General features: G+C 42.2%; 5 protein-coding genes and 1 long non-coding RNA gene across 7 annotated transcripts; 1 reads left to right on the forward strand and 5 right to left on the reverse strand.

Annotated features, from left to right (window-relative positions):
- Window positions 1-1,686: 1,686 nt before the first annotated feature.
- On the reverse strand, window positions 1,687-28,715 carry LOC135880817 (uncharacterized). Its single transcript, XM_065407205.1, has 9 exons — window positions 28,242-28,715; window positions 23,711-23,760; window positions 22,238-22,359; window positions 21,361-21,481; window positions 18,499-18,532; window positions 12,811-12,897; window positions 12,258-12,373; window positions 2,566-2,701; window positions 1,687-1,742 (listed from the first exon to the last, which is right to left on the reverse strand). Exons 1-9 carry the CDS (start codon window positions 28,642-28,644, stop codon window positions 1,687-1,689), a joined length of 1,125 nt encoding a protein of 374 aa, XP_065263277.1. The 5' UTR covers window positions 28,645-28,715.
- A 5,977-nt stretch (window positions 28,716-34,692) lies between these two features.
- Window positions 34,693-42,065, reverse strand: LOC135895517 (uncharacterized). Its single transcript, XR_010562471.1, has 4 exons — window positions 41,934-42,065; window positions 37,613-37,654; window positions 36,865-36,892; window positions 34,693-34,767 (listed from the first exon to the last, which is right to left on the reverse strand). It is a non-coding gene; the product is annotated as an uncharacterized LOC135895517 (long non-coding RNA).
- A 7,135-nt stretch (window positions 42,066-49,200) lies between these two features.
- Window positions 49,201-62,130, reverse strand: LOC135880901 (cytidine and dCMP deaminase domain-containing protein 1-like). The gene is made up of 8 exons (XM_065407327.1): window positions 62,060-62,130; window positions 61,459-61,548; window positions 55,962-56,062; window positions 54,542-54,728; window positions 53,378-53,806; window positions 52,232-52,284; window positions 50,925-51,064; window positions 49,201-49,258 (listed from the first exon to the last, which is right to left on the reverse strand). The coding sequence occupies exons 2-8, from the start codon at window positions 61,466-61,468 to the stop codon at window positions 49,201-49,203; spliced, it is 978 nt and encodes a 325-aa protein (XP_065263399.1). The 5' UTR covers window positions 61,469-61,548; window positions 62,060-62,130.
- A 3,924-nt stretch (window positions 62,131-66,054) lies between these two features.
- On the forward strand, window positions 66,055-73,057 carry YARS2 (tyrosyl-tRNA synthetase 2). The gene is made up of 5 exons (XM_065414146.1): window positions 66,055-66,836; window positions 69,122-69,289; window positions 69,808-69,963; window positions 70,850-71,020; window positions 72,695-73,057. The coding sequence occupies exons 1-5, from the start codon at window positions 66,055-66,057 to the stop codon at window positions 72,852-72,854; spliced, it is 1,437 nt and encodes a 478-aa protein (XP_065270218.1). The 3' UTR covers window positions 72,855-73,057.
- Window positions 73,058-85,247: 12,190 nt separating this feature from the next.
- DNM1L (dynamin 1 like) lies at window positions 85,248-141,778 on the reverse strand. Of its 2 annotated transcripts, XM_065405215.1 has the most exons (19): window positions 141,602-141,778; window positions 125,586-125,733; window positions 114,742-114,780; window positions 113,090-113,136; window positions 111,503-111,574; window positions 110,177-110,263; window positions 108,849-109,011; window positions 105,512-105,632; window positions 104,001-104,132; window positions 103,477-103,683; window positions 103,117-103,237; window positions 101,453-101,608; window positions 99,660-99,749; window positions 97,131-97,223; window positions 95,575-95,631; window positions 91,190-91,357; window positions 90,420-90,529; window positions 87,763-87,922; window positions 85,248-86,117 (listed from the first exon to the last, which is right to left on the reverse strand). In XM_065405215.1, exons 1-19 carry the CDS (start codon window positions 141,701-141,703, stop codon window positions 86,061-86,063), a joined length of 2,130 nt encoding a protein of 709 aa, XP_065261287.1. In that variant the 5' UTR covers window positions 141,704-141,778; the 3' UTR covers window positions 85,248-86,060. The 2 variants fall into 2 exon arrangements, with proteins under 2 accessions (XP_065261287.1, XP_065262010.1); XM_065405938.1 differs by lacking the exon at window positions 114,742-114,780.
- A 14,526-nt stretch (window positions 141,779-156,304) lies between these two features.
- FGD4 (FYVE, RhoGEF and PH domain containing 4) lies at window positions 156,305-243,555 on the reverse strand. The gene is made up of 17 exons (XM_065400765.1): window positions 243,459-243,555; window positions 220,664-220,825; window positions 203,615-203,798; window positions 198,303-198,780; window positions 186,380-186,469; window positions 184,172-184,317; window positions 170,901-171,057; window positions 168,298-168,436; window positions 167,246-167,304; window positions 166,467-166,613; window positions 164,329-164,501; window positions 161,654-161,684; window positions 161,338-161,433; window positions 160,819-160,944; window positions 158,714-158,854; window positions 156,924-157,064; window positions 156,305-156,582 (listed from the first exon to the last, which is right to left on the reverse strand). The coding sequence occupies exons 1-17, from the start codon at window positions 243,553-243,555 to the stop codon at window positions 156,325-156,327; spliced, it is 2,625 nt and encodes an 874-aa protein (XP_065256837.1). The 3' UTR covers window positions 156,305-156,324.
- Window positions 243,556-254,901: the final 11,346 nt, after the last annotated feature.

Below are 254,901 nucleotides of genomic sequence, written 5' to 3' on the forward strand. Positions count from 1 at the left end.
TAGATGACCTCCTGAGGTCCCTTCCAACCCTGATATTCTATGATTCTATTGCAAACACAAGTTTCCAGTTATTTTCACCAGGAAGGATGGTCTTGTGGTTCAGACTCTGATGTGGGCTCAATTCTTGACAGCCTTACAGGTTTCTGGTGAAAGTCACTTAGTCTCTATGTGGCTCAGTTAAAATGGACGTAATGAAACTCTCTCACAAACTGTGTTGGTCTGATTTTTAAATGAAGCATGTTTGCAAGTGGTCGCAGGTTCAGGGCCTCAGGCTGTGAACTCTTTGGGACACGGATTGTCTTATAGTATGTGTTTGCACAGCACTTGGCACAATGGGGCCCCACAATCGCAGCTGGGGCCTCTAGATACTATTATAATAATAAAAATAATTTTCCTGCATATGTCCAAATATTTCCACATTGTATGTCACTGTGATTATTTGGGGACTCTAGGTACAACTTATGAATTCTGTTTGATGTTATGAAATTATGAAATTGTTGTATCAGGAAACACCTCTATGAGGATGTGGATTCCACCAGACCAGGGAGTTGTGAACCTTAATGACTGTTCTCTGACCAAAGGGTCTGCTAAGGAGATTGCCCAAGTAGGGAAATCAGTTCAACCAAGTTTCTCTGCAGGAAGGGTAATCAGAAAATACCCAGCAGGAGAACAAAGAAACCAGATGTTGGTAGTGGCCATAAAAATTTGAGGGAAGACTCACAGATCAAGACACAGGAAGCTTTGGGCAGAAGAGAGGAAGAGAAGTGCATGCTTTCTTAGTAGGGGGTCCAGGGCTAGCCAAGTTCAGAGAAACCTAACTAACTTAGAAGTACTCAATGATTCTAAAAAGAAATGATGAGCTGCAGAAGAAGGATCCTGGACAGCCCAGAGGAAGCCCAAGTCCAAAGAACTCTCCAGAGTGGTTAGGAAACTGAGGTGTGCTTATTATGTTGTCTGTGTATCTCTTGTGTTGCTAAGTAAAGTGTAATTGTGTTTTAGGCCTGGTCTACTCTGGGGGGGAGGGGAATTGATCTAAGATACATAACTTCAGCTACGAGAATAGCGTAGCTGAAGTCGACGTATCTTAGATCGACTTACCTCCCGTCCTCACGGTGCGGGATCGACGGCCGCGGCTCCCCCGTCGACTCCGCTTCTGCCTCTCGCCCTGATGGAGTTCCGGAGTCAACGGGGAGCGCGTTCGGGGATTGATTTATCGCGTCTAGACAAGACGCGATAAATCGATCCACAATAGATCGATCGCTACCCGCCGATCCGGCGGGTAGTGTGGACGTACCCTTAGAATGCTGTGCAAAGTTTCTCTGTATGTCTGTTGGCTTTCACTGTCACAGGGGTAAGGTCTGGACTCTGTTCAGGAGACTTAAAGAGCACACAGGGCCCATCTCACTGGATCCCAAACACAACAGCCTGGGAAATGCCCAACCAGATTATGGAGCTCTACTAGAGCGGTTTGTGTGGAACTGTCATATATTATGTTTTCAGTTATTTTTGCTAAGATGTCTAGAAACTTACGGAAAGAGGTACCTATACAATTAAAATGCATTATTATTTTAAGTTTATAACATCATATAGTGCCTGGCATCTAAAGATTAATCACCTGATACTGAACTATCTGAGATTTTTGGGGGGGTTGCCATGTCCCTAAAACTCTTCTGATTGTTCTGATGTTTATGCTGGTTCATCTTCTGCAGCATTCACAGATGGCCCCTCTGCAATATGTGACTCTGAAATTATTGCAAAAATATAAGACATATTAAAAATAATGAATTGGTAAGATGATTCCTGGCTGATACTTTGCTAATCATTGAATTAAACAGATATGGGTCAACTGAGGATATCACTCACTAATCTGCACCCCAGTGTCATTTTAGTGCCTTCCAACTTTATTCTAAAATCATCACAGGTACTCTTTCCACTTCCATATGAATGTGCTTCCGTTTGTTAATGTAGTTCTACACAGTGCACTTCTCCATTCCAAAAGGCCCTGTTTTTACAGACTGTCCTGCACAACCTACACAATCATTTCACTGTGGCACTGGTTTCCTGCTTATTAAATGCAATGGCCCACCTATTGTGGGTCAATTAGTCACTTTCAGACCTCCTCATGGTTGGTCATGCTTCAAGGAACTGCCTTTCTGTTCTGTGTTCATACAATGCCTAGTACAATGGGGTTTTGGTCCATAACTGGGACTTCTAGACACTAGAGTAATACAAATAAATAAATAAATAAATAAATAAATAAATAATAATAATAAATGCTACTCTGGCTCTAGCTACTTCCAAAATCATGAGTTAAAATGACACAAGGTTACATCACTGACTCACCTGAATCTGTGTAATGAATTCCTTCAGTCGGTGAGACTAAGTATTTAAGAAGCCAAGAGTTAGCAGGGGTTCTTCTTAAGACATTTCCCATGTGATAGAAGGGGAATATGTGTCAAACTACAATTTAGATTTTCCTGCTTGTCAATTGAGAAAGTACAGGATTCCCAATTTGAATCCCTCAGATAAAACAGAAATATTAGTTCATTGGTCTATGCTAGGTACCTTTTGGCTTGTCCAAGGATTCCGTTTCTAGCTCTGATTCAGTCTCAGTCAATAAAGGATTTGTTTTTTCACTGTCTTCTTTCACTATGCCATCTCTGTGGGATGCAGATGCTTCTGATGAATTTAAAATGGCCTGCTAAAATAGAAATTGAATATATATAAATAAATAAAATATAAATAAATATAAATATAAAAATAAAATATAAATAAAATAAAATACAAATAAATATAAAGTTTTGTGATTGGTTATATACAGTGCAGAGTATAATAAATACAGACTATCTGAACAGAAATACCTTGTTCATAGGCAACGATGGGAACAGTAATTACAAAATTTTCTGTTAAATAGGGGTCGGAGAACATATGGTCTGCATATATTAGACAAAATGCAGTTGAAGAACTAGAAGTTAATTAAATATTAAACATTTCAAGCTGTTATATGGTACTTGAGTCTAATAAAAAAAATCTTGCAACTATCCCTTGGTTTAACACTGCTTGAACATTGGGCAGTAGTTCTCAACCAGTGGTCCGGGGCCCCTTGGGGGGCCGCGAGCAGGTTTTAGGTGGGCTGCCAAGCAGGGCCAACATTAGACTCACTGGGGCCCAGGGCAGAAAGCCAAAGCCCTGCCATACAGGGCTGAAGCCCAGGGCTCTGCCACCCGAGGCTGAAGCCAAAGCCTGAGCAACTTAGCTTTGCGGTTCCCTATGTGGTGTAAGGGCCCGGGGCAATTGCCCTACTTGCTACCACCTAATGCTGGCCCTGGCTTTTATATGCAGAAAAACAGTTGTGGCACTGGTGGGCTGTGGCATTTTTATACCATGTTGGGGGAGCCTCAGAGAGAAAAGGGTTGAGAACCCCTACATTAGGGGAAGACGGGAGGATCCATGCTCCAGTAGGCACCTGAAAAGGAATTCCCCATGTCCTCTGGCATAGCTCACAATGCATCAGCAGCTCCAGCACACTTTCAAACAGTGTAGTGTATTCTCCCATCCATACCACGCAGCTCTGCTGGCCAATGTGAAGCCCTGGCCCCATCCCATCACTTTCTGGGAAACTAACACTGTCAACTGCACTAGAAAGAAGAAGTGCCTCCATCGCCCCAGAGTGCACCCATCCTGGAGTGGATATAATCTGACCTTAATGTTTTAGAACTGCTGAAGAGATGGAAAATAACCTTAGTCTTTGCTGTTTTACAGACAATTGTCTGCTGTGTTATTAATTTAATTTTTAAAAGTTACACAAGGAGAATCTCTCAAAACACTCCTTACAGGAAGTGGAAGTAGTCAGAACTATTATTAAGCATAGCCATCAGCATTTGTCACCTCTACAGCCAGACTAGGGCAAGTCTCCATGGTGCAGCAATGTGCTCTACAGGGGTGTGATTTCTAAAGTTCACTAACGTATTGCACACTAATTGGTCCACGCAGACCATCCTGATGTGCACTAGAATTTCCCTAGTGTACTTTAACATAGTACTATTTGAAGAACACTAGGGAACTTTTAGTGTGCACTAGCAGGGTCTATGCTGACCAATTAGTGCACGTTAGTGCACTTTAGAAATCACACTCTTGTAGTGTGCATTGCCGCACTGCGTAGACAAGCCCTAAGAATCTTGTCCCTTAGGACCTTTTATCAAAGGTTAAGTATTTTTCAATGATGTTGACCTCGTTATCAGAGGCCTGTAGCAGTTAGAGAAGCTATGATTATGTACACAAATTGTTCCCACACGATGAGTAATGAAGATGAGCAGCTCAGATACAAGGACAATGATCAATGTACATAAATGTAAAGAGATGGAAATACCCCAAGAAATGTCCATGAATGTTCACTTAAGTAAACAAAGGATGTGTTTTGGTTGAGCTTGCACCCCTTGTGTGTCTGCTTTCCATAACTACACTACTAAATGAGCTCACTAGCGGGGATATTCATTCATGGAAACAGCGTAGCTTAACAGAATATTAGAGGTTATTTGAGGAAAACAAATCTTAAACTCATAAGTGTATTTTCACTAGAAAGAGAAGGTTACTCACCTTGTGCAGTAACTTAGGTTCTTCAAGATGTGTGTCCCAGTGGGTGCTCCTCTTCAGGTGGCGGTGCATCCCAGCGCTGTCCATCGGAGATTTTGATAGCAGTGTCTGGTCGCGCGCATGCGCAGTAGCTGTCTTATGGTGGCACTGACACCTCTTCCGGCATGCGCCAACACCCTCAGTTCCTTCTCTACCGTGGAGCAGTTGATTCTTACTCCGAAGTAGAGGGGAGGAGGGTAGGTAGTGAAGCAACCCACAGAGACACATATCTCAAAGAACCTCAGTTACTGCACAAGGTGAGTAACCTTCTCTTCTTCATTGACTGGTGTCCCTGTGGGTGCTCCACTTCAGGAGAATGTAGAGCAGTGCCCTCATGCGGATGGAAGGGGCTTCGGAGTTGATTGTGTAGCTGCTGGTAGGACCGTGCAGCCTAATTTAGTGTCTGCGCTCAAGCTAAGCATGATTGCATAAGGATTGGTGAAAGTGTGTTTGGAGGCCCATGTAGCTGCTCTGCATTTGTCAAGGATGGGCACATTGTGCAGGAATGCTGTAGAAGTTGCTGCTGCCCTTGTTGAGTGTGTTCTGATGCCTGTTGGGGCTTCAGTGTTGCATAAGGAGTAGCACAAGTGGATGCAGTTTGATATAGCTGCGCCTTTTGACATTTCTGTTGTTGATACGAACAGTCTGGGGGACTTACGAAAGGTCTTTGTGCTGTCTAGGTAAAAGGCCAGGGCGTGGCAGACATCTAATGTGTGTAATCAGTGATGAGCTCCCAAAATCCTAATAACCGGTTCCTTGCCGGGTCCTCGGTGGCACTTCGGCGGCGGGGGCCCTTCACTTGCTCCAGGTTTTCGGCAGCATTTTGGGGGCGGGTCCTTCACCCGGAGCGAGTGAAGACCCCCCCCCCCGCCGCCGAAGTGCCGCTGAAGACCCGGTAGGGAACCGCGCGGAGAGTACAAGCCCCACGTGCCTGTCTCCCCCCCCGACCCATTCGACCCCAACCCAGTTCCTGCCCCCGACTGCCCCCCTCAGAACCCGCAACCCATCAACCCCCCCCCGCTCCTTGTCCCCTGACCACCCCCTCCCAAGACCCCCCACCCTAACTGCCCCCCAGGACCCCACCCCCTACCCAACTCGCCCCGCTCCCTGTCCCCTGACTGCCCCAACCCCATCCACCACCGCCCCGACAGACCCCCAGAACTCCCATGCCTACCTAACCCCCCCGTTCCCCGTCCCCTGACCGCCCCCCCAGAACCTCCGCCCCCTCCAACCACTCCCTGCCCCTTATCCAACCCCTCCTCCCAGCCCTGGCCCCCTTACCATGCTGCTCAAAGCGGCAGGAGCTGCAGAGCTGCCCAGAGCGCTGGCGCCAGCGGCGCGGCGCGCTAGGGCTCTGCCGGGGGGGGGGAAGCGGGGGAGGGGCCAGGGGAGCCTCCCCAGCTGGGAGCTCAGGCGGGCCAGACAGGACAGTCCCGCGGGCCGGATGTGGCCCGCGGACCAGAGTTTGCCCACCCACCAGCCCCTTTAACAACCGGTTCTACACCGGCTTCTAAATTTAACAACCGGTTCTTGTGAACCGGTGCGAACTGGCTCCAGCTCACCACTGTGTGTAATGCCGTCTCTTGTGGGTTGTTGTGTGGTTTAGGGTGGAAAGCGGGTAGGTGAATTGGCTGGTTAAGGTGGAATGAGAACGATATTTGGGGCATGAATTTTGGGTGAGTCCTCAGAGTCACTTTGTCCTTGTGGAATATTGTGTATGGGGGGTGAGCCATGAGCGCCCCAATCTCACTCACATTTTTGTGCCGATGTGATGGCTATTAAGAATGCTACTTTCATTGATAAATGGAGCATAAAAGCAAGATGCTAAGGGTTTAAATGGTTTTCTGGGTAAGCATTTGAGCACTACGTTTAACTCCCATACCAAAGTGGGTTCACGGCTGTCCGGGTACATGTTTTGTAGGCCCGTTATGAATCTCTTTGTAATCGGGTGGGCGAATACTGAGGTCCCTTCTATCTGTTGGTGGAAGGCAGTTATTGCCGCGAGGTGGACCTTGATCAAGTTTGTAGCCAGTTCTGATTTCTTTAACGATAGTAGGTACTCCAGGATCAATGGGAGTGGGGTCTGGTTTGCTGATATTTGTTTTGGCACCAAATGGAAAATCTCTTCAATTTTTGGAGGTAAGTATGTCGTGTGTTTTGTTTTCTGCTGTTAATCAGTACCTGTTGTACTTGATCCGAACAGGTTAATTCGTCCCCTCGGAGCCATGAAGGAGACATGCTCTGAGGTGAAGTTTCCCTGGATTGGGATGGAGGACTGGTCTGTTGTCCTGTGAGAGGAGATCATGTCATCAAGGGATATTGAATGGAGTGCATATTGCCATGCGATTCAGATAAGGGAACAAAGTCAGTCTGGGCCATGTTGGCACTATGAGGATTATCTTGGCCCTGTCGATTCAAATTTGTGTATGACTCTGGAGATTAGAGGAATTGGAGGGAAAGCATATAAGAGATGGGCATTCCATTTTATCAGGAACATGTCTCCCAGTGATTGCGCTCCCTGTCCTGCTCGTGAGCAGAATCCTGGGCATTTCTTGTTTGCTTGTGTGGCAAATAGGTCTATGGACGGATTTCCCCACCTCCAAAGATGAGTTGTGTTATTTCATCATTCAGTTCCCATTCGTGTTCTTGTGAGAACTGTCTGCTTAGTGTGTCCGCCATGATATTCAGGCGGCCTGGTAGATATGAAGCTGTTATAGTGATGTTGTGATTTATGCACCAGTTCCATAACTTTGGAGCTTCCACACATAACGAATGGGATCGTGCTCTACCCTGGCGGTTGATATAGAACATGCAAGCGATGTTGTCTGTTAATATCCTTATCATTCTTTTTCTTATGAGTGGAAGGAAGTGGTAGCATGCATTGCGGACTGTGTGTAGTTCTAGTAGGTTTACAAGAAGATGCGTCTCTATTGATGACCATTTGCCCAGGGCAATATATTGTTTCAGGTGGGCCCCCCATCCGATCAGGGAGGCGTCTGTTGTGATTTGAACCGATGGTGTTTCCTGTTGGAAAGGTATGCCTGAGCATACATTTGATGGGTTTGTCCACCAGTGCAGTGACTGAATCACCTCTGCGGTGGATGTGATTCTCTTGTTTAGGCTGTGCCTTCATGGTATGTAGACTGTATTTAGCCATCTTTGTAGGCACCGCATGTGTAGCCTGGCATGGTGACCGCCATGTGTTCCAGTAGTTGTAAGCAGATGCGTGCATGCACCTATGAGCTGTGCGAGACCACCGATATAAGGGAGGTCATCGTGTTAAAGCGGGGCTCTGGAAGGGAGTGAGTCCAGGCGAGCACCTATGAATTCCAGTTGTTATACTGGAGTGAGGGTGGATTTCTTTTCATTGATTTGAGCCCCAGGGAGTGGAAGAGGGAGATGGTTAATTTAACACCTCTTTCTGTTTCTGTCTTTGTGGAGCCCTTGATTAGGCAGTTGTCTAAGTAAGGGAATATGAGTATCCTTTATCTGTGCAGGTGCACTGCTACTACTGCCAGTGTTTTGGTGAATACTCTCGGTGCTGTCGATAGGCTGAATGGTAGCACTCTGTATTGGAAGTGTTCTTGTCCTACTGTGAACTTTAGGAAGCGTCTGTGAGCCAGGTTGATTGTAATGTGAAAGTATGCATCTTGTAGGTCGAGGGCTGCGAACCAGTCCCCTTCTTCCAGCATAGGGATGATCGAGTTCAGGGTGACCATTTTAAATCTGTGGGCACTGATGAATTTGTTGAGTTTCCTTAGGTCTAGGATGGGTCTCCACCCCCATTTTTCTTTTGAGTCAGAAAGTAATGGGAATAAAATCCCTTCCCTCTGTGTTGTATTGGGACTAGTTCCACCACACCTATTTGCAGAAAGTGATGCACCTCTTGTCTCAATAGATGCTCGAGAGAAGGGTCCCTGAAGAGGAACAAGGAAGGAGGGTGGGTAGTTGGTATAGATGTAAAAGGGATGGTATAGCCTGATAGAATTAGTTCTAAAACCCACTGATCAGATGTGATCATGGCCCAGTTGGTGTCAAATGGCCTGAGTCAGTGCCCAAAGATTTGTGTGTTGTCCGCTGACGCTGGTGTTATGGGGAGCTCATTCAGACCCTCGACCAATACTTCAAAATTGTGGTTTGTTTGGTGGTGGTTGAGACGCTGAGTTCTGGGGTTGATTCTGTCAGTATCTTTGTGGTATATTTCTTTGTCCCCTTGATTCATATGGTCTCTGCTGTCGCTGAGACGTGTTGTCCCTGTTTCTGTTGTATGGCTGATAAAGTTACCACCTGTTTGGTGTTATGTATAGCCCTAATGTTCTGAGGGTCACCCTGGAATCTTTCATGGACTGGAGAACTTCATCGGTTTTGGCCGAAAATAGTCTGTGTCTGTCGAAGGGCAAATCTTCCACTTTGTGTTGCAGTTCTTTGGGGATTCCTGATGAATGCAGCCATGATGCCCTGACATTACAATGGCTGTTGCCGTCATGTGAGCTGCTGTCTGCCACGTCGAGGGCGGCCTGTAGTGCTGTCCTGGAGATAAGCTGACCTTTGTTCACAATGGCCCGGAATTGTTCTCTTTTCTGCTCAGGTATATTCTGGGTGAATTCTGTGAATTTGTTATAATTGTCATGATCATAGTTTGCCAGTAGTGTGGTGTAATTTGCAGTGAAGAATTGCTGTGTGGCTGATGCGTACACTTTTTGGCCTAGAAGATCCAGTCTCTTCCATTCTTTGTTTTGAGGACTGGATTTATATTGTTTCTTTGATTTACTGCATCCACCACTAAGGAGTTTGGTGGTGGGTGCACAAATAGGAATTTCATCCCTTTATTTGGCATGTGATATTTCCTATCTGTGCGCTTGTTGGTTGGTGGGATGGAGGCCGGTGTTTGCCACATTATATCTGCTGGTTTCAGGAGGGCATCATTGATGGGGATGGCAATCTTGGAGGAAGTTAATGTATGGAGTATTTTCAGGAGTTAGTATTGTGTCTCCTGTACTTCCTCTAGAGGGATGTTCTGGCTCTGTGCCACTCGCCTGAAGAGCTCCTGGAGGTGTTTGAAGTCATCAGGGGCCGTTGTAGTTGTGGGTATAACTGTTTCATCTGGAGAGGTTCACCATGTTCTGATGTGTCATCTCTCTCTTCTTCCCCGTCCTCTGTCGCTTCAGAGGGTTCCCTATCTCTCCTTGCCCTTGCCTTTGGGTTACTACAGTGAGCGCACTTTTGAGGGATGTGCGACTCCCACAGGCAGCGTACACAGAGTGAATGTACGTCTGAGACCGTCATGGCGTCCTTGCAAGATGCACACTTTTTAAAATCTGGTGATCCAGGCATTTTTGTTTTCGTCCCTCTTCAAGGTTTTGAGGACGGGGAGAAAGAAATGTAAAAAAAAAAAAAAATTTTTTTTTTACACTACACTATTAAAAACTACATCTACTTAAATCCAAGCTAAACTAACTATTAACACTATAAGTACTATCCTAAATCTCTAAAATCCGCTGACGGACTCCATCTCAAGCCGAGGACGGTTGAGAAGGAACTGTGGGAGTCAGTGCATGCACGTGCCAGAAGAGGCGTCAGCGCCGCCACAAGACAGCTCCTGCGCACGCACGCCCCGACCAGACACTGCTAGCAAAATCTCCGATCAACGATGCTGGGACGCACCGCCACCTGAAATGGAGCACCCACAGGGACACCACTCGATGAAGAACCTGACTCTAGGAGTTATGTTCCTCCAGTCGTGGAACAGAAATTTACCATGTGACTTACGTACTCCCTCAGAACTAATCAACACCACTTGAATTTCAGATATTAAATTTTCACAGTGAACAGTTAGTGAACAATCTATAGCTCAAGAATGATTCACTCAAACAATTAAGTCAAGAATTTCAAATAATGAAGACATTCAAGAAAATCAGACTGCTCACAGAAAATCTGTGAACAGAAAATTTGTCATGTGAATGATTGGCTCTGAATTATTGATATTGCCACTTCAAAACTTTGAAAGGAATCTCTCAAATTTGGGGCTATTTTCTGCCCCAGTTATTGGTAATCACAAAGATAATACAATTAACCACTGGAACAGTAGTTCTATTATAAGAAATTTTACAGTAATCTTGCAATTGCTTTCTAATAAGAGTCGCATGACACATGATTATAAGCCACCATGACTGGATATGCATAAAGAAAATGAATGAGTCGAACCCTACATTATGGACTTCATTATACCTCTAGCTAGCTATAACAGGTTCTTTATGGCCCTAGCATCACTTCTTCAATTTGCCCACCAGTCCTCAGTTTCCTTTCTGCTACATTAGTTTGGATTCTGGCCAAACTATAAAGTCCTCACTTCCAGGACAAACAAAAGCAGGCCAAGCACAAAACAAAGTAGTTCCTTTGCCAGGATTTTATCACAAGTCTGAGGATATTTGGTGTTTTCGTAAAGCCCCAGCTCCTAGAGTTGTGTGATTAAATGAGACTCTCAGCTTTCATTTAAACAGAAAGGTAAGTTTCTAGCCCTTCCAGCTGTGGAGAAAAGCTTGAAAACATGAAACAGAGGCTCAAAAATCAGAAGTCAAACAGAAAGCACCTATTTAAAAAACACATGATTTTTAAGCCAATTGCGTGATTAATTTTTTAGGGCCCGACTCGTGATTTTTGGCCCTTTTGGGATGGGAAGCCCCATTCTGGGGTTGAAGTGGGACTTCCTCCCATCCTCACTGGAAGCTCTGGACTGGGCACCTAAACAAAAACTGATGGCAAACCTGCACCTCCAGCATACACCAGTACTGTATTGTGGCAGGTCTCTTCCTTCTTTTACTCTACCTCTTCCTGGGTCCTTTGATGTCTTGTCTCTTCAGGCCCTGAGAAACTTACTCCTCCTCAGGGTTCCTGCATCTTCACCAACATTTTCCACAGACCCTCCTGGGCTCAGTGCCTACCCAGTTCTATAAGTGGACAGTCCCACACAAGGCCTGGTCTTTCCAGAGAACTTTCCCCAGCAAGTACATGCTTCCCTCTCTCCTTTCTCCCTCCCACAACATCTCCAGTCATTTTAAGGAAAGGTTGCCTTTTAAAGGGCCTGCTTTTTCTCCCACCATGCACTGCAGTTCTGCCCACAATTACCAAGCATCTGTGAGAACTACATCTCCCAGAATCCTTAGTTTTGAAAGGCCAAGCTCCGTTAGTAGGAAGACCAGCAATGCCTGCTATTAAAGGGGCCAGCAATCTCAGTTACAGTAGCCAACGAAATTATGGTAAATTTGTCAGTCTCAGAAAAGACTAGACAATCAGACCAGCATACTTCTCAAAATGTCAACTACAATTAAAGTCAAAGGGATAATCTCCAACCAATTAAAAATGTTGGCATTAATAATTTTATTCATCACTCAAAGGCCAATTTAGTGAGTTTTTATCTTTACCATATTATTAATTATTATTATTTGTATTATAGTAGCACCTAAGAGCTACTGGGCGCTGTACAAATACAAATACAAAATTAAAGGATGGTTCCTTGCCCCAATTGCTTACTATCTTAACCATTCTAATATAAATATTTAAAGCATTATGTAGGCATATTTTTCTGATTTTATCCGGTTTATTATTTTTTTTAAAAATGTGTTTACCTGACCAGAAGCATGTCCCTCATCTGCTGGTGACTGTATTTCCATTGTCTTTCCTTCCTTCCCTCCTGAGACTGAAGTTCCTTCAGTATCCATTCTATTACATTTCTCTCGATCAGCTGTAAGTAAAACTGCAACTATAAATACTGCCTGATGAAACGTAGAACTAAACAGAAACACAACTCCCTCTCCTCCTTAAAAGAAAAGTACATTCTTATATAAGTAAATTTGTAAGTCTGGGAAATATGGGTTGCAACAATTTTTCAGAACTATGCTAAGGCCTTTTTGGTGGACGGTGGGTTCTTGACCACAGTTTTGTCTTAACATGATTTAACACACCTGATAATTTCTGGAGGACTAGTATGGATACACTAAACTGATTTTGAAAGTGATTAGACTAACATTCACTTTCAAACTGCATTTAAAATTGGATTAAACTAATGCGAGTGTGGGAAAGGCTAAAAACACTGATCAAACTTCCTGCTGAATTAAACCTTAAAGTCATTACAGTCTTCAGCAGATCTCAGAGAAAGTATTAAAAAGCCAGAAAACTCACCTTGAAGTGCTAAAATCTTTTCATCAGAATGTTTTTTGATGCTGCTTTTTACTTGAAAGGGTTCAGTGCTTGGATTATTTTCTTCTTCTGAATGTGGGATTCCATGTGGGGGAAAATTTAAAGTATTAGTATGTTTAGTCAATATGCACTCAGAAAGCAGTTTAGTGTCAGTCTCCAAAGTCATGGAGTCCATCCACCTCAAGAGTTTGATACTTTTACTCCAAATAATTCCTTAAATTGGTACCATTTTTACAAAATATGGAAATACAATAAGATAAGACAAATGTGTATCAATATAGCACTGAAAAACATAGTAGTTCTACAAAATGCTGCAGAAACAGTTGCACAATTTTTGCAAATCAGTCATTTCTCTTGATGTATATGAGCAGTTCTCAATATTATGCATAACCTACTAATGTTAACATGAGTTACATTAAGCGATGGCCACGTTAACACCACCCTATACCGAAAACCCACCGACCGCTACGCCTACCTTCATGCCTCCAGCTTCCACCCCAGACACACCACACGATCCATCGTCTACAGCCAAGCACTGAGGTACAATCGCATCTGCTCCAACCCCTCTGACAGAGACCAACACCTACAAGATCTTCACCAAGCATTCTCAAAACTACGATACCCACACAAGGAAATAAAGAAACAAATCAACAGAGCCAGACGTGTACCCAGAAGCCTCCTGCTACAAGACAGGCCCCAAAAAGAAACCAACAGAACTCCACTGGCCATCACCTACAGTCCTCAGCTTAAACCTCTCCAACGCATCATCAGTGATCTACAACCCATCCTGGACAATGATCCCTCACTTTCACAGACCTTGGGAGGCAGGCCAGTCCTCGCCCACAGACAACCCGCCAACCTTAAGCATATTCTCACCAGCAACCACGCACCGCACCATAACAACTCTAACTCAGGAACCAACCCATGCAACAAACCTCGATGCCAACTCTGCCCACATATCTACACCAGCAACACCATCACAGGACCTAACCAGATCAGCTACAACATCACCGGCTCATTCACCTGCATGTCCACCAATGCTATATATGCCATCATATGCCAGCAATGCCCCTCTGCTATGTACATTGGCCAAACTGGACAGTCACTACGCAAGAGGATAAATGGACACAAGTCAGATATCAGGAATGGCAATATACAAAAACCTGTAGGAGAACACTTCAACCTCCCTGGCCACACAATAGCAGATGTAAAGGTAGCCATCTTACAGCAAAAAAACTTCAGGACCAGACTCCAAAGAGAAACTGCTGAGCTCCAGTTCATTTGCAAATTTGACACCCTCAGATCAGGATTAAACAAAGACTGTGAATGGCTATCCAACTACAGAAGCAGTTTCTCCTCCCTTGGTGTTCACACCTCAACTGCTAGCAGAGCACCTCACCCTCCCTGATTGAACTAACCTCGTTATCTCCATACTGATTTATACCTGCCTCTGGAGATTTCCATTACTTGCATCTGAAGAAGTGAGGTTCTTACCCACGAAAGCTTATGCTCCCAATACTTCTGTTAGTCTTAAAGGTGCCACAGGACCCTCTGTTGCTTTTTACAGATTCAGACTAACACGGCTACCCCTCTGATACTTGACACTATGCAAGGCACTGCATTTAGCCGTATGGAATGGAAATCTATCAACCTCATGAAGAAACTTGCACAAATACAGACAGATATCATCTTCCTTTCCAAATGCAAACGGATGGACATCATACCAAATGGACTGAAGGTGAAAAATCCATTGCTATCTACATACTGCACAGACCACAGTGAGAGATTGTGCCATACACTATCAAAGAAACTGAGGAACCACCTGATCAGCATCCTATACAGCAAACAGAAAAACATCAAGAAAGAGCTCTCCAACCTGGAGACTTTCATAAATAACCAACCCTCCACACAAATGGACTTTACTAAAATAAGACAGGAGATCTACATTACACACTTCACCTCTCTACAAAGGAAAAAGGACCGTAAGCTGTCTAAAATCCTACCTGCCACATGGGGCCACAACAGGGGTACCCCTAACCCACCCAGCAATATCGTCAATTTATCCAGCTACACACTCAACCCAGCAGAAGAGTCTGTCCTATCTCGGGGACTCTCTTTTTGCCCCAGCACCCCCACGAACATGATACAGTTCTGCGGTGATCTGGAAGCCTACTTTCGCCGCCTCCGACTCAAAGAATACTTTCAAGATAACACTGAACAGCGCACTGATACACAGATACCCTCCCACCAACAACACAGGAAGAAGAACTCCACATGGACTCCTCCTGAGGGTCGAAATGACAGTCTGGACCTATACATAGAATGCTTCCGCCGACGTGCACAGGCAGAAATTGTGGGAAAACAACATCGCTTGCCTCATAACCTAAGTCGTGCAGAACGCAATGCCATCCACAGCCTCAGAAACCACCCTGACATTATCATCAAAGAGGCTGATAAAGGAGGTGCTGTTGTCATCATGAACAGGTCTGACTACCAGAAGGAGGCTGCCAGACAACTCTCCAATACCAAATTCTACAGGCCACTTTCCTCAGATCCCACTGAGGAATACACTAAGAAACTGCACCATCTACTCAGGACACTCCCTACACTAACACAGGAACAAATCAACATACCCTTAGAGCCCCGACCGGGGTTATTCTATCTACTACCCAAGATCCACAAACCTGGAAATCCTGGACGCCCCATCATCTCGGGCATTGGCACTCTCACTGAAGGACTGTCTGGATATGTGGACTCCCTACTCAGACCCTACGCCACCAGCACTCCCAGCTATCTCCGTGACACCACAGATTTCCTGAGAAAACTACAATGCATTGGTGACCTCCCAGAAAACACCATCCTAGCCACCATGGATGTAGAGGCTCTCTACACAAACATCTCACACACAGATGGAATACAAGCTGTCAGGAACAGTATCCCTGATGATGACACAGCACAACTTATTGCTGAGCTCTGTGACTTTATCCTCACGCACAATTATTTCAAATTTGGTGACAATATATACCTCCAGACCAGTGGCACCGCTATGGGCACCCGCATGGCCCCACAATATGGCAACATTTTTATGGCTGACCTGGAACAACGCTTCCTCAGCTCCCGTCCACTCACGCCCCTTCTCTACCTACGCTACATTGATGACATCTTCATCATCTGGACCCATGGGAAGGAGACCCTGGAAGAATTCCACCATGATTTCAACAGCTTCCACCCCACCATCAACCTCAGCCTGGACCAGTCTACACGGGAGGTCCACTTCCTAGACACCACCGTACAAATAAGCGATGGCCACGTTAACACCACCCTATACCGAAAACCCACCGACCGCTACGCCTACTTTCATGCCTCCAGCTTCCACCCCAGACACACCACACGATCCATCGTCTACAGCCAAGCACTGAGGTACAATCGCATCTGCTCCAACCCCTCTGACAGAGACCAACACCTACAAGATCTTCACCAAGCATTCTCAAAACTACGATACCCACACAAGGAAATAAAGAAACAAATCAACAGAGCCAGACGTGTACCCAGAAGCCTCCTGCTACAAGACAGGCCCCAAAAAGAAACCAACAGAACTCCACTGGCCATCACCTACAGTCCTCAGCTTAAACCTCTCCAACGCATCATCAGTGATCTACAACCCATCCTGGACAATGATCCCTCACTTTCACAGACCTTGGGAGGCAGGCCAGTCCTCGCCCACAGACAACCCGCCAACCTTAAGCATATTCTCACCAGCAACCACGCACCGCACCATAACAACTCTAACTCAGGAACCAACCCATGCAACAAACCTCGATGCCAACTCTGCCCACATATCTACACCAGCAACACCATCACAGGACCTAACCAGATCAGCTACAACATCACCGGCTCATTCACCTGCATGTCCACCAATGTTATATATGCCATCATATGCCAGCAATGCCCCTCTGCTATGTACATTGGCCAAACTGGACAGTCACTACGCAAGAGGATAAATGGACACAAGTCAGATATCAGGAATGGCAATATACAAAAACCTGTAGGAGAACACTTCAACCTCCCTGGCCACACAATAGCAGATGTAAAGGTAGCCATCTTACAGCAAAAAAACTTCAGGACCAGACTCCAAAGAGAAACTGCTGAGCTCCAGTTCATTTGCAAATTTGACACCCTCAGATCAGGATTAAACAAAGACTGTGAATGGCTATCCAACTACAGAAGCAGTTTCTCCTCCCTTGGTGTTCACACCTCAACTGCTAGCAGAGCACCTCACCCTCCCTGATTGAACTAACCTCGTTATCTCCATACTGATTTATACCTGCCTCTGGAGATTTCCATTACTTGCATCTGAAGAAGTGAGGTTCTTACCCACGAAAGCTTATGCTCCCAATACTTCTGTTAGTCTTAAAGGTGCCACAGGACCCTCTGATGAGTTACATATTTATTAAAGGAATAAATTACTTCATCTTTCTACATGACTTGGTGTTTCTACATTAACTTGACTATTTTATGTATCATTGCTTTCATGATTAAGCAAATATATGTCAATAAATCACAGTAAGTAAAAGTCAGACTATAACAAGTAAGACAGAAGTTAATGTGCATCTGAAATGAGGAGGAGCAGCAGTTCAAGTTGTTTACTTTGTGATCTCATATGCCTACAGAAAGATTAAACTGTTCTGATTCTTAGGGTCCTCTTTACTTTTTTTGAACATATAAGTTAGCACCAACTTTCTAGTTTCCATATACTGATTTCTGCTTTTAAGAGAAAGGATGGCAGCAGATCCTTGACGTATAGCAGGGGTAGGCAACCTATGGCACGCGTGCCAAAGGCGGCACGCAAGCTGATTTTCAGTGGCACTCACACTGCCTGGGTCCTGGCCACCAGTCTGGGGGGCTCTGCATTTTAATTTAATTTTAAATGAAGCTTCTTAAACATTTTAAAAACCTTATTTACTTTACATACAACAATAGTTTAGTTATATATTATAGACTTATAGAAAGAGACCTTCTAAAAACATTACAATGTATTACTGGCACATGAAACCTTAAATTAGAGTGAATAAATGAAGACTTGGCACACCACTTCTGAAAGGTTGCCTACCCCTGATGTATAGTGTATATGCCTCTCTTCTCAGGGGAGAGTTCATTGGCGGGGCAACAGGAGGGTATACAGCAGTGGAGGGATAGCTCAGTGGTTTGCGCATTGGCCTGCTAAACCCAGGGTTGTGAGTTCAATCCTTGAGGGGGCCACTTGGGGATCTGGGGCAAAATCAGTACTTGGTCCTGCTAGTGAAGGCAGGGGGCTGGACTCGATGACCTTTCAGGGTCCCTTCCAGTTCTAGGAGATAGGATATTTCCATATATTATATTACAATTTAGGAAAGAAACAGTAGGATACAATAATAGAAAGTCTCCTAAATAACTTTGATAGGGCTCATGTATGATGATAGATAAAAGGACTGTCACAAAGAGAATAAAAGGCTGAATTGAAAAGGCAACTCTGCTGTGAACATTTATGCATGGGAGTAACTTTACATATGTGACAAGTCTCTTTAAACTCAATGGGTCGTCGCATATGTAAAGTTATGTATTTGCTGATCGGGGCCTAAAGCAGTATTTTCATGCATTTAATATTAGCTCATATTTTATATAGTTGCCTACCAGTTGGATCGTTAGTTGCACCTTCTGGTTGCTTCTAGGAGAAAAAAAAGAATACATGAGTGGAAAATATTGAACATTTCGCTTTTCTAATTAAAAGTGGCACTATTCAGTAGCTTGTTGTGCTGAAGGGATTTTTTTAAATAATCTTCTGGATTCATTTCATAGTGGGGCATAATAGTAACTATCACCCTTGACATGAGTTGTGACTGTCAAATAATTTTATTTCAAACTCTAACCAGGTAAGAGAGTTGTGTACATTAATTCTTGTGCTGAAATGACTACCGAATAATTTATACAGTCATTAAAAAAGATCTTAGTTCAATGAGCTATATTATCTTCAGAAAAAAGAAGTTCTCATTCTACTTTAATAATTATACTGTAGGAATTTCCGTATATAGGAAGTGACTGCAGAATCAGGTCCTCTGGCCCCAGTCATGGAATTATTTGTGAACATAGTCCCAGTTAAATCTCTGCAAGATTGAGACTTGTGACTCCAAATAACAGTCCTAATTCACTCTATCAAATATTAAATGAAACACTGTTAATGCAATATCATAGTTGACACATATTTAACAAGCACCAAGGTCAGAAAATTCAGTTATGTTTCCCACAGCAGCTGCAATTGAGCCCCGGATGCATATACAGGACCAAACCCTGCCCCCTTCCAAAGCAGAAAACTCTAAAATACAGCAAAACCTCCATGGTTTTATCATGCAAGATGGCTGGGCATGGAGAGGGTGTGCAGGGGGAAAATCACATTCTGTATCATGGAATTTCCTGATTTTTGTGCCTGGGTAATTTCAGTTATAATGCTTTTGTTTGAATTTAATGTCTTTGGCTAGTTAAAAATCATTACACCATGAAATGGAAGTCATAGCACCTGGTCCTGTAACCACTGAAGTCAATGGTCAAACTACCACTAACCTCAATATTGCAGGATCAGGTCCATAAAGCACTATGATTACATATGCAAATAAATGCACTGGGGCCTTTGATTAAATATTAAAATAAAACTTTCCACATATGTTCAGGCAGCCCTGGTTTGAATTTCCCCATCTTGTAAGAGGAGAGATCAGCCAGGCATTCTGCTAGGTATTACCACTGGAAATTTCCAATTTCATGTATTCTATAGGTAGGGCCCTTCATTTGCAATTTTAATTTAATTTAATTTAATTTTTATTTAATTAATTCCCAGGAATTTATCAGTGTTTATTACCACAAAACAGGTGAAAATCAGTGCAAAAAACTATTAATAATTTTTCTGGGTAAATACTGGAGTTTATTTTGGTGGACAGAAAGACAGGGGGAAAAAATATTCAGTAGATTAATGCTTTGAATTTCGTTCATCAATGTGGTTTGCTGCAGAACTAAAACACAACTCAAAACACAATGCCACTTCTGAGTTTAAGAAAACAATGTCTCTGTAATCCCCAAATAAAACTTTTCATTTGAATAAATAATTTACAGTTGTAGACTTAGAACTATTAGCCTATAAATATTTACATTTAATAATTGGGCAATACCATTTGCAGCGCATACACTCAACTTCATCCTTTTTTCCTGTTTTTGTTTTTTTAAAAACTTTCAAATACTTTCTTGTGTTCTGAAATGTATTCCGATACAGATTTTCGTTTTCTTTCCATTTTCATGTGTCATATGTTTTAAACAATTATCTGCTAATAGTTTGAAAAGTGTACATGGTGGGCGTGAGATTCATCAGTACATTCAGATGCGCACGCACTTCAGAGCTTGCATGTGCACCTGTTTGTTTATTGTGTGTATCTTCTAGACTAATACATAGCCTAACTTCAACAGGCAGCTTGGCATATACACACAGACGAATGTATTATCATAATACATATATCTCATGCAATGTATTGTATTTTCCTAATAAAACAAGTTATTATTTATATATTTGAATGAGACAAAAGTAGGGTGAAAATCAGAAAAAAAATGAATAATACTTTTTGGAAAACCAAGAAATTTTTCGGTAAAAATCGGTTTAAACGGAAAATGAAGGGGCTTATCTATAGGGCACAATATTCTCTGGGGCACAGAGCTTGTGAAAATTGCCATGACACACTCCATCAAGAAGGCTGATAGTCCTGTTATGCCTCTCCTAATGCCACTGTACAAGTAGGAGTCGTCGGAGGAGATTTCTAAAGGAAATGAGGCAAAAGATGGATTACCAAGATTGGGGAGGGGGTCAGGGAACCAATGGTTGACTGGGACTATGTCTACACTATGAGCTAGGGGTTTGATTCCCCTGCTTGTATACACATACTAGCATTTGCTCTCAGCAAGCAAGTGCAAGTTTAAATAGCAGTGTAGTCATAGCTGCACAGGTAGCAGCAGCAGAGACACAGCTGAGCCATGCCGAGTATTTATCCACTAGTTTCAGAGGAGCCTGCAAACACAAGAGAACAATAGGATTTGTTCTTGATTAAAAGACATGCTCTCACGGGGAGCGAAAGCTAAGGTGAACCAGGGCTGTCTGAGGCAAGCTAGACCTTTCAAGGGCCCCTTGGTTATTTTAAGATCCTTTTCTCTTAAGTGCTTTGTACTTATGGGTAAATAAACAATACTCTTTTTTAAGAAGGTCACTGTAAACAGAAAGTCATAGGCTTCCAAAGGGAAGAACAGCAGATACTAAACCCAGTAGGACCTGCTGGGTAAACATGTTTGGTAAATAGAGTACTGCAGCCTAGGGCCATTTGAGAGTGGGAAAATCATGTGATTCCACCCAAAGAGAGGTAGTTATGAGGTCTGAGACTTGAGGCAGTGCATTCAGAGAAGGGACAGAGTTGCAGTTAGCCCTGTAACTGACACATGGCTTTTAGCTGTAAACTTTCTGCTACCTACTTTTTCATCTCGATTAGGCCAAATGATTTTCTTTATCTTCATTGCTTTAATTAGGTTTTCACAGTCACTACAGGGCTCACATGTGGTGATTAATTCAGTGTCACTCAGATCATCCTCAGTTCTGTAAAAGACAAAAACACTGTCATTTTTATAAATTAGCTCTTTTTTGGTTGAAGTTGTTTCTCTTAGCATATCTAAAGCGAGTTCTTCTTCCTTCTCTTCCTCTGCCACTGACCAAAGGAGACTAGTAAGGAACCTCAGCCCCATGGCTAAGACTCAGGATATACTGTGGACTCACTGCCATGGGAAGTGATGGAATGAGGTTGCATAGACTATCTAAGGAGGAGTCTGCATGGTCCTCCATTCAGCTGTGTGCTCCCAGCACTGTAGAGATAATACTCCTGTCCTCACACACACACACACCCCTGCCCACCACCACCCAGATCCTCCCAGTGTCCTAGCCCAGCTGCCTTCCTCCCCTTCTCTAGTAGGGTGAGGTAACATACTCTAGTGTACCTTTTTGTAATCATGTCCATCCGCCATTCATCCATGGCTCTCACCACACCCCTCTTCTACATCATAGCATCCATCATCATCCTCCCTCCCCCTTTCCCCACGGTCTCCATTTCCTCTCCCTTGTTACTCTCACATCTCTACAGTTCCCATCAGGTCTACCTACTCCTCTTCCCCTTCTCACCTCTATCTCCTCCCTCCTCCCATCCGCACAAATTTAGGTCCCATGTTTGCATTCTCCTCCTCACCTCTGGTGACATTTGCCCCCATTCTACCCCTTCCTCCACCCTCTCCACCTCCCACATCCACACCCTCTGCCACCATCTCTTTCCCTTTTCATGCCACTATTCCTCACACTTCCTACCTCAGAATAATTGCATTAACTTCTGCACATATGATTGCATGCCGGTCACAACTACCATCATCCTTCTGTGCAAAAAGACTATTCACTGTCCCTTTTGGAAATCCATTGTAGCCAACAGCGACCTATAACAACACCAGGCAAAAATAAAAAAAAGGAAGAATACTTTCCCAGGACCCTGATGCATTTAGGCCCAATCCAACTCCCAAAGATTGTCATTGACTTCCATAGGAGTTGCTGTATTGTTGTGCACTTTGATCAGCTCGTTGTTATTCTTTGAGCATGTAGATTTCCATCTCCCAAAATGTTTGGTTTTTGAAAAACGAATACTAAATGTATCTGAAGTCCCAGTTAGGGGTTAACTGCAAAATCCTAACAGCAAATCCTGTTTTTAGGACAATTTTTCTTTCAAGTTCCATGAAATCTTGTTCATGCAAATTTGAAGTTTGCTTTCCATGAACAGACGTCTCAGTAAAACCTGATTAGTCATGAAGACAAATGAAAAAAGGTTAAGGTGCATGAAGTGAATAATTTAAAAATTTGAGCAAGACTGCAGTGTTTGCCCAGCTGAGGTGGAATTATTTATTCATTTTGCAAGTATTTATACTGTAGAGATTGCATGAGTGTAGTAGGACTGGAATGCAGGGAAGTCAGCTGATTAGTAATAATATGTATCAAATAGAGGGGGCTTTGCACATTCCAAGCACTGTGTAGATATTAAATAATTAATCATCACAACATTCCTGGGAAGTAGGTCAGGAAGTATTTTTTCTGTATTCTTCACATGGAGATGCAGACACAGAGGGCCTAATTCTGATCTCACAGTGTTGTGCCTCCACCGACTTGGTAATGGACCTCAAAGGTGCATTCCTTAGTCCTAGTCCCATCCTCAATCAGCTACACCATGTTACGTCTCGGCATGTGTAATTGTGTGAAATATTAGTAGGGCTATGGGTGTACTAAGACAATAAGTTCTAAGGCCTATAGAAGACTGCAGCTGCACATTTTATTAGCCTCATTATATTCTATCTGAATGTTTGATTATTTTTTATACTCTGTTAAAAATAGTCATGTGGAAATATGACCATATGAATAATTTGCTCCTTGTGCAAGTTTCATTGTCTTTAAAATCCCTTCAGATTTTGACTTGCATGGAGAGGGGTGGTGTAGGAGAGTTTTTAAGAATCGTTATTTATGTCAGTAGAATTAACTTGCTCACTTATATAAATAATACTGAGGAAATCCCACAGAAATGCAGTGCATATCTATGGCAGACTTGAGCTCTTTTAAATATTTCTATGCATCACAATACATTGCACAAAAATCCTACAAGCAAAAGTTTAATGTGACAATCAGCTATAATAGATTAATGTTTGTATCAAAAATGAATACTTGACGGTAGGGGTTTTCCTCATCATTTTCAAACTGTATCCAGACTAATATTAATAGTTCTTGGGCTGCATATATTGTACTTACAATGTCTTCTTTCCTGTAGATCAGTGTCCCCACTCCAGTATTAGGACTGTCTGGCATGAAAAAAAAAATCAAATAGTGAAGCTACCAACAAAGTCTCAGGACTTGATTCACCCTGTTGGTGCAAAGATATGCTAAGTGCACATCCCTAAGCCAGAAGAGGTTGCTATTACCACTACTGCCCTCCAGAGGGTATTCAACCAAGGAAAGAAAGTGTTAAGTTGCAGTGAGGGCTCCATATAAGCACCAGCAGTGAAGACTATCCAGGGATGTGGTGAATCAGCACATTCCACATGCAAGCAGATGGACATCATACCAAAAGGACTAAAGGTAAAAAATCCATTACAATCTACATATCACACAGACTATGCTGAGAGACTGTGTCACACACTCTCAAAGAAACTGCGAAACCACCTGATCAGCATCCTATACAGCAAACAGGGAAAGATTAAGAATGAGCTCTCAAAACTGGATACTCTCATAAAAAACCAACCTTCCACACAAACTTCCTCATGGATAGACTTTACAAAAACTAGACAAGCCATTTACAAGACAAACTTTGCCTCTCTACAAAGGAAAAAGGACACTAAACTATCTAAACTGATACATGCCACAAGGAGCCACAACAGTAGTTCCCTTAACCCACCCAGCAATATTGTTAATCTTTCCAGCTATACTCTTAGCCCAGCAGAAGAGTCTGTCCTATCTCGGGGCCTCTCCTTTTGTCCCTCCAGACCCACGAACATGATACAGTTCTGTGGTGACCTAGAATCCTACTTTCGACGTCTCCGACTCAAAGAATATTTCCAACATACCTCTGAACAGCATACTAACCCACAGAATCCCCCATACCAGCACTACAAAAAAAAGGATTCTGCGTGGACTCCTCCGGACGGTTGAAACAACAGACTGGATTTCTACATAGATTGCTTCCGTCAACGTGCAAAGGCTGAAATTGTGGAAAAGCAACATCACTTGCCCCATAACCTCAGCCATGCTGAACACAATGCCATCTACAGCCTCAGAAACAACCCTGACATCATAATCAAAAAGGCTGACAAAGGAGGTGCTGTCGTCATCATGAATAAATTGGAATATGACCAAGAGGCTGCTAGACAGCTCTCTAACACCACATTCTACAGGCCATTATCCTCTGATCCCACTGAGGATTACCTAAAGAAACTACACCATCTGCTAAAAAAACTCCCTGACAAAGCACAGGAACAAATCTGTACAGACACATGCCTAGAACCCCGACCAGGGGTATTCTATTTGCTACCCAAGATCCATAAACCTGGAAATCCTGGACACCCCATCATCTCAGGTATTGGCACCCTAACATCAGGCTTGTCTGGTTATGTGGACTCTCTCCTCAGACCCTACGCTACCAGCACTCCCAGCTATCTTCGAGACACCACTGACTTCCTGAGGAAACTACAATCCATCAGTGATCTTCCAGAAAACACCATCCTAGCCACTATGGACGTAGAAGCCCTCTACACCAATATTCCACACAAAGATGGACTACAAGCTATCAGGAACAGTATCCCAGATAATGTCACAGCTAACCTGGTGGCTGAACTTTGTGACTTTGTCCTCACCCACAACTATTTCACATTTGGGGACAATATATACCTTCAAGTCAGCGGCACTGCTATGGGTACCCGCATGGCCCCACAGTAGGCCAACATTTTTATGGCTGACTTAGAACAACGCTTCCTTAGCTCTCGTCCCCTAATGCCACTACTCTACTTGCGCTACATTGATGACATCTTCATCATCTGGACCCATGGAAAAGAAGCCCTTGAGGAATTCCACCATGATTTCAATAATTTCCATCCCACCATCAACCTCAGCCTAGATCAATCCACACAAGCGGTCCATTTCCTGGACACTACTGTGCTAATAAGCGATGGTCACATAAATACCACCCTATACCGGAAACCTACTGACCGCTACACTTACCTAAATGTCTCCAGCTTCCATCCAGGACACACCACATGATCCATTGTCTACAGCCAAGCTCTAAGATACAACCACATTTGCTCCAATCCCTCAGATAGAGACAAGCACCTACAAGATCTCTATCAAGCATTCTTAAAACTACAATACCCACCTGCTGAAGTGAAAAAACAGATTGACAGAGCCAGACGAGTACCCAGAAGTCACCTCCTACAAGACAGGCCCAACAAAGAAAATAACAGAACACCACTAGCTGTCACCTTCAGCCCCCAACTAAGACCTCTCCAGCGCATCATCAGAGATCTACAACCTATCCTGAAAGATGATCCTTTACTCTCACAGATCTTGGGAGACAGACCTGTCCTCGCTTACAGACAACCCCCCAACCTAAAGCAAATACTCACCAGCAACCACACATCACTGAACAAAAACAGTGACCCAGGAACCTATCCTTGTAACAAAGCCCGATGCCAACTCTGTCCACATATCTATTCAAGTGACATCATCATAGGGCCTAATCACATCAGCCATACCATCAGGGGCTCGTTCACCTGCACATCTACCAATGTGATATATGCCATCATGTGCCAGCAATGCCCCTCTGCCATGTACATTGGCCAAACCGGACAGTCTCTACGCAAAAGAATTAATGGACACAGATCTGACATCAGGAATCATAATACTCAAAAACCAGTGGGAGAACACTTTAACCTGTCTGGCCATTCAATGCCAGACCGGCGGGTGGCTATCTTACAACAGAAAAACTTCAAAAACAGACTCCAACGAGAGACTGCTGAGCTGGAATTGATATGCAAACTAGACACAATCAACTCAGGATTGAATAAGGACTGGGAATGGCTGAGCCATTACAAACATTGAATCTATCTCCCCTTGTAAGTATTCTCACTCTTCTTATCAAACTGTCTGTACTGAGCTATCTTTATTATCACATCAAAAGTTTTTTTCTCTTACTTAATTGTAAGTAACTCCCACCTGTTCATGCTCTCTGTATGTGTGTATATATATCTCCTCAATATATGTTTCACTCTATATGCATCCGAAGAAGTGGGCTGTAGCCCACGAAAGCTTATGCTCTAATAAATTTGTTAGTCTCTAAGGTGCCACAAGTACTCCTGTTCTTTTTGCACATTCCACAGTTGACTTGCCTGAACGAAAGACTTCAGCCCACAAAGCCCTATGTCCCTATGCAATCTACCTCTACCCCCCCACCTGGTGGTGTCTTCTTGAGTGGAAGTGCCAATGATCTGTTAAATTCCTGTAGCACTCCTTGCTGCTCATTCCAATAGTTATTATATCTCCCTGTATCTCAGAAAAAGCATAAAAAATACTATCTCCACCTGAGAAAGCGAGTCATAATGGTTTCTGCTAAGCCTTCTCACTACAAAAGGTGAACTCATCCACTCAGTGAACCAAAACCAATACAATACGATCCTGGGGTTTTTCGCCTTTCTCTGCAGCATGGGGCATGGGGTCACTTGCAGATTTAAGCTAGTGTAACTTGAAGTATTTAAATAAATATTTGAGGACTTCAGTAACTCAGCCAGAGGTTAAGAGTCTAATACAGGAGTAGGTGGATGAGGTTCTGTGGTCTGCAATGTGCAGGAAGTCAGACTAGGTGATTATGATGGTCCCTTCTGGCCTTAAAGTCTATGAGTATGACCAATCACAGCCAGCCAACCCAGCTTGAAATGCAAAAAAAGTAATATTGTCTCAGAATTGTTTTTAAACTGTTATAAAATTACCCCAAATTTGCAAATGAACTAAAAACCAGGAAAATCTGAATAAAAAAAATATATTTTGGACCAATATGTCCAACATCTTGTGTGAGTGCACAAGAGTGGGAGCAAAAGAGTGGGCAAGGGACCAGCCATAACTGTAGTGTCTGTGCTCAGAGCAGAAGGACGACTGTCTAATAGCACCCCATGAGGTGCTAGAAACCACAAAGGGGTGCGGGTGAAGGTAGGGTCATGTCCCTGCTGGCTAGTCAGAGATAAAATGTGAGCCATCCTCCTAGAGGTTAGTTGAATGAATGTTCTTCCTTTGCTCATCATGGACCTCTAGGAAGCATTCTGCTTCTTTGGGGCATAATTCTGCATGGAATTCTTGGTAGTGCAGCATGGCTCTTCACCAAATGCAAGCTGGTCTAGGGTTAAAGGTGCAATCTGGTCCTTTGTTACGGATATTTTTGCCAATCTCTACTACCAGCTTTGAAAGTATCTTTTTCAGATGACCTGTATTGGTTCTGTAATATTGAGGTATAATTAATTTAATTTGGTCTGCATACCACAGGCTAATTTTCTAACATAGGCAATACCACTGTAATATTTCACTTCTAGTGTAACAAGTTAGCTAAATGCATGCACAGCTTCCTTGAAAGTCATTACCATGAATAAGGTCACAGAACTCAGCGTTACAGCTTCATAGTTGCTTCCTAAATCACACATTAAATACATATAATTCTTTACTACCCAGGACTCTAAATTCCTGAACCCATATCTTTCCTATACCACATTACTTACTGACTTTACCTTAATACTAATCATTCACTTACCATTTCTGGCTGCTAGTAAGTTACAGAGCTGCAATGCATGAGTATACTTGAGCTGTCTTTGAATGGCATGTTTATCCTCTTGAAAATTATTTTCCTTTATTTCGGTATCAATGCCACCTGCCAGTGTCCGAAAAGATTCTATTGCGTTTTGAATATCATCTCCATATGCTTCTTTGAATGATTTATCTTTTTTAATGTGCGTCAGGTTAAGTATTTCTAAAAGTTTAGGTGATTGTTTTTGATCATATACAGAGGTAATTGGAGTGGTGGTCTTATCAATTGGAGGTGATCCTGTTCGTGGAAAAATCCTTCGCTTCACCATTTCAACATCTAATATTGGTATGTAGACTGCTGCAGTGATATAGCTTTCCCTAAAGATGTTATCAACATGTTCAGCTTCCATTTCAATTTTGTTCAGATTTACTTCTGTTGTTTGTATTTCAAGATTAGGCCAGTAATACACTTGAGAAACTTGAGCTGTATGAAGAAAAATATATGTAAGATAATATTTTAAAAGAAATATAATAAAGTGAACACACCTTCTTAACTAGTAAAATTAAAGCAGTACTGGAAGTAATTATATTAGTTATACTTTTTCATGTATTATTTATTATTCATGAGAACAGCAGTGTGAGGCAGTTACACTTAATACACACAAAGGGGTCCTGATCCATGACTAGTGTTCCTAGGTGCTACTGCATTACAAATAAATAATCATCATCACCCTCTACGTACAGCACCAGCTACACAAACATGAAAAAATGAGAAATTAACAACTATGTCATTAACAATCTACATCTTCCTATTAATCTCAGATTTAATGCATCCTCTTCACTGAACACATTCAGTAAATTGAAAACATAGCTCAATCAATAATAAAACAGAAATTTCACCCTTGGAGCAAAACAAATTATTATTAATAGATATTTTTTTAATTGACATCCTTTGAATTACAGACATAATATGAAGCCAGGTACTTGTTTTGTCATATTTATTTTCAGAACTTTGTTGCCACTGTAAATGGAAATCTCAATACGACCCTAAAGACGGAACTGCCCACACACATAAATAATCCATTTTAATGCTCACAGAAAGATACATTTTAAAATTAATTTCACCACTATAAATCTTAGAAACATAACTCCATTTAAAATTCAGCTTAGTCAAGTAGATCTTGATGTTTCTATTTGTTTATAATGGGATCACTTAACTGTGATTGGACTAAGGATATAAATGATTCCTTTCTATTTAGCATGGTGTTACCATATTACAGAGTGAATCTCTTTAGCCCATCCAGGAAGCATCGTTTCAGGTGATGGGATTAAACTGAGTGAAACTACAGACTACTCATATTTATCAAACCAGGTGTGACTATCAAATGCTAATATTCAAAAATATTAAACAGGTTCTATATGGTTTTGGGTTTTGGTTTTGTTGTTGATTAGTTTTGTTTGTTTATTTGTTTTTTGCAGGCAAATGTACTTTGAGTATTGAATAAATGGCAACCAAATATCTAACTATCTATTTGTCTTCTGCCTTTTTTGCTAGGCATAGTTGATACATTAATTTTTCCATAGCAACACCCTCCCTTAATTTTTTTAGAATTATTCCTCTAGCTTTGTATTATTTTTCTTTTTCCAATCAGAAATTATCAGTAGCCTAGAAGCTGCGAGCAGATGAGAGATGAATTTTCATTTCTTTGAGTGTGACCATTTCTTCTAGGAAGCCCCAGAAGGCTTGCCAAAGGATCATTTGGTAATAATATCCAATAATTTGTATTATCAGGTTACAAATTGCATCCTAATACTCTCTAATGACTGGACATGTCCATCACATATGCATAAAATCTTTCTGTCACCACAATTTCTACAATATTTATTCCCATACAATCTCTCTCTATTTTTAACCTGACTGGAAGCATAAAAAAAAAAAAAAAAAAAAAATTCCTAACCTGATCTTCCAGCAGGCCACCTCTGGTCAGAGTTAAGGTTGCAGTTTCCATTTTAATTTGACTCATTTACTCACTCATTTTCAATAACAGGATTGTGGTATGAAAGTTAATTGAGGAGGACAGGATGATTTATTTCTCTAGCTAAACCATCACTCAACAATAGGATGAGTTATTCAGCAGAAGGAAGAAGGGAATGGGAAAAGAGTAGAGAGGGAAAGGAAGTAACCCTTGTGTGACAATGCGGTTCTGGCGGAACCCAACTGAGAGTGCCAACTCAGGACAAATTGCTCAAACAGGGCAGTTACAGCCCAAGGCTGGGGTTTTTTCCACCTCTAAGGCAAACCAAACCAGCCAGACTAAGAGGACTTCGGTCTCACCCCACTGGCTAACCGCAAGTCTCACAAGCAATCTCCTTAGACACTCCAGTTTCCCAGTATCACCACCAGTGCCACTCGTTATGGGGACAAATGGTTATGAAAACCAAGACCCCAGTAAAAGAAAAAGGTTCTCCTGATCCCAAAGGACCAAGCCCCAGACCCAGGTCAATATACAAATCAGATCTTACCCACAAATCACGCTGTTGCCAATCCTTTAGAATCTAAAATCTAAAGGTTTATTCATAAAAGGAAAGAGATAGAGATGAGAGCTAGAATTGGTTACATGGAATCAATTACATACAGTAATGGCAAAGTTCTTGGTTCAGGCTTGCAGCAGCGATAGAATAAACTGCAGGTTCAAATCAAGTCTCTGGAATACATCCCCCGCTGGGATGGGTCCTCAGTCCTTTGTTCAAAGCTTCAGCTTGTAGCAAAGTTCCTCCAGAGGTAAGAAGCAGGATTGAAGACAAGATGGAGATGAGGCATCAGCCTTATATAGTCTTTTCCAGGTGTAAGAACACCTCTTTGTTCTTACTGTGGAAAATTACAGCAAAATGGAGTCTGGAGTCACATGGGCAAGTTCCTGCATACTTTGCTGAGTCTCAAGGCATATTTGCCTTCTCTCAATGGGTCCATTGTATAGCTGATGGTCCTTAATGGGCCATCAAGCAGGCTAGGCAGAGCTAACACCAGTTTGTCTGGGATGTCACCCAGCAGCATAGCATAAGTTTGAAATACAGACAGTATAGAGCCAATATTCATAACTTCAACTACAAAATTGATACACACATATAGACAGCCTAATCATAACCAGTAAACCATAACCTTTTCTTAGACACCCCATTTGACCCCCTTTATACAAGATTTGCGTGCCACTACAGGACCTTGGCTGCAACAATGATCTATATGGTCCCAGATTATATCAATAACGTCACACCTTGACATCACTATTTGATCAACCTGTGAGTCTTTCATAGGTATGATGCCAGTTAGTTACAAGTATAGTATCTCTGATACTGACCTTGAATCAAAAGTTTTGCACAACTGATGCAAGGCATTCGAGACAGGTAAACTTCACAGCCTTTCAGTGCATTTGGAAATCTTAACAATGCTTTTGGCACAGCATGAAGATCATTAGTGGAGCAGTCCATTGTGATAATCCTTTTCGGTTTGTTAGCTTCACAGATGACAATTCCAGTTCTGAAAAACTACCAAAAAAATGCTTTTACAATATCTTTAAAACAAACAAAAGGAACTATTTCTTTACACAACGCACAGTCAACCTATGGAACACTTTGCCAGAGGATGTTGTGAAGGCCAAGACTATAACAGGGTTCAAAAAAGAACTAGATAAATTCATGGAGGATAGGTCCATCAATGGCTATTAGCCAGGATGGGCAGGGATGGTGTCCCTAGCCTCTGTTTGCCAGAAGCTGGGAATGGGCAACAGGGAATGGATCACTTGATGATTACCTGTTCTGTTCATTCCCACTAGGGCACCTGGCATTGGTCACTGTTGGAAGACAGATGGACCTTTGGTTTGACCCAGTATAGCCATTCTTACGTTCTTATGTTTAAACCTGCCATTTAAAGTTGTATGACTGACTGCCAGCCAATATGGTGAACCCTCCCCCAGTGCAACTGCCCCTTGAGGTACAATTTATGTCCTCTGCAACTGCAGGGATGAAACAAGCACAATAATTTCACTGCAGGAACTAACAGGAAAATATTGGCTAAGGGACAATATTTTAAACAGAGGTAAGTGTATCTAATAACAATTGTAGAAAAAGTTATAAGATTAAAAATATAGGTAAGAATTATATATTTTAGTATTACTTATTTTAAAGCTTTCTTCAGTATGAAAGTCTTGCTTTTATATTTCTGTCCTTGAAAACTAAGGCTGACTATACTACAAACCTAAGTCTTCCAAGAGCCAAATATTATCAAATATATTATTGGTATTATTTAACATTTATATTGCTGTGTGGTACTCAAGGCCCTCAACAAAGTTGAGCTCCACTGCACCAGGCACTGTGCGAACATATAACACATGTCAATCCCTAGCCCAAAGAGCTTACCCTGGACATTTTTAATAAGGAGAATTAGTGAGAAGGAAGGAAAGTAGTCCTTCTGTCTGGAAATTCTTCTCCAGACAGACACACAGATCCATCAATATCCATAAGGACAGATGGGAACTGCAATAATTTAGTACTAATATAGCCAAACTATTCTGCTTACCACTCCTAGTTCTGCAGTGCCACGTTAAATAATATCAGAACATCCTAGACAATGTCACATATAGAATTCCTGATTTGGGGGACTAAATTTTGTGCTTGTGAAAATGAGGAACTATCAGAGTTGGCTTGAGGCAGACACTTTCTCTGCAAGCCTTCTGTACACAAGTGACAGTGCACTTCAACCCCAACCTGCAAAATCTCTGCTCATCTGGTCTTGAACCACTTTAAAACAGACACTATCAACTGTGCTATGTGCTTGTTTTAGGATATACCAAATTTGGACTATGATGAGATCATGTAAGACTAAACATTACATGACCACGTGAAAACACTAAGATTTGGAAACCACTTCACTCATATGAAATCTTTACCAGATAACATTGTGATAGTTTTAAAGGCTATTCCACCACTGTTGGCTAGCATAGAGACCGAGTATTTATGCAATTTGGAAACATAAAAGGAGTTTTTGATTTATCAGAACTTCTTGGACATTTTGCATACTGTAGGTTAAAATCCTAACCAGTCAAAATCATAATCAGCAATATGTAATAGTTAAAATCCTAATTAATATCATGGCCTCTCTTATTCTGCATAATAGATACTGAATTCACTCAACTCACTTTTAAGATATTTGTTTCTTTTTGTTTGTTACCCGCATATTTACATCTTGGCTCTTGACAGTTTGGTGAATTTTCCATATGGAGTGCTAAGAAGATGCACAAGTCTTCTTTATTTGGTAGACGAGAAGGAAGATCTGAAGAAAAGAGTGGAATTAGAAGCTAGTTCATCAAAACAAGCATGGAGCAAAAGCAGCAAATGGAGTAAATGTAAAATAGCCAATGGGACTGAGCTACAGAGGATAATTCCCAAACTATGCAGTCTCTGGTTAAAACGAATGTTGCTGTACCTTTCATTACTATGTGTATTAAAATAAAGAACTATATCCTAAAACCACATTAAAATTTGGTCCACCTGACACTCTGTGAAAATCCTCATTCTTGAACTTTCCTGATCCTGAGATCAATCTGTGCCTCTCCAGTCCCTGCTGTAAGTTACACTGGCCGTTCCAGCAGCTGGGGATTGCCAATGTGCAATGATACCCTAGTCTTGCTCCCTTCTCTGGCTACTCTGCCTGTATCTGCTGAAGGGAGAGTAACTCCTATGCCTACCCCTTCCTTCAGCTGGCACAAGCAGTGACTTCAACAGGTTTTGTATCAGGCCCAAAGCGGATATCCTATACCTGGGACAGCCTTTTCCTCACTCACTCAACTTCACGTTCCTCTCCAAAACTCATTTATTTCAGCTACCATACTGCCATGTATCTTCTCTTTGATGCTATATGTCCTTCTCTGTTACTTGAACATTATTTAAATAAATAACTCATAATTAATACAAATAATATAAAATAAGACAATTTATACAATGAGCTTTACTTAAAAACAACACTCTCCCAAAAGCTATATTCCCTTCCCATCCATTACTGTTGTGTCTATCCCCCTCCCCACAATGATCTGTTGTCACTCTCCATTTCATTACCTGTGTGTTTTAGGTTGTAAGATCCCAGGGACCTTACGTCCGTACATGTCTGTAAAGCACCAGTGGCACAGCAGTAGTGCTATACAAACAACAACCCATACTATCAGAACAATAACTTTATTTCTATTATTATAGGAAGAGAGGTCCATAAGTGGAATAGCATGGAAATTTCAAATTAAGACTCAGGTATGTTGTGGAAGATTGATGTTAGAAGTATGCAAATTGCCTGCCCGCACTATGGCTCATGACTTTCAGAACAATTAAATCTATTCAAACATCTTAAAGAAAAAAGAATTATGTAAACCAAGAAATAAGAATATATGAGCAAGTTTGATGAATATTTTTTTTGCCTTTATCATTCTTTCTTTCTGTTTCTTCTCCATCTCTTTTTTCTGAATTCTCTGTTTGTTTACTGAGGGGGGAAGCTGGAGGAGAAAAGAAAAAGAAAAAGTTTAAATCAGGAATGGTGTATTGGATTTGCTCTGGTGAGGTTTAGTAATGGATGGGATCCCATCTATTACCATGAATGGCACCAGATCCCTGCTCACTACAAAAGGGAGAGGGTGGGGTATCTCAGGATCAATTTACTACAATATTTGATAAACAAGATATTAAAATCTGGTTGATATTTGGATCCAAAGGTCCTTCTACCCAGGCAAAATTCAGATTTGTCAATGCTTATCATGAAAAAATCAAGACAAAAATGTGAACCATAGTACAAGATTCAGGGGAGCAAGATCATTATCATCATTGCACAGAAAAGACCTTAGACAGACCAGGTCATCCTCAAACGATCAGAGTGAGAGCCTTGAACTTCTCCTGTCCCAGTCTTGTCAATTTTAGCTCCTCTATTGTCCCCCTTGTCAGTCATTCTCTTCTTTTGAACAACAACCCAGCCAACTCTTTTTACTTTTCCCTCTCCATACTGCTGCTGTCTATTGACCAGCTGACTCCCCTGCATCCACCTTCCCCACTGACTTCAACTCCTAGCTTTCATTCCTCCTCACACTGGAATCCCCTACTCTCATATTTGGTTACTTTAATTTCCATACTCATGTCCCAGCTCACCTTTCAGCCTCCTGCCTTCTTGCCCTCACTTCTTTGTTTGACTTGCACCTATGGATCGACTCCCTTACTCATCAAAATGGCCAGTCTCTGTTCCCTCTCTCTTCCTTTCCCCCCTTATCCCCAGTACATTCTCCCCCGTCACAGACTGTGAAACACTACCTGTCTTCCTTTTCCAACCTCTCTTTCTGCCCAAAGGACCCCATACCTTTATTATTCTCTTGCCCAGCTCTCATGCTGTCACCCCTTCTCTCACTCTTTTCAACATCTCACTCTCATCAGTTTCCTTTCCCTCCCTATATAAACATACTTTTATCTTCTCCATCTTAAAATACTTGACCCTTTCTCCCACTCATACTATTACCCAACATCTCTTCTCCCCTTCATCTCCAGATACACTGAACGTGTTGTCCACAACTGCTGTCTGGAGCTTCTTTCTTCCAATTCCATTCTTGGTTCTTCTCAAGTGTGGTTTCCACCCTCATTAAAGGCAACAGGACTTAAACTCTAAATGTTTATGTCACTTTTGAAAATGGGACTTAGGCATTTTTTATAATTTCACGCATATTTCAGGATGTATGTTTGCTCTTGCTTAAATCAAAGGGACTAAACTATAACAAGTATCATACCTAAGGGAGACTGTGTATTCTTAGAATAGGCATACACTATCCTGCTTAACATTTGTCATTTATTTTTTATTGGTATTCTAACTCTAATAAACAACGTTTTATGTAAGATAATTTTAGTATTGGCTAGTATTTTATAATAAGGGGCCTGATTCATTCCATTACCCTAGTGTTTCTCCACTGACTTCAGTGGATTTATACCAGCATAAAATGAATGTAGTAGGCTGAAGAATCAAGCCCAAGGAATCCAAGCTGTTCTCAGAGAAAAGAAAAACAAAACGCAGGATTCAGATCAGCCTATTTAGCACCAGAGGAAACCACCTAAACACACATCAAAGGCATGAGAATTAGAAGCCTATGTCCAAAATGAAATTTTCATTTCATTTTCATTTGAGTAACAAAGAAAGACTAAAGACCAAAGGGATGCCAAAGACTGGTGATCGAAAGACACCTTCTATTTTCTAAATTTATTATTCATTTTGCACATTCCTACAGCTAATCTAAGGCCCATTAACACATCCAGAAAACTGGTCCACTTATGGTGCAGAGAGCAGGATTCTTGTACACGTCAGCCTGTTGTTCATTCAGAAGTATTAAACCAGCAAGTAGAGTGGTAGGATGCAGATATTTGAATTGTATGGCCCTGAACCAAAATAGAGCTAATAGGTCTAATTTAAGGACTCACAACTGAAAATTGTGTTTGTTATATAAAGGGGCCTATTCCAATATGTTATGACATGCTAGAAGTGTTTTTAAATAAACTGAGTAATAATAAAATACCAAATTTAGCAACCTTAAGATACAATGTTCAACTGTATGTAGTTATCTTACCAGAACATTCCGCATATTGAGGTTTCCACTGTTGAAAAACAGAAGGAATTTATGCAAAGCACAGTCCCAAATAATTTTTTTGCATAGTTCTTTTTCTGACCACAGCTGCCTTTATTCATCCTAGTTATTCATTAGATCTGTCCAGGGAATTTCTTGGGACATCAGACAATTCTGGGTACCTTTACCCATACCTACATCCCATCTGTGTCATTATTTCATTCCTAAAGCTCTCAGTCTATTGGGGCAAGGCAAGCTCCAGGTCAAAAAGCTACCTTTATATCAGTATTTATCTAATTTGTCACTACCTCGGTCTGTCCCATTTCTCTTTCCTCCCCCAAACTCTGATCCCTTTACCGCTATCAAACATGTTTAATAAATCTTAATTCTTTAAGTGACATTGTTTTCCTCCTCTGGTGCTACTCCTGACATTTCTTCTTGTTGGTGCTTTGTTTCCCACTCTATCCCTGACTGGATGACTCCCAAACCCACAATGAGCTTTCAAGAAAGCCACCAAACACCTCCATTGTGAACACTAGTTTGAATACATATTTACATAAGTATGCTCCTCAGTTTCTTGTTTGATGAACTTTCTTACAAACCAAAATTGGCTTGGATAAACATTTAACAAAAGAAAATTTAAGTAGTTTTGAGCAACATCAAAGTGAATTTGATTTTATTAAATGAATGTTCGTGAATACTTTTTTTGCAACGTTTTCCTTGCTCTATACTCCTCAATAAGGATACATACCTGATAATATTCAAAGTTGCTCTTTAAAGAATCTGTGGAGTCCTGAAAAGGGAAAAAAAACTTTTTAAAAATACACATATATCTCTGGCCAATAGAAAAATGTGGTCTTATTTGTGAATATTTTTTCTAGAATTCTCCATTTCTGGTAATCTTTACAATATGCATATTCTCATTTCTCCTATTAATTGGAGGCAGACCAGATATCTGGATGTAAGCCAGGCTTAGGACAACTCCCCAAAAAGAATTCTCCAGAACTACAGTTTCCAAAACTGAAAAATACTAACTATATAAAAGTTAACAAGTCACCTCAAGCCATTTGCAATAGAGCCAAGGAAAGAAATATAAGTATTTCCTTGAAGGAAATGGTCCTCCATTTCAAGTTACTCAGCAAATGAGTAATGGCCAGAAAAACTCTGGATACAATACAATGCTCCAAGGGAAGGCCAGACTGTCAGATACGGAAGGTTCAAGAAAGCACGTTCACTTGCATGATCAAATTTTCAATTCTTTGTTTTTCTTTTGTCCAACAGTCTTCAAAGTGAGATGTAGAAAGCACTTGTAAAGTGTAAAAACAATGAAGAATCCTTGTGGCACCTTAGAGACTAACAACTTTATAGTCTCCAAGGTGCCACAAGGACTCCTCGTTGTATTTGCTGCTACAGACTAACACGGCTACCACTCTGAAACTTGTAAAGTGTGGTAAGCCAGAGCACCCTCTGGACTTTTACTGTGCAGCAGCAGTGTGCACACAGGATGTTGCACTGCACAGCAAAACTAGTGCACTGCAGATTCACACCCTAGCTTGCCACACAGTAATGTCATGTGTAGACAAGCCCTAAGTCTGCTCCTCTCAAGTCTTTGAATGGGAGTTAAGCTGAATTTCTACACATTCACTTTCAGACCCAGGTTCTGGAACAGGTAAAGGCATAACTATGGCATCTGACACCTGATGAGGAGGCCTTCCTTGAACTAGACAGTTATTCACGTAAGGATTTTTTTAGATGTGCAGTAATGACTGTTACAACCTTGTTAAAAGCCCTCAGTGCAGTCGATAGCTGGAAGGCCTACCACAAACCTTAGGTACCTCTGGTGCTATGGAATTATGCATATATGAAAGTACACATTTTGGAAATCAAGAGATACAAACTAGTACCCTGGATCCAGAGAGGGAACTATCCTGAACTTCAACTTGCATATGAATCTGTTGAGCTTTCTTAAGTCCCAGATGGGCCACCATCTTTCTTTCCTCTTTGGAATAAGGAAGTATTTGCTGTAAAACCATTTTGCTGGTAATTTAAAGGTACCCTTTCTATAACTCCAAGAGAAAGAAGCGAGAGGACCTCCTGGTGTAATAGGTCCTCATGAGATGCGTCCCTGGAAAGGGCCAGGGAAGGTGGGATGGGAATAGGCACACTGTGAAACTGGATAGAATATCCTATTGTAATAATATCATGACCCACTGGTCTGGAGTTATGGAGGACCAGGCATGCCTGAAAAGGGGCAAATGGTCACAAAGGAAGGGTTGGTGGCTCTGGATCCAAAGGGGTAAGGTGCATGTCTTGACAGTCCTATCAAAATGAATGTTTTGGCTCCAATGCAGACTGTGATACGTAAGCTTCAGAGGTACCCTGTCTTCTCTTATGCTAATGCTGCCACTGGAAGGCTCAGTCAATCTTTGGTGAGAGAAGGGAGCTGGAACTGAGCTCTGTGGGGCATACAATTTCTGCCTGATTTTTTTTCTTTTAGGGGCAGGTTTATAGAACCTGAGAGAGCTAGGAGTCACTAGAGAAGCTTTCAACGTATGATGGGCACCATCTGTCTCAGAGATGAACAACTCTGATCCCTGAAAAGACAAATCCTCTGCTGTAGACTGAACCTCCTGACAGTAGCCAGACCCCTACAGCCAAGATGCCCTTCTCATCATGACTGCGGTGGCCATCAATTGTGAAGTGGTGTCTGCTGCATCCAAAGCAGCCTGAAGGATGGTTCTGGCAATCAACTGTCCTTCATTTACCTTCTTTCCCTTGCATCTGGAGGTAGTTTGCCCTGAATGCTGCAAATTTCTCATAGTTCAAATAATCATATCTGGCCATGAGGGCCTGATAATTTGCAATCCTAAAGTGCAAAGTAGCCAACTAATATGATTTATGGCCAAATAAATCCAGTGTTTTGTAATCAGGTTCTTTTGGTGTAGTCTTATTTTGCAGATGTGACTTTTCATCAGCAGCTGTCACTACTAATGACCCAGTTGAAGAAAATTGTTGATGCCCCTGACCTAATGGAGCTGGGGATGAGGGGGTTTGGGGCGTAGGAGGGGCTCAGGGCTGGGGCAGAGGGTTGGGGTGCGGGAGGGCGTCAGGGCTCTGGTCTGGGGGTGCAGGCTCTGGGGTGGGGCCGGAAATGAGGGGTTTGGAGTACAGGAAGGGGCTCCGGGTTTGAGGGGGGGCTCAGGGCTTGGGGCAGGGGATCGGGGCACGGGCTTACTTCCGGCGGCTCCTGGTCAGCAGTGTAGCCGGGGTGCAGAGGCAGTCTTCCCGCCTGTCCTGGCACCGTGGACCGCATTGCACACTAGAAGCAGCCAGCAGCAGGTCCGGCAGGATTAGAAAGAGTTCCTCTTCAATGCTCTAGGGGAGTGCTGCACCGAGTAGGTTGAAGCAGTTGACCTGTTCGGAGACAATTGTACGGGGGCGGGGTCCCCCTGGCTGAGGTCAGAAGCCAGTCAGAGCAAACTCCCCATCATAAGGAGATGTAGTTTAAGTTCCCAGTTCATTCTGGTCTTCAATTTTAATTTCAGGCAGAAATTACACTTTGGGGAAACATACAGCTCCCCAAGGCAACGGACGCTGACCAGGATAGCCTCTCAGCACAAAAGGAAAGATTTAAACCCAGGTAAACTGGGCATACCCTCCCAGGGTTTCAGTTCCCTTGATGGGAAGAAACAAGAAAAATAGATGGAGGAACAATGATCCTTATCCTAAAAGTATAAGTAAAATCTTTTATTTTAAAGATTTTTTGTTTACTTTTAAAAAAAAAATTAAACTATAAAAATTAATACAGCTAACTAACACAAAGGAAACTCTAAGAACTAATGTTAACTAACTACTAACAACGAAAGAAAAATACAGTTGAGGTAAGCTCAACTCAGACGCTGCTGAGGCTCCATCTCAGGCCACAGCAACTGAGAAGGAACAGGGCGGTTTGCTTGGGCATAGGCACCGACTCCGTGGGTGCTCCGGGGCTGGAGAACCCATGGGGAAAAATTGGTGGGTGCTCTGCACCCACCGGCAGCTCCCCGCCCCACCCCAACTCACCTCTACCTCCGCTCCGCCTCCTTCCCTGAGCACGTCGCCGGGTCCTGCTTCTCCCCCCTGCAGCACTTGCGTCGTGAAACAGCTGTTTCGCGTGGCAAACGGAGGGAGGAAGAGGGAGGAGGAGGAACGCGGCGCGCTCGGGTAAGAGGCGGGGCCAGGGCAGGGATTTGGGGAGGGGTCCAACAGGGGCAGGAAGGGGCGGAGTTGGGGCGGGGCCGGGGGCGCGAGCACCCACCGGCGCCAAGGAAAGTTGGCGCCTGTGCGCTTGGGCACCTCTATATAGCATCGGTGCAGGGCACAAGGCTGCAGGGGATGCGTGTGCAGACTGAACGGACACGGCTACCTAAAATCTCTGATCTCGGGTGCAGGCACACCTACAGTGGAGCACCCATAGGGACACTACTCAATGAAGAATCTCAGGATACATGCGCAGCCATAGCAGATGCTGCTGGCCAAAAGACTCTAAACTCGAGCACACATGTACCTTTAGTGGAATGGGAATATAGATAGTCACTTTGAAAGAGAACTCCTTGTGCTTCAATGATCCTAGGCCAGTGAGCCATACTGATGGATCTGAAAATATACATGGTCTGACAGAGTGAATGTCAAAGTAGACAAAAGCATGGGAATTGGAAGAAAAAAAGATGAGCTCAGCAAGGGAGGCTTTTACTGTCAGTCCCTAAGATTAAACTGCCTGAGGCTGGACTTTCTCAATGGAGAGTGTCCTAGAATATAGCATTTACTCCCTTTTTGGCTCCAGAAAAGTCTGGATTTAAAGGCTTTCAGGGCACAGTGAAAGCCATATTGTTTTATAATTTGTATAATTATGAATGTTTAAGTAGGTTGGAGGTGTTTTATATAGTGGAGGTTCCTCTACTACATGATGCAGGCATGTACAGATGCTTAGGGTTTTTTAAATTGAGTACGTCGATCATAAACTATAGCACTGAACACCAAATGAATGTATAAATAAATAATTACAATAAGGTAATTGCATTGCATTAGCTTACTTGTTGGTTTGATGATGATTGTGATGATTCTTGAACGGAAACAATTTTCTTTATGCCCACAAACTGTATATAGTTCTGACATTCAGAGCAGGGCGGTTTCGTGCAATAAAGAACATCATTCTCTTCTATTTTTTTTCTGGATCTGAAAAAAAAAAAGTAGCAGCATTTATTTTCTGCAAAAGCAAAACAAGAGATCATGGTGAGGTGTCCCTCAAATAAATCCTAGGACTTTCCCTGAAGAACCGTATTTATTGTTAGTTCTCTCTGTCCCAGATTTCCCATCTCACTTTATTTCTGCCTTTGAGCTTCTCATCATTATACATACACATGTGCACTTATTATTTACAAAAGTAAAGTATTTATGTCTTAAATGAAACCATTCCAGTCTTGTTGGAGTACTCTGTCTTTCCTCTACAGAGAAAATGACCATAAACTGGCTGCTAGGCCAGTTATAACTACCATCTTTCCCTCAACTGCTGGATGTATAGTCTTCTTGTACTCTCAGTGTGCTCTCAGCTGTGAATCAAGAGTAACTCCACTGAAAATGGAGCTGGAGCAATGTAGTCTAGTGGAAGGGAAGCCAGGAAATTTGGATTTTAGTCCTGGTCCTAACACTGCTTCCCTTTGTGGTCTTGGGTAAGTCACATAACCTCTATGTGTACTAGTTTCCATATCTGTAAAATGAGGATACTATCTGCCTTCTTCACAGGAATGTTATGGATTAATTAATTAATGCCCCAAAATAATTTTTAACAGTTATATGCTAAGTATTATTAATGGTAATTACAATATTCAGTGTAAAACAGGTGTGAGTTTGCAATCAGGCTCATACTGCAGTACTGGGAATATTGTTATTTAATTTTTGCATATTTTAAAGGAATGTGAAAATTAAATGACAGTGAATATTTTCAGCCTGGCCAGGGAATGCTGTAGGTTGGAGAGGAAAGAGCAGTCTGCTGGACTCAGGGGTACTAGCTAGAAGAAAAGATTTACTCACCTTGTGCAGTAACTGTGGCTCTTCAAGATGTGTGTCCCTATGTGTGCTCCACTTCAGGTGCATATGCACCTTTCAAACCCTTGATCGAAGATTTTCTGTAATTAGTGTCCGCTCAGACCATGCATACTATACAACCTCATGCCACGCTCAGAGGGTACAGAGGGCTGCACAGGTGAACCACCCTCATTTCCTTCTCTATCCCAACATGCAACAAGAATAGTCTGAAGCAGAGGGGAAGGAGGGCAGGTAGTGGAGCACCCATAGGGACACACATCTTGAAGAACCACAGTTACTGCACAAGGTGAGTAACCTTTTCTTCTTCTTTGGGTAGTGTCCCTATGGGTGCTCCACTTCAGGTGACTCCTGAGCAGTATTCTCACAGGAAGCTTCAGAATCAAGTCCAACACTGAAGACAACACAGCACAACCAAGTTCTGCATCAAATCTGATGGTGTGGACCAAGGCGTAGTGTTTAGTAAAGGTGTGCACTGAAACCCACGTAGCAGCTCTGCATATCTGAGGCACTTGGATGTTTTTGAGTCACACTGTGGAAGTTGCTTGTGATCTGGTGGAGTATGCTGTAATTCTTTGAGGAGGCAAAACACCAGCTGCACTATAATAAGCAGTAATACACCCAGAGATCCATCTCAACAGACTCTGTGAAGAGATCATAGATTCTTTTGATCCTTCCACAATGGAGACAAAGTGTCTCGGTGATTTCCAAAACTGCATGGTCCTATCCAGATAAAAGGTCATATCATACGAAGGGAAGTCTCCCACTGAGATTTATGTGGTTTAGGAAAAAATACCCGTAGAGTAAAAGACTGCTTAAGATGGAAATCCAACAGCACCTTTGGTAAAAAGTTTGGGTGTGGTTGCAGGTAGACTTTGTCCTTGAAAAATACTGTAAATGGGTCAAGGCTCCAATTTCTCCAGCTGACAGGATAGTTACTAGAAAGGCCATCTTCATAGATAAGTGAAGCAAGGAGCAGGTTGCCATAGGTTCAAACGGAGGTCTCATAAGGTATCTAAGTACCAGTTTGAGATCCCAAGTCAGAATATAGATTCCCCAGACGCTTAATAAATCTTAAGGATAGAGGATGTGCAAAAACAGAATACCCCTCTAGTGGGGAACGAAAAGCTGATATTGCAGCAAGGAGAATCTTAATGGAACTAACTGATAAACCTGTTGTTTTTTTTAAGTTGAGCAGATAATTCAAGATGGCTGAGAGCAGAGAAGATTCAGACACAAGGCAGTGAGGGTGACACCAATGATTGAAGCTCTTCCATTTCTGAAGATAAATAATTCAAGTTGACTCCCTTCTACTGTTTAATAATACTTGTTGTACTCCTATTGAGCAGGTGGATTCTAATCCCATGAGCCATCTAGGAGCCATGATTGGAGACGGAGGACCCCTAGGCTGGGGTGAAGCACATAACCCGCTTCCTGGGAGAGGAGCTGAGGGACAGTTGAAAGCTTGAACGGCGGTTGGACACATAGGTGAAGCAGATAAGGATACCAAACTTGCCTGAGGCAGGTCAGTACTACGAGGATAACTCTGGCTTTGTCCTGCCTTATCTTCCTCCTCACTTTTAGAATTAGCGGTGTTGGAGGGAATGTGTAGAACAGGCCGTTTGTCCAAGGAAGGAGAAAGGCATCTCCCAAAGAGAGGGGAACTTCCTGTTGCTGTATGTGGCCAATAGGTCTACCTGTGGAAGTTCCCACCTCTGGAATATCCCATAAAGGATCTGAGAGTCCTACTCCCATTTGTAGTCCTGGGAGAAGCATCTGTTGAGCATAATTACTGTGACATTCTGGACTCCAGGAAGGTAAACAGCTGAGATCTGAATCTGACGGGTTATACACCAGTTCCATAACTTTATAGCTTCAGCGCATGGGGAGGGGGAATCTTTCAGCTCTATTTGTTGATATAGAACATATAAGCTACATAGTCCATCATGATACCCTTTGATTTGCTCTTGATGAGGGGTAGGCATTGAAGGCAGGCATTTCTGACTGCACTGAGTTCCAACAAGTTGATATGGAGACCAGTTTCCTGAGGTGACCATGTGCCCTGAGTTGTGAGTATGTTGAGGTGTGCTCCCCACCCTAACAGTGAGGCATCCATTCGCACAGTTATTGTTGGAGCTGGGATGCCCGTGCACACACTGCGTTGATCTTTCCACTAATTCAGGGAGTTCTTCACCTTCAGAAGAACTGTAACCAGTTTGTCCAAGCTGTTACTGGCTGAGTAATAGGTCCTCCTGAACCAGTCCTTGATAACAGCAAAGACATAGGCCTGGTCTACACTACACAGTTAGGTTGATGTAAGGCAGCTTACGTCAATCTAATTATGTCAGTGTACACACTGCAGCTTTGCTCCCGCCAATGTAAGAGCTTGTCTACACTACCGCGCGGGATCGATCTGAGATACGCAACTTCAGCTATGTGAATAGCGTAGCTGAAGTTGACATACTTAGATCTACTTACTGCGGTGTCTTCACTCCAGTAAGTCAACAGCTGACGTTCTCCCATCGACTCCACTTGCGCTTCTCGTTCTGGTGGAGTACCGAAGTCCACGGGAGAGCGCTCAGCGGTCGATTTATCGCATCTATACTAGATGCGATAAATCAACCCCCGCTGGATCGATCACTGCCTACCGATCCGGCGGGTAGTGTAGACAAGCTCTAAGTGCCCTACTACACCAACATAATAACTCCATTTCCAAAAGAGATGTGGTTATGTCAGTGTAGTTAGGGCGACACAGTGTCTGTGTAGACAGCAGGAGCTGTGAAACTGACAAGAAAGCTGGGTAGCTAGAGCCCAGCTGCCCTCTGCTCTCCTGGAGAGCTGGGCAGCTAGACCCCGCTCCCAGCTGGGAGTCAGGCCAAGAAGCCCAGGCAGCTGGAGAAGCTGGGAGCGGACAGGGGGAGAAGCTGGGGCAGCTGGACCCTGCTCCCTGGGGGCAAGAAGCTCCAGGTACTTTCTCCCTTGCTCCCGACAAGGAATGCGGAGGTGAGAACCCCAGGGAAGCTTCCCGCCCCCTTCCAGTGGAGAACGGGGAGGTGAGAAGCTCCGGGCGGCTTCCCTCACTCCCAGAGGGGAACGGGGAGGCAAGAGGAGGCAACCCACCGGGAGCTCCTGGCAGAGAGCTGCCAGTTGAGCTGAGACACTTGGCTCTCATCTCCCCACAATGCCCCTCTTAGGTCAGTGGAAGTGCTCCTGGTGAGGACACATACCACCAACCCAAGGAGGGTAGTGTGGACATGCACCACTGCAGTAATTACTTTGGTGGTTGTAAGTCAACTTACGTTTCTAGTATAGACATGCCCATAATCTTGCATGTTTGATCGTGAAGGTGCAAGCTGCCATATGACCCAGGAGCTGCTAACAGTTCCTTATGGTAGTATGGGGACTACCTTGAATTTTCCCAACCGGATTCGACAAGGTTATGAATCTGTCTGTGGAAAGGGAGGCCCTGGCTGCCAACGAATCCAAATATGCCCCTATGAATTGTATTCTCTGTGCAGGGACTTACTTGGACTTCTTTAGGTATAGCTGGAGACCCAACTCCTGGAAGAGGGAAGAGAGCTGTTTGGGTGGAAGTTAGTATTGCTTTGTAAGATCAGCCCTTGAGTAGCCAGTTGTCAAGATACAAGAAGACTAAAGTTGCTTCTCGCTGAAGGTAAGCAGTCACTACCACTAAAATCTTTGAGAACACCTTTGGAGCCAAAGAGAGGCCAAAGGGAAGTACTCTGTATTGAAAAGGATCCTGGCCCATGGTGCAGTGCAGATATGTCCTGTGTGCGGGATGTATTGCTATATGAAAGCCTCCTGTAGGTTGAGGGCTGAAAACCAATCTCCTGTTTCTAGAGAAGAGATTGTAGCTGCCAGAGTCACCATCTGGAGACTTTTACAAATTTGTTCAGTTGTCTTAGATCTAAGGTCGCTCTCCACCCTCCATCCTTCTTTGGCACAAGAAAATACTTTGAGTAAAACTCTTTCCTCCTGTGAGGGGATGGTACCAGTTCTATTGCTCCTAATCAAAAGAGGGAGTGTACTTCTTCACTCAGTATACTCTTGTGGGAGGAGTCCCTGAAGAGGGACGGGGAAGGGGAGTTGGGCGAGACCTATAGTGGATGGTGTAGCCCGATGTTATAACCTCTCTGACTCACTTGTTTGTTATAATATGCTGCCAAGCCCATTGGAAATGGGAAAGGCGGTCTTCAAAAGTGGGAAGGTGGGCAAAAGGTTGCAGCTTGCAAACTAGAGGTGCGGGAGGAGTTGAGCCCTCAACTGAACTGTCAAAATTGCTGTTTCGATGATGATGGTATACCAGCTGAAGGAGGGTGGGAAGCTCTTTTCCGCTGAAATCTGTCTTTTTCTTGTGGGTTTGGTAGTTATGTGAAAACCAGAGAACTGAGCAGGGCACAATCTCTGGGCAGTTTGAGACCTGCTAAATCTCCTCTTGTTTGGAGGGGTGTATACACCCAGAGATCCCAACATGGGCCTGGAGTCCTTCAGCATGTGCAAAGACTCATTTGTAGTTCCTGATAAAAGTTTCTGACCATCAAATGGGAGATCTTCAACCATATTCTGAGCCTCTCTCAGGAATCCTGACAACAGGAGCCATGATGCCCTGTGCATGACAACTCCTGTGGAGATGGATCTAGCGGCAGTGTCTGTGGCATCCAAGGATGGTTGGAGAGAGGTTCTGAGTAATAACTGACACTCCTTAATGATGGCCTGGAAATGTTCTCTATGCTCCTGTGGAAGATGTTCAATAAAGGATGTGAACTTGTAATTCGTGTAGTCATACTTGGCTATGATCGCCTGATAACTTGTGATCCAAAATTGGAGGGTTGCGGATCATTACGCCTTCTGTCCAAAAAGGTTTAACCTTTTATGGCCCTTGTCATGAGGAGTAGATCTGGAATAATGCTGTCTACTCTGCTCACTTACAGCATCCACCATCAGGAAAGAGGGTTGGGATAGGAAAATTAAAATTCTGAGTCCCTGGGGGGAAGATAATATTTCTTATCCACCCATTTATAAGTTGATGATTTGGTGGCGGAAGTTTGCTACACAGTCTTTGCTGGATGCAGGAGAGCTTCATTGATGGGTAGCACAACCCAAGTGGGTGTTGCCGACTGCAAAATGTCCAGGAGCTTGTAATGTGAGTCTTTAGCCTCCTCAAGAGATGTCTGGAGGGTGTCTGCCACCCTCGTCACAAGGTCTTGGAACTGACAAAAATCATTGGCTATCGATGGTGTGCAGGCATTACTGCCTCATCCGGAGATGCATACAAAATAGAGGCTTAAGGAACCTCTCAGTCTGCCCTAACTTCCTGTTCCTCAAAGGTCTCCTTACGCTGGGGATTTGATGCCGAAGACTATGTGACCCTAGTTTCCTGGTGCAGTGGAGCTGGAGATCTGGCAAATTGCAGCTAATATGCTGCCCAAGGATCCCAGTATGGCCATTGCGGAGGCCGATACCAGAGAGCGGGTGATACCCAAGACTGAGCCCACCATCTCTAATGTCAAAGCATGGGTTCCTTTAGTGATGTGAAGTGGAACCCCACACTGATAAGAAGGCGAATGATTGAACGTCTCGTTCATCCTCCTCATTGTCCTCCAAAGGGGGGGGCAGTAGAAAAGGGTGCAGAATCCTGCAGTACCAGGAAGCACCAGTAATCCAGAGATTGGGGGCTCAGTACCAAGAGTTGTTTGGTATCCATAAGCAATGGGGACTCCAACTCATCAAACACTTGCAAGTCCCTGGAGTAATGGCATTCCTGTAGTACTGAGTGGGTTAGCACACAGTTGACTAGGGCAGTATCATTGGTTTGGAGCCCACAGGTGTCAAGGCTGAAGGTATGTGCTTCGATGTTGTCAGTACCAATGTGGAAAGGCACTGTTGGTAAGTCTGAAATAGATGGTCCCAATCTGGAGGCAGATTGTAGCGGGGTCCTGCCAGTGCCACGTTTCTCCAAAGTGCTCCACAATCTGGTACCGGAATAAGTCTTTAGCCTCCATGGGACCGAGTCGAGAGGCTGAAGCCTCCGACACTGTAAACCTAGCAGGAGATTGGGACTTCTTGAGAGCTGCTCCTTGTGGTGAGAGACTGAGTGCCTCTTGTTCAGACCCTTCCTTGAGTCCTCTGAGCTCCTCCCCTTCTTAGACAAGACCTTAGCCAAAGTCGAAGGAGCACTGGATCTGTCTGGAGATAAATGTATGGGGAGGGAGTCTCCTGACCTGACTTGGAAGCAGGTCAAAGGGAGTGCTCCATCAGCAGCAGCTTCAGTTTGATCTCCTGATTCTTCCGAGCTCTAGATTTTAGAACCAGGCAAAAGTTACACTTTTGGGAGATGTCAGTTCTGGGCGCCAAATTTCAGAAAAGATGTGGACAAATTGGAGAAAGTCCAGAGAAGAGCAACAAAAATGATTAAATGTCTAGAAAACATGACCTACGAAGGAAGATTGAAAAAATTGGGTTTGTTTAGTCTGGAGAAAAGAAGACTGAGAGGGGACAGGATAACAGTTTACAAGTACATTAAAAAGGCTGTTACAAGGAGGAGGGAGAAAAATTGTTCTCCTTAACCTCTGAGGATAGGACAAGAAGAAATGGGCTTAAATTGCAGCAAGAGCAGTTTAGGTTGGACATGAGGAAAAACTTCCTAACTATCAGGGTGGTTAAGGACTGGAATAAATTGCCTAGGAAGGTTGTGGAATCTCCATCATGGGAGATTTTTAAAAGCAGGTTAGACAAACAGGTGTCAGGGATGGTCTAGATAATACTTAGTCCTGCAATGAGTGCAGGGGACGGGACTAGATGACCTCTTGAGGTCCCTTCCAGTCCTACGATTCTATGTCTATGGTGTTAGAATCTCCTAAGCAACAGATACCCGTACAGTGGCTGTCGCTGATCTTGATAGCCTCCTGATGAGAGAGGAAGCGTTTGAAACACTAACGTAACTAAATAACAACTACAAAACACACTGAGACACACATGAGGCAGACACGCTAGAGCTCCTTCTCAGGCCAAGGTGGTAGAGAAGGAACTGAGGGTGGTTCACCCGCGCAACCCTATATACCTTTGAAGCATGGCATGAGGTTGTATAGAGTGTACACATGGGCTGAACGGACACTGCTAATGGAAAATCTCCTATCAAGGGCAGGAGTGGCACATGCACACCTGAAGTGGAACACCTATAGGGAAAGTACTCAAAGAAGTGTCTGTTTTGAAGGGCAGGAAAGTTCTGTAATTCTAGTGTATCTGAACCTCAGCTAGTCTTAATCTGCTCCAAACACAGCTGCTTGCCTATTGCTAAGGCAGTGGCAATGCCAGCCAAAGCATCTTCTCTCCTTCTTCTCCAGTACCACAGTTAAGTGCCTGCACAAGGAACAGTGCCATTTGCTTGTTGCTAGGCAATGGAAGCAGAGCATTTTCATCCCAAAATGGCCAATCTCTGCTATCAACAAAGTAGATAGTAGCAGTGCTGCACTCATCAGCTCCCCACACATACAGATGTAAATAACTCACCAGCCACTACCATTGCCACCAGCATCCTCAAGGCAACCCACCTCCCACTATTGTTGCTGTCCTAAGGATCAGCTGATGCTGTCAGGTAAATCTTTCAAAAGGTGCTTGGAGCTTCATGTTGTGGGGAGGAGGTAGGCATGTTGGGTAACTATTCCTGAAGAGTGGAACAGTGAGGTTTTATGGTGAAAATTTTGTGAAAAAGCCTTTGTTAAAATTTTGATAGCATATTACTGTGCTCAGAGGTGTAGAATATTAGTAGTCCTAGCGGGAGATAAATTACTGGGCAGACACCAGGTGAGGTGGTCAAAGGTGCATGCTGAATGCAATTTATATCATGGCTCCACAATTAATCACATGGATATTACAACTGCATTGATATATAGTATCATAAGGAATTTATGTAAAACCACAGAATTACTTCTAAACAAATAAATAATAATAATAATAATAACCTGAAAAGTAGAGCATTTGCTTCAGCATGGATAAGGACTGGTCCTTTTGCTGTTCCTGACTCTTTTTTGACGTTTCTACCTGCACAAGGCAGGTTTGCAAATATTGCACCAATGGGGTATCCATTATAACCTGCCCCAAACTAAGAAAAATAATTAGTAGAACCTAACAGAGCTGTAAGATAACAAGAATGACTAAGAAAAATAAGACACATATCACTGTAGTTTAAATAAAGATAAATACAATACATGACATTTCCCTTTTTTAGACACACACACAATGTCCATGTTTGAGAAAAGTTTGTAATATACAATAGTTACATCACTTTTACTTTTCAGGGATTTTTCTACTCACATACTCAGTCACTGCCTACTATCAAGACCAATTATTTCTTACATATATACATCAGTCTGAGAGCCCTATAATGAAAGTAATATACATTATTTTGTATATTTTAATGTACTGCTTCCCAAAGTTTTGAGGCAATTTTTCCAATTTACCAGACTAAAATATCTCAACTGCACCAGCAGATAACCTTCTCACCCTCACTATCCCATTCAAAACCACTAGCTACTACGCATACTTTTTTCCTGTATCCAGTGACCTCAAAATTCCTCCACCATCATAATATCTTTCCCTCCCTATCTTAATAATATAGTTATGGCCAGCTTCTTTGCTGGGCCATGGTGAATCACTTGTCTGGATTTCAATGATAAAATGTTATCATTATTGTTACTGTGTTTATAGTTAAGTGATTAGGAGCTAGCCTTCTGAGGGAAAGGAGGCTGGAAGTGAAATCCAGAATATCAGAGGAGGGAGGTGCCAGGAATTGTTAGCTGCAATTACACAAAAAGAAGGTGTGTTTCTTTAAATGAACTGTACGTGATGTTCTAAAAACTTTAGGTGTTTTAATAAGTATTTTTAAGTTTTCAAAGAGGTGAGAAAGGTACAAGGCCAGATTCTGATTCAGTTACCTTGATGTAAAATGAAGTCTAGTGTAACTAAGATTAGATTAAAATCTCGTCTCCAAGGCCCAATGATAGGGTATGCATTATCGTTGTGTTACAGAAGTGGTTGAGAGTGCAGCCAAAAAGCCCTGTGCTCCTATGGGGTATTATACCTTACACATTTTACTAAGGGCTAAATACTGAAGGCATTATCTAGTTGTAAGGTAGATACATTAATGGAGCAATGACCAGGCAGGTAACAGTGGCAAAAGCTGGAAGTACCAGTACTAGTGTACTTATTAGCTAATGCACTGGAGAGAGTGAACATTAAAGAAAGTGCATGAAGCATTTGCCATACTTACAAAATATCCATTCTGACTGTATAATATGCAACCCACACCTCGATCTGGATCATCTTTTATAAGAAAAAGAGCATTTTATATCACTTTAGTGGTTAGACTTTAAATATTATATTGTGGTTTAAGGTGTCATGCTTTAGAATATTGAAACAGAATGTATAAGTAGATTGATCTGTCTAAACCCCTACAGAGATACACTATATTAATACGTTATCTAGATAGCAACATATACACTGTTATTATGGAAAGGCATTATTATAATCAGATACAAAGAAAAGCATATTTCATCACAACACAACAATCCAATGTAAAGTTTTTCCTTGATTAGTAATCTCAAAATATAAACACAATACAAAACCCTGAAAATGGAACATAAAACGTTTTATGTACACATTAATTGGGTATGGTGATGAACTCCAAATGCAAGGCCACTTACATACATAGTTTTACCATAAACAGACAATTTTATACACTTTTCCTGGTAAACTACAAATGCAAAAGAAGAACGAGCAATTATAAGTACTTTACTAAAAAATGTGTCAGTTGATAAATATATTAACTGATCGTTTTCATTTGACATTATCACAAGAAAATATTCAGAGGCCAAAATCATGAAAATAAAATATATCTAAATATAAACATTCACACATACACCAATCCAGGGAGTCAGAATTATGTGATGAAATATGCACTTCTTTGTTCTTGATACAAAACTTTTGTTTATGTTTATTAGGTGGACATTGTAAGATTTACTTATCATTTCCTTGCTTTTAATTGCTTAGGTTTTATAAATGATATTAGATAAGGACATGGTTGTCACTTAGTAAACTTCATTGTTTTTAAACAAAGCTTTTTGGGTTTGAAATATGATAGTGTGATTCAAAATAACTTGTTGCAATTTCACTTGCACTGATTTGAGTTTAAATCTATTTTGATTCAAATGTAGTACTGGATATGATTTCAATAAACATATCTACTTATTTAAATGAAAAAAATATTTATTTAGATCCTGAGTGAGGAAAGCATACCAATTCCTTTGTTATCAACATGAGTTATGAAATATTTGGCTTAGCTCTAGCTAAATTTATTAGGAAAATATACCTGGTTTTCATATTTGTTTGCTATTTTTTCTATTTTCAGTATACTTACCAGATCTTGCTGCTAAAAGATAACAAAGCTGCAATGCATGTGTGTGCATTTTTTCCACATCAATCTTTTCTTTTTTTTCAAATTTTCCATGGGGACAATGCAGTAAACAATCAAGGCAACACAATGAATTCTTCATCTGCTCTGCACATATCCTTATATGGCCTTGCATATTAAGCAATGAACTATTTTTTTCCATGTCTTTAGGGACAGCCTCAGCATAATGGGAACTGCATTCTGTGCACTTGTATATTTTGATTCTAGATGAAATCTTAAATACAGTGTCAGAGTCTGCGATTGGCAGAAAAACACTGCTACTTATATTACTTCTGAGAAACATTTGGTCAACTTGCTTGAGATCTTCCTCAACTGCTGAATCTTCCCCTTTTAGTTCTGGAGACATTGGCCAGTAATAGACTGAAGAAACTGATCCTAAAGATGAAAATTTAGACTGATTTACAATACAATTCAACCAGACAGGATCATTAATGCCTACATTTCTTGATAACAATGGTTGGCCTAATTCTCTGTTGCAGTGCAGCCAGTGTGTGCAACACCGTTGGTGCATTCTAGTGTCAAAAATGTAACTGTCCACAGAAAATATCCCCACCCCAGTACAGAGGGCTCCCTGGATGCTGTAGAATCACTGTAACAGCTACTATCACACCCCTCATGCCTGAGGCCAGTAAAGAGAGCATGGTTCAGAAAAGGACCATGGTTAGCCCTACACCCAGCTGCTCTAACTTTTGCTAGGGGCTGGCCTGGTGCCCAGCCAGCCCAGCAGTCGGAGGGCATAAAAGCAAGCTTTGCACCACCAACTTGAGCTGCAGCATGTGGTCCTTGAGAACAGGGGAGCCGAAAACTGAGTTATATATTTTTGGACCTGCTTCGTAAGTGGATCCTGACACAAGCTCACATTACATGACATGAGAACTACAATTTATGACCCTAGCCTGCAAATCCTTCCCAGGCAAGTAGTTTCACTGATTTCAAAGGGACTACTTACATGAATAAAGGACTACTTGTGAGAGTCAGGATTTGCAGGACTGAGCTCCATATGATAACATGATTTTTTCAAACCGGATATTCAGTATGGGCTTATTTCTGACCTCCTTACTCATGAAAAGCTCCCACTGACTTCAATGGGTTGGTCAGTTTATTATTTACCTTGAATGAGAAATGTAGTACAGGTGGAGCAGGGTTTCCTGGACAAATACACAGTGCAGTTACTCAAAGAACAGGGAACGTTCAGCATGACATGTTGCACAGCATGTAAGTTTTCTCTGGAGCAGCTCATTGCTACCACTTTGTGTATTTTGTCTGACTCACACACAACAATCCCAGTTTTATTGAACTGAAAGAAAACAATGTGACTTACTATTTGTCTGCAAATTTTATTTTACAAACACCTATGTTTTAAAACGCAGCTTCAATGTATTACAGATTTGGCTACATTGATTTTAAGTACATTGATTCTTCGTCCTAATAACCTTTGGCTCTTAATTTGTCTTTCTGCTTTATCAGTCCTATGAATATTTACTTGTTCATTATTCTTATTAATTCACTATCTTTATATGCGTATGCTGTTTCTGAATGGACCCAATCAGTCTCCCTTTGAAGTCACTGGTGAAACTCCAAGTGACTTCAAGCAAGCAAGATCAACCCATAGTTTTCTTAAACACCCTCAAGTGAAATTTATGAGCAAGAAAAAGGAAGCATGACTTTGTGAGGGGTCTAAATCATTTCCGTCAGGATCTTTTGTCAGCATTACATTAGCTGTGATGGATACAGTAAGGCAGAGAGACATCAGTGCTACTGATTAGATTGCAAGCTTTTTGGATGAGAAACTACGTCCATGTATAATGATATGTTTATACAGTGCCCAGCACAATAAGGACCTAATCCTTCTGGGTGGCTTTGGATTCAAATAATAGATAATATTATCTGACAAAGCTTTCTTATGAAGTTAGCGTATAAATTAAGCTCAAACAAATTCACTCTTAAAGGTAAAATTCTAGTCTTCTCTGTGGAGGCAGTAACTGGAATAATCTACCCTAGGGGGTTTCACATGTTATTCAATTATCTTAAAGAACAGTAGCATACTAGTTAATCTGGCCCATTATGCATAGGAAGGATGGAAAGTGATCAATAACAACAATAATATTTAACACATAAAATGTTTTACATTTTAAAATCTCTATACAGTATGAATTAATCTCCAAAGCCCCCCTGGGAAGTAGGCAAGTAAGCATTACTATCCCCAATTAACAGATAGGAAAACTAAAACAGAAGACTTGTATACACTAGCCTTTTTCCAGAAATCTCCCACCGTCATACTACCTACCATCAGGTACGTTAAGAATTATGGTATATTGATATGATATAGTGGCTGTGAATGATCACATCTCAGCTGTTATCTAATCAGGGAACTGAGCTCTTTATGTAACTATTCATCTGCTTACTGACTGAAAACTAAACAGTATTGATTACTGTTGGTACCTATTAATTGATATTATCAGTGATTTTAAGGGTTCATCCCCTTTTATTGGAAAGAAACATCTCTTCACAGTGACATCTCATTACATACCTTTTCAGATGGGCTAACACACATTGGCGAATTCTCCATATGAAGGGCTAGAAACATACACAAGTCTTTTTTATTTCCTAAACGTGTGGCAATCTTGTAACCTACATAGTTTCAAAGAAAGAAAAAGACATATTCAATAGACATATTCAAAAAGAGCCCCAATCCATGTTGTTAAAAACAGTCAACTGTTGTAATGCAGGTAATTTACTGAGCATCTATCATGTAAAAAACCCACTTTGGGTGAAAACTTGGCACCACTGAAGTAAATGGCTAAGATTTAACCCTTGGGCACCTTCTAACTATAAGGACAGTTAAGCTCTGGAACAGGCTTCTGTGACGCTGGCAGACCAGGTGCCAGCTCTTGCCAAGGCCCCTAGACATCACTGAACACTGACAAATGCATAGCTGGAAACCATTCTGGCTCACCTGTGTGTTAGCATTGTTACAACAGATGTTAAGTTTATAAGAATGTGTTTAGTGGAATGCTTGTGAGTTGCTGCGTGCATTCATCTCACTTGTAGTATGTGTATCCCTTGTTATAAGGTAATATCAAAGTGTTTGCTTTGTACTACGAAAGTGTTTGCTATGAAACTGAACCCCCCTTCCCCGCCTCTCCCCCCCCCCCCCCCCCCCCGGTCAGGAGAGAAGAATTACCAAGTGTGAAATACTAGTTTACCATAAGAGGTATCATTTCCTCCCCAACAAAACAAGGCCTATCGACACCAGACAAACCACTGTGGAACACCAGTGGATAAATGACTTTGTTGATTGCTTCCCCCACACCCATGAAGTGGATACATGCACAAACCCTCCTCCCATCACAGCTTGAATGCTGGGGGAAGGGAATTAAAATCCCTGTTAAGGAGAAATTGTTATGACTATGCTGCTTGGAATTTGGAGAGGGCAATAATTCTAATAAACAAGGGATTCCCCCAGCTGCTTAGCTTGGGTTAGTCCTAAAGGACATATTGAGCTTGTGCATTACAGCAGCTACTATTATCTTTTGAAACCTAAGACAGTAACTCATTTGTGTATGTATATTTACCTGCTTTAACCTTGTAGACCAGCGTTTCTCAAACTGGGGTCCACGGACCCCTGGGAGGTCCCGGAGGGTACAGGCGGTCCGCAGGCCCTGATGATCAACTCCTTCCTCTTCCTCCCTCAACTCCTCCCCCTCCCTCCCAGCGCCTCCTGCATGCTAAAAGTCCGGTGGCGCAGCGGGGCTAAGGCAGGCTTCCTACCTGTCCTGGCCCTGCACTGCTCCCGGAAGCAGCCAGCATGTCCCTGGGGTGGAGGAGGAGGAGGGGGTCTCCGCGCACTGCCCCCACCCCAAACACTGACTCCGCAGCTCCCATTGGCCGGGAACTACGGCCAATGGAAGCTGCGGGGGCAGAGCCTGCGGGCAGGGTCAGCATGCGGAGACCCCCTGGCCCCCCGCTTAGGAACCGCTGCCAGACGGATGTGCAGGTTGCTTTCGGGGCCGCTCGAGGTAAGCGCTGCCTATCCAGAGTCTGCACCCTGCACCCATTCCCATACCCAAACTCCCTCCCAGACCCCAGACCCTGCACCCCCTCCCATACCCAAACTCCCTCCCAGAACCCACACCCTGCACTCCCTCCCACACCCAAACTCCCTCCCAGAACCCACACCCTGCACTCCCTCCCACACCCAAACTCCCTCCCAGAGCCTGCACCCCTCACTCCCTCCTGCACCCCTCACTCCCTCCTGCACCCAAACTCCCTCCCTCCCACATTCCCTCTATGATGATATCTGATTAAAATATGACCATGTAGATCATTGTTGCTACCACTGTTATATAATTGCAACAAATATTGTACAAAGGTTGTCAAGCAAGGTGTCTATGAAAAGGTTATGATTTGCTGAATATGATTATGCTATTTGTATGCATGTATCATTTTTGTATTTAAAGTTATGAGTATTGGCTCTCTACCTGGATTTCAAATATATTTGCTCCTGTGGCAACGCCCACAAGGTATTTACCCTGCACATCTTGAAGGGATTATTCAAGTTAAGTGGCCCATTAAAGGAACACCTAGCTCACAATGGAAGACGTCTATTTACTCTTAATAGAATTTCCTGCTATGACTAAGTGAAATCATGCATGGACATGTGACTTGCACACGTGACTCCAAATTCCATCTTTTACCTGTAATTTTCCACTAGCTGTCCTGAGGGCTTTGTTTGAAACAATGGATTTCCCTCCACATGGCAGAAGCTATAAAAGGTGCTGGAAACTTCTCATTTTTGCCTCTTTCCTGCTCAAACCTCTGGACTATGAACTTATATTAATGGGAGCATTCTAACCAAGAGACTGAGGCCCTTCCAATGATTTGGAAGCAACCAGAGACTTAACAAGCCCACAGTTTATTCCATCACTGCTACAAGCCTGAATCAAGGGACTTTGCAATTGCTGTATGTATTTGATTCCTTTAACCAATTTTAACTCTCACCTTTCTTTCTTTCTTTTTATAAATAAACCTTTAGATTTTAGATACTAAAGGATTGGCAACAACATGATTATTGGGTAATATCTGAGTGATATATTGACCTGGGTGTGTGACTGGTCCTTTGGGATCAGAAGAACACTTCGTTTGATGAAACTGGTTTTAAAGAACCACTCATCTTTAAGTCTAGTGTCTGGGTATTGAATCCAGGACTGGAATGCCTAAGGAAACTGCTTTTCTGACTTCTTGTTAGCCAGTGTGGTGAAACAGAAGTTTACTTGTGTTGCTGGTTTGGTATAGCTTATGGGAGAATAACCACCACTTTTGGGATGTATCTGCCCTATTTCTCAACAGTTTGTCCTGAATTTGGTATTCTTAGTTGTGATCCACGAAGGCATGCTAACACCCTCCTATACCCAAACTCCCTCCCAGAGCCCGCACCTTGTACCCCCACTGCACCCAAGCTCCCTCCCAGAGCCCTCACCTCCTCCTGCACCCCAACCTCCAGCCTGCCTCAGCCTGATGAAAGTGAATGAGAGTGGGGAGAGCCAGCGACGGAGGGAGGGGGTATGAAGTGAGCATGGGGCGGGGCCTCAGAGAAGGGGGCAGGGCAAGGGCTGAGCGGGGTGAGGGCTTGGGGATCCCCAAAAATTTTTAAATCAAAATGGGGGTCCTCAGGTTGCTAAAGTTTGAGAACCGCTGTTGTAGATAACTATCTTATTTCTTTTTGTAGTTAATAAATCTTTAGTTAGTTTATTACAGGATTAGCTACAAGCCTTGCCTTTGGTGAGAAATCTAGGTGTAACTGACCTGGGGTAAGTGACTGGTCCTTTGGAACTGAGAGTAACCTGAATTTTGTTGTGCTTTCTGGTGTATTGGACCATCTATCACAAAGGCAGGCTTGCCTGGGTGGAGAGATAGACCAGAGTGCTCAAGGGGACTGTCTGTGACTCCATGTTATCATAGAATCATAGAGTTATAAGGGACCACAAGGGTCATCTAGTCCAGTGGCTCTCAACCTTTCCAAACTACTGTACCCCTTTCAGGAGTTTGCTTTGTCTTGCGTACCCCAAGTTTCACCTCACTTAAAAACTACTTGCCTTACAAAATCAAACATAAAAATACAAAGGTGTCACAGCTCACTATTACTGAAAAATTGCTTACTTTCTTATTTTTACCATATAATTATAAAATTAATTGGAATATAAATATTGTACTTACATTTCAATGTATAGTATATAGAGCAGTATAAACAAATCATTGTCTGTATGAAATTTTACTTTGTGCTGACTTCGCTAGCCCTTTTTATGTAGCCTATTGTAAAACTAGGCAAATATCTAGACGAATTGATGTGCCCTCTGGAATACCTCTGCGTATCCCAGGGGTACACGTATCCTTGGTTGAGAACCACTGATCTAATCTAACCATGTTAGTGCTATTATAGTGCTTGTGGAGTTCACACTTGTTACTTGGTTTGTGAAATCTAAGTATAGAACATACAACCAATTTGAGGATTGTAGCCCTGCTTCTTGACAGTCTGCCCTGAGGTTGGCACCCATGTTGATGAGCCACTCCGGGTAGCCTGACATTTTCTAAGGAAGGTTGTGTAATCCACCATTGGAGGTTTTTAAGAACAAGTTGGACAAACTCCTTTCACGGATGGTCTAGGTTTATTTGGTCCTGCGTCAGCACAGGGAGCGGGACTTGCAGACCCTTCCAGCTTTTTTGTTTTGTTTTGGAGTTTTTTTGGTTTTACACAGATGTATGCAAAAAACAAACACACAGCAAAAACAAAGCCCCCAGCTTTCTTCACTACTCACCAACCAGCCTACACACTGGATGAGACAGGGGTCTTACAGAAAAAATAACGGGCCAGATCCTCAACTGATGTTAATTGGCATAACTCCACTGCCTTCAAGGATCTGCCCCAGGATATCATTGCATATGTTAAGACTGTATCATACATCATATACACATAAGGAAAGAGTTACGGTCGTGACAACCTCAGCTTTGGTATTTGCTGAATTCTGAGTACTTCACATTACAACCTTTATATTATTTGTAACAATTTTTCTATGGAATTTCTTATATTTACCAAAACATCAATAATCCATCATGTGGGACAATTTGCTAGACATAGAATGCTCTGTTCTGCACAAGATTGATACTCACTCCACTGCATCAGTTTTACCCATTTAACTTTATAAACCAGAATGTAGTTACACTGGATAAGACCAGTAGTAATGGAGTAGGGAATCAGGTCCAAGATGTGCAGCCTTGCCTCTGCTGAGGCCCAGTCACAACACTGTTGAAGTCTTTCAGATGACTTCAACAGATGTTGGATTGGGCCTTAAGTAAGTGCAATTCTGAGTACTGAGGTACACACGCCAGATATAATAAAGAATTTTAGAAAAATAATTATTAGTGATTTAATGTTGTTCACACTGGAGCAAGTGGTTGAAAATTATTTTCTATTCCACCCACTTTTTCCTTTAAATTACACTGGAAATTGATTCTTACAAATATTCCACATCTTTCATCAAACTTATCAATGGTACCTACCACTTTGTTCGTTAACTGCATAGTTCTCAGGCCTGGTGGACTATCTTTTGTTTACCATATTTTACCTATTGTAAGACCCCATATTGTATACATTGCTTTATAAATAGTAAGGCACCAGTCTTCTTCTAAGAACCATGTAGGCCTGTGACCTGTGGGTCCCTTCCCATGATGCTGTACATCCCTACTATTATTTTCTCTATAGCCACCATCCACAAGTGGGCAGAAAGAAGAAGTTGTTGTGATCCTGATCTATGATTGGAGCCCCTAGGTGCTACCACAATACAAACAAGCAATAAATAAATAATAATAGACCTGGGCTGCCACAAATTTCCTGCATGTCCATAAGCAGCTGGGATCTGCACATCAGATCTACCAGAAAGAGCCCAATTGTCAAACGTGTAAATATTTTAAACTGGGTACCAGTTTCTTCTATTAGTCACCTCAAAATGTAAGACAAAAGAAATACAAACCCCGTTCCATGTCTGATTGTAAAGAGTCTCTTCCTTTGGAAAATATTTAAGAATTTCTTCTTTCCTTCCTCTTTCTTTCATCTGATATCACTGTGGTAAAGAAAGGTTATATCATTACATCCAGAATCAAAATCATATATATATGAAAAAATATAATTTAATTGTGCTTACAAATGTATTTTAAAACCGTATAATAAACCCTTTTCCTCCATATGAATGAAAGGTACATGAATAGGAAATTTTGATATGTAATATCACAGCCTCATACTGTTTGCCAGCAAAGTAAACCTTCATAAAAATAAGAGAATTGAGCCCTTCTTTGTAATTAGATTAATTCAAACATACTATCTAGTTATTTGCAGGAGAACAATAACATTAATATTTCAACTTCTCACAGAGTACTAGAGTCACATTCAGTAAATATTGCACCATCATTTTGGTGTGTCCTCTCCATTTTCTTCTGTGTTATTAAGTCCAATTTCTACTTTTCTTTTAAGGAATTGTTTACTATTGGTGACTGAAAGAAACTGTACTTCGTGTATTCTAAACACCTAAATAAAAAGCCATTTAATATCACAGAGTAAATGTATGCTTTTCTTACCTGTTTCTCTGTTACCAAGAGCATTTGCTTCACAGAGATTTAAAAGGCTTTTAAAGAGCAGAAGTGAAACTAAAAAGCTACTTTCAGTTCATTTGTCTGTCGTGATCACAAGCTATTTCCTGTTGATGTTGTAATAGCTCAATCCTGTTTCATATTGCTGTGTGTACTATTTAAAATACACAGTGTTTATTAAACAAGATTAATTCTCTGAAATAATGGAAATTGACCAGACTAGTGCAGGGTATGAAGATCAGCTCCAAAAATGCCCTTTGAAATGATGAACCAGAGGGCGCTTTATTTTGTACTTTGCCCATCTCTAGCAAAAAAAATATGTCCCCCCCTTTTAATGTTAATTTGCAAGTGAATAGCTCCTGGCTTCTGATTATGGAGTGATGTATTGGAAAGCAGGGGCAGCGAATTGTACGGGCCCGTGGTGCCCAGGCTCCAGCAAATTCAGGGCCTGGGGGACCCGGCTCCACCAATGTTCGGGGCCAGGTCTCTCCCCCGGCCCTGCCTGCCGTCCCCGCCCGCCTCCCCTGGGCATCCCTGCCTGCCCTGGGCAGTGGGCGGCTGCCCTCTGAAGCTCCTCGCTGCGCTGCCATGCCGGCCGCTGCCACAGACGGCTACAACGAAGCGGCGCAGGGGGCAGGCTGAGGCGGCGGCTGCTGTGCCTGCAGAGGAAGGTGGGGAGGAGGCGCATGGCAGCCTCCACCCCCTCTACCCCCCAGCAGGCGACTCCTGGCTGGACCTCCTGAGCAGCAGCCTGGGGGGGCCTGGGTGAGTGTCGTGCCAGGGGGCCAGAGGGGGCCCCCCTGCCCTGGAGCTAGCTGCTGCTGGTGGGGAGAGGGCTGGGGGGAGTCCTCCTCACTGGCCCCCAGCCCCAGGGCAGCCTGCCTGCTACACCCCAAACTCCTCATCCCGGGCCTACCCCCATGCCCTGCACACCCTCCCGCAACCCAACCCTCCTTGCCAGCCCAGAGCCTGCACCCAAACCCCCTCCTGCACCCAGAACCCCAACCCCCCTCCCGCACCCTCTCCTGTACCCCAACCTTCTGTCCCAGCGCACAGCCCACACCCAGCACCCACTCCTTTCCAGAGCCCGCACCCAAACTCTCTCCCAAAGCCTGCACCCCAAACCCCCTCCTGCACTCAAACTCCCTCAGAGCCCACATCCCTCCTGCACCCCAACCCCCTGCCCCACCCCAGAGCCCGCACCCAGCACCCAAACCCCCTCCCAGAGCCCACACCCAGCACCCAAACTCCCTCCCAGAGCCTTAGGCAGGTGGGGGGCAGGGCGGTACTTGGACCCATTCTGGGCACCACCAAAAATTATACAAACCTGCCACCCCTGCTGGAGAGGGCTTTTAAGGCTGGCAGGGGCCCCCGTTAAAATCCCACCATCAAATTGAAGAGATAATTGGGATGTTTTTCTTGACTGCCTCTGAACTTCAGTCCCCATCTGACTACTGAGAAATCCTCTCTGACAAAAAATGTATTATCCATTAAAATTATATCTGAAGAGCATTGCCTAAGGAAAACACCAACTTGCACCAGGAGCAAGTGTGTGGTATTATTCCTAAAAGGTCTGCACTATCTTCATCATAAGGATAGGTACATTAGTTCTTTAAAACTGTAGCAGGAAGTTGCCAAGAGGAAGAGTGAAAAAAGAAGTTCTACACTGAAGCAGAGACAAGGTAGCTTTAGGAATAATACTGTTTTTCCTATTCTAATTAACTTCCTTGTTCAGTGTTAGAACACAGTGACTCATTGTGTTATTCTTTTTCATTGTGAAAACGTGTTATCATAAGTTGCCTTATTTTGAACCAGCAATAGAACTAGGCAAAAAACTGGGGAAATATTTTGAAAAACCAATTCAAATTTGTTTGTGAAAAAATGTTTATTGAAATTTCAAACTTTTGAAAAATGTTAACAAGCCCTAACCAGCATAAGGAAAAAGAAAAGTCAATACCAAGTTCAGCCTTCAATAAAATGTTCAGTTTGATAAGCCCACAGAATGACTTGAGGGGATGGAGTATGTTACCTGATTCAGACCTGCCATAAAGCTTAACATAGAGCATAGCACAGTGCAGTTCAGTTCATTAATTCATGTAACTGGTAGTGCAGACAAAAAAAATTATAAATCATTTGCCTTCACTCAGAAAAGAGATTAAGAATAATTACATTCTTTAAAAGTCTGATAAGCATTCCATTCCACATATGTAATATATGAATGGAATTGCTTTTACCAAAGAGGTGCCAAGGCTCAGAGAAGGCATGGAAGCCTGTTTTAAGGACCTTATATATACAAATAGAGCATTGTGACTGTGGTATCCATAAGAAAGAATATCTAAGAGACCAATTAAAAGTTTGAATTTTAAAAAGGAACTTTCACTACATGTTATCGTTAATGTCTGAGCTGACAAGTGGTGTAAAAATTACAGATACCGGAGTGGAATAAGTGCGAGTCACCTAGCAAGAAAGTGGCGGGTGACAGCATGGTGCAAGAAGCAAAGAAAAAATTCCCATGGAAAAAAGGGAAGAACCATTACTAAAATACTCGAGTTCCTGGGCAGAAATGTGGTAGGTGTAGAAAGAGAGAACACATGACAGATGAAATGGAGTGGAACCAGTGGAAATGTGCAGGGAATGTAAAGAAAGGGGTATTTGGAGCATGTCTTAAAAAAAAGCAAAGGAATCGGGAAGATAACCGAAGCAGGGATAACTGAAGCCTATTTCATGGGATTGTGTATCCAAAGATGGCACGCCAAATAGGTTTGGACTGTTAGTGAAATCCTATTACATTTAAAATTAATTCAGGAATAGGGGTGACAAAAAATGAACTCCCTAAAGCTGAAGGTTTGATTTCCTGTGGAAATTGTATTGCAGTTCCACAGTCTTTTACGATGACATATTGGAAAGAATTCACGAGGCATCCCAATGCCACAAATTACATTTAATTGCTTTTGCTTTATTATTTTGCTGTATAACAAAAATCATTTGGTACATAAAATTGCAACATTTTTAGCACTGTTATATTTTATATTACAACACAGAGTCTTTCCATATTTCCTTTTCAACTGATAGTCACAAATATAACTCTTTAACAACAGGTCATCATGCCCCAGTACCTCAAATGTATCGTTTTATGTTGGTAAAGAATTTCACCTGCCACCCAAGGTACCTATAGAGACAGAGTCTGCAACCCGTCTGCCCTTTTCTAGGCATCAATTTAGCTAAGTACTTAATTTTAATCACTTCAATGAAGTCACTCACAAACGTTAAACTAAGCACATGCTTATGTGCTTTGCTGAACCAGAACCATGCCATTTTGGTTACATATGGTCCAGTGGAAAAAAAACTCTCGTTTCTCTTCTTCTATCCGGAGTAGAGAGTCTCATCTTGGGAAGGTTCAGCCAGAACTTGTTCCCCAATAACGGCAGCCAAATCAGATTGTGGTGTCATTGAACCCAAATGTTAAGAACAAGAAGCACATGCGGGGGGGGGGGAAGGTAAGTGTTTAAAACGACAGTAATTTTAACGTATGTAACTAACAACAACTGGGGCTTGAGGAATGACATTGCCCAGGGAGCTAGTCCTGAAAAGAGGAGCCCTTTATGCGGGCCTGATGGCCACTGGGGTTGAGTTGATCCCGTCAGGAGGCTTTGCAGACCCTAGCTGGCGCACGGACTCATTCTTTGACAACGGAATTTTTTTCTTGCTCGAGGGCAGCGTGCGCGCGCCACTTTCCCCGCCCAGAACCCTGGTTTCAGTGGGGGGCGGGGCGGGGAACCGCGGGCCGCTGAATACGGGGAGGGGGAGGAGGGGGCTACTGTACGCTTCTCTTACGCAGAGGCCAGGCTCCCCACAGGGCAGAAGGGGCGGGGCCTAAGGAGCCCGGCCCCTCGGCTGTGCCCGTTCCCGCGACAATCCGGGAGGAGCCCACCCCTACTCAGCCTCTTAGCCCAGCGTCCCTCGCGCCGCCCTTCCCAGCCAAGATGGCGGCGCCCATGGTGATGCGAGTCGGGTGCCGCCGTGTCGCGGGTCTTTGCGGGGGCCTCTCCCGGCGGATCCATCACCAGCCGCAGCGGGCTCCGGGCGCCAAGGGGCTGCTGGCGGCGCAGTGCGAGCGGGGCCTGTTCCAGGAGGTGTTCCCGGCGCAGGGCGCGGAGGAAGGGCTGCCCGCCCTGCTGGAGCCGGGCCAGCCCCCGCAGACCGTTTACTGCGGCTTCGACGCTACGGCCGACTCGCTGCACGTCGGCCACCTGCTAACCGTCATGGGCCTGCTGCACTTTCAGCGCGCGGGGCACAACGTCATCGCCCTGGTAGGCGGGGCCACCGCCCGCCTGGGCGACCCGAGCGGCCGCACCAAGGAGCGCGAGCCGCTGTCGGAGGAGCTCGCGCGGGAGCACGCGCTGGGCCTGCGCGAGGGGCTGCGGAGGCTCTTCGACAACCACCGCCTGGTGTTCTGGCCCGCGGCGAGCGGCGCGCGGTTGGGCGAGGTGATGCTGCAGGACAACACGTGGTGGCTGGGGCGCGAGCCGGTGGTGGGCTTCCTGTGCGGGGTCGGGGGGCGCCTGCGCATGGGCACCCTGCTCAGCAGGCAGAGCTGCCAGGCTCGGCTCCGCAGCGCCGAGGGCATGAGCCTGGCTGAGTTCCTCTACCCGGCCCTGCAGGCCTACGACTTCCTGCACCTGCACCGACACCACGGCTGTCGCATCCAGCTCGGGGGAGCCGACCAGATTGGCAACATCATGTCCGGATATGAGCTTGTCACCAAGTACGGGCAGCAGGACAAGGGGGCAACCGGGCTGCACCAGTGGGCTCTGGCTTAATCTCTCATAGGGATGGGCAGCCCCTGAGAGATGCTTCATTTCATCAGGCTTAGCAACCCCTGAGGTGCCAGCAAGAGCTGCACCACCATAGCCACCAGCTTCATCTCTCATAGGGATGGCTGCCTGAGAGACGGTAGCCCAGCCTGCCAGGTGCCATCATGGGCTACACTAGTATGTCCAATCACTTTATCTCATTGGGCTGGGCAGCCCTTGATAGATGCCAGCACAAGCTGCATCACCATGGCCTCCCACTTCATCTCTCAGAGATGGGCAGCCTCAGAGAGACCACATATCCCAAATTGCCAGGGGCTGCAGAAGCATGGCTGACTGCTTCCTCTCATAGGGCTGGGCACTGGAAGCCCCTGAGAGATGATGGGTCCTAGCCTGGTAGGTGTCATCTTGTGCTGAGTGGCCTGAGGCACCTAGCAGGTTGGGACCTGTCCTCTTAAAAGCAAGGAGGTGGCTATGCCAAGTTCAAGCCTGTTGCTTCACACATGCTAATCCACAAGTGTGCCAGTGATGAGGGTGATATTAAAACACTGAAGGAGTCAAACTTTTTCCTTTATTGTTTCTCAAGTAATGCAAGGAACTCAGGATGGTCAAGTTCAAGTATTCAAAAATAATGAGTCAGGCCTCAAATAGTTAATATTGGCTTAAATTAAAAAAAAAAAAAAGACAGCGGGTATTATTTGTCTTCTGATTTTTCAGCCTTTAGGAACACACGGGTCACGCTTTCAAGCTTTTCCTTGTAACCAGGAGGGCTAGAAATTTTTATTATTTTTTAAATGAAAGCCGAGAGTCTCACGCTCATTTGTCTCCAGCATCTGGGGCTTTAAATAAAATACACCTCTACCCCGATATAACGCTGTCCTCAGGAGCCAAAAAATCTTACCGTGGTTTCACTTATAGGTGAAACCACGTTATATCGAACTTGCTTTGATCTGCCGGAGTGCGCAGCCCCTTCCCCCCCGGAGCACTGCTTTACTGCGTTATATCCGGTCATGTTATATCGGGGTAGATCAGGGTGTATCAGATATGAAACTTGATAAAATTGTAACGCTAAAGTGGTCAATATTTTCCAAAATTTCAACAAGTTTTCCACCAAATGAAAAATCTTTTTTTTTTTTTTTAACAGGGCTTTGGAGCTGTGCTTCGGCTCGGCTCCAGCTCCAGGCAAAAACCTTCAGCTCCATTGCTCTGGAGCTGCTCCGCACTCCAGCTCCGGGCTCCGCTCCAAAGCCCTGTTTTTTAATATCTCTAATATATAAGTAGACACAGCTCTTGGGTGCCTAGGTGACAGTACAATCCTCCATTGTCAGGTTGCCTGAGGTATAGCGACTTTGAGGGAGCAGCATTGAAATGCTTGCTCAGACTTTTTTTTTTTTTTTTTAAGTTACAATCCATAATAAAAGACCAGGAGGCACTTACGTTCAGTAATTGCAATCTGCATCATGGCAACAACTAGCCTGTTAAAAGAAGATGCCTCTAAACATTTCTGACTGTTTCCAAGGTATAAGACTGTTCGTGAGATTTATAGCAGCATCCACTGCAATAGATAAGTGGAAGTAGAGGAGAAAAGGCTGCTGAAAAATGCTTTTAAGGAACAACTGCAGATACCAATGGTGGTGGGGTGTTGCTGCTGTACTAATAAGTGAAATGCAAACAGAGTGCTTGGTCTAGCCTGTCTTGGTAGTTGACATGGAAATTAAGCACTTCTCAAAAAGCTAGACAACATTCAAAGTTATTGTGCAAGTTATGTTGAACATAGAATAACATCTACAAGACCATTATACATCAAAATTGACATTCGGTGCATCTTAATGCAGTATTCTGAACCAGATGCTTCAGAAGAACCTGCCAAAAACCCTGTTATGGAATAACCTGCCAACAGAGGAAGTTTCTTCCTAACCTCTTATTAGCTGCTAGTTGTCTTATACCCTGAAACTTGAGGTTTATATATCACTTCTAATTTTTTAAAAACCTAAGTGTATAGTCGCATTATTACATATACAATTGTAGCTTATTTTGTATCCCACCAATATTGTTGCCTCAAACATTTAGTGGCAATGAGTTCACAAGACACATTTTTTTAAAAATGTATTTTAGTATCATCTAATTACTTTGTGAAAGGCTTAGAAGCAGCTCAGAAGAACCAGTAGTTCCAAGTACAAGTTACATTTAAGCTTACCAAGCAATGTGATCTTAATGCATTATGATTCTTTCCCCACAGAGTGACGGGAGATGATGTGTTTGGAATCACCGTGCCTCTTATTACCAGTACCACTGGAGATAAATTGGGAAAATCTGCTGGTAATGCAGTTTGGCTAAACAGAGATAAGACCTCTCCATTTGAGCTGTATCAGTTTTTTGTTAGACAGCCAGATAGCACTGTTGAAAGGCAAGTAGTTCTTCTTAAACCTCACTTTTCACAAAATTTGCTCCAGAAAACTATATAACAGCAGCACTGAAAATGTGCCTATGTTTTATACAGATAGATACAGTATGAGATCATGCAGTAAGATGAATTTCCACTATCATCATGCCAGTTATTCTTTTGAAAATGAGTCTTTATTGGTTAAATAACATACATCAGATTAATAAATGTATATGACATTAGCACTTCATTTATTCACACATACTGGTAGACGCATCACGAGTTAGTATCAGAAAAGTGGCCCGTTGAGTTTTAAGTGGCATGAAAGTATATGAGTATGCAGTTGAGGAAATAATCTACAAAACATATGGTTAGTCCTAACTTTGCAAACAGAAATAAAGGTTTGAAAAACAATATCTAAAATCTGGATATTTTAAAGTTGCATCATTTTAACACAGGGAATTAAGTTTGCATGGCAGAGAGAAAGGAAGTCTAATATACAGACCAGTGTAGAGATCAAATAATTCCCTCCCTGCCCTTAGGTACCTGAAACTCTTCACTTTCCTTCCTCTTCCGGAGATTGAGCACATGATGGAAATGCATGCTAAAGAACCTGAAAAGCGGGGACCTCAAAAACGACTTGCTGCAGAAGTAACTAAGCTTGTTCATGGAAAAGAAGGTCTGGAATCTGCTAAAAGGTAAAATTTGACTAATTAATCTGTCCAATTTCAGGCTTATTTAGGAGGAGTGCTCTTCATGACCAGAGGGAGGGGAGCTACTACGTGGCTAGTTCACGAATAGGGCTCTGTGTCTATCACGGAGGTCACAGAAGTCACGGATTCCGTGACTTCCTGCAACCCTGTGACTTCTGCAGCGGCCAGTGCGGCTGACCCCATGGCCACCTGAGCAGCTGGCCCCGGGGTCAGCCACACTGGCCACTGCTAGAGCGGCTCTGCAGCCAGCTGCACCAGCCACTGCTGGAGCGGCCTGGGGCCAGCCACATTGGCCACTGCTCTGGTATCTCCAGGCAGCTGGACCCAGGGACCGCCCAAACAGCGGCTGATGTGGCTGGCCCCGGGAGCGGCGGGAGCCGCCACAGCTCAGTGGCTCCCAGCAGCTGGCCCCAGGCAGCCGGAGCAGCAGCTGGCCCCCCAGGGCGCTCCCCCGCCAGCTGGTGCCACGGGCCCTCCAGACTCTCTCTCTCCCACACTTCCCCGTCCTCCCCAAGATTCAATTGTGGTATTTAGGGTATGGGCCGTGACTTTTTTGTTTCTTGCCTGTGACCTGTCTGACTTTTACTAAAAATACCCGTGATTAAATCATAGCCTTATTCATGAACAGTTGAGTGGGGGAAGGGAGGGCAACAAAATGGAGAAAGGTATCTGTCATGTAATTCTGCAGACACTGTTATCCTTGAGTGGCAATGACAAGGTTTGATGGGTTTCAGTTTTAGTCTTTTTTTTTTATTATTATTTTTTATGCAGGAAGGTAGGCTACTATGGTAAAAAGATGAGTTTGGGGAGAAAATCATAAGAAAACAGGAGAACCCTATTTGGTTAACCATATAATTTTTTTTTTTTTTAGATGTACAAAAGCACTGTATTACAGCAGTGTGGAGGCACTGGAGGCTATGTCTGATCAAGAATTACAGGAACTCTTCAGAGAAGCTCCATTTGCTGAATTGATGCTTGAACCTGGAATGAGTGTACTTGACCTGTGTCACAAAGCAAATGCCATTCCAGATGGACCTAGTGGGTATGTTCCATTTGTATTCTTTAATACCTCTTTGTTATATGAGCTACAGTTGTACACTTCCAGAAATTCACTTCAAACAGAAGGTCTGCTTTGTTCAGTCCTCAGTTATATCAAAACAACTAGTAGTCATCCATCTGATAAATCAATTAGTGAGGCGTTGATGATCTGCCTACCAATACTATAAACTGAGGTGGGAGAAAATCTAGTGTGTTGAACAACTTCTACACCTATGCTTGATTTATAAGTTAAGGTGAAGTAATTCGATAGGTCTGAACTGTGTTGCTAAAATATCTTCACACACTATTGATCCAAGTTGTAGAATGTTGCTATCTGCTAAATTTCATTAAGTAACTAAGTCTGGTATGCTTTTACGGTGCACCAGAACATAACGTTCTAAAGGAATGACACATGAATTCCAAATGCACTAAAAAGTAAAAAAGAGCCATCAAGAGTATTGATTAGCTAGAGCAAAATATTGAGAAGTGAATTTATTGCTGGTGCAATGCACCAAGTTAAGAGCCATGAATAATGAAGGGTACATAAGAACGGCCATACTGGGTTGAACCAATGGTCCATCTAGCCCAGTATCCTGTTTTCCAACAGTGACCAATGCCAGGTGCTTCAGAGGGAATAAACAGAACAGGTAGTCATCAAGTGACCCATCTCTTGTTGCCCATTCCCAGCTTCTGACAAACAAAGGCTAGACAAACAGAGGGACACCATCACTGCCCGTCCTGGCTAATAGCCATTGATGGACCTATCCTCCATGAATTTATCTAGTTCTTTTTTGAACCCTGATATAGTCTTGGCCTTCCCAACATCTTCTGGCAAGGTGTTCCAAAGGTTGACTGTGTGTTGTATGAAGAAATACTTCCATTTGTTTGTTTTAAACATGCTGCCTATTAATTTCATTTGATCCCTAGTTCTTGTGTTATGAGGAGTAAATAGCACTTCCCTATTTAGTTTTTCCATACCTGTCATGATTTATATTCCCCCATAGTCATCTTTTCCAAGCTGAAAAGTCCCAGTCTTATTAATCTCCCCTCATATGGAAGCCATTCCATACCCCCTAATAATTTTTATTGCCCTTTTCTGTACCTTTTTCAATTTCAAAATATCTTTTTGAGATGAGGCCCCCAGGTCTGCATGCAGTATTCAAGATGTGGGCATATCATAGATTTATATAGAGGCAATATGATACTTTGTCTTGCTATCTATCCATTCCTAATGATTCCCAACATCCTATTAACTTTTTTGACTGCTGCTGCACATTGACCGGATGTTTCAGAGAACTATCCACTATTCAGAGATCTTTTCTGAGTGGTAATAGCTAATTTAGACCCCATCATTTTATACATATAGTTGTATATGTATATAAAGACCGCAGTAGAGTCAGTTTCCTCCTTTACCTCACCTCTCAACAAAGGCATCATATTGCCAGAGGGGGGGATTGGTGTGTCCTTTAGGAACATGACTGATACCAGTTAGTGTTGACCTGAAATGAAACTTGAATAAGTGACCTAGAGGCAACTGGCTTCATATTCCAGTATGAACTGCCCAAGTTGTCCAGTCTCCCACACCAAAATTAATACAGTAACTTTTTTCTAAACTGAACGTTTGAGAGTTAGCAACAATCAATCAGTTTCATCTTGCAATTACTTCTTTTGTTTCAAGGTACCGGAAGATTACAGATGGTGGAGTCTCTATAAACTACATTCAAGTAACTAATCCTGAAACTGTTCTTGTTATTGGGCAACATATCCTCAAGAATGGAGTGTCACTACTTAGGATTGGAAAGAAAAACTTCTACATTATAAAATGGCTGACATTGTGACAAAAGGAAATACCTAATTAAAGTAAGATACACCTTCACACTAAATTTCCCAAAGCCTCTATCTTACCTTGTCCTTTCTATATTGTGTATATTGCACATCTCAAGAACAGCACAACAAGAGCGTACTGTTTGTCTCATTCTTCTCACAGTGAGAGATTCTACCTAATACACCTGGTTCAAATAAAAGCAGCTAAATTTATGAAGATGGATAATTTTGTATTTTAATTTTGACAGTGTTAATAAATCTGAGAGGTTTGCTACATACTATGAGTCATGGAGTGAAGAATACAGTAAAGAAACTCAGAGCAAATTATTCCATCTAGTCTACCCCAGAATTCCTTTAGGGATAGAGCAGTCGTCATTCCCATAATCAGTCCTCCAAAACTGAATTCTCAGTGCAATAAATATGTCCCAGAAGGCAGTCTACTCATTTGCCATCAGGGTTACAAAAAACTCATTTATTCCCTGCCCCCTCCAGAAAAGACGTGTTTTGTGTTCTAGTTTGAGACTTTCATGTTTTTGAATAGTAACAGGATTTGAAAGTTTAAACACTGGGCTCTCATTTCAACCAGTGCAAATCAACTTTTATCCAAAAAGGTGAGCTGTGGAGAGATGAAGCTTAATGTTTCCTGATGGGCAGAACAGCAAGTTACAGAAATGTTTAGAAGCCTAAACTCATGGAGGCTTTGGTGATTGGAGGAAGAGGTGTGGGTAAAGGATAGAATGAAATGTCATCAGATGTTGGATTTGCTTAAATGTAGTCTTGCTTTACCACCTGCAACTCCTGGGCCTTCTAGCCTCTTGTATAGGAGTTATCCCACTGGAGAAATTACACAGGTTCCTACTGCTACTTTCCTGGAACAAGTGTAAAGAGGATATGCATAAGAATGTAAAAATACCAATTTATGAAGGTAGTTGCCCTCAAGGGCAGCCAGAGGCCATGTATGTAATAGTGGATCTGTCTGGATCTCAAGATGCTCATGAAAACCACTGTGAGGCTGCTGAGCGTGACCCAGGGAACATGGTCTAGAATTTCTCATTCCATTGATCATCAACCTATTGGAAGTGAGAGCCATCAGAGTCCTCTTGCAGAAGGAGCAATCCTTGGCCAAGCTGACTTCACCCTGACAGAGCAGCCTACGTAAATTGGTAAGTCAAAATGAGCTCAAGCTTGAAGACAAGAGAGATCCTTTCCTGGGCAGATATGGCTTTCATCAGGCAAGTTACATAAGAGATCCAACATAAAAGCAGACTGGCTGAGCCTTGTAGTTCCTGAGCCTATAGATGTTGCAGTGCAAATAAGCAAGCTGTCAGAACAAGTTTTCCACAGGAGCAGTGACTTTTTGGACCGCCTAAATTAGACTCTTCAGATACAGACACCATACAAGACTTCTGCACAGAAGCAGCAGCCCAGCTATCCCACGTGACAAATGCCCATACCCAAACCAAAGTACCTTCCCTCCAATTCATCTACTAGTAACATTGATAAGAAAAAGGGAGGATGTAACATAAATCAAGACCTTGTAGTGCAAAGACCCAGAACTCTGTGACCATAAAATACTTTTCATTCCCAACCTATTTCCACTGAGTTTGTGTAGTTTATGTCAACCAAGGGAGAGCCATTGGAGTAGGCTGGGCTGTCAGGACTGGGATCCTGTGACTGCTGTAGGACCCGCTGCCTTAATAGAAGGAGCAGGTAAAATGTACTTTTGTGGTGGGTGGGATTGGGAAGGCAAAAATAACTGTGTTTTCCTGCTAGTTACTGCACTCTCATCAGTTTGTCATAAATAAAATTTCAGCAATGTAAAGTAATTTTTTTTAAAATAAAAGTTTTAGTACTTAAATTTCAACAAGGGATAGATTTGATGTCTGTTATAATAAAATTTTTACAGGGTTTAGGCAAGATTTCTTTTATTGTTTTAGTGATAAAATGGTTTGAATTCCGATTTTTATTTATTTATATACTCAAGGAGCTAATAGAGGAGGTATCTGAGCCTCTAGCTATTATCTTTGGAAAATCATGGGAGACGGGAGAGATTCCAGAAGACTGGAAAAGGGCAAATATAGTGCCCATCTATAAAAAGGGAAATAAAAACAACCCAGGAAACTACAGACCAGTTAGTTTAACTTCTGTGCCAGGGAAGATAATGGAGCAAGTAATTAAGGAAATCATCTGCAAACACTTGGAAGGTGGTAAGGTGATAGGGAACAGCCAGCATGGATTTGTAAAGAACAAATCATGTCAAACCAATCTGATAGCTTTCTTCGATAGGATAACGAGTCTTGTGGATAAGGGAGAAGCTGTGGATGTGGTATACCTAGACTTTAGTAAGGCATTTGATACGGTCTCGCATGATATTCTTATCGACAAACTAGGCAAATACAATTTAGATGGGGCTACTATAAGGTGGGTGCATAACTGGCTGGATAACCGTACTCAGAGAGTTGTTATTAATGGTTCCCAATCCTGCTGGAAAGGCATAACGAGTGGGGTTCCGCAGGGGTCTGTTTTGGGACCGGCTCTGTTCAATATCTTCATTAACGACTTAGATATTGGCATAGAAAGTACGTTTATTAAGTTTGTGGATGATACCAAACTGGGAGGGATTGCAACTGCTTTGGAGGACAGGGTCATAATTCAAAATGATCTGGACAAATTGGAGAAATGGTCTGAGTTAAACAGGATGAAGTTTAACAAAGACAAATGCAAAGTGCTCCACTTAGGAAGAAAAAATCAGTTTCACACATACAGAATGGGAAGAGACTGTCTAGGAAGGAGTACGGCAGAAAGGGATCTAGGGGTTATAGTGGACCACAAGCTAAATATGAGTCTAACAGTGTGATGCTGTTGCAAAAAAAGCAAACATGATTCTGGGATGTATCATGTGTGTGTTGTGAGCAAGACACGAGAAGTCATTCTTCCGCTCTACTCTGCTCTGGTTAGGCCTCAGCTGGAGTATTGTGTCCAGTTCTGGGCACTGCATTTCAAGAAAGATGTGGAGAAATTGGAAAGGGTCCAGAGAAGAGCAACAAGAATGATTAAAGGTCTTGAGAACATGACCTATGAAGGAAGGCTGAAAGAATTGGGTTTGTTTAGTTTGGAAAAGAGAAGACTGAGAGGGGACATGATAGCAGTTTTCAGGTATCTAAAAGGGTGTCATAAGGAGGAGGGAGAAAACTTGTTCACCTTAGCCTCTGAGGATAGAACAAGAAGCAATGGGCTTAAACTGCAGCAAGGGAGGTCTAGGTTGGACATTAGGAAAAAGTTCCTAACTGTCAGGGTGGTTAAACACTGGAATAAATTGCCTAGGGAGGTTGTGGAATCTCCATCTCTGGAGATATTTAAGAGTAGGTTAGATAAATGTCTATCAGGGATGGTCTAGACAGTATTTGGTCCTGCCATGCGGGCAGGGGACTGGACTCGATGACCTCTCGAGGTCCCTTCCAGTCCTAGAATCTATGAATATATTTTAAAAAAACCCAACTGTAGTGTTGTTTTTTAATAGCATGGGGTAATCTGTCTCATGGGATTTGGGGATCTAATGGTTTTGTGGGTGGGAGCGGGCTAACAATGCAGGAGCAGAAGTGGGTATTGCAGGACAGAAGCAGGAGTGGGATTTAAAAAATAGTCCTATGCAGGGCTTTTTCTAGACGCTGAAGTCAACTTTAAACTTCCCCCTAGCCCGTAAGAATTAGAGTTGGACTTATTGGACAACATAGCAGTAACCAAGATATGTAGATCTAGACTGCTTGGGGAACAACACAACCTTGAAAGTAATCATTGGTGAAGTTTCTTCTGAGTATTTTTGAATGCGCTCCGTAAGTGACAAAACTTGTTGAAAGGTTTTTGCTGTATGCTCGAGACTGCGTGTGCCCCTCCTACAAAGTGCTGCAGGTGGCCTAGCTTAGCACCTTCTTTCCCACCAAGGACCTTGTCACATTCAGCCATTCATCTCATAGAGTAGCAACTATTGCATTGTTTTCTAGAAGGTCCAACAACCCAGCCTATGCTTTTGGTTCCCCATTATATGGTTATGAACTGGATTCTTGTCTTCCAGAACCCATGCAACATGGAAAAGTATAGGAAGCATGCATGGTAATCTAATTGGTTCCCCACTAATGGGGAAAGCTTGAGTGTAAGAAGCAGTTACTGGCAAAAAGTCAGTCACCTACTTGCAGCAAAAACAGTGAATTCAGTAGTAGTATGAGAAAAAATGTCATTCTGAGTCCAAACAGACAAAGATGAGATAGGTCTCTGCTATACGGAGCCCTCAAAGAGCACAATACATAGTGCAAGCAGCCTGAATGCAGTGATACAGAGACCCTTTTATACCCCACTGTACCTGAACCTAATAATTGGTAGGCAACTTCTAACCCAGATAGGGTACATCATGATGTTCTAGCCTCTCACAGGTCATCCACCTGCATTATCCATATAAAAATCTGAACTCAGTTATTTATTATTGGACCATGTCTGGGGGCTCCTAGTTGATACAAGGCTCCATTGTGCTAGGCACTCTATAAACATTGAACAAAAAAGTTTTCCAATTTTCCTATGTGTATTACATAAATCAATAACACTAGGAAACCAGACATTCATTCTAGTTCTTATATTTTCTTTAGGATAGTCTGGACTTTGGCATTAAAGTCCATGCCATCATTTCAGATTTCAGCTTTATAAATCACTAATTGCCTGCACCTTACCTGTGAGGTTCCTGGAGCAGATCTAGCCAAATCATTAATCAGACCTTTCCTACACCAAGGATTTGCCCTTGATACTACAAAGTACTCCACGGAGTTGATGCAAGTCTATTTTTCTTCAACTCTGTCAGTCAATGTCCACGTGCTGGTAGCAAGCATAATAGCAAGGAGAGTCTGAGACCTTTACCCTACTGCATATTGCATGAGGCAAAAGTTGTGCTTTGCACTCAAGAACCATTCCTATGCAAAATCAACACATCCCTTCACGCCTCAAAATGGGAGTCATACCACTGTCATTTTGCCCAAAGCCACATCAGAAAGCAAATAGCACCAAACTTGAGGGCAATAAAGAACTCTAAAATAGACCAGGAAATCACTTTCACTGTTTCCTTCATCTAAATTCTCATGGATTGGTGGAAAAGTCAGAATCCAGAATGTAATATAATGGAAATCCAATTTCCTTTCTGGGACTCATCTCATCCTGCCTATATTTTCCTGCGATCAAGTAATCCGATTCTGAGCTATATATATATATATATATATATATAAAAATGAAATTGTTCTACTAATTCAGTGTTTAATATAGCTTTAGAAATACTCTTTGAAAGGGCAGAAGCAACAGTAAACACGGGGGCAGGCAGGTTTTTTTGTTTGTACGGGGCCAAGGATTATAGAACCATGGTTTGGTTGGCCTCTAGATACTACCACAATATACATGTTAATATAATAATGATGGCTGCTATCCCAAGACGAAATTGCCTTCAGTACCTGCACAGAGGAAGCACAGTCAAGATAGGGGAACAGGTCAGTCCTAGAAATCAGGTAAAAAGAAGTTTGTACTTGGTACAGCTACAGAAAAAAATAGATTGCAGGGTTTGAAGACAGTAACTCCTCTCTTAACATTGTAGTTATGTTCCTGAAAAATGTGACTAAGCGAAACTATGTTAAGTGAATCCAATTTCCCCATAAGAATTAATGTAATCAGTATTTGGTCCTGCCATGTGGGCAGGGGACTGGACTCGATGACCTCTCGAGGTCCCTTCCAGTCCTAGAATCTATGAATCTATAAATAGGGGGGTTAGGTTCCAGGGAATTTTTTTTCACCAGACAAAAGACTATTGTATATATACACACATACATACACACAGTATAAGTTTTAAACAAACAATTTAATACTGTACACAGCAATGATGATTGTGAAGCTTGGTTGAGATGGTGAAGTCAGAGGGTGGGATATTTCCCAGGGAATGCCTTACTGCTAAATGATGAACAAGCACTCGGCTGAGCCCTCAAGGCTTAATACATTGTTAATGTAGTGCCACACTCTACAAGGCAGCACAAATGAAGGGAGGGGAGACAGCATGGCAGACAGAGACACACCCTGTGTGTGTGTGAGAGAGATGCGCATTATCCCTTTAAGTACACTGACCACACTCTAAATACATTTCCTTTTTAAGTAGATCAGCAAGAGCGACAGCTGAACTGCCAGCAATTGATAGCCTGCTGGGCACAGGGCTGGCCTTACCATGAGGCAAACTGAGGTGGCCACCTCAGGTGCCAGACTGGCAGACTGGGAGGAGAAGGGGGGGGGGGGGCACGCTACTAGGACCCAGAGTGAAGAAAATTGTGTCTGCTGCTGGTGCATATGTATGCTGTCTGCTCTAGATGCACAGAGATGGTGGAGTGCTGTGCTGGAGGAAGGAGGGCCCAAGAGACATAACAGGCAGGCAGGAGAAAAGGTGAGGGAATAACAAAAAGCAGCAGGAGCTGCAGGGAGAGAGAGGAGGAGGAGGAGCCTCTTATGTACCTCTCTAGCCCCCCCAGGAGCCTGGACTGTTTAACACCAGCTTCTCAGGGAGCTTCCTGTTTCTTGCTGCTTCCCTGAACCCACTTGAGGAGAACAGGCAGTCAACTGAAGTAGTAGGAGCCAGTTAGGCCCTTAAGACTCTGATATCTTCTCTCACTCAGGCCCTGCTACCAGCCTGCTTATTTGTCTCCTTCAATTGAGCGTTGAGAGCCACTAGAGCTGGCACAGAACAGCAGTCATGAGTGAAAGAAGAAAATGCCCCTCTGGGCCAGCATTCAGAAGCAAGCAAGCAAAGGAAGCTTTTCTGTCTAAGCAGGAAGGAGCTCTCCTGAGATACATAGACAAATGTTCACGGTGAGCCTTTCAGCCCCAGTGAGGATGTGAGTGGTGAGGAGATGCCTGATCTTGCAGTTAGTCAGAGTGCAGGTGACCTGGCAGCTACTGCAGCATCCATATCTCCATCTGAAATGGATGTACCCATGCACATTCCTGAAGAAAAGTGTAGATCAGAGAAGAGTGTGGTGGAGACGCAAGAAACAGCTGCTGCTGAGTTTAGTTCCTTAAGTCTAGATGATCCAGGACTGTGGACCCACTTGAGCAGTAGCCTGAGGGACTTCCTTGTACTGCATGGGCCACAGCAAGTGAAAAACTTCATGTTCCCCAAAGACAATGAAAATAGAAGTTTCCATCCAACATGTTACTGGCATGAAATCCCCAATGGCGACAAAGTGGAGAGGCCATGGCTTATGTCAGGGGTCCCCATGGCGCCCGCCGGGGCATCCATGTGCGCTCACCTACTGGCCGCCGGACAAGCAGCTGCCAAAATGCTGCCATGAAACGGCAACGTCAAGAAGCGCTACCGCCAAAATGCCGCAGAATTTTGGCGGCATTTTGGTGGTGGCGCCTCTTGACGACGCTGCTTCACAGCAGCATTTCGGCGGCGACGCCTCTTAACCACGTTAACCTGCACGACTAAGTGAGGAGTTACTGTCATTCCTTCAGTTTTGTGGGAGAGAATGTGTCTTCTGGTGGCTGGGTCAGGTTCCTTAGAGGCTTCCTTTGTCTAGGACTAGAGAGTGATGTTATTTGCTGAACCTTCAATTATCAGTTTCCCTCTAAGTTTTGTCTAGACTTTAATACAGTTGAACTCACTTGCTGCTATGGTAAGAGCCATAATTTAAAAAAAACAAAAAACACAGTTCTCTCTTCCCCTGACCCTTATATTCAATATATGTTTTTATAACACACTCATTGCCATTGTCTCTGAGCTCTTTCCAATATAGTTCAGTAAGGATTAAGTCATGTGACTACACCTCTGTCACATTTGTGTTCTCATCCTCTTCTCAGAGGCAGACGTGTGTGTAGAAGAGTGGTTTAGTAGTGGATGTCTTTTTATATATAAATGTACCGGTTGTGTAGGCAAGGTCAAAGAAATGCACTTTGCACTTGGAGCAGAAAATGATGTTTGTTCCTGGGCAAGTTCATTCTACAGTCTCACACCACCCCTGGAGAAAGCTGTATCTTGCACAGACGAGCTTTACTCTTATTACACAAAGTTCCATTGTGCCAGAGGAGCATAGTTGTAGACCATGGTCTTCCTCCTGGAGCTTTCGGTATGTCCTGGCCCAGGTCATGGAATGCTTTGCAGATAAGGGCTGAGACTTTGAACTTGATTTGAGATTCTATGGGAAACCATCATAGGGAGCAGAGGACATCTTCGATGTGTTCCTGGAAGCCTGTATTGCTGAGGAGACATGCTGCAAGATTTGTGTACTAGTTGGAGTTTCCTAAGTGCTGAAGGCTTTATGCCCAAGTATGTTGCATTCCTGTAATTCAGGTCGAGAGGTGACAAAGGTACTACTAACTGAAGCTAGGACTTCAGCTGCCAAGATATGTTTCCTAGCCAAGTGGAGATGGCAGAAAGTATTACTTGCTGATACTGCTATGTGAGAGTTCAGCATCAGCAAGGAATTCAGGAGTATTCCGAGACTACGGCCTGAACTGACCAAGAGTGGGTATAAATCTTCAACCAACAGAGACTGCACCATGGCTATGAGATCTTGCAAATACTTTCCTCTAACCACCAGCATCACCTCTGTCTTGCTCAGGTTCAGCTTCAGGCAAACGTTCATTATCCACTAGCTGATCTCATCCAAGCACTGGGCCACAGTGATAGTAATATAGTCAAATGTGGTGAAGGACAGGTAGAGCTGTGTATCATCTACATATTGCTTGCACTTGAGTTAGTCTCATGTGACCAGTTAACCTTGTAGTTGCATGTGGATGTTGAAAATGACTGGACAGAGAATAGATCCTTGTAGAACTCCACAAATGGGGTATAGTGGTAGAAGTGCAGTTACCCATCAGTACTTCTTGCACTGTTCTTCCAGGAAGGATTCAAACAATTTTAGCATATTACCCTGGACCCCTGCCATCTGTCTCAGGCGAGACAGCAGAATCTCACATTTAACAGTGCTTTAGAGGTCCAGCAAGAGGAAAATAACCCATTGACCAGAGATCATACATCAGTGCCGCTAAAGCAGTTTCAGTTCCATGTCCTGGCCTGAATCCAGAATGTGCTGGGTCTAGAATGTTAACTTCAGTTACACAAGCCTGTAGTTTGCCTTTTGCTAGATTTTTTTTTTTTTTTTTTTTTTTTTTATGAGCTTGCTCAGGAATGGGAGGTTTGACACTGGGTGGCAGCTGGCTAGGACTAAAGTATCCAGGGTGGGTTTCTTCAGTGTTGGTTGGACCAATTAGTGTTTGAAGGGGGAAGGGAAGATTCTCTGAGAGAGGTGTTAACTATTTTGGTCAGGAGTGGTGCCAGCTGTTCATGATTCTTTCACAAGCCAGGAAGGACATGGATTGGATTCACAAGTCTTGGGTTGAGTCTCATTTAGGGTGTCCAGAACTTCTTGATGTGTTACTGTACTGAACTCTGTGAATGTAGGTGGGCTGTTGGTTGATGGAGGCGAAGCAGACCCTTACTATTTGAGAAGCCTTCCCAAATGTGTATGGTCTTCTTAGCAAAGTAGGATGACAGCTCTTCACTAAGGCTAAGATTTTGTCATGGTTATTTTTAGTAAAAGTCACGGACAGGTCATGGGCAATAAACAAAAATTCACAGAAGCTGTGACCTGTCCATGACATTTACTAAAAATAACGACAAAATGGAAAGTAGGAGAATCCAGCACCCATTTGATTGGGAATAATGCCCTTAAGTATACACACAAATCCCACTCCCACCTACCCCCACATAAGTAAAATTTAAAACTGACCACTTAAAAAAAGTAATTTATTGATATGAAAGCTATGTGCAAGTCTTTCACACTGTCAGTTTTATTTACAGTAACATACATACGTCAGGTATATTAAATGTCAAATTTCTATTTCTCTAACTTTTCTCCCTTGATTACTTGCTTATGCCAATAGTTTCACTGGATACTGGATTTGTTCAAGGTGTGCAAAAAGAATAGCTGTTCTTGATGAACAAATGTTAAATTAAATTTCTCAAGAGGTGTTAGACTTTCATTTCCACAGATTTAGGTTTCTATGGAAGAAAACTTGTAACAGCTTGTGTGCACAAAGCAAAAAATAGAAAGGATTGGAAATGAAGTCAAACTCCCTCCCTATTCCCTGCCAAGTAAAACCAAAGAACTACAGCCTGGCCTACACTAGGTTTCTTTCACTAAAATTTCCATGCCTTTTCTTCCATCGATGGAAATAACAACCCGAGTGCTAGCATAGACAAAGTGCCAGTGACTGCTGGCATTTTAACTATCCCATTATCTAGCACTGCTTAAGCTAGTTGTTGACAATACCGTGCTTAAAACACAAGCAGCCACCTGAGTCCTGTTGACACTAAAACTCCCACTGCTGTACTAGAACTAGTGATGGGAAATTCTGGGAGAGCAAATCACAATATAGAAAAAGGTGTACAAGTGTAGCTACATCAGAAACCTAAAGATAGTGATGGGTATCTGACCCAGTTCCTCATAATTCACAGTTGCGTATCTGGTATAATCAATACACTATATATAGCAGGGGTTCTCAAACTTCATTGCACGCCGACCCTCTTTTGACAACAAAAATTACTCCACGACTCAGGGAGGGGAGGTACGGGGGGGACACAAAGCCTGAGCCTGCCCAAGTCCCACCACCCTGGGTGGGAGGGCCAAAGCCAAACCCAAGGGCTTCAGCCTGAGGCAGGACGCCTGTACCCTGAGCCTCACTGCCCAGGGCTGAAGCCCTTGGACTTCAGCCCCGAGTGGTAAGGCTCGGGTTTTGGCTCCGGGCCCCAGCAAGTCTAAGCCAACCCTGTCAACCGTATTAAAATGGGATCGTGACCCACTTTGGGGTCCCAACCCACAGTTTGAGAACCGCTGCACTATAGCTTATTTAATCAAAGGATGAAGTAATGTTAAAGCATGGACTGATTTTTTACAATATGCAGTGATGACAGACCAAGTTCATTTCTTTCAAATCATTATATATCCTCAGCTTATTTACAAGTTAGTGAGATACCAAAATATTATCACAGCATTTCCAAAAAGAATTCAGGTCACCAATGCTAATTAACACTTAATCAATTGTATCATTTCTTGTGAAATTTACCTTTCACTTGTGAGAATTTCTTGAGTAAACTGCATTCATTTGCTTTGTGCAGCCTTCTGAAAGTTCACATGATTAGTGTATTTCCTGACAAGGAGAATAAATTATATTTGCCAATTAATCACTGATTAACCTGTCAGCCACTAACATGTTGAAAAGTAGCATTTCTAAACCAAGAGGGTATATAGGTGGGTGGATGGGGAGACTAGGGCAAGAAAGAAGCACAGTTGCAGAAAGTTGAACTGTACTAAAAGTGGATTCCAATTAAAAGACATTTAAGGCATTTAAAATAACTGTTGGTTCAATTAGTATGAAAACTAACAGTTTAAGACCCTCTCTCTTTTGGCCTCATGTTTCCAGAACTACAAGAAGCATTTCCCCCTGGTAATTAAGAATGTAAATTGGTTTCTTTATGTTGATTAAATAGGATATTTAACATGTAAAGTTCTAGACTGCTTACAAATGTGGAATTTAATGTGGCATATTAGAGAGACAGGATTCTTAAGCCAAATAATGTTGTTTCCATCTGTTGATCTTAATTCAGTGTGAATGCATCAGTGATAAATGAAAACTGAGAATTAGCCATTATTGTAAACTAGTCCCTTAAATGTTTGCAAATGATCAGGTTTGTACATTTATAATTTTAGCAGCTTAAACAGGAATTCAGTTTCTGTTAAGTGATGAAACAGTGAAGAAACTGTGTGTGTGTGGGAGAAGAAACCCAGGCCTGTTGCACAGAGAAAAGCCATAAAAGTGTGGACAGTGATGTCTATTTAATTCTTCTACAAATAAATGTGCATGTGAGAGAAACAACATCAGGAAGAGCATCATGAACATTTCTACTTTATCAAATAAATAAATCTGTGTGAAAAAATACATGCAAGTGTGCTGGAGTTTAAATTCAAATTGTAGGAAGCTATAATGTATAACAAGATTTTAACTTTTAAGAGGCTAGTGTGATCAACGTGTACTGTGCTGGCTATGGCCAGAAGAAAATAACCATCAACTTTATTCCCAACCTCACATTTATCTTAAAACAAATTGGGTTCTCTTAGAAAAATTCCTCACAGCACAGTAAAATTTGTTTCCCCAGACGGCACTACTTAAAGTAGACTGGTCTACTTTCTAGTCATGCTTTCTCTTCCACAGATACTCTTAGCCTTCATATTTTCCAAAATTATTTGAAAAGAACTAAAACAAATCCCACCTCCTTTCTGTCCAACTTAATTTTAAAAGAAACACTTATTATCCCACAACAGTTTTGAAATTCATTTTATTTTTAAATTCTATGAGAACAATTTTGCTAGTGGATGGTCCAGAGGTTTGGTCCCAGAGGGGGAAAAGGGGTCCTTGCACTTGATTATCATCCCCAACAATGAAATGCAAACTCTGGTGCACATTCATTGGTTTGCACCAATTCTTTAGTACGTCCTCCTGTTTGTTTTTTAAAGTTCCAGGCTAATTCACCTAAAGTGAAATTCATTTATCCAGTTCAAAAATTTGTTTTATAATGCTGCTTTCTTTTAAAATTCTGAAAAAAATGGGTGCACACGTACTTATATAGAAGACATTTTTACTGTGCCAGCTATCAAATTCAGGTCTCCATTTGCCATGGTGCATGCAGTATACTCGTGAAAGAATACCTGGTGCTTTCTCATCTTCATGGTATTTAAACCTCTATTATAAAAGCAGCTTAAAACTATGCAACAAGACTACACTGTCCATCTAACCCATAGGCAACCTGTTTAGCAAGCCAGGCACTGGAACTTTAATGGTTCTGCCTAAGTTTAAATGAGACTGTCACAGGACAGTAAACTTGGTCTGTTTTATTTGCACCAGATAACTGGTAAGGAAACATTTAGAGCCATTTATTATGTGGATTAAATATGACTTGTTTTGCAAAGTACAGCATACTTTTCTGTCTGTAAGCCAAACCAACTGTCTTTACATGAGCAAATTTACACATAGTTGCAGTACACAGATAAGAGTTCATAAATAAAATTCTACCAAGTATACAATGCTTAGCAAATTTTCAAGTCATCAGGATTCTCCACCCATATAAACAGTGTGGCGGGTAGAGATAACCTTCACCAAAGATGCGTCTCTCGAATCTCAGCAATAATCTGACTGGCTCGCTGCAATGCCTGCAGAGAGGGGAAAAACAAAAGAAGAAATATTATTTTTTTTCCCTATTTGCTTCTCATATGACAACCAGGAGATCATTCTATGGAAGACAATGTTAATTCAGCAATTTTTACAAAACAAGATCAATCATTGTTTTCATTGTGACAGTGTTGGGAGGATTAATTCACTAATATTTGTAGAGGCCCCTCCCCCAGATGGAGCATACTACACAAGTGCAAAATACGACAAAAACACGAAGGTATTGTCAAGATTGTAGCCCAGAGTTATTGTGTCAAGTCACCCCCTCAGCCTCTCATTCATGAACTGAAAATGTTAGAAATTCATGCAAAACAGGTCTCAGTTTAAAACAAAAAGGTTCTGTTCCAGTCATAACTTTTTTAGACTTCTTTTTTGTTTCGAAGATGTTCTCGCCTACCCAAAGGCCCCAAAGCATTTGTATTAACACTCCATGTGGATCAATTCATCTTTAGGTAAGCTACACAGATATTTGCCACCACGTATCATCATAATAAAGAATAAAATAGTTTCTTTCTGCAACTAACGTATAAATTGCACTTATTTTGTACCTTTAAACCTCTTCACTAGCATTCTGCCTAATTCATGCACCACTGGACTATGTCCAAATCCTGGCAGCTTTAAAACAGCTGTCATTTTAAACAAACTTAACAAATAAACCAGATTATGATGAATACCAACAATGTACTAAGTACTGTACAAAACAGATGACTCATGCCCAAAGAGTTTACCATCTACAAGATTCTCTCTGACTCAAACGTGTGGGTTAGGTAAGAGCAGAGATTTAAAATTACACTTGCTACATCCAGTCCTGGAACAGTGACAGGTTAGGGGGTCTGGTATCTCAAACATCCAGAGTCAATGCCTGCTGCATTCTATGAGAGAACTGACCCACACGATTTCTCCCTCACGGTGCTGATTTGATCTTTTAGAAAGCATATTTCTCTATGCCAATTCAGTGCAAATGAATGGAACAGGCAGTATTTGGTACACCACAAAATTAGTGGAAAATTAGAGCTTTGGAAAAAAACAATTTTACTGTATTTATGACAAGTTCAAACTCACTGAAGTACAAGAAACACAGATGCGGCATCTGCAGTCACAGCCAAATCCACAGCAGTATGTCCCTGATCAAAATCTTTAGGACAGGATACTTTAGGACAAAATAGTTTGGTACTATTCACAGAAATAAACATGGAAATTTATTTACGTGTGTGTGGGGGGGGGGGGGGAGCAGTAGGGGAGAGACCCCTCTTAACCCCACCTTCAAAAGGAAATTCTGTCAAGGGAGGGTTACAGAGCTTTAAAAGAGTATGTTGGAAAACCTAACGAAGTTCACTATTCTAAAACTCCTTTATAAAAGAAAGATAATACCAATCTAACAAAGCTGTGTTTGGGATTTACTCCAGGAGCTAGATTAATGATGTATAGTCAACATTACTAGTATTTCATTATTGCTTTCTTGCTCACGCAGGGCTTCTATAAAAGAATGAACTAGATCAAAACAAAACTGACCTGAATCCAAAAAGCATGGCAAAAACCTGAAGACTGTTATATACCTGAAATCTCAGCAGATTTAATATGCTTCAGTTTAATTAACTGTTCATTGGGTGTTTTGATTTTCAATACCTTTAACATGTCAGCTGCCTCCTTTCTGCGCTGTGCCATGTCCTCAGATTCTGTCAGAAGGTCATCTAACAACAAGGATTTGTATAGCTGTCCAACTAGCTCGCTCTGAAGAGTGTCTTTCACATGATTCACCAGAAAATGCATCACCGCCTTTGGCACACTGCAAGCGAAAAATAAAATATCAAACAAGCCACATAAAGCTAGGGCATTAGCTATTCTAGATTCAACATGCAGTTTGAATAAATCTATATGTTCCAATGTAAGCAATTATACAGAATCTTGACAGAAATCTTACAGCAATGTGTCTTAATTAGCTGTAAAGTGACTATGTGCAGTCCAACAGCTGCTGAGTTTATTGCCTGTGAAATGGCCGCATTTCAAAGTGAACTGAAACCCATATGTACAACCCTGAACAGTTCTATACCAACTGTTAGGTCTAAATTATTTTTATTACAGTAGCACCTAGAAACCCTAATCAAGATCAGGCCCATTGTGCTAGGCACTGTAAAAACACTAAGCTCTTCACAGCAGGTTCTGTCTATTAATATCTAAATAGACAATACAAAGGATGAAAAGGGAAACAGAGGCATCGGGCAGTGACTTGTCCATGGTCACACACTAGGTCAGCAAAAGAGCTGGGAATAGAACACAGGTCTACCAATTCTCTGCCAGTACCCTATACATTGGACGATGCTGCTTCTAAGGCACCACACAGCAAGAAGTGTGGGAATTTCAAAATGTGAGGAGAATTTAAACAAGCAGAATATAATTACCCAAAACAGTTTGGCCATGACCCAGCAACAAGACTCCTATTCATGAAAAAGCAGCTATGAAATCTTTAATGATCACAAGTGGGCAAGATTTCAGTTTTATGTCACACTTGAAATACCAAGAAGGAACATTGGTTTAGTATGGATTTCTGTAGTTACAAGTGCCCCTGAATTTCTGGCAGTAAATTCAAAATACTGACCCTGCCTTGCTTATGGAATCTGACAGGATCACAGCACAGCAGAGCTCTTCTGATAAAGTGGAAAAATCAATATAGATAGGAATTGGCAAGATAAAAACCATGCACTTCTTGTGGAGTGATAAGTGCAGTGAAAACATATCCTAACTCAGGTAATCAGCAGCCAGCACTTGGGATAGCCTAACCTGGATGTAAGTAGCTACACTGAAAAGCCATACCCAAGTTAATGTGTCCTCACTGGCGCTATACTATGTCTGTCACTAGGACTTTCTGGGGGCATACCCCATGGTTTGTTGTGCTGCAGTAAAACCAAGTAAAACCAAGTAAAGCCAAGCTACTCTGATTCTTTCCAAGTGAATTGTGGGAGAACTTGTCTGTCCTTTTGGGCATGTGGGAAGATATTGTAGGACAGTGACCAATCAAGTGATTCAGTCTGTGTCCTCATTGCAAAGTGGGCAGGTTACCAGCTTGAGTGAAAACAGGTTTTAAGCCTACAGTCACAGATGAGATAGCTAACCTAGGTTGAAAGCACCACTAAACTCAGGTCAGATGGTTGTGCGGATGGGTGGACGATAGAGGGTTATAGGCAACATCCAAGTAAGAGCCTGAGTTAACTCTGCAACGACACTTAGAGATGCAAGGCACAGAGTGCTCTTTTCAATGGTCAATTCCTAAGACATCTTTGCATGGGAACACATAGTGGCTCTTAAGTGTTGTAAAGTTACACAGTGCAAACGTAAACAGCCATAACACACACAGTATGTGAGCCTATGGGGGGGAAAGTGCATGAAGAAGGGAGAACAAAATTATTTAGGGGAGCACAAGAGGGTATATAACGTGGAATACTAGGATAAAGTGAAGTAGAGGTAAATCAAGGTTGAACATCTGGGGTAAAAGGACTTTTGGATAGCATTAAAATGGAAAGTGAGGAAACACCATTTGAGTAATTTAAAATTAAACTGGACAAAATACTGGAGAGCAATCTTGCAATAGTCATGGTGTGGGATAGACAACCTGATCTAAGCTTCAACTTATAGAATTATTTTACTTTTCCTATAAAAAAAAAAAAAAGGATAAATTGCTGACTTTTCTGTAAAGCCTTCAGTAATAAAACCACTAGTCTCTTCTTTGCTTCATTCTTCTTAGCAAAAACAAATCAAAACTGGGCAACAGCAACTTTAAAGACAATCTACACAGCAGAGGCAGCATGCTTTGGCATTACTACATCTAGCCTTATGGCTGAAAATTGGCACACACTAGTCAAAAGAATTCTAGATGAGCCTCCTCAGATGAAAGGCTGGTGGCTGCAAAGCTAAGTCCTTTGACTGCTTGACTGGACCTTGGATGTATGCCAATTATTTGCACCCAATCCATCAATACAGATTGCAGTATCCTATACAAAAGCAGACATTCTCTTTAAAAGTAAATGAAGTTTAAGGTGCAATACAACAGAGTACTCAAAAACAAGAACTAGTATTGGATGCTTTGAAAAAGTGTGCTCTTTTTGCCTATCAAGTGGACTTCAATTTTATAAGGAATCAAATTTCACAGCTCCTCCTTGTCGAGCTACTAAGCTCTGCCTAGAGAGATAAAGCAATATAAATGCAATGTTATATTCAGCAGCAAATGACATGGCTATATCACACAAAGATTTGCAAGGTTTACATGTCTACATAAAGTTAGCTATTACCTGTCCTGAATGTTCTTCCTGACAATAAGGAAGTAGGATTTGATAAGTCGTTCAATCACTTCGCAGTCTCGTTGCTCACGGGAAGAGAGTCTGCGTGCAACAGGAACAGGCTACAGGGGAAAAAAAAAAAAAAAAGAATCTTATTTTAATGTTTACAGGTTGATTTTATTTAAAACACTTTACCTACTTTGGATAGCCGAATGGGAACGCCATTCATCTTTCAGCCTGATTCCAACTGGTCTTGCAACAAGTGTTTATGCTCCCCAAAACAGAACTACAGTTGTTTTGACAAGTCAAAAACATGAGCCTGAAACTGAGTTGAGAGGTAGTACAAAGGACAGCAAATTTTCAAGAAAACAACCTCTCAGAGAAAAAGGCAGCAGTGATTTAATTTAATCAAGTGACTTTAGTTTTTACAATAGCTCATGGTTCCTGACAGTGAAAGTGATTGTCCACTTGATCTTGCTGAAGTCTAGGGAAATCTTGCTACTCTGACAAGAGATTAATCTTTTTATAGCATTAATGAAGTAGGCAAATAGTCCCTTAATTTAGATGGGTGTGAAAGTAAGTCAGTTTCCCCCAGATCTGTTCCATGAACTGAAGGGAAAGGAAGTGTTAATGGCAGAGGACCTCAGAAGGTACCTACCTGTCCATATGCCAATAATAGTTTCATATTCTACAGGTACAGAATTCATACAGATTAAAATCCTGTTTCCTGTGCCTGAGCTAATCATGAGAGGTGCAGATATATTATCTCTTTCACAACTCACCACATCCAACAGGTTTACAGCATGGCCTTTTTGAGGACTGGCAGGTAGGACTGTAACTGGTTTAGATTTTTCTTCCATTAATAGCTCTTCGGCTTTTGAGGGTTTCAGCATTCCTCTCCAGTTGCCTGTTCCAGGTTCTTGTGTCACATCTCCCACCCCAGGAGCAGCCTGCAGAAACAGGACAATGCAAAGAAATATTGGTCAGCCAAAACTCAGGCACTGCAAGGCCGTCTCCTGTGAAGCTTACTACTACCACCACCGTGTGATCACGCATGGCTCACTTCATTTCATTCTTTGCTTCCAACAACTTTTCCCTCCCTCCAAGTTTCACCTTGGGTGATGGATTGGGGGTACACATTCAATTCACTGTGACAATGTTGAGCAGTGTCAGTGTAAACAAACTGAGTAAAATTTTTCAAATATGCATAATAGTCTAACTCCCATTTTAAAAGGTGAATTAGGCACTTCAGAGCCTAAATCCCACAAAAGTCTCTGAGATTTGGGCTTGTGTACACAGGACCTTTTCCAATATATTAAGATTATATTATGATTATTATTATAGTTTAAGAGCTACAGTTATATTGGTATAACTACTCTGCCTGGATATTCTTATTCTGGAATAAGAGTGTCTTCTTTTGGTTTTAGCTTAAACTGCTCCCAGTGACATAAGCGACACCAGAATTCTAGAATAGGAGTGTCCCTAGGAGGAGTTACACTGGTATGGCTACAGTGCCTTAAACTCACATTTTCCCTTATAGCACTTCAAGATTTCCCATGTAGATCAAGCTTACACTCTTAAGTACCTAGTTCAATTTGAAAAATGGGAATTAGGCTCCTAAATCATTCAGGCATGTTGGAAAGTGTTACCCCCTATCTTGTAGCAGTAGGCACCTATGAAAACTGAAAGGAGCAGCTTTTGTTAAACACATTTGGTTCGGTAAGTATATTTCTAGACAACATAACTCTGAAAGGATTGAACCTATTCAACAGATTTTCTCTAATGCCTCAATTCAAGTAGAAGCAAGAACAGTCCCTTACAATAACAGTTGTAAAACCCCATGCATTCAGGTTCCCAAGTATTAAAAGCTTGTATGTGTGCTGCAAAGCTTTAGGGATCTGTCTCCAAGAGCTGGCATACGAGACATAAGCCAGAGTTAAATAATCCAGATCAGCAAAACAGAAGGAAATCTCCACCCACTGGGAGACAGGAAAGAACTGGCGTTCTCAGCAAGCAAAACTTCCCTAACAGAGAAAGGCTGTTCTTCTTCATCTCCCAGTAAAAGGATGTAACACCCACTCTGGGTTGCACATTAGGGATGCTGGATGAAAAAGTATTAATAGGTGATACTGTTGCATTACTTTGAAGACTGTTAGTTTGAAGGCTACATTGCTAGAGGCACCCATATTCACAGAACCTGATCATCCATCCTGCACCACTCTATGACCCTACCATCTATTTTATTCACCCTGCTCATATACCTTTGACAAAGCGATTACTATCTGTGAAGAGAAATAAATTTAAATCTCATAGCTGAATCACTGAGAACCTTGAAATACTTCTTATATCTTGTTTCAAGTGCATGTGGAAAACAAGCCAAACCCCACCTTCTATGCCCCTGGATTAAAAAATTAATAATTACCAAAGTTTATCATGGGTCAAAAGGAAACTACAAGCAAGCAAGCAAAAAAAAAAAAAAGATGGTATATATACACTCAACAAGTTAATGATGAATCAATCTAATCAGAAGACAACCAACTGTCTGATTCAAACAGGTGTTTTGGGTTTTTTTCTAAACACAACTGTTAACAGTTAATGTGCATAAAACACACTGATTTGAATTTTTACAGTCGTAATCTTAACCATTAACAAAACAGGAGACATTAAGACAGACAAAGACTTAAGAAGGCTCGTTACATTTTCTGCTAGTAGTAGGACTTCTGCCAAAAATGACTATCATCAGATTAGGTGCTAAACCACAGAATACGGCTCCATAACAGTGATCTCTAAACGCACCCCATATCCTTTCAGCACAGAATCAGTCACATATATCACTGTCCAAAATATTCCAGAAACAATCTCGAAGAAAGACTACATTCTGTTAAACACACTGAGAAAGAGTATTAAGATTAGCACATAGCCTTATCAAATTTACAAACACAAATTGTATACAGTGAACAGGAACGTACTTGAATTCAACAGTTCCCCTGCAACCAATCCTGCCATCATAATACCTAAGGAACACACATCACTAGTACACAAAGCCTAGTGTAAGAAGAGCAGTTTTCAACTTTTGTTTAGGTGACTTTGGTGGATTAGACCCCCCTAAATCACTTGCTACAGTGTACAAATAAAACTCCAGTTTCAACTAGAATTTGTTTTAGGTTCTAACTCCTTAATTGGAGCGAGGGGGGGAAACAAGACGACACACGACAGTGTCTATGCATATATACATGCATCATCTAACACAATGGGGCATGAAGCTCCTGTGATATAAATATTCAACAGCAAACATTTCTGCCTGTAAAATAAAGATGACGGGGGGGAAAAAAAGGCTTTTCACACAGATGTGCTGTGAATGCAACAAAAACAGGCAGTACACCGGAGCTGAAATGTAAAGAGCCATTGCAGGAGGTATTGTACAGATACAAATAAATTGGTTAGCAGGGATTATTTTTAAAATGACAAAAAGGGGGTTCAGTCAGAACAGAGCCTAGAGAGATTCCCTGCAGGTAGTAGGAGACTCACATTTTTAGTTTATCTTCTGCTTTCTTCCATTAAACATTAAGACATATTAAAACACATAACTTGACAAACATGCTCAAAATGTTGGATTACAGTATGGTAGTTGAATAAACTATTTTGGTGAAACAATTTCCTGCAAATTATGGCTCTCTGCATTCGCACCACAATTCACTGCAAACAAATATGCAGATAACGAAAGCAATGAAATTTCTATCTGAGTGTACCTCGCACATTACCTGCCCTGTACAATCTAATGAAATGTGAGTAATGCTAGGCAACCTCAGCACTACAGGACACATGATCTGACAGATGCAGAGGACACTGCGTCAATGACAAAACACTATGTATATGAACTACTTTTTGTACTATCCAAGGTGCACCACAACAGGAATGAGCATGCAGTGCTAATAGGAAGGATCAGGACAGACCTTGCCATCAGCCTCAGCAGAAGCAGCAGTAGAGGTCTCCTGGGAGGCAGATGTCAATGCACCTGGAGGTTTAGTAGACTAAAGAAGGTAAGAAATGCAGAAAAAAATCAACTAAGGGCAGACACTGAATGTGCCTCATACAGTCATACATTGTTCTCTACTAACATCTTAGCTATCCAGAAAGACACTTAACTTGTGGATTTACAAGCAGCCCAGCATGAACAGGAGAAGAATCCCAAAGGCCTTAAAAAGCAGCCAATTAAAAATTAAACACCTCTGGCTTGTTTGGCCTCCAAACCGTCGCCAATTCCCATGTTGCAGATTTAAATTTGACTGTACAATGAAATCACAGAAAAACATGATGTAATGGGCATGATCAAACAGCATACAAAACAAGGTCTGTACTGCTGCTTAACACTCCCAGTTCTTCCACCAACTGGTTCACACAGATCCTAGGTTGATCCTATAAAGTAATATTGGATACATTTTGAAAGCTTCTCTCACTTGTTTAACGTTCGGTTCATTAACTGTTTTTTAAATTACAAATTGCAACAATTCCTGCAAAGCTTAAACAGTATTTTGGAGACTCATGAAAAAGATGTTTTGCACCAATCTGGGCTTATAATAATTTCACACAACACGGTGCATGAAATACTCTAAAATAACGACAGATTGCCCATTTTCACAACTAAGTACACTTTTCTATGTCACTTAGTGCTGCCTCATGTGTCCTTACCAATTACTCAACTTATCCTGAGAACCTTGCAAACCTAAACGAGCTGATGGGATACAGTTGAAAGAGCAGTAATGTAATAGTACTGGTCAAAAGGTTGGAACTGAATAGATAAGATCTGTCTAAGCCTGAGAATAAACTCATGCTACAGTTTAATTTTCTTCTTCCAGAGAATAAAATGCTGCATTCTCAACTTTAGCTTTAAAAGTGGCTTTAAAAGTTTGAATCATCATGTTGGCTTTGGGATCTCAAAAACAAAAAAAACACCACTACACCTTAGAGGATTAAAATCTCCAGATTCTCCCTCAAACCACATTTAAGCATACAGGTTATGACCCACTTTTTCTTTAACACTTGCAAACACATTAAATCTCACCTACTTAACAAGATGCTCATGCACCGTAAGTGTGTAATACAGTTCTCACACTTTGGATCAAAGATGGTGCATTAAACAATTTTTTTTAAATCAATATTCACTCACCTTGTCTCGTGACACAGCAGAAGGCAATTCTCGGGCTAACCTGTTACGCCTTTGCTCCTTTAAAAAAAGCCAGCAAAAACCTTGATTATTTATCATTCTGGGTCAAGGCACATTCAAGCTTTATTGCTTCAGGGACAAGCACCTAAACCGTAGAGACTGATGCTAGCGACATGTCTCTCATTTATCGCAAAGTAGCTTGTATCCCCCACTATGATGTTTTAAATCAAAACCTATTAGCTGGACAAGACAGTTTGAAGGATTAAGTGGCCAAATCTAATTTGCAATATAAAATCTGAACTGAACAAAGTGTTCAATGCACAAAGTATTCAAGGCACAGATCCTTGCAGTACACTCAAACAATTGAGCTTCTAAGCCACAGCCCTTAAAAACCAAGATACAGCTTGGATCAGGATGGATTCCCTAATTCCCTTCATTACGAAGCATGTTTATGAAATAATATCCATAAGGAACTACTAGAGCAGCCTGGTCAGGTTGATAATTACTGGCCCAAAAGACAGGGGGAAAAGGCGAGAACTTGCACTACCTATAGAACAACGAAGTAGCAGTTGAAGCAAGTCAAGGTAAATAAGGGGAAAGATTGGACTTTTATGGTGATTAAGAATAGATCGCTCACTAGTAAGGACAAAGCATTACAAACTTAGAAGAAACAAAAGATTACAGACCCAGTATTTTTTTTAGGAAAATGTTAGAAAAGGGGGTATTATATGCTATTCAGAATTTGTATAAGATACTATAGAAGTTTACATGCACTTACAGAGTCCTCATTCCTGCAATCGGATCATCACAGACAGACTTTGTTCCCACACTAAGTCAATGGGAGTCCACCTGCGCAAATCTGATGGCAGAATTGGGGCCATAGGTAAAAGACTTGCCGCCAACGAGCTTACCATTTATATATAACACAAAATAAATAATAAAGAGCATCAAAACATAAGAGACAAGAGGAGACTATTAGAAGTCAATGGACGGTGAGAGATGTGATTGGAGAAGTGAGAGAAGAAATTAATGTTAGGGTAGGGAGAAGTGGGAAGCCTCAGGATAATGGCCAGTTCTCAACATTTATAAGGCTATTTTCTCTCTCAGAGATAGATAGATATTTAGGGGAGAAAAAAGCCAATCACTTGTGCTAAACAATGTACATTAGTTAGTACTGGTCTCTGTTCTGTGCAGTTTGCGTCTTGTCAATTCGTTTTGTTTTGTACTTTAAGTGGCATTTGAAACACATGGAATTAGTATTTACAATGTATTATCCGAGTTTATTTCACTTTGCACATTTTAAAAACATGCTATTTTAAGAAAGAATAAGGAATACTTACTGATGTCTTGAGAAACATGCTCCAGAGGAACATATAAGCAATGTCTTAAGTTTATATTTATGGGTTGTAATTATAAAGGTTTTCATATCAAGTATAAAAAGGCACAGGACAGTTGTAAGAAAATACAATTTATGTTCAGGTTTAAAAAAAAAAAAAGGTTCAACTTAGAGTCCCTTCTAAATAATCGGTGCATCGCTTAAAAGGCTGTGTTTTCCTTACCTCTATGTTATTGTTTATTAGCCCACAGGCATCAGCAAAGTCTGGGTGTTTCGTGTTGATATAAGCTAACTCAATGGCCACCAAATTATGAACCTACAGGGAGAAAAGTCATTCATAGTTAAGATTTTATGAGTTAATTTACTGCTAGGAAAGCGTGTTGGACTGGCAACTCCAGAAACTGCAGTCTAATTATCCACAGTACAGCATAAACACCCACAGCATAGGCTTTGCCCGCACTGCCCTGCGGCTGCATTTCATTTCTGAACCAAAAGGACAAATTCTTAGGGCAAGAAGGTAATTCTTCCGTCACGACCTAAGTTCCCTGTAAGCTGTGTGGCCGTGCAGCAGCCTATTTAGCACCCCGCAGATGCTCAAGGAACCCGCCTGGGACCTGCCGCAGCCAGTGGAGGGGCACCCCTCCCCCAGCCCCCACCTCGCCTGGCCCCCAACGTGCCGTTGGACCCCTCCCCCAGTCCAGCTCTGGGCGCCCAAACCCAGCCCGGTCCCTAGTGTGGTCAGAGGGGTCCAGCCCCAGGTGCAGCCAGGGTGGCCCTCTCCCGGCCTGGACCTGCTGGGGCCGGGGTACCTATCCTGCAGCCCCAACCCCAGAGCTGCTGCAGCTGAGAGAGCGAGAGCTGGGGGGAGTCCTCTCTTCCCGCCATAGCCCCTGAGCACCCTCCTGCACCCCAAACCCCTCATCCCTGGCCCCATCCCAGCACCCTCATCCCCTGCACCCCAATCCTCGGCCCCAGCCCTGAGCCCACACCCCCAGCCAGAGCCCTCACAGCCTTGCACCCCAACCCTCTGCCCAAGCCCAGAGCCCCTCATCTCTGGCCACACCACAGAGCCTGCACCCCCCAGCTGGAGCCCGCACAGCCCTGTACCGCAACCCTCTGTCCCAGCCCTCAGCCCCCCCCCCACTCCAAACCCCTAGGCCCTACACATCACCTCCATATTGGTGCACATAACAAAATTCATTCCACACATGGGTGGGAAAAATTAGAGGGAACACTGATCATGACATATTAAATCTTTTCCCTGTATTGAAACCCCCCCCGCTCCCCACAAACTGGCACTCCTGATGGCATTTTCAGGCAGACATCTGTCCACTAGGAATTGGGTTAAGTTGCAACTCATTTCACATTGTTCACCTAACAGCTGCGACATAGTAACTTTCAATCACAAGCAATCTGCACCACATTTGAACCAGTAACCTGAGAGACTGTCCCAGAGTTGCTGATGCCATCCAGTGGTGCAACAGCCCAACATGTTTTTGTACATTAGTACTGACTACATCATTCTTTATTATGAATGGTGATCAGTCAAAACTACCATTACATTTAAGTTTGAGCAATGAAATTAAATTACAAAATCCAATCCAAGACAACACAAGCATTATCTTTTACATTTATCGTAGGATAATAAAAAAAATTAGTTAGCCTAATTTTGGTTAAGAAAATACCATTCACTTTAGTTTGTGGCCAATAGGGAAAAGGCCCCAATCAGCAAGTAAACGAAGGCTGTGAGAATAAGAAGTAGTGTTATGGAAGGATGTATGATTTGAAAAGTAAAAGTAAAAGAGATGCAGTAACAAAACAAAGGGAAATTGTCTCAAAAGAAAAACCCACACCTTCCCACTGTTCTGCTGTGCAAGCAAGGATTGGGGGAGAGAGAAGATGAGAGAAGGCCTTGAAGGATGGAAAGTAGCCAGGAGAAACTGCTTCAAACTAGGTTTTTGCTAAAGTTAGTAAATTAGCTGGAGGGTATAAAGAAGGCCATGAATCGGGGTTCTTTGTCAGACCCTACCTGATCATGCTGGAGCACACCAGAGTGTGATGGTCATCCCTAAGTGTGGCCTATTTGTAAGTATAAGTCCATTAATGGCTATTAGCCAGGATGGGTAAGGAATGGTGTCCCTAGCCTCTATTTGTCAGAGGGTGGAAATGGATGGCGAGAGATAGATCACTTGATCATTCCCTGTTAGGTTCACTCCCTCTGGGGCACCTGGCATTGGCCACTGTCGGTAGACAGGATACTGGGCTGGATGGACCTTTGGTCTGACCCAATATGGCCGTTCTTATGATGTATGGTGGTACATACTATATTACCACTCCACAGCAGCAGCAGCAGTGTCTACATACTAATCAGCTATGGAAGTGAAGTGAGTAAGTTTAGTAACATATTTTTGTGCATCTCTGAGTCTGATAAAGCACAGCTTCCATGTTAGCAAGAAAATAGAAGGCTAGGAGGTTTAAAACGTGAATTCTAGGTAAAACTTTTTTTTGAAGGGGAGGGGGATTTTTTTTTTTTTTAAATTAGGCCAAGGTATTCAAAATCAGGAGCCTAAAGTTAAGTGCCTAAATATGGATTTAGCTTCTATTTTTGAATATTTTGGTTTAGTCTAATGTTTTTGAAACTTTAAGATTATATGGTAAACAAAAGCACTTAGAAAGGAAGCCACCAATAGAAACTATGGTTTGCTAGCAAGCAGGAATGGAATACAAGGTGGTAAGTAACAACACTAATTACCATTTCATTTGTAACTGGTAGCCTCTTACGCAGAAGACTGGTCACTACTTCAACTATGGCATCATGTAGTTTGGGAAACCTCAGCAATTCCTAGAATACAAGGAGGAAAAGCAACGTAATAGAGTCAAAGTCTAATGCCACCATTAGAGTGACCACCAGATCATCTAGTCTGACCCCCTTTATATTACTGGCCACCAACACCACCCAGCACCCATACACTAAACCCAACAACTTAAATTGCCCTTAAAGTTGGAATTGCGATTACAGTTCTTGTTGATTTCAATCAAAAGCAGGGTTAATACCGAGTCAATGAGCAATAAGAGTTAACAGCAGGGAATGCGCCGTTATCGTTTATAAATTTTGTAGCTACAGCTTGATATTGTTGTCCCACTAGGCACATTTGGGGGAGATTTTCACAGACAAAAAATGGCAGTCACCTAACTGCAATTTGTGCCTTTGATAGTATCCCCCAATGTAAATTAAAATTAGTGTTACATGCAGACAATTTGGAGATGCTGAAGTTACCAGAGTTTACAGAATCCAATTAAAACTGGTGAGAAATTTAGACAGGCAGAATAAAGTACCCAACTGGGACATACCAAGATGCTGGGGTTAACACTTCCATTAATGAATAGCGCTGTGAGGAGATCTTTTATAGCGCACATGTACAGTAGTTTGGACCTCGCTATGTCTCATCCAAAAATAATACACTGATTCCTACCACTGAACTGATTGTGCCTCCAAGTTCCTTCCTATCTCCCATACAAATCTGCTGTGGCTTCTCTCATTGATGAAAGAGGGAGGAAGAATAAAGTTTTTCTTAATTAGGCACTTTCCTGCAAGTCTCAGCCCTTCCCTGGTGTTGTGTTGATTCAGAATATGAGAAATTTCAACACGTACGCTAAACTATCAAGGTTAAGAGACCTGGTAAGCAGGAGATTTTTCTGAAGTCAGAGCGGCATGAGTTTCTAGTGATCTGCTGTAAGCTCTGCCATCAGCAATTACTCAAAAGTGTAATTAACTTACTTTATTACACTTTATTAACAAACTACAAAATACTGAAAATAGGAAGCGTCTTACACATTTCTAATCATTTAAACTTTTTTCTAAGGGAATAAGAGAGTCTTTGAAAGCAACACTAAAGTTTTCCAATAAAGTTTCTTCAACACATTCAACAGATATATGTGGAGGGCAAAAAGCTAAAATCTATGCTCATTCTGAGCTATCAGTGAGATGAGAACGGCATTTTCATGAGGACTGCAAAACCTGAGAATCAATTTTATATTCTTGTGGCCCTGCAAACATTAAGTCTACTGTGGGGAATTACAACTTTGAATTTTCAGACTACCGCATTTAAAATCATAGTCTAAACAATCTCAACCATTGTATTAACTTTTGGCATTCAATAATTGTACCGTATCTGCATCTCTTCTATCAAAACTAGAGCATCTGAACCTTATGGCCAAATCCATTATTGCCTTATTAGAGTCACATGCCAACAATGACCATCTGCCCTTATGAATATGATCCTTTGTATTCTGTGGGAAATGTGCACTTTCACGAGGGTGTTTACACAAGTTCACGAATGATTTTTATGTACACTGACAGAGTCTAACTTTGACTTTTTTTGGTTTGTGTATATAATGTGGATACTGAATTTTTGCCATAAAAGAGGCTGCTCAATACTGTTAGACAAGTCGCAATGCACTGAAACCAGGTCTTAAGAGTTTATGATATTTCTAAAAAAATACTTGTACACGTTTCTAAACTTAGTAGTCAACCTCTGCTTTTACCTGTGTACTGTAATTGCTACAATGTTGGATAATCCTCTGCATTTCCTCATGAACCAGCTCCACACAGCGCAAGCTGGGCTCCTCTAAACGTTTGATTTGCCTCTTCACCAACAATTCAAATGAAACTTCAGGCACGAACAAGGCAGGTCGGGGTCCCTAGTCGAAAAAGGGAAGAAAAGGGCAGATATTTTTTGTATGATAATAGCACCCAAAGTGTGCTAGGTGCTGCATGAACCCTAAAGGGACATTAGATGATGAATCCCAAAATTAAATCATGTTATTCCCACATCAAAATATTATATTCAGATGAAGATAAGATTGAGAGTATGTACCAGTAACCTAAGGGTTTAAAAAACAAAAAACAAAACAAAAAAACCAAACCACAGAATAATCCCAAAACAGCACAGGGAAGATGTTGTAATTATCCAAAGCAATATAAACTCATTTTCACATTGAAAGAGAAGCTCACTAGTACACAAATGCTGCACAAAAAACACCCAATCTGCCCTCAATCTGCAGTTGATTTATAGGTTCAGAAGGGTAGATTAGTGAGAATTGTACTATGAAGGGGGAAGCAGGGAGAACCCAGTCCCCAAGGCCTGGTCTACACTGGGGGGAGGGGTTGGGGGGGAGCCTGGTCTACACTGGGGGGAGAGGTGGGGAGATCGATCTAAGTTGCGCAACTTCAGCTATGTGAATAATGTAGCTGAAGTTGACGTACTTAGACCTACTCACCACAGTGTCTTCTCAGTGAGTCAACTGCTGCCGCTCCCCCGTCGACTGCCTGCACCTCTCACGGCGGTGGAGTACAGGAGTCAACGGGAGAGCGCTTGGGGGTTGATTTATCGCGTCTAGACTAGACGCAATAAATCGACCCCCGCTGGATCAATCGCTGCCTGCTGATTTGGCGGGTAGTGTAGACATACCCCAAGTCTCTGTGCTTTAAGGTCTTTTCCCTTCAATCATACCTCAGTTCCTCTGGTAAAGGAGTTTAGGCAGCAGTGCTATGGGGCGCCTTTCAAGTATTTGGGGATGTCAAACTATTATGTGACCATTGAACCTTTAAAGACCAGTGTCCGTTGTATCAAATATTCTATCAGTGAAAACTCTTGACAGATGTTGTCCAGTCTTCCCCATAGAATTGCTGCATGCAAATTAGCTGTAGAGTAAAGGTGGTGAGTGGCTGAGTTACCTCTGATACCACAATGACCCCACTCAAGAGTTGCCTGAGTTGTTGACCTGAGCCTGTCTGTAGCCTAAATAATCATAGTAATGAGATCCAATCATTAATCTTATCTTAATTCCATTCTAGTGTCTTTGCTTTATAAACTATGCACAAGACTGATTATTTTTGTAACTATTAGGAAAGTTTGAAGTGCATGTGTTATTCCACTGTTAAGATTACTTGGGACCAAGAAAAGACTGACACCTTTACATTTCTTGAAGGACCTAGTTTTAATTAATTTCAGTTAAAATTAATTTAACTTGTATGGTCTCAGAAAATGTGGGGAGGATGTATTGTTTTCTTCACACAATAAAGAATTCCTGCTTTAAGCACAACCTTAATTTCATAATACAACAGACATGAATCAAGACAAGATTTTTTAAAATCCCATTTCAAATCCAACAAGCAAAAACCTTAGGAAACCTAAGATAATACTCACTGTAGCATTTCTAATAGCAGTCAAAATATCTATAGTGTTAAGGCCACCTAGTGGATCAACAGATTCTAAGGTTCGTCCAAATGTCTCATGAAAAATGTAGCAAATTCTAGCTCCACCACATCTAAAAAAGATAAAATTAAGATTGAGGTTACAAATGAGGAAGAGGAAAAAATATTAACTGCAAGGTTTTTCTGTGCCAAACACATTGAATATTTTAAAGTTAACATTATCAAAGTATAAAATCTTTAAATATATTATGATTTGCTTTTACTACTACTACTGTAGTTTTAAAGTAATGTGATCCAGTGTTTCATGCCAATTATCACAATCTAGATTCTATAAACAAACAATTATACTTACAGCTCAGAAGTTTCTATATATTTTGCTGTTCCTTCAATGGTGTTGCAATATTCAGTGGCAAACTTGGTAATCAGCTGCAATAAAGTGGCACTCTTGTCCTCTACGGGTTCCCCATAGCTGTTCAGCAGAGACTGATACTGAGCAGCTAAAACATTTATTCTAGTTTTCAGTTCTGGCAAGCAATCTCTGATATGATGCATTAGTAACCTAAAAATAGAGAAAGTATAAATTCTTCTGTTAGAAAAGGGAAGAAATCTTCTTCAAACTTCGTTACCTCCAGCACAACTTAAAATATAAACAATTATGATCAAACAAATATATTCTATGACATTTGCTAAGAGTACAGTAATTGCAGATACTAAATTTTGTTTCAAATTTCAAAGGGAGACATCCCAATGATTCACTGTAAAGCAGTAGTACTTAAGGGATGCTAAAGATAAAAATAATTTTTAAAACATTAATTTTAAAATCTTTTTATTTGTTTTTTTTTTTTTGCATTTTGCGTGACAATTTATCTGTGGTACCTGTTAAGTGTCCTAGCGAGATACTTGGTTCCATTTCGGTTGGCTAGAGATGGATACTTCTTTTGAAGAAAAGCATATTCATCACGGATAGAATCAGCTACATTCTTCTTATTGTTAATATCTAATTGACTCCTAGAGTAAAAAAGAGAACTATTAGTAAATAAATGTAAGGTGCAATTATTTTATTCATGCTTCCACTTTTCTTGACAGTGCCATCCCGAAGTCATCAGAACATCTGCCATTTTTGCCTTCATTCTTAACCCATTTCCCCAACCATTTTCTCTCTGTCACTAACCACGTTTACCCAAAGTTTGGTCAACATTTTCCTCTGACTATAAAGGTGGTGGTTTGGTACTGGGGATGAAGACATGTCATCTCTTCTGAAGGTACTAGAAACGTGACTCCATGGACTGACTCGTTGGTGTACAGTAAATAGGAAATCAGTATGGGCAGTAGCCATCCCCAGTAGACTAAGCATGCAGCCTCTACATCAAGGTGGTATCAGCTCTCACATGGAAGATGTGAGGGGTAAAGCAGGTGGGAAGAAGATTAAGCTCCTGAATCCAGGTACCCACACAGCAGCCAACATTTTGAAACTAGGCCACCCACTGCTTATTTCTTTCTGTAATTAAATACATAAATTAAATACAATAAATTTTTGTCTCCAAATCCCTTATTCTAAATCCCACACCCATATGCTTGAGAAACCTAAGCATTCCTTCGTATTAAGGAAAGATCCAGCTTTCAAAAGAACATATTAATTGACATCCCCTACACCAGTGGTCACCAACTGGTAGATCGCAGAGCCTCTGACAGTGGATCTCAGTCTCAGTCACTCAGCCAATCACGATAGGGTTGCCAACCCTCCTGCAGCCAAACCAGGAGATCGGCTGCTAACAGTCCCGCTGCACAGCAGAGCTAAAGCAGGCTCCCTGCCTGCCCTGGCCCCACGCCACTTCTGGAAGTGGCCGGCATTTCCGGCAGCGGCTCCTGGGAGGGTAGGGGGTAGAGGGTCTTCACGTGCTGCCCTCACCTGCAGGCACTATCCCTGCAGCTCCCATTGACCAGAAATGGGGAACGGTGGGGAACCGGCCACTTCCGGGAGCAGCGCAGGGCCAGAGCAGGCAGGGAGCCTGCCTTAGTCCCGCTGCACCACTGCCTGGGAGCCGCCTAAGGTAAGCGGTGCCCGGCTGGAGCCCCACCCCGTAACCCTCCCGCACCCCAACCTGAACCACCTTCCCGCACCCTCTCCTCCACCCCAACCCCCTGCCTCAGGCTCAGCCCGGAGCCCCTCCCACACTCCCAACCCTTCAGTGAGCAAGACGGGGCCTCTGAGAAGGGGCGGGGCAGGGCCTTGGGGAAGTGGTGGGGCAGGGAACAGGGCAAGGGTGTTTGGGTTTGTGTGATTACTATTATTTCTACAGTTTCTTTGAGATAGATCCTGGGTTTCACTTAAATTCAAAAAGTGATCTTGTACTTAAAAAGGTTGGAGACTACTGCCCTACGCTCACCTGTTCACTATCCCAATTATGCCAAGTTTAACTGGAATCACTCTTCCCATAAGTACATCCATAGCATCAGTGCCAGCATCCATGAGATCCAGCTTTGTGATAACAGCAAGCGTTCTTCGACCTATCAAAACAGCAGGAAAATTGTCATTTACAAGAAGTCTGTCAGCCTTAAGCAGTTTAGTACGGCCGTAGAGCAGGGGTGGGCAAACTACGGCCGAGGGGCCACATCTGGCTCTTCAGATGTTTTAATCCGGCCCTTGAGCTCCTGCTGGGATGTGGGGTCTGGATCTTGCACCACTCCGCATGTGCCATGGCTCTGCACGGCTCCCAGAAGCAGCGGCATGTCCCCACCTCTGGCTCCTATGCGCAGAGGCAGCCAAGGGGCTCCGCACGCTTCCCCCGCCCCAAGTGCCACCCCCGCAGCTCCTATTGGCTGGGAACTACAGCCAGTGGGAGCTGCAGGGGCAGCGCCTGCGGATGAGGCAGGGCGCAGAGCCGGCTTGCCGTGCCTCCGCGTAGGAACCGGAGGGGGGACATGCCGCTGCTTCTGGGAACTCCTTGAGGTAAGCGCCGCCTGGAGCCTGCACCTCTGACTCCCTTCTGCGCCCCAACCACCTGCCCCAGCCCTGATCCCTCTCCTGCCCTCTGAACTCCTCAGTCCCAGCCCGGAGCACCCTCCTGCACCTCCAACCCCTCATCCCAGCCCCACCCCAGAGCCTGCACCCCCAGCCGGAGCCCTCACCCCCCCACACACACTCCAACCCCCAATTTCGTGAGCATTCCTGGCTCACCATACAATTTCCATACCCAGATGTGGCCCTTGGGCCAAAAAGTTTGCCCATCCCTGCCTTAAAGTATACAAGAAGGTCCTTAGTTGAATGCAATGGTCAGAACAAGATGACTAGAACTATGATGAGCAAGATTCTAGGCTCTACAGAGCTCCAGTAACCTGCATAGAAAAGAAGGTTTGACTGCTGCGTTGGCTGGAAATTCAGATAATTGACATCAGTGACAGGAGCACTGTGTCAGCTGAGATGGGGTTAGAGTGAGAGATAACAGGAAGTACTAGGCTCACAAGCTTATAGGTTTTAAGTGTGAGCTGAAAGAAGAGAGCCCTGGTATATACCTATAGCTATACCCTGACTTGTTTGCAGTTGTACAAGGGCTACACTTATAATACTACCACTATATGAATGGCTAGAAAAAAAACTATTAATTTTATTCTGTACACAATGAAACAGATTTAACCAGTTTCTAAAGCATATGATCAGATGTTTCTCAAGGAAAATAAGAACTTTATACTTAGATACGAACATCTCTAGACCCAAATGTGGAAAGAAACCTGTGTAGGTATACTGGATTTGCTTACTCCATGAAATGCTTTAGAAACAAATAAAACTTAGGCTATCTTGGAGCCTTAACATCTTAAATAAATTTGTTAGTCTCTAAGGTGCCACAAGTACTCCTGTTCTTTTTGCGGATACAGACTAACACGGCTGTTACTCTGAAACCTGGTAAACTAAGCAGAGTTTGACTGGGTAAGTATTGGGATAGGAGGCTACTGCAGACAAACCAGGTGCTGCAGGAAGAGATAATTCAGTATTCAGTACTGTCCCCAAATCTATACTGAATCAGCATCTCAGCCCTGCGTTAGCTATCACTGAGCTGTTATTGTAAGAGCCATCTTTCAAATGGATGCAGATCAGAGGTCCTGACCACTGGTAGGCATTAAAAAAATCCTATAGAACTTTTTGCAAGAATAAGGACGTATAATAATAGCTGCAGACCAGCACACCTGTTACAGGCCTCAAACCTTTAAGGCTGGGAATTATGGAAAGTAGTCCTAGGGTTATATGCCTGATCATATGAACAAGGCAATAAATAAAAAGCAGGATCTGTTGCCCCGTCAGACAGCCCTGGTTTGAGGAAAGGCCTAGGAGGAGGTTCTCCAAAGGGGTTAAGAAGGTGGGACCTGGGATGGAGCCCCTGAGGGTACGTCTACACTGCAATTAGACATTTGCATCTGGCCCATGTCAGCTGACTCAGCTCGCTGGGCTCAGGCTAAGGGGTTGTTTAACCACGGTGTAGAAGTTCAGGCTTGGGCTGCAGCATGAGCCCTGGGACCCTCCTAACTCGCAGGGTCCTAGAGCGCAAATGTCTACACCTCAATTAAGCAGCCCTTTAGCCCAAACCCCACGAACTCAAGTCAGCTGCCATGGGCCAGATGGGTGTTTTTAATCAGTGTAGACACACCTTGAGGGGCTTTGCCTGAAGAGACTCAAGCAGAGACTACGTTCCTATGCCTGACACAATGGAAAGGGAAAAAATATCCCATGCACCAAGGGGAAAAGTACTTGGGAAGCCACATTAGAAGGGTGAAGCACTGAATATATTTTGTTTAATAATAAATGAAATCCCAGAACAGGGAAGGGAGAAGAATTTTGTTTTGAACTTCAACTCTGAGTTGGGCCCCGAAGAAGAGGGGAAACCAAGGCAGGGTGGTGCACCAACAGGTAAGGCAACTGCATGACAGGGTGTTAATCCCAGTGTCTTCGGATAATTTTAACTTGAGTAACTACACTCACTGTCTCTACATATTTCTTCTCTAGGTTCAAATAAATAAAATACTTTTAGCTATTTCAGCGGTTATGAAAGTGATTCTCACATACATACAGTCAGCAAGTGTGTAGAGTGCTTTAGGACTCATTTGGATCAGTCGCTACATAAACATAAAATTAGTATATATCCACTGCTCAGAAGTTCAAATCAGCAGACTTGCCAGACAAATACAGGGCACTGAAGTGGGCAATATCTGAACACCAAATGCTACCAAATGTATTTTCTCCCTTTTGAGACTAGAACAGAACCATATGCAACAGCCAATTACTAACTGTAGAAGTATTCATTTTCCCTGCTACAAGACACACATTTTATTCCTCCAAAATTGTAATCACCTGAGCAGGCCATACTCAATAACAACTCTCATGAAAGCAGCCTTCTTCAATGCAATTATATTGCTTTGTAAACAGCAGTGGATTACATGACCATATTAGAAGAGTAACAGGATCTGGACTGGCCTTGCCTGTGAGCCAGCAGGCCCTTAATTAGATACTAATTCATCTCAGCATTGTTAACAGCTTCCGAATCGCACAAGCTACAATTGGAAAATGTTATTTGTTAAAATACAACAACTGTTTCCTAAGAAAATCCACTAGTATGAAAAACAAATACCATTTTCTCCAAAACTTTAATTTGGAGAAAATGGTAGGAAAATCCTAGGAAAATCCATTTTAAGAGAAATACTAAAATGCAGGCTCCAGTATGTCTTGCTGCTTACCATCTGGATCTACCTCCCGTGCAATTTTAAGTGCCTCTGACGTAGCCATGTCTGTGTTGGCAGCTGTGACTGCCAGAATAATTGAATTTGGGTTACTAATGAATCGAAGGATTAGTTCTCTGATTTGAAGTTCAATGTCCTTAGGCTGATCACCCACAGGTACCTAAAGGGAAACAAACAATATAGAACTAAAGGGGGGAGTGAATCATGCAAATCCAAATCACACACTTCTCTCTATTAAAAAACACAACAATATAAAACCAAATTTCTCTGAACTAGAAATCAAGTTTGAAACCAGGCTAATGAAGATACTATAAGAAAAGTACAAAAACATGAAAACAGTGCACAATGAGAACCAAACCAAATACTCCAACTTACTATGTTAATTTTGAGGAGATTTTCAAAGGAACAAATGACAGTTCTGCCCCTAACTTGCACTGCAAGTCTAGGGAAGTTACGCACTTAACTGCCATTGGGGACCCAGAAAAAAGCCCCCTTCCTGTAGAAAAAGTTACGGTTCAATAAAAAACTTTCATATGGGACCTGAATACTTCCTCCCCTTCAGGGCACCCTATGTGTCCTTCAGAGCTCAGAGGGTTTCCTCCATTGTTTCCTTGCTTTACACAATTTTTCAAGCATTGCCACTTCTGTAAGAGGGGGAGGTGTCATTTTTATTCTGGTCAATACTTACCTAATTAACTACAGGTGTTACTGCTGACACTAAAGTGCTACCTCTCCTATTAGCCAAGCATGCTACCTCCACAACATTTCCAAGCCTCTTAGTGTACATCTACTCTGCAAAAGAAAAAAAAAAAAATCCCACAGCAGCAAGTCTCTGAGCCCAGATCTGCACACATGGGCTCACGGAGCTTGTACTGTAGTGATAAAAATAGCATGTAGACATTTTGGCTCGACCTCTAAAGCCCAACTCCCTCTCCGGTCTTCAGAGCCCAATCTCCAGCCCAAGCAGAATGTTTACATGGTTATCTTTAGAGCCGTAGTGCAAGCCCAAGTATGCAGACCCAGGCTCTGAGACTCGCTGCTGTGGTTTGTTTTCTGCAGTGTAGACATAACCTTTATAAGAAAACCCTCTCTCCTCAGTGTACAGCACTACCAAAGATCCAAATTCTAATCACAAGATGGGGACACTTAATTTCAAAGCCATACAGAATTGCTGGTCAACTTGATGAACAATAACATTTTCTGTTTTTAAAGGGAATCTTAGATGATTTATCAAATGGTACAAAATGGTCAAAACAGAGGTCATTTTGCCCCCCTCAAAAATAATCTACCTGCAGCAAATCGAAAGGTAAAATTCAGTCTCTTACCTTTGTCATTCCTGGCAAATCCACAAGAGTCAGATTGACAACATTCGGTGAAAAAATTTTAAGGTGAATAGGTTCAGGACTGATCCCCTAGAAATACATTAAAATCACCAAGAATTAGAGTTAGAGGATTTGTTTACCTAGACATACCACCCAGAAAGCCAATTCTTTACTAAAATTAAACTCCTGCACCAGAGACCTCTACACAAGAATTTGTCCAGAAATAAAATCATCAGTTTATCAACCAATTTCTGTGTGTGTGCAATCCTGCCTTCTCCTACTTGATGGATAAAACAAATTTCAGCAACGGCACATATGCACATAAACATGGCTGCTGATTTTACAAGCTAAACAAAGTGTCATACATACACACAAAGCTGTTTATATAAACACCATATGGGTTCGACCTAGGGAGGTGGAGGCTACTTCCCCTTGTGGAACTACTACATAAACAAGTTTTGAAGTGAAGTCTGATACCCAGAATTCTGCCAACATAATAATTTCATAGCAGTGCTGGTGTCACCTCAGAACTATGTGAACTACATGTGCTAGTGGATCCACTATGTTATTTACTGTACACTGGAGTTGTATGAGCCTCTCTCAATGTTTAACCACCAGATTTTCTGCAAGTGGGATGGGGTGTTTGCCCCCACATCAGCCCCAAAAGGGCCAAGGAAGCTGAGAAAGGGCCAATTAGAGGGCCAACACATGAGAGGTTTAGGCTGCCAAAGCAATCCCTGATTGGAAGACGGCATTCAGCTGAGCAGAAAATGGCTGCAGCGACCCTCTGTGCTTTAGAGAGGAAAGGAGGGAACCTAAGGAAAGAGTAGGATCCTGTGGTCCTGGCCCTGAGAGAAGGGTGTACCTAGCAGAGAGATAGGAAGAGAAGAAAGCCTGCTAGAGATGAGTAGGAAGCAGTCCAGGAAGAGAAGGGACTGAGCAGACCTTGGCTGCATGTTGTAGAGTCCCTGGGCTGGAACCCAAAGTTGTGAGAGGGCCTGGGTTCCCCTACTAGGCACTGATGGAGTGGCATTGCCTGGACAGCAGGTCCACTGTGACTCTATACCCCAGGAGGGGAAACAACATAGTGACCTGGCAGGAGGGCTGAGTCACAAAGAGGAAGCTGCAGTTCCTGGAGTGAGGGAGGGGCTGTAGAGCGAGAGAGAAGACAACGGGCTGAGACCCTGCAAAGAGAGGTGTCAGACCTGGAAGAGAGCTAATCCCCAGAAGAGCCAGGAAGAGGTGCCACCATCGAGTACCCCATGACAGTAAGGAATTTTAGAAACTATGATATTCTGTGAACTAGAGTGGAGTTTATCTTGTACCAACCTTATTATTTCCTGAAATCCTCTCTGTTTCATTTTCTATTTCTTGTCGAATTTCATCAAAGTCTGTATAGAGCTAAAATACAGAAGCAAAAGTAACAAAGTCAGACAGCAATGTACTTACTGCATACATCTATCTATGAGAGAGAGAGAGATCTATATATCACCAAAATGTTCTTCTTGCCAACATAAAGTGATAAATACTGTAAGTATGCACATAAAAAGCAAGAATCATCTTCAGCACTATTTTACAATGCTATCAAAGTGAACATTAATAGCTGGAAACTGATTATTGAGTAATAACATTCGCCTTTTGCTACAATGGGCAGCAGGAGTTATTACTCGCTACCAAGATCTCATCAAGGGGAAAGATTTATCCACAATAAAGTGTTTAAACTATATTAGTTTTATATCTAATAAAACGTTGTCTTTGAAGTTTGAACGTGAGTAGGATACACTAACATCATGTTGCCCTCTGTATCTCCCAGGTACCCTGTTCCTCCCCCTCTCCAGTCCTCTTCAACATGCCCTGCCAATCTTCTCTGGTCTGCCTCCACACTCTGCAACCACTCTTCCTTCCTTAAACAAAACACCCCCAGTCCAAAATTAGGCAGCACAGAGCTGTGTCATCCAGTCTTCCGTCCTTCCTGGCTCCCCATCTCTGTATTTATCCCCCATCATTCTACATCTTTCTCCATCTCTGGCTTTGCCAGAAGTTGTAGAAACAGTTTGGCATCATCAGCAAATCAACTAATAGTTAGAAAATTTCATAACAGTGTTCTATAAACATGTGAAAAAATACCTCCACATGAGTGACCTAAGCCATAGCTTCAAGCAACACACAAAGAGGGGGAAAAACACGACATAAAATACTGCATTCTGCCACACCTCTTCACAGCAAATTTCTACTCCCTGACCCAAAGTACAGGGAGTCAGAACTGGGGCACTCTTCAACCCACTCCAAAAAGATGCAAATCAAAATCAACAAGCAAGTCATCAAATCAAGGATGGCTTGCTTCAACCAAGGGAGACAAACTGTCCTTAACATAGAAAGACTCTTAAGCATTAGTCCTTCAGTCTTCACCACATGGCTGGGGAAGCTCTTTCTAGTCCTTTCAATCCCCCTCCTACAGTCTTCTACTACTTTCCTCTTATATCTCTGCTCAAGTAAGTCTCTAGTTAACTCCTTCCCTGACTATCTTAATGTGGAGTAATAAAAACAATTTGTGATGGTATATGTACTTATCTTTGTAATTTCCACTCAATGCTTCACCAAAAAAACACTAAAAGCAAAGCCAACAATACATACAAATTTGGAATTTTTAAAGCCTAGCCATTCAGGTGATACAAGCCAATATAATGAGGACAAGCACTATAGAAGAGAAACAACCCAGAGACACCATAACTTTAAACTTCCTTTCCTGAACTTAAAAACCCCACAAACTTCTCAAGAACAAAGTTCTACCTTGGCATGAAATGTAGCATGTGGAGTTCATCCCTTTTAGGGGAAGTTGATGGAGGAGAAAGGGTTGGGATTGAACTTCAGGCTTATAATGGAAAGCTAGCTACTGTCACTCCATAATAAACATACCTTATTTTTGGTGTGAAGGAATTTACCCCATTCTTCAGCATCAATCCCTGAAAACAAAGCCATTACATGAGTTAGAGAGGAAAAAAGTTTCATTTTCAAGGACACCCTACTAAGAGCCTAAGGAGGGATAGCTCAGTGGTTTAAGCGTTGGCCTGCTAAATCCAGGGTTGTGAGTTCAATCCTTGAGGGGGCCATTTAGGGATCTGGGGCAAAATTGGTACTTGGTCCTGTTAGTGAAGGCAGGGGGCTGGACTCAATGACCTTTCAAGGTCCCTTCTAGTTCTATGAGATAGGTATATCTCCATTTATTTAGGGAGGAGGGATAGCTCAGTGGTTTGAGCATTGGCCTGCTAAACCCAAGGTTGTGAGTTCAATCCTTGAGGGGGCCATTTAGGGAACTGGGGTAAAAATCTGTCTGGGGATTGGTCCTGCTTTGAGCATGGGGTTGGACTAGATGACCTCCTGAGGTGCCTTCCAACCCTGATGTTCTATGATCCTGGTGTCTTTTTCACTTGAACAGTTTGTTGAAAACCAAGATACATTTTCTTTTAAAGTAGCAGCAGAAATGCAAAAGTTAATCTACTTCCTACTGTAAGAAATTAAATGGCTTTAAATACATATATTTAACATTCTGCATCTCATTCCAAATTTTAATTTGTAGATCCGTTGCCTAATTTCCACTCTCTGAATAATGGATTTGATTAAAAGAATGACTCATTTTCCTATCCTAGCAGTCCCCAGAAATGCCCTGCCTATTTAAAGATCAGTTTGTGACTGGAAAAAAAAAAACTTTTTGCAACATCCTTTTTTGCATACAAGTAAGCATTCATACAGTGCACTGTACAGAGATCAGATTACAGCTGAAAGAAATTGTTAGAAAAATCTGCTCAAGCAGAAAAAAAACAAGTAGAACACTTATGTATTGTTTAACAATGAAACCTTGGGGCATAAGTCTTATAAAGCCCAATTCTGCCAGAGGCCAAGCATCCTTAGCCATACAGACTTCAACGTTGGCTGACAATACTCTGTGCTTCTTAGGATCAGGCCCAAAACCAGCAAAAGAGATATAGAAGTGGCGACTTCTGTTATTGAGTGTACTTAAGCACAAGCTCCTACTAAAAAAAGTAAGTTTTAGTCATATCTGGAGACATCTGTATTCCCTCAACTAGATCTCCATTTTTTAAAGTGATGTTGCATTTCAAATTCCCAGTTTCTCTACACAGAAATCAGTTCTAGAAAGGAACCAACAAGAACTCTGCTTACTATTTGCTCATCCAAATACTGCTTATCTAAAAGTAAGTACCATTCAAACTGTCTCATTCTGGTAGGAGTCCCAAAAGACACTCACCAATACATATTAAAAACACATTACGTAACTAAAATGTTATGAAAGTTATATGATAAAGCAACACATTGCAAAAGAAAAGTTAAATTCATCCCTTGCTAATGCAGAGCAAAGACAGAAATTACTGAAATTGGAAAAAAAAAAAAAAAAAAGCCACAAGACCGCCCAAAATAACCATCAGTCAACACAGTAGCCAGTGTAAAAGTAAAAGTGCAGTCAGCAATAAAGTGGCATGAAATGCAGGTAGTTAAAATACATAAACATGCAGATAATGTGTAGGGACAACAAGCAAGTGGCTAAAAGAAACCTTTAGTAAGGTGTCTTGGATTTTTCCATGTAGCAGGGTCTGCAGTAAACAGAAACAGCATTGAATAAAGTTTAGTATTTGCCATTAAGTTTTACATAGCATTCTCTTTACCTTTCTGTACCAGACTTAGAGGGATTATAAAAGCATGCAGACAGACATGCATGCTATTCAATTATTAATGAAAATGCATAATGCATCATCACAATACACAGTAAACAGATCTTGAACACTCATCACTAAATGATACACATTAATCAAATATATTGTCATGTCGTTTATTTGATGCCTTTATTATTGCTGTTCATCTCAGAATTACTGTTTTGAAGTACTTTGATTTCAAACACACAAAACAGTGCCCTTTTCAATAGAGCAATCTAGAACGTTCCTTGATGAGGGTCATTTCTCACCCTGGATAAGCTATAAAACCTATTTGAAAACAAGGATTTAATATAAGTGCATTTTTTTTACATATTGCTGGAGGTGGCTAATGTGCTGTAGAGAGATCATTAACTTTTTGCTGCATAAATCATAGTTATGCATGACAACTTCCTGCACATCAATGAGAAACTCATGGAAATTAAAATAAGCCGGATACAATGGCCAGAAATCTGAGATTATTTAAGAAGAGACAGTGCCAAGTAATTTAGACTTTAAAAATGTAGGCTTCAAAAACAAAGTTTATCCACATCCTGTATCTCCCTTTACACTAAGAAGGCTATTTCCTCACACCATCCTCTACTGGGAGCGAAGGAAGCCCACTAGGGTCATAAAAGGCTGCAATCAGAACCCCAAGATCTTCTAAGGTTGAGATGGGGACAGCAAGGACTTCCCAAAACAGTCAGGAGCAGCACCACTGGTGCATGAAGAGACCCAGCTGGTCTCCCAGTTCTCCCTTTCCAATACTTCAGTTCTCCCTCTCCAATACTTTACAGTCCCTAAACACCAGTAGACCACTTCTTATTATCTGAAATCTAGACTTTATTGTTCCTGTTTACTCATCCCTTCATTTCACCCTATAACAAATAAAAATAAAGAAATGGAACAGAAGAGAGACATGCCCAGCCACACACTGATGACGCTGTACCAGTTACTCCACCCTTTGTCTTTTTAGATGGTAAGTTCTTTGCAGCAGGAACTGCCTTCCTTTGTGCTTGTACCAACTACAACAGGGGGCCCCAAAACCTGACTGGGGCTTCTGCCTGCTACTGAGATATAAACAGCACTTGCTTCAGATATCACAAGGTCCTATGTTTGGAGGTACTGATGTGAAAAGCTGATAAAATAATGTTGCTTTAGTAAACTTCAGACTCTAGATTCAGACTCTGGCTCTTATCTTCTGGCTCCATATTAACTGTCCAGTAAGGCCTGGTCTACACTATGACTTTAATTCGGATTTAGCAGCGTTAAATCGAATTAACCCTGCACCCGTCCACACAACGAAGCCATTTATTTCAAAATAAAGGGATCTTAAAATCGATTTCTGTACTCCACCCCAACGAGCGGAGTAGCGCCAAAATCGATATTGTCATTTCGAATTAGGGTTAGTGTGGCCGCAATTCGATAGTATTGGCCTCCGGGAGCTATCCTACAGTGCACCAGTGTGACCGCTCTGGACAGCAATCTGAACTCGGATGCACTGGCCAGGTAGACAGGAAAAGCCCCGTGAACATTTGAATTTTATTTCCTGTTTGCCCAGCGTGGAGAACACAGGTGACCACAGATAGCTCATCAGCACAGGTAACCATGCAGGCCGATAATCGAAAAAGAGCACCAGCATGGACCGTTCGGGAGGTACTGGATCTGATCACTATATGGGGAAAGGATTCAGTGCTAGCAGAACTTCGTTCGAAAAGACGAAATGCCAAAATTTTTGAAAAAATCTCCAAGGGCATGATGGAGAGAGGCCACAATAGGGACTCAGATCAGTGCCGCGTGAAAGTCAAGGAGCTCAGACAAGCCTATCAAAAAACAAAGGAGGCAAACGGTCGCTCCGGGTCAGAGCCGCGGACATGCCGCTTCTACGCCGAGCTGCATGCAGTTCTGGGGGGGCCGCCACCACTACCCCACCCCTGACCGTGGATTCCGAGGCGGGGGTAATCTCATCAGCTACACCTGAGGATTCTGCGGACGGAGAAGAGGAGGAGGAGGAGGACGACGAGCTTGCGGAGAGCACACAGCACTCCGTTTTCCCCAACAGCCAGGATCTTTTTCTCAGCCTGACTGAAGTACCCTCCCAAGCCTCTCAAGCCAGTATCCAAGACCATGACCCAATGGAAGGGACCTCAGGTGAGTTTACCTTTTAAAATATAAAACTTGTTTTAAAAGCAAGCGTTTTTTAATGATTACTTTGCCCTGAGGACTTGGGATGCATTCGCGGCCAGTACAGCTACTGGAAAAGTCTGTTAACGTGTCTGGGGATGGAGCGGAAATCCTCCAGGGACATCTCCATGAAGCTCTCCTGGAGGTACTCCAAAAGCCTTGCCACAAGGTTTCTGGGCAGTGCAGCCTTATTCCGTCCTCCATGGTAGGACACTTGACCACGCCATGCTAGTAGCAAGTAATCTGGTATCATTGCATGACAAAGCCTGGCAGCGTATGGTCCCGGTGTTTGCTGGCATTCAAGCAACATCCGTTCTTTATCTCGCTGTGTAATCCTCAGGAGAGTGATATTGCTCATGGTAACCTGGTTGAAATACGGGACTTTAATTAAGGGGACAGAGGTGGCCGTTCCTACTGGGCTGTTTGCCTGTGGCTGAAAAGAAATCCTTCCCTGCAGTTAGCCAAGCGCAGGGGTAATTGGCCCTGAGCTTTTCGCGTTTGGCTAGCAGGGATCTTCCCTGATACCAGCCACGCGGTGGGGGGAGGGGTACAGCGATCATCCCAGATAATTCATGGCGGGAGGGGGAGGGGCAGGGGGTTAGTTTGGTTTCTCCAGAGATCTTCCCTGATACCAGCCACGCGGTGGGGGGAGGGATAAAGCGATCATCCCAGAGAATTGGATGGGGGGGGGGGGTTAGTTTGTTTTCTGCTGCTGAAGGTTAACAGGAAAACCGCAGCAGTCAACGGGCTTTGCTTGGTATGTGGGAAAGGAGGGCGCAGAAGCCGAAAGACAATGGCTTACCATGGCCGCATGCAAGCTGAATTCTGTTGCCCGGACCTGCGTCTGTGATCTCTATCACCAAAGCCACAGGCACTCAATATTAAGATGGAAAATGCGACCTTGTACTGAAATCACATGTGCTATGTAATGTGAATAGTGTTGTTCACCATGAAAGAGTATAAGCATTGTTCTGTAAAATGTATCATTTTAAAAACTTCTCTCCTTTTTTTCATCCCTCCCTCCAGCAGCTGCAAATTTTTCAAGCCTCCCTCCTCCGTCCCGAAGGCTATCTCAGATAAGGCGGCGGAGAAAGAGGACGCGAGACGAGATGTTCTCGGAAATAATGGAATGCACCCGCAATGAAAGAGTTCATTTGAATGAGTGAAAGGACACGGTATCTAAATACAGGAAAGATGCCAGTGAACGTGAGGTTGTGAGGGACGCTCGAGATGAGAGGTGGCAAGCTGCAACGCTGGGGCTGCTGCGTGATCAAACGGACATGCTCCGGCGTCTGGTGGAGCTTCAGGAACGGCAGCAGGATAACAGACTGCCGCTGCAACCGCTGTATAATCTCCCTCCCCCCTCACCATGTTCCATATCCTCCTCACCCAGATGTGTAAGAACGCGGGGGGGGAGGCTCCGTGCACCCTCCCACTCCACCCCAGTGGACAGCCCAACCAAAAGGCGGTCATTATATTGAATTTTTTCAGTGGCCTTTTACTTCCCTCCTATCCTCCTCCCAAACCTCACCCAGATTACCTTCTTGGTTCTCTCCCTATGTTTATAATCACTTAATAAAGAATACATGATTTTTAAACGATAGTGACTATTTCCTTTAAAAGCAAGCTGTGATTTAAGGGGGGAGGGTGGTTTGCTTACACGGAATGAGTCAATCAAGGGGGCAGGTTTTCAACAAACAGAACTTTCACACCGTAGCCTGGCCAGTCATGAAACTGGTTTTCAAAGCTTCTCTGATGCGCAGCACTTCCTGGTGTGATCTTCTAATCGCCCTGCTGTCTGGCTGCGCATAATCAGCAGCCAGGCGATTTGCCTCAGCCTCCCACCCCGCCATAAAGGTCTCCCCCTTACTCTCACAGAGATTGTGGAGCACACAGCAAGCAGCAATAACAATGGGGATATTGGTTTGGCTGAGGTCTGACCGAGTCAGTAACGAGCGCCAGCAACCTTTTAAACGGCCAAATGCACATTCTACCACCATTCTGCACTTGCTTAGCCTGTAGTTGAACAGCTCCTGACTCCTGTCCAGGCTGCCTGTGTATGGCTTCATGAGCCATGGCATTAAGGGGTAGGCTGGGTCCCCAAGGATAACGATAGGCATTTCAACATCCCCAACGGTTATTTTCTGGTCCGGGAAGTAAGTCCCTTGCTGCAGCCGTTTAAAACAGATTAGTGTTCCTGAAGACACGAGCGTCATGAACCCTTCCCGGCCAGCCCACGTTGATGTTGGTGAAACGTCCCTTGTGATCCACAAGTGCTTGCAGCACCACTGAAAAGTACCCCTTGCGGTTTATGTACTGGGTACCCTGGTGCTCCGGTGCCAAGATAGGGATGTGGGTTCCATCTATCGCCCCACCACAGTTAGGGAATCCCATTGCAGCAAAGCCATCCACTATGACCTGCACATTTCCCAGAGTCACTACCTTTCGTAGCAGCAGCTCAGTGATTGCTTTGGCTACTTGCATCACAGCAGCCCCCACAGTAGATTTGCCCACTCCAAATTGATTCCCGACTGACCGGTAGCTGTCTGGCGTTGCAAGCTTCCACAGGGCTATCACCACTTGCTTTTCAACTGTGAGGGCTGCTCTCATCTTGGTATTCTGGCGCTTCAGAGCAGGGGAAAGCAAGTCACAAAGTTCCAAGAAAGTGCCCTTTCGCATGCGAAAGTTTCGCAGCCACTGGTAATCGTCCCACAACTGCAACACTATGCGGTCCCACCAGTCTGTGCTTGTTTCCCGGGCCCAGAATCGGCGTTCCACGGCTATAACCTGCCCCATTAACAGCATGATCTCCAAAGCGCCGGGGCCCGCGGTTTGATAGAATTCCATGTCCTCATCACTCTCGCCGCCGCGCTGCCGTAGCCTACTCCTCGCCGTCTGGTTTTGCAGGTTCTGGTTCAGCATAAACTGCACGATAACGCGCGAGGTGTTTACAATGTTCATGACTGCTGTCTTGAGCTGAGCGGGCTCCATGCTTGCCGTGGTATGGCGTCTGCACTGTTCACCCAGGAAAAAGGCGCGAAACGGTTGTCTGCCGTTGCTTCCCTGGAGAGGGGGGAGGATGTACCCAGAACCACCCGCAACAATGTTTTTGGCCCCATCAGGCATTGGGATCTCAACCCAGAATTCCAATGGGTGGAGGAGACTGCGGGAACTATGGGATAGCTATGGGATAGCTACCCACAGTGCAACGCTCCAGAAATCGACGCTAGCCCCGGTACATGGACGCACACCGCCGAATTAATGTGCTTAGTGTGGCCGCATACATTCGACTTTATACAATCTGTTTCCAAAATTCGAATTATATAAATTCGGATTAATCCCGTAGTGTAGACATACCCTAAGACTGCAACATTAACTTCCCACCCCAAATACTAAAATAGTAAATGTTACTAAACTGATCCATCATACATCCTCTTCCCCCATCCCATCCTCCCACAAAATGGATGAAGTTTAATTGTAAAAATGATTCTTAGCTGCAAGGCCAATTTAATAATTAATGGGGGCAGAAATTTCACAGAGCTCTCTCAATTGTTTTCTTTGTCCTGTAATTCAATAGAAAACAACGCAGTGTGCTATTGCCACAAACATGTTATATGACTATCAACAGAACTATTATGAGGTATTTGCTCTGATCAAACCAAGAACCTCTCTCAGACCTCAGTGTAAATGAGAGTTATGGAGATTGTGTCTCTGTCAGATATGATGATGTGAAAATACAGTGCTTACTCCCTCACTTCTAATGGAGTAGACTATTCTCTTTTGTTAATATATTTTCTGTATTTTGGGTTAGAAGCTCTTCGGAAGCTTCAAATTCTTTTGTACTGAATAGCAATTGTATTTACTATCCCTTCATTTCAGGGAAGTGGTATGATTTTATCATGTCGGGGAACGCTCAAAAGTGACTCAAAAAATAGTTGCTCTTTGGTCTGGCACAAAAGAAAAATCAGAAACATTGTCAGTTACATGGTTGTTAGACTTATCCTCCCTACCAGAGTGCTGAGGATCAAACTCAAACACAGTAGGTAGGCTTCTTCAAGAGAAAAATTATATGGGCTCATTCCTCAGGTAAATCACACCGAGTCTTGTCAAAGGCTATTAAAATGAAATTAGCATCACTGGAAAGTAGAGGCTATTTCCAACTGCCTGTACAGTTATGTCATGTCAACGTATTTACCTTCAACTTCTTTTTGAAAAACAATCTAGTATTTGGCACAATAATATTAAGATCTGAAAACAAGTACAATAGATGACAATTTGAAAGTCTCTAAACTACAAAACAAGGGAGGAATTTTCTGGGTAAATATACCTATGCTGAAGATAAATTTCTGTTTATAAAAACATATCATGTATAAAGCCTCACTTTTGGAACCAAGATGTGTATGATTTATATACAAGCTTTAGCGAATAAAGCTGGTGTTAAAATGTTAAGTCAGTAACAGCACAATATAAGGAGGCATTCAAATGAAAGCACAAGGAACCACTATGTGTTATTATGTTTATGAGCATGAAGAGTTCATTAACAGTATGTTCAGAATAGTACAGTGCACTAGTGCAGAAACTGAGGACTTCTTGTATAAGATTCAACTAGCAGAAAAATCTCCCCTCACTTAGGGACAATGTGTCATTTTGATGGGCAAATATTAAGTTTATTTTCCTCATTCTAATTCATTCAAATTAGGGGTGCACCATAATATTTTTTGCCCAAGCTAGTAATTTTTATTGACGATTTTGCAAGTTTAGTGTATTTTTTTTTTAAAACGGAAGTAAAAGCAAATATGTCAATTTATTTAATGACCGGATGCTAAAATATGCTTGGGAACAGATTTTCACAAGAGCTCTGAAACAGAAACCAAGTTTACTAGGCTGGAATAACTGGAGCAGCTATAACATTGTGGAGAATATGAAATTCTTCTTTATTATACAATAAATGTCTAGCATTCCTGATTATCCAGCATTCTTGCAAAAATGTCATATGTTGTTATCCAATGCCCTGTCTGGGGATTGTGATATTATGGTAGGTAGCCTATGACATTACCTGGCACTTTAACTGGTAACCAACTTAATCAACTACAGTCAAATGCCACAGGGTTAGTTCCATGAAATGCACTTAAGAGTTAGACGTGTAGAGTTCAGATATGCAACTGTCCTTAGATTTATTTACAAACTGTATTGTATGGCCACCAGATGCAACGACTATACATCAATTTTAGAAATATATACTTTCATTTTATTAGCAAGTGGAATATAATTCTAATTATTTTGAAAATAATCCATTACTTGCACTATTTTTGGAATTTTTAAAATGAACTACCAAGTTGTCCTAGTTCATCTGGCAAAACCTTCACACTACATTTCAAAGCTAAAATGGTTCTTATAATTCTGCATATGCACTAGCACAATGATGTCAGCAGGAATATATTTAATTCTGAGAATAGTATTTGTTAGGGAACAGTACTAGAGGGCCAATAGATTAAGCATCAAATCCACTCCTCTCCTCTCCCCCCCTTCCCCCCACTGGTGTTTGTTCTATGTTGTCATTCAGCTTCATATTAATAATCTCGGTTTGGTGACAAAATTACACATACAATTCAAATTCCAGAGGGTATTTACCTGCCAGAATGTTTTTGGTTTTTTTTAAATGTAGGTCAAATTCTGGACTTCATCTCCTTAACAGTGTTTGCTTTATAATATCAACAAAACAGACCCTCTGACAGCAGGCAGCTTTGACATTGTATGAGAAACAACAGACCATGCTGACTCATTTAAGAAAGGCTGCAGTATTACTGACTGTAACTCAGCAGTATATAATTTTGTAAATACTCAAAAGAAAGCAAAACAAGTTATTTTTTCCAAAAAAGAAAATTCTCTAAATCCCTAAAATTATTATAGGACAACTATGCGTAAGGATACTATATAAGGATAATGTTCATATGGTTATACTTTATTTCATGTCATTTTAGTCCTTGAAGCTGGAATGAAAAAAAGACAAGTCTGATAATCATAATTAGCTACATATAGGTTTATATATATATAGACAGTTGTTTGTGTACTTATATCTAACACACAAATAGGGCCCTACCAAATTCATGGCCATGAAAAATGCGTCACCGACCGTGAAATCTGGTCTCTCCCATGAAATCTGGTCTTGTGTGTGCTTTTACTCTATACTATACAGATTTCATGGGGGAGACCAGCATTTCTCAAACTGGGGGTTCTCACCCAAAAAAGAGTTGCACGGGGGTTGAAGGTTATTGGGGGGGGGGGGGGGGGATGTCACAGTATTGCCACCCTTACTTCTTTGCTGCATTCAGAGCTGGGTGGCCAAAGAGTGGCAGCTGTTGGCTGGGCGCTCAGTTCTGAAGGCAGCACCCTGCCAGCAATACCATACCGTACCATGCCATCTTTACTTCTGCACTGCTACTGGCAGCGGCTCTGCCTTCAGAGCTGGGTTCCTGGCCAGCAGCCGCCGCTCTCAGGCCACCCAGCTCTGAAGGCAGCGCCGCCGTCAGCAGCAATGCATAAGTAAGGGTATCAGTACCACAACCCCTCCCTCCAATAACCTTGCGACCCCCCCACAATTCCTTTTTTGAGTCAGAACTCCTACAATTACAACACTGTGAAATTTCAGATTTAAATATCTGAAATCATGAAATTTACTATTTTGAAAATCCTATGACCCTGAAACTGACCAAAATGGACCGTGAATTTGATATGGCCATACCCATAAAGAAAGGTATCTATTGAAAAGTGTCTGTGTATTTTGCTTTAGTGTTTGTCCCCACTTCTTGGAGCATCCGTGCAGTTTGTTTGCACCTCAGTAAAAAAATTCTAACTTAGTTGATAGAAGCCATAAAGCTCTGTCCATTCCGATCAGATGAGCCTACCTTACTCTGAAAATTAAAAATGTAGATATAACACTTGGCACATATGTAGTGGCTTTCATCCAAAGTTCTCAATGGGCTTTATACCGTAAATATTTATTTAATTCATCATCCCTGCACAGTATGTGCCATTATCCCCATTTTACAGTTGAAAAGACTGAAGCCCAAGGTCACAGGAAATTTGTAACAGAGCTGAGAACAGAAGAGATGCCTACAAACTCCTAATACTCTGTCCTGGTCTACAAAACCATCTTTTCTACCCTTAACCTTGCAGACTAGGACAAAAACTAGTAATTATCATGTATCTCATTCTACTATGCACGAGGTGAAAGCAGTTCAAAGGGTACCAAAACATTAGGTGCAAATAAAATGCAAATAATGTGAAATTAAATTTCACGGATACTTTAAAGAAACCAAATGTGTTCTATGGTTCTATTTTAATATTCATATGCCTCTCAGAGCCCATCCTTGTCGAGTAGTTTGTTGTGCTGCATGTTAAAAACTTAACTTTTATACATTGGATTTGTGTTTTCTGTCACTTTCAGCAACAATGGCATTTGGAGCTGGAACACCTTCAAGATTCTCCAGTGTTTAATAGTAATTTTTCAAGTACCAAAAGATACAGAAAGTATATTAACAAAACAAAACAAGTAACAGACTTCTAGAACCTTGATTTAATATTTTCAGGAATCTGTTCTGAACTAAAGGTTTTAAAAGGAGCTTTATTTAAATTCAGGGAAAAGTAACAATTCTAGTATATATATTTAAGTTTATCATACCATCAGAAGTGTATGTGTTTTCACTGTCAAATGAAAAGATTTTTTGCTATGACTGATTAATTCTAGTGGTCTCACTCTTACATAGACCAAGAGTATTACTTAATGCAAAGTGAAACTGTTCCAACTCCCAACGGGCAATTGAGGTGACACTCTTGATCTGCTAACGGATAAGAAGGAGTCGCTAAAAGAGACTAAAGCTTTAGACTAGACAAGATTTAGAATAATCTAAATCATCCTACTTTCATATGGGTTAGAATTTCTCAATAGTGCTTAGTAAAATGATATCAATAAGCCACTGGAGGTTCCAATTAAGTTTTAAACTAATAAAGGTTTGTTTTTGTAATCCCCAGCCCACTATTTTTTCCAGTTACATACATTCTTTAACTCCTCTCCACAGTCATGCACTTGTTGGGGAGGTTTTATTTATCAGCAGGAACAGAGAACCTAAGCAAAAATGCTCTGCACACCCTATGCAATCACTACCAGTCAGATACCGTAATACTCTCTTCTCGCAGGTGCTCACTGAATACCAGGGAGAGAACAAAGGTAAGACTAAAAATATGAAACTCAGAAAAGCTATTGAAAGAACCAATTATCCTAATTGCCAGAGCTTTTGCAGCTTCTGTTGTATGGGTAGCATAGGTGGTGACAGTGGCTACGTTTTCTCAACACAATTATATGTATAAAATAAGCCTCAAAGGAATAAGAAAAAATGTGCAAATACATTTTAAAATTAAAGTTAGTAATTTTTTCCCACAAAAAGGATAAAAATATCACGAGGTATTTCCTTTTAAGGACAACTACATAAACACGAAGATTAAAATCCCAGTTGGATCACTCTTACCATTTTCATCTCCAGATGTTTTCCGACGATCCTCTGGTGAAACATGCACCAGCTGCAGAATAAGGGGTCTCCGGGTGATAATTCCAGTACCTCTTGGGAGCAGATCCCTCCCCACAAGACTTTCCAGCACTGAACTCTTGCCACTGCTCTGAAAATTGAAACACATCCGTGACTTTCTTATATACCTATTATTGCAATGCTGTAATATTAACCTTTTAACATTTTATTTTATTTAAAGGAAAACAAATGCCTCCATAGATTGTATTCATTTATTTCACCAACCCTGAAGTAGGAACTTACTGGGTTTAAGAAAATATTTTGCACTTTTTTAGCACTTTCCATCCAGAGATCTCAAAGCACTTTCAGAACATTAATCTTCACAACAACCTTTTGGAAATAACTGAAAAGTTGTTTAATTATACTTTAACTTCTATAAAGCAACTCTATCTTCTGGGGTGACTATTTTGTAACATCTTACAGTAACACTACAATGAGTAACAATATAGTAGAGAGTTAATTTTCCTGGCTACACCATGATGGAAACATACAAGTGTCACCGAAAAAGATGTTTTGCATTTGGGTACTTATCCTATCTACATCGATACAGTAGAATCTTTCACATGAAAATGAGTACAGGTCTGTCGCATCTTACGCGCATTTAACATGCGCGATTTCAGCTTTACATGTTCGGCAAAAACAAACCAAAAAAACCAAAAAAGAGAAAAACAACAATTTTAATACTGTACCTGTAGTGCGGGCGATTCCGCCCGCCATTGAACTCAATGTAATTTTGACTATACGCGGTTTTCGCTTTACGCGCTAACCGCGGAACAGAACCCCCGCGTAAGATGAGACAGACCTGTACCCCAAGTAGAATTTTGCACGGCTATTGTACACTTTTTGGCAGGTAACTCCACGGATTGCAAAGCTGATGCATCTTGCCTATAGGACAATCAACCAGCAGCAGCTAACAAAACACAGCAGTTAAATACTTTCACTGAGGCCTGGTCTACACTGGGGGGCGGGGAGGGAAGGGAAGATCAATCTAAGTTACGCAACTTCAGACACGTGAATAACGTAGCTGAAGTCGACGTACTTAGAGCTACTTATCGCAGTGTGCGGTAAGTCGACTGCTGACGCTCCCCCGTCGACTCCACCGCTCGCTTCGGTGGAGTACCGGAGTCGACGGGAGAGAACTCGGTGGTCGATTTATCGTGTCGTCACTAGACGCGATAAATCGAACCCTGCTGGATCGATCGCTCCAGAGGTAAGTGTAGACATGCTCTAAGACTGCACAATCCTAAATTCCCTCTGAGTGGCATTTCCCTCTGCAGAACTTGTGTATGAGGTTGGTAGAAGTGTAACGAGATCGGCAATAATATATACATACAGGTTCGAGGAAATACCTTGTTAATCATCTACTAACATTTACTAAGCCTGGGTACATCACCTGTCAATCCAGAATTGTAGTGAATTGAGGTTTGGTTTGGGGAGTTGTTTTGTTTTAATAGAACCATACTACACTATTCAATTTCTCTGTAGTTTGCAGTTGAGGGGTAAGAATAGAGGGCAGGGAGCTAAAAAGGTATTTGGCAATCACTGAATTATTGAGTCCCCAAATTATCACCCACCAACATGGTAGTTATTTAATAATCATTGAGCATATTGACAAGTCTATCTGCTACATAGTAGCTCTATGGAACCCTTTCCACTGGGTTCCAATCCGGGGCCCAATAGTAAGCAGCTAAATCCTGCTACTCCAAGGGCTAGACAGCTGTTTCGCCTCCCTAGATCACTTCCTACCAAATCCTTTTCCCAATGGATAAAGTAAAAATATGAAATAACTGAAATCAAAAAGTCTCAGACCTTCTGAGAGCTGCAAGTCCCTTCTCTGTGGGTTTGGCAAAGGTGGTACAGCTAGTAGCAGCACCTGCAGTGCTCCTTCCCAAGAGATCAGGGTGTAGGTCAGTTCTCCACCTCTACCAGCCAGCTACTTGTAGGGATATTAAAGAAGGTACTAACAGTGATTCCCCCAAGAGACAGTGACCCCCTCATAATTTGGCCCCCACACTTTAAAATCCAACAGTTTCACCAAGTACAAAAATCTCTTGGGTCTTCTGTTAAAACTTGTAAGCTACTGTCTGTAGCAACCATTGATTATATCTATCCTGTGAAAGATACTTTACTACTATGTAAAACTTACAAACAAGTTAACTGACTTTGTTCTTGAAGTAATTGATACAATGCAAACAAACACTATAAGCCCTTAAGTGACTTTCACTTCATTCAACGGCTCCTAGGACAGACCCCCACCCTCTGTGATTAAAGGGTCGGGAGTCTCAAATGAATTAGCACACACTCTGAAAGTGGTGGAGACAGTAAATTAAAATATGGTTAAGGTATGGAATGTATGCTGATGAATGCTTGATATACATGGATGGTTAGGGAGGTGCCAGCCTAGAAAGGAAGTATCCATCGGCCGAAGAATGTGTCAAATGGATGACCAGAAAACCTCCGGAGGGTAAACTGGGATCCACCCCATCACCTGGAAGGATGAGAAACACAAACTTTGGACAGTGTGGAGCCACCAGGAATGTGCCACTTTGGACAGGAATGTGCCATCTGCTGATTGAGTCAGCAACAGCAGGATGAAACAGCTCCCATAGACTAACATAGGAATTAATTCCTATAAAAATGGACTCTAAAGACTGATGACTTTGAGTCTCTCTGGTTCTGCTGCCAACCTCCAGGAGCATCAGGTGCATCTGACACAGACTCGGCTCCATCCTCATGACCAAGATACCTGGCCAGTAACTTGGCATGAGCAACTTCTAGGCTGGTAACTATAACACCTATACAGAACTTGAATGAATGATTGTGTGAATGAATCTATCTATCTATATATATGTGTGTATAAGGAATAAGTAGTGATAGGAATAAGTAGTCAAACAACGTTGTTTACTTTTATCTTTTGCTTTATCATTATATTTACAATAAATGTGGCATCTTTGCCTTATCCCTCTTAATAAGATCCTGCTGGTTTTTATTCTATTCGTATAACATACTGAGCTGTGCTCCCCTTTTAAGTTCCTTCTCCAGCCCACGCATGCTTTGCAGGTGAGGCGGGGCAGGGCTGCCCGGTCCCAAAGTAGCTCCTTACCTCCTTCCTTTCCAGTGCAGGGTTTGTACACTGTCACGGGGGTATTATTTAAATCAAAATAGTAAATAAAATTTGGTAACAATTGTCTTATTCCCAAGATTAACTGCTGCTACCCTTCATTATTTTCAGAGTAGAAAGCGGTTTCTTTAACAATAGTTTAAAGTCAAGAACGGATATGGAGGTCATGAACCTAATCATATCATTGTTTACAAAGGCAGATTAAGGTGTCATAGTGAGAGATGGACACAGTGAAAGGAGGATAAGAGAATGGAATTAAAAAGTGACTTGCTAAGGGGTTAAATTATAAAGTGCAAAGTAGTAACAGATTTTTATTGATGTGATGGGACAAGACAGCCAAATCACTATCTGTCCCACTAAAGGAAACACACACAGCAAGAGAGTATTAAAGAGAATATTTATGGATAAGGCATCTACCTTAGAATGTATCATCTCCTCCTCAAGCATACAGGGCCAAAACCTTCAGTTGTTACTCAGAATTTCAACGGGAACATTGCCTAAGCTTTAATTTTTTTTAAAAAATAAGAGCTTCATGCTGTGGGAGAGAGCTATTTTACCAACAAAGAGAGAAACACTTAAAAACCACACTAAAAGTTATGCTGCTGTCAGATTTGCAAACCACAGCTGGAGTTACATTATGATGAAAAAAGTCCAAAATAATCACACCTAAATAATCTGAATTGGAATGTGAACCCACTCTGAAAAATAACTACATAAATATGGCACTCATTCCACAGATCTGTTCCCTATATGAATTTTGGATACATCTTCTGACTTGTATATTTTAACTACTTTCTTCCCAAGCAACTCTACAGAGCCAACAGTTAGAAAATAGGACTTGATCCTATCTCTTTTCATCCATCCACAGCCCATGTCTTCACTGCTAAATTGAATTACAGGCAGCTCTTGGCTTAAGTCCATCCACACACAAAAATCCTTGAGTCTGACGTTTTTAACTCAAGTTGGCTGGCCCACCAGGAGATAATAGAACACAGCTGGAGTTAGCACAACTCATCAGCAGTTCACGTCTAACCCCATTCTGTGTAGCTTCAGTGTTATTTTGCAGGATGGATTCTCTCACTCAAACCAGGCTAACTCAAGAGGAGTTAACTTGAGCATAGATAATTTACATTAACTCTGTGGTAAAGATATAGGGTACACCTACACACGCACAAGTTCTGCTCATATTATTGCCTACAAGTAGCAGTGTGGCTAAGCTGGCATGGATGACAGCTCACACAAGCCGCCTGAGTATTTAGCTGAGGGTCAGAAGGGCCTGTACTCACGCAGCTAGCCCAAACTGCCATCAATGGCATTTGTAGTAGAAAAAGAGAGCCTGGAGACAGACATAAGACCTGCCGTAAAGCCTAAGGCCCTGCTTATATAAAGCAAAGTTAGCAAGAATCAGGCTATAAACAAAAGTCGGGCCCTGTTACAAAACATGCCTGCCTGCAGGTTCGCTGTCCGGAACGTGAACTTGGCAAGAACACGGCTAGTGTCGCAAAAACACAAACACTCCTAAAAAGAGCTAGGCACTGGACACTTGCACAAACACATTCCAGAAGATCATGCCAGACACCCCCACAGCTCCCGGCCACCGCAGCTGGCAGGGGGGACCCCCACAGCTCCATGCCACCGCCGCTCCCAGTCACCATGGGAGGCAGGGGAATCCGCTGCTCCCGGAGAGCAAAGGGGACCCCCGACTGCTCCCCACCCATCCACCGCGGACAGCAGGGGGGACCCAGTAGCAAGAGGGACCCCCGGAGCTCCCAGCTGCTGTGGGTGGCAGGGGGGTCCCCCACAGCTTGGAGCCTCCAGCAGAGGGGGACCCTGAAGCTCCCAGCCCCCACACCTCCTGCCCAGGCTACCCATTTTGTGATGAGTATTTTTTAGTAAAAGTCAAGGACAGGTCACAGGCTTCGTGATTTTTTCATTATTGCCCATGACCAGTCTGACTTTTACTAAAAATATCCATGACAAAAACTTAGTCTTAATTACTGTACCTGTAACCATTGAGCCAGGGCATTAGAACTGTGCTTCGTTAACAATAAACCTGGTGGAGCGCCTTCGCCACTGAACCAAGTTTGTGGTCTTCTTGGACAATTCCATCAAAGTCTGCGGTATGGGCTATCTGGCCAGACCCACTGCAGCACGCAGAGAGAACACATGCAGCCAACAACAGACACCACCACTATGGCCATACTGCTATTTTTATGCATTAGCTCAAGCAGCGCTAGTGCACGTACGTCTACCCGAGCTGGGAATCACATCTCCCACTTGCTGTGTAGGTGTACCCATACCATAAGTTCCAACTGCAGGGCCAAATTCTTTCCTAAGTCACACTTGTACAATACAGATGGGTTGCAGTGGTTCAAAAGAATTTCTTCTGCAGAATCTTTATTATGAGTGAGACTACATGAGAAGGAATAGCCTCAGGTTTACTCAGATTCCATTATGAGTTTGCAGGACTGAGACTGAAACATTCTCAATCAATAACTAATGATACACAAGAAACAAACCCTACAATACCAGTTTACAGTCATTTTCAGACAAGAACTGCACCCTCACCTAATTTCACTTCAGACATTAACACTTATGGACTTGTACTAGCTGTAGATATTGTCAAACAACAATTTAAATTTGTTGTTGCTCTTTAAATGTATCATTAGGTCCTTCCAAGATAAAGTTTCTCATTTTAAAAAGTGTTTCCAGTGAGGGATAAGTTGTCAAATGCAACTATTGAGGAATTTCAAATCCTCAATAAGGATATTGTAAATGCATCATCTTTTGCAGAGTTACACACAACTGCATTCGTGGAAAAAAGTACAGAATTTATGCGTGAGGTAACTTATAGTAGGACCATAGAGCAAAGCAGAGGCAATATAGCCCTGACTTGGCAAAGCAATGATGGCAATAGCAGAGTTTCCCCTACAATATGAGATAACAGCAATGAGAACTCGGAAATAGCAAAAGCTTTCACTACAGGACAGAATCATCTCCTCAACATTTTCTTAAAACTAGCTACCAGCCCTGCTTTGAGATTCCAGATGGGATTTACAGAGCTGCATTCTTTCCTTCTTGCATACAATCACCAACAGTAAAAGTCCAGCTGGCCAAATTATGCTCTCTGTAACACCTGTGTAAATCCAAGGGGTCGGGGCGGTCAGAGGGTGGGGAACAGGGGGGTTGAATGGGGGCAAGGGGTCCCGGGGAGCAGTCAGGAAGGAGGGGGGGGTTGGATGGGGCGGTGGGAGGCAGTCAGAGGCAGGGGTTCCAGGGGCGGTCAGGGGACAGGGAGAAGGGGTGGTTGGATGGGGCAGGTGTTCTGGTGGCGGTCAGGGGACAGGGAGAAGGGGTGGTAGGATGAGCCAGGGGTCCCGGGGGGCAGGCCACGACCCCCTTGTGGGGTGAGGAGGGAACCAGTTGTTCAGATTTTGGCAGCTCATCACTGCTCTCAACCCACACCTGGATCTCCCGCCCCCAAAACTTGGATCCTGCCTTGCTCAGTCTGCATGTCCACACGTGGTGCACCTGGTCTGGAGAGGCAGGGACCTGGGTTGTTTCTGGGGCAGGCCCGGTCCTTGCGCTGTGTCACGGTTGGGTGTAGCCTCACCTCTGAATCTGTGTCACCGGGGGTGGGGGTGGGGGAGATGCACAGTGATCTCCCACCTCTATGCAGCCAGTGGCCTATGCTCCCCAATGCCATGCTGGAGCCTTCACATTTATTTAACAAATAAAATTTGCAGAATTTTAAAATATTGTGCGCAGAATTTTTATTTTTTTGGCGCAAAATGCCATCAGGAGTAAAAGTAAATATCCTTAAAGCAGGGTGGATTTGATTTAAATCAAACTGATTTAAATCACTAGTCAGGAAGACTTCATTTGATCATGGATTTCTACATAAAAGTGCATTCTTGATGGTTGTTATAACCTTAATACATATTCTTCACAACTCAGAGATAGATGTAGAAGGTACACACTATACATTTTTAAAGTGATTTATTTTGAAAACGTTTCAGATTAGTTTTATAGCTATATCAGGAAATGAATGATTGTTTGGTTATTTCATTTATCAAAGGTAACTGAAGCAGATATTTATGAAGTCATTGGGAGGTGAACTATCTCCAATTAAACAGGTTAATCATTAGTATTTGGAGGATTTTCTTGCCATGCTGTGTAGGAGCAGGATTTTATAATGTCCCATAAGAATTAACGTATGATTTGCTTTCATCCTGTCAGCCACCCTTTTTGAATAGCAGAAAGGAATGACAGACCAGAACAATCCTTATGACTGATTATGGTCACCCTTTTGTTTTAGGATAAGTTATAATGTCTACTATGGTTTCCTATATGTATTACAAATTAGGCACTCTAAAATATACATTTCTTTGTTTTAAGGTTTAGTAAGTAAGAGACAGGATCTTGTATTGTATCCTATGTTAAGGAGATTAGAGGAATGTTGAGGGCCTGAAGCCCCAATCTGAATTATTTTAGTTATAAGATTTAGCAAGGCTTGATTTACAATGTATGCTGCTAAATATACAATACTGTTGTCTGCATACCTTTGAAGGTTTCTGTAAGAGATTGTTTGTGTGAATGAGGAATGCATGCGTCAGGAAAAGATAAGGTGTGAAAGCCATCACAAACGTCCAGATGGTCAAGAAGAAGTGAGAGACTTGGAAAGACCAGAAGACAATCAGAAAACATCCATTGTAGCCAGTGCTAAACATGTTAGCAGCACTGACGACCTCAGAGGTGAGGCAGGCACCCCCGAAGGTGAGACAACAAATAGGAGATAACGATGGGAAGCCCGACAATAACCATCAAATGATAACACCACTTAAGGACTAATGATTACAGGATGACATTGCAAAATGCATGGACTCAAATGGGAATTTACAACAGCTAAAGCTGGGGTGTTTTGCCATGGAACTCTGGGTTCAGTCCTGCAAAGCCTCGGAGCATCAGATCGTGACTGACAAGAGCCCAGCTCCACACTCGTGCTCAATCTAACTGGCCATTAGATTGACTCGAGCTACAACAGACTGGTAACTATAAATATCACTGGAAGGACTCTGGGTGTGTGTCTATGTGTACGTGTGTGTGACTGAAAAGCACATGCTAACTATTGTATTTTCAATAAATGCTGTGTATTTGCCTTCCTCTATAAAGATCCCGTGTGCTTTGTATGAGCATAACAGCTGTATTAGGAGGAGAACATCACCAGACAGACGTTTAAATTGTTTTATTTAACTAAAACAACAACGTTATGTATGCTGGATTTTTTTCTTCAACAGCAAACATATAATATTTTAACAAAACAAGCATATACATTTTTGAATTTAGTTAAACATTCAATTTTTTTTTTAAATGAGGTTTTTGTTAAAATTGGTTTTAAATAAAATAGTTAAATGAAATATTTTAAAAAAAAATTCAATCGACTGTCAGCCAGGTCAACATGAGAAACTTAAAATATTGGCTTCTGCAGCTAACTCGGTCGTCTTCACCTTCATTTTCCTGTTTGTTCAGAATCTGGAAAAGAAAAACAAGCTTTCCTGCTTTTTCAGGACCCAAAAAATTTCTCAATTTGGAATGAATTAGTCCAAAGGAAGAAAATATTCTTTCTACACCGGCAGAAGAAGCTACTGCTGTTAAAAGTGAGATTATCACTTCAACAGTCTAATCCAAGTGCTTAAGTGACTTCTACCAGTTCACTGGTGTGACTTTCTTTAAAACATCATCAACTTTATATTTCTTGAATGGTTCTTATTCCCAAACTGGGTCTCTTTTACGGCCTGCTGCCATTATAGGTTTTCCCTTCTAGTGAGAGAATGGTATGGTAGATCTCAAATCAATGAAGGTTACACTCAGAAAGACCTCAAGACTTCTGGAATATGCTGCTCAAAAAGTTTCACTTTTGTTTCTACTGCCTGTCCCTCCCTTCTCACATTTATCGCCAGACTTCGTCTCCTTGTCCAGATCTATTCCGCCCCCAAAAATCTTCTATTCATTGAACTTTTTGAAACTCTGCACTTTTAGAGAGAGGTAAGGGATTGACTCTGTGTACACAAATTTGCAGAGGGACAATAGGGTTGAGGTCTATTATTTCTCACCTTTATAGATTATTTATGTATTTAAAAAATTTTTTGCTATTAACAAGCATGTTATCTCTGGAGACACAAATCCACAGTTTGAGAACTGCAGAACTAAGCATCTCTGATGGTATCTTCTAGACTGAGCACTGAGTCCCATTGGGTAGATAGAAAGATTAACCTAAATAATCTATACAGAAGCTCCTGGAACCCCATAAAATTGGGTCCCTAATCCATGAACTATTGGAACTCATTTACAAAACTTTCCTTAAACATTACATGAATATATTGTCTCATACTATAGAACTAGAATTTATAATCCCTATTCCATGATGAGATATCTTTGAGCTATAATGTATCTTAATTAAAACTATCTTTAGATCGGATTTTTTTGCTAAAATGCTTTTTGAGGAAAAAACCTATTTAAATCAACAAATCCGATTTAAATAAAATCCTTTATTTATTTATTTTTTAAAATAATTGATTTTTATCCACCCTGCCTTAAAGCCAATTATAATAAGCTCTCAAGCACCATTTTTCTCTCTTGCCTATCCATAAATTTTTATCATTATCAATGGAAATATCTTTTCATTCATTTGTGGGGAAATTGATGTTTACTGACTTTTACCAATCAAAATCTAATCCTTCTAAGTCTATCTATACTCAGCTCTGCCCACACGCTCAAACTAGCTAGATGTATCCACTAAACTGATCAGCAGGAAAACAGTCAACACTGTAATTGGTTTCAATGTTAAAATCCTTTAGCTGAAGGGGACACAGTTCATGCTTCTGTACAACTATCCTTTCATTCATCCATCTGCAGACTCAGTGTGAGACAATGAGGCACTGATCACATTCTGAAGGTTTTCTTCACAAACCTAAAGGCCCTAAAAAAATTCTGCAGAAACTAATGATGGGGCCAGAGATGCACCAGTACAGCATACCATCAAGTACTGCTCAATCTGACCTACATCAGAAGTAGATTACACAGTATCTTGAAAGTGTAAACAGCTAATTAATGTCAATTTCACATCACTGCTCCTGCTCAAAGCAGGCACCAGAACAGCCAGGGTATGAACCGTGGGGAGGAGACACTTGAGAAGAAGAAAGACAATTACACACAAAACCAGACACCGTGAACAGCAGATAAAAACCAACAGATCTGGAGGAGTTGGGGAGACAAATGCACACTCCTTGCCAGTCGTTGTCTGGATTATGCATTTGCAGTTCTATCCCATCAGTGGCCAGGCACTGGTGTAGATGCACAGGTGCAAACCCCTTCTACGGACATGAAAACTGGAGCTTTCCCAAGTGGAGCATACCCCTGTTTGAAACCTGGGTAAACGACACTGGTGCAAATTGCAGCTTGCCCTATCTAAAGCAGGGGTTTACACCAACACATCGCAAGCACACCATTGTTTTACAATTGAGAACTGAAATTGGGACAAATAACCAGTCGAGACAAGGCCGTAGCAGCTAAGCAGGAGAACTCAAATTTAACAAACTAAACCAGGGCTAGCACAAGTACCAACTCTCCAGGAGGATATCCTGATATAACATCTGGTACACTTGCCCCTGAATCCCAGTAGTTGAGAGTGTACACCTGGCTTCACAAACATTTTTTCCCAAACAGTATCTTGCTGTGAGAATTATAATCTTAACTTTATCTAACAGAATACAGTGGATGTGCAGGATAGCTATTATGCAGAACCTGACATACCACATTATGACATTCAGAGTGGTTCTATCATTGGGGTACCAAGGACACAACATCCACTCAGCAAGATTAGAAAATTAATAGAAATAAAAGAAATTTAAGGCAATCCCAAATCTGAGCGACACTCACAGCCATTAATAGAATAAAACAGCTGTTGTCTTTGAAAGATCCATGCAGGAAGGCTGTATGTTAAATACTGGGAAGTACACTTAGGCACTTTCCAATAGGAAGCCCCAAAATAGCAGTGAAACAATAGTGAATAAGTCAGAAGACAAACATAAGTGAGAGGCAATTTCAGAAGTGCTACTAATGAGCACATGTACAGCTAAGTATTACAATACCTCACCTGAAATACTGTCCCAAAGTCATGCCTGGGATGCACAGGTAAAAATCACAATTTTACACATAGTATGGGTTGACTCATAACTCATTTCTGTAATGGTATAATGGTATTTACTACTAAGCTAGTCATTATTTAAATCAATGGGAGAGGCAATGTTTTCTAGGAACCCCGTGCAGAAGGCAAACAATAACCTGGAGGAGTAAAGCCATTTGGATTAAAGCCTTCTTGCGATGCCCAAATCTGATAATATTCTCATTCTCCATAATGAGCCACGTGTTTTGACCTCTTCTTGAACCCAGACCTGATTTTGTAGTGTAGGCAATTAACCACAGCAATAACTATCACACATTTATTTTGTATGTATATACATTCAAATAGACTCATTGTTTTGGGAATGATCAATATCGCTCCTTTCTTTTTATTGTAGTGTTTTGTGCTATTAGGTTGAAGCCATTCCATAATGCTTTGTAAGTAACAAGTCTTAACCACAGAGCAAAGTACAGGTATAAGATGAAGACATCAGAGTGGTTGGATGCTATTGCACTATTGTATTGTGTGTGTTGCTTAGACAGTATTCCCAGCCTGTGCCTTTTCATGAAATTTGATAATACAGAAAGCTAACATCTAAAACCAAAGGAGAAATAAAAGCACATACTCACCACTAGGAATGACAGAATAACCAGAATTAGTGACACAAGATTAGTGTAATGGGAAGGGTTCAAAGGGCAGAAACCAGTAGTAACAACTCTCAACTCCTTTTGCTAAGGCTGGCAAGAATGCTAGCAAAATATCTATACTATAACACAGAATTGCTGCTCTACACAATACCTAGAGAGAACTGGAAAATGAACAATTCTCACACTGTTTGGAGTAACACAGAACATGACTAGAGGAGCAGAGGCATCTGAATAATAGTGCCCAAAGCCCAGTTAGGAGATATTTTATAATGAGGACTAAAATGTGTTTACAGAGAGAAAAAATAGGACACTGAAGTTCAGCAGAGCATGTTTTCAAGGAATGCAGGAAACATTGAATCACAAAGCAATGGAGGAAAGGAGCACATTGGGGAAATAGAAAGCGTTCAAAGATAAATTAAGTGCATGCCCGCAGGATATGGGCAATTTCTAGCTAAAAATACTGTAGGAATGAAAAGAATCCACACAGCATGCAAAAAAACCACAAAATATATCATGGATAAGAGAAAGGCATAAGCAAGGTATGAAATATTATATACAGAGAAAGAGTGGAAACATTACAATATAGAGGGAGAACAAAAGTGATGAGTGTGAAATTAAAATTACAGAAGATTAAAACAATATTCCTCTCCAAGTAGAATGTATATAAAAAAATATGGCCATTTAAGGAGAGAAACAGACAGAAGGAAAGAATGAGAACAATTCACTGACAGGAGAGAGAGAGAGAAATTCTCTTTCATTTGACTGTGTCCGTTTTCCACAAAGAATGAGTCAGGTGAAGAATACAGAAACAGATTTGAAAAGTCAAAAAGAAGAAAGGCAAAATATTTTTTAAAATCTTCAGATGCAAGCAAACTACTAGGAAATTAGACATCTTAGAAGAACTCCAGGACCATATGGCATTTAACCACAAAATTCTGAAGTAATTGGCCTACACAGAGAATCTTAAGAAGGTTCATTTCAAAATTTACTTAAAATAAGATAATAAAGTTAATGTACCAATTTAAGAAGAAATTTGAGGAGTCTCCAGAAATCTGTAGAACCATAAACCAACCTTAATAAAGGAACACAACAAGAACACACCCAGAAGGCTATAATTTCACTGAGGGCAGACAACACAGATTCACATCACATCAATCAAGGCTAACAAATATAGTCATTATTTTTACTTTTAAAATATTAGGAAGGATGCAATTTATCTGGACTTTACAAAGCCCTTTAATACAGTGTCATGAGACCCCCATCTACAAGGTAAGGAGGATAATTATGAAATTATTGAATACAGAGCTGTTATTAATATAAAAACAGAATATTTATAAGAATGGACTATTCAAATTACATATATTGTAAGGAAGACCATTATTTGCTCTATGCATTTATGAATGGAAAACAAGGAGAAAGTTGTTAATCCTTTGAGATTCTTGCCCCCAAACTTCCATGTCAATAAATTGCACAAAGTTAGGCAAGGAAAGTTTCAAACAGAGGGTCCGGTGGAAGAATGCCACAATTACACCTGTTTTGGGAAGTGAATTACCCTGTAATATACTGTAACTATTGTTTTACAATTCCTTTACATTAAGAATAATGATATCAGTGGAAGAGATTAAATGTTTTCAGAGGATAATGGTGTCCTTTCTGCTACAAAAATAGTAAGGCACTTAATCATAAATGCAAAATAGACTTTTTCCCTAAGAGTAGGAAATATACCCTTGACAGTGTTCTATTACAAGTATTTTACGTCTGTTAGAATAATTATACATCAGTCATTTAGTATATCTGATGAATGTTGGTAAAATAAAATGACAGCTGATTCCTGTACTTCTCTTGACCACTACACTCTAATTGGCTTAGAGAGCCAACCTATTATGTGCTTCAGCAATGCAGCTGCTTTTGTAGTACAAGTATTTCAAAGTTAAAAATTCTCTTGAATAAATCATTTTCTGAGTGACTGATATTCTATTATTTCCCATTCGCCCCATATATAAATATAACTGATCCTCAGGTATCCAGAAATTGTGTTGGATTTGGTATAACTTACAAAAAGAGAGACATCAATCCTAAAAATTAAGCAAATGTTTTCTTCCAACAATTTTAACGAAGGGTACTGCTTCTACACAGAAATAGGATGTTGCAGTAGTGAATCTCAGAGCCCAGATCAATGGGCTCATGATATGACACTAAAAATAGCTGTGTAGACATTAGGACTTGGGCTGGAGCTCCGGCTCTGAAGCCTAGGAAGGTGAGTAGGCTTCAAAGCCAGAGATCCAGCCTGAATCTGAAGCCTGAGTCTGTAGAGAGTATCAGGCTCAGACTCCTGCTTGCTATGGAGATGTACCAGTCCTGCAGCAGGATCCATGTGGCCAGACTGATGTACCTGCCGAAAGCTCCACTGAATTCAATGGGAACTCTAGTCTGTCCACGTAGATCCACCTGCAGAAGTGCAGCCAAAATATAATATAATAATAATAATAATAATAAATGGAGATATCTCATCTCCTAGAGCTGGAAGGGACCTTGAAAGGTCATTGAGTCCAGCCCCCTGCCTTCACTAGCAGGAGCAAGTACTGATTTTGCCCCAGATCCCCAAGTGGCCCCCTCAAGGATTGAACTCACAACCCTGGGTTTAGCAGGCCAATGCTCAAACCACTGAGCTATCCCTCCCCCCCCAAATATATAGGTTCTGCCTAATTTCCATGAGTTGCTATTGCCATAGGGATATGATCAATTTAAGTAGTTACGGTAAACTTTTGTTTACCTACAAGAACAACACTGCCTTACACTACAACAAATGAAAGAATTTTAAAAATCTAATTTAGTTGGTAACAACTTATGCGCTTTACTTTCTGCATTTCTCCAAGTGTAGACAACGGGGAAAAAATGCAGTTCTACGACTTTTAATTCGTTTCACTTTTTCAGTGTCCTAGTGCTCAATGTTGGGGTTTCAAACCCTGCACAGGAACTTTCTCTAAGAACTATTTTCAGTCTGATAAGTAAACCCTTATTAATAGTCTATGATTTTATAACTTGGTTTTAAAAAAAATTAAGGGTCACATTTAAGTTGATAGCATCCCTTTAGTAATCATAGAATATCAGGGTTGGAAGGGACCTCAGGAGGTCACCTAGTCCAACCCCCTGCTCAAAGCAAGACCAACCAATCCCCAGACAAATTTTGTTTTACCCCAGTTCCCTAAATGGCCCCCTCAAAGATTGAACTCACAACCCTGGGTTTAGCAGGCCAATGCTGAAACCACTGAGCTATCCTTCCCCCTTTAAACAACAGTATGGTATCAATTTGGTTTTTAAAACATACTAGCACAGCTAGATTAAACCAGTAATTTGTTGCAATTATTTGGAGCCAACACAGGATTGTGGGTTTTAAACAGGTGCACCAAATTGCCATTTAACACAAATCAATCCAAGTAACTGCCAGCGATGTTAAATGACTGTACATGAGAGCAGAGGGCCAGTGTCACAAAGATGCGGTGTTAGGAGTTACCTTACCAGCCCCATTTTACTACACCCCCTTTCCAACGTCATGCAGCCCAAGCACCAGGAAGGTCAAGCCCAGAATAAAACGGGGGCCCAACACGGCAAGATGCTGGAGTGGGCAGCGCGGTCACCTTCAGCGGGACGGGGCATTTGGAGCCGGTCACTTCACCCTTCCCCCTCGCTCAGGCCCCCCGCCGAAGAGGGAACAACCCTCCCCCGCCTGCCGGGGCTGAGGCAGTCAGCCACTGACGGGCGCTGGACGCAGCAATGCAGGACACCCGCTGCAGGGCGCCAGCGGCTCACGCCGGCTGCTCTCCCCGGGGCCGCCCCGCAGAGCCCTCGGGCGCCAGGCAGGAGCGGGCTCGGGGCCCGGCCCCGCGCGAACCCAGCTCCCCTCCCAGGCCTGCGTCCCCCGGTGCCCTTCACAGAGGGGCGCCTGCCGCCCCGCTCCCTGGGCGCCTCCATCCCGCCCCCGGGCCCGCAGCGCCCCCGCCTCGCTCACCTGCGTCCCCACCACCACGATCTGCGGCAGCTGGATGATGTCGGCCCCCACGGCGTTGAACACGTCCTGCAGCTTGTTGATCACGGGGATCAGCGCCTCCATGGCGGCGGGGACGCGGCGGCGATGAATGGACCCGGCAACCAACGGTTCTACCTCCCCCCCAGGCCACTACCCACCATGGGCGCCGGCCCCGCGCGCAGCCCGGCCCCAGCAGGCTGTGCGCGCGCCCCCGCTCCCGGGGCGGTGGCAGTAGCCGCAAGGCCCGACGGGAGTTGTAGTGCCAGGCGCCCCGCAGCGCCCTCTAGTGGCTCCCGGAGGCAGCGGCAGGCTGAAGTGGCGCAGGCTACCAGGCCTCGCCCCTGGACGAGCGGGAAATGGTGCAGCGAAAGCCACAGTCCTCCAGCCCACCCCCGAGTAAGCAAACCACAGCCCTGAATTGTCATTAATTATTGTGCCTAATAGAACAACAGATACTGTACTACAGAGGTGCTGCAAGTGGGGATGCTACTGCACCCCTTTGCTTGAAGTAGTAACAGCCCCATACAGGGTTTCTGCCCTCAGCACCCCTACTATAAAAATTGTGCCAGTACCACTGCTGTACTAATACCAAAGTCCCTGCACTAGGTAACCACAGAATAACCAAACCACCAGGCCTTCCCCAGCTGTACAGTATTTATTTACTACCCCCAGGTTTACATAGCACCTTCCCCGCTCCCTCCATAAAAGGCTTCTCACAATACTCACAAAGTTCCTCCTTTGCCCTGCCAAGATGCAGATGTAGAGATTAATGGGGGGTAGGGGGGACACAGGAGAGACCCTCAAAAAGTATTCCTCAAAATGCTGCGGGACTCCTGCCTTGCACATGTGCAAGTTAACTCTGTCTTTCACCTCAGTTGCATGCATTTTTATTTCTATTGTAAGTAATTTTCAGCAGTCAGTGTGAGGAGATGGCAAATTAGCATAGGACACAACCTGGGGACTGATAAGCGCCAACCCTCGCACTGAGATACGCTGGAGAAATATGTCTCTGAAATGCAATCATGGGAGACAACCTGGTTATTGTAAAAGCACAAGTGCCCTGTCTATGCTATAATTTCCATTGCTTCCACTGATGCAGCTGCATAGGTGTTGAATTACAATTCTGAAGTTTGCTAGAGCTCTGTTAACACAAGCAATTAAAAATGAGTGCATCAGCATTACCTTCTAAGCAACTTGTCTGAGGGCAAATTGGTGCACTTCCTCAGTGACGTTAACCCTGCAAGGTCATCCAAACAGGAGAAAAGGGTAGCCAAAGGGATATGAAAATACCATAAATGGACAGAAACATAATTAATAGCATTAATTTTCATAACTTGCCACATTTAATAAAGTGGAGATGAGCCCAAACCCCAACATTCAGATCCAGATCCAAAACTTCACCAAAGCAGAGGTAAAGCTGATCTAGTGTGTCAGCTCAGATCCGTTTTACCAGGAATCATGAGGGCAATTGCACATGCAGAGCAGGGGGGTGATGTGGAGAGGACCTCAATGAGAGTCTTCTACTTTTATCCTCCTGTACTGGGCTTTCATTGGGGGCTGGATTAGAAATGGGGTGTTGATCTTCTGTTGTAACTTATAGTAATTGAGAATGGGGTATTTGCAGAGTTTAGCTTCTGGCAGCACTAACAGAGGAGTCCTATATTCCTCAAAACGTGAGTGTTTATGGGAACCCACCAAGGGCTGTGGAGGCTGATGCCAGGAACATCTAGTGCCTTGCCTCCACACTCATGGCACACAGTGAACGCTACCACACATCTAGAGGACTGGTGTACCATCAGCACTCACAGTGACACCCTGCAATTGAGTCAGTTACATAACCTATTCTCCCCTAAGAGATGTCTCCCTTTACTTGCAGTTATCTTCTTGGCTTCAGGGAAGAGCAGCAGGTCATTCCCTCACTCTCCAGCATCTTCAGGGAGCATCTCCTGTATGCTTTTTGTTGCGAACTGGGGACTCCTGGCTTCTCCCCTTTTTGTCTCTGTCCTGGGAGTTAGGGAGTTTTATGGTTTCCTCCGTCCCTTAGCTTCCCTCCTCCACCCCGCCCCCGCGCAAAACTGTATGTCCTTTGTTTATCCCCAGTGTCCGGAAGTCAAAATGCCTCTCCTCTAACCCCCTCAAAAAAAAAAGACTCCCTCCACCCCACTTCCAAAAATAAACCCTGCTCTGCAACCAAATTTCCTGATGCCCCCTCAACACCACATCATAGCTGCATTTTGTCTGGCTGCACAATAACCCCATAAAAGGAAGGGAATCTCTCTACCTTGCTGTCCTGACACATGGCACCTTGGTTTGGAACATTTGTAAAAACTTAGAATTGGACTGGCTAAATGGAGACTGCTGGAAACCATGAAGGAAAGGACTGGGGAAATTTATAGGGGGAGCGAAAGACTACAAGTGATAAGCAGACTCTATAATATGTAAGGCGTCAGCAATATTTGGCAATAAGATGGATCCCAGATTTAAAATCAGATGGATGAGGGAAGAAGAAAGCTATCAGCCAGATTTATTGGCTAACAGACTTGGCATTAAATGTTTTTTTGGTATGTCCATAGCATCTAATTACTGGCAAATTACATCCCAAACTGGCTTCTGCTAGCCAACTTTTGCATTTCACCTTGATGATCAAATCAAATCTGATGGGCTTTATCCCTGCCAGGAGGAGCTCATATGACCTGTTATACACAGAAATGGTTCCATAGGGAAACTATCCCCAAGTGCTGAGCACCTCTCTCTAAATATCTACAGTACACTGAAACCAACTTGCTTGATGTTCTGGCACTGGACCATGTTCAAAGTGTCTCTAGGCAAGGGACCTTTCTGTTGCTTGAGCATCCCCACTCCTACGCGCTATGCTCACTGATGTTCATGCTAAGTGATCACTCCATTATATTTATTCAGCTTGGTTGCTTATTTTAAAATCATTGGCTTTTTCACCTGTCCTCTTCCTATCTGTAACATCCTCACGCCACAAGCAAAAAAAAAAAAAGGGGGGGGACAGAGTGCCGCCGCCAAAGCAAAAAAAAAAAAAAAAGCCGGAATGCTGCCCCTTGAAAAGGGCCACCCCAAGCACATGCTTGGAACGCTGGTGCCTAGAGCCTGCCCTGATTGTACCTGGTGGGGAAAAGTCCCAGTGGAATGTATTATTCCCAATAATGATACAGTAATCCATTATGATTGTCCTACAGTGGCATCCATTAACCCTTAGAATGCTAACGCTCAAGTATTCCTGTCAGGCAGGAACACTGATGTCATGGGCAGCTCTGGTTGGGGCTAGAGCTGGGGAGGCTGCGCGCTGCCCACCTTCCCGGTGCTCCGGAGCTGTGGAGGCTGGGGCTGTGCATGCCACCCACCTTCCCGGTGCTCCAGGGCAGGGGGACTGGGGCTATGCATCGCCTGCCCCACCGAGCTGGGGAGGCTGTGGTCTCCCGCCCTCCCCTGTGCTCCAGGGCTGAGGGGACTGCAGCCACATGCCACAGCAAATGTGAAAAATTGGGACAGGGGGTGGGGGATAATAGGAGCCTATATAAGAAAAAGACCCAAAAATCAGGACTGTCCCTATAAAATCGGGACATCTGGTCACCCTATTGGGAGTTGGTGTCACCACCACATCGGATTCGGCACCGTGCTCCAACTCTGGTGCCAGCTTTGTCGGGGCAGTTTGTCCGATGTGGCCTGGGAGGAACGGTGGAAGTATGGGCCCGACCTAACAGGTACACCCCGTGGGTTCCAATACTGCTACTGAGCAGGCCCCTGTCCCTCCCTCCACACCGCCACTGCAGGAGCCACACCAGTGGCGATTAGCCTTTTATAGGCGAGGGGCTGAACTCCCCCTCCGACTCAGACCATTGCCCTTCCGGTGACTAGGGCAGGGCTGTAGATGCCTGAGTCTGCCGACTGACCCTCGTCGGCGACAAGTAAGGAGAGGGCGAGGATCAGTGCCTTCCCGAAGAGCGGTACTGGGGAGCCAGAAACCGGTGCCGTGACTGGGAATGATCCTGCACCGGGAGGGATCGACGCCTGGGAGACTGCTTAGTGATAGTGATCTGCACCGTGGTGATCTCTGGTAGGAGATCCCACGATGCAGTGGGTACAGGGATCGGCATCGTGACTCAGGTGTCCCATGACTTGTAGGTGGGGACCGTGGTGTCAGGGACTGGGGGTCTTCTAACTGGGGACTGAGGCTGCGGTGCTGAGGTCCTAGGCCGCGGTGATGGGGATTGATGTCTGCGGTCCAGGGACCGGGGATGGTCGCTGCTTTAGAGGACGGTCCCATAACTTGCTTGCCCTTAGATGCTGGGGCCTTAGCCGGGTCCATAGCCTGGCTATACATCTGCGGTGCCAGCTGGCCTACTTGATCTTTGATTGCCGGGCACAGATGGCCCTATGAGGGGCTGGGACACCCTGCTGCTCCCAGGAGTCAGAGGTTTAACATCCCTTCCAACATTTTATCATAATTAATTATGATAACTGGATATTCTTGTTTTCCATATAAATGTCCAATCTTTGTTTTAATGTTGCCAAGTTCTGGTCCTTAATGACTTCCTGTAACAATGTGTTCCAGTGTCTAATTGCACGTTGTGTGAAAAAGTATTTCCTTTCATCGGTTTTGAATTTGCCACCTTTTAATTTCATTAAATGTTCCTTTGTTCTCATGTTAGGAGTCAGAGAGAACATAGGTTCCCAATTTATCTTCTTTAGACCATTCATTATTTTATATATTTTTTTGTGTCCCCTCTGATTCATTTCCTTTCTAAAGAAAACAGTCTTTTCAATCTCTCTTCCATATGGATTTTTCCATGACCTTGAGCATTCTTGTCACCCTTTTTTGAACTCCTTTAATTATGCAATCCCCTTTCTGTGACAGAGTGACCTGTCCTACACACAGCATTCTGGAGGCTGCAGCACTAAAAGTCATCTAATGGTATGATCATATTTTCCATATTATTCTTCTCCATCCCATTCCTTATGCATCCTAACATCTTGTTCGTTTTTGACTGTACACTGAGCAGAAGTCTGAATTGACCTATCTACAAAAAGAACAGGAGTACTTGTGGCACTTTAGAGACTAACACATTTATTTGAGCATAAGCTTTCGTGGGCTACAGCCCATTTCTTCGGATGCATAGAATGGAACATATATTGGGGAGATATATATACACATACAGAGAACAAGAAAAGGGGGGAGTTGTCTTACCAACTCTGAGAGGCCAATTAAGTAAGAGAAAAAAAACTTTTGAAGTGATAATCAAGATAGCCCAGTACAGACAGTTTGATAAGAAGAGTGAGAATACTAACACTCTCAGAGTTGGTAAGACAACTCCCCCCTTTTCATGCTCTCTGTATGTGGAGTGGAAGGACCCCCGCCGCCGAATGCTCAGAGGAGGAGCGCTGCCGCCTAGGGTGGCAAAAACCCTGGCGCCACTCCTGCCTCCCAAAGCCCACACCCCTCCCCCTCCCACATCCTAATCCCCTACCCCAGTGCTGAGCCCCCTCCCACACCCAAACTCCCTTCCAAAGCCTGCACCCCTCACCCCTCCCACATCCCAACCCCCTGCCCCAGCCCTGAGCCCCTTCCCGCACTACGAACCCCTCAGCCCCAACCCAGAGCCCTCTCCCACACCCCACATCCCAAGCCCCCCCCCCCAGAGCCCACCCCCGCCAGCCAGAGCCCTCTTCCCCTCCCGCACCACATTCCCCTGTCCCAGCCCAGTGAAAACGAGGGTGGAGGAGAACAAGCGATGGAAGGGGGGGGGGGAAATGGAGTGAACCGGGGGGCAGAGCCTCAGAGAAAGGGTAGGGGATGACCTCGGGGAAGGGGTGGGGCAGGGGTCGGAGCAAGGATGTTCAGTTTTGTGCGATTAGAAAGATGACAACCCTACATCTCTGCTATCATTTTGGACTTACAAGCTTTGACTCACGGGTTAATGTATTTTACCTGTTTTCACCTCTCAATAACTCATTTCTTTTTCTTGCTCAATAAACCTTTAATTAGTTTACTAGAGAAATTGGCTGTCAGCTTTGTCTTTGGTGTGAGATCCAGAGAATCCATTGACCTGCGGTAAGTGACCAACCCTTTAGGGTTGGGAGAAATCTAATGTGAGGTGATTTTTGGTTTTAGTAACCTTTCATCACGAATTCCAGTTTGTCTGCAGAATTCCAATTTTTTTTTTTTTTTTTTTTTTTTTTAAACAGTAAAAATACCCAAAATATTCCAATTCCATTAAAGGACCTGAACCTTTCTAATATGTGACGTCATTGCCAAGGCGACCTTTGACCTGACAAACCCATGCTTAGGTATGTGATACTGTCTAGAGAAATTACATTTCAATGCTTGAAAATATTAAGTCGATGACCCGCTTTTATTATTTTGCCACCACACTTTGGAATGGCATTCATGATATAACAGTTTTTGTAGTAATGACATAACATAATAATGGCCATACTGGGTCAGACCAAAGGTCCTTGTAGCCCAGTATCCTGTTTTCCGACAGTGGCCAAACCAGGTGCCCCAGAGGGAATGAACAGAAAAGGTAATCATCAAGTGGTCCATCCCCTGTCGCCCATTCCCAGCTTTTGTCAAACAGTGGCTAGGGACACCATCCCTGCCCATCCTGGCTAATAGCCGTTGATGAACCTATCCTCCATGAATTTATCTAGTTCTTTTTTGAACCCTGTTATAGTCTTGGCCTTCACAACATCCTATGGCAATGAGTTCCACAGGTTGTCTGTGCGTTGTGTGAAAAAAATACTTCCTTTTGTTTGTTTATTTTAAACCTGCTGCCTATTAATTTCATTTGGTGACCTCTAGTTCTTGTGTTATGAGGAGTAATTAACACTTCCTTGTTTACTTTCTCCACACTAGTCATGATTTTATAGACCTCTAGCATATTCCCCCTTAGTTGTCTCTTTTCCAAGATGAAAAGTCCCAGTCTTTTTAATCTCGCCTCATATGGCAGCCATTGCATACCCCTAATAATTTTTGTTGTCATTTTCTGAACCTTTTCCAATTCCAATATATCTTTTTTGAGATGGGGCAACCACATCTGCACTCAGTATTCAAGATGTGGGCTTTTTTGACTGCCGCTGCACATTGAGTGGGTGTTTTCAGAGACCTATCCACAATGACTCCAAGATCTTTCTTGAGTAGTAACCAGGGCTGGCTCCAGCATTTCTGCCGCCCCAAGCAAAAAAAAAAAAGCCGCGATCGGCGGCGGCAGTTCAGCGGCAGGTCCTTCGCTCCTAGAGGGAGTGAGGGACCTGCCGCCCCCGAATTGCCGCAGGTGCCGCCCCTCTCCCTTGGCCGCCCCAAGCACGTGCTTGTTAAGCTGGTGCCTGGAGCCGGCCCTGGTAGTAACAGCCAATTTAGACCCGATCACTGAATATGTATAGTTGGGATTATGTTTTCCAGTGTGCATTACTTTGCATTTTCTCAACATTAAATTTCATCTGCCATTTTGTTGCCCAGTCACAGTTTTGAGAGACGCTTTTGTAGCTCTTCGCAGTCTGCCTGGGACTTAACTATCGAGCTATTTTGTATCATCTGCAAATTTTGCCATCTCACTGTTTACCCCATTGAAGTAATATTCAAAATAGCTTCATATCATCAACCAAAATTTATGTTTGTACAGACAGCTTCCCAAATCGAAATAAGCCTAGTTTAAACTAAAATAAGCATCCACATGACATTTTCCATTGGTTTAAGATCACACTAAGTTAAGCCATTACAACTTTCTTATATAGATAAACCCTTATTCTCCACAGTCATCTATATGCTCAGCACTGTATTTTAAATCATTTATCAGGACAGCAATAAATCATGGACAGATAGTCAACAGTACTTGATGCTTTTATTTTACGGCATACAAACTAAGTATTCAACAGGAATTAAAGTGCTTAATTTTACAATACGCCAGCTCCCATCTTTATGACCAAATATACATATGTTACACAAAATATATACAGTATCTGCAAATATTTTACATTCATATATTTCTTGACCAGAAAAATTACCACTTATATTTGCACAACTTAAATTTTGCCTCTTTTTTGAAATTTTGCAATTCAGTGTAAAATCAGAGCAAAATTTACACCTCTTCGAAACTTTAGGTTTTTTTTTTTTTTTAAACAAAAAAAATAATCAGTTTCTTCCAAATTAAACTGCAACAGTGTTTTCATAATTAAGAGAGATTCTAATGCACTGCATGTATATCTGACATTACACAGTAGGGCTGATCTAACTCCCACTGAAGTAAACAGTCTAACTCCCATTAGCTTAAGTGGTAGCAGGAGATACCTTACTTCTATTGCAAATGGTTCCCCATATATAACAAACTTGCCCTCCTTCCTCTAAACATTATGGCACCTCTGTGTAAAAGAGGCTTTGACACAGTTCCCTCCCCTTTCTTGAACATTGCCACCATAAATAGTTTATGAATCCACAAGGATAAACTATAAATTTAAGTAGGTTAGTATCACACATTGACAGAAACAACATGTTTTATTCATGGAAATTATCTGCTTTACCATTCAGTCGAGAAATAAAATCTACATTTATTTGGAGGGATGGGGATGACAAGGCCATGCATAAATGTGAGAATAATTTAATGAAGAGGCAGTACAAAAAGCACATTGAATATTTAGCTGAATATTTAGGCTGAATTTCAGCTTATAAATCAGTTGGAACCAGTAAACAGGCAAGTAAAGTAGATCCACTTATGTATTGATTTTTATCCCCTTAAGGTATATACAATTTTGTCAAAAGACTACTTATATTTTTAATTCACAGTGTACTTTTGATTGTAAAATGCTGTCTGAATCAGATCAGTCTATTATAATTGTCTTAAAAATATATGTTAAATAAGCCTCCCTATTGTTTTATAAAAAGGAGAGAGGACTAAAGAAGCAATCTGATTGGCATATGTAAATTTTCATCCAAAGAATATATTTCACTACAGTCCAATGGGTCAGAACCATATTGGTAAGTTAACGACCTCTTACCAATATGGCCATGAAGTAGATAACAGCTGGGATAAAACAAGTTCTCCTTTTTATAGTTCATTTTAAGCTCATCACAAACAGTACACTACAGAGTTAAACCCATACAGACCTCTCCAATTTTTTTTTTTTTAAATTATAAGTATGGGGGGAGTGATAGCTCAGTGGTTTGAGCATTGGCCTGCTAAACCCAGGGTTGTGAGTTCAATCCTTGAGGGGGCCATTTGGGGATCTGGGGCAAAATCAGTACTTGGTCCTGCTAGTGAAGGCAGGGGGCTGGACTCGATGACCTTTCAAGGTCCCTTCCAGTTCTAGGAGATGGGATATCTCCATTAATTATATTATTATAAGGTTCTGCTCATACAATTGTTGGTATTGCCCACCCCCATTCCTTATTATTTGAATTATCTGCCTGAAAGCAAATTATTTGTTCTCAAGGACTTCCACCTGCTTATTCTCACCTACGCCATTGATAAGATGTTTTGGAAATTGCAACAGTGTGATAGAGGATTATGAACTTGATCCAGCTCAATTTTGAGTTGGATCTGGTCCTATGAGTCCAGGTGAATGGCAGTAGCTGCAGCACGCCTAAAGATGGAGTGATCCTGGTTTTCACGAGCATGCCTTCAGAGAATATAGGCCAGATGTAGAGCTTGTGTAAAACATCATAGCTGTTTAGGCTCCATTGGAGCTATGCCAATTTACACCAGCTCAGGATCTGTCCCTATATACTTTCATGGATGGGTCTCAATTTATTATTTAGAATTATTTCCATAGTTAATGTTTTTTAAAACTTCCTGTAAGAAAAACAGGTGTTCTTAGAATGAGAACTTGTTAAAAAAATGGGAAAAAATGGCAACTTCTTTTTTTGAAATTCCAGGTTTTCCTTTTGAAATTAAAAGTTTGACCAACTACAGACATAGTAAAAATGGGGAAAAGATTTATTAAAAGTATTTGAAGTTTTCCCCATCTTTTCAAGTTTCAAAGTTTTGACCACTCTACTTAGAACCAATTTGAATCCTTGTCTGTAACCTCTTCCAAAACCTATACAGGCTTGGGGTATGTGTTTTGTATTTAGTCTCCCTGCCTCAATTTACCCCATATATTAAAATGGAAGGAATAATACACCTCTAACCGCACAAGGGTATTATGAGACTTATTAAAGGTTAGTAAAGAGCTTTGAGATCCTCTTTGTAAAAAGCTGCAATTATATGATGCACACACATACTTTAAATATTTTTCACATTCCACTCCAATGGGAAGAGAATGTTTTCCTTTTTCAGTGCTTGCTTTTTGCAAAAAACATTTTCCCGTTGAACTGGGGTATTTAAATACAAAAAATACGCCTGTCAAAGTCAATAGAGTTGAAGCTGCAAGATGCTCCAGGCTTTAACAGCTTTTAATCATTCAAGTGTAATTACATGAAGCCATAATAAAATAGATAGGAACAGGAGTGCAGAAATGTTTAAGACATATTAAAAATAATGCAAAGGGTTACCAATCGAGATTCTGTGCTTGTAGACATCAGGAAAAATACGTTGAAAAAATAATGTTGTAAATCTTACCATTATTTGTCAAATAAATGTGACTAATGCTTTTTGATTAGCCATAGTTCTGGTAGAATACAGAAAAAAAATTAAATCTCACAAAATCGGTAAGTAGTCAAATATTTGATAAGCTCTAAATTGCACAAAAATATCCTCCATCACATAAAACATTTTAAAATGAGCACTTCTCGAATATAGGGGTCACAGAGCTTAAATACTGTAGCTAAGGCATTCACATACATTATAAATGAATGCCCATTTGTCACTTACACATATGTAGCATCTCTTCATGCTACTAAAATTAACATTTGTCAGTGTTTTCTTTAGGGAACTTGGTTTAAAAAAAACCTCACTCAGGGCTGAAATTTGGACACAATCTAAACTGTCGGGTTGGAAAGAATTTTTTTCTCCATAATTCAGATGTTCTAATGTTATGGGAATTAAAGCATAGCAGTTACCACTTTCAGTTTGTGTCTTTGCAGTCAGAACATAAACCTTAAAATTAAACAGAAGCTTTCGCATGCGGTTAGGTTATATGGATTAGCCTGTGAGGTACTGGGTAAACTATTTGGAGGAGTTGTCACTGGGTCCAGAAAAGCAACCTCTCTCCTTCACTGTCTTTATTTTTTTTTTTCCAAAATGGTTGGCACGTGTTTATACTTGTAGAATGCACACAATCAAATCGTTCTTGTTTTTCAGAGTCTCCCATTACGTGCTGACTGAGAAGGGAATAGGCTTTGAGCAGACTGTTTTATTACTGTATAATAAAGTGAAATAAATTATTGGGTCAAAAACCTAATTACAGATTTACACAAACTTTAATGGCTCAAAATGAGATAACATAGACCAGGAATGAGAAAGGGACCAGGTACTGGAACACCTACATTCTGATTCTGGTTTAATCCCTAATTCATAGTCTGATTTTGGAAGAAGTCATTAAGGGCTTAGTCTTTCAGAGGTGCTGACTACTCTCCACAACTCCAACTGAAGAGGTTGCAGGTTCTTAGCATCTCTCAAAAGAGTCAGACCCGAATCTCTTTGCTTCTCAGTTTTCCCTATCTAGGAAAATGGGGAAAATACTGCCTACTTATATGCCTCACAAAGAAGACCGAGTTAATGTTTGGGAAGTGCTTTGAAAATATGAAGCACTTTATTAGTGCTATATATTATTACTTTCGATCCAGATCATCCCTTCCTGTGGGAGGTGGCAAAGGAAAATAAATCTGAGGTTTTCCTTACATGATTCCTTTCTATTGGGTGGGTGAGGGAGTTGTCCATTCATGGAATAGGCCCTGAAACCTCATATATCAGGCGGAATCTACGGGTATGTCTACACTACCTGCTGGATCGGCGGGCAACAATCGATCCAGTGGGGATCGATTTATCGCATCTAGTCTAGACGCGATAAATTGACCCCTGAACCCTCTCCCGTCGACTCCTGTACTCCAGCGTTGCGAGAGGCGCAAGCAGAGTCGATGGGGGAGCAGCAGCAGTCGACTCACTGCAGTGAAGACACCACGGTAAGTCGATCTAAGTAAGTCGACTTCACGTATGTTATTCACGTAGCTGAAGTTGCGTAACTTAGATCAATCCCCCCTCAGTGTAGACCAGGACTACATGATTTCCAGGGTATTGGCACTCAAGATGCACTGACAAGGCTCCCAGAACCAGCAGTTGCCTTGGGAACTCCTTTTGAAGGCAGATATCCACTGAGGAGAATGGCCATGGAAAGATATAATACTGACCCCCAGGTAGTTCTTTCTGGCCAGAGCTCAGCCTATGTGTTTCCATGCAGTAAGCCTGGATGTTCCCAGGACACCGTACCATTTGGGGAAAGAAGGCAATGCTACTACGGAGGAGGCCAAGTCACCCCGCACTTTCTGTGCAAGATGAGCAGATCCATGCGTTAGTTTGCCCCTGTGCACCCGCATGAATCTAAGGGTATGACTGGGCCCAACTTTAAGGGAAATAGTATGAATTGTAGAAGTGGTTTGAATTTCTTTACACTTCCAAAGGATTTTTTTTTTAAATAAAATAAGTTGTACATTATATACTGCATTAAAATAAAGTAGTGAACAGGATTACATGCAGAGCAGCCTAAAGCAAGTGAAGACCAAGGGACAAACTGTGCAATGACATACATCCTGGGCAACTTTATGAAGCCAGATTCTGATCTCGCATGGGTAAAAAACTGAAGTCAAAGGGTTACACCAGATTTACACTAGTACAACCGAGATGAGAATCTGGCCCACTGACTTCAGTGAGGTTGCATAAAAGAGTTAGCACAGAATTTGCTGTGACTGCCTTTTACTCACCCTGGTCTCCCTAAGTATTGGGCAATACAGAAAGATTTGGGATGCTCAGAAGTAAATGATATTAAGTGAATGACTATACCTAAGTACAACAGTTGACTGAAGGGTAATCTTTCACCCTCAATGATGATAAAAAAAAAGGGTAAGGTCTGTCTTAGAGTGACAAAAAGAAATTTTGGGGTAAAGTAAATATTGACTCAAGTTACTAATTTTTATCTAATTGTAAAGATAGGTCCAATCAAAACTCTGGATCCATCCCCCTGAGTTTTTGAGAAGACTGTATCTAAATCTGAACTTTGTGACTTGGGACCATCTTAACTAATTGCTGTATTTTAGAAAATAAAAGACTTCATTTAGGTTTTTTAAGTCAGAAGTTGATTAATTTGCTCTATTAGAGAGACAGTCATTGCATATGCACTATAAAGACCTATAGTCCATCTAAAATGTTACAGTGGAATCCTCTTATAGCAGAGTCATTTGCCCCTACATAAAAGACTACTAGAAATGAAGATTCATCATGGGCCCAATACTCAAAGCCTGACTCACACAGATAAGTCTTTACTCCCAAGAGCAGTCCTACTGAACTGAATAGGAGTAAGGACTACTCATGCAAGTCAAGAATTGCAGGATCAGACTTTATATCTGAGTTCATACAAGAAGGCTCTAACATACAGTATGATGTATAATCCTTGCAGATAGTTTTTAGTTATCACTAGCTGATGCAATATGTGTATTTGTGAAAGTTAAAACACTTTAAACACGTCCAAGTGTTCCAATGACCATAAAGGCAAAAAATATATGATCCCAGAAGATCATTTAAGATCAGGATGTTAATTGCTAAAGCACATACTGTATTTTAGAAAGGTAGCACCAGCACCTTGAAAAGATAACAGGCACAGAACCAAAACAAAACAAAACAAAACAAAAAAGGACTACTCTTTTTTAAAAACACAGCTGGAACTCACAAATCCATTACACACCACTTAAATTACTGCTATTTAAAAAAAATTCTTAATGTATAAAAGTATCAAGATCAGTAGGTGTAAGCTAGTTAAACAAATCACTAAAGAGTGATTTTTTTCAATTTAGAACCCTCTTCTTAATTTGCAAGAGAAAACATGCTTTATTTTAAATAAATTATAGACTAATAAGAACCTATGTATTGTCATGAAGCAAAATCAAGTACAATTTTTTCTAACACTGTACATATATTGTACTTTTTTTTGTATTTTAGCAATGAATTTCTAAACTGAAACAATTAGATTCTTTTCCTGATAAACTGACAAAAGCCAATATTATTATAAAAGCAATTTGCATTAAAAAAGTGAATATAACATATGTACAGCATTGTGTAAGTAATTCTATAAACTAGATACAATAAACCAAACTGTCCCTGTATATTTCACTACAGATCTATTTTGGCAACGTGGAGGTATATCTTTTATACTGATAAAGTCCTAACATGTAAAGGATGCATCAAATATCCACATTCTTTATTAAAGTAGCAAACTTTAACCCAATAGCAAGTGAATTATACAATGCAATTTACTTTGAGACAAACAAGAAGTACACTAAAGTTAATAGGTTTTGTGCTTTTAATGGCATTTATGATTTTTTTTAAAAAAAATTCTGTGGAATGGGTCTGTACATTAACTTTATTGACAGAACATAAATATAAGAAAATGATCTCTAAATAGATCAGTATCTTTTCAACATAAAGTGCTAAGAGATGCATGTAGTAGTTAGGAGAATTTGCTTCTTTTGCTTGAACAAAGAAAAATCAACCAAGAATCTGACTGGATTATTTTAAAACAGAACATGGTCTTGAGCTTCAGCATTCGGATTTTTTAGAAGATTCAGGCTGCTCCTCTAAACTCATCTGCAATTCATTTTGACATTCCGGTGTCTCACCTTTGACAGCTAAATGGATGACTTTCAACCATTTCTGTTTCAGTTCCTCACTGTCTGCTGCAAAGCTGTGTACAGATTTGGACTGGGTCAGTTTAAAGCTATGCGGGAGGTCAGCACTTCTTGGAGTGTCATCTACTGCATAGCCCAGTAGTGGAATTGTAGCCAAAGCTTTAACATCCTAGGAAAAAGAAATAAATCCTGATAAAAACCTGCTTTGGTTCACAATACAGGCTGAAAACAACTCCTTGACTATTCCCAGACCTGAAGAAGAGCTCTGTGTAAGCTCAAAAGTTTGTCTCTCTCACCGACAGAAGCTGGTCCAATAAAAGATACCTCACCCACCTTCTCTCTCTCTATATATATATCCTGGGGCTGACACTGTTACAACACCACTGCCCACACAGATTTCCCCTAATTCTCACGTTACATGTCTTTCCCCCCAGATGCCACAATGGGGCAAAGGAGTGAGAGGGGCAGGAGGGATTTCCTATTTGTTTTCACTCTTTCCTCGCTACATACCTGTGGCGCACCATACATGTACAGCACGAGAGCTTCGTGTTTAGGAATAACACACCAAGCTTTCTGCCAAGGCTTTGATTTTTCCATATATTGAAGAAAACTACATAGGACACTGTTTCCAGAGACTTCAGCTGATTCAATCTGTGGGGAGACAGTACAAAGTGTCAGAAGGGAAATATTTTCCTTCAGAAAAACTCAAGTTTTCATGATGTTGACAAGAATGCATGAAACAGAACAATTAAATACGACACCATTTATAACAATTTGTGGAAGGTTCTCAGAGATGTTCTAAAGTGCTAATGAAGAGCCAAATCTTGGCGAACTTCTGCTGAAGATCATGGGAGTTCGCCTGATTAAAAACCGAATAAGGGCCTCAGGATTGGGTGTATGAAAAATAAAAATGTATTTAGATATATATTCAACCTCCCCCACCTTAAATATGCCCAATCTGCCTTGCTCCCTCCAGAATTTTTAAAGTGCAGGTGGCAGAATCACCCTTAACTCTTCATCTACCTCCACCAATGGATAGTTACCAGATACTTTAATATCTGAAACAATCTCTCTGATTTCTAGCATGTCTACCATGAAGGCGTCCAAATGTTACCAGCAACCCATCACAATTACACTCCTCTTTTGGCATTCAAAATTTTATAAAAGCATCCAACAGAAATGTATTTTCAAGGATCATACTGGAATGCAACCATTAACCAAGAGAAATAATTAAATACATTAATGGAAGAATATTGATAGAATGACCTATTACTTGGACTCAGTCATCTTGGGAATCTGTAGAGAGAACATACATGATTGTGTAGTGTTAAGATTTTATTGGCATGAATTTGGGATAAGTGCATTTCTCAGAAATGGCAAGAATTTAATAAAAACTGACTTGGACAATAATGTATATAAATTGGTGCCTATCCTCTTTATTCCCTGCCTTCAGCAAACACACATTTCTAGACCTGATGGTTGATGAGATATTGACCTTATCCTGCACCTCAGACACAGAATTTTGAGGAGATGTTCACATTTTAGGAGGAGGAAGGAAGGAAACATTTTGAAGCTACTTAATTTGCAGTGTTTTAATATTGGATTAGTGAACAGACTGCAGTTATGCTGGGCAACGTCTCACAGTTACCACGTGTACTTGTATGTTACAATGCATGTGTTATATATTTTTTCTTCCCCACCAATTTTTCAGTCAATCAGTCTTTGATCAATTTTTCTTGCTGTTCACCCCAATAGAAATCTCTTTCAAAATGATATGTTTTTGCTAATATTGAGAGGTTTACTGAGTAAATCAGAGTGCTGCTACATATATTGATCAAAACAAAATCTTGTTTTGAGCATTTTGAATATCATCAGAAATATCTGCAATTCTCTCCATTCTGGCCACAAATGTCAAAGATATAGCATATTTTTGGGGTTTTTTTGAACTAGCATACTGAAGAGATATATGATGAAGTCCAGTTTAAAAAAAAAAAATCAACTTTGAGAATGCATATTCAATCTGATTGGCTCAGAGATAAAGAGTAACTTTCACGGAGTTCCATTGCAGCCAGCTACGATGATTTACCTAATTGGCATATGCAATCTGATTGGGTGGCCTTGCTACAAACTTCAATATTGTTTATTTTTGAAGTGGTAAAAAAAAAAAAAAAAACAGAAATTTCACTGGCTCACAGGACTTTTCAGCCAGTGATGAGCCAAGAGATTCTTATTGTATGTAGCAATACATGCCCATGCAGGAATTTTACAGATTCAAGTATTTCATTCTTTAAACCTCATACCTCCAAGATGCCTTTCTTTTTCTTTTCTTCACTGTCTGTGCAACCCATTATAATGTGATAGCAGTCCTTACAAACTTTGTTCAATTTATTGCCATCATATTCAAGATGAGCTTTATAATCAGAACATTTCCAGCAAACCACCTTAGGAAAAAGAAATAAAAGATTAAGCAAGCAAAATTACCATCAAAATCAAGTGATCAATTTAAAAACTACTAAAATGTAGATCGAGTGAGGTGTAAGTGCTGTCTTCTGACACTGGCAGTGCTATCTATCATACCAATTGTAATTTAAAAGAAACTTAATTTTTAACTATATTTCACTATTTCTTGAATAAGTGAGTGCTTTTTACCTTTCAAATTGCTGGAGTGAATAAAACGAGTACTAGGATTCTTTTAACTGTTCTACGATTTAGGTCCTGATTCAGGAAATCACCCACATTCAGGATAGGTGCTTACACAATAAGCTTAACCTTAAGCACATGTTCAAATCTCACTGAGGTCAAACAGAGCTTTCAAATTTATCTTACATTCAAGTTGTCCTTAATATTGACGTGAAGATATAAATTCTCAGTTTATTCTCGTGGTCCTTTTTCCGCAAGAAACACTCAAGAGGTATGCTTACTATTTCATTCTCTATACCAGTGGTTCTCAACCCATTTACCAGTGTGGGCTGCATATGCAGCTCTCTCTGTTGCATGGGCCACATCCACACAATATATACACTACCTGTATTGCCCTGAGGATGTCACATGCATGGGCCGCAGCTGTGTGCTGATTTGGCTGCGGGTTGAGAACCACTGCTCTATAGACTCCAATACATACAAAATGATACTGTGTTTTTTTGTAAAAGAAATTGTTGCTTTTGTCAGAAAAACATCTTTTAACTTTGTTACGAAATCTAAGTGTACAGCTTCATAGTTTGTTATAAAACAACAACGGCAAACACACACCAAGGGAGGAACAACTGAAACAGTTCCATGTTGTATCCCGACAGTGAACTTGTTTCTTTTAAATAGACTAAGACAAGAAAGCTAGACTCCTAAAAGGTGTAGGAGGAAGGTCTTTTATTGTAAATATTTTTCAGCAGCAAATACTCCTTCCTCTGAGGAGAAAAAGAAGCCCAGCATGAAAAATGGAAGACAGTGAAAAGGAAGAGAGTCAAAATAACTTTTTTAGATGGCTGTGGTAGTAGCTAACTGGAATAGTATATACGCGGTATTATGTACTCTGCACTCTGATACACCACCAAAACAAATGTTTTTTGTTGAGCCCAACCCAATCTAGATCAGAAGGTCTTCAACCAAAACCCCTAATGAAAATTAAGTGAGAAGTATTAACTATCATTTCTAGAAAAGACTTCTGGCATCAACCCAAATTAGTCTTTAAAAATATATTTATATCCCCATGAAACAACATTTTAAAATGAAATGGAAGGACATGCATTAGAGATAATACAAAAAGAAGTCAATTAAGAATTTCCTGAATCGCCAACCATGCAGAAGGAAAGGGAATTATCAAATTTAACTGGGCACCTCTAAGCTGGAGGAAGCAATCCAAAAACTACTAAAAGAGTTAGTGCTAATCAGAAAGAGCTAATGACAACGCCTGAAGCATAGTGCAAAGCACAAAAGCAAAGCTATGAATGCAGTAAAGGCATGTAAATGTACATCAAGCAAAATCACCCAGGATGACCTCTGAGACTAAGATTAAAAACGGGTTGGCACCATCACTTACTGGAGAAAGAAATAACTTACTGGGAGATGAGGGAAGAAGCACGGTAGTTTTGCTCTATTTATAGTGCATCCCAAGGTGAGTGAATAGGTCATAGTTGATATGGTCTGGACTGATATTTCTGGCATTTTGCATATCTTACACATTTAGATACCTAGCTCTGCTAAGAACAATTTACAATACATTTTGCCCATCTTTTGCTCCTTTTTTAGCTCACCTAATCGAGCTGCTTCTTACAAACCACAAAGGTCACAGCTGAAGTCTCTGCTGCAGTAACGTGAACAACAACCAGCCACCAGATGGGGACTCTGAACAACTGTTTAGATCTGTTCTAGCATCTGGTCACCCAGCTAGCAGATGTGGCTTTCCACTTACATGTCCACATGCTCGACAATGATGCCTTCTCCTTGTCAGTGCATTGAAGGGCTCCTTACATTTCATGCACATTGTTACTTCATTGTCTCGGATCCATCTTGGTGCTCTCTTCCCAAGCTCAGCCTTCTGAAGAGGGAAAAGAAGGACAATTGTGCAGTATTTTTAGTAGAGAAAATAATTATTCTCTTCCTCTGGAAAGGAAATGGCAAAGCACAGCTCAAGCTATGTTTTGAAATCTATGCGAGAGATAGCTAACAAAGAATCCAGTCAAAGATCGTAACACATTGCTGAAAGGACACTCCATCATTCATTTTAGAAAGAACAGGATTGTTTATAATGCATGGTCTGGTTCATAAAGGGAAATGGTTGACCAGCAAAATGATTACTTTGTAATTCCATTTCTACAAGAATCCTAAGCCTGAATATGCAGTTTCTGACACCCTTCAGCAATATGGCATTTGTAACTGGAAAAGGACAAAAAGGGCACCAGTTGTACAAAGCTACAGTAACCCAACTTACAGAAACTTCAATGGGCATGTCCTCATATTCTTTTGCAATGGCATTTCTGAAGGTTTCATTCCTCTGCTGAAAAGCTTCTATGGTATTCTGAAGAGCCTGTTATAAATACAATGGATAAAGGTCGCAAACATACAATATTTAATAGACTCTTTGAATTTAAACTATTTAATGACCAACAACAAAACTACCAGAAATGTGAATTAATTATGATCAGCATTTGATTACATCAGAAGTTAATATTTCAACTTAAATACCACAGGAACAGCCCAAAAATATATATTTTTTTTTAAGTAAGTCAAAATGTAGATGTGTTTACCTTTATCCATTCTTCCTTATCTTGTTCAGAACTAAAACAAACATTGACATATTAGTATCAAACTAGCTTAGGAAACATTAGCTCATGGTAGTAAGCTGTAACTTACAAAAGAAGCAGAGACTTTGAAATGATTCCAACATTTATAAAAACAGTAGTGCTCCTGAAACTGTCTAGTTAAAAATGAATCAGAATCATGTTTGAAGCTTGGTAAGTTTAATAGACTAGAATTAAGTTCTACTCGAAAGATCATCTTAAATGCACTCTTTAAACATATATAATAATGGCATTTCCAGCATTAAGCTTTCTTAAAGCACAATGTAGAAAAGAAACAGCACACAAATTTCAGTGTAAATTTAAGATAGATGTAAATGAACCAAAATGGGAGAAACTGCATCAGTATATCAATGTTTCCCTGCGGCACTCTTCCTCAAATTAAAGTTAAAGTAAACGAAAGCAGAAATAAAAAGGGTTGACATAATAGGGTGATACTATCTAACAGAAACAAAGGAAAGTTTTGTTTTAACACTATAAACCAAGCATTCGTATGTTTCCTTTAATTCACTGGGGTGGAAGGTCTGTAGAGGATGACAGAGCTAAGCATTTTCCACCCAGTGTCTTGTACATTAATTGTTTTCAAAGCATCTCAGTAAGGCTTCTAAATTCAAATCCTATGAAAATATGCCTTGTACCCCAAGTAAAAGCACTACTGTAATCTAGTGATGGAGTTAATACAAACCCAATTTCCCATGAATTTTGAATCAGGAAAAAGAGAAGACTTGAAAGAGTGTAACCCACACACCTTCTGGGTGTGGTGTTCTGTGCCATCCAATGGCACCAAGACCACTTAAAGAGAGAGATAAAATGAGTCTGCTCTACAGCCTTAGCTAACAGCCAGTTGGATTTTAGCTTATGTGGTAGAGGCTCATGCACTAAATTCCAGAGGTCCCAAGTTCGATCCTGCCCGCCGACCACTGGGGTCTGTCGGTGTTACAATAGCACCACAGTATTTTTTGTTCTGCTACTCATTTAATACTTCCTCCACTCACTTTGGTGAAGTAAGGTGCATACAAAGAATTCTCTCTCTCTCTCTCTCTCACACGCCCCCTCCCTCCCCACACACCTCCATTTTGATTTTTCCTACTGCTGGATGGGATGTGCAGGTGAGATCACATACCCATCTATGGTGGGAATGCCTCCAGTGAGACTTATATATTTTGTAATATTACTGCAACTAGCAATAAAACTAGAATCCTAAAATAGGAGGACAGAGTCCTGTTCCTCATCCTTTACCATTTGTAAATATTGGAAAAATGAATCTTCTAACTAAACAAAATAATTCTCCCTAATCCAACAACTTTTAAAAGTAGTATGTAATCCCCATATCAGACAAGCAATCACTCCATGTAGGAAGTGATCTACTATCTATTTAAAAAAAGTGACTGAAACACTAAAATGCACTCAAGCAGTAATCTGAAAATAAATATATAAAATTATCTGGAAAAGGGAATTCCTGGGGCAAACATTTCATCAGAGCTACGACAAATTTATAGGATGAGATTTATGCATAGGATACATTAAGAATAAAGTATGCATCAACTAAGATTATTTTAGTCTTACTGATCTACTTTTAGGATGGCATTTTTGTACATATTACTTCACAATTTTGAATGATCTTTATGAAATACATCCTAAAATGTTCTCAAAAACTAGACAAGCTTTCCCCCTAAACTAAATAACTTTAGTGCTAATGAAAGTACTAATAACCCTGGAAGTTGAACAAAATAAAAATAGTTTATAACTGCATTTTGTTCACAGTCACAAAATGCTTTTCACATGTGAAATGCATCTGTCTCCAGGGGGAATACAGTGGACATGTTGTATGGTGTTACTTCTGCCACCACACAACAATTTCTGACCAGTATGATATGTAATACAAAATAATCTATTATTGAATCAAAACATTAAAGACAAATTTACCTTTATGGAAGAGTCCTAATACAATTTAATACAAATAACTTTTCTATGGGTTTTGAATCATCCTATATAATTGACAATTGTATCCCTGCCATCGAATTATACTGGATAGTTAAAAATCTGTATCAAGATTATAATTTTCAATTACATTTTAAAGCTTTTAAAGGTAATTTATATAGATCGGTTACATTTTTAGAGAGAGCATTATTATAATTCCTATTAAATTATAGAGGATTTTTCCATAAAGCTAAGTATGCAGATTACAATGAAGCCTTTGTTTATTCACAGAACATATACAACGTGCACAAAAAAGACCACAAGAACTTTTCTACAGTGCTTGACAGTATGCTTCTATCATGAACTGCAAACATCGCTGTTCAGGATGAAAGGTCACTTCTGCATGCCTGTTTAAGCCTTGGTCTTTCTGCAGAGGCTGTCAATAAGGGCTAAATGGGGCAGTGATGTCTGAAAAGAGGAAACTTATCCACTAAAACAGAACGAGGGCACCAATTCATTCAAAAAGGCCAAACAGCAGTGAGGACAATTTCAAAGTCCACCAAGCTGGAGCCATTTTTAAACTAATGATTTAGAAATAAAAGGCTCCATATCACTTTACCAGTTCTCCAAATCAACCAGTCCCACAATTCTCGTCTATTCGGATATATTTTTAATGCTTCAAAAGTAAACCACACGTCTCTTACCTGGCCTGCAACTCCAATGTTCGCTCTTTTCCAGACACCTGGAAGGTGCATGGATATTCTTCATTGTGTGTTTCTATAATCTTCATACCATCAATACCAACTCTTGTTCGCACTGAGTACTTTGATCCCACCAAACTGAATTTGGGTACACAATACAGCAACATGTTGTTGAACTATTAAAAAAAAGAAAAGAAAAAGGACACATTGATAACAAAGAAAGTCAAGTACAATATATTAAGAGATGAATTGCACTATCACCTTACAAAAACAACTTGAGGGAGGGTGTGGTTAGGCTTGTTAATGTCAGACAAAATCAAAATGGAAAGAACTGATAATATGGATAGGATTTAGAAATAAAATTAAAAGCCAACTATTGATACATTTAAAAGCCAGCTACTGCATATGTGCAGTAATTTTCATAATGTTTATAATCAAATACACTGAGTGGATGTGATGTTTAGCAACACTGTAAGCCTTTTGTTGAGAATTTTCCATGCTGATTTCAATACACTGAACAACTGGGTAAATAGATTTTTCTTAAAATCTTTATACTAGAAGAGCAGCAAATTGACTCTGAAGGAATTTCCCGTCTATTAGGTCAACTCATATAATGGTAGATTTCTGTCTTTTCTTCACAGTCCTTTTTTATTTAAATCAAAGTTATGGGTGAGACTACGTAAACCCACAAAAGGAAGGGAAAAATTATATGAGGCCAAGGTGGACATACTGATGACATTGATCTTTTCTGTAAAATGCTTTGATTTCTACTGAAGAAAAGCACTATACAAGAGCTAGGTATTATTAGTATCATTTATTATTTGTAGCTTTTAAATAATCATTTTTAACAGCCTAGAATTTCAGCCCAGGGAGGCATCCACTACTATGAGTTTGTGTTTTTGAAGATTTAAATCAGATCTATAATGGTTAACAGTTTTTTCTTATGAATTATTAAAACCAGAAACTCACATTTTTAAATGATATTTCATAGAAGCATAGTCTACCCCATTAAGATGATTTAAGGCCTTTTTAATATTTCTTAGAGCTTCAGAAGTCCTGTTGACTAGGGGCTTGCTTATCTCTGGAGCACACTTGAAAACCACTCTCAAGAAAAGAATCATTCTGGATTACCTACAATGGCTGGTGAAGGATTCTATATGATTCCTTTGATGGTCTAAGCCACATTCACGTCAGCTGAAGTCTGTATCACAGATATGGCACATCTGAACTTTTTATGTCCCTCATTTTAATATCATGTCTAGCCGCCTTCAGAGACTTTTACTAATAATTTATTCCTCTGCTAGAAACATGGGAGAGCAGAAATCTGCCCCTCAGAAAATACACACTTTACTATCCAGAGAGCATGCAGCAGCCAGTGGCCCATATAGCAAATGGCACAAATCAGGGCTCGAATTTGCCATTTTAATATATTGGAAGCAGTGAGTTATATCAAACATTCCACAAGGGAATTAAAGAAGAATCATTGATGGAGTCCAGCAGCGCTAAAATAAAGACAGAACTGAGTCTGTGAACCAAGGAAATGTGATGAGGTAAAGCAATGAGAGCAATTGAAAAGAGGGTATGAACTTTCCAGGGGTACTAGGTTCCTACAAGGCCATGTGACTCATTTGGTCACATCACACTCAAGGATTTTGAAGGACATCTAATAATTACTATACCAGTAACACACATGCATATTCAATCAGACTACTTGATTCGCGAAATAATCTACTGCTATAAAATACTATTCTAATATAGTCTAATAATATCTAATTAGAATAGAATCTTAAATATTTTTATTTTAAAAATGTAAGCACCCCAAATACAGTAGTAGATTCTATCAATATAAATGAATAGCCTCCATGATAGCTGTAGCAACTAAGAAAGACTAATACTGCATTTACTCGGAGATATGTTACTGGACCTTGGTTTAATTCTATTTGAAACACATTCTTTTCTAAATGATTTTTGTCATTTTCCAGAAAGCATTGTGGGTAAAATCTTGGCTCCAGGTGAAGTTAATGGCAAAATTTCCCCATTGACTTAAATGGAGAGAAGACTTCACCCTTGCTTTCAGGCAGCTTCTTGGAATTTGAAAGGAGCCTAACATCACTCAGACAAACACAAATTTTGATACTTACTAAGAAAAGGTATCGTTCTTGGGCTGATGTATTACGAGCAGCAAGTTTAAGGATCTGTCCTTCTTTAATCAGCTCATTTGAGGGGTTGACAATATCTTCCTCTTCTCCCAACATCTCATACACCTCCAGCAACTTCTTTAGATTCTCCTTTTCAATTAAAATAAAATTACATTTGTGAATAAGTGATTTTGCCAGTGTAAAACGGTTTACCTGATGCTTATGTAAGAGTCTGAAAAATGCTAGTTTAAAAGAATATATATGAGCCGTTCATATAGGTTGCCAGAACCAGCTTATATTTGGGCATAAGCGGTTTCTAGAAATCTAATTTATCTAACCAGTATTTTTAAGTGTACTTATATAGTGCTATTTCATGTCCAAAATATTTTACAAATATTTAACAGTTCATGTACCACAACATCCCTGTGAGGGAGATAAATATTTTCTCCATTTTACAGGTGCAGAAACAAGCGCAGAAAAGTTAAGTGAGCAGTATAACCTCTTACTGGCAGCCAGGAATAATACAAAGAAATCCCAATTCCCACTCCCGAGTTTTAGTTACAATATCACATTTTATCAAGCATTTCAGATAGTAAAAAGGACAATATAAATAGCAGCATTTTGGAGCAAAGAAACCAAAGTTTGCAAGTTCAACTGTTTGAAAAATCTGCATTTCAAGTATCTGGTAAAATTCACAGAGTTTCCTAGCTGTACATGCTACTTAAAACACAAGACTAAGAATAGAGGATTAAGAAAGGGAAAACCCCACAAAAACCACTTACCATTTTACGTATAGCACTATTGGAGTGACTGGCTGCTGTGGATATAATTTCCAGGGATTCTAGATGGCACCGAAAATGAAAAACAAATGTAAGTACATTGTTATTTACTCCAGTACACAGACTACTAGGTCTAATGGCATACTTGTAAATTTCATATGAACGTCAGCCTTCTCAAGCCCCAAAATTGTCAATAAGGTAAGCTACAAGTGTTTAGTCCAACCGGGTACTTTTGCCTTAATTGAATGTAAAATACAATCAAAGTTAGAGCTAACAGATTAGATGCTGGAAAAGCTTAGCAGGAATCCTTGCCAGTTTTAATCAATTATTGTAGGGTGTTTGTGGAGTGAATTTCAAAATTCACGAACTTGAGTACTTGTACCCAAAATATGATTCTAAGAATCATGGCTCCTCCAATCAGGGAGCAGAAACAAAGTGTGACCAACAGATCCAACTAAAACAGTTCCAATTTCAAATATTTTTAAGAAACTGCTCCAGGCCAAGAATTATTTGCAGAAGCTATTTGATAAATAATTCTGAATAATAAGAAAAAAATATGATCTGTTCTTGCATAATTGATACATGAAAAATGATAAAACTTGAAAATGGAATCTATTTTCACAAACAAATTGCTGAAATGTGTAGTTTAAATAAAATATGGATCCCATTTTCAAGGTTTTTTTTCAGCAAAAGACTGTTTCTATATAAAAAGCCACACAAAAGTGTGCTTAAATGCCAGACTAGCCTTCTCCTAAGAATTGTGCATGTGGCGTAATTTCAGAAAAGGGTGCAAAATCATGTGAAATAAAAGTAGAATTTTTGTGCTCCATGTCAGGATGGACACATTGTAAGTTTCACTGCTCTAATGCTAGCCTAGAAATCAAAATAAACAATGGATCATTTTTCAGAGAATCTTACAACTCTACACTAACATTTTCCCTGCAACTGCGTTTCTTTACCTCATTTTTACTGGGATAGCTTTAATTTACAGAGTCCTTTTATTACTGTTTTCTTATTGCTATATTAAGTTATCACACAATCCATGAAATATTTACTTTCAGCATCCTTCCAGTCTGGGGAATCTTGAGGCAGTTTCCTTAGGTAGTCCTTTAGTAGCATCTCATAGCGTGGAATGCGTTGTACTGGTTCTAGCATATGATGTTGCAATGTCAAACTCCCACAGACTTTTTGTGTCTAGGAAAATGTAAATATATTTAGATACCACAGTTCAGACAATATTTTTCCATATCTTAGTATGTCATAACACAATATAAAGCTGTGACTGACCTAAATCCAAGACTACTGTATCTTCATAAAAAAGGACGACAAAAACATGGGATTTTAACATAAGAACTCCTGATTGCAGGAAAGTGAGTTAGTTTTTTCATCATAATCAAATAATTAAAATCCTTTCCAATGACTTTAAAAGCAAGTAAAGTTAATTACTGTAAAGCAGGGAGAATCACTGTATTTTCTTTGTATCCAGCAGAAAGAATTTCATAAATAGGACCACAAATGACATTGCATTTGAACTTAATTTTTCAAATAATATCTGTAATAACTGATCTTAAACATCTAATTCATTTAATAAGGGACAAACATAATTTACCATGACAAGTCATAAGAGCAAGGCATTTTATTCTGGACTCTAATATGGCACACATGTATGACAAACGCCTTCTTTCAATACATCGTTATCCATGATGTAAAAACAAGGGTAGCTATTTTGAGAAAAATGATGTCTGTTTACTTCCATTTCCTTAGAAAGAAGTAAGCTGTAGATTAGACTAAAGCACACAAAAGAAATCCCTTACTAAGGATCACACATTCTGCTTAAATGGCATCACATTGCAGGAATGTCTTATTCCTTTCCTAAACTTCTAGTTGATAGGTCTGTAGGTTGAAAACGATATCCATACTAATTAACAGAAAAATCAAGAAGAGGCCCTGGAGAGGTGAAGTTACAGACTTTTCCAAAGAGATACATTCCCATGACTGACTGCTCCTTCAACCTTCAGTTACTCAATATTTAGGATTGTAAACATACTTCCTAACTCAGGTGTTTTGGAAAACTGCAGGTCATGCACGACAGGTTAGGAATTTAGAGATGGACAAATATGTAATTGTAAAAAAAGTGTTATTTACTTTTTAGTATCTATGACCGATATAAAGCAAATTCGTTGGTCCTCGTGTTTTAACATTTATGCTTTGATTGATGATGTGTTTCACTGGAGAGGAAGGATGTGGGGGGAAAAAAGGAAAAGAAAAAATAGGACAAAATTAAATGGACAAAATGGAACCCTGACTTACTTCTAAGGGACCAGAAAAATAGATTGTGTTATGGAACGGGCCACCCAAAGACCACATGAGAACCTGCTTCATTAGGAAAAACCCCACTGACTGCATAGCCCTATTTGTCACCTAACACCCCACACTAGAACCCATAAGGGGTATCAAACAATTACAATGCATACTTGATGGGAACCACATCCTGAAAGAATTCTTTCCCAACCCCCTCTTCTGGGCTTCAAACAATCCCCCAGCCTATCCAAGCACATCATCAGAAGCAAGCTTCCCACAGACCAGGAAACATCAATTCAAAGCAGCACCAGACCCTGTCAGAACAACAGATGCAAAACCTGCAGACATAACTCCACTGCTACAATGATCAATACCTCCCACAACACACCTTTCAAGATCCATGAGTCCTACACATACCCATTGCAACATGTGGTATACCTCATCCAGTGCAACAAAGACCCCAACAACAACAAGGGTGAAACCAGACAATCACTACACTCTCGAACGAACTCACATAGAAAAATGATAAAAGACAAAAAACAACTTATCACTCATAGGTGTATATTTTTCACAAAGCAATCACTCCATATCTGACTTCTCAGTGCTCATCCTCTGAGGCCTGGTCTACACTAGGGGGGGTGGATTGATCTAAGTTACGCAACTTCAGCTACGTGAATAACGTAGCTAAAGTTGACGTATTTAGATCTACTCACCGCAGTGTCTTCTCGGTGAGTCAACTACTGCCGCTTCCCCCGTCGACTCCGCCTGAGCCTCTCATGCCGGTGGAGTACAGGAGTCGACGGGAGAGCGCTCGGGGGTTAATTTATCACGTCTAGACTAGAAGAGATAAATCGACCCTCGCTGGATCGATCGCTGCCCACCGATCTGGCGGGTAGTATAGACATATCCATAGGAAACCTACACAACTCCTTCAAAAGACAAGCCTGGGAACTTAAATTCATAACTCTGTTGGACACTAAAAACCATGGACTTAACACAGAGATTGGTTTTATGGCTCATTACAACAATTTGTAACACACCCTGCTGCCTGCTCACCCTTTACTTAAAATGAAGTGGGAAGTTGTCTCCTACAGTGTGTGTGAACCCCTTAGACTTGTCCCACCTTGTATTTAAGCTCTGACACTGGTTATCTTCTCCAGACCTGAAGAAGAGCTCTGTAGCTTGAAAGTTTGTTCCTTCAACCAACAGAAGTTGGTCCAATAAAAGATATTACCGTACCTACCTTGTCTTTCAAAGGGACTGGATATTTAATTATTTAACACTGTCTTTCAGAAATATAGAAAATGACACATACACACTATTTTGTAGCTTTTCAATAAATAGTCTCCTCCATTACCTGAATGTCCTGAATAATGGATTTGAATAGAGGAGACCGCTCAGTCCACATTTTCACCAGTTCCATTGCATTATCAAAGTTTTTCACATACTCTCCATACATCTTGAGGAAAGGAGCTAACTTCTGAAGAATATCTCCAATTCTGGGGGTTGCAGCCCTGTAGAGCAAGAGGATTGAGTCTCAACTTCACAGCAAATAAGTAAAAGCCGACAAGGTATTAACTAGTAGACAAAATGAGGGGGAAATATTATTTAAAAATCTAAATAAATGAATCCTCCAGTTCAATACCACTACACAAAGGATCCCAGTCTGACCATCAAAGGAGACCCACAAAAGTGAAAACAATCTTTGTGCCCTATCTTGATCATGTATAAAGGCTACAAGTAAGGAATAAAGCACTACATAAAATGTTAATTCTTCTTTCATTATTTCCATTTAGTGAATGGCATTTCTCTGGGCTGCCATTATAAGTGATAGAACACTGCACTTCTCAGCTGGAGCTGAAAACTCAGGAGGCCAATTAATGCAAAACTGAGAAGATTCCAGTATTGCTAGAAATTATTAAAAAAAAATCAGACAGTTTTAAGTTCTATTATGATAAATTCCATACTTTGAAAAAATATTAAGTCACTTAGAAGCTTAAAGTGGTAAAGACTATAGCGTTGCTTTATGTCCACAATAAACAAATAGCTTTAGCTGCTTTTCAAAATTTGAAAAATCACTTCGCGCTGACCTTTTCACAAACATACAGAGTTTGCAACAAGGTTCCAATAGTTTTATGAGCCAGCCAAACAAGAAATAGCCTACAAATGAAATGGGCTACTTATCTATAGCTGCTAGCTCATCAAAGGTAGTCTGATTTCACTTTCCCTCCAGAGAAACTAAATTTTGAAGGTTGTCTCTAATGCCAGACCTGAAGGTGTCCAATTTTTACAAGTTTGGGCACTAGGCCATATCAGATATGTCCAAAAAAGTCTAGCACACTGAGTCTTGGCAAGAATAAAAGTCTACTATGACTTCAGAACCCCTCCATAAGTAGGGCCCTTCGTTTTCAGTTTTTATTTCAGTTAATGTTTCACAAGAATTTACTGGTGTTTATTACAGCCACAAAAGAGGTGAAAATCGGTGGAAAAAACTATTAATTTTTCTGGGTAAATATTGGGGGGGAGGGGGGTGTTGGTGGATGGAAGAACAGGGGGAAGTATTCAGCAGATTAATGCTTTGATGAATAGAATTCAATGTGGTTTGCTGCAGAACTAAAACAGAACTCAAAACACAATGCCACCTCTGAGTTTAAGAAAACAATACATCTCTAACCCCCAAATAAAAATTTCCATTTGAATAAAGTTTACTATTGTAGACTTAGAACTATTAGCCTATATTTACATTTAATAATTGGGCCACACCATTAGCAGCACATACACTCAACTTCATCTCTTTCTCCTGTTTTTATTTTTTAAAAATTTGTGAATACTTCCCTTGTGTTCTGAAATGTATTCTGATACAGATTTTCATTTTCTTCCCATTTTAGTGTGTCAAATCTTTAAACCATTATCTGCTAATAGCCTGAAATGTGTACGTGGTGGGCGTGAGATTCATCAGTACATTCAGATGTGCATGCACTTCAGAGCTTGTGTGCATGCCCGTTTGTTTATTGTGTGCATCTTCTAGACTAATACATAGCCTTACTTCAACAGGCAGCTTGGCATATACACACAGACTAACGTATTATTGTAATATCTATATCTCATGCAATGTATTGTATTTTCCTAGTAAAACAAGTTATTTTTTATATACTTGAATATATAAAAGTAGGTGTGAAAATTGGAAAAAATGAATAATACTTTCTGTAAAACCCAGGATTTTTGTGTGTGTAGTAAAAATCAGTTTAAAATGGAAAATGCAAGGGTTTATCCATAAGGCACAGCCCAAAGCACTCTGGAAGAACATGCAGCACAGAGGCAGAGGCAAATGTAGAATTATGTACAAAAAAAACCTGCATCCAAAAATAAAACAATGTAAAACTTTACAGCCTACAAGTCCACTCAGTCCTACTTCAGCCAATCGCTTAGACAAACAAGTTTGGTTACAATTTGCAGGAGATAATGCCGCCTGCTTCTTGTTTACAATGTCACCTGAAAGTGAGCATAGGCGTTCTCATGGCACTGTTGTAGCCAGCGTCGCAAGATATTTACGTGCCAGATGCACCAAAGATTCATATGTCCCTTCATCTTCAACCACCATTCCAGAGGACATGCATCCATGCGGATGACAGATTCTGCTCAACAACGATCCAAAGCAGAGTGGACAGTCGCATGTTCACTTTCATCATTTGAGTCAGATGCCACCAGCAGAAGGTTGATTTTCTTTTTTGGTAGTTCAGGTTCTGTAGTTTCTGCATCTGAGAGTTGCTCTTTTAAGACTTCTGAAAGCATGCTCCACATCTTGTCCCGCTCAGATTCTGGATGGCACTTCAGATGCTTAAACCTTGGGTCGAATGCTGTAGCTATTTTTAGAAATCTCACATTGGTACCTTCTTTGCGTTTTGTCAAATCTGCTGTGAAAGTGTTCTTAAAACGAACATGTGCTAGGTCATCATCCGAGACTGCTATAACATGAAATATATGGCAGAATTCTGTTTTTATATACTTGAATATATAAAAGTAGGTGTGAAAAACAGAACAGGAGACATACTATTCTCCCCCCAAGGAGTTCAGTCACAAATTTAATTAACGCTTTTTTTTTTTTTAAACGCGCATCATCAGCATGGAAGCATGTCCACTGGAATGGTGGCCAAAGCATGAAGGGGCATACGAATGTTTAGCATATCTGGCATGTAAATACCTTGCAATGCCAACTACAAAAGTGCCATGCGACTGCTTGTTCTCACTTTCAGGTGACGTTGTAAATAAGAAGCAGGCCGCATTATCTCTCATAAATGTAAACAAACTTGTTTGTCTTAGCGATTGGCTGAAGAAGTAGGACTGAGTGGACTTGTAGGCTCTAGTGTTTTACATTGTTTTGTTTTTGAGTGCAGTAATGTAACAAAAAAACCTACATTTGTAAGTTACACTTTCACAATAAAGAGATTGCACTACAGTGTTTATATGAGGTGAATTGAAAAATACCATTTATTTTATCATTTTTACAGTGCAAACATTTGTAATAAAAATAATAATATAAAGTGAGCACTGTACACTTTGTAGTCTGTGTTGTAATATAAATCAATATATTTGAAAATGTAGAAAAACATCCAAAAAGATTTATTAAATTTCAATTGGCATTCTATTGTTATAAGTGCGATTAATTGCAATTAATTTTTTTTGAGTTAATCGTGTGAGTTAACTGTGATTAATCAACAGCCCTAGTCTAAAGACGTCATGACCAGCTGGAACACCATTTACTCATGATTAAATGCCTGCTGTAATATAAACAGGTTCTCACTGCCTTTTGTTCAAAACAATCTAAATTAATCCACCAAACACAACCCAGCAAAGGCTTGTAGATCTTATAATTCTAGTCTGGTGCCATTTAGGGTACTTCACTGCAGTGAGCCCAGACTAGCCTAGCCTGGTGCATCCCTAATGCAAAGTCCTACTTGTGCAACAGTATCCCCTGTGGTGCTGCACTATCCAATGTACTGGGATGGGATTTCTGGTGGGATATCCCATGGTTCTTAGTCTGAATTAAACTGGGCTGTTCCATGAATTCATTTCCAGAGTGCTCTCTCTCACTTAGCATGGAGCTGCTGTCTGTGTCAGTGACATAAGAACACCTATCTGAGGCCTGGTCTACACTAACCCTCAACTTCGAACTAAGGTACGCAACTTCAGCTACGTGAATAACGTAGCTGAAGTCGACATACCTTAGTTCGAACTTACCGCGGTTCAGACGCGGTCCACACGCGGCAGGCAGGCTCCCCGTCGACTCCGCGGTACTCCTCTCGCCGAGCTGGAGTACCGCAGTCGACGGCGAGCGCTTCCGGGATCGATATATCGCGTCCAGACCAGACGCGATAAATCGAACCCGGAACTTCGATTCCCAGCCGCCGAACTAGCGGCTGGGTGTAGACAAGGCCTAAGTAACTTCCAAGCGGAGCTCCTCATTATTAACGCGGACTGTTCTGTACACAAAAGCAAACAGCATTTGGCATCAAGAACTTCTAATGAGATTATCACTAAGGAATTTAGTCTGCAAGCCACAAAATGATTCTTAGCACACGTTCATGGGCTGTATCTCTGCTCTAATTCTTTGGAAGCACAGCAAAAATGGAGTGAGAAAATGTGGGGTTAAAGTACTGAGCCAGTGTAGGTGACTTCAGTGCAGAAGGAGGTAGACAAGAAATCAGAGCCTAGGTAGAATTGTGGGTTAGCACTGGAGGCCCAACAGAACCTGGGCTTGATTAGCCTGCATTCTCACTGCAAAGCAGGCAGGTTGCCAGACCAGGCTGCAATGAAACTCGACCTCAAGCTATACCCTCAGCTGTGCCTGCTAGCCTGGATTTAAAATATCCTCAAGCCAACGTTACAGATTTGTCTACGTATACAGAAGCTACAGCCTGGGCTAACTGCAGTGAAGATATACCCTTGGAGTGCTCACCCATGAGATCAGCTCAGATCAAGCAAAACTTTATATGATGGTTCTGTGGTCTGATCATTGACAGCTTATCTAAAGAGTGGCATAACACATCAAGGTGTCGGATGTGAAAGTTCCACTTGAGATCACTTCTGCCATACCAAAACACAGCAAAGTTAGGAGTATTGCCTATGTTCTGGACTCACAGATTTAAGATCTAGACTTTTATAATCCTAACTAACTGCTGGGGAAAAAAAACACAACTGTGGAGTGACAATCAGAAGACATTACCCACAAATTTGTATAGAAAGCCAGAGACGATACCACAATCGTATATGGAGTTACAAGATGATATTCACAGAGTTCCTGGCTCTCGTTTATGGAAATGCTACGGAAAATGGTCTTTTTTTAAATGTTAGAGAACATGATGAAAGAGAGCAGATCCTAGAGACTGGTGGAAAACAAAAATCTATGAGATTTCTCTTTCAGAAATATCAAACATTTCTCCTAGGCAACATCCTTCCTTCAAATATGTGCACAATATGACCTATGAAAGGCTGTTAAGCAATTTCCAAGGTATCCAAGATACACCAATCACAGATGAAGATTGCATCCAGATAATACAGGATGGTGTGTTGTTCTTAAAATGCAATTTATGAGTTTAACACTAATATTAAAAGTTGATTTAGAGAGGCACTTTTTACTTAAAAAAATAATCTGAGCATTTACATTGCTAATGTATGCTGCTTTTACATACTCCAGAAAATGCAATTTAGTATTTGTGACACTCTGTACCTCAAAATAGCACCCTGAAACCCATATATTCACCACTGTGATATGATTATATGTTTTGTACCAATTATGCCTTGTGAGGTATTTAAAAAGTCTTGATCTGCTAAACATTGCTATCCTGCATGTGAAGTTATGAAGTATTGCTGTATGTTTGGTACTGAAATATGTGGTGAGTGGGGAACGCTCACAGCTAGCTTGTCAGTGGCAACTATGGAGCAACTATCACTGGCCAGACTGGCGTTGATGGCCCATCAAGAAGAATCCATTCTCTTAGACAATCCTTAGAGAGCACATACACAATGGTGGCGGCCTAACCGCCACATCACAGCAAGGAGCTTTCTAGCAGCTGGAAGAAAGTATAATAGAGGGGCAGTGACATCACCACCTGGCCTCTCTCCTCCCCCATCTCAACACCTGGAAGACTGTCCGGAAGACAAAGACTTTGAACTGGGGAGATTGGTCCCAGGCTGGGAAGGGAATCCAGCCTGTGTATTCAGAACTGTGAGCTGCCTGTATAGGGTGAGAGACTGATTTAAATCTTGCTTAGTCTCTTAAAGATAGAAACGCAGTCTAAATTTTATTTTCATTTCTTATGTAACCAATTTTGATCTGTATGCCGGCTACTTGTAATCACCTGAAAAAAAATCTATCTTTCTGTAGTGAATAAATCCGTTTTATATTTTACCTAAAACAGCATGTTTTTGGTTGAAGTGCTCGGGAATCTCAGCTCAGATTACAAAGCCTGGTGCAGGTCCACTTTCCTTTGACAGAGTGGTGAACTAATTAATGAGCTTGCACTGTCAAAGGGAGTCTTGAACATGTAAGATGGTATATTTATGGTATGCAAGGCTGGGGTAATTGGCTGGTGCCTCTCTGTATTATTCATGGGTAAGGCTGTGAGTCTTTCATGGAGATCACAGAAGTCACGGATTCCATGACTTTTCGGGACCTCCGTGACTTCCGCAGCTGCAGCCGCTGGGGCGGTCCCGGGGCCAGCTTCACCAGCCGCTGCTGTGGCGGCCCCCGGCAATGGGTCCCGGGCACTGCCTTGGAGCAGCAGGGAGGCCCCAGGCCGTCCCCACCCCCGCCCGGAGCAGCAGCGGCAGCAAGGAGGCCCCAGGTTGCCCCCCCTCCTGGAGGAGCAGCAACGGCAGCAGGGGGGACTCAGGCCGCTCCCCCGCCCGGAGGAGCGGCGACCACCAGAGCACCTTCCCCACAGCAGCAGCAGCAGCTGGAGCGCCCCTCCACCCCATTCCTCAGCACCTAATATTTAGTTAGGGTTATTTTTAGTACAAGTCATGGACAGGTCACTGGTGTGACTTTTTGTTTATTGCTCCTGACCTGTACGTGACTTTTACTAAAAATACCCGTGACTAAATCATAGCCTTAGGCCTGGTCTACACTATGACTTTAATTCGGATTTAGCAGCGTTAAATCGAATTAACCCTGCACCCGTCCACACAGCGGAGCCATTTATTTCGAAATAAAGGGCTCTTAAAATCGATTTCTGTACTCCACCCCGACGAGCGGAGTAGCGCCAAAATCGATTTTGTCAATTCGAATTAGGGTTAGTGTGGCCGCAATTCGATGGTATTGGCCTCCGGGAGCTGTCCCAGAGTGCACCATTGTGACCGCTCTGGACAGCAATCTGAACTCGCATGCACTGGCCAGGTAGACAGGAAAAGCCCCAGGAAAATTTGAATTTCATTTCCTGTTTGCCCAGCGTGGAGAGCACAGGTGACCACAGATACCTCAGCTCATCAGCACAGGTAACCATGCAGGCTGATAATCGAAAAAGAGCACCAGCATGGACCGCACGGGAGGTACTGGATCTGATCGCTATATGGGGAGAGGATTCAGTGCTAGCAGAACTTCGTTCTAAAAGACGAAATGCCAAAACTTTTGAAAAAATCTCCAAGGGCATGATGGAGAGAGGCCACAATAGGGACTCAGATCAGTGCCGCGTGAAAGTCAAGGAGCTCAGACAAGCCTATCAAAAAACAAAGGAGGCAAACGGTCGCTCCGGGTCAGAGCCGCGGACATGCCGCTTTACGCCGAGCTGCATGCAATTCTAGGGGGGGGCCGCCACCACTACCCCACCTGTGACCGTGGATTCCGGGTCGGGGATAGTCTCATCAGCGACACCTGAGGATTCTGCGGATGGGGAAGAGGAGGAGGAGGAGGAGGAGGAGGACGAGCTTGCAAAGAGCACCCAGCACTCCGTTCTCCCCAACAGCCAGGATCTTTTTCTCAGCCTGACTGAAGTACCCTCCCAAGCCTCCCAAGCCAGTAGCCAAGACCATGACCCCATGGAAGGGACCTCAGGTGAGTTTACCTTTTAAAATATAAAACATGGTTTAAAAGCAAGCGTTTTTGAATGATTAATTTGCCCTGAGGACTTGGGATGCATTCGTGGCCAGTACAGCTACTGGAAAAGTCTGTTAACGTGTCTGGGGATGGAGCGGAAATCCTCCAGGGACATCTCCATGAAGCTCTCCTGGAGATACTCCAAAAGCCTTGCCACAAGGTTTCTGGGCAGTGCAGCCTTATTCCGTCCTCCATGGTAGGACACTTGACCACGCCATGCTTGCAGCAAGTAATCTGGTATCATTGCCTGACAAAGCCTGGCAGCGTATGGTCCCGGTGTTTGCTGGCATTCAAGCAACATCCGTTCTTTATCTTGCTGTGTAATCCTCAGGAGAGTGATATCGCTCATGGTAACCTGGTTGAAATACGGGAACTTAATTAAGGGGACAGAGGTGGCCGTTCCTACTGGGCTGTTTGCCTGTGGCTGAAAAGAAACCCTTCCCTGCAGTTAGCCAAGCACGGGGGGGGGGGGGGCGGGGGGAATTGGCCCTGAGCTTTTCGCGTTTGGCTAGCAGGGATCTTACCAGCCACGCGGTCGGGGGAGGGGTACATTGATCATCCCAGGGAATTCATGGCGGGACGGGGGCGGGGGGGGGTTAGTTTGGTTTCTGCAGGGATCTTCCCTGATACCTGCCACGCGGTGGGGGGAGGGATAAAGCGATCATCCCAGAGAATTGGATGGTGGGGGGGGTTAGTTTGTTTTCTGCTGCTGAAGGTTAACAGGAAAACCGCAGCAGTCAACAGGCTTTGCTTGGTATGTGGGAAAGGAGGGCGCAGAAGCCGAAAGACAATGGCTTACCATGGCTGCCTGCAAGCTGAATTCTGTTGCCCGGACCTGCATCTGTGATCTCTAACACCAAAGCCACAGGCACTCAATATTAAGATGGAAAATGCGACCTTGTACTGAAATCACATGTGCTATGTAATGTGAATAGTGTTTTTCACCATGAAAGAGTATAAGCATTGTTCTGTAAAATGTATCAGTTTAAAAACTTCTCTCCTTTCTTTCAACCCTCCCTCCAGCAGCTGCAAATTTTTCAAGCCTCCCTCCTCCGTCCCAAAGGCTATCTCAGATAAGGCGGCGTAGAAAGAGGACGCGAGACGAGATGTTCTCGGAAATAATGGAATGCACCCGCAATGAAAGAGCTCATTTGAATGAGTGGAAGGACACTATATCTAAATTTAGGAAAGATGCCAGTGAACGTGAGGTCTTGAGGGACGCTCGAGATGAGAGGTGGCAGGCTGCAATGCTGGGGCTGCTGCGTGATCAAACGGACATGCTCCGGCGTCTGGTGGAGCTTCAGGAACGGCAGCAGGAGGATGACAGAGTGCCGCTGCAGCCGCTGTATAACCTCCCTCCCCCCTCACCATGTTCCATATCCCCCTCACCCAGACGTGTAAGAACGCGGGGGGGGAGGCTCCGTGCACCCTCCCACTCCACCCCAATGGACAGCCCAACCAAAAGGCTGTCATTATATTGAATTTATTCAGTGGTCTTTTACTTCCCTCCTATCCTCCTCCCAAACCTCACCCAGATTACCTTCTTGGTTCTCTCCCTATGTTTATAATCACTTAATAAAGAATACATGATTTTTAAACGATAGTGACTTTATTTCCTTTGAAAGAAAGCTGGGGGAAGGGGGAGGGTGGGTTGCTTACAGAGAATGAATGAGTCAATGAAGGGGGCTGGTTTTCATGAAGGGAGAAACAAACAGAAATTTCACACTGTAGCCTGGCCAGTCATGAAACTGGTTTTCAAAGCTTCTCTGATGCACAGCGCTTCCTGGTGTGTTCTTCTAATCGCCCTGGTGTCTGTCTGCGCGTAATCAGCAGCCAGGCGATTTGCCTCAGCCTCCCACCCTGCCATAAAGGTCTCCCCCTTACTTTCACAGAGATTGTGGAGCACACAGCAAACAGAAATAACAATGGGGAGATTTCTTTGGCTGAGGTCAGAGCGAGTTAGTAGCGATCGCCAGCGACCTTTTAAACGGCCAAATGCACATTCTACCACCATTCTGCACTTGCTCAGCCTGTAGTTAAACAGCTCCTGACTCCTGTCCAGGCTGCCTGTGTATGGCTTCATGAGCCATGGCATTAAGGGGTAGGCTGGGTCTCCAAGAATAACTATTGGCATTTCAACATCCCCAGCGGTCATTTTCTGGTCCGGGAAGTAAGTCCCTTGCTGCAGCCCTTTAAACGGAGTAGTGTTCCTGAAGACGCGAGCATCATGAACCCTTCCCGGCCAGCCCGCATTGATGTTGGTGAAACGTCCCTTGTGATCCACAAGTGCTTGCAGCACCATTGAAAAGTACCCCTTGCGGTTTATGTACTGGGTACCCTGGTGCTCCGGTGCCAAGACAGGGATATGGGTTCCATCTATCGCCCCACCACAGTTAGGGAATCCCATTGCAGCAAAGCCATCCACTATGACCTGCACATCTCCCAGTCACTAGCTTGTGTAGCAGCAGCTCAGTGATTGCTTTGGCTACTTGCATCACAGCAGCCCCCACAGTAGATTTGCCCACTCCAAATTGATTCCCGACTGACCGGTAGCTGTCTGGCGTTGCAAACTTCCACAGGGCTATTGCCACTCGCTTCTCAACTGTGAGGGCTGCTCTCATCCTGGTATTCTGGCGCTTCAGGGCAGGGGAAAGCAAGTCACAAAGTTCCATGAAAGTGCCCTTACGCATGCGAAAGTTCCGCAGCCACTGGGAATCGTCCCACACCTGCAACACTATGCGGTCCCACCAGTCTGTGCTTGTTTCCCGGGCCCAGAATCAGCGTTCCATGCCTATAACCTGCCCCATTAACAGCATGATCTCCAAAGCACCGGGTCCCGCGGTTCGATAGAATTCCATGTCCATATCCTCATCACTCTCGTCGCCGCGCTGCTGTAGCCTGCTCCTCGCCGCCTGGTTTTCCAGGTTCTTGTTCAGCATAAACTGCACGATAAGGCGCGAGGTATTTACAATGTTCATGACTGCTGTCTTGAGCTGAGCGGGCTCCATGCTTGCCGTGGTATGGCGACTGCACTGTTCACCCAGGAAAAAGGCGCGAAACGGTTGTCTGCCGTTGCTTCCTGGAGAGGGGGGAGGATATACCCAGAACCGCCCGCAACAATGTTTTTGGCCCCATCATGCATTGGGTTCTCAACCCAGAATTCCAATGGGTGGAGGAGACTGTGGGAACTATGGGATAGCTACCCACAGTGCAATGCTCCAGAAATCGATGCTAGCCCCGGTACATGGACGCACACCGCCGAATTAATGTGCTTAGTGTGGCCGCAAACAATCGAATTTATACAATCTGTTTCCCAAATTCGAATTATATAAATTCGGATTAATCCCGTAGTGTAGACATACCCTTATTCATGAGTGGCTCTGGGAGCATTCGTGCAGTTTCGCTGGGTGTGGGGCTCCACATGCTGATGGCTAAGTGATCCCAGCGCCTGGAGGGGTTTGCTGTTTGTCACTGGCATAGCCTTGTGAGAGACAGCCCAGGTTGGAGAATTAAGGGGGAACAGTGGTCCCACAGTTCCAGGTTGTACTCCGGGATCCTGTCACAGTATTTTACTAATATGACACACAGCACAAAGTATAGGAGATAAACTACATTCTGCCTTAGAGAAAGTACAGTCTATGTATACAATAGATTTTAAAGCATTACTGAAGTAAATCATACTTCCCTCTCCCCCCAAATTGAGCAATTTAATATTTGGGTTCACATTTTTTTTATTTGATGAATACAAAAAGATGAATTTCTCATATACAATATTAAATACTTTATTATAATGGAGTAAGGAATCCAAGCTTAATGTTTTAAATTAAATTTTAAATTAAATTAAATTAAGCATTGTTAAGCATTACTTTATTTTATGCTGTTTAGGTGTTATCTAATTATGATATTGCCTTGCTTTATACAAAATGTTTAGTTCTCTCTGTGTTGGTGCATGGTAACCACCATTTTATTTTGAACCCTGTGGGAGCTTACCCTGCCTGGACACTTGGTGCTCTGTGCCTCAATTTACCTCCTCATGTGCCCCTGGAGGAATTCATGCCATATAACTGGTGTTTGAAACTAGAATCTTCTCAGGTTTGTTAATAAACCAAGTCTGTTCAACCACTTGCCCCCAGATCAGGGTTCCCAGGTAGCCCTTGTTATCAGTGTTTCCCGCTAACTTTACTCTGGGGCTCTGCCCAGCTCCCACTGGGCAGTGAGTGATGTCATTCCCACTGTGGTTCTTTCCCAGGCAACAGCTCTTCTGTAATCTGCTGTGCAGACCCCCACGATCAGGAGTTCCACAGCCCCTCATCTCCCCTTGAGCAACAGGCCCTGCTTCTTATTTCCTGCCTTGCACATGACACACACAAAACACGCATGCATGCACGCCCTACGCTGCAAGCATGTCTGCATTGCCTGCAGACAGTTATGACCCTTCCTTGGTAGGAGGATTAATATTTCATCTGCCAATCCAGGGATGAGACCTGTGCACCCTGTCACAACCCTTAGGGCTCTTCTATCCCAGTTCCCACCTATTCTTCCTCCAACTGTTACCTGGACTGAGACAAGCAGGTATTTTAGGATTTTCTTGGATGTCGCAGGAATCAAGAATTCCTTAACTCTTCTAAAAAGGCCCCTGATTTTGGCATTTGGAGTACTTTGTAAATGGGTGTCTGGATGTGACAAGAAGCAATAGAACCTAGGGAGCTGCCAAATTAAACCCCAGTTTGCATGGCAGCTGAAACAGAGTGGGAGCTCAGCTTACTGAGATGACATAGGATCAGATCAGTGTACTGCTGGTGAAAACTTTAATTCTTTCTTTTTGCTAACGAGTTGTCACCTTTTCTTGAGGCAGAGAGAAATGTTACCTTTTTTTGAAGAATTAGATTGGATTAAATAAATTGAGTTTGTGCTGACAACTGCTATGTCTAGTGTTACCACAGCACAGGCACACTTCTAGTTATTTGCACTAAAGATGGAAAATAAAAAGCTTATCCACAGTACAAAATGCTCATTACACATGACTTTCCCTTGAAAAAATGCCATGACAACACCATCCTAAAAATAATCCAGAACCAGGTGTTAATTACTAAATGATAAAGATAAAACATGTAATAAATGGAATTCTATTTTATTATAGAGTAGAAAGCAATGATAAAAATTAATGCATCATCAGGTTATTGCACAATAACTGTATAAACATTCATTTGCACCAATTCCTGTATTTCAGGCAATAGACTCACCAGGTAGCATGTAATCTTAAAGGGCTACCGCTCCCATTCAGCTAAAGGTTTCACATGCGAGTAATCCCATTGACTTCACTGAAACAACCCATGTGCTTAAGCTAAGGACATGCTTAATTCCTCTATTAAACGAAACCCTGATGAATAGTAGAGCAGCAGACACTTTTTCCCAGCAGCAGAACTTCCTTGGAGCATTTTAATGGTAAAGTGTCCTCTGTCTCAGTCATGTAACAATTTCTACGCTAACTCAGACCCATTATTAAAAGGCTTAATATCTTTCAAAACAATTCTTACCATTCTTGCATTCTTTTCTCAAGCTCCGGAAGCAAGAATTTACTGTGGAAGGCGTTGATCGATGAAATATTAGAAAATATTTTATTGACCACCTCAGCTGGAAATGAACCCCTGTTAGCTTCCTCCAATAGTCTGCCATAGAATACCTGCAATAGAGGAGAAGGACTTAAAAGTTAACAGGCCAATGTGCATTTCTGTTATCTTTAAGTGGTACACAGCAGACAAACACCCCTCCCTCCCCCACACATTTCAAGATGGTTACTTTTATAGCTAAACTGTGGGAGCATCCAAAATTACTGAAGTATCGTCATCCCCCTTCCCCTCACCTCCTTCAGATATCAGTGGAACTCCCCGCCCCAGTGTGCCCTCCAGGAGCCAAAGCAGCAGTGAAGCCCTGGGGAGTAAGACACTTCCAGAACGCATTGGGTGCAAGTGATGTCATCATACTTTGCTTTCTTTCAGTTTGGACTACAGGCATTCTTTCTTTCTGGTCTCCTTTCCAGTCCTCCATCTTATCTTCTTTTCCTTGCCTCTCCCTCAACATCCCCTTTCCCTTCCTACTTCCATACTCTTGTTAATTCATCCCCATGATGCTCCCTTGTTGCCCCACACTGAGCTCAGCATGACGCTTTGCAACCATCACCCTGAGCACTTTGCTTGTACATTGGATCCCCTTGTCCTTTTAGAATATGAGCGCTTTGGAGATAGGGGCTGTGCCTTCAACATACTAGAATCAATTATGGCAGGCAGACTAATCAGGACACCTGGTTTAAAAAGGACCTCCCATCAGTTAATGGAGGGCATGCAAGGAGTGAAAAGGCGTGCTGCTGGAGGACTGAGGAGTTTTAAGTGTTTTAAGACATCTAGCAGAACAGGGCTCTGATTCTGAATCTGTGCCTTTTGGTACTACAGCAGTAGAATTAAAAAAAACCCCACCACCTACAGAATCATAGAAACATAGGCATGGAAGGGATTATAAACATTACATAAGTATTATTTTAACCAAATTTAGGGAAATAAGCTCAGCCTCCACCATTCTCCTTTCTTTTCATTATGCTGGTAGTTTTAGGTGCTACCTGTAAACTTTTCTCAGAATTTTGCCTGATATTTTGGAAAAACTTGAATGCAGAAATGCATCTAAAATTGGGATAGTGAAAATACTTCTACAATGCCAGTCAGAAAAGACTAAAAGTAAATCTGAATATCTTACTGTGATTTCTTGTGTCCCTAAAACAATGCTCTTATTTGCGAGAAAGGTCTATTTTCAACACAATGTGTTCATGTAAGACAGCTATGTAAATCATTTCCCTCATATTCAGGAGAACCAAAACTTATATGCCTAAGCAGTCTGACAGCTACTAGCTATTTAATATAGCAATTAGGACTTTTCAGACCTGATCTTGATTTACAAGCCCATGCGCTAGACCAGGGAAACATCAACATGAAATGAAGATGAAGAACAAGGTTAGTTGACAAAGCAATGCATGATCAGAGAGATCTAGGTATAGTGGGTATATATGAGAAAGTAGGCAGGCTCAAAGAAAGATTTAGAAAACTGCAGATTGACATTTAAGAAATGACAAATATAGTTTGAAGCTGTGAAAAGTGCAAGCGCTCAATTCTTCCATCACAGAATATGAGTAACTCCCATTCACTTTAATAGGAATTAGGCAGACCACGTGATGGAAGAATAGAGCAGAGAAGGTTTAAGATGGGATGCTTCTCTTCTAGGTCACTGTTTGAAAGCTGGCTAACATCAGCAGACACCAAAGTTCTACCAGAGACACTGTTCAGTGGCTTAGTGCGCAGGTGATTACATCAAACACATACCACTATACATTGGCTTCCTTGTTGGCAGTTTCAGCAGAGGCCAAGAAATGAATGAGCAGAGAGGTGAAATTAGCCTCTCCTCTTTGTAGGCTCTCCCACTGGTATGGAAGCTTGCACTTCTATTGCTCACACTGTGGTCTACGTAAACACAAGGATTCAGTTTCTATGTCCATCAGGGACAGGTATGTTTTGCAAACATTAAAATGATTTAAAAACAAAACAAAATGAAGTAGTGGTTGCAAATGACTGCTTAGTTGAGAGGATTAGCAGAAGGCAAAAAACCCACAATCCTTTAATGTGGTTTTTACAAACAGATAAAGCTCATATGAACTGCAGTATATGTAAGTAAAAGAATGAAGCACTTCAAGCAAAATTCACCTTGTCTAAGAGGTCAAGTCGGCTGACGTAGGCTCTTTCTGTATGCAAAAGTTCATCGGCAATTTTGTGACGTTTCTCCTCATCTGTCTCCTGAAAAAAACATAAGATTTTTTCTCTGAATAGTTCAGGGTAATTCAATTCAACTTTTTTTTTTTTTTTTTTTTTTTTTTGGCAAACACAAACTAATTCAAAATGACAAAGTTCCCAAAGGATTTACCAGGAAGTAAAAATCAGGAGCAGTGCAGAACAAACATGTAACAGTTTTCCTGTTTGTGCAGATGGCTTTGTATTATTACTAGGTATTTGCCAAACCCTTCCATACTCCCCACCCCCAGGTTCCTACACAGTTGAACAACTAGTGTCCTGATAATTACCATTAACGTTTCAGAGCTGGATGAATAAACTCCTATTTTTTGCCAGATGAATTCAGCCCTTTTTTTTTTTTTGGTTTCCAACAGTTTAAACTGACTGTTCTTTGCATGACTTTGTTAGTTAATCAAAATTATTGCACAAACATTTTCTGTAGACAATCAGCTTATGGATTCCAGATGAAAGGTTAGCTGCAGTAAGAATATTCACTAGAGCTGTGCAGGAAATGGATTTTCTGTTCCGTGGGAAATTCCACAATTCTGAATCCCCCCCCCCCCCCATACTGAAATTCCAAAAATTATTATTCCAGATCGACAGAAACATTTTGTTCCAATTTCAATTTTTTAAAAAATATGATATATTAAAAACCAGAAAAGAATTGCAATGGAGTCATTCTGAAACAGAAAAATTGAAATGCTCCATTACAAAAAGCTTGAAACAGAAAATTTAAACCTCGGGGGAAAGAAATGAAAATCAACATTTCCACACAACATTTTGATTTTGATGAAACGGCATTCTCCAACGGAAAAACGTTCCATAGGAAAATTCTGGAACAGCTCTACTATTCACTTTTGTGGCTGTTCACCTTATTCACATGGAGTGAAATCCCGGCCCATTGACGTCAATGGGAGTTTTGTTATTGGCTTCCCTGGGGCGAGGATTTCATCCAAGGTATTGTTTCCACTACCTGGCTGTAAGAGTAAATCTTTTATTAAGAGGAGGGTTTGAATAAGTAATTTGTGGTGTGAATCTTCCAGCAAACACATTTTCATGACTAAGACACACACACGCTGCAGACAACTTTGCAAACGTTGCAGAACATTGAAGTACATCGTTTTTATTCGATAGTCCGTTACCGGCTCATTTTTTATAGTATTCACCCAAGCTTTAATGCTATTACCATCCTTGTAAATGTTAGTATCTGCAAGCAACTGAAACACACTTCAGGCTTAAGCTTCAGAGCTGCCACCAATCATATTGCTGCATGCCAAAACTTCTCCCTTCAGACTTAAGTAGCTACTTCGACAAGATAGTCTCCATTGAATCTGCTTACCCATATAATAGCCACTGTATTACTGGAGCTTATAAAATAGCACTCCTATGGTCTACATGCACTCAGAAGCACTGCAGAGACCAGAAAAAGCTTAAACAACTACAGGGTGGTGTAGGTTAGTATGATAATTTACAGATAAAGTCTTACATTTGGACTTTAGAGGCTATAAAGATTCTTGGTTTTTCTGCAAAAATTATTTGGCCAAAAAAAAAAAAAAAAAATCCCAGCAGTTTCCCCAAGCGTGTGTGAAAAACCATTTCACTACATATTTTCAGAGGACTATTTTAGTCCACATTATTTGCATATTTGTATGTATTACAGAACCTAATTAAAGGAAAAACTAAGCAGCTAAAGGAACAGACTTGTTAAAATAATGTAACTGCGATATTGCCAAGCAGCATTAAAAGCGTCATGAGTTAGGGTCCTCAAATGCAGGAGATTAAAAAAAATCCTACCATTTTTAAGCCAAATACATTTTTTAAAAAAAGTTTGCCATCTGCTTTTTGCCCTTTTAAGGGGAAGCTTCCCGCAACCAAAGGGTGAGAGCATTTCAGGTCCAAAATTTAACCTGAAACACACACAAACAACGAGGAGTCCTTGTGGCACCTTAGAGACTAACAAATTTATTTGGGCATAAGCTTTCGTGGGCTAAAACCCACTTCATCAGATGCATGGAGTGAAAAATACAATAAGCAAAATGTATATTATAGCACATGAAAAGATGGGAGTTGCCTTACCAAGTGGGGGGTCAGTGTTAAGGTGGAAGTGGCCCATTCTCAACAGTTGACAAGGACTCCTTGTTGTTTTTGCTGATACAGACTAACATGGCGACTACTCTGAAACCTGTCACCGCACAAACATGTGTATGAATTTCCACTCTGGGCCATCTCCTAACCCCTGGGGTGAAGAAGCTGCCATTCTATCCTCTCTGGTCCTCTGATGGATCACCACACTGGTCTCTCCCCCTGTCCCATTTCCTTCACTATCCCACTGACTTCCCTCCTTTTTCCCCTTTATATTTTCCCCACAGTTACCTTCTCTTCCTCTGCAGCCTTATTAGTCTCTTCCTGAACCTTTTCATTTTCCCATCTCGTTGAGTCTTCTTCTACCGCTTATGTTCCTCTGAACCTCAGCCTCCCTCTTGCACCCCACATTCTCCTCTCCAGTCTCTTCTCTGGACCCTGTGGTAAATGGACACCCAATTTTCCCCTCCCCTCATCTTCTCCTGCTCCCACATTGCCCCCTCTCCACTAAATATGCTCCTGAATCCTACGCCTCCTTGGTCTCCTGCTGCACCTTTCTTCTCTGTGCCCCTGTCAGGGCTGGTCTACACGGGGAAATTTACCATCCTAATTATATCATTTGCTTTTATGTTGCTTTGGAAATGGTATACGGTAAACTAGACAAAGGCGCTCTTATTCCAGAATGGGAGTGTCCATGGGGGAGTTATATTGGTGTAACTATAGCAGTATAATTTACCAGAATTGTTGGTAAATTTGCTCACGTAGACAAGCCCTCAAACTCCAACCATGCCTTCTCCTAGTCTCCCACTCTATACCCCGATTCAGCTATTCTCAGCCTTCTGCTGCCACTGCCATCCCCATGCACGTCCTCACTCTCCTCTGCTCCCCAGATTCTCCTTCTCCTCATGATGTCCTGACTAGTCCCCCAATCACAAAACTCTAAACTAGGCATATTTTGTAAAAAAACAAAACAAAACAAAAAAACGCACATTTTTCTGACTATGATCAGTATTGTGCCAAACCTCTAAAGACTTATAATTAGATTTATTTTAGTTGTATACAAACAACTTACAATTTTATACAACAAAAATGGAACATACAAATAAGAATAATAAGATATATAACGTACTGAGCCCAGTGGCGGATTAATAATTTTGCCGCCCCTAGGCCGGGAAATAATTGCCGCCCTGGCCCCGCCCGACTCCGCCCTTTTCCCGCCCCCATTCCAACCCCCTCCCCAAAGTCCCCGCCCCAACTCCGCCCCCTCCCTTCCCCTATTGGATCCCTTCCCCAAATCCCCGCCCCCGGCCCCGCCTCTTCCCCAGCGAATGGCGTTCCCCCTCCTCCCTCCCTGCCCCGCGAAACAGCTGTTTCGCAGCACAAGTGCTGGGAAGGGAGAGAAACAGCACGCCGCGGCGCGCTTGCAGAGGAGGCGGAAGTGAGCTGGAGCAGGGGGGCGGGGCATGGAGGGGAGCTTCTGCCCCTGAAAATTTGCCGCCCTAGGCCTAGGCCTAGGCCTTGGCCTTGTCAGCCTAGGCAATAATACGGCGCTGACTGAGCCACAGCATGCCTTCTTGATTAAGCAGAACTTTCTACTGACCTCAGTAAAAGAGGTCTGCTTAAAAAAAACTGATGTAGCTCCAGGAAATAATCTATTACATGAAATATCACAAAGGAACATAAGAAAAAGAAGTATTCTCTATTATACACAAAGTATTAATATTAAATGAAAACTATAAGATTCCAAAATGTTGATTAACAAGGTGTTGGGGGAAGGTAGTGCGGGCTCTGGGAAGGAGTTTGGGTGCGGGAGGGGACTCTGGGCTGGGGCAGGGGGTTGGGGTGCAGGGTCCTGGCAGTGCTTACCACAGCTCCTGGGAAGTGGCCACCAGGTCCCTGCAGCCCCTAGATGCAAGGGCGGCCAGAGAGGCTCCACGTGCTCCCTTGCGCCCACAGGCGCCGCCCCCACAGCTCCCATTGGTTGCTGTTCCTGGCCAATATGAAGCTGCAGAGCCGGCCCTCGGGACGGGGGCAGCACACGGAGCCTCCCTGGCCGCCCACGCGTCTAGGGGCTGGAGGGACCAGGCAGCCGCTTCTGGGAGCCACACGGAGCTAGGGCAGGCAGGGAGCCTGCCTTAGCCCTGTGCCCCTGCTGCACCATCAACTGGACTTTAATGGCCTGGTTGGTGGTGCCAACCGGAGCCGCCAGGGTCCCTTTTCGACAGGGAGTTCCGGTCAAAAACCGGACGCCTGGCAACCCTATGCTGCTATGAGTTACCTATTCCAACCAGTAATTTGGAATAGATAACTTTTGTGTTCAGTCTTAACAGCTGGTTTTTTCAAAATATTTAACCACCCAGACCAGAACACCTTTCCTGTTTCACCCAACTCAACTGGCAAAATCCATGTATCAGACAGGATTGCAAATACCAAATCAGTTTACAGATGAAGCCTAAAATTATGCATTCTATGTGGTTTGGGTACACACTTCTTACTACAAAGTTATTAGTGTTACTCTCCCTTAGAATCATTTTACGGTGATACAAAAGGAAAAAATAAATAGTTTGCGTTTAAGTTATTGCCTGAACTGAGACATTAAGCCATGATGTGAAAAAGTCTGCAGAGATTAAAAAACATATTACACTTCCATATTTAAAATATTAGCAGTATGTAGACATTTTTCATAATCCTGCAATAGATTTACACATCCTGTGAATTTACATCAAACTTTTTCTATGAACTACATCCCAATTTATTTGAGGCAGTTTCTACTGAAATTTGCAGATCGAAGTAAACTAATATCAATCCCTTGCCAGCAAAGCTTTTCCATTTCTGCCAGCAAACATGAAGAGGGTATGGGAATACAGAATATGATTCTTTCCTTTCCAGACTGAGTCCTTGCCTCAGAGAATTTACAATCTAATACAACAAGTGACATATGAAGGGTGGGGAGAAAAATACAAAGTATGTATAATTTTTTATATATTATCACTACTGCCAAACTAGTGTTCAAAAATCGTTAGTTGGACCCCAAAAATAACAAGTGGCCTACAAGCAAAGAGATTTAAAAATATAATTCATTTGAAGTTCCTTTTTATTTGACTTCTGTTTGAGCATTTAAGTCACCCGGCCTCTATATTTTCAAGCTTTTCTCTGCAACCAAGTGGGCTAGAAATTTAATTTAAATGAAGACTGATGTTCTCATGCAATCTCTTGGTTCCAGCAGCTGGGGCTTTAAGGCAAACACCAAATATTATGAGTCTTGCGATAAAATCATGAGAGCTGATAACATTATCATATCATCTTATTTACTAAGTTCCTATCTCTCTTCAGCTTCCCTTCAAGCTGCCAAATATTTCAAATATAAATTTATTGTATATCTACCCACCTTCAAGAAAGGGTATACAGATTTCATTACCCCTGAAGATATGACAGCACTAGTTAAGACACTGCTGTCACCCCGATACACAATGCTAAAGGGATGAAATTTTGAATACTCTTCCCTAGGGAAATGCAGCAATGTTCACACTATGACTTCTGTCCCTTCAGGGAAGATAAAGCTACAGAACCTGGGGCATAGAGATAAAGGAGAGCTGTTTTCTCGATCTCACAAGTGTGGCAAAAGGGGTGTCCTTTTCGGGCAGAAAGTTCATCTTACAAGAAACTCTCCCTCCCTCTTCACAGACCAAAAGCACCACATCACATCTGCAACATGCATGAACTCTGGGATACTTAAGTGTGTCTACAATATTGCAGCCTGCAGCACTGCCACTAAAAGTACATGTCAAACAAATGCTTTGTTTACTGAAAATACACAATTGATTTTAATCTCTCTAGAACACAATAGTTTATATTCTGATTTTCCACTATATTCAAAATGTGTAGTCAGACTTTTTTGGGGGTGGGGGGTGTCTTCAGTTAGTTCTAATGGAACACTTCTCCCAGAGTGTTCTCTCATACAGCTGTGGCATTCTTGTACTATTCAGCCTTCAGGTTAGAAAAACACATCCTATTACAGAAGGTATTGCTGTAGCAAGACTGGCAATTTTCTTAAGATTTCTCTTTAAAGGTCTTTTGCCATGTGTTATTTGCAGTTCTTGATTTTTTCTTACATCCCGTAAAGTGTTTAAAACTCAACAAGTTCCATACAGGATTATTTTTGCAGCAATAACAGAACAACCCTTTGCCAAGTCTAGACACCATTTTGTCTGGACCCCTTTACAACCTGTAATTCCATAATGCCTTAGTCAGACCTACCTGCTATAGAATTGAGAAAAGGAACAGGGAAGAGCATTCAGAATTAGCTCTCAATTATGAGCTCTGGCTTCACATTATTCCCCAGCCTCAAACTCACCCATCCTTGAAGCAATGGATCAAATCTACTTATCTTCTTAAGATACATAAATTCAGAAAGCAAGGATATTTCCCTCTCCTCCTTCCCTTTTCTTGAATTTTAGGACTATGTTTCAAAGCATTAAATTGGTGGACAAGGAATATAGCTAGTAGTTTACATAGTGGTTTTCTAGCTTTTAGTACTGCAGCTCCATTGCCCCATCTTAAAACTTGGTGATTTGCCATACCCATTTTTTTTTCTATTTGACACTAGATTCAAGGAGGACACAAGAGAGTGTGAACAGTTCTGTGACTTTAAATGTCTACAGTTTAATTATATACACTGATCTAATCTGGGTTTTTAAAACTAATTTGATTATATGGATTTTTGGCATGTTCAGACACTAAGATTTAAGTGAGAAGAGTGGGCCCATTACAAACTGCATAGTTGTGCAATATTTGGTTGAATATTTGCTAGTTTCCAAGTTTAAACAATTTCTATGGTTAGTTTTCACAGAAATCACTGCTTAAAACTCAACCTTAGAGTGATAACTGGGAGCAAAAGAAAACAGTATTTTCATAGCTTTAATCACTGACTTCTTTGTACTCTCCTTTAACAGAAATCCAGAATTCCTGGTTTGTTGGATTTGAAAACTTGGTCTTCAGAGTGTAATTACTTGACAATTCTAAGATTTTCATGAGATGAAATACCTAAGGTTGGAATGGAGTCAACTGTTACCAATATCAGATTTCGACTCCATTTGGAGATTCATGTCCAACTCCAGGAAAGTAGACATCAAAATCGAAATACAATCCAGAAAAAATGAGTTAATATTTGGTCTCAATAGAATTTTGATCACTTTTCCTCTTAAAAAAAAAAAAAATTAAAAGTCTGATAACATCTCTAAGTCTGGAAACATCTCAGTAACTCTCTTTCCTATGCGGCATCTCCAAAGACAAAGCTTTTTTTTATAAATCCCCTGATTTTCTTTTTCATATCTAGTATATCTGTATTCTGAGCTTGAAGTGTTAGGTTCTGTGCATTCAATTTGCCAAATATGTCCATCAGGTAAATCAGTCAAATGCAGTCAAGAAGCCCCCCTTACAAACGTAATCTGCAAGGTCTGTTTTCCCAAGGGGAAAATTCTCATTTTATCAAGCAATTTAAAGATGTGTTGTAACACTTTCCCACATGACAACCACCTGACTTTACTGTGAAAGGAATGTAGTCAGAACCCATCTCAGCACATTATACTAAAACAACGTGTTCACTGCCCAGGATTTTATTATATTACTTTAACAACAATGTTGAGGGCTTCATGTATTTCAGGGTGCAACTTCTTTGATGCCAAAGCTTGGCGATGAATCATCCAGTTTCCACACTGCTGCTGTTGCCACTTTCTTTACGCATGGCTGAAACCCCAATAGTCTCTCCAGTTATAGCTGCTGTCCCATCTGTGCACAGCCCCCTCACACATAGCCCTGTTAAGACCTTCAACCACTATGAATTTACTGAGGATCATGAGTATTTCCTCACTGGTTGTTCAGGTCGGGGTTTCTTTGCAAAATAAAAAGTCCTTCAACTATTGTACTTGCTTTTATAAATCTTAGATAACACAGAAGTTGAGCCATGGTAGCTAACATGACTTAACTTCTGTGTTATCTGAGATTTATAAAAGCAAGTACAATAGTTGAAGGACTTTTTATTTTGCAAAGAAACCTGGTCTGTGGTTGATCAAGCTACAGTGCAAATATTGACTCTTAAATTTGTTCTATCAATTGGTCCTGGATGTTTTCTGCAAGGTCATCAATGCATCGATGGAAGGTGTTATTTGATAAAGGAATGGTTTTTCAGTGTCATGGCTGCTTGTTTCCCAAATCAGAATTCTACATGTCTATTACTTCTGGAAGGAGACGGGTTCTGCAAATGGTGTGCACTTGTTTGCTTTTTGTAATCTGCATGGCCACATAAGATGCCTCTGAGGAGTTACCTCTTTAGACATGACTTTTTTTTGGAGGGGAGGAGGGGGGCGAGATGCTTTAATTCTTCTAGTTTCTGAAGGAAAAATCATGGCTTTTGTTCACGAATTCCAGGTGTTAGTTTCTAAATGCTCTTGGCATCATACTTTCAGTTACTAACATTGAAAATAAATGACACATTGTAGCTGCGGATGTTCTGCAGTAATACTGCCACAGGAATATCCAGATATAATGGAATATCATCGTGTTATCTACTTTTCTTCCTCTTCTGTTTAACGTTATTAAAATCACCTTCTTTGGTCAAAGATATGCTACATGTAGGCTTAGCACTTGGCAAAAATCATTCCATTATCAAGATAAGACACACCTGTCTCTACCTCAGTCTCCTTGCCTTATCTGCTGGCACTGGTGCTGCTGCCAGTACTGGGAGCGTCTCTTGATATGTTTACACTTCACGCAGCAGCCCCACAGTCCGAATAGACAGACTTGGCTGGTGATAGAGTTGCCAATTTTGGTTGGACGTATTCCTGGAGGTTTCATCACATGATATAATCTTTAATTGAAGATTAATCTTTAATTCGTGGAGACTCCAGGATAGTCCTGGAGGGTTGGCAACCCTAGCTAGCAGGGCTGACGCTACTGTGCTAAAAACAGCTGTGTAAACATTGTGGCTCAGGCTGGGAGGTTCACTGCCATGGGCAGTGATTCGGGCTTTGAAGCGTAGAGAGGAGGATGGGCTTCAGGGCCTGGAGCTCCAGCCCAAGTCACAACTTCAAAGCACTGTCTAGACAGCTATTTTTAGAGCTAACGTAAGGCCCACTAGTCCAAGTCTCTAGCCGTGGGCTGGGGCGGTGGGGGGAAGAGACAGATGCTTGCTTTGATGGAGAGTCCATGGGCACTATAGACATACCTTCTGTGCCCTATACTCCAGCAGGGGGCTCTCAGCTGAGAGACTTCCTACTGACTGCTTCCCCCAGCAGGAAGTCTCTCCGCTGAGAGCCCGCCCTAGGAGTGGAGGACACAGAGGCTACCCCAGTCCCAACAGCAGCATAAGACACAGACCCATAGATAGAGGTCCAATTTAATTGAGAGTCCAATTTAATTGTGTCCTAATTAGGGGAAAAAACAGGCATATAGATTAAAATTTGTTCCCAAACACTTGTGGCTCGCGCATGAGCTCTTCATGGCTCCCCAAGGGAACCACAGTACACAGTTTGGGAACCACTGTATTATGTTAATTTATATCTACTGCTATTGCTAATTGTTAGATTGCATTTACACTGTCCTGTTATATTTTTTTGCTGTCACGTTAGGATGTTAGGCAAAAATAAAATTGCACATGCATTTCTTTTCCATTCTCATTCACAGCATCATCATCTGCTTCTGCATTTCTTGAAGATGGTAATGAAAGTCTGCACCCAGGACTGAATGAAGGTCTTGTTCATATTGCAAACGAATATATAGTTCAGAAACAGCTGTCATCTCTAATGTAATATACTGGGTGTTGAATGTTCCAGGGCTGGTATTACTGTTCTAGATTTTAACCATTCTGACTTTGTGTCTGCTTCTTTATTCTTCTAGCATCAAAGGATAATGCATCTAGCCATAACTGGTTCAAATATTATATCTATTCCTTTTGGTCAGTTAGGCCAGATAACATCTGTTGGTTATCCACGAGGCCAAGAGCAGGCACAGATGGGATTGCTCTCGTTAGCATTTTCTCCAGGCATTTGCCCAGTTCCTTCCTGTATTTTATGTTCCAGCAGCCTCATATTTCTGCCTTTTCCTGTACATACTGCTAACACCTGTTGCATAATTTGGATTCCCATTCCGTATTGCCTGAGGAGTGTCCAGTGTATTGTACTGGCCTAGACATGCACATAAAAAGAAACAGGCATCACCACAGAACAGGAAGCAAAGAAATATAATAGAAGGTGTGGCAGGGCAAAGGTACCTTGGATTCCTATCAGACCTATGTACAGATGGGATCCTAACGCTCTTCATCAGCAACAAGTATAACCTCCCATTCACTGGCTAAGATATTGAACACTGCACATGTGAAAGTTTCCTATGCACTGTTTATCCTGCACACACACAGGATCACCACCTATGCAAAATTAAATGCCCAGTGATATGTTGTTTCTTCCATAAGTGAAAACCCAAAAGAAAATATGCAAGACAAAATTTGTGGGAACAAAATACACATCAGGAAAAAAAAAAGCAGAACAAAATCATGAAAGCCTCCACCCACAAACTGCTAAAATACATAATCCTATAGCAAACTGACAGGTAGGGAGAGAGACACATGGTGTGTGTGTGTGTGTGTGTGTGTGTGTGTGTGTGTGTGTGTGTGTGTGTGTGTGTGTGTGTGTGTGTGTGTGTGTGAGAGAGAGAGAGAGAGAGATACACACTTGAGCGTTGCTAATTCTGTCTGACAGGCTCTACATTGCAACAGATTGTCTTTTACCTCAAGTATTAGTGGGCTGTGCTTTCAAGACCAAGAACTTGGTTCTATTCCTCTCTTCCCTCGAAGTTCCAAGTGACCCTGGTGTGCAGCAAAGTGGCAATCACACAAATCTAGCTGGCCAGGGTTTTGTTACAATACAGTGACTCATGGACTACAAAGTCATCTGCATTTTGAACCAGGATGTGAATTTTTTTGCAGTTACATTTTCCAACACCAATTCACTTTCACCCACTCATTTCCTCTTAACGACAACAAAAAGTCTCTACTAGGAAATCTCAGATTCATCCCCAGTGTAATTCCACTGACTTCAATGGGATTTCAACAAGGGATAAATGTATCTCTTCATCCCTTGTGTCTAACAGGGACATCCCAGTGGCTTCCCATTGTCTTGCTAGATCCGTTCAGAGGGTTATACTCGAGCTAAGCTCTCACAAGCCAGTTCTGTCTCCGTATGTCTTGATGCTGCTGTGTTAGTGTGTGTTTTTTGCCACTCCAACCATTTGTTCCTCCACCTTCTCTCATAGCACAAACAACTAGACTGCAAATTCAGGTCAGTTACAGTCTTTTCCAAAAATACCCTTTCTTACCTCCTTCACCAGACAATTTGGAAGGGTTGCCAAATTTTGCATATTCAAGATCTTTGAGGAGTCCCAGTTTTGGTGCACTGGGACATAATAATGTCACTGCACAGCACATATCCTGGGTCTATTTCCACAGGTTAAAAGTATTCAGCATTTTCAAAAATGCCTCATTAAAAGGCTAATCTATTGTTGAAAGGTTTTTGGTTTTATTTTATTTTATTTATTTGCAGAGCTGGTCACATTTTTTCAAAGTTTAAAAAAATAAATTGGGGGGGGGGAATCAAAAATATCTTCCTTTTTGAATAGCTCTATAAAACTATTTTTTTTTTAATACGAAACACCCGGAGAAACATAGGAACAGTTATACGCAAGGAAAAAATACAGAATGTAATTTTACCTTTGCTTCAACATGCTCATCTTCCTTATTGAGTTCCTCATTCGGTTTTTCCTCTACATTAGTATTAGTTTCTACAGTTTCATTTTCAGATGGGAACAGCGTGTCCCTGCTTGGAGTCCTGCAGCAGTCAAGAGTTTGTCCTGTGCAGACCATTGTAGCTTGCAGTGAGTCTGTAGTAGTGCTTTCTTGTTCCCCATTTACTAAGTTACTGTTAACTGCAACATCTGAAGCTGGAGTGGATGTATTGGTGCTATGTTCTGGTAATTTATTGTCATTGTATTCCATCTGGCTTTGTGCTACTACTCCATTCGCCGTGTGTTTCTGTACAACCTGAGTTTGATCTGTATTATTTCCCTGCTTTTGTAGTGGGTGTTGGGAGAGGAGTTTTGGCTGAGGTGATGCTGACCCACATCTTCCTTGAGATTTAGCAATCTTTACAACAGAGGATTCTTTCTTCAAATCACTAGGACTTGAGGGACTAAAAGGTTAAAAAAGAAAAAGAAAAAGAAATTAAAAAAAAAAGAGTTAAGGGCATCATTTTAAAAGTGTTTTATTTTAGGAGGGCATTTATATTGCACAACTTTAAATTTCTTCAAAGCTATTTTTTAATTTGCTAATATTAGAAATGTTCAGTTATGCAAAACATGTCTAATATAGGCCTTCCACGGTGTAATGACATATTAAATTCAACAAGTCACATGGCAACTGTACACATCTTTCTAGAAATTAAAATGGTGTCCACTATCTGCCTGTTAATAAACAACGTATATGACACTCCTCACTAGTAGAATTCAAAGAACGTTACAAAGGTGGACAATATTATTATCCCCATTGTACAGAGCGGGAAACGGAGGCACATAGGTGAACTGACTTGTCCAAGGTCACTCAGCAGACCTGGAAATAGAATCCAAAGCTCCTAAATCCCAGTCCAATGCACTGTTCATAGACCACTCTGTTCCCATGGCTACACTTAAGTGTGCAAGAAACATTCTTTTAATTTTTCCCTATTCCTTTCTTTATCAGAATATAGTAAAAGCTTTATATTCTTAATCTAGCTCTACATGCTTATCTTTATAGTCCAGTCCCAGGTCAGTCAACTTATTTAGTGCCACTCTTTCAGATCCTTGTCACTATCAAGAGGAAAGCCTTCTTTCTCTTTGGGTCTCATCAGTTCAAGTCAGTCCCAAACATGCATCTGTCCCTGGCATGTACCTCGGATTTTAGCTTTCTGCAGTATTCTTTCAAGGTTCCTACTCTGGGCTACTGTTAACATTAAAGATACTCTACAAAATAAAGTTTTATTGCATTAGTGTAAAATCACTGGGACGAAAAGGAATACTTGCATGTTGCTGTTTTACTTGAAATTCATATTTACCAAAAATAATTTTTTTTTAAGAACTGTGGTGACAAAACTATTTTGTATAAAGTGATAAATGATGCAGTCTTCCTACTGCATTGATCGTAATATGTGAAGACCATTAATTCCATTGCAAGATTAATTCAGAAGGGTTAGAAACAGCAGGTTTACTACCAAATAACTCTTTCAACCACATTCCGGACTCTACAGGTTTATTGGTGGTTTGAAGAATGACTTCATTTGGATTTTGGTTTTCTGTGGTTTTTTTTTTTTTTTTGTAGCACGTAAACAAATTAAAATCACAGTGCAATTTGTTTTGTGAAAATTACGCCCTTTTAAAAACTCAGTGAAATGAATATTATGCTACATTCATTTATAAAAATAGTAAACTTACTGTAGGTTCATTTTGGTTTTTTTATGCCTATATATATATATATATATATATATATATATATATATATATATATATATATATATATATATATATATATATATATATATATAGAGGCAGCAATGTAAAATATATATATATTTTACATTGCTGCATATAGTTAAGAATAATTCTAAATCTTCCCCATTTCTATTAGCTTTTGGGCTGTGCAAGCTAACGAAAACCTATTACTGTAATTCACAATCACAAATTACTACTGCACAGTTTGGGTATACAAAGACAAAAGATTGGCAGAGGCTGTCAGTCTTCCTGCTTTAAAGCAGCAGCACACTGCCAACTGAGGATATGAAAAGAATTCTCTTTCCACAGCCCGCAACAACAACACAGAACTGGGCAGGTGTGTTATGGAGGCTTTTTCTCAAAGAAGGATTAGCCTTGCTCTAGAAATCAGCTACAGGCTAGTGTGTAGGATTAAACACTAGATGGATGGATCAATTATCTCTTCATGTAAGGCAATTCCCATGTTTATAAGTAAAAATGAACAAACACTATAAATAGGGAATAATAGGGCTTTAGCATAATATAGTTCCCTTTGGTCTCAAAATAGTACAGACGTCTCAAAACCATTCAGACATCCCCAAAAGATGGAACCAACATACCTCCTCCTCAGGGCCGGCTCTAGGCACCAGCAAAACAAGCTGGTGCTTGGGGCGGCACATTTTTAGGGGCGGCATGGCCGGCACCAGAATGCCGCCCCTAAAAATGTGCCCCGGCCGCCCTAGCTCACCTCCGCTGCTGCTGCCGCTCGCCCGCCGCTACTCGCCCTCCCTCCCAGGCTCTCAAGCCTGGGAGGGAGGGGGAGCAGCGGCGCGCGAATCAGCTGTTTCGCGCGCCACGGCCGCTCGGGGTCTCCTCCTCCCTCCCAGGCTCTCAAACCTGGGAGGGAGGGGGAGATCCTGAGCGGCCGCGGTGCGCGAAACAGCTGTTTCGCGCGCCACTGCTCCCCCTCCCTCCCAGGCTTGAGAGCCTGGGAGGGAGGGGGAGAAGCGGCGCCTGCGCCGCGGCCACTCGGAGTCTCCCCCTCCCTCCCAGGCTCTCAAACCTGGGAGGGAGGGGGAGCAGCGGCGCGCGAATCAGCTGTTTCGCGCGCCACGGCCGCTCGGGGTCTCCCCCTCCCTCCCAGGCTCTCAAACCTGGGAGGGAGGGGGAGATCCCGAGCGGCCGCAGCGCGCGAAACAGCCGTTTCGTGCGCCGCTGCTCCCCCTCCCTCCCAGGCTTGAGAGCCTGGGAGGGAGGAGGCAGGGCTGGGGATTTGGGGAAGGGGTGGAGTTGAGGCAGGGCCGGGGGTGGGGTAATTAAAAAACGGGAGGGGGGGGGGGCGGCCAAAATTGTTTTTGCTTGGGGCAGCAAAAATCCTAGAGCCGGCCCTGGTCCTCCTGAGGATGACATATCAAAGCATGCTACCTGTGTAATTCCCAGTCAGGAGACCCTGATATTAGAGGGTAGTTAGAAGGTTCCCTGGCTTTTTTTTCCATCATCAAGGAGATGCATGAGATCATCTCAGATCTCTCTCAAGAAGATAAAAACTTGGAAAAAGCTGGGAGGGGTGGAAGTCCTATGGCTATGTTTGGATTTCTTTTATTTCCCTCCTTAACCAAAAATGAAGCAGTTGAGTTTGAACGATGGGTGAAAATTCATCATGTGGCATAACGAGAGTCAGTTAACCCATCCTGTATCATGCAGCTCCATCATGACATTTCCTCTCTTTTGTTAAACAGGCCTCATAGTAGGTCACTGCCAGACTGGATAACTCTTAAAGCAGATGGAAGAGTAAGAGTAGCTTTCCTAAGGATACCAGACTGTTAAAAGAATTCTGAGACTGATACTTCAGGAGAATTATAAAAAGGAAAACAAAACAGAAACTGGGGGCGGGCCCTAAACTGAAAGAGTTCCTGTAAATCCTCCAACACTACATTTCCCCTTTCCCTATTCGCAGCTGTCATGGCAGTGTAGCAGGGAGATGAGATCTCGAATAGGTTAGAGGCTCCTTTTCCTTTCACAGATCAAGCTCATCATTCCTGTGATAGTCTTGGTCTTCTAGTAAACAAAGTCTCCTCTTGCAGCACTGGACTACTCCTATCTTAGGATGCATTCCACCCCCTGAAGGCCAAATTCTGCCCTCTGATGCATGTGTGCACATTGGCCCTAAATTAGTGGACTGGCGATGCATAATAAATCATACATTCATGTAGGAAATGTTCCTTCAGAATGCTGATGTCCTTGAGATACTGGAAGGCCAATGCCATATATACCCACTACACAACTCTCGCTGCTCCTAGAATTGGCCCAGTCTGAGGTTTTACAGCTTTCTGAAAGGTCACCGTATAATATTTATGACCATTTATCCAATTGTTTAAACAAAGAGCTACCTGGGGTTTGTTTTTATTTGATACATCTCCTTTTAAGCTGAAGAGAACACCAAAGATTATGTTCACTTAAAATTTACTTCCTCTTCTGATGGTAGTTATTCCAGTTTTCTTCTCTCTTAAATTTATGTTCACACACATCATATCTTGAGTAGAGGAATTGACCTTTCATGTGTATACAGGACTATGGAAACCTCTTGGGACATAGATATAAAAAGTTTGTTATAGTATTAGAAATATGTTTCTTCTCACTGCCTCAAAGTGTGTTTTTTGAGCATTTAGTCCCTTCATGTATATTTTGATTTAAAAAAATGATGTGAACAGTAAATGTCATCACAGCGGATATTTTTCAGTGTTCTAAATATCTGCCTGCACTTTTGTAAAATGAAGAACAGCAGCAATGTTCTAGTTCACTACAACCAGAAAGTGAAATGCACCATAAACACATAAGTGAAAGTGACCCATTTAGTTTTCCTGTTTATGCGTAATGATGTAAGAAAGGGTAAACCAGCATGAAAAGTCAAAAGGAAAATTAAGATTTCAAATGATTCCACTTTTTATAACATGATATTTATTATTAAACACAAAAGGAATTAAGGTTACCCGAACAATTGCATTTTAAATATTTATTCCAAACTATGAACATTTTTCAGGATGTTTTAATCATGCAAATTATTTATTTCACTACAGATTGTGCTTGAGAAACTAACCTTGTAAAAAGTGTGTATTCCAAGGCCTAAAAAAAGTTAAGTTTCTATTATTAATTAGTAATATTCTAAATCAACATTTACAAGTATTAGGCAGACCACCACAAGTTAGGTTTGTTTAAACACATTTTTTCTTTTAATGAAATACTGCAATTAGACAATATATTGTAGAGCAAGAAGCACTGTGTTGCAGCTAATCCTGGGGAGATATCAAATAGTTATCAGAGGCATTACTCTGTTCCCATTTAAATCAGTAGCAAGACTGTCACTGACTTCAGTGAGAGCAATACCAGAGTCTATCCTTTCACAACAACATATGCCATTCATTTACGCAATACATTATAGTTCATTAATCTGCACAGAGTGTTGTTGAAAGAATTAGGACACGTTGCCCTTTACCCCTTACTTTTAAAAGAAAACAAGTGACTTACCTGCCTCCTTCAAAACGACTGATGAGATCTGACACCTTGCTGGGTTTTTCCTTTGACACACAAGAAGCAGAGGTAGGTGTGACTTCCTCCATTCTTGGTTGTGCAGTAGGTAAAGCTTTCCGTGTAGGGGTTTGGTGTGTGATGGATAAAAATGAATTCTGCAGATGCACTGGCTTTGGAGGCACTGTAAGGAAGAAAAAAAAAAAAAAAAAAAAAACCCCACACATTAGCTGTTACTTTGCATTGCTAAAATGAAGACAGATAGACCTACCGACAGAAACAGATACCAGGAGCACCAAGAAAAGTTCCTTGAGTTCACCTAAATGTAATAGTTCTCTTACCAATTCATACTAGATTTCAACATTTATTGTATGCTGTCAGACATCTAGTTAGTTATTGGATAAAAGCCAGTCAATGTGCTACTTTAACAATCTAATAAAGTTGCTTTATAGAATCTACTGCAGTCAAAAGGACAGCAGTTTTGATCCTCATAACCAGCGGTTTTACCCAAAATAAGAACTAGCATAATTCCAAGATCTAGCTGTGATGAAGGGCACAGGAGTTGTTCCAGTCACCCTTCCCCAGCAGGGGCTAAAAAAAGCTCTGAACAAAACTTTGGTGCTCAATCAATCAATCAATCACACACACACACACACACACACACACACACACACACACACACACAACTGAAATCAGAAGGGCTTTGCTTCAGGAAAGCTTCGGTTTTGGTTGTCCGGTACCAAGAGACATTGCCCTGAGCACTAAGGCTAAAGTCTATTAGCTCTTGTATTAGCGTGAACAGGTGCAGCTCCATTTACTTCACTGGACCTGTGCCCTTTTGCAGTGGCTGACAATATGGTCCTATATATAAACTCATCTAGATTTATACAAACCTTTATAAATACCCACCCTCTGAAATACACAATACAAAGCAAAATAGAAATAACTTGGATATGAATAAAAATCCAGCAAGTCCCTCCCTTTGATCACCCCCTTTCCATAACACCCCAAAAGGGATAAGCTTTGCAGCACATCCAGAAAGTTGGGGGGCGGGTGGGTGGGGGGAAATCAGGCATTGGCAGACCCAGACGGGTAAGTGAGCTCCCAAGTCATGGGTCCCTAGAGGAAAATGCCCCGCTACCACCTCCGTTGTTTATAGCAATGGAACTACAGGTCACTAACCAACAGCAGCAGTATGGTAGGGCATAGAAGAGAACAGTAAGAACAGATAGTTTGCTAGTTATAAAGCAACTGTTATACAGTTTCTTAATCTAAAATGAGCCAACATGGATCCTTTTGCTTTCTAGAATTTGCCTCAAATCCTGGGGCTTTTCAGTCTCCACCCCAGCATCCCCAGCTCTACAATGAAGTTTAGCCTCCTTCCTCCCACCAAAATAGTTAGTGATATTTGCTTACTGTGTCCAGAAAGCTTTCATTCCCTTCCCCTCATCCCTTATTCGTACAATAGTAGGGTTACCATATTTTGAGCCTCCAAAAGGAGGACACTCCACGGGGCCCCGGCCCCGCCCACGCACTCGCCCCAACTCCGCCCCTTCCCCAAAGTCCCCACCCCAACTCCGCCCCCTCCCCTGCTTCCCGCGAACATTTGATTCGCGGGAAGCCTGAAGCAAGTAAGGTGGGGGGAGGAGGCGCAGCCCAGTCTAGCCCCCCCGGCGTCTCCAGCCTGGGTCGGCTCGGGCTCTGGGGTGCTGGCCAGCCCCCGGCCCGCCCAGCACTGCCGGCCCCCGGCCGAGCACCCCCGGCCCGCCCAGCACTGCCGGTCCCCGGCCGAGCACCCCCGGCCCGCCCAGCACCGCCGGTCCCCGGCCCGGCACCGCCGGCCCCGCATGTCCCGATTTTCCCGGACATGTCCAGCTTTTTGGGATTTCCCCCCGGACGGGGATTTGGAGCCCAAAAAGCCGGACATGTCCGGGAAAATCCGGACATATGGTAACCCTATACAATAGCCAAGTGTTTCTGGAATTGTTAGTAACCAACTCTGGTTTTATGCAGCCGTAGCCAAGAGGCAGCAGGCCAGGCTGCACGAGAAGCACTGCCCTTCAGAGTCACAGCTGCTGGTAGTTTTCAAACTAATCTTATCCCTATCAGAAACCACCACCCACCACATCTGAGTGGCAGAGCTTCCACTGTGGCCTGACACTGCTTCCTGCGATCATTTCAGAGCAGCAAACCTGCTTCTGCATGGCAAGGAAAGGGGCAGGGGGAGGGGAAATCACATGCAACAGTCCCCAAAAAATTAGTTGTGGGTAGAGGGAACAACATGAGAAGTGGAAAAGGAAAAAGTTAGACACAGACACACACACACACACACACACACACACACACACACACACACACTCACTTTCTTTAACAAAGAAGTTACTGATTGAAAGTCAAAAGAGCGGCCACTTTGTTACTTCCTGAATCACACTTCCACTAAAGACCATCAGCTCTTGAAAGCCTGTATCCAGCCAATAAAACAAGACTCCCACCAAGAGGGGATAGGAGACGGCACTAGTACGGGGTATGTGTCACCCATGACTAAGAAGAGTAAACATTCTAGAAGCTACTGATATATGGTACTGTACATGGTTAAAAGCCACACAATTCCCTAGCAGCACTGACACACTCCTTTCCCTGTGATTCTATTGATTTTGCATGTATTATGCTTGAATACCAGACCTTCACATTGTAATTATTCACATAGTTATTAAACAGGGAGAGGGACTCCATTCTTAGGAAAGATTGAAGAGTTAAGTCATAAATAACTATAGTTTGACTGAAGGACAACTAAGACTGGAGGACAAACAGCGTGCACGCTATTTAAATGATGGAGACATCAAGGAGAGGGCAATCATTTAAGGCAGTTTACGAGACATAGGTGGGCAACCAGAAGAGAAGATCAGGTGTCCCATCCTTCCCCCTTATCAATAAAAGCCTACTGCTAGATCCTGGAACAGATCCTCATGGAAAGCAGTTTAAGCCCTATCACCCAAGATTTAAAGACTGTTTTGAAGAAAATAGTTATATTCCTGAGGGCATTCTGCACCAAAAAATTAAACATTCTGCACACAATATTTTAAAATTCTGCAAAATTTGTCAAATAAACATGGAGGCTCCAGCATGGCATTGGGGAGCACAGGCCACTGGCTGCACAGAGGTGGGAGATCACTGTGCAGCTTCCCCCAGGACATGGACTCAGAGGTGAGGCTGCACCCAACCCTGACACAGCACAAGGACTGGGCCTACCCCAGAAACATCTCAGGGCCCTACCCCTCTATGACAGGTGCACCAGGTGTGGGCAGACAGGCTCAGCAAGGCAGGATCCAAGTGTGAAGGGGCTTAGTGTGGGGGAATCCAGGTGTGGTTGAGAGGGTTCTGTGTGGGGCAATCTGAGTGCGGGCAGCTCAGTGGGGGATCTGGATGCACAGTGGCTTGTTGGGGGGTTCTGGGTGCAATGGTAATGGAACTCAGAGGGGGTGGGTCTGACACAGCCCCGGATGCCGTGCAGGGGAAGAGGAAGTCCCGTCCTCCCCAGCCCAGCCAGGACTAGCAGCTGAGCCCAGCGCAGAGTAGGAGCCACCAGCCGGGTCTTCCCCAGTCCTGCCCCCTGCCCCACAGTGATTTCCCTCTCTGCCAGCTGCCCTGGGCATCTGAAACGTACTGCTTGGGAGGGTTGCATGACTGATCTTGTGACTTCCCTTTGCTTCTCTCTCAGAAACTCGTTTTTCTGCAGGGAAGCAAAGACATCTGTGAGGATATAAATTCTGTGCATGCGCAGTAGCGCAGAATTCCCTGAGAAGTAATAATTGCATATATACCGTACTGTCAGGAACAACCATGCCCTGACAGAAAGATGGACTTGACCTAGCAGAGATTTTCCATCTCTACCTTGCAATAGTGTACGAGAGGAAATAGTGAATTCTGCTACCAATAGAGAACTTCACTACCAAGGAGTAGCTTTAGTGACAGCTTCAGTACAAATAGGCATGTACATGTTACTTTGAATAGATTAAATAGCCAAAACTCTTTCCCAAAGAGTTTATAACTTCAATCATATCAACATCAAAGGATGATAAATGAAACAATAGTATGAAAGAACAATGGAGAAAGATGAGGGTCACAGTAAGAAATTAGACTTTTCTTAAGTATGCAACTGTTCTTGGCTCTTAACATTTATATGTATTAATATATGTCTATGGTCCAGGATATAGACTAGACTAGGAATGGTGGAGAGGAGATCAGCCCTGGAATGGTAACTCAACATGCCATATTTTTAAATGATTGCATTATAATCACTGAACAAGCAAAACAATTTTCTCACCAGCATTTTGTACAACGAGATGCTTTCCAGAGAAATTAAATATGTTTGTTCCATCCACCTGCTTGCTGCTGTGAAGCACTGTTTTCTCTGTACTGTTCTCCCTTCTCTCATGCAGTTCTCAGAAGGACTGGCAGATCTAGGCCAGTGAGCATCAGATAATTGTCAGAGAGCTGAATAGCTAGATAGCTAGCTGAACTCAAAAAAAAAAAAAAAAAAAAAAAAGTGACGACACAGCAAAAAAAAAAAAAAAAAAAAAAATCAGACAGACTGGCTGGGAAGAAGCAGGACACAACTGAGTATGGGCATTCCAATTTCCCTGGGGGAAGAGATGGAAGGACGAGAGGAGTTTGGGTGGATTTAAGACCAGAATTAAAATGATGTATAGCAACATTTCCTGTGATGCATTTCGTAGAGTAATTGTAATGTGCTTTGTACAATTGTAGAAAATCAGTTTGTTAAGTAATTAATACTGGAGTGAGAATTCATAAAAATTGCTGGTGTTGATGGAGTTTATGTTGAACAAATACAAGTGGTGCATGTTTGGAGCAGAAAACTTTTTCCCCCCGCATTGGACTCTACATCCATTTTGAGGCAAAATCAGTTTCTAAATCCTTCCTAAACAGACCACAGCCAGAGGTGGTCAGACATTCTTCTAGCTGGTAGAAATAATATCAAGACAAAATCCTGGTTCCACTAGAACTGACAAGCACTGGGACCATCCTAGCTAACTGTGACAATCACAATATGTTAGAACATCTGGTCAACCTGAAGATATTAAAATTTGTAAGTGGTAGGACACATGGGGAATGAAACCAGAAAGCCACACTAGTCCCATTAAAGCAAGTTTATTTTCATCTTGTCTCCTTAATAAATACTGCACTTCTATGAATTTTTCTTGTAACCGAGCAATGTCATTACTGCATGGAAGTTGGTGAATCAGAATGGGACATGACCACATGAGGATCACTGTTTGAAAGCCACTGATAACAAGGAAATAAAACTGGTAGTTTAAAAACCTTACAATAAGGTGAACCTTTTAATAGGGATTGTGGAAAACAAATTAATCCTAATAATTCCTCGTTCAATGTACCTTCTGTAGCTATTTAGTTTAATCACAGATTATTTCTCCTGTGTGTACACACTGGGGATCTTGAAGAACAAAAAGAGGAAAAGACTGGACCACAGTAATACACCACTGGATAATTTAAAGCTCTGTTCAACAATAAAAATTTCCCAGCTTCTATGCTGTGCAACTATGAGCACATCTGGGGATGCACGCTGCATATCCAGCCCAAAGAAAACCTATCACAGTGCCCAAGTGGCCACTTCCATACACTACTGAACAAACTAGTTAATCAGGATTTAATGTGTAGTATACGGCTGCACAATCAATTGTGTGTGAACAGGTGGTGAATAGGTAAAGTAGGCGCAAAAGCTGCAATGAACACAGAATATCATCTCCAAGGCACGAGAGGAATTTTTCCCTTTCACTGGAGGCCTCTTGACTTGTCTGGCCTTTTCCCCTTGCTGTTACTCGAGAAAGTTTGTGGGTTTGGTTTTTATAAATAAAACTTTAAATTTCTCCCTGGCTTACTGATATTAGCCAGAAGATTTGTGGCATCTTGATTCAGTGAGAATACAGAAGTTCCAGCACTCAGGAGTGTCGTCTACATTACAGTTCCCCTGGCTGACTTGCATAAGTCATCACCTTGCATGCTCCATCACCTTCAAGTAAATCTGGACAGACAGGTGCCACAGAATCTCTGCAGGAAAAAGCCATGCAGAATAATAGTCTGATTCCAGCAAAGAGAGGAAAATTACACCAGTCTATTCTATTCTACATAGGTTCTTATATCATGCTAATCAGCTTAGTATCTGAGCAACTTCCAGCAGTGCAGTAAGCAATGTGACTGATATCTGTCATGTTTCACTTCTCTCATCCGCTATCCAGGGGGAAAGAGAGTGCAGTGAAGTGTTTTATTTTGGTAGGGGTTTTCTTTGTTTTGTTTTTTGTTACTATATATTAAAAAAAGTGTTGCTACGTGTTTATGTTAGAGAGAACAAGGTCAAAAAAATCCATCTTGTGCTTGGAACAGAAGGCAGCAAGGTTTGTGATGGTCCTTAGTGTGACAGACTGACAATATCCTGGACAAGCCTTACTGATTAAATGGAACCTTACTGAATTAAGTTTAATACCTCTGGGGTCCATTGTATTAAAAATGTAAATGTTTGTTCATGTACTATTGAACATTGCATGGAACTTGCAGGAAGATGGGGTTAATGCCTCTCTGGGAGATAAGAGGAACTTCAAAGGACTTTTGAAACAACACTTGTAAAGTGGATCTTGTTGGAAATGGGGGAGGGGGTGAGGAGAATGTAAATGATCCACTTAAATCTATCCTTTTGAAACTCCACCCTAGACCTCCGTGACTTCCGCATCTGCAGCGGCTGATCCCAGGGCCTCCCAAGCAGCTGGGGCGGCCCTGGGGCCAGCCGCACCGGCTATTGCTTTGGCAGCATCAGGCAACTGGTCCCAGGCAACTGGCCCCGGGCGCAGCAGCGGCACCCAGCCTGGAGTGGCAGCAGGGCCCTGGGCCACCTCTACCCCGGGAGCAGCAGTGTCCACTGGAGCACCCCCACCACCCCTCTCCCCCCAAGCAGGTAAGATTTAGTTAGGGGTATTTTTAGTAAAAGTCATGGACAGGTCACTGGCCACGACTTTTCGGTTATTGCCTGGGACCTGTTCATGACTTTTACTAAAAAAAAACAAACTCGTGACTAAATTGTAGCCTTAGCTGTGATGAACCTAAAATCATAAGGAAACCCCTTGTGTGGGGTTTTGAAGGACTGATCCAGCCAGAGCCCATGCAAGGGCTGGGGTGAACTCTGGTAAGCTTATTAGCAGGTGTATAGGTCCTTTTATTGTTGTTAATGTGTTCTCTGTAGTACTTCAGTTTAAGAATAAAACAGGCTTGCACAGGAACAATTGTCTGGTAACTCATAACTCAAAAAGTACAGAGAAAAAAGTATCAATCTTTTCAGGAAAGAAACAGGGGAAATGAATTTTTGAATAGCTGAAGGAAAACTGGCTGGTTGAGCTATGCAGAGAAAGGCAGCTGAGAATTGAGGACCAGACAAAACTGCAGCTAGTAAATTTGCTGTATTTTAATGAGCAGCAGCAGCAGAATAGTCCAGGTTTGCAGAGAACCTCCAGAGATCCAGCAGATGGGAGAATCTTGGAGTCAGCTCCCTGGAAAGAAACAGGGCAGAGGCGGACAGACGCAGCAACTGCGTTCGGTCCAGACCAGTACATCACTGCAACAGGAGTTGTGGAGAGCCCAATAGCCAGAGCAGGAGAAGCTGCAGCTGGAGAGAGACAAAGTGCATCTGGAAACTCAGCAGCTTGAAGATCAGGAGAGCAGATCGGGAGCAGCAGCATCAGTGGAGAGAGAAGAGAAAGAGTGCCAGTGTCAGCATGAGGAGAAGGAAAGGGACAAGAAGGGGCACTATCAGCTCAAGATGGAGAGACTGTGCCAGAGAGACCAGAAAAGACATCATCAGCTTGAGGTACAGAGACTACCAAGCAGAACAACAGTCCATAGGTAAAGCCAGTCCCCAGGTACCTGTCCCAGTGGGAGGCCTAGACTCCCAATTACTTCCTGGCTTTAGCGAGGGGGATGACATGGATCTGTTCCTAAATGTTTTTGAAATGGGGGTATGAATTAAATAAGATGAAGGAAGGAAGACATGATAAGGAACCTGGGTCCACTACTGTCTTGGACAAAGGTCTTGGACATTTTTGCCCTTATGGGTAGGGAGGCCTATAAAGATTATGATAATTGTAACCAAGCTTTGCTGCAAAAGTTTAAACTGACACTGAAACGTTTAGGAAAAGGTTACGGGGAGTTCAGGAAAAAAGGGGCCATGATCTATGCTGAGGTTTTAATTCAAATGAGGGGTTATGTAAAGAAACGGGGAACTGGTCGGGGAGCTAAAACAGTCAGTGAGGCCTAGAAATTAATGGATATAGACTGAGCCTATAAACCAGGGGTCGGCAACGTTCGGCACGCGGCTCACCAGGGTAAGCACCCTGGCGGGCCGGGCCAGTTTTATTTACCTGCTGACGCGGCAGGTTCGGCCGATCGCGGCCCCCATTGGCCGCAGTTCACCGTCCCAGGCCAATGGGGGCGGCGAGAAGCGGCGCGGGCGAGCGATGTGCTGGCCGCGGCTTCTCGCCGCCCCCATTGGCCCGGGACGGCGAACCGCGGCCAGTGGGGGCCGCAATCGGCCGAACCTGCCACGTCAGCAGGTAAATAAAACTGGCCCGGCCCGCCAGGATGTTTACCCTGGTGAGCCGCGTGCCAAACGTTGCCGACCCCTGCTATAAACTCTGCCATGCCAACCTGAAATTATGTTAACAGACAGTAATCCTAGAGATGTTACGATGGCTGGAAAACTGGCAGGTCAGGATATGGATAGTCATCCTAGTTTGGAGAGAAAACCTAACAGGGATGGAATGGGATCAGAAGACAGGGATCAAACCCAAGAGGAGACTCACACCCAGCAGGGAGGGAAACCATCTCCCAGAAGCCCTCAGATGGGCGGGGAAACGTGGTGTGCCATATGCGGCCAGCAGGGTCACTTTGCCCAAGAATGCCTATGACATCTACTAAGTCCCAGGGGGGCGTTGAAAGGTCAGCTATACCCCAACCTCACAGAGTGAACTGCGTGACTGAGTCATTCCACAGCCTTGGATGGGCTGCCGAGAGAGCATTGCCTCCTGCAAAGATGAGATTTGGCTTTACTGGGGAATGTTCTGTTTTGCCAGCGGAGTGCCATGGTATCCACCCTGGAGCCTTAGGAGACCTTTTAGATCCCCTGGGTCCAAGTCATTCAGCATCTTGAAGATAAGGACAGAGACCTGGAACTTTATTTGAAGTTCTATGGGAAACCAGTGTATAGAGTGGAGAACAGGTTTGACAGGGCTCACAGTAGCCTGCAGAGCTGAGGAGATGTGCTGAAGCATTTGGCACTAGCTGGAGTTTCCTAAACACTGAAGTCTTCATGCTGCAGAATACTGCAGTATTGTAGTCCAGCTAAGAGCATGTATAACTAAGGCCACGACTTTGGCCACCAAGGTGGAACAGAGTCTCCTCACCACATGGAGATGGTAGAAAGCATTACTCACAGATGCTATGTGAGAGCTCAGTGTCAGCGAGGAATCCAAAACCACTACTAAAAACTGTAGTTAGAACATCCTCCAGAGCTACAGATGTACAGACATGTCTTTGTAAGACAGCTTACTAGAGATGCAGTAAATCAACTTTTTTGTTTGTTTGTTTGCCACATAACAGGATTTAAATTTCATCAGGTATGAAATAAGAACTTATGTGAGATACATCATGCAATTGGAGGAACACTAGCAGGCAGGCAGGCAGGCAGGCAGGCAGGCAGGCAATCTGTCCTGTTTGTAACATTGTGTGTGATTATGGTGAAGCCAGGCCCAAGCTAGAGCTCAGACATATCTGTAATGGGAGCAAATGCCGAACTACCTACAGCACTCTGCCCCAGTGACCTGGAGCATCATGTTTCACCTCTGGATTTTTAGAGAACTTTGTGGACCTTGAGGACCATAGTGGTCCATGCACGTGTCACCACCAGGCAGGGTTATTGTAATCCACTCTATTTTAAGCTGAATTTGAAGACAATGCGCAGGCTCCAGATGGTACAGAATGTGCCTGCCTGCTTCCTTTATGGTTGAGGCTGCCGTGAGCACATCAGGACCATGCTTAAGTCCCTTCACTGGCTTCCAGTCAATTTCAGAAGCCTGTTTAGGGCTTTTTTCCTAATTTTTAAAAGCAATTAATAAATCAAAACCCAACAACATTAAAGACTGAATTGTGATCTACGAACTGCTGAGCTTATTTGTTGCTGAAAGGAGTCCTTAGGGAACAAGAACTATCCTTTTACCTTTGATATCTTAGACAGACTAACTTGTGTTCTGCTTAAAATGCCAGGAAATAATATAACCAAAATTGAGGGGAAAGAATTTTATATTGGATTCTGTTCAGCAATTTATTCACTTGCTCTGGCTGCATCAGGACTGGTATGTAATGAGGGATTATTTCCAAAGATTTAAGTTATTTTTCAGACAGACACCAAGTAATTACACTGAACAAAGACAGGTTCAGGGTCCAAGGTTAATTTCAAATCTGAATCTTGGTTAATATGTAGGACATTCTACACTTTATTTCCAAAACAGCGCTGATGAATTAAACACACACACACTTGGCTTTATCTTTACTTTTTGTTATTTCTATCTCCTAAACTTTGGTAGGTTAGATGAATGTCACTTAGTGATTAATCTATCAGCAAAGAAACTGGCATTGCAATTCAAGTCTGAGATATTGCTTCCTTTCATCACAGACATTTAAGGTTGGCAAGACTAAAGCAACCTCCCCAAAAAGTATTGGAGGGGGGAAAAAAAAAAAAAGTGTGCCGTACCTGTAAACTAAAGCTACAATTCTGTTAAAAATCCAGCTTCTTAACAGAGCAACCCAAACAGTTTAAGGCACTGGGATTGTTTTGGTTCACGCGGATACACCTCATTCCATCCCTCATTTCTGCCTGCTTGCTTTTTATGAACAGACAAGCCCAATACAAAATGCTTTAAGATAATTTTGATACCCTGAATGCATTCCGAGGAGCAGAGCGAGGGAGACACACAGCAGGCCCCGAACATACCAGGCCAAAAACTATTTGCAATAGCGTTATTGCTTTTTAGCTGCAAATCTGTACTTCTCATCTTGCAACAACATTGCTGGAAGTGGCCCTGTCTGGAGGAGGTTCTTTTGAGATAAACACATTGGACTCATGGCTAGGAGGGAGCAGTATCAGCTGCAAAACTACCTGAATTAGACATGTTCACAGTTATCCAATAGACAGGTGGCTTTGTAATCTATAATAGGTTACTACAAATTGGTGTTTAAAAAAAAAAAATCAGTCTATTTTTATGGATTTCCTACTGCTCTTCATCCATTAATTTTGTGTGTTTTTGTTCTTGGGGAAAATAACTTAAAAAAAACCCAAAACATTTTTTAGCTTGGTTTCAAAGAATAAGGTACAACAGGACATTAAGGCAATACAGACAGGCTATTAAGCTGAGCAATGTTTATATATGCCCTTCGCTATAAACAAGGTTCTTTTACCTGGGGTTTTATGTACAGAAAGCACAGCTTTATTTTGCTCATGTTTCCTGAACCAAAACTTGCCCTCAACACCCACTGATTTTTTCCTCCCTTAAATGTGAGATGAATTTGATATTTATGAAAGGTGATGGAGTGGCACCACTAAAGAGTGACCTCCCCATTTATTCACAGTCCAGGCAATAGCAATTCCCCCACATCAGGAATGTGCCTCAACCTAACCTGGATGGGTATTATCTTAGGAAGAGAGGATCAGGCTCCATACTTCATTTCTCGGTGGAGACTGAAATAAAGGTTACTAATCATCACAGAAATTGCTGTCACAACTGGTACCCGTGGACACGTCCATTCAGAAGTAAATTGAGATCATTTTATTTCTTAGAGGACAAAATTTTTAGATTGCAATGACTTTTAGTCACTATCAACCTTCAAGGTGAAAAGTTTTACATCCCACTACCAGCATTCTTAGTGCTGACATTTTTGTAAACCAGAGGAATGTATACTGCACACAAAAACATGGTTTGTGTTTTATATATTCTAACTCAACTTGTAGCTATGAAATTATAGAAATGTAGGACTGGATGGGACCTTGATAGGTCATCTAGTCCAGTCCCCTGCACTGGGGCAAGACTAAGTATTATCTAGACCATCCCTAACAGGTGTTTGTCTAACCTGTGCTTAAAAACCTCCAATAAACACAGATTCCACAACCTCCCTAACTAATTTGTTCCAGTGCTTAATTATCCTGACAGAAAGTTTTTCCAGATGTCTAACCTAAATCTCCCTTCCTGCAATTTGAGCCCATTGCTTCTTGGCCTGTCTCATTGTTCTCCTTAACCACTGAGATCACTCTCCTCTTTATAACAACCTTTTATGTACTTGAAGACTTATGTTCCCCATCTTCTCTTCTGCAGACTAAACAAACTCAATTTTTTCAATCTTCTCTCACAGGTCATGTTTTCTAGACCTTTAATCATTCTTGTTGCTCTTCTCTGGACCTTCTCCAATTTGTCCACATCTTTCCCGAAGTGTGGTGTCTAGAAGTGGACACAGTATTCCCGCTGAGGTCTTATCAGTGCTGGGTAGAGTGCAAAAATTATTTCTTGCATCTTGCTTACAACACTCCTGTTAATACATCCCAGAATGATGTTCACCTTTTTGCCACAGTATTACATTGTTGATTCATATTTAGTTTGTGATCCATTATAACACCCAGAGCCTTTTCTGCAATACTTCTTCCTAGGCAGTCATCTCTGATTTTGTATTTGTGCAATTAATTATTCCTGCTTAATTGTAGTACTTTACATTTGTCCTTATTAAATTTCATCTTCATTATTTCAGACTATTTCTCCAGTTTGTCAAGATCATTTTAAACTCTAATCCTGTCCTCTAAAGTGCTTGCAACCCCTCCCAGCTTGGTACTGTCCACAAACTTCGTAAGTGTACTCTCTATGCAATTATCCAAATCATTTATGGAGATATTGAATAGAACCGTACCCAAGACAGATTCCTGAGGGACCCCAGTCGATATGTCCTTCCAGCTGGACTGTGAGTCATTGGGAAACTGTACTCAGAGAGCAGCTATCAATCAGTTGTGTACCATTTTATAGTACGGTAACTCCTCACTTAACATTGCAGTTAAGTTCCTGAAAAATGTGACTTTAAGCGAAACTATGTTAAGCGAATCCTATTTCCCCATAAGAATTAATGTAAATGAGGGGGTTAGGTTCCAGGAAATTTTTTTCACCAGACAAAAGACATATGTATACACACATATATATATATACATATATATACACACACATATATATATATATACATATATATACACACACATATATACACACACACACACACAGTATAAGTTTTAAACAAAATTTAATACTGGTACACAGCGATGATGATTGTGAAGCTTGGTTGAGGTGGAGGAGTCAGAGGGTGGGATATTTCCCTTACTGCTAAATGATGAACTAGCAATTGGCTGAGCTCTCAAGGGTTAACTCTCTCACTCTGCAAGGCAGCAGGAATGGAGGGAGGGAGGGAGGGAGGGGAGACATCGCAGACAGAGACACACACGGTATGTGTGAGAGAGAGATATGCGCATTTCCCCTTTAAGTACACTGCCTTGTTAATTAGATCAGCTTGCTGAGACCACAGCTGCTGCAAGGTCTCTCCGTCCTGAGCCCTGGTGTATCCCCCCTGCTCTATGGAAGATGGGGTAAGCGGGATGCAGGAGCAGGGGGGAGGGGGACATCCTGACATTAGCCCCCCTCTTCCTTTCCCCCCACCCCCCGCACAGCAAGCAGGAGTCTCGGGGAGCAGCTCCAAGGCAGAGGGCAGGAGCAGCACATGGCAGTGGGGGGAGGGACAGCTGAACTGCAGGCAGCTGCTGCACAGGGAACTTAGGGGAGTGGGGAGCTGATGGGGGGCTGCTGGTCCACCCTAGTTCCAAGTCCCCAACAGCTAGCTGCAACGGGCTGCTCTTCCGGCAAGAAGTGGACAAAGCAGGCGGCTGCCAAATGACACTAGAAGGGAGCATTACACAACTTTAAACGAGCATGTTCCCTAATTGATCAGCAACGTAACAACGTTAACCGGGACGACTTTAAGTGAGGAGTTACTGTAGGTGTGTTTAGGCTATGTTTCCCTAGTTTGCTTATGAGAATGTCATGTGAGACAGTATGAAAAGCCTTATTAAAGCCAAGATTATATCACATGTACTGCTTCTCCACCCCACCCTCTGCTTCACAAGGCTTGTTACTCTGTCAAAGAAGGATATTAGGTTGGTTTGACATGAATTGTTCTTGATAAATCCATGTTGACTGTTACTTATCTTTTTAATATCTTCTATGTGCTTACAAACTGATTCATTATTCGCTCCATTGCCTTTATGACTGGGCTATAATTCTCTGGGCTATCTTTATTCTCTTTTTTATAGATAGGTACTATATTTACCCTTTTCCAGTCCTCTGGAATCTCTCCCATCATCCATGAGTTCTCAAAGATAATGGCTCAGAAATCTCCACAGCCAGTTGCTTCAGTATCTCATCAGGCCCTGCCGACTTGTCTAAGTAATTCTTAACTTGTTCTCTTATTTTAAGCCTCAGATCCTAACCCATTTACACTGATGTTCACTATATTAGTCATCTGATCACTGCTAAAAATGAAAGAAAAAAAGGCATTTAACACTTCGGCTGTTGCTGCATTTTCTGTTACTGTCTTTCCCTCCTCATTAAGTAATGGACCCACCCTGTCCTTGGTCTTCCTCTTGCTTCTCACATACACCTCTACCCCGATATAACGCTGTCCTCGGGAGCCAAAAAAATCTTACCGCGTTATAGGTGAAACCGCGTTATATCGAACTTGCTTTGATCTGCCGGAGCGCGCAGCCCCGCCCCCCTGGAGCGCTGCTTTACCGTGTTAGATCCGAATTTGTGCTATATCGGGTCGCATTATATCGGGGTAGAGGTGTATTTGTAAAATGTTTTCTTGTTACCCTTTAGCTATCTTTGGAAGGCAAATCAAAGTGAATATGTAATTCATTGGCGGGAGTGAGGGAAATATACTTCCTCCATTCAATGTGCACATTTGCATAATAAAGAGTAAAGAATAATACATTCAATATAAAGTGTTCTTCTTCCACCCAACCACCCACCTCACTACCTAGGGGTTCCCATTTCTGCTAGAACCTGAAATTCCCCCTTAATGCCTCCTACTCAGCTACATTGATGACATCTTCATCATCTGGACCCATGGGAAGGAGACTCTGGAAAAATTTCACCACGATTTCAACAGCTTCCACCCCACCATCAACCTCAGCCTGGACCAATCTACACGGGAGGTCCACTTCCTAGACACCACGGTGCAAATAAGTGATGGTCACATTAACACCACCCTATTCCGAAAACCCACCGACCGCTATGCCTACCTTCATGCCTCCAGCTTCCATCCCGGACACACCACACGATCCATTGTCTACAGCCAAGCACTGAGATACATCCGTATCTGCTCCAACCCCTCAGAGACCAACACCTACAAAATCTTCACCAAGAATTCTCAAAACTACGATACCCGCATGAGGAAATAAGGAAACAGATCAACAGAGCCAGACGTGTACCCAGAAGCGTCCTACTGCAAGACAAGCCCAAGAAAGAAACCAACAGAACTCCACTGGCCATCACATACAGTCCCCAGCTAAAACCTCTCCAACGTATCATCAGTGATCTACAACCCATCCTGGACAACGATCCCTCACTTTCACAGGCCTTGGGTGGCAGGCCAGTCCTCGCCCACAGACAACCCACCAACCTGAAGCATATTCTCACCAGTAACCACACACCGCACCATAGTAACTCTAACTCAGGAACCAATCCATGCAACAAACCTCGATGCCAACTCTGCCCACATATCTACACCAGCGACACCATCACAGGACCTAACCAGATCAGCCACACCATCACCGGTTCATTCACCTGCACATCCACCAATGTAGTATACGCCATCATGTGCCAGCAATGCCCCTCTGCTATGTACATCGGCCAAACTGGACAGTCCCTCCGTAAAAGGATAAATGGACACAAATCAGATATTAGGAACGGCAATATACAAAAACCTGTAGGAGAACACTTCAACCTCCCTGGACACACAATAGCAGATTTAAAGGTAGCCATCCTGCAGCAAAAATACTTCAGGACCAGACTTCAAAGAGAAACTGCTGAGCTTCAGTTCATCTGCAAATTTGACACCATCAGCTCAGGATTGAACAACGACTGAATCGCTAGCCAACTACAAAAGCAGTTTCTCCTCCCTTGGTGTTCACACCTCAACTGCTAGAAGAGGGCCTCATCCTCCCTGATTGAACTAACTTCATTATCTCTAGCCTTACTCACTCTTGCTTGCATATTTATTCCTGCCCCTGGAAATTTCCACTACATGCATCCAAAGATGTGGGTATTCACCCACGAAAGCTCATGCTCCTATACGTCTGTTAGTCTATAAGGTGCCACAGGACTCTTTGCTGCTCCTACTCAGCTGGGCTGTTTTGCTCACCATCTAGCTTAAATATAGGATCATATCCTTCCAGCTCAGGGATGTAGGACTCCTTTTGGAAACTAGCATGAGACTCAGGGAGCCCCTCAATGCCAACTGGCAGAGGGTACACCAAACCATAACTCATCAGGCCTGACCCACTCATTGACCCAGTTCACCTTTGTCATAATCTGTAGCTAAATGGTGTTGTGTGAAGCGTCATATGCAAACTGGTAATATACTGTGCCTAAACCCTAAAGCTATCGTTTTGCTGGCTTGACTGTGTCTCCAATGTAAATTAAGCAAGGTGAAACCAAAGTCAATGAAAAGGACATTTACTTGTAAGGTAAACGAAGGTGAGCCAGATGACCACTTAATAATCTCAAAAGGGAATGGAGGCTGCACCCCCCAGGAAGCCTGCCTGCCTCTTGAAACAGGGTCAATTAGCCACAGAATGACTTATGTAAACAGAGCATTTGCATCTGTACTTACCTTGTGGCTTTGGACTTGAAGCTGAACGTGGGGATTGTTTAACTGGCACGTTTCCATTTATTCCCTGAGCCGCTTCATTGCATACGTTCTGCTTGACTAGCCAGGTTGTGCTATTTGCTGAGCAAGACTTAGTTAGGAGACTCTTTGGACAGGTGCTGCTGCCTGTAGTGGGGGGAAAAAAGGAAAAAAGCAAGTATGAATAATGCTTAGTATAGCAGGGATATAATGTTCTACACCAGTGGTCTCCAAAGTGGGGTGCGCAAGAGGATCCATTGGGGTGCGCGGCAGGAGGAGCGCTGCCAGAGCAGTGCCATTCGGGCGGCTTTCTTTTTTTTTTTTTTTTTGCGCGCTTGGGGCAGCAAAAATGGTAGAGCCGGCCCTGCGGCGCGGCAGGGGGTGCATGCTCAAAAATTTTATACTGATAGGGGTGCGCGATCAAAAAAGTTTGGAGACCACTGTTCTACACAGTATGTTCTATCATTTCACTTCCACAGAGAAAATTATGAATGATTTTGTGGCAGCCTTGGGTACTGGGTTTCACATTTCCAGTTACTGTTCCATTTAAATGTCTATAAATAGTATCACTCTCTATGTGTGTTCTTTCTTGGTAAAATTAAAGAAATTGTCTAGTTTTAAAAAACTTGTTGCCACATAAAGACAACCTCTCAAATGCTTTCATATCTAGCAATATTTTGTGAACAGATTTAGATATGCAAATAGAGTGACCGAACAACTATTTCGCTTTTCTTATATTGATTTTGCCAAGATGCACACTGAGCTACCTGGATTGGCAAATAGAAACTTCAATAAAGACTACCGTAGTGGACATTTGACTAACTAAAGGTAACAACTTTCTTATACGATCACCCACGCTAGTGATAATGGGTTATGTATGTAAAGAAGGAATCTTAAAATTGCCTTTCATCTCATCTAACTGTATTTGTTATTTCATTCTCCAAGCACTCTATTATAAGCATCTGAAAAGAAATCTGCTATGATTCTCCCAGCAAGATGTGATTTATGCCAACAAGCGAAAAGGTATGTTATCTTCTTTGCCTAAAGACAGCTTGATGCAACACCAGAGGTTAAGATCATTTTTCAAAAACACATTGGAGATTACAAATGGGCTAGCAGTACTATTCACTCTTTTCAATCTCACATTCAATTAATATTTAATTCTCAGGAAGCATTTCTTGACCAACTACTTCTACAATTCCACTAATTTAATAATAGAAAAAAAAGATCATCAGATATTTAAGACCTTGAGTCAAATTTTTCAAAAGTAAGAGCCTTTAGTGAGGTCAGTAGGAGCTGTTAGGTGTGCAGCATTTTTGAAAGGCAGGCAGGTGGTCTAAATACAGCTTTAGGAGTCTTAATTATAGGCTTTTATGTTTGAAAATTTTGATCATGGTTTCTTAAACCCTAGCTGCAAAGTAATAAAAGAGAGTCTAGCATAAAAGGTTTCCAGAATTGTTTCCACTGCAAAGTTGATGGTTAATAAATTATTTAAGATTTAAAACACACACACACACACACACACATCCCATCAAGGGGCTGGTTTTATGAATGGGCTAGACTACGTTCGAGATTCCTGTCAAATGAACACTTTTATTCAAAATAAAGAAACATTTGTCCTATTTACAACACAATATTTGTTGGAGTTTTAAAAGTTATTTAGAAATTTAAGTTATATTTCAAACTTATAGTGCTATTTTCTTCAAAAGCACATGAACTGCCTACTATGAAGTGTAGTTTATTCTGGCATGGTTAATAGGTTATGCTTAGTTTTCATGAAGGGTACCCAGAACTTAAACTGAAGTAGTGCAAGGAAACCTTGCTGTAAGATATCCTTATACAATGTTTAGTAGTCATACCCTGGGGACATCTAGTGTATAATAATTACCAGGAACGGTCAGCTTTGGCTTCAAACCAGTGTCTTAAAACAAACTTAATTTAGCCTGGAAGACAACGGAACTTGGAAGTGCTACTTACAATCCTTAGGCATGCAAGAAATAAAACACACTGCAAAAGGCTGCAGATTTTACTGGACTGCAATAGGTTTGTATTGCATGTTTTCAACTGGAGAAAAACAAAACATTTGTTTACACCTGCAAATTTGTTCTCTGCATCAAATATTTACAAATCTTGAATGAAACTCCCAGAATTTCAGTTGCGTACCAATAAAATGCTAGCCAGTTACTTGTACGGTCTTAATACACTAATAACTTTGGGGATGGTAAAACTAAATACATTGGGGGAGGGCAAAGAAAGAGAAAAAGATTGGAAAATCCCACCGGGATATATTTCACACACACTCATTGTTGCATATCCCGGTGGGATTTTCCAATCTTTATTTATCTCTATAATCTATTTATTATAGCATAAGCTTTCGTGGGCTACAGCCCACTTCTTCGGATGCATAGAATGGAACATATATTGAGGAGATATATATGCACACATACAGAGAGCATGAACAGGTGAGAGTTCATGCTCTCTGTATGTGTATATATATCTCCTCAATATATGTTCCATTCTATGCATCCGAAGAAGTGGGCTGTAGCCCACGAAAGCTTATGCTCTAATATATTTGTTAGTCTCTAAGGTGCCACAAGTACTCCTGTTCTTTTTGCGGATACAGACTAACACGGCTGCTACTCTGAAATCTATAATCTATGTATCTCACTACCAGGAAGGAGGGTTAGGCACCATAAATTTGATGTGTATTTTATTATTCACTTTTGCCTATCACCTGCAGTGAGGTTAGAAGGAATCCTCCATCTGTTCTAGGCTGGGAGATGCAGTATCTAATTTTCCAGAAAATTTTAATTAGGAACATCTAGTCATATTTCATCTGCCACAGTTAGAAGTGACAACCAAAAAAAAAAAAAAAAAAAAAAAAAAAGGCTGATTTGCATTTGTAGAAAGTGAAAAAAATATTTTGGCAAGGTGCAGATCCTCAAACTGTGGTTCTGTAGGGCAGGCCGTAGGAAGATGAAACAAGATGATTAGTCAGATTTTTTACTTTCTATCCTGTTCAAGACACCTAGGTATCTCCAACAGCATGCAATGTTTTAGGGTGTAGTCTAAGCCAGTGGTTCTCAACCAGAGGTCTGGGGCCCTATGGGGCCTCAAGCAGGTTTCAGGGGGGCCGCCAAGCAGGGCCAGCATTAGACTCGCTGGGGCCCAGGGTAGAAAGCCGAAGCCCCATCGCATGGGGCTGAAGCCCAGGGCTCTGAGCCCTGCTGCCCAGGGCTGAAGCCTGAGCAATGTAGCTTCGCGGGGGCCCCAAGCAACTTCCCCACTTGTTACCCCCTAACGCCGGTCCTGGCTTTTATATGCAAAATACCAGTTATTGTGGTACAGGTGGGCCATGGAATTTTTATAGCATGCTGGGGGGACCTCTGAAAGAAAAAGGGGACCTCTGAAAGAAAAAGGTTGAGACCCTCTGGTCTAAGCCACAGGGATACATAGACTTATTCTGTCACAAATGAAAGAAAAAGTCAAGTGTTTTCAGGAGGCAGAACTATTACAGTCTCAAAGTCAGTTTAAGAGTACAGATTTTTTTAAAGTCATATTAATGATTACTGAATTCACACATACATTCCCATGCACACTGTCCACAGCAAATACAGTTTCTCACTGTTGTGGTGCTAAACTAATTCAAGGATATATTCCACAGAAGTCTTAACTAATATTTTTTCGACACTTCACAAAATGAGAAAAACGATTTAATTATCTGACTACCCAAGCCCTTCATTAAATATTCTTTTCTGCTTTGCAGAGCAGTTTCAGTAAGGTTGAAACCTGAGAGAAAAAGCTAGTCCGACAGATAAAACAAGAAAACGAACTGCAGATATCCTGAAAGGCCAACAATTTTAGAATAAAACGGTGTTTGTCAAATTGTTTTCAAAGCACTTGCTGTCAAAGTTGAATATTATTACATCACTACCTTGCTTTCTTAGATCTCCTGCAGTTTTGATGACTATCATTTGCAATAAAAAAGGCAGGTTGCTTATCAAAAGAGGATAATATTGCAAAAGCTTTCCAACCAGCTACCCAGGATTTGCTTTTGGAAATAGAAAGTATGGGAAAGGAAATCCAGTGGATTAATTTCTGATCCACACAGATGTACTGAGCTTCCACAGAGCTGAGCTCATTAAGCACATGGGAGGCATCAGCATCCTGCCCCTAACTTTATGTAAGAAAACTACACCAGTTCTACGATTGCCAGGGACTGCAGTAAGGGGTGAAGGATTTGCTCCACAAGGTACAAGTCTTTCCCCAAAGGTATCATTTGGTAGAGTGAGATCTGTGATAAGAAAATCCAATAACCCAGAACAAGCCACAGCACATAATGTGAGCGTATGGTAATTCTGAATACTTTAAGTAAGAAAACGTGACTCAAAAGGGAGTGGGACTCAGAACACCTGGATTCTACCCCTGGCTACCTGCTCAGCTCCTCTTAAAAAAAAAAAAAAAAAAAAAAAAAAAGTGATGTATGTATCACAGTGGACACTCCAAAAGCAAAGTTCCCAAAAATCAGCGGGCACTTTTGAAAATTTCAGCATAACATCTCATCTGCCAGATGGAGTTACTTAACATTGCTTACCCAACTTTGTAAAGCGATGCAAGAGAAATATGGATGAAAAGGTGATATGAACATTTTATTCTATTTAATACAATTAACTTTATGAGGCTGATTTGTGAAGATCCCTCAATTCAGACTCACATCTGGTAAGTGCAGTTTTGTGAATAAAAAAGAAGCATGGGCTTACTTGATATAATTTACACATCTAACTACAGTCGCTGATTTACTAGCACAGGGATAGGCAACCTATGGCACGTGTGACAAAGGCGGCACGCGAGCTGATTTTCAGTGGCACTCACACTGCCCAGGTCCTGGCCACTGGTCCGGGGGGCTCTGCATTTTAATTTAATTTTAAATGAAGCTTCTTAAACATAGGGTTACCATACGTCCGGATTTTCCCAGACATGTCCGGCTTTTTGGTTCTCAAATCCCCGTCCGGGGGGAATTGCCAAAAAGACGAACATGTCTGGGAAAATACTAGTCCCCTGCTTACCTTAGAGCGGCTCCGGCAGGCTGCGAGCTGCAGGCGGATCCCCCCGCGGCGGCGGCTGCTGCTCCCCCCAGACACCTTAACTTTGTGTAGCTGAAGAGCCGAGCTGCCCGAGCGCTACCGGCTTCACGGTTTCCCGGGCAGACCCCAGACCCTGCGCCCCCGGCCGGGCGCTTCCCCTCCCGGGCTCCGGCTGCGCTGGGGAAGCGCCCGGCCAGGGGAGCAGGGACTGGAGGTCTGGGGGCTGCCCGGCAAACCGTGAAGCCGGTAGCGCTCGGGCAGCTGTTTCACGTGGCTGGAAGGGAGGAGGGGGAATGCGGGGCGCTCAGGGAAGGGGGCGGAGAAGGGGCGGGGCCAGGGCCCCGTGGAGTGTCCTTTTTTTTAATTTTTAAATATGGTAACCCTACTTAAACATTTTAAAAACCTTTACATACAACAATAGTTTAGTTATATATTAACTTATAGAAAGAGACCTTCTAAAAACATTACATTGTATTATTGGCACGTGAAACCTTAAATTAGAGTGATAAATGAAGACTCGGCACACCATTTCTGAAAGGTTGCCGACCCCTGTACTAGCACAATAAGGTAGATATATAAATCCCATCAGCTGCATCCACTAAACTCTACATGCAAGAAAGGACACAATTCAAGGAAACTGCAGGATTTCCACTGGTTTTGGAATGAAACATGGAAAACCAGAAGTTTCAAGCATCTTTGATACAAAACTAGAAAGAGCCAGCCCCAGCTCATGAACAGTAATTGTTAGAACCAAACATGGCTTTTTCAGGTTTAATTGAACCTGAAACTAACTAAAACTCAGGGTGTGAGGCAGGGAATCTACACACATTCAACAGCTGGGGTGGGGGACGGGGGACTGCTGACTTGCCCTCAATTGATTACACATTTGTATTTTGAAGCAATTGTCAGCTACAAACTGTAAATGCTTTAAAGAGAGTCTGCTCACTCTGTTACTCTGTTCTGCACAGAGTTCTAAGGTTAACTTAAGGTGGTGCTTGCAGTGGTAAGCCAGTGATGAAATGCGTTAGGCAGTCACTGATGCTGTTAGTAAGAGAAAAGCAACTCTCTGGGTAGGTCTACACTACAGCAGCACAGCTATCGGGGGTAGCAATGTAGTGTAAACAGTTCCTCCATAGATGGAAGGAGGGTCTCTGTTGATGCAGGCAATCCACCTCTCTGAGAGGAGGTGCCTACGTCGACCAAAGAATTCTTCCATCGACTTACTTGGGTCTACACCAGGTGTGAGGTCAACCTAACTACAGTGCTCAGGGTGTGACATTTTTCAAGGCTCTGAGGGAGATAGCTAGGTTGACCTAATTTTTAAGCATAGACCAGGCCCTCTACCAGAGGACTAGTAGGTGGAATATTCAAGAGGAAACTAGTTTTGCTTCTCTGCAAAAACCTAGTTTGCTAAAAGTGTTGTGTAAGTTTCCACTGGGCAAATATCTGGGATTATGTTTGAAGAGTTGAATTTAGGCATTGAAAAGATATTTATTGGCAAAACATATGCCAAAGAGCAAATTTAAGTAAATATTCGTTCTGATATGTGAAAATTGGTTATTTTTACTATGCTATTCTCTAGACCATGGGTCGGCAACGTTCAGCACGCGGCTCGCCAGGGTAAGCACCCTAGCGGGCCGGGCCAGTTTTATTTACCTGCTGACGCGGCAGGTTCGGCCGATCGCGGCCCCCACTGGCCGCGGTTCGCCGTCCCGGGCCAATGGGGGCGTCGAGAAGCCGGGGCCAGCACATCGCTCGCCCGCGCCACTTCTCGCCGCCCCCATTGGCCCGGGACGGCGAACCACGGCCAGTGGGGGCCGCGATCGGCCGAACCTGCCGCGTCAGCAGGTAAATAAAACTGGCCCGGCCCGCCAGGGTGCTTACCCTGGCGAGCCGCGTGCCGAACGTTGCCAACCCCTGCTCTAGACACAAGCAAAGAGATTTTGTATATTGCAGTAGACAGTAGAAGCACATCCCCTCCCCCAACCTTCCCCACAAACCTTCCTTTCCCCCTCCCCCCATTATTTTCAATGGTTAAGTGTATGTTATTCATCCTGCTAATGTTCTCTGGGCTACATTAATTCCCTCTTCTTTTGCTGTATACCATTTGCTGCAGGGAATAAATCAATCCTCACCAGATTTTTTATATATCATCTTAGAGGAAGCAAGAAGGAATTTACACTGTTTTCTCCTTACTAACAATGTTTAGCACCTTTATTGATAACGTTAATAGCGTATTTCCAAAAACACTGTTTTATCTCAGGTTTAATTTCACACCAACAATATTCAAGCCAAAGCCTGAGCTGGATGCTGAATACTTACTACCCAATATCTTCTGGGAGAGGCAAAATATTTAACTAGTGGGTATACAAGTCAGCACACTTAATCTAGAAATGTTTTTCTGGGTGTTGTACTTCCCCAATTACTCAAGCATGACCAGTTGGTACAACATCAACAGAAGGGTACTAAGTATTCAGTTTTAATAGAGGTTGTGCAACATATAGATGGAATAAACAGGAATATAGGATTTTAATAGCATACTTAAAGCTAGTAAACCTAAAATTAGATATCAAAGCATTGCTTTGGCTTATGGGTGTGAATGAGACACAAATAACCTTTCCTTTTCAAGGATGGTCAATTCTTGATATCAGGCAGGGTGTTTTATGATCAGTCATCTTCACTAACCTTTCTGCTTATAAGTTTGACGCAGAAAGGAGTATAAGAGATAGGGCAATATGCATGTATGCACACACAACCTGTTGTAGAACTCATGCTGGAAGATAACAGCTGAAATGCAGAGATTTTATGTACATCAACAACATGATCAAGATTTACAGCAACAGGTTTTTGGATCCCAACCTGGAATCTTGATGTACTGTACATCATGCAAACTAAGTGACCAAAGGGGAAATTCACTAGAAATTCACTAATTCACTAGAGGTATTACACAGACACTGGGCAATTTATAAAATCCAGGAGATTGCCAAGACTCAATTTATCAATCCAGTCTTGTGTGTTGTATTGATCTTCCTCACTTGGCCCTGATCCCATAAGCTGCTCCACGCAGGCAAACCTATATGCTCACTCTGAGCCCAAGTAAAATGAAGGGATCCAAAGAATAGGGTTTACATACATTACTTTCAACATTTTTTTGAACTTCTGGTTAAAACAGTAGTTTAAAAAAAACTCATGGTATTATTTCAATAAGATAAAAGCATTACCACAAGATTTCAAACAATCCCTTGAAATCTTGAAACTGAAATCTGTGCTCTTCACAGAAAGTAAAATTGTCCTCCATTATGGGAGCACGCACTAATTTGTTACAGTACAGTTCCACATCAGTGTTAATATGTGGGGGCAGCTTTTTGTTCTGTATTTGTACAGCACCTTGCACAACGGGCTCCTCAGTGCTAAGGTAATACAAATAATAAATAATATTTGAGGGTCAGATAAAAGGAAATGGGGGGGGGGGGGGGGAGACGATGACAAAAATGCAGCACATGTGAAATTGACCGTTACCAACCAGGACAAGGTCTTTCCAATAAGAGACAGTTTCATGTTTGAAATGAAATGCAAGTCCAGGCCATATATGCTCTTCTATTGCTAATTATTATAGTTTAATAAAATTAAACAAAAAACAAAGCAATCATATTTAAAGTATGATAGTAGGTACGATGACAGTGCTAGAATTACATTCTGCTCTCCAAGAGTCACTTATGATTCCGCATTTTGAATATCACTGAACATTTGTGGGCATTCCAACCTAAAGGCCTGAACCAAAAAGACAATGAGCAACCCCCTTTACATCAAGTCTCATATGGGACATTTCAGTGGTGGAGGAAGTAATCTATACTAACATTCTGCGTGCACTAGGATAATGACCTATTGATGACAGTGGCTATCAACAGGGCGGATTTAGGGGCAGGAGACTCAGGCGACTGCCTGGGGTGCTGGACTTGGGAGGCTCCGGGCTCAGGGTGCTGTTTTTGTTGTTAGTGACAAAATGGAAAACAGAATGTTTGAAGTAAAAAAAAGTTTCAGGTATTCTGTATGTGGATTCATTTTTCACTAACTTCCTAGAATGTTCTGGACCTTTATAGAATCTCATGGAACCTTCTAGACTTTTTGAGAACTACATTTTCCTTGAACTCCTAGAATGTTGTCACCCATGTCCTTGAGGGTATACAAAGAGTGGGGCGTCACCAGTCAGTCACATATAAAAACAAAGTGAGAGCCCAGCTGCGCTATAGGGAACCTTGTTTTATTGTGTAATTGTGAAAGTGTACTTGTGTTTTAAGACTTGAAGAGTGTAAGTAGCAACTAATAAAAGACATATTTAATGAGACACCAGAGATATCTATCAAACCCCTATCTATGCAACAATATAAAAGAAATACTATTGCTTCTTTTGCCATGCTTAACACAATGTTTGGTGACTTTCTAATACGGTCTGTTTTCCCCTGTAGAAGATAAAAGATGCTCATGAAGAAGCCTTCAGGAGCTCAGTATAGGAAGCAAAAAGCTCAATTGCAATCTAGTTTGCAGCAAGGAGCAAATTTGATGGGAAAATATCTGAAGCAGAACAACATAGACCAGGCTTTAGGCAATAGCAATCGTTCCAGTGCAGAAGAAATTGAGGACCAAAGCTTAAATGGCGGCAGTCCTATTACTAAGGAATTAGCAGATTTACCTGAAGCTAACTGTGACGTTGTGCAGTCTATATGGTTTTATAAAAACATAATAAGAAGTGAATATAATGTAACTGGAATAGTTTTATAAAAATATAAGTGAATATAATGTAGCTGGAATATGCTTCATGCAAAAGGTCTCTTGTAGGGTATCATTACAAAGCTTATAATCTACTGAGTGTGATCATCCAATTTGTATAAATGTACCACTCTTGTATCTAAAACTAGAAATATAAAATATAACTCTGAGGGCCTATTGTAATTATGTAAAGTGTAGGCCATTAATGATGGTTTGGAATCTTGATGACTCCCATTAACAAGGACCATTATCCGCAGATGGCTGTATTTACCTGCGAGTCTTCCTGTATATGTATGTGCTGGCAAGTGGGCAATGAAGTCTTGCAGTGACATGTGATCATGTCACCTGAACTGGAATCCATCTTTAACCTGGTGCTTTTCCAGTGAGGGGGGGTGGAAACCCAGAGGGACAAAGGGTTCCCGCCTTATGCAAAAGATATATCAAGGGGTGGAACAGAACAAAGGGGAGGAGGAGCCATCATGAAGAATCCCCTAGCTATCACCTGAGCTGGAACAAGAGCTGTACCAGGGGAAAGAATTGTGCCCAGGCCTGGAAGGTGTCCAGTCTGAGAAAAAAAACTTACTGAAGCATCTCTGAGGGTGAGATTATCTGTATTTAGTTTGATTAGACATAGATTTGCGCATTTTATTTTATTTTACTTGGTGACTTACTTTGTTCTGTCTGTTACTACTTGGAACCACTTAAATCCTACTGTCTGTATTTAATAAAATCACTTTTTATTTAGCAATTTACTCAGAGTATGTATTAATACCTGGGGGAGCAAACAACTGTGCATCTCTCTCTATCAGTGTTATAGAGGGCGAACAATTTATGAGTTTGCCCTGCATAAGCTTTATGCAGGGTAAAATGGATTTATCTGGGTTTAGACCCCATTGGGGTGTTGGGTATCTGAGTGCTAAAGACAAGCACACTTCTGTGAGCTGTTTTCAGGTAAACTTGCAGCTTTGGGGCAAGTGATTCAGACCCTGGGTCTGTGTTGGAGTAGACGGGAGTGTCTGGCTCAGCAAGACAGGGTGCTGGAGTCCTGAGCTGGCAGGGAAAACAGGAGCAGAGGTAGTCTTTGCACATCAGGTGGCAGCTCCCAAGGGGGTTTCTGTGATCCAACCCGTCACACTAACAAATGGAAATATGAGGAAAGTGAGAGAGAGAAGAAAGCTAAGAGACCAAAAATGAAAGCACAGCAGGCCTCAAAGGCTAACGGTGCACTGGCTTTATCTTCTGGTCCTGCACTTTATGCCTGCATTATCTGAGGCAAGAACTGTCACGTGAGAATTGGACATTTTAGATACTCCTCATGCTGTAGCACAACACATGGTAACTGAATGGCTTTGGCACTTACACCACTGTCCTTTGAGATGTACGGTTGCCATTCATTCATAACATTTGTACGGTTACACTAGTTAACCTGGAACATGAGATTATGCTTACAAATATTAGTTTTAAATGGGAAGAAAGCTCTTGAAATAGCATGGAGCTACAACACACCACACGATCCATTGTCTACAACCAAGCTCTAAGATACAACCGCATTTGCTCCAATCCCTCAGACAGAGACAAGCACCTACAAGATCTCTATCAAGCATTCTTAAAACTACAATACCCACCTGCTGAAGTGAAAAAACAGATTGACAGAGCCAGATGAGTACCCAGAAGTCAGCTCCTACAAGACAGGCCCAACAAAGGAAATAACAGAACACCACTAGCTGTCACCTTCAGCCCCCAACTAAAACCTCTCCAGCGCATCAAAGATCTACAACCTATCCTGAAAGATGATCCCTCACTCTCACAGATCTCAGGAGACAGACCTGTCCTTGCTTACAGACAACTCCTCAACCTGAAGCAAATACTCACCAGCAACCACACACCACTGAACAAAAACACTGACCCAGGAACCTATCCTTGCAACAAAGCCCAATGCCAACTCTGTCCACATATCTATTCAAGTGACATCATCATAGGACCTAATCACATCAGCCATGCCATCAGGGGCTCGTTCACCTGCACATCTACCAATGTGATATATGCCAGCAATGCCCCTCTGCCATGTACATTGGCCAAACCGGACAGTCTCTACGCAAAAGAATAAATGGACACAAATCTGACATCAGGAATCATAACATTCAAAAACCAGTAGGAGAACACTTTAACCTGTCTGGTCACTCAATAACAGACCTGAGGGTGGCAATTTTGCAACAGAAAAGCTTCAAAAACAGACTCCACGAGAAACTGCTGAACTTGAATTGATATGCAAACTAGATACAATCAACTTAGGCTTGAATAGAGACTGGGAATGGCTGAGCCATTACAAACATTGAATCTATCTCCCCATATAAGTATTCTCACACTTCTTATCAAACTGTCTGTACTGGACTATCTTGATTATCACTTCAAAATTTTTTTCTCTTACTTAATTGGCCTCTCAGAGTTGGTAAGACAACTCCCACCTTTTCATGCTCTCTGTATGTGTATGTGTATATATATCCTCCATATATGTTCCATTCTATGTATCCTAAGAAGTGGGCTGTAGCCCACGAAAGCTTATGCTCAAATAAATTTGTTAGTCTCTAAGGTGCCACAAGTACTCGTGTTCTTTTTTCTAGAAATTAATGACATTGTTATACATATCACATATTTAACTATGTTCCTTCAGCTTAACTTTATGTGAGTTGCCTCTTTCATTTATGTAACCATCAAGAACTCTTCTTTCACTTGCTTAGTTCATGTCTGACAGAAACTTATCTCAAATCATTTGTGACTTTGGTTCGAAGACTGTGGGAAAATACCCAAAACAAAACATGTTTAAAAAAAAATTTTAAGAGAGTACACAGTAATGATCTTTATCTTGGGAGACTTTTAATCATTGGATTTTTATAAAATAACGTAGGCAGGTATATGTATAAGTAGTTCAGCCCAACATTTAGGGGTATTTTTGTGTGTCCCCCGTCTCCATAAGCAGACAGTTCTGTTATGATGACTTACTGTCATCCCTTCCTCTATATTGAAAACAGACATGGTTAATCCATGATGTCATATATCACTGGGTACTGCAGTGGTTCTTAACCAGGGATACCAGGACCCCTGGGGGTACGCGGAGGTCTTCCAGGGGGTACATCAACTCATCTAGACATTTGCCTAGTTTTACAACAGGCACTAGAGAAGTCAGGGCAAAATTGAATTTCATATAGACAACGATTTGTTTATACCAGGGGCATAGCCACAGTGGGCCCACCCAAATCTGAGCAGGGGTGTAGTGCTGCCACAGCGACCTAGAGCATCACTCAGGCACCTGAAATCCAGGATGAAGCTATGCACCTGCCCTTCAGAAAGCGACACTCAGGCAGCTCTGCCTTGCCATTTTCTGAGCCGCCCCATGCGCATGCCCAGCTTGGCAGGAGAAGCCCTGTTTAGGGTTGCAAACTTTCTTATTGCTCAAAACTGAACACCCTAGCCCCACCCCTTCCCAGAGGCCCTGGCCCCAGCTCACTACATTCCCCCTCCCCCAGTGGCTCGCTCTCCCCCACCCTCACTCACTTTCACTGGGCTGGGGTGAAGGAGCAGGCGAGGGCTGTAACTGGGGGTGGAGGCTCCGGGGTGGGATCAGAAACAAGGGGCTCAGGGTGTGTGAGGAGGGAGGGAGGAGGGCTCCGGCTGGGGCCAGAGATGAGAGGGTCAAGATGTGGGAGGGGCCTCTGGACTGGGGCAGAGGGGTTCAAAGTGTGGGAGGGGGCTCTGGGCTGGGGCAGTGGGTTGGGGTGTCAGTGGGGGTATGGGTTCTGGGCTGGGGGTGCGGGCGCAGGATGGGGCTTCAGGCTGGGGTGTGTGGTGTCAGAGGGGGTACAGGCTCTGAGGTGGGGCCGGGGATGAGGGGTTTGGGGTGTAAGAGGGGGCTCCAGGCTGGGGCAGGGGCTCCGGCTTACCTCCAGCAGCTCCCATCAACAGCGCAGCGGGAGGGCTAAGGCAGGCTCCCTGCCCGTCCTGACTCTGTGCTGCACCCCAGCTCCTAGTCGGAGGTGCGGAAGGCGGTTCTGCGCGCCGCTCAGGGCAGGGGCAGCGCGCGGAGCCCTGTGGCCCCCCCGCCTAGGAGCCGGACCTGCTGGACACTTCCCGGGCACAGCGCGGAGCCAGGACAGATAGAGATTAGCCTGCCTTAGCTCCTCAGCACTGCCGATCTGACTTTTAATGGCCGGTTGGTGGTGCTGATCATAGCCGCCAGGGTCCCTTTTTGATCAGGTGACAACTGGTCACTCTAGCCCTGTGCCTGGGGATACGGGGGCTAGGAAGAGGGCATGACGACATCAGGGGAGAAGCTGAGCTAGCATAGTCTGTCATTGCCTGTCCGCCTGAAAGTCAGGGCCCACCCAAATTTCCACTCTTAGTTACAGCACAGGTTTATAGTGCTCTACATACTAAACACTGAAATGTAAGTACAATGTTTATATTCCAATTAATTTATTTTATAATATTATGGTAAAAATGAGAAAGTAAGCAATTTTTCAGTAATAGCGTGCCGAGACACTTGTATTTTTAGGTTTGATTTTGTAAGCAAGTAGTTTTTAAGTGGGGTACACAAGACATATCAGACTCCCGAAAGGAGTACAGCAGTCCAGAAAGGTTGAGAGTCACTCAGGTATTGTGTCTGAGCGCTGATTTTCTTCTTCCTCTTCCTCCTCCTCCTCCCTATCTCTCTGTTGGCTTTTACAGCTTCCTGCACATGTGACTGGGGAAAAGAGGAAACCAGTCAAGTTTCAGTTGCTTTTGTAAATCTCTCCCTACATCTAATGGTAGTTTCAATTGTAAAATATACCTCTGCTGAAAGGCACTAACCGGAAGCATTTCTGTAATGACACACAGTGGATTTTTCCCTTTATCCTCATGGCATTACTCTGGAATGTGAATAACACTGCAAATGTCTTCTTTCTAGATCACTTTTCCCCACTGGAAACATTCTGCTTAATGCTTATAGCCAGGATCCCAGTGAAGTCAAGGGGAATCTTTCCATCGACTTCAATATACTTTGGGTCAGGCCTCAAATATTCTGATTTATCATTTTCTAAAGAGTCCAATTCTGCAATCCTTAACATAGGGAATCCTTACTCTCACAAGCAGAGTCGTTACACTCAGTGGGATTACTTGCATGAATATGGGCTGCAAAACCAGGCTCTAAGAATATCTTTCATTTCGTTCATTTTCTTCAGGGTACCAGTAGGGTTGCCAGGCGTCCGGTTTTCAAAGGGACCCTGGCAGCTCTGGTCAGCACAGCTGACTGGGCCGCTAAAAGTCCATTTGGCCGCAGCGGCGCAAGGAGGCTCCGTGCCTAGCTCCTGGGAAGCAGCAGCATGTCCCTCCAGCTCCTAGGCGGAGGGGTAGCCGGGGGCTCCGCACACTGCCTCCACCTACAGGTGTAGGCCAAAAGCCTAATGGGAAGAAATTGTCTCAAGTAAAATTGTACTCCATTTTGCTTATTTTGCCTTATACACCATTTTGCTAGCTTTGAATTTGTAAGAAGAAACTGTAGCCTTGAATTAGTAAGAAGAAATTGTTCTGAGTTTATTTTTTGCTGATTGTGTTAACATTGGTTCCTAGAAGGATAGAAGTTTTATGGCTGTAATTGCCTTATTTACTATTTGGTGCGAGTGAAGAATGTATGGTAATTAACTGAGAAAGGACAACTGGGCCGGATGGTCAAGAAGGGAGTGGGGGAGTCAAGAGGCACCAACTTTATTATCAATCACCCGGATGGCAGATTGACGACCCTAAAGCAAAGGCATACACCCCAAGGACAAGATAAGGAGTTGATCCAAAGGGACAGATAAGAAACAGCTGCGGATCCTTCCAGTAACAACTCAAAATAATGCTAATTAAGAACAACCTTGACTACCTCGTGATTAACAACTCTGGTGTGACACAGCAAGGTATGGGAATTTATTACTATAAAAGAAGTGCCATGGGACTTTGGGTTCGTTCTGCATCAACATCGGAGCGTTGAACATGTTTGACAGAAGCCCAGTTACCCTCCCTCATGTGCAGTTTCAGCTGGCCACTGGAACTGACCGAGCAACACTAAGGACCGGTAACTATAAGATCCAGCTGCAGAAGTGTGTGTGTGTGTGCGTGCGCGCAAGCATAGGCTGATTTCAATGCTTAAATTGTACTCTCAATAAACGCAGCGTATTGCCTTATCCCCTCTAAAAAGATTCCCTGTGCTTCTTATAAGCATAACACAGACACCACCCTGAGGGCCAGCTCCGCAGCTCCCATTGGCTGGAAACCGTGGCCAATGGGGCTGCAGGGGTAGCACCTACAGGCGCGTGGGGCCCCCCTGGCCGCTCCGCCTAGGAGCCGGAGAGACAGGCCACCGCTTCCTGGGAGCCAAGTGGACTTCTGCCATCCCCGGGAAATGGCAGGGCCACCTGAGGTCAGCACAACCCGGAGCCTGCACCCTGAACCCTGTCCCACATCACAACCCCCTGCCCCAGCTCGGAACCCATTCCAGCACTCAAACTCCCTCCCGGAGCCTGCACCCTGCACCTCCTCCCATGCCCCAACCCCCTCCTGCACCCCAAACTCCTGCCCCAGCCTAGAGCCCCCTCCTGCACCCCAAACCAGTCATCCCCAGTCCCATCCCAGAGCTCACACTCGCAGCCAGAGCCCTTACCCCCTCCTGCACCCCAACCCCCTGCCCCAGCCCAGAGTCCCCTCCCACACTCTGAACCCCTTGGCCCCAGCCCAGAGCCCCCTCCTGCACCCCAAACCCCTCATCCCCAGCTCCTGTCCAGAGCCCGCACATCCAGCCCTCACCCACTCCGCACCCCAACCGCCTGCCCCAGGCTCGGTGAAAATGAGCAAGTGAGCAAGGGCGGGGGAGAGCAAGTGACGGAGGGACGGGGAATGGAGTGAATGGGGGGTGGGGCCTCAGGAAAGGGGCGGGGTGGGGGGGCAGGGCAAGAGTATTCAGTTTTCTACAATTAGAAAGTTGGCAACCCTAGATACCAGCAATATACAAGACAGCTATCAGGGAATTATGCTCTGTAACAGAGTAAAATCTAACATTCCAAATACTATTGGAGAAGCCCTAGTTTAAAATAATAATAATAGAGAAAAGATAGAGTTCTTAATATCACATAAATACAAACAGCTGTAGTTACAGTGGTAGTTGAGGTTCTAAAATACAGTGAAAATGTTAGTGTATTTGCATTCCCTTTTTTAAGCTAATATAGAATAACGGTATTTTAGATTTTCAAACATTCGGCAGCAGGCTTCCTAAAAAAGAACAACAGCTAAATATAAACTCAAATTCCTTCATTCCTTTATTGCTCATCATATGAAAATGCTGCATTAGAACACATTTTTAATGCATCTATATAATGTCTTCTGTAACCTTCTGGTCCGTCACTCTGACTGGCTGTTGATCTGTGCAGTTAAGACATCTCTTAAGCAACTTGCTTATTTTAAAAATAGCTACATACATTTTAAAAGATGAACGCAGATATCTTTCACTGATCGAAGGCTCTCTGCTACTAGGTAATATTTTTAGAAACAGGATGCTGCAAGAAAATACCTCAGCCCCAAGAAGAGAAAAACAAACTAATTAAAGAAGTTTTAAAACTGACTGTTCCTTTGATTAATTTAAATACAAATTTACAAATCTTGAAGATTATACCACATAAAATAAACTGTGAGGTAAAGACTCAGTATAAAATCTTCCTGAAATATAGAAGAGACACAAAAGAGCCATAAAAGAAAAAGTCAAAGCAAATTTCAACACTTGAACCAAACTATTAATAATGGTGCCACAGGACCCTCTGTTGCTTTTTAGTGTAAACCATCTCTTATTTCTAAATTCTTCTTTCCAATTGCAGAAGTGGATAACATGTGAATGGCATAACCACTTATAGCCCCACTAACTCAAGCATGAAAAGAAAACCACAACTCTAAGACCTGTGGATTCAAATATAAAAAGTTTTAAAAGCAATGCCTTAATTCTAGAATGCCATGCACTGGGGCTAACTTCATAACAAAGGCCGGACACTAACATTTACTGCTGAAAGACAACAAATCATGTAAAAAGGCAAGTATACCTTAGAAAATCATCCCGTTTGTTAGAGCAGACTGAAGCAGGCTGTGAGTCCTGTGCTTGCTGCCCCCGACATAGGGAATACCAGCATTGCCTATCTGCAGCATTACAGCTGCTCTGTTTAGCATGCTTTTTCTAATCTTTGGGGCACACAGCCCATTTTCAGGCTACTTAAGTAGTCCCAGCTTGCTGCCAAGTAATTAACAGCCAACATCTACAAAACACAGAACAAACAGCAGCTCCCTGGGAACGTCTGCAGCACCAACTCAGAAATATAAAGAACTCAAGCTGCAAACCTCACAAGAATGCCAGTACTTCCTGCTTTTGACCTGGTTGGAAATACCATAAGAATAGCCTCAAATGGCTGATTTAAGCAAATTTAGGGCTTCCTGTGAAACCATTCAGTTGAAACCCCTCCTGCAGTCTCCTGTCATTCTTCTCTACTATACTTCCCACAATGGTGACAGTTTTGATGTGGACATTGCCTATGAAGACTTAGACCTCCATATATCATCAGAGCATAATGACCATTATTAAGGAAGTAAGTCATATTCACATAAGTATTGTCTTGGATTCAAAAGAAAAATTAAAACAATCTCATCTGCCAGAGAACATTGTTTTGCTGTTCAAATACTCACTTCAGACTCAACGTTAAACAGATTTGCATCAATTCCTTCAACTACTCTGGGTAATTAAATGCTAATTTACTCTGCTTAAATGTTACTAAATGATCAGGTTGACAGAAATAATAGAAATCCAGAAAGACCAAGCCCAACAGTTTAATGTGTTTACATTGTCCAAACCCTTTGTCCCTCTCCCTGCCCCCACCCCAAAAAATGTATTTATTTCAATACATCATCAACTAGTATTAGCACACATCACTTGATTAATTCCCAAACTGGGAATCCTTTGAAGTTATTTTTGATGCAAAGACTTTGATAATTGCTTATCGGAAGCACTGCATACTGAAAACAGCTGAAGCGTCATATGACGATTTAAATCACTTTCCTGTCCTGGCATTTATAGTATTCCTAAAATAAAGAAGAATAGGAACTTCCCACAAAATCCCATGCTACTGAAAATAAATACTGAAATAAGCCTCCTTGTAAATTTACCAGTGTTTCATGAAGGCAAGCGTCTTTGTGTGGGGTTTGGCAGAGCCTACGCAGCATCCATTGTGGCCTGTCTGGGAAAGGCCCTCAATCTCCCAAGCCCTTCTTTCTGCAAATACCCTCCTTCGATTTATCAAATTAAAGCTTCTAAACCTTTGGCCAGGTAAAAAAAGGCAAATTAAACCCAACAGATTGTTGCCAATTCACAATATTTGGTGTTCTTCTGAAAGCTTCAACATCATTTCATGCTAACTGTGGTCCCTCGAAGGCACTCATTCTAGGCTCCCAGCTTCTCAGCCATCACCTCTCTTGGGCAGAGACCCACATCTCTCCCTCCCGACCAGGGTTTTTCCAGGCTGCACAGTTCTGCCTGCCTACATTGTTATATCCTCAGCAAGCCACACTGTCCCAACAGGCCAGCACCTGCACTTTGCTTTCTCCTTGAAGGTTATGAGCAGCTGTAATTGCCAGCAGTCACAAGTTACCACACAGCTCTTTATAAGCAAGCACATTTATTCTTAAGGTAAAACCATTACAGAGAAAACATTAAAAATAATAAATATATGCATGCTAAAAGCTTACTAGAGGTCACCCATCAGTCTTATACAGCCTCACTAGATTAAGTCCTTCCAACTCCCCCCTGAAAGGATTGGGGCCCCCCTTGAACAGAAGGCCCTGTCTGTTTGCTGGATCAGAAAGAAGACCCTGAGTCAGTTTAAACTCAAGCTATTTATCCAAAAGTCCTTTCTTTGTCTGTTGGTTGCTGGAGAACCCAGTTTGAACTAGTATATGCAAGCCTCTGCAGGTAGTAGAACTTTTCTGGAGGGGTTACAACTTGAGTGAAATTGCCTAATCACACCCCTCCCTTCCCTCCCCCCCCCCCACACACACTGTTCTTAGCTCCTGAGAGAAGCTAAGAACAACAGCCTACTCTTAGCTTCTCCTGTTCACTCAGACATGAATCTCACAATATGGTAGTATCTCTCTTAACAGCATTTTACAGTAAGGCCTCCCCTTGTGCATGAAGTCCATGTCCTACTTTCATGTCTTCTGCTTTACCTCAACAACGCAAGCAACCTAGCTGCAATGCAGCACAAGCCAAAAAAACCTGTCAGTTATTAACCGAGGCCTCCTAGTAACACACAGGCAAGGTCATCTTAAATTCCGTTGTGGAATATAGGAGTCCATTTAATATTTGGCCTTTCAAGATCAAGACTCTCAAACTTCATCCCTCCAGTTTGCATCCAGATTGTTAGCATGTATGTTCATATTTTAGCTCAATGTGAATTGAAATGGCCAAGTAAAAAACTCCTGAAACACACACACACACACACACACACACACACACAGAGATTGATTGATTATAAACAGCAGCTAGGGCAGCACTGCTACAACACAGAAATCCATGCTCCTCAGCAATGTCAGGCTAGTACAGCTAGTTTACTTATTTAATATTGATCAGTTTCTGTAAACTAAAAGGCAAGCGCTGCCCATCACCAATTGTTCTATCGCAGAGGTTCTCAAACTTTTTTTTCCCCACAGACCACTTGAAAATTGCTGAGGGTCTCGGCGGACCACTTAATGATCTTTCCAATTGTTGTTTGTACCGTTAGCTAACTATTGTAAAGCGCTTTGGATAAAAGCACTACATAAAAAAATCTTGAACTTTTTTTGTTCTACAAATAAAAGCACACAACTCATATTTTAATATCAGTAGTTGTACCTTTCTAATGTGATGGATGTGCCCTCTCCCCCCCGCCACAGCAGCCCCAGAGCTGGGACTGGGAAGGAGGGGGGAGGTCTCTCCCGCTCTCCCCCGTCACGGCAGCCCCTGAGCTGGGGCTGGGAAGGAGGGGGGTCTCTCCCCCACCACAGAGCTGAGGCTGGGGAGGAAGGCCATCTCTCCCCGGCAGCTGCAGCCCTGGAGCTGGGAAAAGTCGCCTCTCTCTCTGGCCGCCACAGCCCTGCACGTCCCAAATTCCCCCCACTCCCTCTTCTCACCCCGCTGCCCCCTCCCACCTATCCCCCCCAATGCCACCACCTCACCTTACATGTGCATCTTCTCCAGGGTCCAGGCACTTAATTAGTGGAGCCACGCCTGCGCGGTTCCACTAATTAGGTGGGTGGCCCTTCATTCTCTTGTGTGCGGCCATCCAGGTGCACACCTTAGAGGGAACTATCCACGGACCACACTTTGAGAACTCCTGTTCTATCGCACATCACTCAGATGGCAACTAACCTTAAAGCATTTTGCTCTTAATACCATGTGAACAGAATTTGACCACAATAACCATCCTAGAAATATTTCCCCCCCAAAAAATGTATGCATACTATGTACAAGGACCATACGCAATACTATCATTTACTTCCAACGCAAAGCTGTGCTCATCCTGCCAATTTCCTTTCTGCAGTAATGTTTTACAATACAACTTTATGAAGCATATTCTTTCACACACATCGTGTCCCCAAAACAGGTTGGTGTTACAAAGTTGAAATAAAAATAATACAAAAGCAGAGAAGGGGGGAAAATGTAAAGAGAAAAATTCTTGCATCCATCATGGTGAGATTGTGCAAAGGTGCACAGAAGATAGTACACGAATTGAGGGAGTTAGGAGAGGAATAAGAGACCAGTTCTTTGAGCTAAGACACAAAATCAGAATGGTTTTAAAAAACGTCTGGGCCTGTGCATTGGTACATGAAATGAATGAGGAGCCAATGGAGTTGCTTGATATGGGTGACATGTCACACTTTGTACCTGTGAGAAGTTTGGCACCAGCAAAAGCTGAAGTCGGGAGTGTGGATAGACCTGCAGAGTTAGCTGCATAGTTCACCCCAAGCTTCCGCAGCAGACTGCTATCAAACCCCCAGACCAAACCCAAGCACATAGAAGTTCTCTCTTCTCCTACCCCTGCCAACTCGTTCTGTGCTTTTCAGAACAGCCAGGGGTGATGGGCTTTACAACGTACCTCCTCACAAATCTATTTCATCTCTAATTTTGGATTAGATTCCATTTTCAAAAAATATTATCGTTTGCTCTTAGGGTCAGAGAATGTTTACATTGTGTGTCCTACACAGTAAGCACTTATCAAGGCTGAAATTACAATGCAACTATATTTTTTAACACTATTACTTACTGCAAAGCAAGTTAGAAAAATAAGCATAGAGTAAGTGAAAGTGGCCATTGCAAGACCACATATACTGAATTAATTGGCAAAGCAAACTTGTCTCTCCCAAATTAACCAGGTGTACTTAATTCATGAACCACTGAGAAAATAAATATTTCAGACACAATACTGATTTATAGCAACATAGTCTAGGGACCTTTCAACTGTAAACAGAATTGTTGCTGTCAGCTCAATAGCAAACCAGAAATAGAAAGCACTTAAATATCTGCAAACTCAATTGTTTGAGAGTTGAGGTGAAAATAGCAAGATGAGCAGAAAGAAACAGTATTTTTGCATGATGAACTTAGCAAACACTCCAAGAAAAAAAAAAAATCTACAAACTGATTAGTCAGTTAGAACAAACATGTTCCAAATGTATTACACAATCAAGCAGCTGAATTTATAATATGTTTATACTTCTAAGGCACCAGATATAAAACTTTGCTCTTCATTTGTCTTTGGACTAAAACACTATTAAATATTCTGCAGGTAAAAACTCAAATTCAAAGACTAACAATCAACAAAAACAATTCAAAAATCCAAACAAGCCAGCCTTACCTAGATCAAAAGACATGGTTTCATGTATGCGGGATACCAAATTCACTCTAATGCTGCTGTATGCACCAGTAATCGATTTCACAATGTTAATGATCATATGACAGGTTCACATATACCCCCATTTACAAGTTTCGTAGACCATTGAGAAGGAGTTCTAATCAGATGCTGGGTATATACTGAAAGTTTACAGTTCAAAGACATAGCATGTAATACGCCCCACCTCTTTGACGGCATGCCAGTTTTGTGTAGGAGAGAGAGAGCGAGAGAGAGAGAGAGAGAGAGCGTGCAAGCAAGCAAAACTAACAAGAGAGGAGAGAGAGTCAGTTGGAAGAGGTTTTATTCTGTTAAATAGAAAAACAAGGGAATCAACTTATGTAACCTTCAAACCGCAGGAGCAAAGCACAGGGAAACACAGTAAGTGGTTTTCATCTAATGCCTCAGCTATTTTGGAAGTTTCTACAACTGTTTTAATTTCACCACTGTATAAAAAACAAGGTTAAATGATAAAATCAGTAGCCCTTTCCTCTGGTTGGTACTTACGGTCCCATTGTTACTAAGTGACTTTTGTTTCCAAAATCCTTTTCATTGTGCAAACAGAGCGTGTTTAAACTGCTTCTTTGAACTAAAGTAAACGTGAAGATTAGAACTCCAGAGCAGAGGTACAACCGAAAAAGATTCTACAATGTATTCATAAAATGCTGGCCTTTTTGGTGTAGACTGGAAATAGAATGGGGTCATTGGAATGAATCCAGTTTTAAAATAGTAAGGCTCTTGCACCCTGTGCTTGGCGGTGCCCTGGTACATATTTTGATGGCATCTCAAAAAACTGACATGCTGCAGCATTGCAAGTAGCTAAAAAGCTCAATTTTTGAGGAACAGTCCTTGCCACAAATACTGAAGGAAGGCACAGGGTCAGAGGATGAAGCCAGTACACTGGTAGCACTTGAGGCCTACTGCGCTTTCCTCTTCACTCTCCTCTGTCTCAACCACGTCTCTCTTCTGACTCTTTGCTTGCAGGTAAATATAAGGAAAGAGATAAATCAGAGTCAATTTTGTATTGTGCAAATGCAAATCATCTTAGAAAAGTACAGACATGATAGATGAACTGGAAAGAGTAATATTACTATTTACATACAAACTGCTGAAGATCCCTAAGTCTAGTTTGCTAAGAACCCCACTCCTTTTCCTTCATGCCCTATTGACCTTGTAGGACAATTACCCTGTTGCAGGTGTAATTTTGCTTAGACCGTATCAAACAGTATCCACGACTAACAAAGTGGTCAACAAAATAAAATACATAAATGCAACTTATCCGGTTTCCTCCTCACCCAAATAGATGGTGTGACAGGGAGAAATGCTCCCCGAGTGGTGGGGGGGGGGGGTGGAAGGGGAGGGGAAAAAAAAAAAAAAAAAAAAAAAAGCTTAAAAGCCCTGGATGAATTTCATTCTGGGGCAGGAGGAACAGAATGCGTTAAACCTGACTGTCTGTTCTTGGTAAATTTGGATAATGTGAACCAGAACATGGCACACGTTCATTCACAGCACTGAAGTAATCTTCCTCAATAGCTGTTCAGATGATATATTTGCTCTGGCACATGCCACAACTCTGCCTCTGTCTACAGGAAGATTGGAAGGTGATATGTAAGATGGTGCAAGTGAGTATAAATTGGTGCAACTTGCACACCAAGTGAACAGAAGAGCTATATATAGCAGGAAAAGCAACTGACAGGACAGCATAGGTCATAGGTGCTGGAACTAGGGGTTCTGGGGTGCTGCTGCACCCCCTGGCTTGAAGTGGTTTCCATCATATATGGGTTTACAGTTTGGCTCAAAGGCTCTCAGCACCCCAACTATACAAATTGTTCCAGCACCTCTGTTGTAAGGTAAATTAGTTAAAGTTCATACTTTAACTCAGCTCCTCTTTCAGTACCTGAGCTCAGAAATTATACCATCTTAGACTTGCATCATGTTCAACTTTGCTCTCTTTTATTTTATTCCCTGTCCAAATCCCTTATTTCACCACTCCCTTTGTATCCTTACCCCACTCCTGACTTCCTGCTTTCTTCTATATTTTCTTTAATGCTTTCTTGCTGTAACTGGGAACTCTTTCATTCTAAAGGTGCAAGGTACCACCACCTCCATTCAAATTCTTTCTTAAAATTCCTTTCTTCCATGAGCTCACCAGTCAAAGCCACCTGCATAAAATCTCTTACTCATCTATCGTAGAAATCCTGCTACACTTTAAGACAGAACCATTTGGGATCATGCAGTGCACTGGGCGTGTGTTTTGTACCATGGCAAATACAGTGTTAGAGGTTTAAAAAACCACCATCACCATAATTCATCTAATACCCAGTTCATGCTGAAGAATTTTACCAGCATCTAAGCCCCGAAGAAGCATTACAAGAGCTAAGTGTCTCTGTTACTGACTAGTTATCCTCACTTGTACATCCTGGTGTGAATTTCCCTTTCCACACTCTGAAATATGTTTTAGTCTCCATCTTCTCCTCACATCTGGGATGCGTTATGAAGCAGGTGGTGGGGTTGAACTGCGCTTCCCAAATCTGAATCCAAAATTTGTCTGAGTTCGTATCATATCATTCACTCTGTCTACCACCTTCCAGCTTTGATAGATAGGACTACTTGGTAATGAAAGTACATACACCTCTACCCCGATATAACGCGACCCGATATAACACAAATTCGGATATAACACGGTAAAGCAGCGCTCTGGGGGGGCTGGACTGCACACTCCGGCGGATCAAAGCAAGTTCAATATAACGCGGTTTCACCTGTAATGCGGTAAGATTTTTTGGCTCCCGAGGACAGCGTTATATCGGGGTAGAGGTGTATTTAAAGGCACGGTCCACTACAAAAAACATTTCCTATTACCACACATAGGCAATTTTAGTAGGGAAACCACTTAAAAGCCAGTCCAAGTGGTGTTTTGCCTCCATAACGGATGCAATATTGGATCCCAAAAGGATATGTAACCTACTTCAAAAAACAGTATTTTGAACATCCAAAAACCCCAAGAGTAACTAATCCCCAACAAGTAACATTTTCAGGAAGCAAGTACCTAAAAACTTTTATTCCCCACAGCCCTGCTTGGTGCTATATATATGCAAAACAAGCTATTATTATTCAGTTTATTAATAATTGGTTTACTATTTTTGCATTGAATAGTCAGTTCTCTGGAACTGGGCCACTAATTATTTCCTTTCTGGTACAGATGTTGAGTCATATCAGCAGAGTTTTGTCAAAACACACAGTAAAATTTATAACAATTTTGCTTCTGTTATTTTAAAAACTTTGACACATATTTTGACTTTGAATGCTCAAATGCAAGTCCAATTCGTATATATCTGAAACCGGAATACAACCTTGAGGTTTCACCATTCAAATCCTAGTTTTCCTCTAATCCAAAATGTTTAAGGATGATCTCACTCACTCTCTCACCGAGGTGAGCAAGCAGGAAAACTGAATTTCAGCAAACAATAGGAGTCCATGTTTCCTTCAAAAATCATTTTAAATTGCACTGTTTCTTTGTTTTGAAATTAACCCCTCCCCAACAATTGTGTTTTCTGGGGGGGAAGTGACAGCAGGATAGAAAGACATGCTATCAAATGGAGCTCTGCCCACTCCAGCCAGTTTAGTAGGTTTTGAACCCATTACAAATATCTTAAAGAGAATATCAATATATTGATGAACCCTTGGAATGAACACTGGGTAAATTTAAAAATGAGAAGAATGGCAAACAGGAGAAGCTGTGATTCCCCATCCTTGAGGCTCTGAATGAGAAGCCCAAGTCCTCTCAAACAGACAGACCAATACCTTTCAATTTAATTTCCAGCAGAAATTCAAACACTACCAAGTACGTATTGCAAATTTAGCGCCACATTCAGAGATGAAGGGTGGGTCAGTGGTTAGGTTTTGGCCTGGGAAACCTGTGTTCATTTCTTCATATTATTCATCTGGATTTCAATAGTGACTGAAGGCCCTAGCCAGGGTCAGGAGCCCACTGTGCTAGGCCCTACAAACACACAATAGAATACAGTCCCTGCCCCTAAAGAGACTATCCTCAAGCAGACAAAAAGAGATGCAAGAAAAACACACAACACAAAAACAATTTGCTGTAAGTATAATACAATTTCTTTTCCATTTCACGTACGTAAAACCACTCCCCATCGACCTCCTGTGTCCAGCTTCTTCACACTCCTTGCTTGGCCTGACTGTCCTCCTTCCGCCCCTCCCACAGGAAAACATTCAGCCTTGTTTTCAGAGACTCATGCAACAAGGAAAAAAAAAATCTTTTCAAAGGTGGGTCTGTCCCACTTTCCCTCCCCACTGTGTGTGGGTGTGGTGGAGACAGAGGAAAGGAGAGCCTCTTGCTCACCCCTGAATGGTCCATGTGGCCCAAGCCCACCCCGACCCACAGTGTCCTGGCTCTGGGGGCTCTTGACCCCTTCCCCTGCAGGCAGGCGGGGGGGAGGAGAGAGAGAGTGTGAGTGTGTCCCTGTCCGTCTGTCCCAGGGTCAGTATCTGTTCCACTGGAGACTTCCCGTGTGAACATGAGCTAATGACTCAGGGTATTGGCCCATGGGAATGAACTCCTGCACATGATAAGCCATATATCTATGTAGTAAGCTACTATTCAGTATGAGAAAAGGTTGCAGAATATAGAGATCTGCTCGGATAACAGTCAAAAAAGAGAATAGATTAGCAGTCTGCCTATTAGATAAGGTATAGAACATGACCATCAAAGACACTGTAGCCTGGGGAGTGGGGGGGGAGGAGGGGGAAACAGCTGAGTAATCTCAGAGCTAGGGCTGTCGATTAATCACAGTTAACTCACGCGATTAACTCAAAAAAATGTATCGCGATTACAAAAATTAATCATGATTAATCGCAGTTTTAATCGCACTATTAAACAATAGAATACCAATTGAAATTTATTAAATATTTTGGATGTTTTTCTACATCTTCATATATATTATATTTTGTGTTGTAATTGAAATCAAAGTGTATTATTTTTATTACAAATATTTGCACTGTAAAAAAGATACAAAAGCAACAGTATTTTTCAATTCACCTCATACAAGTATTTGTATTATAATCTCTTTGTTGTGAAAGTGCAACTTACAAATGTAGGTTTTTTTGTTACATAACCACAGTCAAAAACAAAACAATGTAGAACTTTAGAGCCTACAAGTCCACTCAGTCCTACTTCTTGTCCAGCCAATCGCTAAGAAACAAGTTTGTTTACATTTACAGGAGATAATGCTGCCCTCTTCTTATTTGCAATAGCACCAGAAAGTGAAAGCAGGTATTTGCATGGCACTTCTGTAGCCAGCATTGCAAGGTATTTACGTGACAGATATGCTTAACATTTGTATACCCCTTCATGCTTCAGCCACCATTCCCGAGGACTTGTTTCCATGCTGATGACATTCATTAAAAAAAAAAAAAAAAAAAAAAAAAAAATGCGTTAATTAAATTTGTGACTGAACTTGTTGGGGGAGGAATTGCATGTCCCCTGTTCTGTTTTACCCGCATTCTGCCATATATTACATGTTATAGCAGTCTCATGTATAGCCCAGCACACGTTCATTTTAAGAACACATTCACTGCAGATTTCACAAAATGCAAAGAAGGTACCAATGTGTGATTTCTAAAGATAGCTCCAGCACTCAACCCAAGGTTTAAGAATCTGAAGTGCCTTCCAAAATCTGAGAGGGACAAGGTGTGGAGCATGCTTTCAGAAGTCTTAAAAGAGCAACTCTCCGAAGCGGAAACTACAGAACCCGAACCACCAAAAAAGAAAATCAACCTTCTGCTGATGGCATCTGACTCAGATAATGAAAACGAACATGCGTTGGTCTGCACTGCTTTGGATTGTTATCGAGCAGAACCCATTGTCAGCATGGACGCATGTCCCCTGGCATGGTAGTTGAAGCATGAAAGGACATATGAATCTTTAGCACATCTGGCAGGTAGATCTCTTGCGACACCGGCTACAACAGTGCCATGAGAACGTCTGTTCTCACTTTCAGGTGACATTGTAAACAAGAAGAGGGCAGCATTATCTCCTGCAAATGTAACCAACCTTGTTTGTCTGAGCAATTGGCTGGACAAGAAGTAGGACTGAGTGGACTTTGTTTTATTTTTGAATGCATTTTTTGGGTACACAATTGTAAATTTGTAAGTTCAACTTTCATGATAAAGATATTGCACTACAGTACTTGTACAGGAACGGTAGCTGTGTTTTCTTATCAACCGTTCAGTTACAGTGGTGAATTTTGAATTGAAGACTCAAAAATGGACACACGTTTGAAGAAAGATTCTGGCACGGCACCTCTACATCTACTTTCAGTGATGAAACAGAACCTGAACACAGCGAAGTCAAAGTGGTGAGCCTATGCTACTGGGAGAGTTATTTGCTATTTGGATTTTTAATTCACAGATGAACCATCTTGCCCTCTTCCACAATGTCTCATATGCGGGAAGAAACTCTCAAGCCATGCCATGGGGCCAAATAAGTTAAAACAACACCTTACAAGCAAACATCTGTCCCTTGCCAACAAGCACAAATTTTTTTCAAGTGTTTGAAGGACCATAATGATAAACAAGTACAAATGACCAAAGACCAGCACTGATTAAGTGCTGGACGCAAGCTACTTGGTTGCTGAGCTTGTAGTGAAGGCAAAAAAGCTGCATACAATCACAGAGATGTTAATTTTACCAGCATTCAAGAAAATGTGAAAGTAACGTTAGGTGCACATGCAGTCAATGAAATCGCAAAAGTTCCCCTTTCAAATAATACGATAAGTCACCATATCGATGATATGTCAGCTGACATTCAGATTGCTCCAAGAAAAAAGTCAAAACAAGCAGAAGGTTTACACTGCAACTTGATAAATCAACAGGTCTAGGTGGTCATGCTCAACTATTGGCTAACGTCAGGTACATTGACGGAGATAGTACAAGATATATAATTTTTTATTTTGCAAACAACTGCCAGGTCACACAACTTGAGACACAATATTAAAGGCAGGGCCGTAGCAACAAAGAACGTGGCCCCCTCCGAACACATGTCCGGGCGGGGCCCCTTACAATGCAGAAACTGGAATGCGGTATTTATTTTGCCACTTTTAGAGGCCCCCTTCCTTGCGGGGCCCCCTCCGGTCGGAGGGTACGGAGGGCGCTCGCTACGCCTCTGATTAAAGGTGACAAGAACCTTCCCTGAAGAGGGAGAACTGCGCTGGAAAAATTGTCCTAGTGTTCGCACAAACGGGGCGGCCTCCATGACTGACAAAAATGAAAGGGATTGTAAGCAAAACCCAGCTGTGTTGGTGACCCACTGTTTCCTACACTGTGAAGCTCTTGTGGCCAAAACACTGCCAGAAGAACTTTCTTTAGTGTTAGATGGAGCAGTAAAGATAGTGAACTTAATAAAAATCACGGTCCTTAAATTGTTGCCTTTTCTCGCTGTTGTGAGAGAAAATGGGAGCAGAACACCCGAATTTACTTTTGCACACAGGAATATGCTGGTTTTCCCATGGAAAAGTTCTGTCGTGTTTGTATAAGCTGAGAGACGAATGTAAAATGTTCTTAACTTTGAAGGAATCCGTATACACAGACTTGATCGCTGATGTAGCATGGGGTGCAAAACTTGCCCACCTGGTTGATATATTCTACCCTCTAAATAAACTGAAGAAAATGCAAATCTTCTACCATTAAACCATGTTCTGCTTTCAGCTTTCTAATGCCTGAGATACAAAACATTGTAGAACTGATGTTCAATGCTCATGATGATTCCCTGGTCAGGAGATGAGCTGCCACACTCTGCATCTACTGAAGCTTTCAATAGCCAGCTTTCAAAATTCATTGTGTGAGACAGAGCCATTGCACCACAAAAACAGTAGTGCTGCAATCACCCAGTGTGCCGCCTAAACCTCTTTACACTAGGGCTTGTCTACACTGGCAATTAACAGCGCTGCAACTTTCTCGCTCAGGGGGGTGAAAAAACACGCCCCTGAGCACAGCAAGTTGCAGTGCTGTAAAGCGCCAGTGTAAACAGTGCCCCCAGCGCTGGTAGCTACACCCCTCGTTGAGGTGGTTTTTTTAGAGCGCTGGGCGAGCTCTCTCCCAGCTCTGCACCACGACCACACAAGCAGGGCCGTCCTCACCCATATGCAAAGTAGGCAGCTGCGCGGGGCACCAAATTTCCTGGTGCCCTGCGCAGCTGCGTGCTGCTCCAGTCCCTGCTCCGGCTCTTTCCGAGAGCCCCCGCCCCTTCCCTGCCCAGCCCTGCCCCCACTCCCCTGAGCTCTGCAGTAGGGCCAGGGCTGCAGTCACCAGCAGCGGGAGTGCAGCGACCCGGCCCCAGCTGCACTGCTGGTGAGTGGTTCCCCTGGCCCCCCAAGCCAGCTTCCCCTCCCCCCCCCCAAGACCTGGGGCCAGCCCCCCCGCTCCCTCCCGCAGAGGCCTGGGGGCCCCCACCCCCCCACGGGGAGGCTGCGTAGGGCTCTAGAATAGCTAGGGATGGCCCTGCACACAAGGCACGTTAAAGCGCTGCCAGTGTAGACAGGGGTAGTGAACATTAATGCTACATTACAAAGTGTGTGTGGGGCGGCAGGGGAGGGGGGGGGACAAGGGGAGTAACACGGAAATAAATATTATGGACACATTCAAAATTAATCTGACTTAAGATCATTGCAAAGGAAGCCAAATTAACTATCTGGCAGACTGGTGCTCTTTGATGAAGCTGGCAGTTAATATGTCACATGATTTTGAGGTTCATTACAAAATCTACATGGAAGTTTCACAACAAAGTATAAAATAGCTACTTGAAGTTTGTATTGATGCACACCCAGGGTAATCCCATTGACTACAAATTAGTTCAACTGACAGTTGACTTGAACTAAGGCTTTGTGCATTTACAGTGTGAATAATTATTGCAGACTCCATTGTAACAGCACATTATAATGTCCACTCACTGTGAACAAAAAGAACAGGAGTACTTGTGGCACCTTAGAGACTAACCAATTTATTGCCAACTCTGTCCACATATCTATTCAAGGGACACCATCATCGGACCCAAGCACAGCAGCCACACAATCCAGGGCTCGTTCACCTGCACACGTACCAATGTGATATATGCCATCATGTGCCAGCAATGCCCCTCTGCCATGTACATTGGCCAAACCGGACAGACTCTACGCAAAAGAATAAATGGACACAAATCAGATGTCAAGAATTCTAACATTCAAAAACCAGTCGGAGAACACTTCAACCTCCCTGGACACTCAATAGACTTAAAAGTGGCAATTCTTCAACAACAAAAACTTCAAAAACAGACTCCAATGAGAAACTGCAGAACTGGAATTAATTTGCAAACTGGACACCATCAAATTAGGCCTGAATAAAGACCGGGAGTGGATGGGTCACTACAATAACTAAAAACTAATTTCCCCCTATTGTTACTCACACCTTATCATCAACAGTTTGAAATGGGCCACCCTGATTACCACTACAAAAGTGATTTTTCCTCCTGTTGATAATAGCCCACTTTAATTGAATTGTCTCGTTAGAACTGACCCCCCCCCCCTTGGTAAGGCAACTCCCATCTTTTCATGGTGTGTGTGTGTGTGTGTGTGTGTGTGTGTGTGTGTGTGTGTGTGTGTGTGTGTCTTCCTACTGTATTTTCCACTCCATGCATCTGATGAAGTGGGGTTTTAGCCCACGAAAGCTTATGCCCAAATAAATGTGTTCGTCTCTACAGTGCCACAAGTACTCCTCGTTGTTTTTGCTGATACAGACTAACACGGCTACCCCTCTGAAACCTGTCACTGTGAACAGTTTTGCATAGGATACTGTACCATAGTATCAAGCCACTGCGAGATAATGATTTTGTTTCATGGATCAAATCTTGAGAGGTCCCAACCCAAACTGTAGCTCCAAGCTGATGGCCAATGCAGCAGCTTGTCTCTCTGATGGAGTGAGCTGTTCTGAGTGTTGGACACACCAGTGCTCTGCACTGAGTGTGCTGGTTTCCCAGGGATAGACCCCACTCTCTTAAGTCCCCTTTCCACTGCTCCACTGGTCTAATGGGGATTAAAACTGACCGCAAAAGAGACATCCAGAGCTTCCCCTTGCACAGAGGAACCCCCAACTGGTGAAGGCAGGCATGGCTGGCTCCATGCCACCTCCTCTTAGTCCTCCTACTGCAGAGGGGGCGTGCCAGGGAGCATTCTAGGAGCAGAACATTGCGTGGCCAGAGCACACGGTGCTTCTGCAATCTTCACCGATATAAATGGCCCTTCTGGAGCTGGTATAAGCCTACTGCTGCTCTAACTCACAGCAGGGGCCTGAACTGGCTACCAGCTCTTCCCAGGATCTGATGGAGGAGAAATAGATAGGGGGCATTGTTTTGCATCCTCCCACATCCCACCATGACTAAGAATTGAGCCCCTGTTAAAAAAAAAAAAACTTATCTGATGGGCCACTATTGTTTTGTTGAATTTTGGGATACTCTGCAATCAGTAGCAAGATGACATTCTCCCTGGAAGGCCCATAGCACTGAAAACCTGATGTCTTTCATGGTTCATCAAGCAAGAAAGTGATGAGATTCAGTATGAAACTTAAGGACGTCTCCATTCGTCAATATTGTAATTCACCTCTTGAGCATTATAGGGGTACAAGTACTCATATTTTAAGTGATTATGGTCCCAATATAGGAAGACTATTTTAAGCTAGCAGTGTAATATAGCAATTGGCATTTAATAGAGTATACAGCAGAGTACTCGAGGCTCCATGAAGTATATCTAAGAAATCTAACCATGCTATGTTATGTACGTGCATACATGAGCACACAAATGGATTTCAGTAACTGCCAAATGTACTTTACTGCAATAACTACCAAACAAAAACAAACAAACAAAAACCCCATCATTCTGACCATAGACTCCCGTGAAAACGTAATATTAATAAAAGCTGTGAGCAATTTTAAAATAAGTCAGCAGCAAAAATATATTTGGATTGGTGGTAGGCATTCACATGTGAAAAAGGTACAGTGGCCCAGGGGATAGGGTACTGGAGTGTGAGTTGGGAGACCTAGCTTCTCCTCCCAACTCTGCCAATGACCTGCTGTGTAACCTTGGTAAACCTCTGTTTCCTCTCCTCTCCATCTTTATTGTCTATTTACATTGTAAGCTAACTGGGGCATGGGCAGTCTTACTTTGTTTTTGTACCATAGGGCCCTGATATCAGAGTCCTCAGTATGATCTGTAATGCAAAAACAACAATAAAAGATAATTATCCATCACCTTTTCTTTCAGTTCCCTTTCACCAACCACCAACCTGTTAGACATTTTCCCGAGGGCAGACTGCTCCACATCTGTCCTTTACAGGGATTCTTTTAACTTTTTACAGAGCCTCTGGT

Source organism: Emys orbicularis, chromosome 1 (assembly GCF_028017835.1).
Source record: "Emys orbicularis isolate rEmyOrb1 chromosome 1, rEmyOrb1.hap1, whole genome shotgun sequence".
Taxonomy (NCBI): domain Eukaryota; kingdom Metazoa; phylum Chordata; order Testudines; family Emydidae; genus Emys; species Emys orbicularis.

What these genes read in the sequence shown, in the direction of transcription:
- LOC135880901 (XM_065407327.1), bottom strand. An exon ending in GTGTTAGCCCATCTGAAAAG is followed by an intron (nt 54,729 to 55,961) that starts GTATGTAATGAG and finishes GTTTTCTTTCAG; the next exon opens with TTCAATAAAACTGGGATTGT. An exon ending in TCTTTTAGCAGCAAGATCTG is followed by an intron (nt 52,285 to 53,377) that starts GTAAGTATACTG and finishes TTCTTATAAAAG; the next exon opens with ATGATCCAGATCGAGGTGTG.
- FGD4 (XM_065400765.1), bottom strand. Translation starts at nt 243,555, where the DNA reads ATGATCATTAACATTGTGAAATCGATTACTGGTGCATACAGCAGCATT. An exon ending in ATGAGCATGTTGAAGCAAAG is followed by an intron (nt 186,470 to 198,302) that starts GTAAAATTACAT and finishes TGTTTTTTTCAG; the next exon opens with GAGACAGATGAGGAGAAACG. An exon ending in ACATTGGAGTTGCAGGCCAG is followed by an intron (nt 161,685 to 164,328) that starts GTAAGAGACGTG and finishes TGTTTGTTTTAG; the next exon opens with TTCTGAACAAGATAAGGAAG.
- LOC135880817 (XM_065407205.1), bottom strand. Translation starts at nt 28,644, where the DNA reads ATGGAAGCTGAACATGTTGATAACATCTTTAGGGAAAGCTATATCACT. An exon ending in GTTAATGCAATTATTCTGAG is followed by an intron (nt 21,482 to 22,237) that starts GTAGGAAGTGTG and finishes TGTCTTTTACAG; the next exon opens with AACTGAGGATGATCTGAGTG. An exon ending in GGCCTAATCGAGATGAAAAA is followed by an intron (nt 18,533 to 21,360) that starts GTAGGTAGCAGA and finishes TTTTTCTCCTAG; the next exon opens with AAGCAACCAGAAGGTGCAAC.
- DNM1L (XM_065405215.1), bottom strand. Translation starts at nt 141,703, where the DNA reads ATGGAGGCGCTGATCCCCGTGATCAACAAGCTGCAGGACGTGTTCAAC. An exon ending in GGATTTCAGGAAATAATAAG is followed by an intron (nt 110,264 to 111,502) that starts GTTGGTACAAGA and finishes ATGTATTTCTAG; the next exon opens with GGGATCAGTCCTGAACCTAT. An exon ending in CTCGCTAGGACACTTAACAG is followed by an intron (nt 103,684 to 104,000) that starts GTACCACAGATA and finishes CTCTATTTTTAG; the next exon opens with GTTACTAATGCATCATATCA.
- YARS2 (XM_065414146.1), top strand. Translation starts at nt 66,055, where the DNA reads ATGGCGGCGCCCATGGTGATGCGAGTCGGGTGCCGCCGTGTCGCGGGT. An exon ending in CCAGATAGCACTGTTGAAAG is followed by an intron (nt 69,290 to 69,807) that starts GCAAGTAGTTCT and finishes CCCTGCCCTTAG; the next exon opens with GTACCTGAAACTCTTCACTT. An exon ending in ATTCCAGATGGACCTAGTGG is followed by an intron (nt 71,021 to 72,694) that starts GTATGTTCCATT and finishes TTTTGTTTCAAG; the next exon opens with GTACCGGAAGATTACAGATG.